Genomic DNA, 288,358 nt, shown 5'->3' with positions numbered 1-288,358 from the left:
TAGGCAAAGAGGATTAAGAGGTACAAATTTCCAATTTCTTTTTTTTTTTTTAATTTTTTTTTTCAACGTTTATTTATTTTTGGGACAGAGAGAGACAGAGAATGAACGGGGAAGGGGCAGAGAGAGAGGGAGACACAGAATCGGAAACAGGCTCCAGGCTCTGAGCCATCAGCCCAGAGCCTGACGCGGGGCTCGAACTCCCGGACCGCGAGATCGTGACCTGGCTGAAGTCGGACGCTTAACCGACTGCGCCACCCAGGCGCCCCCACAAATTTCCAATTTCAAGTAATGAAGTCATGGGGGTATAATCTATAGCATAGGGAATATGATAAATAATATTGTAAAAATTTTGTATAGCTACAGATGGTAATTAGACCTATGGTGGGGAACACTTCACAAAATATAAAACTAATAATACACCTGAAACTAATGATATATTGTATGTCAATTATTGTATGTCAATTATACTTCAATAATCAATAAACAAAAATGAAAATACACATAAAAATAATAATAATCCAGGGGTGCTTGGATGGCTCAGTCCATTAAGCATCCAGCTTCAGCTCTGGTCAAGATCTCACAGTTCATGGGTTCAAACCCTGTGTCCGGCTCCATGATGACAGTGCAGAGCTTATTTGAGATTCTCTCTCTGTCCCTCGCTCTCTGCCCCTCCCCCACTTGCACTTTCTCTCTTTCTCAAAATAAATAAACTTAAAAAAAATAATAATAGTAATCCAAGCCCGTGTGTGGAAGCTGACCTGAAAGGGGAAAGGCCTAAAGATAACTCCCGCTGTGAGGACAGCTGCCCACCAAGGGCATACATAACAAATCAGTTACCCCTCTGGGAAGAGTAGAAGTGGTTTGTGTCAACTCTAACCTAGCGCTCTCAGGAGGGTGACTACACCTCCCACAGGGTCTTTACATCCCCCCAGCTGCATGGAGTCCATGAAGAGTCCAGGTAGTGGGGAGACCAAGTTGGAAGGAGGCTGAGTGCCTGAGTCCTCTCATTGAGGAGACCACCCACCGACATAAGCACCTGCTCTGGGTTGTTACATGAGCAAGAAACGAACTTCAGTCTTGGAGCCGTCACAAATTTGCTGACTCTCAGCAGTGGAGATCACACTAGATTATGACACAGCAATTTCACGTTCAGGTATTCTTCCCAAAGAGGTATGCGCATGTGCCAAAATAGCCTTAGTGATAGAAAACAAATGGAAAGAGCCTAAAATAAATTATGATTAACTCAGACGATGAAAGGCTACACAACCGCTAAAGTGAGTATACTAGATTTACATGCATCGATAGGGGATGGTCTCAAAAACATAATTGCTGACTGCAAAGAGCGAGGGGTGGTGATACACACAGTCTGATGTCATTTATGTACAATCACAAAAACACACAAAAATAACAGTATACTTTGTTCCTTGATAGCTACATAGACATGAAAAATGTAAGTATTCATGGAAATGATACAGTCCTTCAGAACAGCAACAACTTCTGGAGTTAGGAGAGAGGAAATGATGCGGGGCGGGGGTGAGGGGGAGGAGGGGTGCATTAGCTGTACTGCTAATTACTCTATCCCTTTAAAAGGGGAGAGAAATATGAAATTAAAAAATGGCAAAATGTTTAACACCTATTAAATCTAGATAAAGAATGCGTGGTCTTTATTACATGATTTTCTATGTTTCTCTGTGTGTTTGAAATATTCCATAATTTAAAATAATCCTTAAAGCAATAGAGGAATATTTCTCTATTCCCCAAGGCCTGTCACTATGAACTCCTACAGTTTATCTAACCTACTTGCACGTGAAGATCTTTGGGGAGAAAGAGGCATAATTTGACTAAAAGCAGGATGTTATAGAATTCTTGCTCTCCAGGGAAATAAACAACACACAGTAACTGCTTCAGATGCACAGCCAACAGGGAGCCATCCAATTTTACTCATCTTCACAAATGCCGGGAATCAAATGCAAAATTTAACACTCTGGGGCTACATTGTGAAGTCATGGCGTTCCCTGGAGGTCTTCAGGTACGTGAAATAATTAATGGACTGTGCTCACCCATAACTAATTTTCTCATCTCTAAAAGAACTTATGGGAAATTGTCTTCATTTAATAACTAATTGGAGTATAACTCAATACAAATGAAAATATTTCTTCTGGTTTTTAACAATCTCAGACTACTGTTCAAAGAGTAGTGAAAATAGATTGACATTGTTTATGACTGAAGGCTAGGGAGTGAAGTAGGAGGCATCGTGTCAACATTGGCTGAGTCCTATCACCTCCCTCTCAGTCATTCCCTGCTCAACCAAATCCACCAAAAGCTTCACTCTTCTGACCTCTCAAATACTATTTTATGTCTACTTTCTGTTACTACTTACGTGAGTCATGAACATTTACTGGACATTTTTTATTCAATTGTACATGCCTTATTTGATATAGTTTTGTATCTTTCACAGCACCTGGGATTGAACTGTATACAAATTAGATGTAGTGGAAAAGTCTGTTGTTGATGATGAGCTGATATATGCAGCACTCAATCCAAGTTTGATTTTAAGATTCAATTATGTGTTCCTTGGATTGAGCTTCATAACCCCTCCTCGCCCTACCTTCCAATCCAGCACCCAACATGGGGTATGATGGCAAATATTTCCCGATAAATCTGTAGGTCAAAGGAATCAATAAATAAATCCAAATGTTTTACACAGTTCAGAGTAAGGAAACATACTCCTCCTAATTTCGCATGGTGAGGTTAGAGGTAGCAATGGATCATTTCTTGCACTCATCTTTTCTTTTCCTGTCACTCCTACAATGAAAACAGATTGACCCTTTGTAATTATGCTGCAGAACACATTGATTGTTCCTGAACTCTACACATAATGTGACAGGAAATTTCAGAAAGCTGGGAAGAGAAAATTAAGAGTTAAGAGAATGTATTCCGTTCTTTACCAGAAAAAAAAAAAATACGTACAGTCAAAGGTCAGACCTTGGTAACAAGCCGAGGTTTCACAAGAAAGGTGTATATCACCTTAGAAATTATGTCACTACATTCTGTGACAGGTAGGCATTTCTCAGGCAGTTGAGACATATTTATTCTGACACATCCATTATTATCCAACGCCAAAATAACAACATGCTTATAAAAGGAACTGAGGAACTAACACTTCTGGACTAATGAGCACAGAGTCTACAGAGGACATTTAAACAGGCAAGAGTCAGGATCTCTACTGCACCACGGTCTCACACTCACCAGTCAACTCTTTTTTGCCCACATTAAGAACATGACTAATGTGGAAAATTGACTTGAATATACAAATAATTAGAAGGTGAATTTTAACCAGAGATTTGGATTTCCTTCTCTGCCCATATATATATATATATATATATATATATATATATGCCAGAATTACAAATATGTTGATTTCCATTTAGACAATTGCACTCCCCTCTTTAGAAGTCATCAGTAATTTCCTATTACCTGGGAATAATGGTCATGTTTCTTGGCAAGACCTTAAGTTCTTCATGCTCGGGTCCACTTAATGTACATTTAGAGGCCTGTGTCCTATGACATCCATCCATGCACTGTGGGGATCACCATGCCAATCTATTTGCCGGCCCAAATATCAGGAAAAGTCCACATTCTTCTTCTACTGTGTATCTTTACTTAGGCGGTACCTTGAGACTCCTCTATAATGTACCCATGCATTCAAGGTTTTACACATCTTGAGACCCAATTCAGATATTGCTTCATCTGCGAAGCCCTCCTTGATACCCACCCCCCCACCCCACCCCCGCCCAGGCAAATGAAATGTTCTTCTTTGGAACGACAGCAAATTTCTTGCACATCAGTTGAACCCTGTTAACGATGTATCTTGAGTGAGTGAAGGCTATGTGAATAGCTTTACCCTTTCCTATATTACACAGTCCCTAGGGTTAAGATCGACATCCCCGAGTCACGGTGCTTGGCATGCTGCTTTGCACTCGATGGATATTTGTTCCATGAATATTTGTTCCATGAGTAAATGAACAAATGAAAATGTGGAGTTGCCTTGTTTATATTTTTGACTAGAGATTTCATAATACATAGAGTCCAATAAGCTATAAAATTATTACAAGGAAAGAGAGTAACAAGATGAGTAATCTACAGAGTAGACTTTAAATAAGGCAGAAGAATAGAATAGAGATGTTAGAGCCAAACTTTAGTGTAAAATTCATGGTGCAGTATAGTATAAGAGGAAGAACACTCATTTGGGGGGGGCATCAGAACTGAATTCATATTTTTACTCAACCACTTAATTCATCTGAATCTGTGTTCTCATCTATATAATGGAAGCAGAAATCTCTACCTGTCAGCACTATTGTTAGGATCAAATAAGATAATATATGTATGTATGTATGTATGTATGTGTGTATATGTATGTATGTATGGGGTAGGGGAAAGAGATTAATACCATGAGATATTAACCCATGGATTTTCCCCGTGTTACTGGAAATTCTTGTCAACTATGTGTTCATTGCCTCAAGGAAGGAATGAGACATCAAAACACAAGTAAACAGGAGTCAACCCTTGGATTTTGAGTTTCAGGAATCTGAAGTTCAGCAAGGAATGAAAAGAAGTCATGTGTATCTATTATCGATTTAGAAAAATGTGTGATAAGTAGGAAGAAATGTTCCTTTTTCCCACCCTGATGCCTCAGCTCTGGATTAGACAAAGTTCTCCAAGTTGGACACGGGAGGAGAAAATAGAAGCTTCTATGGGAAGCTCTGGGAAAATAGAAACTTCTATGGGAACCCAGTTCTATAGGAACCCAGCCCGGGCTGAACTCCGGGGAATGGAGTGAATCACTGGATAGGCTTATGAGATTTGAGGGCACAAGAAGCCTGTGCTTCATTTCTCAGGAAGCAACACAACCCCTGTAGAGAAATGGGTGTGCCCAGAGCAGAAAGTTTCTCTGAGTCAGTGTGGCCAAGAAGCAGTGGAAGCATTGCACATACCCACAGGGGCATGAAAGCAGATGAGGCCTCCCACAACCTCTCAGAGGTCCTGGAACCCCAACACCCAGGAAGAGATTCAACACAATTGCTGTGAACGCCAGAGTGTCAAAAAAAGGTGCAAAGGGAGGCATATCCAAAGTGGTCTTCCTAATGGGAACAAGAAACGATTGTAGCAAGACCTCCACGAGGGAGCGACAATTACCCAGCAGGAGTGACAATGATGATAGTGACCAGAGGCAGCACAACCCTTCTGACATCTTGGCAGGCCCCGCACCCTTACCTTCTCCCAGAGCACAGATAAAGAGAGGGGAGGACTGAATAAAGAGAGGGGAGATCCGAAGGATGGGATCCCATAATAGAAATTACATGAAGCTTCAGAAGAGAGGAGGGAAGTTACATTTCTTACTCCCCTGAGTTCATAGACCTAGGTCTGACTTAAGCAAAGTGCCCAGCCCCGAGTTTGCATGGAGTGCTCAACATACGGCAATTCCTTCCTCTCCTCTTCTTTCCTCCTAGAGTGACATAATCAGAATTTTGAATGGCTATGTAGTATCTTCTAGTCTACACAGGAGTTGGCAAACTTGTTCTGTAAGGGCACACAGTAAATGCTTTAGGTTTTGCAGGCCATTGCCTCTTCCGCAACTGCCCTACTCTGCCCTGTAACATATGATCAGCCAGAGATAATACATAAATGCGGATGGCCATGTTCCAGTAAAACTTTATTCACAAAAACAGGCAAGGGCCAGGGTTTGGCCTGCAGGCCATAGTTTGCTGAAATGAGAAGAAGGGAAAGAGACTTAAACAGCTGTTAAAATAGGGGCACTTGCGCGGCTCAGTGGGTTAAGTGTACAACTTTGGCTCAGGTCATGATCTCACAGTTTGTGGGTTCGAGCCCCACGTCAGCTCTGTGTTGACAGCTTGGAACCCGGATCCTGCTTCAGATTCTGTGTCTCCCTCTCTCTCTGCCCCTCTCCTGCTCATACTCTGTCTGTCTGTCTGTCTGTCTCTCTCTCTCTCAAAAAATAAAAATAATAAAAACATCCCAAAAAAGAGCTGTTAAAATAATTATGGGAGAATACAGGCTTGAGCTAAGAGGCCAGCTGTAGGAAAGGAAAGGCATGAATACGTTACGGGGAGGAGACAAGCAACTACAGAAACAGGGGTAGGTGAACAATTCAAAAACGATCTCTACCTGGTAGACTGAAAGAGTGAGCTATCACTGATGACAATGGAGCAGCTGGCAAAAGTTTGGATTCCACGAAGAGAAGAGAATGTAAATACAGAAGTACATCCCTTATCGCAAAGGGTCTTGACGCCCCCACATATGTGTAAAATTCGAAGGCAGAAAGAGTGCAGAAAAATGACAGTTCATGCAGGTTCAAACTCCAACACTTCAACCATCGTTACAGCGCAATATAATATTTCACAAGTGCTGTCTTGACTTGGCGTTAAGTTCATGGCTAACAACTCTCAATTTCGTTTTTTTTTTTTTTTTCCAAGAAATTTGCTAGGCACCACTCCTACCACTTCCTTAGCAGGCCCCTACTCCCCAGGGCCACTAAGGAAACACCCAAACTTCCCCAAGGACCAGTTGTATCAAACAAGGAAGGACAGTATCTGGGCCCCAGACGCCGCAGGATATCTGAATTGTGCAATCCCCAGGAAGCCTGGGAAGCCCAGCTGCTCTCCCTGCAGTTGCTGAATATAAGCCAACTTCTACATTTCCAACTTGCTGCTACCCTCCCCTGGTGCAAACCCCCCCCCCACCACCACCCTCCTGTGGCCCTGGACAGTAGACTTCTCTCTCCTGTAAACAACACAGAGCTCTGCCTTTCATCCATCTAACTGTCACTATGTTGTGCCCCTCCATCAAAAGACTCTTTAAATCTGATCAGGCAGGCAGTTACCTTACAATTTTGATGTGAATGGTGGGGAGAGAAGAAGATATTTCCAAATCTGATTTCCCTGCAATTCCTATCTAGGTCAAAGAGTGGGTACCCAACACCACATCCACGGCACGGCGCTTGCCCAAACATTTCTGAACAGTTCTCCAAAGCAGACACACACAAACATTTGGAGAGAAAATTGAGGAGAGGAATTTGCCATTAGATTATCACAGTACATCTGTTTTTAAAAGTCATTGCCACAGTGTTCCTGTCAGGAGGCTCTTCCCCTGAAATGCAACTGCAAATCACGCCAAATGAGTTAACAGACTCCCCTTGCCGGCAACTGGAGGGAACTTTGTTTGTGGGTACTTTCCGCCCGTGACTGTCACACGTAAATCACTGATGAGGGCTGTGAGGTCCCCTGGAAGTGAATTTGAGTGCTGTCCCTGCAGGATGTCCATTCCACGGGCATTTGTGATTTGCTCTCTGTAAAACTTGCTTCTTGCCATCTGTTCTGAATTTGTCACCCTTAGTTTACATTACCTAAAACTGTAAACTAGATTGACATTAAGCATGCAATTTAAGATTTTACTTCCATCAATAAATTCCCTCGTAATCACCAATTTAGACTTTATGTAGCTTCTCCCTGCTCTCCATCACTGGCCTCCTTAAATTACACTCTGGCTGCCCCTCACTTCTGTTTGCTAAGCTTTTCCTGAATCCCCCTTTACACTCTGTCCCAGCCCATCCCCATGCACATATTGCTGTCCACTGTTTACACTGCTCTTCCTTCATTTCTCACCCCTTTCTTTACTGCTGCCATCTTGCCATTTTCTTCATTTTAGATGTAGTATATTCAAAGACACTTCCCATTTCTTGATGTCGTCATTAAAATATATCCCCAAATGTTGACATCTGGGGTCTCCTCAAGTCCTCGTTGCTCTCTGAAAATGGAAGGTTTTCTCTCCAGAACTAACAGGCAGAGTATGAACTTTGGAATCCTGGCCCTATTACTGACTGACTTGATAACCTTGGCCAAGCCTCCTAAACTCTGTGAGCCTCCGCTTCTTCATCTATAAAATGGGGATAAGAAAAATCACCCACCATAAAAGATCAAGGGAGATGTAAGGCATCTAACATAATGTCTGGTGCTAATCAGTGCCCAATAAAATGTTATTTATACTGTTTCTAACAATTACTTGTAATCTAATCCATGTTTGAATTGAATTTAAGGTATGGCTTATTTACTATCTACAGAAAGGATTCCCAACGCTGTTATTTTTCCTAAAGAATTGTTTTAGGGGCACCTGGCTGGCTCAGTAGGTTAAGCCTCTGACTTCAGCTCAGGTCATGATCTCACAGTTTGTGGGTTCGAGCCCCATGTCAGGCTCTGTGCTGACAGGTCAGAGCCTGGAGCCTGCTTCAGATTCTTTGTGTGTGTGTCTCTCTCTACCCCTCCCCTGCTCACACTCTGTCTCTCTGTCTCTCTCAAAAATAAACATTGAAAAAATAATTGTTTCATTACTCCTTCATGTTATTTTATTTCCACGTGTATCTTACAAATCAGCGTAATTATAAGGTCAGCAGTACAAAAAGAAGCATGATATTTAATGTGAAATGACAACCCACAAGTTGGACCACAAACAGGGGCCTTTATTTTAATAACCATCACTGAAAGCTAATTTTGGAAATCCTGATAAATTACATTGCATTTTGACACTCCTTGGGGAACCACAGTCTGAACTCAGAAGACCCTGATTCAGTTATAGTGAAAGTGTTAATTTACACTCAGTTTGGGGAGGAGAAAACACCACCATCTTTAGGATTGCTTGTATCACATAAAGCGATTTAGCATAAATAGTATTTAATCTGGACTAGTTCCTTCCTTTTCCCATTCTCTAGAGCATGACCTCAAGTGCCGTCCCAAATGAGGAGAACCGTCCCTGACGCCCCACTAGGGCGACTAGAGTTGAGGGCTGTTCTGCCCTTTACCCAAGGCAGTCTGTCAACAGCCTGTGAACACATGATCTGTGAATCTTTCTTGGGACCCAAAAGGAGAAAAGTAATTTTTGTCTCAAGGCCCGCTGACTGCTTAGATTCACTCAGGACTGAAGCTTTGACTTGGCAAAAAAAAAAAAAAAAAATCAGTCTTTGTTTTAAAAATACATATAACTTACAGCACCAAGATTAACCCTAAACCCCAATGTAAACAATAGATTTTGAGTGATAATGGTGTGGCAGCCTAAGTTCAACAGTTGTAACATGAAGAGTACAGATAATGCAGGAGGCAGTGAGCGAGTGGGATCAGAGGACATAGGGGAAGTCTCTGTACCTGTCATTCAATTTTGCTGTCAAAACTGTCCTAAAAACTAAAGTTTATTCAATACACACACACACACACACACACATACACATACGTAAAACAAAACAAATCATCACAGTAAGAAATGTTCAAGGTAGAAAATTTAGGAAATACTCTAAAACTATATAAAGGATATAAAGGGGCGCCTGGGTGGTTCAGTCAGTTAAGCATCCAACTTCAGCTCGGGTCATGATCTCGCGGTTGGTGAGTTCGGGCCCCACATCGGGCTCTGCACTGACAGCTCAGAGCCTGGAGCCTGCTTTGGATTCTGTGTCTCCCTCTCTGCCCCTCCCCTGCTCTCCCCTGTCTCTCTCTCCCTCAAAAATAACAAATAAACATTTAAAAAAAGAAGAAAAAAAGAAAGTATATAAAAATGGCTCAAAATATACTACTACCTAAAGATAATTAACCATTGTTAATACTTTTAGTGCATTTCTTCCCAGAATTTAACGCCCCCCCCCACACATACACACGCACGCACGCATGCACATCCCAGCATACTGTGAACTGAATCATGCACACACTTAGCTTATCTGTGCACAGACTTCGGGACCTAACTGGCTGTTGTCTTCCCCGAGATGAGTCTCCGTTACTTCACTCAATTCTCACAACAACAAACTATTGTATTCAAATGAATTAATGTTAGAGGCTTAATAATAAAATTAGGGAAATGTGTGCTTAAAGATAAGCAGAAACATTTCATTATTCTCAACCCACCCATCTCCCACTGATGTCTATGAATCTGATCGTCACATTAAAGACAGAATGGTTCGAATTCCCAAATATCTTCATATAGTTCCTTCCTTTAGTCTAACCCTCTGGGTCCCAAATTTCAAAGTGTACAAAGTCCCTGAGTGGTTTGTGTATACATAAAACCATGTGTATTATTCTTTATGGATGACTTAAAGTAGTTCTAAGCAGAATTTTGACTATAAGTAATCTCTTAATTAACAAACGACTTTATCTTGTATAATGTAATTTCACTGTATACAGACATGCATTTCTTTTTTCATAATGTATATTAAGTAAACTACTGTTTAATCAATATAATACAGACATCTTTCTATGTTATCAAATATTTATCTACAACATTCCTGATAATGACTGCATAGTATTCCCATCTATGAATATACCATAATTTAACCAACACTGAATTTTTTAATTTGTCTTAAGTAAAAACCTTCCCTTTATTAACTCCTTTTATGAACCAAAATATGAGCTCAGCTCAATGATAGTGTAAAAATACCCTACAATCATTCTGAAAACATTACCACAGCTCCATAGCCCCTTTCTCCATCTTGGAAACAGGACTCAAATAGAGACCAGCAACCCCAGGAAAACACAGAAAGATTAATTATATTTCAGGTTATTGCATCCTCCTGATAAAGGTACTTTCTCTTCCCCAGAGTATATAAATATATACATAAATCTAGTTTTTCTTTCTCGAGGGAATCAGAGGGGCAAATGGCATCAGCCTTATTATCATTTTTAAGAACTACAAACAGCATCATAAGGAGGGTCAGAGTCTGTCTTAGTTCAGGCCACGGTAACAAACACCATAGACTGGAAGGCTTAAACAGCCAACACTTACTTCTCATGGTTCTGGAAGTCTGAACTCAGGATGCCAGCATGCTTGAGTCCTCAGTGAGGGCCCTCTTCCTGGTTTCGTCCTCATGGGGCCTTTTCTTGGTGTGTGCATGCCAAGAAAGAGACATCTCCTGCTTCTTTCTCTTTTTTGTAACGGCATTAACCCCACTATGAGGGGTCCACCCTCTTGACCTCATTATCTCTCAGAGGTGTCCCCTCCAAATACCATTACACTGGAGAGTAGGGATTCAACATTTTCTTAGTTGGGGATTTAGGGGAAAGGCAAACATTCAGTCCATAGCAGAGTCTTTATGCAATAATTGACTCAGGTAAAGATGGCCAACAGACGCTAGCACCACTGAAGGAGAGATTGTTGAGAAAGATGATATTCACACAATCTCAAAATATCACCCTACGGTTGACTTATCATTTACAAAGCAGAAAGTGTCTCTTTGTAATGAAGAATTCATTGATCGTTATCTTTATCAACTGACTAACTTGGCACCACCAATAGTGAGAAACGTGGCATGAAATCACGTAAAAAGCGAACAGAGTGACATCAGCAAGATGGTAGAATAGGAAGCCTCAGAACCCCCTTCCCCACAGAGGCCTATGTTCAACAATAATACACAGACCAACTCCTTTCGTGAGAAATCTAGGAACCAGATAAGAGGCTCGTACACCCCAGGCAAGGATGAACCCTCCACGTCAAAGCCAGTAGGAAAGTCCGTGGTTATCACTCACCTTAGTCCCTCCTCACATCCCAGCTGAAGCCATCCATGAAAACTTCCACTCTCAGCTTTTCTCCAGAGAAAGAAAAGACTGAAACACGTCTCCAGTGTTCAGATGTTTGGCAGGGGAGGGTCTTCCTGAGGGATTACATTCTTCTTGTCTGAATCTAAGTTCTGACAGTAAAGGGTCCTGGTTTCATGCCACTGAGGACAAAGGCAAGGATATGGCCTAACATGCACTCACTCAGTATAATCTCTCCCCTGATCAATATGGAACAAGCTGATGAAAACCCCAACCCCTGGCTTCTCCCAGGGAAGTGAAAGAGTTGGAGCATGCATCCAACATTCTGGCTGTTTCGGGGGGTGGCCTGAGGGCCTTGTTTCTTTCTCACCTGCCTCAGAATACATACAAAACCCAGCACGTTCTGCGTTCCTGGGGGCCACGGAGAATGAAAGAGGGCTGAGGAGTTTGCTGTTTGTCCCAGAGAACACACAGTAAAGTAGACAGAGACCAAGAAAGCTCTCCTCAGTGAGGAAAGAGAAGAATGGAGCTTTTGTCCAATGTCTGGCTTTCCCAGAGGTTGCCCAAAGGACTAGTTTCAAGACAATGGACTTAGACACTGAGAGGATCTGGCATTCTCTAGGAGCCTGGGAGCCACTGACAACAGACAAGAGCGAGAAAAGTTTATAGCCACTCCAGAAAACTTTCAGTGCCACAGTTAGACACCAGAAAGAGGCAAAAGTTTGCAAACTCCTGGAAAAAAAGATAATGACAAAGAAACTACTCTAATTGGGAATTTACATGCTTAAGTCCAGAGAAGACACATCCATCAAAAGGTCTGAGAGATCGCCAGAATTTCTAACCAGGCTGATTGGCGACAGTCTTTCATTGCACACTGTCCGCAAAGACTAGAGGGGACTGCTTTTCCAAAAACACAGATCACAACACAAACTTACAAAGCAGATGAAGAAAAAGGAAAGTACAGCTCAATCAAAGGAACAAAATAAAATTCCAGAAAATGACCATAGAGAAAGGGAGGTAAATGTATTACCTAACAAAGAATGTAAAATATCCGTAATAAAGATGCTCAATGATCTCCGGAAAATGATGCATGAACAAAATGAGAATATCACCAAAATAGATCTTAAGGCAAAAACTGTCAGAAGAGACAAAGAAGGACGTTATACAATGATAAAAGGCCAATTCACCAGGAAGATGTAACAATTATAAATATATTTACAACAAACATAATACATGTAAAAAGCATTAGCAGAACTGATGGGACAAATAGATAACAACACAATAATAGTAGGAGATTTCAATACTACTTTTAAATTTTTTTTTTCAACGTTTATTTATTTTTGGGACAGAGAGAGACAGAGCATGAACGGGGGAGGGGCAGAGAGAGAGGGAGACACAGAATCGGAAACAGGCTCCAGGCTCTGAGCCATCAGCCCAGAGCCTGACACGGGGCTCGAACTCACGGACCGCGAGATCGTGACCTGGCTGAAGTCGGACGCTTAACCGACTGCGCCACCCAGGCGCCCCTCAATACTACTTTTAATAATAACTAGAACATTCAGACATAAGATCAATAATGAAACAAAGGACATGAACAACACTATAGACAAAATGGACCTAACAGATATATACAGAACATCTTACCCAATAGCAGCAGAATACCCATTCTTCTCAAGTGTGCACAGAACAGGGGCGCCTGGGTGGCTCAGTCGGTTAAGTGTCTGACTTTGGCTCAGGTCATGATCTCATGGTTCGTGAGTTTGAGCCCCGTGTCGGGCTTAGTGCTGACAGCTCAGAGACTAGAGCCTGCTTCAGATTCTGTGTCTCCCTCTCTCTCTCTCTCTGCCCCTCCCCAACTCACACTCTGTCTATCTGTCTCTCTCTCACAAATAAATAAACGCTAAAAAAAATTTTTTTTTTAAAAAGTGTGCACAGAACATTATCCAGGATAGGTCACAAGTTAGGTCATAAAACAAGTCTTAACAAATTTTTAAAAGACTGAAATCCATCTCCACACATGATGGAATGAAACTAGAAATCAAGTACAAGAGGAAAACTGAAAAATTCACAAATATGTGGAAACCAAACAACACACTTTTGAGCAAGCAATAGGTCAAAGAAGAAATCAAAAGAGAAATGAGAAACTATCTTGAGAACAATAGAAACAAAAACAGAGCATACCAAAATTCATGGGATGCAGCTAAAGCAGTACTAATAGGGGAGTTTATAGTGGTAAATGCCTACATTTAAAAACATAAATAAGTGAAAATAGAAACAAGAAAGACCTCAGATAAAAACCAAGATTTATACCTCAAAGAACTAGGAAAAGGAGAACAAACTAAACCCAAAGTCCTTAGAAGGAAGGAAATAATAAAGATCAGAGTGGAAATAAATAAAAGAGAGAACAGGGAAACAATCGGGAAAAATTGACAAGACTAACAATTGGGTTTTTCGAAAGATCTACCAAATTGGCAAGCCTTGAAGTAGACTAACCAGGAAAAAAGAGAGAAGATTAAAAAAAATCAGAAATGAAAGAAGAGACATAACAACTGATGCCACTGAAATTAAAAAAAAAAATTGTAAGAGACTACTACGAACTATTATACTACTATAAGCAAGTTAGAAAACTTAGAAGAAAATAATAAATTCCTAGACACATACAAGCTATCAAGACTGAATCATGAAGAAACAGAAAATCTGAACAGATCTCTAAGCAGAGAAGAATCCACCAAACATTTAGCAAATTATCACCAATCCTCCTCAAACTCTTCCTAAAGAATGAAGAACAGTGACTACTTCCAAACTCATTTTATGAACCCAGAATTAATCACCCTGATACCAAAGTCAGACAAAGGGACTACCAATAAAAGAAAACTACAAACCAATATCCTAGGTAAATAGAGATTCGAAAATCTTCAACAAAATACTAGCAAATCAAATTCAACAGTACATTAAAATGATTATGTACCATGACCAAGAGGGATTTACTACTGGGATGCAAGGATGATTCAACATATGAAAATCAACGTAATGTACAACAGTAATAGCATGAAGAATAAAAATCACATGATCATCTCAGTAAATGCATAAAATCCATTCGACAAAATTCAACACCCTTTCATGATATAAACACTTAACAAAGTAAGAACAGACGGAGATTATCTCAACATGAGAAAGACCATATATGAAAACCCCATAGCTATCATATCCAACAGTGGAACACCAAAAGCTTTCCTCCTAAAATCATGTAAGATTTCACTTACAAGAGGTGTCTACACTAGTCAAACTCATAGAAGCAGCAAGTGGAATGGTGGTGGCCAAGTGCTAAGGCAAGAGAAAAATCAGGAGCTGCTGTTCAATGGGTATAGAGTTCCAATTACTCAAGATGAAAAAGTTCTAGATATCTGTTGTACAATAATGTGAATATAGTTAATAATACTGTATCTTAATAAATTAAGGGGCTAGATCTCCTGTTGTGTGTTTTTATGACCTTAAAAAGAAAATTCAACATGATTGCTGTCTCATTTAGCTTGTTTGTATAACATGCTACCATAAAATCTCAATGGCAGACAACAAATAAACTATTTGCTTACACATCTGCAGATTAGCTGAGGTTCTACTGATCCAGGCAAGACTTGGCTTCAGGCTGTGGTTTCAGGTCAGGTCTATACATCACACAATTTTCTGAAATTGAAAATGTTCTTTTTTTTCATGTTAATCTCAGAAGCACAAGAGAACAAGCCCAACTTCTCATGATATATCTGCTAGCATCCCACTGGCCTCAGCAAATCACATACAAAGACTTGGGTAGGAAATACGCTCCTCTAAGAAATATTGGCAAGGACAAGAGAAGAGTAGTGAAATATTTTTGAACAATAAGTCAACCTACTACAATCATCTTTGCAATATTTCTGCCAAACAAATGTCTAACCTGATTCTAATCATAAGTAAACAATCAGACAAATCCAAGATAAACAACATTCTACAAGATAACTAGCTTGGATCCTCAAAAAATTCTTTGACATAGAAAACAAACAGAGTAAAATGATGAAAGAAAATTTTCTAAATTAAAAAAGACTAAATGCACAACCAGAAATTTAATGAGATCCTAGAAAAAAAAAAGTTAAAAAAAAAAACTATGAATGGCATTTTTAGGGCAACTGGGGAAATTTGAAAATGGACTATATATTAAACAACAGCACATGATTCTTATTAAATTCTTTGTGTGATAATGATATGGTGGTTAATAGCTAAACATCTTTATTTATAAGAGATCAATGCTAAATATTTATGAGTGAAATGTCATAATATCTGCAATTTATTTTCAAGAAGTTCATTAAAATATACGTATTTATATAGAGAGGAAAAACCGTAAAAATGCTTTAACAATTGATGAACCCAAGTAGAAATTATTGATAGTCATTGTACTATTCATTCCTTTTTGATGAAGTTTCCATATATTTTTTTTCTTTTAACTATATATATATATATATATATATAGTTAAAAGAAAAGTGAAGGAAGGGTTGAATTAATTACCTTGAGAATTCACAGAAATTTTAACTCATGTTGAGGAAAAACCAAGACTCGTATACTGAATTAAAGAGATTGGGAGCTATAGAGGTATCAGCCAGAGGATTGCATAGTAGACCATTCAGTCTACCCCACACTGGTCATAAAGAGCTCAATAAATCTAAAAGCAGTGGGGCTTGACACACAACTTGGCCAACTAGAACACTTATTTAGTGGTAGGATTCATTTGATTTGGAGGAGCAATTATTACTAATGGTAGAGACAACTATATATTAGAGAAATATTTGTAGACGGAAATAGTTGAAGAATCCGAATATGGGACAATATAACCTCTAAGCCGATAAAAGGGAGAGCTGCAGGGACCACAGTAGTCTCACATCTGCTAATTTTAGCACCTGGTATCCCTTGAAGCTTCCATTTGAATGGTCATTCCTCTACCCCAAGTTACACTTTCTGGAAATAAAATCTCCTCTGGTTTCTGTGAGTTATTTCTCTCAGCAAATGCATCCTTGAGCCAAATCAGAATTCTGCACCAAGTCCCCAAGAAGCACAGCTCATGTTTCTTGTTAATAAGTTTGATAAGGCTCGTTAGGAATTTGATCCTTTTCAAGCACCAAATTCTCACTTTTGCTTCTGGTCCCAGAAGAATTCATCTAGTGACCCTAGGATCCTGTTCAGGGAGGAGCAGGTGCAAAACAAGAGAGAACAAGAGCAAATGCCGACATGGCTGATAGGATTCGTATCCCTTGAGTGACTGTTTTCTAATAAACATACAGTAAATTCAGCAAGCGTTTCCTGTTCCGCCTTCTCTTTGGGGAACTGCAGTCTGTCCTGATGAGGAGTCTGCTCATTAATAAGAAGGAGAGTTTAAAGATTTTGTATTGCTTAATTCCCATTTTTCTACAAAAAGGAGAAAGTCAGTATTCCAAATGGGGACAGTGTCAAGTAGAAAATAAATTTCACCTCAAGGAGTCTGTTCATTGAAACTTCAGGAGCTTCCCTGGCGGTTCCTCTTGTAGAGGGCAGGGGGAAGCCAAAGAAAGAGGCAGTCACCCCAGATGGGTAGGTAGCAGCTTTCATAAGCAAAGGAACTTGCACACAAGGTTTATCCGGCCATCGCAAAATGAGTATATTTTGGTACCACCTTCCAGAATCTGAAAAGTTTATACAGGAGGCAGTGGCTCCCACTGTGAGCACAGTGAGCGGAACTACATTCCAAGGACAGGGGAGGGGGAGGAGCCTCGTTTCCCTGGGTCCTGTTCTTGGGTCAACCAGCAGTCATGGCCTCTCCATGACCTCCTTGTGACCAGCTCTTACAATCTTGCATGACCCCCCTCTTCCGCAGTGGGCCCTGAACAGTCAGGAAGGGATTGCATTAGCAGGGAGGCAGCTCATTTGGCAGCTAGCCGGCTGACTGGAAGCAGATAGCACAGCGACAGTATAGGCACGTGCAAGAGAAAACAGAGATTAAGATAATGATTCCCAAAATAAGTAACCATTTTTCCCACCAAGAATTCCGGGTCTAAACTCCTGATTTATTAAGTACCCTAGACTAGGGGTTGGATCAGTCAGGACATTTCACTTGTATCCTTGTGTGATTTAATAAAGATACACATTTGCACTCATCAGGTAATGAACACATATTCTGTTTGGATGATGGCACAGGTGCCTCCATGGGAAGCAGTAATAAAGTCCAAGGTCATCCTATTTTGGAGAACAGATTTTCTCCCCAGAGATATTTGAGTGTTCAATAAAGACAGGTTTTGCCAGCTATCATTTAAGACTTGCTGGGTAAATTTAGTAAGAGCTTCTATGTGTCCTCCAGGCCAACGGAGGGGACAAAGACAGCTGCCAAATAATCGTACAGTAGAAAACAGAATGTGCCCATCTGGCCTTAAGAAAGAGGTTTGCAACATTTGTTCCATGGGGTGGATTCTCCCCTACACCTAGGAAAAATCCAGGCTGCAGTGGTCCAACCACCCAGGTGGAAGCGATAGTCAAAGGTTTGTGCTACACACACACTGGGTCCCATTTGGGGCCACCCAATAAACACCCAGGCAACACAACCAGTCAGTGCCAAACTACTCACTCTCCTTTAAAGTGGAAGAAGGATTCCACATTTCCAATGATATCCATTCCATATTCCTGGTTCAATTGAGTTGGTTCTGTTTCGAGTGATTTTTTTGTTCCCAGCATAAGGGTACCTGGGTGCTCAAACGCCCATAAACTGGATGAGCTGCATGAACCTATCCCAGATCTGAGCAGAGTTACCATGGCTCTTATGGTGGTATTTTTAGGCCCCTTCCAGTCAGAAGTTTGGTGGGTTGCCTGTGTAGTGTGGTTGAGAGAAAAGAACACCTGCGCTTAGTGTTACTGATAGAGTGTGCTGCAGGCCACATTTCTGGGTCAGTATGGGTAATATCAGGTAAATTAAGAGTACTAGTACAGCTTGTTCTTAATGTATGTTTAGGGCCTTCCAAGCCCCTCCCCAGAATGGTAACACCCATCATGGCAATCCTGATGAGCTAGAAACGGACAACGGCACACACATCCAATAGTTGGACTGATTCCTTTGCCAGGCATACCGGTGGACCCACTATAGAAAATGTATTGCCATCAGGTGCCCATCCCGTGACCAGATAGCACAGGAGCAGCAGGAGTCTAAGGGCCAAAAGACAGATGTTTACTAGGAACTTGTACAGGAAAGTCTTCTCCCATAAGAATTACATTTGTGATCTGATCCTGAGATGTTGATGTGGCCACAACTTTAGGAATTTGACCTGGGTCTGCATACCATACATATTAGCTGGGGGAAGCAGTACCCCCACCTCGTCCCCTCTTTCAATGATCTTTCATTCCAGGTGTAGTGTGTTTCAACGGGTCTGGTTTGCAGCAAGACAACAAGATCCCAACGGAGACTGAGCAGTTTCACCTCACCCAAGGATGGGAAATAAGTCACCCATCTCAGCAGGACATCCCACTGCAAATTTCAGTAGATAACGCCTTTCCCAGGTGTGATGCCACTTGGTGTTCTCAGCAGCACAGCACATTGATCCATGGTGAGAGACAGGGCAATGGCTGTTTCCTGCGACTTCCATACTTTCATGGTGTTGGTTGTCCCGGCAAGCATCCCCCGTCTGGCATATGGGACAACAGGTTCTACTGGTGATCATTCAAAGGTATTAGAGCCTGGATAGTTCTTTAGTCCACACAGCCAAGATGGTTCTGCTGCTTTAATATTCCATTTTTTCTTTCTATCGATGTTACTGCTTGTGGGTTGTAGGAGAGATAGAACCTCCATTCAATGTCATGTTCTTTTGCCCAGTCTTGCTTATCGTGATCTTTGAAATGTGACCCCTGATGATTGTGTATTCAGCGAGGGTGTCCATACATGGTACTCAGTTTCTCTAATCCCCTAATGGCAGTAGCCAGGTTGCATGGTTATGGGGAGAAACTTGGATTAGACCAGATGCAGTATCCACACAAACCAAGACAAATTTAGAACCTCCCTCAAAGGGAAGGGGCCGCTGTAATGAATTTGCCAGTCCCTCATTCATTGATAATTCCAGTGGATGGTCCCAGACTCATTGACAGTTGCCTTGAGTGTCGTTTAGAACATTCAGAACATTCAGAACATTAACCAAGTCACCGAATTCCAAAGGAAATCCAACATCCTATGCTATGGCGGCTATGCTATGGCGGCTGCCCTTTTCTATATACTGAACCTGTTGTATCTACTGAAGGGTCTGTTGGTAGGGCTTATACCCCAGTGAGGACATCAGCTTCCTATTTACCAGGGTTTGTCAGTGCCTATGAACCAGGACATGGAAGACAGTAAGGGCTGCCTCAGTTACAGGCAAACTCAAATATCTTTTTACATATCCTGACCCCAGAAGGGGATTATTCATGATCATCCACCTGGAGGCTTCCCATTATGCAAGCCATAATGTTAATCCCTTTAGAACAACCCAGTTTTCCCATACCACATGCTGGGAGCAGACTGGAGTACCTTAGCTTTCATTCCTACAGTGAATGTGGCTCAGTCAGGACCTTCAAAGGACAGGGGTATAGATGGCCTGATTCATTCCCAACTCCATTAGGAATTGCTGTACCTCTTCTACATTTCCAGGAGCCCACAGACCTAGAGAGATCCTTTTCACTGGGGCAAGTGTCCCTGAAGGCTAGAATAATCCAATCCATAGTGGAATGACTGCCTTGGATCCCCTAAGTGCCATGCAGGTGCTGCCAGGGACTAGGGTGGGTGGGATGTTGGTCATTTTCTCTGCTTCCTGCCCCCTAAAATGTCATTGCCCCATATAGCGTAGCTGCACTAATCATGCCTGGATACTTCCTCTGGCCTTTTGCTGGAATTTGGCATCTATATCAATAATCTCAGCAGGAATATATCTTCCATTATGAGTGTTTCCTGAGTTGGGGACTCTGCCTTGCTGGCTGTGGTCGTTGCTGCTGTGATTTTGCTTTACTTTGTAATACGGGTCAGCTGGCGCAAGGCATTTCATCCATTTCACTGTCAATCACAGAATCTTCCTTTTCACTCTCCTCCTTTCCCAAGGATCCCACCTGCCCCTACCATCCCTGAGGTTTGCATGCTCCAGCAGAGGTCTCAGGGATGCCATCCTATTCAGGGCAGGTGATTCCCATGCCCCCAGGTATAGGATGCAGGCCAAGATTGTCCCCAGGAGGTGACCAGAGGTTTTAACTGAGCTCACTATTCACAGATTCCCCCCAAAATGAACAAAAAAGTGATGGCTCTGGTTGACAGTGGAGCCAGATGTACTGTATCCAGGACATGGTAACCCTCAAAAGTTTTCCGGCACCCTCAGTGCCATGAAGACCTCTTCCAACAGTCACCACATTTTGGTTTATTTAAGCTCTGGTAGTAAAATTTGCTTTAAAGTCATTCCTTAGCTCTTTCTTAACCTTTGTCTTCAAAGGCACTTGAGTTGTACTACTCACTTATGAGAAGTATCCATTTGGTCAGAGATGAATGTATCTATAAAGTGAAGTCGGACTACTTCTAGTTTTTGCATTCCTTTATTCTTTTAGCCCCTTATTTATCCATTCATTGGTTGCACCCTCTTCTGTGCCAAACATTTTTATCAATTTTAGGTAGTCTCTGATGGTGATTCTAAAAACCATAGCTTTCAAAAAAAAAAATGGGGGCTTCTCTTTCAGATGGGGCCACAACCAACAAAAATCTGTCTCTCTCTCTGTCTCTCTCTCTCTCTCTCTCTCACACACACACACACACACACACACACACATTTTCTAAGGTCTCCTTTGATTGACAAGCCAGCCAAGTCTGTCCACATAAGTCCTCTTGGGGCAAGATGTTCCTCCAGACCAATACCAAGTCTGTCCCAAACTACAGGGTTTTACAGTCTTCATCACTCCTTGTAGTCCAAGGAAACAGGACTAGACCATCTAATTTGGTAAAGTAGACACTTAATCTGGCAATTTTTAACTCCAGCTGAGACATCTAAAATCCTCTATAGAAATCCCAAGTGTTAGTCTATACCTTAGAAAACTGTCTTGTGTCTATTTGCTTTTGGGAAAAAAATAAGCCTTCCTTCTCAAGACTAGGAACAGACATGGGGTATCTTGGTGGACCCAGAAGGGGCGTGGAAATTCAAATGGACTTGCCTCCACTGTGCTATCTTCAGGGCCCTTCCATATTCTGTTAAGAAGAAAACTATAACCAGAGGAATCCTGGGTAATGGAACCGTGTATAAAATAACTGAAGAAAACAGTCTTTGGGCTCAACCGTTCTGAAGTTACAGAGGAAAATGGCTAAAGAGCTTAGATTCACAAGATTATTGGAGAGCAAAGTGAAGATTAGAATTGACGGCTCATATTTCTCATATTCTTAGTCCCTTGTTCCATATTCCCTACCCCTCCTCCTTTTTCAGACTTTGTCCTTCATTGTAAGTATACCTATGGCAAAATCAAAAGAAACCTAACATCAATCAATGTGTACGAATTTGACCTTCTGCCCCCATCCATTCCTTTTCTTTCCTCTATAATTGTTTCTTTAAATCATGAACACCAATTCTGATTTCTCTAATAAACTTCTGTCATCATCTACCTCTAAATACAACATTCTTCAGACCAAATATTGATGTGCTTCCCCTTATTTAGTACCATTAGAACGGTTAATCACTTTTTAATGAACAAAGGAAACAGGCAAAACAATATTTTCCATAGTCCTTCAATTTTAAGAGTATCTGAGATTTCACATGATTGAACTGCCTTATTGTTCTAATATCACTAATTCTCCTAAATAAACATAATGAAAGAGAGGGAACTTTATGTAAATATCTGTGTATGTTTGAGAAGTGTGTATAGATCTGTGGACATATGCATGCATACACGTATACACACTAGATGAAAAAACACATTTTATGAAATCTGTGGGTAAAAATAAGCATAGTAAAGCCAAAGAGGATATCATGGCATCACTGCCTTCTTATTCACCACCCAGAGGATGCATGGGTGGCTCAGTTGGTTGAGTATTCAACTCTTGATTTCAGCTCAGGTCATGATCTCACAGTTCACGAGTTCGAGCCCCATTTCAGGCTCTGCACTGACAGTGTGGAGCCTGCTTGGGATTCTCTCTCTCTCTCTCTCTCTCTCTCTCTCTGCCTCTCATTCCCCCCCCCTCCCCCTCTCTCTCTTTCTCTGAAAAATAAATAAATTTTAAAAAATATTCATCACTCAGGACACCAAAAAAACTAGATTAAAATATTTAGGGTTTAGAATTATGCTAATTACTATTTATTACCACATATTTTAAAGTATTTGTGTATACAAGAAACCTTCCTTAATATACCAAACATACTGTAAATCATAAAACTTGCAGCATAAATTCAGACTTCCTAGGAAATATTACCTTGAGACCTTGAGTTTTCTGATTAAAAATTTTAGTCTGTTAAAGCCATAGCTGCTCTGACATTCCTAAAAGGTGAAAAGAGGTGAAAAGAGGGCAAAGGGATGTTTTTCTGGAACACAAGAATTCCTCTGAAAACTAATGCTTTGAAAATATATGAAAAGCATTCCGGTCTTATACATAGACAGTGAAAGTGGATTTGGATTATATAAGCATAAGAAAGGACAATGACAGATTAAAACTCATTAAAATTAAATCAGCTCATTGTGTATCCTCAGCTGAAAGGAAAATTATTCTTTTGTAAAAACACGTATGCTCCTTTTTCCCCCTTTACGTACAATAGTCCAGCAAGACATTTCTCAGATATATTACTGTCTATTCCTATTTCTATAGTGCTGTATTCTACAGAAAAAAAAAAATAATTATAACAACCATGCGAAGGCATCCAGCCATCCGGGACACATAAGAAACTTTGTGGAAGAAACTTTGACCATCATCCACCAGGCTGAAACAAAAAACAGGCAACACTGTCATCGCAGTCTCTGTGGGGGTTTTATGTAGAATTCTAATTAGCCAACACTCATTTTCTTTTCAGATATCGAAAAAAAAACAATCTGACGAAGGTTCCTAAGGAATGTGGGAGGAAAATATGAATTTATATGTGGCATACATTAGAAGGGGCTCCCTGCAGATTCTTCAGGAGACCATTCGAGCATCGGTTTAAGACATTTCTTCAAGTCATGAAATTGAAATGCCACTCATCAGAAATCGAACCCCTTGGAAAATATTGACTTACAAAACAGAAAACGGTAGCATTTCAGTGTCTTGGGATTGATAAGAATAAAGTATGGATAATAAATTTTTGAAGCGCGAATCCCCTTTGTAAGTCCCTATTTAATGGCCATCCGCTCATGAACTATAAGCCCCAGGAAGGACATGACGGTGCTGGTTTATTCAATGCTCTTTCCCCAGGGTTAGCACCATGGCTAGTGCCCAAATAAATGAATATTTGTTGAGTTTTTTTCTAGTAACTTCTTTCTAAGCATAAGAGGAAGCGGAGGAAGTGAACAAGATTGGCAAGCCTCAACAGAGCTATGGGGGTTTTGACAGAGGGGCAGGAGGAGGATGCAGAGACGTCAATCGTCATCCCTCTGTTACTGCTGCATAGGTTTTTCTCCCTTCTTTTTGCAAGAAAAGCTCATGACAATAATGGTAGTAAGAGTGGCAGAAGATGAGCAAAGGCACAGATAAACTGTCCAGGTCTCCTTCAGTCTCGAATAACATATCCCATTTGCACGATCTGATTCCAGGAGTTAATAATCTGCTGGGAAATCTGGGAATGGCTTGCATGTGTATTTTTGAAAAATTCTTAAGCACTCAGTCAACGCAGTGCTGGGCATCCGAACGCACTGTTTTCTGTTGAACTGCTTGTTAGTATTCGTGTTTTAAAACCCACAACATTTGCTTAAAAATTTGAAATCAGCACAGGTGCTCACACATATGATGAGTATTATACATGGATAAACCCAACACAACCTACTGATGTTTTGGTTTTAGGCCCCTCTTCATTTGAAAAACATCTGTGGCATGTTTGGAAACCAACATGGGTGAAACACAGAAGCCCTCACAAGACTCCCAGACAAGCGGGTGACTGTTCTCACCCGTGAATTATTCTGGGCCAGTACCTCGATGTTAACATGTCTTCCTTCTCTGGCTTTGGTAATTATGCCACTAGGCTGCGTAAAGCCTGTTTTCATGTGGGACAGAATTACCATATGTAATGCATATAAGCAAATATCTGCCCTTCCACTGGGTAGTGACATCATCACCCATGTTCCAAAGTGCCAAACCTCCTTTTCAGGGATACACATGACATGCCATCATGGAAGTAATTAGCATGCTTAGGGTTTTTAAAAAATGTATAAATGCATCAAATTTTCACTAGAGACTTTTGTTCTTGTCAAAATCTCTACGATAACAACGTGTGAATTACAATAAAAGGTAATTGGAACACAATGTTCCATAAGAACACGTTGAAATATGGAGCTACCTGTATAGCATTGCCTAGGGAGAGAGGTGCAGATTTCCAAGTTCTCTACGCCATTTTCCTGAGTGTCTGTTCACACTGTAACTAAGGAAATTCAAGTGCATGAGCCTGAACTAGTCACAATGGAATGATGGTACAAACACATTAAAAGCAAGAAGCATCCGCATAATTCAGACAAAGCAATTCAAAACATGATACAGAATTCAGAGCCTTTCAAGTGCTCACTTGTCTGCACTAAAAGCAGCAGCACAATATTGATTTTATTTATTTATTTGCATCTTGAGGTAAAAGCTGGAAATGCACCTTACAAAATACAAATAATACAACAGGATCTTTTTAAAACAGCTTCAGAACTGCAGGAAAAAGGAAGAAAAATAAAAGTCAGAGGTGAAAATAACACAGAAAATGAATCTCATGAAGCCTAAATTTGGCACTGAGCTCGGGGGTAACACAAAGAAAAACAGGCCCGAGTTCATGATGCCATTGTTCAGGAGAAACACAATTCCTGGTAAGTAGAATGACAGTTCCCAAATTAATTCTATTTGGTTTAGAAAGATGCTTTGTGATTTACAGTCTCACTGGCTTTACTTTCCTAAATAGTCTAGACTAGTGTTATTCAAATTTTGAATTAGCGAGGCGCCTGGGTGGCGCAGTCGGTTAAGCGTCCGACTTCAGCCAGGTCACGATCTCGCGGTCCGTGAGTTCGAGCCCCGCGTCGGGCTCTGGGCTGATGGCTCAGAGCCTGGAGCCTGTTTCCGATTCTGTGTCTCCCTCTCTCTCTGCCCCTCCCCCATTCATGCTCTGTCTCTCTCTGTCCCCAAAATAAATAAAAAACGTTGAAAAAAAAAATTAAAAAAAAAAATTTTTGAATTAGCCAAATTGATAAAATCAACATTTTGGTCGTGACCAACAACTTTTTTTTTTTTTTTTTAATTTTTTTTTTTTTTTCAACGTTCATCTATTTTTGGGACAGAGAGAGACAGAGCATGAACGGGGGAGGGGCAGAGAGAGAGGGAGACACAGAATCGGAAACAGGCTCCAGGCTCTGAGCCATCCGCCCAGAGCCTGACGCGGGGCTCGAACTCCCGGACCGCGAGATCGCGACCTGGCTGAAGTCGGACGCTTAACCGACTGCGCCACCCAGGCGCCCCAACAACTTTTTTAAAAATACAAATTGTTACAATGGATTTTGAAACTTTAAATTTATTTCTTGCTATGCTTGTGGTCAATAAAATGTTGAAAGCCCCTGAGCGAGTCTGATGAAGTCTCTACTTTCACTGGCAACAATAGGAAGGCAGACATGAAAAATGCATGGAATTGAGGTGAGAGAGAGAGGTCTGTGCTTCTGTGCCTTGCTCAGGAAGGAAGGCATCTGTACGTACATGAGGAAGGTTCTCTGGAGGGTTCTCAGTAAGGCTTTAGAGCTACAGCAAGTCCCGAAAGACAATTATCAACTGCTCTCTTGCTGTGACTTGTGATAAATTTTAATTAGTTATATTAAGAAGGGAAGATAATAGATATTAAAGTTACCTTTAAATCACAAGTCAAACAATCATACTGACATCTGCTTCAGGGTCCAGTTCAAGAGAACTGGAACTGTGTGACTTCTCAGTCCCAGCCCTTCTAGCCACAATCAGTGACTCCCCCAGACTGTTCTGCAAGCCTAGGTTGGGGCCCTGCCAACATTCTCGTGTGCACATTCCTCTTCCTCGCTAGACTGAGAACCTTCTAAGACAGAGATTGTATATTTCCAGCAGCAGTCACACTGCTCGGCACTTGGTAGACACTCAAAGCATATCTGTGGAGAGACTGAACGCATGGATGAGTAAATGAATATTCACTGCTACTCCTGTATTTCTCTGATGCAATCAAAATTTGTCACATTGAGGGGTGCCTGGGTGGCTCAGTTGGTTGGGCTTTGGACTCTTGATTTCGGCTCAGGTTGTTGGCTCAGGTGGTGACCTCATGGTTCGTGAGTTCAAGCCCCGGTCTGGCTCCAAGCTGACAGTATAGAGCCTACTTGGGATCCTCTCTCTCCTTTTCTCTCTGCCCCTCCCCTACTCATATTCATTCTCTCTCTCTCTCTCTCTCTCTCTCTCTCTCTCTCAAAAACAAATAAACTTAAAAAAAAAGTTGTCATATTGAGGAATACCTGACAATCCAAGATTCTAAAATGTTTTCAGAATTAAGAAGGAAAGGGGGCTTTAATGTTTCATCATTCTAATTTTAAAAACTGGTCACTTACACTTATCAAGGATGACATATCAGTTTCAGCTCATGTGCTGATACTGAGGGACTGGCAGCAGCTTCCCAGACTCTAAGGCTGGCCCTGGGCCAAGCTGGCAGAAGGGCACACAGAAAGTATCGAGTAGTCCACTTGCTATGACAACGGTCCACATGTCACATGCCTGCCATCTAGACGCACGTAGTCAGAGGCCCTGAATATGCATCTGAAACAGGTGCTGAAAACTGGTTTTGCTTGACACAGCACTTCTGGTCTTCCCAGCTCCTCCTGGGAAACAGCCAATGGTAAGGAGTTTGAGGATGAGCAAGGTATGGGTCATGATTATTTTGGTCCAGGTCCTCTGTGGACACTAATGGCACGACCATGAGTTCCAAGTGGCGGAGATGACGATGGGATTTATTAGACACAATCTCTTCTCCCTGGAATGGAGGAGACGAAAAGAAAGAGCAGCTACACAAAGTCTGTAACTCCTAAAACAGGTATTTCCTAATTGCTACGTAACAACAGTTTTTAAAAATGAAGTGAACAGCTGCAGTAATTATAGTCAACTTGTCAAAACTTTTCAGTGTTTGTTATTTTTCGATGGCGGCCATTCTGCCATTTCCTCCAGGATCTGCAGGGTTGAAACAGGGTAAGCAGCTGTCTTCAATGCTACACGAGATATACATTTCAAAGAGGGTCTTTTGTTTTGCTTCATTTTTCTTAGATCCATGTTTATATCCAAGATCGCTGTGAAGTAGAAAGCAATGCACTCTGGAGGAAATTGTTTGCAAACCAAAGAGAGAATTCAAAATTATGGGTCAGAGCCATTTGCTTGCAGTTATGATGAAAATTCATGGTGAGATTTCAGAGCACCGCTTGATCATTAAAGCATTGTTTGTGGTGCCTACCTGAGAAATTAGATAATGGACTCTTAATGTCACTCATACCTCCACGTACTTCTGAAGAAAGGTAAGTGGGCAACATGTGGAACAGTCCTGCTGGTGTCCCCCAGGGTGGGGAGAAGCTTCCTTATGGAAAGTAGGCATCAGCAGAAGCCGCTACCACCAGAGGACTCAGCAAAGTCAGGGTGAACCTTATTCCAGAACAGGTGTGCTGAATAGGAAGAAACACATTAAAGCCCAGGGGTGGGAAGTGCCCCGCTCTGAACAGAGTGGACTTTTGTACCAAACATTTTTTAAAAATCTAAAAAAAAAAAAAGCAGCACCTCTTCTTCAGGTTTAGTCCTACAAGAGTTCTCCACCAGCCCCACGCCTACGGCCTCAGACTGCAAGAAATGTGTAGAAATCAACGCTCCAGTATCAAAGTTCTTCCGAGAGAAGGAAAGCAAACTGGTCCTGGGAAGGAGATCAGGAAATACGTGAAGTTTTGCTGAGCACACAGTTTCTGTCACAGCTATGGTATTTTATATATGCACTATATTAATAACTTTTTCCACAGGAGAAGTTTTCCACGGCGGGAAAAATCAGGCTGGCCTTCATGCTTTTTCGAGGCAATACTTAATCCCAGCAGTCAACAGACCAATGTCCGTAACATTTTACGGAGCAGCACGTGTGACCAAGGCTAGTACACCCAGCCAAGCTGTTCGAGTATAAAGGCGGCATTCTCAAATATGAAAGAGCTCTGAGGATCGGGAATTTATAATCCCTTTGCTAAAAAATAAAGTAAATAAAAATTTTAAAACTACATGACAATAAAATCCAACCAACCAAGTGATAAATTAAAAAGCAAACTCAGTAATGGAAAAGTCATGGTAAAAGAACCAGTGCTGAGCATTGCTCCCATTTAAATAGAGAACTCATAATGATTAAGAGAGGGAATTATGTCCGCAGAACAAAACGTAATGCCACAGTGCTGACAAAGAGAAATAATTTGAAACAAAAACCGGGAGACAGAGGGAGGGAAGGCAGAGTGAAAAGAAACAGAGGAGCCCTTATCACCTCATCTCCCCTAACAGATTGCCTATCAAACACTATTTAAATTTGAAATAATTTTTTTTTTTTAAATCATGCCAATAGCAGGATGACATAAAACTTACAATTTCTTCTGGGTTAACAAATGCTGGTAATTTCTTAAGTTTCACCCCAGCATGTGTTTTCTTCTAAAATTTGAATAAATTAAATAAAATTAAACGTAGTATTTTATAGAGAATGGTTGCATGTTTTCAAAGTTAAAATATTTGTCCACCTGTGCTGAATCTGTCCAAAAAAAAAAAAAGACGTGCAGAATGATATTCACCAAACTATTTTAGGTAGTAGAATTTAGGGTGATTCTTCCTTTCTCCTTTGTACTTGACTCAACTGTGTTTCTTGACAAGCAATGTGCGGAGCTCCTAGCGGCCCACCAAAGTGTTTTCTTGCTTCCCGTTTGCACATGGCTAAGCCATGTTTTCCAGCTCTCTGGTAGCTACGCGTGACTATGTGACTAAGTTCTCTCCAATAAAATATGAACAGAAGTAATGTTCAGCTTCCATCAGGCGTGACCTTTGAATTCTTTCCTTCTCCTTTCTGTCCGGTGACCACAGCCAACCTAGAAAGCAGGCATTGTAGATGGAAGGTGTGTCAGAAAGTGTGAAATGTCTGAAAGTGTGTGGAGCAGAGCTATTCAACAACCAGAAACACTCACGTTGGCTGTGTGGCACGAGAGAACAAAAGCGATGTTCTCTAAGCCGTGTTGTTACGAGGCTCTTTACAGAGCTTCCTATTCGTTTCATAAAATTAATATAAGCCTGCATTGTTTTATTTAAAAAAATAATAATAAGCCATAATCAGAAAATAGACTCAAACTAGTCTAAAATATAAACAAAATCCAGGCAAAACTCCTCCCCAGCACATACGTCACAGATTCCAAAGATCGTGGCAATAATCTAAGAACAAATGTGGCCTCCACCATCATGACTGACATTTGAGGATAGATCTCACCAGCCAGAAGACTTGGAAGTCTCAAAGAAGGCACTTATTGGCCTCATGGATCTCCTGAACTGAATTCTTCTTTGAGATTTGTTTTGTTTGTTAATGACAGTCTGGCTTATGATGTTTCAGATTATTCAAGAGAATGTTTCCTCTGAATTCAGAAGGAAATTGGTCTTTAATCTCATTATTCTTGCTACTTACCCAAATATTTTATTTGCTTTTAAATTTATCAGTTCATCCAAACAAACCTGTGTTCTCTAAACCCTATTTCATAAAATTTTGAAGACTAATGTTGACACAGAACCTTTTCACACAGATGAACTAAACTTCTTTGTCCATAACATCGCCTGGGAAACATCACCAGTATGCCATCCATTGTGTTTTTGACACATAAAAAGAGATGATAACTCTGTATCAGTGTATAGGGTGATTGAGGCCAGGAAAATTCTTTTGATCATTTGGATCTAATCCTGACATCAAAGTATTTATAGAAAAAGGTCTTCTGCAAACTGGAAGGGGCCTCAAGAAGCCATTTGGTCCAGGCTGTTCCAAATAAGGCATCAAATATTTTTCTTAAACTTTTTAATTAAGCTACAAGATGGCAGGTTTCCAGATTTTATTTATCACCACAGAGGTAAATGGTTTTCAAATAATCACTGAGGAGAGAGACGTGGGAGGTTAAAATAAAAACTCTCATTTCATTCTCTTCACACATCTGCCCTGGAAAAATCTTTTTTGAACTCAAAAAAAAAATTTAATTTTATGAAAGAACAAATTGGAATATGAAAGGCATGAGAATCCTAAATGTCTGGCTCATTTCCTCTCAAGAAATAAAAATCTTTCAACAACATGTTTATAAGTTACAAGCCAGACACAAATACTAATTTCTCAGTCCAAAGATATCCAATTTCCATTATAATGCATTTAAATCTCTGCAAACTAGAGTGTTTTTAGAAACCATGCCAGTCAAAGATGTCTAAAACAATGTTGCCTGATTCTTTTCCGAAGTTAGCTTTATACCAATTAGCTATTATTTCTAGTGAGTACTCAGCCCCCTCAAAGATAACCATTCCGCTCCCTTTATTCTTGACTATCTTATTAATTTTGACATTTTTCCTTTTATGCATTAAGGTACCAAAGCAGCACTATCAAATTCATCAAGTAGAGAAAGATACTTCCAACTTGAAATCTAATTAATTTTTTCATGTTCATTATCTTTTAAGAGTGTTTCTTGCGAAAGGACATTATCTGCTCCTCTTTTCATGATAATTGATACAGTTCTTCCCCCATCCTTTTATTTTTTTCTAACAGGTGAGGAAAGACCTTTAATACTTATAGTTACAATCTTGCCAATAACTTCTTAAAGGATAAGTATTAAATATGTCATTCAAGATGCATAATGTGTTACCAAAATCAGATCCATTAGAATAAGAAACTCATTAAGGGGTAAGTTTAAAGAGTTTACAGAAGTACATTTACCACTTCAGGAAGCACCGAGTTATTAATATGAAACATGGTGATGTGTATTACTTTTGTATTTTTAAGAAATCATATAAACAAGAAAATCATTTTAGTTCAAATCTACCAAACAATATATTGGATATTTTTAAACATGGGCTCCCAATTACAGATAGTAAATTAGCCCAAAGAATGAATGTAGGAGAAAAATGTGAGTGTGAGTGTCTGTGTGTGTGTGTGTGTGTGTGTGTGTGTGTGTGCATGCGCGTTTCAGGGAAGAAAAGGAAAATACTTTGGACAGCTACTTGATGTACCTGAAGAACTAGCTGTGCATTAAAAAGAAATAAATAGCAAGCAAATATTTTATATAAGATTTTAACAATTTTTAATGTTAGCATTAAAAAAGTAGAAGTGCAAGTTTGCCATTTGAAATTGCAATTGGAAAACAATTCTTTATGATATACTTATCTATTAAGCAAGTCTGCTAAAGGTACATCTGAGAGTGTGGAAAGAGTCAGTCCCTGCATCAATTCTCATCCAATCTACCTGAAGGGGCCAAAGCCTACTGGTCACTAATAATGAAAGAAACCTCATAAATTGCCAACGAAAAGAAAAGAGACCTTGTCTAGATCCAGAGAGAAGGGGCAAGTGGGATATGAACCCATCGCCAGTCATTTTCCTCCTCAGGAGTGTGGATGCATTGAGCCCCAGAGAAATTACTAGTCCAGATCAGTGCGGTCTCCCTGGAAAGTTAGAAATGAAGAAAAGGTCAAAAGCAAAGCTTTATAAGACCCATTAAAGTGCAAACTAAAGTTTTACTCACTTTTCAAGCTCACCTTTTTGTAATCAACTATGATGTTGTAGACGCTAACCTTTCTCTTCTTCGGGTAGAATATGTTGCCTTGAGTTGATTTCTGAGCGATGGAAGCACACCCGCTAATACGTGGGACCATCAGCTGAACATACTAACACATTGAAACCACAGCTTTCACCTAATGAGTGGAATTTTTCTCTGTGAAAATCTAGCTAGTTCATTAGCCAGGATCGAAACCATATACTCGGCTTCATTAGGCATATGTCTGTTCAACGGAACTATCCAGCCCCAGAAAATATTGAAATGCATGTAATATGGACAGAACAATTCTGAGGTTTCATTTAAACATTTACCTTGGGTTCTCTACTCGGGTATAGATTTTAAAACGATAGAGAGCATATTAAAGGGAAAAAGAAAACTGCTAACAATAAGAAAAAGGAAAAAAATGGCAAAAGGAAATGACAGAGTTTGAAATTTTTACCTGAATTAATCCAACTCTTATCACTGAAGGAGAACAGGGTGGTGTCAATTTTCTGGAGATTTTACATGGCAGAGCCCCTGTGGATAATCCACAGTCCTATGCCTACGAACTCACAGAAAAAAAAAAAAAAAAACAAAACAGGCTCCCAGCAGGCATACCTACATTTTAAAGCTGATTTAGAACATAATTTTAATGCTTTCTGAAATGACAGCATTTGTATGCATTTGTCCCATCTTTAGCTATTTACATCTTGATTCTTTTTCTCTATCGAAGACAAAAAAATGTAAACAGAATTTGAAGAAAGAGGCTAAAAGGTGAGCTGTTTTGTAGAGAAGCAGGCACTCCCATTCCCTGGTCACGACTCCCTGTACCGTACAATCTACAGAGAGAATAAAATAAGTCTCTTTTTCAACAGATGAATCTTGAACTGCATTCTGAATAAACCCAATCATGACACCATCATCTTCTCCATTTAGTCTTCAATTAGATACTCAGGGTTTAAATGATCACCTTTCCTTAGGAAGATGTGTACTCTTTCCTTGTCTATTTTTGTTGATACCTTCTTCAGAGCAGCTCATTTCTGTGTCCTACAAAAGGGGTTCTGCTTGCCTGATCACTATCATCATTAAGCGTTTATGAAGCACTTTGGACTTATTTACTGGAGCTCACGATATCCCTGTAAGATAGGTTGGTATAATGGTCCACTTATAAATGAGAAAACAGAGGTTAAGTAACTTGATCAGGGTCACATAGATAGTTTGGATGAAAGACTCAAAGTCCCTGACTTACTGTTTAGGGACACAAGTGAAAACTCTTAGTGGCATAAAAAGCTACCTGCTTCAAAACCTCACACCTCAACTGCTACGGAACATGAATAATGAGATTGTTTTCGTTTTTCGGTGTTTTGGTTTTCGTTTTTCCTTTTGTTTTTGTTTCTGCTCTAACCCTGTGGCTGATGGCATTGCTTTAGTGGGTCTGTGATGCCAGGGCCAGTGTCTCTACAGTCTCTTGTTCTTTCCTTCTTAGTCTTAAGATTGCAGTTCTGGTCCCAGGTAATATGTCTGCAGCCAAGACAGGAGGAAGAGGAGAAAATGTCTTACCAGCCTTGTCTCTCCCTGTCAGAAAAGCAAAAACTTTCTCCAAAAATCCCCAGTACCATTCTACTAATAGGATTTTCTCAAGGGAGGCTGATAGGAACATCTAATATTCTATTGTTTTTCATGGAAAACAATAAAAACAGAAGGGGTTTGAGAAAGACAATTGTGCCAGCCTACTAATGGTGTTTGCCACTTATTTACAGAATTTTCTGTTGAATATTCATTGCCTAAGTATTTCTTGCTTCTATGACATGTCAGCAAGGCAGTGGAAGCCAGCTCCTAAGTTGTTGTTTTGTTTTGTTTTTTTAATTGGGCTAAAAACTCATAAGCAGAGAAAATTTTATCCATTGACTTTAACTTGGTGAAAGGAGGGAAATTTTACAAAGCTAGCTAAATGTTGATTTTGGTGGCTTAAATCTATGGTCCAGCTTATTGTGTTCAAAGGAAACACAGTTTAAAATTTTCTATCGTAGTGCAAGCGGCCACACATTTTCCAGAATCCATGCCTATATCTTTGTGACAATCTCCAACAGATATGTCTCCTTCATTTGCCACTGTGTTTATCCAAATCTTAGCACTTAACGCATGGCTCAATCACATATGTGGCATACCAAACAACTTTGTCTTGCTGGGACATTTGCCACCTGCTATTGGGAGCAATTACTATGAAGATTCAGGATATAATTTTTCATGTATATTCTGTCCCATATTCCCAAAGAGTGTGACCTCTCTTCTGCTTTGTATCTATGTAGAACAAAAGCTAACACTTACTGAGCACTCAGTATGTGTCAGTTAAATAATTTACACATCTCATCTTAGTTAATTCTTTGAGATCAGCATTATAATTATCTCCCATTTCACAGACAAGTGATTAAGTTCAGAGAGGTTAAGCAACTCACTCAAGGAACAAAAGTCCAAGCAAGTTCAAGCAGTCACTCTTAATAATTTTGGAGTTTTCCCCTCAGCTTTATTGATACATTATTTACATAGAACATATGTCAGTTTAAGGTATACAATATGATTTGATACACATATATACAGCAAAATGATTACCATAATAAGGTTAATTAATACCTCCATCCTTTACATAATTAGCAGTGTGTATGTGTGTGTGTGTGTGTGCGCTTGTGTGTGTTAACATTTAAGATCTACTCTCTTAATAACTTAAAATTGTATAATATGTTATTGTGAATTAAAGTCACCATGCTGTATATCACATCCTGAGACTGTATTTACCTTATAGTTGAGAGTTTGTATCCTTTGACCAACATCTCCCCGTTTCCCCCATCCTCCAAGAATTCTACAATCGAGGGAAAGAAGGAAGGCAGGCAGATAGGCAAGAAGGAAGGAAGGAAGGAAGGAAGGAAGGAAGGAAGGAAGGAAAGAAGGAAGGAAGGAAAGGAGGAATGCAGGAACAGAGGAATAAAGGGAGGGATGGAGGGAAGAAGGAAGGAAGAAAGGAAAGGAGAAGAAAAAATAAATAATTATGTGGGACAGTAGTAAGAAGGAGAAAGACTAGAAGGCAGGGTGGCTTTATTGTGGGGCTAATGAGACAAAAATTTTTCTAAGCCATCAATAAAAAGATACCCATTTCTATTAACGTGCTAGAGAAAAGGATGAATTTTATCTTCTCACTATAGAGAACAATATTGTGAAATCTTTGTCATATAAAGAGGCAATTAAAGAGCATCTAACCAAAAATGTAGGAAAACATGTTATGGAGGCGTGTCAATAAAGAGAGGTCATTTTTCTGAATTGTATGATGATTTGGGGGGTTTTCCAGCTTTCAAAAATTGTAACTTGTTATAGTTTGCTTTTTTTTAATTTTGGAGAAATATTAATTTTGTATTCACAATTTTTGTATTATTTTTCTTCAAGAGCCTCCAAATACGGCATAAGCTTCAGGACTCTTTGTAACGTGGTTCTGACCCCAAAGGAATGAGGAAGGTAACACCATCCATCTAATCAGCAGCTTTTTAAACCACAAACTATACAAATCATGTGTATACCTGTATGAAATACTACAGGTGTGAGTAGTGAAGATGTCAGTCAGGATGGTGAGAAAAGCACTCCTTCCCCGGGCCAATCACCACGGAAACTTCTATTTAAAGCCTCTGCAGAACTCGGGCTTACCTAGTTCCATTATGGAGAAGCAGGGTAGGAGAGAGTGAGCACTGACTATTCCATTCACAAAAGTTTTGAAGATGCTGAATATTTGCCTACCTACAACTTTTGGCACAGAATCAAATATACCATTATTGGGACAGTCAAGACAATAGCAGAACAAGTGTTAAAGGAGCTAATAAAGAGTTCAGCGTCTGAAGCAGAGACAACGGATGCTCTCAGCAAGACCAGTGGAATCAGTGATCAGAGCTGAGAACCACACGTGAAGGTCAGACACAAGAGGACACGGGACAACAGGTGAGTGAGCGAGGAGGGCTCAGAAAAAGTATGGAGGAGTGAGGGCCTAACACTGACATGGCCCCGCTCAGTTAAGCCATCTTAACTGATCTTAACCCTATCCCATCTGAGGGTTTGTGGAACTAAACAGAAGAATGGAAATGGCACACGGCCAATAGCCCAGTTGGGCTGAGTTCATTGTCACTCTGGCTGGTTCAAGATCTAATTAGAAAAACAAATGATAAAAGAAAAAGCCATTATGTTAGAGGGAAGGGGAAAGACACCAGGGATGCCAGGGGAGAGATGTGAGGGGAGGAGAACAGCAAAGAAAGCCACATTTGTGGCAAATGGAGGAGGGCCCTGTAGGGATTTACGTCCTGTTCCTGCTCTAGAGCTGGTCTCCTCAGACTCTATCCCATACCACAGAGCTCTGACCTCTACTTTAACCAGAGGACAATGGCTGAGTGGAGAAGAGTATTCATGAAGCAGAATTCCTCGATGAGCCAGAACCCAGAGGCAACCAGTAATTTTCTACCAGAAGGCAGGGCAAAAGAAACAAGATAGCTCGGAATGAGATGTCAGCTGCATTTGACTAGATTTGCCCAAACGATAAGGATAATAGTAATTGCTTGTGTTAATTGACTGCGTGTCATGGACCAGATGTTAGGCTAAGCACCTTACAAACATAATTGCATTTCATGTTCACAGTGCTCTGAAGCAGGTATAAATACTATTTCCATTGTACAAGTTGAGAACGTTCAGGCTTAGGAAAGTTATGGAACGTGCCCAAGGTCGCAGAGATAGTAATCGGTGAAATTTTTACGGTAGTCTTTCTGAAAAGAGAGTTCACATCGTAGTACCTACTATTGGGAAATACATACTCAAGTCTAACTCAAATTAGAAGCAAATAACCTCCATTTGTGGTTTTGCTCACTTAAAGCTACAGATAAGATGTCATTCCATCTCTTTTCATTTTTCTACTTTTTTTTTCATTCACCCACATACATCTGTGTCTGCAGACAAGGCATTTCACTGCCTTACTTCCTTCCTCAAGTAGAAAACATAGCAGTCTCTTCTGATTACTTCTTTCTTTCAGGTTTCTTGTTAGGAGGAAGCATTCAGATCTTGGCACCCATCTCCTAAATTAGTGATGTGGCCAAAAACTAGAGTCAGCCTGTCGGCCATATTTTGTATCCCATCCTCAAAGGGTAATGACCTGTGTTCCATCAACGAGCACCCAGTGACTTCCAGCTTTCCCTTAGAATCCTTGTTTCAGGTCATTCATTATAGACCGTTTCTTTGCGTGCAGGCCAGAGATAACTGTGTTGTTGTTCAAACCTCAGTATCTTGCCAGTTCTGTACATTTACACACTTATAAAAAATAGTTAAGACACTAATCTCCATTAGGAACTAATGGCCCACAAAAATTCTCATCTTGGCCTGAAACTGTGTTTAAGTTAGAAATCACTAGATTTTTCTTTATCCTGGGGCGCCTAGGTGGCCCAGTCAGTTCAGCATCCAACTCTTGATTTCAGCTCAGGTCATGATCTCATGGCTCATGAGTTTGAGCCCCATGTGGGGCTCTGCACTGACAGTCAGGAGCCTGTTTGGGATTCTTTCTCTCCCTCTGTCCCTCCCTTGTTCATGTGTACATGCTCTCTCTCACTCTCTCTAAATAAATGAATAAACTTGAAAACAAAAAGACTTTTCTTTATCCTTCTATAACTTAAGTTATCCAAAGTTAGCATACCATTTTTACCATACAATATGAAGACTATCTCCCAAGCAGAGTGTATTAAAATTTTTTATACTAAAGAATTTAACTTTCTAAAAAGGATTTAAAATTTGAATTTGTATAATGAACACAGATGACATAACATTTTTAAAGGCTACCATAAAAACAGATATAGATACCTCCAAGAAATTGCTGTTTTGAAAATAATAGTGATCTCACGTTAAAAACAAAACAAAACAAAACAAGAAAAGAAAGAACAGAAATTTAGCAAACCTGGCCAAATCGTAAACCCTTTAAGCAGACCGTTCTTCAAAATTCTGGTGAATTCTAACCTGGATGTTACAGCTATTTAGAATATATTCAAGATCATATACTACATGGTGAGCGTACTTCCTAACATATGATTAACAAGTAGCGATTCTAGGCTCCCATGTTATTTTAAACATTAACGCTGTGGGAGCTCATGTTAAGGCTTTGCTTTATAGAGCTTCCAGATCTGGGAGGAAGCAAGTCGAAATAGGACACGGGTGTGTCCTGAGTAAAGAGCAACAGTCCCTGTACAATACGGAAAGATGAGGTTAAATAGGTACAGAGGGAAAGGTTAGGACTTGAGGTCCCTAAATGTAGAAAAAACACACATTTTAAAACAGTGCTGGGGACATCTGACCTTGAGAGAAACTCCCTCAGGTCTGACCACGAGAAAAACTCCCACAGACATAAAGCTTTTCTTAAAAATGTAACAAACACTAGGTTTTTACCGCAACCCCCCCCCCACCCTGCTGCCCCCTCGTGTTTCCCAGAGAAATGAACAACTCAGCACCTACGGTTATCGGGCCAATGAAGAAAAAAATATATTGGGGCAGGGGGCGCAGGGATGGACCAAAACCCTATCAAATAATGTCCTTTGCCCATAGTCGGGGCTATTCACTTTCAAATGCCCCCTCTCTGCAAAGCGAGCTTTGGTGCTATTCTTACTTTTGTTATTCTTACTTTTTAATCAACTTTTGCCCATTGCTTATTTTATTTTGCATCCACCTCTTCATCCTTCAAAGCAGTGAGACAATGAACACCAGGTACTGAGGCATAAAACCCTGCAATATCTTGGCTGCTTTTGTCTTAGATCAGGTGGCTGGGACCACTTTGAGTCCTTGGGTTTGGAATCATATAGGTCTCATATGGACGTAGCGTAAGCTAAATAACTTCTGTGAGTTTTAGTTCCTCATCTGTAAAATGGGGATCATAATGCTTCCCTCCTTTGCTAGTTGAGCACTAAATGCTCTGTATAGAGTACAGAGCCATGGATCATTCTATAGGGCATCTCTTCTTGAATGTCCCTCAGGCACCTCAAAATCAAAAGTGAGTTTATCGGGGCGCCTGGGTGGCGCAGTCGGTTAAGCGTCCGACTTCAGCCAGGTCACGATCTCGCGGTCCGTGAGTTCGAGCCCCGCGTCGGGCTCTGGGCTGATGGCTCAGAGCCTGGAGCCTGTTTCCGATTCTGTGTCTCCCTCTCTCTCTGCCCCTCCCCCGTTCATGCTCTGTCTCTCTCTGTCCCAAAAATAAATAAACGTTGAAAAAAAAAAAATTTAAAAAAAAAAAAAAAAAGTGAGTTTATCAACCGTACCACCTAGTGAATAGTAAATCAGAACCTGTGTTGTCTTGGTTTTTTTTTTAATTTTTTTATGTTTGTTTATTTTTGAGAGAGAGAGAGAGAGAGAGAGACAGGGCATGAGCAGGCAATTACTCACTGGAACCATCCCTGACTTCCCCCTTCTCCCCCACCTTCCATATTTAATTGGACCTGTAAATGGTGTCTCAGCTGTCTCCTCAATATACAGAATCTCATACAAAGATGGAGCAGGGTTTCCAAGGGATTTCTAGAAAAAATGTAACATCCCCTCCGTGTCTTCGCCCCCTTTCCCACCCTAGAAAAGCTCGGGAACCTCATAGATTCCAGAGTCTGTCACATCCATTCATTCCCCAGTTCAAAATTTCACTGATAGAGTTATTACCTCAAAGTGTCCCCTTGGTAACAGTGTAAAAAAAAATGATAAAACAACTTCCAATTCCATTCAAAGCCACCAATGACTGTCATCCACACAGTACTGACAGCTCCCTCACTCTATCCTAGCACACACATATAATGTTGGGGGAAAACAGAAGTACTTTGAAATGCTTATTAATGTTGTTTCCCTCCTTGGTGATTATTTGGAGTTGAATTGGGTCCTCACTGCCCTCTAAATTCACATATTGATATCCAAAACCCTAGTACCTCAAAGCGTGACCTTATTTGGGTATAGGGTCTTCACAGAGGTAATCAAGCTAAAAGAGGGTGGGCCCTAATCCAATATGACTGGTATCCTCATAAGAAGAGGAAATTTTATCATGGACACTTAGAGAGAGGAATGGTGTGAAGGCATAGGGAAGAAAATGGCCACCTACAAGCCAAGGAGATGGCCTGGAACAGATTGTCTCTCACAGCCTTCAAAAGGAATCACCCCTGTCAACACCTTGATTTCAGAGTTCTGGCCTCTAGAACTGTGAGATGAGAAATTTGTGCTGCTTAAGCTCCCTGCTCTGTGGAACTTTGTTACAGCAACCCTAGCAAAGTAATTTCAGGAATGCAGGTTCTTTCCCTACCGCCCTTTCGCCATTCCCGCAGCCAAGAAAGGGGTGGGTGAGGACCTCCGAGGGAGGAGGTGGAGGGGATCTGGACTGACTCATCAGGCTGAAAGGGAGGAAAGAGTCCACCAAGATTCAAGGGAAGAGTGGACTTGTGGAAGACAGAGAGGGGGAAAAAGAAAGAAAAAAAGAAGAAAGAAGAAAATTAAAAAGGAGAGAAAAATCAGGACTATCCTAAAAAAATGTTAATGTTTGGCTTTGAGAGAGAGAGAGAGACAGAGTGTCATCCAGGGTGGGGCAGAGATAGAGAGAGACACAGAATCTGAAGCAGGTTCCATGCTCTGAGCTATCAGCACAGAGCCCAACGTGGGGCTCCAACCCATGAACCGTGAGATCATGACCTGAGGCGAAGTCAGATGCTCAACTGAACCACCCAGGCGCCCCTTACTAGGAATATCTTACATGTCTACCATCTCTTATATCAGAGTAGAACTTCTGTGGAGGAGTGCAGTAGAGACACCCTTACAAGTGTTACTCCTCACTTCTCTAGAAATTTGCAAACCCCCTAGAAGAGAAGCCCAAGGTTCTCATGATGCCAGATGACTAGATGTAAGAAGTGGAATTGGCTGGGGAAGCCATCTAGGTAGATGGATATCTAGGTAAATGAATGGATTCTCCATAGTCCAGGGATCCTGAAGCCCCTAGTGCTCCAGCTGGTGGTAGGGGGTGGGCAGGTACCCTAGTACTGAGCCAAGTTGTAGACTAGGACAGGCCTGGGTCAGGACAGCACCCACAGAGTGGGGAAACTCATGGTCAGAGGTCATCACCCCTGACTTGAGCAGTGGCTGCCCACACAACACCCAAAGCACAAGGCAGGACCAGCCACCCATCCGTGGACACTTACTTGTTCAATGATCAGATGGCATGAAACATCTTAGAGAATGCAGACGAAACGGACAATAAATGAAACAAAGGTCCCCAGACTGCTCCCATGTGGACACTTAAGCATCTATTTGCACACACATGGCATTTTTGCAGAACAGAGGCAAGCGAGGCCCTCTGTGTTGAAAGAAAACATATGGGAACTTTGAACTTTGGACAAAGAGCTTACGAACACCATAAACCCCCTTTTTATACGACACGATACTGAGCTATAGGTAACTTGCAAATTGACATTTTTGCAGCCATCGTAGGGAAGAGGGCTCATAGGTAAAGCAAGTCTGGGTTATCAGACCATTACTATTTTTACCTTGCACCTTGGAATTATGGTTAGTAAAGTTCTACTCCGACCTCACCCCATTAGGTAATGAACTTGGCATGACAGTCAGGTAGCTTCAATTGTATTTTTGAAAAATCACATTAGAATGAGTGACTCCATTTACTCATTCAGTATAGTGCTATAATGTGCAAGCAGATGTCACAGTAGGCTCTAGAGGGGACCAAAGGATTGCAGATCTGGAAGACTGGCCAACGCCCAACCGTCACTGCTCAGTGGGTCCCCAGAGCAAAGTTGCCACTGCACAGGGGATGACATTCTTCTTCCTCCTCCAGCCTGTCTCTCTGGTGTAGAGTGCCAGTTCTCAGCATCCTGAATCCCTCTTAAAAGCTTTCAAACCTAAGCTGGAAAGAGAAGGGTCACGTAGTGGGGGCGGGGGGTGGGTAGGGTGGGATCAGTCATACGCGGGCTAATCTCCACTTTCAGAGTCGATGGGGCTTATTGTTCACAACACTGTTCTAGCTTTCTGTGCAGCAAGCCCGCGTCTCCTCATCTATATTCAGGTAGTGATTTTGACTATTATGTAGCTGGGAAACTTGAAGTGAATTTTCTGGGTGGTTAATAAGCTATCTGCACGAGTATTAATGAGCAGTGACCTTGCACTGAAACAAACGTTCCCTGAGTGTCTGTCTCTCCATGACTTCCCTCACATCATAGCGTTTTGCCTCCTGACTTTCCTAGCTGATTGGTGTTAGCCAACGTCTCTACCTTGCAAAATCAGACATGCTAAGTGGGTACAGCGGCTGTGCACCCACACGGCTTTTAGAAGCCACGCGTGAAGGATGTGAACAGGCCTCTGAGAGATTTTCTTTACCTTTCATCACTGCTCAGCATGTACTTACATGGTCTGTGATACTTGTGTCGGCATGGCGATTTTAGAGAGATGCGTCTGACGGTTTTAGTGAGCAGCCGATGTGCGCCATGCACCATCCTAAATGCCAACAGACTGACAAATGACAGGGAACAGCATAAAACTAAATATTCTCATATTCTCCTTAGAAACTGCTTGCAGAAAGTCTTTTTTTTTAATTTTCTTAATGTTTATTTATTTTTTAAGAGGGCGACGGAGAGTGTGTGAGCGGGGGAGGGACAGAGAGAGAGGGAGACACAGAATCCAAAGCAGGCTCCAGGCTCTGAGCTGTCAGCAGACAGCCCGAGGTGGACCGTACCTGAGCCCAAGTCGGACACTAACCAACTGAGCCACCCAGGTGCCCCTTACAGAAAATGCTGAATAACCTATATGTAAAACATAAAAACTACCTACTGTCTTGAAAAATCATCTAGAGAAAATTCTTAAGTCTACATTTATAAGAGATTGACATATACATGTAGAATATGCAATGAATATATGTATACACGCATACATATAACATGTATATAAACATACATACCACCTCATCCCAGTCAGAGTGGCTAAAATGAACAAATCAGGAGACTATAGATGCTGGCGAGGATGTGGAGAAATGGGAGCCCTCTTGCACTGTTGGTGGGAATGCAAACTGGTGCAGCCGCTCTGGGAAACAGTATGGAGGTTCCTCAAAAATTAAAAATAGAACTACCCTATGACCCAGCAATAGCACAATTAGGAATTTACCCAAAGGATACAGGAGTGCTGATGCACAGGGGCACTTGTACCCCAATGTTTATAGCAGCACAATCCAAATGATGGAAAAAGCCTAAATGTCCATCAACTGATGAGTGGATAAAGATGTGGTTTATATCTACAATGGAATACTACTTGGCAACGAGAAAGAATGAAATCCTGTCATCTGCAGCAACATGAACGGAACTGGGAGGTATTATGCTGAGTGAAATAAGTCAGTCAGAGAAGGATAGATATCATATGTTTTCACTCATATGTGGATCTTGAAAAACTCAACAGAAGACCATGTGGGAAGGGAAGGGGAAAAAAATAGTTACAAACAGAGAGGGAGGGAGGCAAACCACAAGAGACTCAAATATAGAGAACAAACTGAGGGTGGATGGCAGTGGGGGCAGGGGGAGAGGAGAAAATGGGTGATGGGCATTGAGAGGGGCACTTGTAAAAAAAAATGGGCTTAACTCCTAGAGATTCTAACTGGGTAGACCTGGGCTGGGCTTACTACTCTATAAATTTAAAAAGCTACACTCACTCAATGGTAAGAACCATTCAAGTTTAGAAGTCATTGCTGTTCAAGATGTAGAGACAGAGTCTAAGCAGACCAACGGGAGAACATGCTGGAAAATATCCACATTATTTAGAATCTTTTAAACCATTAATTCAGAACATGCACATACACACACACACACACACACACACGCGCGCACGCGCACACACACATTTAGAATCCTAAAATAACTAGTAAAATTTGTTAGGCAGGAAAAAAATGCCACCTACCCAATTTGCTGTATGATAAGCAGAGTGTCACTGAAAATACTTTGGCTCTTGGGCTATGAAATAGTTGACCTTTTGTGCCTTGAACACTAAAAGACACTCATCAGATAGATTTTTTTTTTCTGTATTCTTTTTCCCTGAGATTCTCCTGCTGAGTTTGTGTGTCCATAGACTGAAATTAACTTTAAGAGAGTCAGTAAGGGCAAGACGGCCTTGAGTTATAGTTACAGGGTAGCCGTGCTACCTATGTAACACTGGAAGAAGAATGAGGATTGCCTCTTGCATGTTTTTGCTTTTAATCCACCGCCTCAGGTAATGCCCTACATACGAGAAGTACTAAAAACTACTTGTGTATTTAGAATCTCACCCTCTCCTGCTTCTCTTGGGATTCATTCTCCTAAATCCATAACTTCGCCCAACAAAGACTAGACTTACACTTCACAAAGAAAGAGAATTGATTATCCAAGATTAAGACAACATGATTCTTCTTTAATCATAAAGCCTGAGTCTCTGGTTTATTAGCTGTGTCTAGTCCCCACCCACAGTCTTGCCCTTAAATCCCAGGCTAACTAAATATGGGTTCAACTCATTTTAGGGGTGGGAGGCAGTCTCTAGTTGCTTAATTGTCTATGTAGGAAAGATATCAAAAGTTCTTCGGTGTTGTCTATCATGTGCATAAAAGTAAGACAATGAAATGAGTTTGTTGTCATAGACAACACTAGGAACAGATTTCTCTTAGGGTGTCGCTGGAAGACAAGATAAAAACAAAAACGTATGAGGGTATTTTGAGTCTTTAGTTGAACTTAATTTAAGTGCTGTTGTTTCTCTACTCAAACACCTCATTAACGAAAGCACCATAAACTTCAAATGTCAACTTTGAAAACTGTTATAAAAGCACCAGTCATTGCTGCTTTAACTTTACTTTTGCTTGTCAAACTCAGAAACTCCCTCGCATACTTCCTCCCATACTCTCTTCTCTCTGCTTCATTTGTAATTTCCTAGCTAAGGGAGATGAGTAGCTCCAATGACATAAATCCCGAAGTGTCAGAAGGAGACCAGGAAGGAAGCTATCACGCACACACAGATCACTTTCATGCAGTGCAACTTGTCACCATGAAGGACACTCCCATTTACAGAACGCCTCTGCCCCTCTCTTCCCGCCACCTACACTCCCTTCCAGTGCTGTCCCTTCTTCTCTTCACAGGGAGATTGCAGAGTTCAGGAAGGGAGAACACAAAAAGCTGACTCTATGAGAAAGTGAATTTCTCAGATTGGATAGCTTGAAAGAGACGTGTTGGGTTACGGAAGCAGCTGCCTTTAGGTCACCAGATCTACACGGGCCCAATAGAGGAGTGGCTGGATCCATCTACACAACTACACCTAATGTGAAGTCAGGGGTTGAAGTAATTTTCTGGATGACATTGTTGCCCCTTGAAGGAAAAAAAAAATCAGTTTAAACTAGAGGAAAAAATATCACCGTGGAGTTAAGTGGATTACTATCTCAATTTTCTATCTCATAAGGCAAGAGTCTGAATTGATGGCATTACCGTTGGGTGCCTCGATGCTGATTGCTTTTGCTCAGACACACTATGGATAAATACATAAATGGACCTGCTCCCTTCCTCTAGCATTATGTGACATGGTAGAAAGAAGGCAACAGATTAAGCAGGTATAATTCCATTGCAAAAGAAAAGATTTAGAATTATTATCCCTAAGAATATTCTAAGATTTCCGCCAGAGTTCATCATTCAACAAACATGTGTTGGATATCTAATGTGGCCAGGAAACGTGCTGGGTCCTTGGGCTACAGCAGAGATTAATATAGAATAAACACCGTCCTTGTCCTTCTGGGGCACCCCCTGGCAGTTGACAAAGCAGAAGGACAATTACGCAAATAATAAGGATCAAGTGTGACGCGTATGGCAATGGGAAAGTTCAGGCAGCTACAGGCACAGAAAGCGACAGCAGCTGACCAAGGCCTGAGGCAAGTGAAGTCTCTCAGAGGAAACGATGCCTGAGCCAAGACCCAGGAGTTGTTAACTGGGCCCAGAGAAAAGCATCTGTGAAGGCCCAGAGGTCAAAGACAGCTTGGTGTATCTGAGGGTCCAGAGCAAGCCAGCGTGGCTGGACAAGGAGAGTAAGGGAAGGGCGGGCGGTGGAGGGTGACGCCACCCACAGGAATGGCGGTCCTGCTGCTGGTCAGTCCTTCATGATCTACGGTTGAAATTCTCCCCCATTTCCCGTCCCAGGTGCTCTGCATCCTTTCTTTATTTCCCAACCTCTCCCTCACTCTCAGAGGAGTGAAGAGTCTCGCCTCTTCCTTCACTGAGGCTATTCCCTCTTGGACAAACCCTAATGGTTCTGTGTGTTCCTTCTTGCCACCATGCTATCTCCTCCTTGCCTCCCACCTGAGGGGAGGGGAGGAGCGGCTCAGTAGGAGAAGCAGGCACTGAGCACCCACAGGCTCAAAGACTTGTGCTAGCGACTGAGTGGGGACAAGCATGGCAGGAAATACCCACACTTAAAGCTAAGATAAAGAACCCCGAGAGCCGTGTCTCCCCCGCACTGGATTGACATGGAGTCACAGGGAGGACAGTCTGGGAAGAAGCAAGTGAGTGGAGGGATCATAACCCCGGATCCCAAGAGGGCAAACGTCCACTGCAGATTTGGCCGGCACATATCTGTTTCTTCCTCCCCCAGTTCTCGGACTTCCCCATTCTGAAGCAGCATCAGACGGTGGAGCGAGGAGACAGAAAAGTAAGGTGGAAGGAGGCACGCGAAGTTCTTTTTATGCAAAGCAGCAGAACAGAAAAGGACACGAGAGGGGCCTCGGACGGAGGACATGAAGGGCTGACCTTGCCCTGGACTCGGAGGAGGAGCACAAAAGGGAGCTCTGAGGTCTCTCCCACCCAGCACGCCAGGCTCGGAGAACAACAACACGATACCAAGAAAAAACAAAACAAAACAAAACAAAAAAAACAAGCCAGGTAGCTTGGTGAGTGCTTTCCAGAACTGTGAGATATTAACAGAAAAGATTTAGACAAGTCACAGAACCACCAGAAGCAAAGAAACAAGGGATACCCATCAAACTGAGGGAAACGTTAGTAGTTGTACTGATTGATTCTGTCGTTACAAATAGGCTGGCAAGCTTTGTCCAATGTACTTAAGTGAATCAGGGGTGTCATCAAGAGTCAGTATTTCTTCATCCCCCAATTCGGTTCTCTTCCACGTGGCTTTATGCTCAGGTCCCACACGGTGGCAAGATGGCCCTCAGCAGGTCCAAGACTACAGCACCTTGGCTCTGAATCCAACAGAAAGGAGCACTGGCCTCTCCCCACCAGATGATAACTTACAGAACCCTCACTCTGTCCCAGACACTGGTCTAAGAGCTACCCTTATGTCAACTCACTGGGTCTGCACAACAATCCTGTATTATACTGAGACACCGAGGGGGCAGGTAGCTTGCCTGAGTCACTCATCTAATTGGCAATAGAGGGAGCATTTGGGCCCAGTCGTCAAGACCCAGGGTCTGGACTCCTGGCCACCACGCACACTGCCTTCGGGTGCTGTCGGGGGATCAAAATGGAACGGTTGTGTGCCGCTGCGCCAATCACTAGAACTTGACCCCGTGACCAGCCCAGACTTGAATCACACATCACACAACGCCGGGAGCCGACCGACTGAACCGTGGGCTGACAGTGGACAGGGTGGTTGGTTACCAGGGGGAGATCAGGGTGCCACCAGGGGGTGAACGGAACAACAAGATGCCGGCTGCCGAGTATAAACAGAGTGCTGCTTGCCCATGCCTCAGACCCTGTTCTTCCCATCTTCCTTCTCTCTCATTTCTGTCTTTCCCTCTGCCACCTATTTCATAGCAACACTAAGTATACTATGCACCAGATGCATGGACAGAGCCTTACTAAAACAAAGCCCTCACTCTCACAGTGCTTACATTCTAGCAGAGGTCGCGATGCACAGAATACAAATACATGAAATTCAGAGGTCCTGGGAAGAAAAATAAGGCAGAGTAAGGGACACAGAATGGAGGAGGGAAGAGGAAGGAGCGCCATTCTGGATAGAGTGATCAGCAGATGCCTCTTGGCTGAGGGAACATTGAAGCGGAGGTCTGAATAAAGTGAAGGGGGTAGTGAGCCATGCAGATTCTGGAGGGAGGGAGATCGCCCATCTATCAGTGGGGAAGGGCCTGATGTGAAAGGGGGCCTCCCAGGTTCTCAGGCTGGGAGGGGCCGGCGTGGCTGTAGAAGAGTGAGAAGGGGAAGAGGGAGGAAGGGACATCAGGAGAGTTTCTTCCAGGGTCCCCTCAGCGACTGCCGGGGCCTCTCTATCTAAACCCAGAGCTGGAATCCCCATCTCTTTCCAAAGGGGTAGCCCCTACTTTTTGCTCCCTCAATATAAAAGTCACGGCCACATCTCAAACTTAGCATGTTGAAATTAAAATCATCCCCTTTGGGCCACCTGGGAGGCTCAGTCACTTGAGGGTCCAACTCTTGATTTTGGCTCAGGTCATGATCCCAGGGTCATGAGATTGAGCTCTGCATGGATCTCCATGCTGGGCATGGAGCCTGCTTAATATTCTCTCTCTCTCTCTCTCTCTCTCTCTCTCTCTCTCTCTCCCTCTCTCTCAAAAAAAATTACAAATCAAAAATTAAAATCATCCCCTTTGAACTCAGATCTATTTCTCTTTCCTGGTGACTGTATAGTCTCCAAGTTGTCCACACCTTGAACCACGGGTAACTTCTCTCTCTCTCCTTCACCCACCAAGACCCATTCAAATAGGTTTTATTGTTATTCTCTTGTTTTAATGTCTCTCGCATCTGTCCCTGATTCTGTTCTAGGTAAGACCCTCATCATTTCTGACCACAGACAGCTGCAAATACTGCACCCTGCTCCCACAAGTTCCACCACACCCCCTTCCATGCTGGACATCCCAGAGGGGGAGAGCAATCTTCTGAGTCCACAAGTTTCATCACTGCTAGCAAACTTCAACACACTCTAATGTCTTCTTGATAAGATTTAAATTCTCAGCATGGACCTAGTTAACGTTCAAGGTCTTTGATATGGCAGGGCCTGGCCTATGTTCACAGCCTTTACTTCTATTTCCAATCAGCTAAGCCAAATCACTTGTCATTCTGGGCTTCTCTCACTTTCTGCCTTGGTTTGCTATTTTCTCCTGCTGGAATATACAATCCCAACCCCACTAGCTATGGGAATCTTTGCAACGAGGCTCAATTCAAATGCCTCCTTTCACACGAGCCTGTTTTATTCTCCCAAGCTCACAAGTTGTGCCAAACTTGTGGGGTGTTGCTTTCAGGAACCAAGACATAATGGTATGCAGGGTCATAGGCTAGGGGTCTATTAGAGCCTCTGTTTCCAAGAAATCCCAGTAAGTGGCCTGCAATTTCCACTCTGATGATGTATAACACAAGGACAAGGAAGGGCAGTTTCTTGCACCAGAAGCACATGGGCAACTTATGCCCATGATAAGCAACCCAGAGACTCTATGAGAGGAGTCGCTGAAGCCTCTATGGTGAAAGACTCTCTAAGAGCAATATAGGAATTCTTGTTGATTTCCATTTGGACAGATTCTATAGCCTTCTGTTGGAAGGGGCTGCATCCCAGTTGGGTTGATTTGCAAGTAACAGCACAAATGGGTTAAGTGAAATTTCAAATTTTAAGTGTTTTGATAGTCTCAGGAATGTAACACCTCTTGATTTCCCAAATAATTCAGCCAAGGTGATAGGGCATTACACTCTGTGTGGGACAGCTGTCCGTCCCCTCTTTGTAAGCTAGTTTGTTTGTAGGTCCTTAATGAGTGTGTCAAATGAATGTCTCCAGAGACAAATTCCATCAATGCAATGCCATATCTGTGCCCTTGAGAAAGGGACATGCAGCTAAGAACTTCCCCGCAGAGACCGTGTGCAAAGGCAAGTTTGCTCAAGTGCTCCACGGGTAAACGTGTGTATGGTCCTTCAGAGTTGAAGGCAAACTACAGCTTAGGGGATGTTGACATAGGGACTGCACAGAACATAGCAACTTAATCTGGAATTGCAACAATTTACTGATTGCTGATGGGATGGAGTCAGTAATTTCAATTATATTGGGTATTGGGCATGCGGTCCTAAGTACATGGAAACACAGCATGAAAGTTACAGTGATGTGAGATATATATATATATATATATATATATATATATATATATAATTCCAGTTATATATATATACATAATGTTTATTTAAGAAGTAGAAAAGGTGGGGGGCGCCTGGACAGCTCCGTTGGTTGAGCGTCCAACTTCAACTCAGGTCATGATCTCACGGTCCGTGGGTTCAAGACCCGCGTCGGGCTCTGTGCTGACAACTCAGAGCCTGGAGCCTGCTTCGGATTCTATGTCCCCCTCTCTCTCTTCCCTTCCCCTTCTTGTACTCTGTCTCTTTCACAAAGATAAATAAACATTAAAAAGGGAAAAAGAAGGAGATGGCTATGCCCACACCCCAGACATTGCTGGATAGAAACCCTCCTCTGCTGCAGCCCTGCCTTTCCCTGCAGTGCAGGCTTCTCTCTCACTCTCTTTTCTCTCTCTCTGCACAAACCCCTTCGGGGTATTTTGGATTTCTTGCTGCAGCTGTGAAGTTGCAGCTTTCAGTTTCTGCTCCACCCAAACACTCACAGCTCGGACCTTCTGGCCTCATCAGGAGCCAGTTAATTAGCAAAGAGCGATGTATGAAAGCAGACTGGAGGCCCTTGGTTGTGGTTGCGCCATTCCGTTCTTCACATCAATTGTTCCGGTCGCCTCCTATTCACTCCACTGGTGAGGGAGGGATCCCCTGCCTTAAAGAGTAAGAGACGGCCAAACACACACACAGCACCCAGCACTGGACAGGGGACAGTGGCCACACATACTGCACAGCCGAGTAGACAGGCCGCACTTGCCACGCAGAGCCACAAGGGGGCGCAGTCAGGAACAGAATGACCAAGCAAGGACTGGCGGCAGGGGGACTGGCGTCAGGGGGACAGGCGTCCTAGAAACTAGAGGATGAACTGGCCGCAGGTTCCAGTGGGACGATGTGATTGGTTTATCTGAATAATTTCGCAGGCTGCCAGGGAGGCGAAACCTGTTAGATTGAGGAGGGGGTGGAGTGCAGGTGGTCCAACTGAGGCAGGAAGTCCCAGGTGGGGAGGCTTTGCTGCTGGGTGGGCAACAGCCCGGGAACTCATCCTGAGCCCCGTGAGGCCCTGGGAAGCTCAGAGATGTCAAGGCAGCACCTGCACCTTAATTTCAGGCCCCATCCCACGTCTCTGTCCTCCAAAGCCGTTCTGATTTTCACCTACCTCTCACCTCCCCCTTGTCCCATCTCCTGCACGGCCGCCATCGTCACCCCACGCCTGTTCTGGTCCAGTGGCTCCTCTGCACTCGCTGTTTTCACTCTTCTCTCCACTCCCATACCGGCCCGGCCCAGACTTTTCCTCCAGCCTCTACGATACACATCTGCCCTTGCTACTCAAAACGCATCACTATTTTCCCATCACGCTTGACGTGAAGTAAAACCCCACGTCATGGCCCAGAGGCTCGGTAAGTTGTGGGCTCCACTGCCCTTCCCCGCCTCATTTCCTTGCTGGCCTTCCCTTTGTTCGCTCTGACTCAGCCGCAGTAGGCGTCTTTATTTTCCTCCAGTACGTCAAGATCATTCTCAATCTCAGGGCCTTTTGCGGTTTTCTTATGGGAAGTCATCTTTGGCAAGATATTTGCAAAGCTGCCGCCGCAGGTCTCAGCTGAAATGTCACCAGACCTACCCTGACCATTCTTCCCATGCTTTGGCTTCCTTCATAGAACGGATCCATACTTGAAATTATATTACACATTTTTTTTTTTACTTATGTATTGTTTTGTGGTCCCTGCTAGAATATATATCACAAGGAGGCGGGGACCTCTTCTGTCTGATTTTCTACCATAACCTTAGCATCTAGAACTATACCTAATATAGAGTAGGAGCCCAATGAGTGTTTGTTAAGTGAAACAGCAAATGAATAAAGGAAGGATCAGAAAGCAAGCAGATGAAATTGTATCATACTCAGCATATAGTAGATAAATATTATCTACCCTCACTAGGAACAGTTAGCCTGGTGAGCCAGCCAGCCTTTCCCAAATTACGAGCGTGCACTATGATTACATTCTGATTACATTTACTTGTGACTGTGCCTTGTGAACCTCTGAAGAATGCACGCTTCTTGACGTCAGGTATCTCATCTTTTTTATTCCTATTTCTCCCCGGCAGCTATCATAAGCAAACGGTAGGTGCTTAGTAATTATAACGGGTGCTTACTATGTGCCGATCCCCAGTCTAAGGACGCACATTTGTTAACTCACTTAATCCTCGCTTGTGGCGAGGATCTTGCCACATCTCACAGGCTGGGTGCTATTGCTACCCTTATTCCATAGATGAAGAAACTGAGGCACAGAGAGAATAAGGTCCTTTCCCAAGGTCAGCTCAGTCCCTAGGTGCAACAGCCTGGGTTCTGCCAGAGAAACAAAATTAAGAGAAGACGACACATATATTTTTTAAGCATATCTATAATCATATATATATAATGATATATATTAATGATATATATATGATGATATATATAATCATATATATACATATATATATATATATATATACACACACACACCTATAAGAAGCCTACTAGTGTGTGTGTGTGTGTGTGGGTGTGTGTGTATACACACACACATACTGCTATATATTCTACTGATGCTATATACATATGGGGAGGGGGGTGTGGGTAGGAGGAGATTTCTAGGAACTGGCTTAAGCAATTGCAAGGTCTGGCTGGGCAAGTCTAAAAGCCTCCAGGCAGCCCAGCAGCAGCTGGAAACTCTCAGGCAAGACTTCATGCTGCAGTCCACAGGCAGAATTTCCTCTTTATCAGGGAAAGCTCAGTTTGCTCTTAAGACCTTTCACTGATTAGATGAGGCCCACCCAGATTATCAAGGATAATCTCCTTTACGTCAAGTCAACGGACTGTGATGTCAAATTTACCAAATACAAAATGCCTTCAGAGCAACACCTACACCCAAGTGCCATTGAATAACGTGGCCTCACCAGGTGAACGCACAAAACAAACCATCACAATAGGATTGAAAGCAAACCTTCAGACGCGGAGCCTAAGTTCTATGGCCTGGCAATGCACTGCCTTGCCACTAAGACTTGTTGAATGAATACAAATCAAAGAATGACTCTGCTGTGAAAGCAAGTGCCTGTCGTTCTTCCTGAAATAACCATCTGCCCTCCCTCTCCCCTGTCCCCAGCCTTGGTGAGTACCTCAGTTTGTAACTTGTGGCCAGGATTCTTTGAGCAGAGCTGTTGAAAATACATTCGAAAAGAGAGTTGATGTGTGAAGCTTCCTCATTTTCTAGCCAGAGGTCTGTGTATATGTTAGGGATTTGTGGCAGAAAACCCCCAAATGGAATTTCAGCACATCCGAATTCAAATGTCCTGGTTGCCTGACAATGGGATTGGCAGGCTAACAGCTTCTAAGCTGACACGTCTTGCTTTCCTGGGGAGAGTGACTAAAAGCAATTTCCACATTACACGGGGCTCGAGAGTGTCTTTTCTTTACGTGCTATGGAGCCCAGTAACCAATACCACTGTTGAGATGTAGAAAGTTTTCCTATATCCTCCTTGGTCTGACTTGAAAGTTGAATTTTGAACATCAATCTCCTTTTTGTCATTCCTTTCCTCTGCTCGTTCCTTTCCCTTCTGGTTAACGGCCGATAGCTTTCTTCCTAACACCTCCACTCCACGCCCTTGCCTACGGATTGTACAGGAAATCATGACACGCGGTAGGCCCTGATTAAACTTTTGAGGACGCGAGCCTTTGCCTTTGCTTCTCTATTTGCCAGCTGTGCCTCGCCTCCTTTTGGGCCAATCAACCTGGAGCAGGTTCTGTGGACTGAGCTCTGGCATAGGGAAATCTGGAAATAAAGTGTCTCTGAGAGTGGGTATCTGAAAGTGAACGGACCACGCGTAGTATCTGTTTGAGGCCGTTGCCGATTGCTTCTATTTCTCTCTGATATTCCAGCACGCTCCTTACATTTGTTACTCGGTTTCCTTTAAGAGTATAATTGAATTCAGTAAATATATATTAAGAGTCTCCCCACAGAAAGCACTCTGGAGGGTAACAGTTTAAACAGAGCACAGGGCCCGGAAAAGCTTCAACTCTAACAGAGAAACAAGTACGTAAACATAGGCAGGGAAGGTGTCCTAAGAGGAGCTAATGGGCACTCATGAAGGAGGTGGCATTTCTGGCTTCTTCCCTCAGGCAGACATTATTTATAGGCTGGCCTTCATCTGGGCACTTGTTATCCAGTGAGTGGTTAAGAGAAAAACTAATATCCATTTGGACGGGGGGAAGGGGAACGTAAGAAAATGATTGTAGTAAGAATGTCAGTGAAAACAAAATAGACTAATAGGATATAGAATCATGGGGGCGACGGGTTATTTCATGTACGGTGGCTGAGGACACCCTCTCTGAGGAGGTGGCATTTGACCTTGGACTTGAATGTGAAGAAGCAAAGATCTGTGTGTGGCTAAGTGGATGCATGCAGGGGGGGGGCACAACAAACGCAAAGTCCCGGAGGAGAAGGTGTTTCGGTTGTTCAAGGAACAGAAGGAAGGCCTGGGACGCAGGAATATACTAAATGAGGAAAGAGACGTAGATGGTGAAGTTCAGGAGGTACCAGAGACCAGATAACTACAGCCACTGGGAACCACTGTGGGGTTCCTCAGGCGGTGATACCATCCGCTTTATACTTTTCTTTAATGTTCATGAATTTATTTTGAGAAAGAGATTGTGTGAGCAGAGGAGGGGCAGAGAGACAGGGAGAGAGAATCCCAAGCAGGCTACGCGCTGTCAGTGCAGAACCCGATGCAGGGCTCGATCTCACAGACCATGAAATCATGACCGGAGCCGAAATCAACAGTCTGACACTTAACCGACTGCCTGACCCAGACACCCACCCCAATCTGCTTTATACTTTTAAAAGATCGTGTTGGCTGCTGAGTAGAGAATGTTTTGTGTGGGTCATATGTGGACATACGGAGACCAGTTAGGGGTCTGCCTTGGTCATGCAGTACAGGCGATGGCTTGGATGACAATAGTTGTTGGGGAGATGGTGAAAAGTCCTTAGAATAAGGAATGTATTTGGTAATAGAATTGACAAGAGTTGCTGAAGGATAGATGGTGGAGAGGGAGGGAAAAGAAGGAATCAAGAATACCCCCTATGCTTTTTCAGTGATTCCATTCACTGAACCGGGAAGCTCCTCAGAATATACTGAATCTCTCAGGTTCAGTGGAAATTAAAAGCACATTCCCAACAAGGGGAGGAGTGTGGACAAGGCCTGGAGTCAAGGGACGAACAAAACTTTCAAAAAACATTTTGCAAGGCAATGTACATATCAGGAAGCTAGGAGGCATTGAGGCTGAAAAAGTTGAGATCCTATATTGAGCCATATAATATTAATATTAAGGCCCATAAATGCCATGGGCGGCAGGGGGGGGGCAGAGAATAGGTATTAGACAAAGAAGTCACAAATAACTCAAAAATTAAGAAAAAAAAAACAGGAAAAGCCTCATGTACAAATTAAATTGCTGCTGTAGTAAACCCAAAAGCCAAAGGGACCCAAGTGAGCAACTCTTAAGTCACACAGGTCGAGCACAGAAAATACCTAGAAACCATCAAGAACTACCAAAGCCTTGTCGGAACCCTTGGGGGTGCCTTTTATGTCCCCTCTTCCTTTGAATGTTGCTCCAGATAGCAGGAAGATGGGGGCCCGCTTATTTAAGATTGACAGAGTCAAAGGTCCCTACCTGCCAATTTTATTTGTGAACCAGAATTTTAGTCCATACCCTTGACAACCAAGATAGCTCAGGAGAATAAGCTATTTGAAACTCTTAATAACTTCACAATATGTACCTAAAATATTTCGGTTCAAAGAGAATGTAGGCGTTATCTCATTCTTTCCCTAACATGTGCCGTTGAAACATTTCCTCCATCAAGGCAATGATTTTTCAAGGAAGGAAGGACAGCCCATGCCTTCTCTTCACCACAAGGCTCTATCCGACCTGAGAGCCATTCAAACCACATATCTACCTTCCAGAATTGCCGAAATGCTGTCCTGCTCCAACACCTACAAATGGTATGTGACTCCCCACTCTTAGAAACATCCTTATGGAAGATAGAAGACAGAACCTCTGAGTTAGGAGTTCCTACTGGCATTTGCTTTTTGTCCATTTGAGTCACTGGTATGCAATTTTGTATCAGTTGGCAGAGCCTAAGGAAAAGAAAAAGGATCAGACAGGTTTCCGAAACCAAATTACTGCTTTTCTGACAGATACTACCGCGTCACTTATAAGTGTTTTTCCTATTAAGTTTTGTGAGTGCAAGGACTATAGTAAATAACGTTTCATCTGCAGAAGCTTTTCAAGAAACAAATAAGGAGTAATGCAAAGTAATCCTGGAAGAAGTTTAAAGAGAGATTGCATCACCTGAATTTAAAGTAACAGAACAGAAGCAAAGGTAAAAATTGTACCATATACAATTGCTTTCTGGGGGTATCCTTCTTTCTAGTATGTAATTTATATGCAAATTTTATGTTATTGTAATAATAATTAAGCCATATGTGTGTGTGTGTGTGTGTGCATACACACACACACACACACACACGATTGCGTTTGAGGCAGGAAAAAAAAAATCTAAGATTAAGTAACAAAGCCTCAAGACTTTAGGAAGGTTTTGATATCAAACAGTTAATGGATAATTCAGTTTTCAGTTTCTCATTTTGCATTTTTATTTTTTTTCCTGGGCTAGATAAGAGAGAGAGATAATTTTGCTGGCATTCGATGATAGACTTGTCGTGAGGTGGTATTTACATTTTTTTTTTTAAGGCTCAACTAACGTTTTTCATGCACTAACAACCACATTTCTGGGAGAAGTTAGGAAAACGCATGACACTGCACATGAAAAAGAAACCAGAAGACCAGGAGGATGCTGGAGTTTTGCACTGGTTTGAAACAAGCCGTGCATAGCTAATCAGTCAGAAAACCCTGGATTACAACCAAACCATAACAGAAGAATATAAATGAACACAGGGCATAGGAGTGATTCTTGCTGGAAAAAAAAAAAAAACTTGAATTATCAAGTAGTTTTCTGAAAATTGAAAAATAGAAGACACTCAATTATTGTCAATACACATCCTCGATTAGGCAAATCTGTGTGTCAGTCAACCAGAATATACAATAGAATAATTTAGGTTCATTCTCTCCCAATCTACAAACATAATCATTTTTACATAGAAACCTGGCAATGCCACACCTCATTTCTCAGCCGACTTAAGAACAGTGTGCAGTCTCGAGGTGTTTTGGAACACCTTTCCAAAATGAATCCCAGTACATCTCCAGTCCCCTTACAGATTATCATCACGTACAACTAAAGCTAACGTGCACTTGTCAAAACAAGATACATCACACTTGCGGTACAATAGCCCTAGATTTCTTTTTAATCATCCTTTGTCACCTGCTCGCAAAGTTTGCCAATGGAACCATTTGCAGTGCGGTCCCAATCCTTATTAGTGATTTAGTCATAGTTATTGCCATAATTATCATTTTAAAACTTTAACAAATAATTAGTACTTAACAGCTTTACGCGATGTTTAATGAGGTGGTAATAATTTACCAGAAATAAAAATTCAGAAACGTTACAATTTTTTATCTTTCTGTTTTGGGGCCCCTTATGAAGATAAAATAACACCAAAGCTAACTTGGAACTCATGGTGTTTAAAGGAAGAAAAGAGGGTCGCATATGCAGCTGTAGACTGAATGACTTTGCTCTTTTCCAATATGCCAGTCAGGATGGGCTGGGGTTCACAAATCTCAGTGGCTTAACACAACAAAGTCTGTTCCTCCCTCATGCTAATGGTGATGCAAGGTAATAGTCGGGGATCGGCCCAGTGTATTCAGTCAGGAACCCAAAGAAGCAGAGGCCCCACCTCCCCAACGACCATGTGCTTCCACGGGAGAAAAAAAGAAGCTCTGCATATTCTGAAGCACTTCTGTTCACATTTCATTAGCAAAATCAAGTCACAAGGCAAACTCTACCTTCAAAAGGAGAATGGGGGAGTACAATCCTACCCTGTACCTAGAAAGTGGAGAAGCAGAATACTCCTGAACAGTTTGAGTGACTGCCAAATCCAAGCGTGCAGAAAGATGGCTAACTGCCAAGGGCAGGTTCCTGGAAAATCTCAGGAAGAAAAGTAAAGTTGATGCGATCATCTTTTGTTCTGTATCTTACCTCGCCACAGAGGCTACCTATTTCTATGACCCGGGTGATGGTTTTACAAAATGTTCAATATTCCATGTAGAGAAAAACTCAAATCACCAATAACAAAGTGAAGAGAGGAATCACTGAAGAAAATCTTATATTTCAAGAAGAATCATGAATATCCATTTTCTCCTTTGGGTGTCCTACTTACACATTAATCAATAAACAACTACGGTAATACAGGTGGATTCTCACCCTGCCTGCGCTATGTGGGAGACGCCGGTAACCAGAGATTAGGTGTAGGAGCCCAGAAATGGAAATATAAAGCAAGCTTGGCCATAATGTTCACAGCAGGAAGTTTCGCCTCTGACCATTTGACACAGCTGATTCTTACGCCCTTGTTTTATCCAGGAAGATATAGACAGCTATTATGGCGCATCCACTTTGGCACAGTCTCATCAAAATTGCAAAGGCAAAATATAATAACATTCTTTTTTGTCAACAATGTATGTAAAGGACAGTCCCGATTTGCTAAGCCTCAGTTCATCACCAGTCTACACCCCAGAGAATTATATCAAAATTAAAACACTCTGCTTGTACATTATTTTTATATAAGAATGTATACAATATTATCATTGACCTTCATCCTATTCCAAATATCTCCCCATTCTTTAATGTCAACTCTTCTCTTGTGTGTCTGTTATCACACTTAAATACCATCTATCTTTCTCATCCCAAGGCCCGCTCCATCACGTGCTCTTCTCCACAGCTGTTGTCTAGACTCCACATGCACAGCCATCAGAAATGATCTGTAATAAGTCTTTATTACTTGTAAATCCCTGTTTTCCCCATAGGAGATTTAGTAAAATATTAACAATAATTGATACTCATTAAGAACGGGACCAAAGATTGATAGAATAACTTCACAACTGATCCGCAGGAAATTGACAGCTACCCTTTTCAGGTATTTGAGGAGAGTTTTATATATGTACCCTCCTTCCACACTCAAGATTTTTCTATCATTTTTAACATGTTAACAAGGCCATCTGGCATTTCTCCCTTTTGTAGTGCTCATGCCCTTTGTCTCTTCCAGATTAGACTCTATAGATTTTCATCAACACAGTTTCCAAACATTTGTACCATTTATAAATGGCTTCAACTAGGAGATCATTTATCATCATTATTCATTAACTTATTAAGAAATGACTTAAGATGACATGGAAATAATGGAGCTTGACAGTGCCCTTGACCCTTTATGTTTGTGTGTCTGCAGAGGATGTATGTAGGCATGTAAAAGATGGAGGGATAGAGAGAGAGAGAAAATCTTCCAGCCAATTGTAAATTGGGTACAGTTGCTCAATTTCATTATCTTCCAAAACTTCAAATGTAAATTTCAGTTCATAAAAAAATATAGTATTTTTATTTTCCAAAAAGACCCTAAGAGGATATTGTATATAGGGTGATGCTCGGAGGTATCTGAGATGTACGTCTCAAAGCATTACCTAGTAATAAAAACTTAGAGTTAAAAATAAGAAGAAAGAACAGCAATGGGACAAAGGTCCAAGGGAATGGACTACATACTGCCTTTGTGCACTTTTTTCATTAGGTAAATAAATGAGTTCAGTGGGTTTTTTTTTTTTTCCTTCTTGTACATTAAAATATCTCCGAGTCAAACTTCTGCTCCAAAACATGGTGTATAGTTCCCGTCTAAGGTTCTATATCTCAACAACAATGATTTCATTTGTTTCAAATGATCTGTGGTCAGGCCTCGATGTGTTTAAGTGTTTTAGGGCCTATTTGAAAATGACACAGACCCTGTCCTAAAGATCTCATCAGTTGAAGAGGGCGGTGGTTCTTGGGCTTCAGAGAAAGCTAATTTAATGGACCTTTGCCAATGATCTAGAATGTCACAGCCTCAAAAAGAAATTTATAGCCTTTCTTATATATGGTTATTCTTTGGAGGAGGGACTTGGACTCATCGTTGAGAAAAATTTGAAAGCTAGATCGACTAGGCAAGGTTAGGTGTGAATTCCTCCAAGCTCATTTTCTGAGCACATGAAAGTTGATCTTCAAAATATCAAATTTATGCAGAAGACAGTCTGTGCTGAGTTGCATGCATATGTTGAAGTGCCAACAGGTCTGGCCAAAGAAAGAAGGGCTGCCTGGGACCACAGACATTGATGGGTTGGAGACATCTCAGCCTCCAAGGCTAGTTGACTTAAAACATGGTTGGCAGGAAGGAACTTTCTACTATATCCTTATCCTGTGCCTTCAGCATCTGTGTTCTATTTCCTAACTTGTCAGTGGGCAGCCTGCTGGAACAAGAGCCTCTTCTTCAAAAAGGAATATGAAAAATTAGCATGCCAAATAACTGCCTCATTCCAATCAGAGGGCAGTTTGTGTATTCTGTAAGACAAGCTTCCTTCTCAATTCATGGACCTGAGAATTCAATTCAAGAGTGCTCTGCTCTGCTAGGGAGATAACCCGGGAGTTAATGCTTCAATTACATCAGCAGGTATGTTACTTTTTTGCTCCTTCTTGCTAGTGTTCTCTTGCTTGTCATTGTCTGAAATACATGGTTAGTCAGTATAGGTCGCACAGGTAAAGGGTGTTACGGGAGGAGGAATTGTCAAGAAGGTCCTCTAAGTAGGTTTTCTGTCTATAGCTACAAAAATGCACTGCAAAATGAAGCGTGTAGTTGTAACTGTTAAGGACTCCGTATAATACGTGTGTTGAAGCCCACTCCTTCTGCGAGCGCCTCCTTGAAATGTGTGCGAATAAAGTTGCCCTAAACGTTCTGACTCTAAACAAGGTTGTAAGGTAGTTTCATGTTTTATCTCCAGTGACCTCTTCCTTCCCTAAATCCTCTGTCTTTATTAATTTTCTGGATACCTGCTCTCGCCAGAGAGAGCTAGTGCCTCAGGAAGCCCCGCCCTTCCTGTCACAGCAGAGAACTGCTCTCATACATCTGCACCCTCGACAAGCTTATTTTGAATGTCTAGTCTGTCCTAAGCGATGGGAACATAAAGAGTTCCTGCTCTCAAGTTGCCTGTAGTCTAGTGAGGGCAAAATGTAGACTCCACTCTCTACAGTTTCAACCCATAATAATTAGTCTTCAGTGGAAGGAAGAAGACCAGGTTGCAATGGGCATCGGTCACCCAGATGGTGTGGATACCGGTGACTGGTGACCATTGGGCGGACCTTGAAGGAAACAGAAATGCTATCAAAACAGAAATGAGACATGTGCTTATCACAGAGATGAGAGAGGCAATGGCTGTTGACCGCGTACCCCCATCCAAGATAAGGAAGCTCACCGAAAGCCGGGCACAGCCGGCTGGAGTCCAGGCACTGGCTTCCGGCCCGGAGTTCTGGGCTCCACAGACTACAGACAGACCAGATGCCTACATCTGGCCTCAGTCACCCTGATGTCCCAGTATTTTCTATGTCCTTTTGGAGAAGCCCCAAGTGCTCCCTGCCCTCCTCCACCCTTTAAGTTGAAATTAAGTCTGCCGTTTACAGTCACGAATTTTTGGAATGAGCAGTCTATCGGAAATAGAAAAAATGTCACGACGATAACATAATAATCAGCACGCCTGAGTGCTTGAGGCTCCTTGAGACTACATTTATCACCTCTTTGAATCCTCCACCCATAGGAGGTAGGTGGGTTGATCATGCCTGTTCCATCATGGCCAGAGAAGTGGTGATAGGGAGAGGTGTCACTTCTGAGTCCCCGCGGCCAGCCTTCCAGGCCTTGCAGGCAATCATTTCTTCGCTTTGAGCTGAAGCTTCCAAGAGCATATTGTTGAACGCAACTCACTCCCTGACTGCAAAATCCCAACTCTAGGCTTCCTGATGGCAAGAGAGGAAGGAGATACGGACTTTAAGAAACATTTTTTTTTATTCCGAATTTCCAGGGATTGACCTACATAATCCTCATGATGGTCCTAGAGAGATATGGATCATTTTCCCGTCTTAGAAAGGGTAAAACTGATCCTGATGCACGTTAAAGCTTGAGGACCACTGTGCTAGGAGAACTGGGAGTTGTGAAAGCAGGGGGGATAGATGTTTAGGGTGACAGGGAAAAAAGAAGGTGCAAAGGCACTGAGGCAGGGAGAGCCCTGTTCAGGAATGGGCGGAAACCTCCTGTGACTAGAGCCCAGAGAGGTAGGAGAGCCGGCGGCTGAAGGTGAGGAGGCAGAAAAGGGCCAGGCCAGTGTGGGCTCCATGAGGTAGAGGACGTGGACTTTCTCCCACTGGCAGTGGGCAGCCACTGCTGGCTTCTGAGGAGGAGTGGAACAAAACCAAGTTTTGCATCGTTCAAAGATTGCTGGCTGCAGTGTGGAGAATGGATTACACGGAGGAAGTATGGATTTGAAGAGACAGTCGAGAGGCTATTGCGTCAGTGAAGTGAGAGGTGATGGTCACCAGGACCAGGTGGTGGCAGTGAAGAGAACAGAATGAGCACATTCAAGAGCTCTTTAGGACAGGGGACCCTTGGTCCATCCTCGACACAGCAGCAAGATTTGAAAGCTGAATCAGATCTTGTTTGTCTTTGACTTCTAATTCTTCAGTCTTCCCAGTGCGGATGGGCGGATGGGATGAAATCCAAAATCCTTAACAAATCCTGGGGTGTCTCCTCATTCTCCACACTCCAGCCCCAGGCTCTTTTTCTGTTCCAGACTCAGGGTTTTGCACATGCTGTTCCCTCTGTCTGAACACTCTTCTAGCAACTTCCACATGGAGGGCTCCGCTCCCCCTTGTTTACTGAGCCTCAGCTTGAATGCCCCCTCCTCAGAGGAGACTTCCCAGACCATCCAGTGGAGGTAGGGGGTCCATACTATTATCTACCTCAATACCTTGTGTTTGCCTTTCCCGGGTCTTAGAGTAATTTGTCATTTGCTTTGTTCTTCATTTACTATCCTTAGTTTGTCTCTTCATGAAGAATTCATGAGAGCAGGAATCATGTCCATCTTACGCACCCAGCACCGTACCTGCCCTAGCACGTAGTAACCTCTCAGTAAATACTTAGCACATGAACAAATAAACTCATAAGGATATGGATATCTTGGGGCACTCCAAGTTTCAGGCAGGCACAGTTGGATCAGTGGTGGGGACCTTCTCCGAGGACCACATTAGGTGAAAAATAATCACATTTTAGATGCAAGAGCTATGTGTCAGCCTTATCTTTATTTCTCCTTTCTTCTTTCATTACTTCCCTGAGATTTTTTTCAGAAGGTCACAAGTTCAGAGCCAGTGGCCTGCAAAGTCCCAGACAATGCATACAAGCAAACTGTCTTTCTCCAGAACCGTTTGCGGCAGTCACGTTTTGTTCCAATACCTTAAAAGTTGTCAGGACAATGAAAAGACCACCACATTTACCCAGATGTCCGAAATACTAAAAGGTCAAATTCAGCTGCATTTTTATTATTGAGGAGATTTTTAGATCACTAAAGCATAGATCTTCAGTATATATGGTTTTAATTAGTATTATTTCCTTTCACATTCTGGAGTACTTTCTGTTTGCAACCTCACATCCAATGAGTAATCTTTATCATCCTCCACAGAAGCCAAGGTTTAGAAAATTGTATAATCCCTATATTCTAACTCAGGCGATTGAAGCAGAGAGAGATTACTTTTGCCAAGAGAGTGGTTTTATGGCTGAATCGGTTTCAGATTCAGAGCGTATTCCAAGCTTTCAACCCTCTACTAATGAACTGTGTACGATTTTCATTTCTGTTTGCTTACGTGAGTATTTACCAAGCCACCGGCATCATATAAGATCAGTATCCAAGCTACAAAGGCTTTTCAAATTGCTAACACCAGACATAGTTTAGACTTTAAGTACCAGGAAGCAACTGGGAACAGCTGCTTTTGAATCAGACATAAATCTAAGCAATGCTCCAATATAGCAAAAGGGGGAAAAAGACCTTGTCTCATTAAATAGCTAACAGGAGAGTATATCTGATAGTAAAACCTTGGCAGAACATAAAATACCTGTTTACTGCCAAATTCTAGTCACACAACATTAAGGTTACCTATTTAAGCACGGAGCACTGGCTTCTCATCATATATAATTCTATCAAGGAGTCTCCCTTGTGAATCTTAGTTGCCTTTAGAGTAAGCAGAAATACTATTGCCAAGATAACCAGGACTCAACCTCACGGGGATTTGTAGATAAAAATTAATCCCTCGAATTGTGCCCAGAAGCAAATCAGTGACTAATGGAGACTAGCAAGCAAAGGCATAACTAACCTCTTGGCGCCTGTCGCAGCCAAAGCTTCGGAATAATTTTCCAGGGTAGCTCCTTAGTAGAGCACATAGACAAAATCCCATCTGAGCATTAGAAACAGGAACTATACAGGCATGGTCTACTTATTTTTCCTTTATCTGTTGTCATGGCCATCCTCCAATTACTGTACTGGAGTGTCTCGAGATTGTCATGGGGTGAACAGCACGTGCCCAGGGGAAAGAGTAGCTTTTTTTTTTTTTTTTTTTTTACTTCTACACCACCTAAAGGTAATTTTAAGAAAAATTCTGGGGGAAAATATCCCCATGGGGACATTTTTAATCAAGAAGCACAACATTTCCCATATAAATGTTGCATAGGGACAGCCATGAAAATAACCCATTAAGTAAAATATTCCAAAATCGAATCTAATAAAGCTGGATAGAAAAATCCATTCTTCTACTTTGGAATAGAATGTATAATAAAACTAGGGAAATGTTCACATGGCATTGAAGTCTACAGGGCCAGTGTATTCCAGAGCATTCACAGAAAAGCAGAGAGTTAAGAAATGGGAAAATAAAAGGGTGATAGCGTTCTAACATGGCCACAATGAATAGATCTACCTTCAAATAAAAGAAAAAGAAAATCAATTCAGTTAGGGAGATGTCAGGACGGAACAATTATTCATGGCTAATTACTTTTTAAAAGATGATGACAATGGGTTAGTTTTCCCTGATATTGATGAAGGAAAACCTTTGGGGAAATCATTAGCAAAGGTGAGCAACGATATGAATTATTCTCTGGGATGTTGGAAGGCAAAGAAGAAGGAAGAATACGTAAAATACCAGTATAGTCTAGTGAAGGTCATCAAGACAAAGGAGCTGATACTACAAATTACCATTTCCTAAAATCCAAACCTGTCATCAATATGTCTCGCAGTGAATTATTTCCTTGAACAGATGATTTGTTATGAAATGTTCAGTAACTCACCAGACAAATGACTTTAAATAATTTTTGTCAGCAGTACATTCTGAAAGGCAAGATTATATGTAGTTGTTCTACCTATAAATTACGAATCCTTTTAAAACAATTAGTGCAGTACCATTTTTGATGTGTGCTCTTAGGTTTGGCCATAGACAGGTTGGTGCTGTGCTGTGGTTCCTGCTCACAGAACAGAGTTTACCCGGAAAAAAGAAAACAAACAACCTTGGTGGTGTTCACAGGCAGTCTCTGAACATAGGTTAATTATAGATTATAGCCTAGAGATGTGATCAAAGACCATGCACATTTGTAAGAAATGAACAGACTGTGACATGGGTGGTCTATTCATTTTCATCACCAAAAACGCCTGTAAATAATAAGAGCAGAGATCTATCAAAGAAGACCCTTCCTCTGGCTATGGTGAGGCAAGGGCTGCTTACCATATGGAAGAATTTTCAGCAACCCCTATATAAACTCCCTGTCCAAAATACACACACACGTATATACGTGAATCTGTGTACGTACACGTATGTATCTAGGCTCATATGTAGGGCCATGTGCTCACCTTATGAAAAGAGGTCGCTCCGCCTGGGTGGCTCAGTCGGTTAAGCGTCCGTCTTCGGCTCAGGTCATGATCTCACAATTTGAGGGTTCGAGCCCCGCATTGGGCTCTGTGCTGATAGCTCAGAGCCAGGAGCCTGCTTTGGATTCTCTCTCTCTCTCTCTCTCTCTCTCTCTCTCTGCCCCTCCCCAGCTTCTGCTCACTCACTTTCTCTCAAAAATAAATAAATAAACATTAAAAAATAAATTTAAAAATGACAAGATGTCCCTCTAACAACCATTAACATTGGCTGGTACGTAGACACCCTTTGAACAGATAATATGTGTTTATTTGCTCTCGTGAAAAGCACGGTGAACAAGGTAAAGACCATTAGCTAGCTGTCTAGTGACCCAGTCTGTGATACTAAAACTTGAATCAATTCCTGAAACAACAGGGTTAATTCCCACTTGGACGGGAATTTATTTATCCTGACTTGCTGAAGTCACAGCTGAGAATCCTAGCTTGAATAACCTTTAAGTGAGTTGATCGGGCATTTCAGCACTGTCTGCTATCTGGTCCGCCTCTCCTCTGTTCATTCCCACAACTCCAGGTTGACTGACCTGTTCACTGTGGTTCCACTCAATCCCAACACTCTGCCACGTTCTGCTGACGCATTTTTAATTCTGCCAGTCCCCCCACCTGCAGCCTGTCCCCTCTCCCTTCTCTTCAAAGTATCTATCTCTTACAGACCTGTACATACTTCTACCATAGCTTATTTAGACCTCATTCATCAAGCACAACTCAGGAAGTCTTCCTCGAAGGCAGCAGCCCACCGTGAGCTCACCGTCCTCCGACAGTTCACTCTGTCAGACTTGACATTCTCTTACTACCTCATGTGATTATGTGTCTTTAATAATTACGCTAGCTGTGAACTGCTTAAAAGCAGGCCAGTGCGTAACATATCTTTGTGTCCTTAAAAATGATAGCATCATATCTTCTTTATAGCAGGTGCTTAAACAATGTTTTGATTCATGAATGGATTGAGTTTAAATGGCCCTAAATGTTTCTTCAGATTTTATGTGGGAGAAATTAGCCTATAAGCAGATGGCATCCATATAAGCAAACTAGATGAATTTCTGTTAACCATAACATATATGCCAGAATTCTGTACCATGATGTCGCTAGATAATAGAATCAATCTTAGTTAAGTAAACAATGTGAAAAACAAAATGAGAAAACAATTTTCATTATCTTAGTTAAAGTATTTCCTTATTAAGAGAATTATTTTCAGTTTTGAAATTTGATCGTCAAGAAAATGGTAACTACTAGTGAATTTCCCCTTTGTTGTTGGTATTTAAGAATTTTCATTCATTGCTTTCTAGGAAAGCTGTTAAGAAAGAGAAGTTGAAGACAGAAGCAGAATAAGGTCTTTCAATGAAAGATAATTGCTATGAGACCACTCTTGCCTTCCTTTTAAAAACACATCTGGAAATTGGAAGAAAAAACTGAAGAAATGGGAGAAGGAGGTATCAGACTCAAACATTCCCGAACGTGGATATAGAATATGATGAAACAGCTAACTCCAATTGCAAAGTCTCAGCAAACATTTCTGGAAACATCTACTAGACTCTTTTCTTCTTGAATATATGACTGTTCTGCCAGAGTGCTGCTGCATGGAAGTATGTCTTAAGTCAACAAAAAGAAAGTCCTCCTTTACCATCCTAACAGAATCGAGGCATCAATGGGATTAAATTGTCACAGTCTGGAGAGATTCCAAAAACTGGCACTCTGTTGTCAACTCCATAAGACAATGCATCATGCCTACTTATTAATGTGTATTATAAGAACTTCCAAGGGGCGCGTGGGTGGCTCAGTTGGTTGAGTGACCGACTTTGGCTCAGGTCATGATCTCGCGGTTTGTGAGTTTAAGCCCCACGTCGGGCTCTGTGCTGACAGCTCAGAGCCTGGAGCCTGCTTCCGATTCTGTGTCTCCCCCTCACTCTACCCCTCCCATGCTCATGCTCTGTCTCTCTCTGTCTCTCAATAATAAATAAACGTTAAAAAAAAAAAAAACTTTCAATACCTTTTGTGAAAATTCCATATAACCAGCTAAGGGCATTGATTTTTCAGACATTTGGGAGTGTTGAGGAGACCTTGGGCAGCCTCTCTCCTGATCAAAGGAGTGATTACCCCGAGTGATTACCCCAATTATTCTTCCTACAGAATATTTTAGGTTTATGCATGCATTGTAGCAGGTGTGTTTAAACTCAACTCAACTATTTATATGGGCATCTCGAGGGCTCTTAAAAATACAGTGCAACTTGACCTAAAATTCCACGAAAATTCAGAAGAAAGGAAAATTACCTATCCTCTTTGGAGGGTGTTTTTAGAGAGTTTGAAAAAGGACACTGATGGATTCCTCCAGATGAAGATTTGAGAAGTAATAGTATCTGAGCCAGGTGGGAAAGAAAAGACAAGAAGATGCTAAAGTGTTCCCAGCATATTCTGCTGATGTTTTAAGTTCTACCCGGTAGTAATTGGAATGGGATTTCGTTATAAGAAGTTTTTACCCACTCACACCAACTGCATCCTTACAAGAGTGATGGAGACTAAGTGTACCTGTTATGACCATTACCCTCATCGTCTCCAGGGAAACAGCCCAAGGAAGTTATCAAAGCTGTCAAAGTAGAGGAGGAAAGAATACAGTGCCAACAAGCTCAGCACTCCAAAATACTTGAGGCTTTAAAATAAATAACAAACTCATACAATTCCACTTAACTAATCATGAGGGGGAATAAAAGCCTTACTTCCTTTTCTATTTCAAAGATTTTAACACTAAACAAACAAACAAAAAAAACCCCAAAAAACACAGCCGATGGCCCTTGCAAAAATATTATTCATATTTCTCGTTGCTTAAACAATATAGAGCCTCAATAAGATTGTCAAGTACAGCACATTTTAGGTGTAAGTAAAGTTAAGATTAGCCACGAACACAAATAATTCATCTATAAGGTCTTTAAATACAATAATTATTTATGCCTTTTTCATGGTTCGATTTTAGCTTTCAAAGGTATGTGGCTAAACCATACACAGACGAGACACTTTATAGTAATCCATTATATGTGTGTTATGGCAAAATCCCATCCCCGATCCTTATGTGAGACGTACATTTCCTTCTTGTCCAGGGCTGTCTGAAATTCATGGGCTCTCATTGCGATGTGTTCGTAATTTAAAGGCAAAGGGTAAAAACCGGTTCTAGCTGGTGGATTTTTTTCTTGTCTTCTTAGTCCTCAGTCTCACTTAATCTGAGAGAGGCCATCTCCTGCTTTATAGTCTCTGTTCAATGAGGAATGAGAGAGCTCTCTAAGTCGGTGCCATTCAGGTCAAGAGGATGTGTGGGGAAGCACAGCTGATTCTAGCCTACATTCTCCAGATCCAGCATTTCCCAACATCCACCATGTTGCCCTCAGGGCTTCGTGGAATCGGCCACGCCTAAGCAATTCCAGATCTAGTCGCAGTTGACCACTTGCCCCTGTCAGGAAGTTTGTACTTCCTGACTTGACTTTCTAAGTTAGATAAGAAAATCAAGCTTAACAAATGCTAGCAGAGCCATAAGTCCACGGAGAGAAACAAAATGGGGGTTATGTTTAAATAACTCTAAGTCACAGGTGGTTCTGAGTATTTATTACATACCCTGCAAAAATTGAGATACGAGTCAATAGACTCCCATTCTCTGCCCAGCCCCCATCTAATCCAGGCAAGCGGCAGCTCTGGTCTTCCAGGAGGAACAGGAAAGGTGAAGATACTCTTGTCTCTGAGAAGATAGAGGGCAACCCCATCTAGGGGGGAAGAAGAGAAAAGGCAGGCACAGATCTCCACATCCCTGGAACTCTCGGAGCCCAGAGCACATTCCTTCTCCATTTCTAGAGTATTCTTCCTCTTCAAATATCCACAGTCTCAGATGCTACCCTCAGCCCATTCTCTTCTCACTCCATTAACTGTCCTTGGAACAAGTTCAGACCCTTGGCTCTAACCACCAGGGAAGATTCAGGTGTTGGGAGGACAGACACTTACACAATGAAAGAAAAGGATACAAAATTGCAAATGTAATACATGAGAGTGACTGTTCATTACCAATGAATTGACAAACATGGAAATAAGAAGCAGATATAATCCCATAAATACAGAGAACAATCTGATGGTTGCCAAGGGGAGGGGCTGGGGGGATAGGTGAGGGGGAATGAGAGATACAGACTTCCGGTGTTGTCATGAATAAGTCACGGGGATGGAAGGTTCAGCATAGGAATACCGTCCGTGGTATCGCAATAGGGTTGTATGGTGACAGATGGCAGCTACACTCAGCAGTGAGTACGATGGCGTGATGTCCAGAGGTGTGGAATCACTGCATTGCACACCTGAAACTAATTCTTAAAAAAAATTCTTGAAAAGAAACTGAATGTCTATTAAGAAGATGAAAAAAACCAGAGCATACTAATAGGTAGGTCACAGCCAGTTCCAGGTGCTCCGATCAGGTGCCTTCCACTGTCATAGCACGTAGACCGGCTGCCATCGCTGCTCACACACGGCAACTCCGGCCCTAACCCCACTTCTGCCAATTTCCCTTTTCACACAACTGCCCTTTGGAAAACTACCTCTTTCACAAATCAGGTGCCTGGTTAGTTGAGAGATTTCACTGATGCTTATGAGTCTTTTGTGCAATATTTCATTAAGCTTTTGCACATTCTGGTTGATAACTAAAAGAAGAAGTGAACCCAGTTATATCTGGTATTACAAATTGAAAAAAAATTATGAAAAGAGTAAAAACCCTTTAGACAAGTCTTCAGTTTCTTTTTTTCCAAGGGTATTGATTTGTTCCATTTTACATATATTTCTTAACCATAACCATATGTAAAAAATGAATTTTATTTTCATAGCCCCACCACTGCTCTTTAAAATGCACATAGATTTGCAAGATAGACAAAATAGAGGCTACAAATTACTCTCAGTAGTTAAAATTCAATTGCATTGATGAAATTATGGAAAAGGGTTCATTTTCTGGTGCTGTCTTTGAGCTTTTTGAAATCCTGGTTGCTGGCTTACTCACTAATTTGGTAATTTGCAATAGGTTTCCCAGTCATTAGTGCAAATTAGTGAGGTTTAGCTATAATGTGAATATTAATATCTTCATTTAGAAGCATTCCACGTGCCCTCGACTGGTTTCTAAGGACAAGTTGGTTTTTTTTAAACCTTGGAGAAAGGCTATATGAAATACATGAATATGATGTTTATGAAAAGGCATTTGATAACCAATGCATTATTTTTCACCTTCCATGAATAAAATGTCAGCGACTTTGGTAATACTGTACTTTAAAAGCCCCAAGGACTGGCAGGCAGCCCCATGCACATACTGTGCTATATTAAAGGAATATTGGTTCTTGGCTAGAAAGGATTTTCTAGCCCAGTCTGAGCAATAACCACTTGATCACACATCTCGCCTGCATCTAAGCTCCCATCAGCCGAATATGTGCCTCTCATTTGCTGGCTCCAAGCCCTCCACTCAGCATCCTGCACACTCACTGGGGCTGTGTGCCTTCAGATACGTGACCTCTGGGGCACACTGGAGAAATGTTGCCTTCTGTCCATGACCCTTTCAAGACCCTTTAATGTCTTCTGAAGTTGTCACTATGGCACTGCCTGGCTTCCATAATTCTCCCTGACAACCACTCCTCCTGACGCCAGCTTTGACCGTGTGGCTCTAATTCAAGTGCCTGCTGGAAACCACCACCGTCAGTGTCTTGTTTTTTCCCCAATAGAAGCAGAATGGGGACTTCGCCTGTGGACCCACCAAAATTACCAACGTAGTAGCTCAGAATAACCCTCTCTGCCCTGGCACCTAGTCCGCCAACTCACGTGACTCAGGCCACAGAGAATTCCAAAGCTTTCTCCCCCTCTCTTTTCTAAACATGGCATTATTTAACACTTGTCATCAATCAGCTTGGAGGCAAGAATGATCACATGACACAGTATCCTCATGGAAAAGAACGATACATTCATCAGCTGAGACCTCAAAACAAGACAGCAAGATGGATAGTGGCATGAGAAATCAGGGTTCCTTATTTTTCTGAGTTATATCACCTCCCACTTATGGTTGTAATATTCCTGAAACAATCTTGGGTTTTGGATTTGAGTCTGTGACCCACCTCGGAGTCTTAGTTCCCCTATTTGTAAAATGAAGAGAATAAGATCGCATCACAAGGCTGTCATAAGGACTAAAATATAAAATATGTAACATACCCAGCACGGAGCCTGGCACATAGTCGGGCTCAAATGGATAATGATGTTATTATCATAATTGAAATCATTATTAAAATGGCAGGTGTGTGAACATGTAGGTCCTCACTGGGGCCCTGGGGTTAATTACCAGTGATTAGTCATTGACACGGTTTAGACTCCAAATCCAAAAGGGATGCTGACCAGAAGTAGCATGGTCTATGAAGAGCCAAAGGGACAAGCCACCTCTGGGTTCTTTCAGAAAAGGCAAAGACTCAGACATTTGGAGGATTATCCAATACTAAATCCAAAGGGTCAGGCGCAGGAAATTTTAGGGTCAAGATTTCCGAGTTGAGAGACAGATGGGCTTGGAACAAGAGCCGGTAGCAGCCATCCTGAACCTCAAGACACAAGTGGGTGTTTCCAGCTCACCCCTCTGAGCCAGGGGTGTTTGGGAGTGTGAAGTGGGCCTCAAGGGTCCGAAACAGAACACAGAGCACAGGAGGTAAGGGCTTGGAATGCCTTTAGCCCATTTGAGCCATTTTTAAAATGCTGCATCAACACTATTCTAATATTATGACCTTTGAGAAACACCTGTGTTCAAAGCCCGTCTACCCGAAAGACCACGTTTTCTGAACAGCAGTTCTATTTCCTGAAAATCAGACACCTGTTACCCGAAGTGACAGTCCCTGCTGTGCGGAGGCAGCCATCAGATCCAACAGCTGTGTCTGCTTGAACTATGCGACAGAACGACCCTGTGGGGACAGTGGGACTCTGTAGAACGCCCCTCTCGATCATCTTGGTGGCCCTCTCCAGCCACAGTCAGTCTGTCAGCAGCCGCTATGGGGCATTTGTCCTCAGCACAGTAGGCAGTCCCATGAACCGACACGTGGCTCTTTCCAAGGGGGAACAAGACCTTATCCCCTATGCGCTAATGAGTACGAGTGCCCCGTCAATGAGTACGAGTGCCCCGTCATGGAGTTCAAGACCCTCCTCCCCCACCCAATCGCTTTCTACTGCACTTCACAGCTTCCCTACAGCCACCACCCTGGTGCATTTGTAAATTCTTAATACTTTGGCATAACATGACTTCTTTTTAGACCCCTCATGCCTGTTCTTGGAATTCATCGAACCCTTTCCCTTCAAGTTAACACACGCTTTCTGCCGGTCAATGTGCCCCCACTTCAAAACTTCACTTCCAGTGTAGCGTTTAACAGCCTAGTGTGGGGAAGAAGGAAAAAAGAGAGCGAGAGAGAAAAGCAAAAGTGTGAGCCTCATGAAAAGGGAAAATCAGAACAGATTGCAATAAAGCTAAACTGTCTATTCATTTGAATCAAATGCTATAAATTTCTAAGCATAATGTTTGACAGTAAACTGTCATCAAAGCAGCAGACTCATTATAAAAATGCTAAGGGTATATAAATCTCATTGACTGCTTATCATTAACTGCGCGGGGTGCTGATAGGAAATGCCTGGTTATAATTTATACTTCACTAATAAGGTCCATTTTGGAGTATAGCTGTCAAATCTATTACTCACCTTTCCCCAGTTTTATAGTTGTTCTGGACAGCACTGAAATTGAATGTTAAAAGTGTGGTTTCAAGCATTATCTTTTGCTCTAATATCTCATCCCTGCATATTGAAGCGTGCCTCACCTCTAATCAGAACTCAACAGCTAGATTGTTTTTCGGAAAGCAAACCAAAGGGAGTGAGAGAGACAGAGAAACATGCTTTTAAAAAGGCAAGACGTAACAGAGTGTTGTTTGCCCACTTTCAAAATTTAAAAGGAAAAATGCAATTAAAATATTGGCAGTCCAATTATGCCATTATTCTACCATGCCATCAGCATTGATGATGTTCTTTTTTTTTTTTTTTCTTGGCTGTGATGAAGAAACTTGCCAATAAGTTATCACGATGCGGTAGGTGCAAGATTAGACATTTCTACTTAGGTTGTCACATTTATGTTTAGGCTGGTATTCAAGGAGCTCAAATCGGTTTCTCCAACTATCGAGCTGTGTCCTCATGATCACACAGATCAGGAAAAAAGCTGTTGGTCCCTACAGAAGCTATGTAAGACAGGGAACGTGTCCAAGGAAAATATTAATACAGATACCCAAACACGGCAACATATGGTTTAACCTCCAGCTCACTTTAAAACCCCATCTTTGATATGCTAAACACTAAAAAAAATCCCAGTAAACTTTGAAAGAAAATGTTCTCATATTTTTGGCAGATGATAAATGGAGTGATCTCCATTTCTCCGTCTCTAATATACCAGCTCTTACTCACTGAGGCTTCCAGGGTATCGAGGAAAAGCGAGGAGTTTCTAGAACGTGCCAAGCTAATGTGCTCAGCAAGGATACAAACTGAAGGCCCCGACGAGAGCCACGCCTCACCAAAACGTCAAAACCAACGAAGTTCATAGTCATCAAATCACAGACCTCCTCAGTCTGAACTGAAGAGTCCAAGTGTGAGAGATCAAAGAGAAAGCCCACCGGGTGATGAATTGCTCCCCAGCCAGTTGGTTTTGACTGTGAAATGTGTCCCCTTTTGTGGACATAGGCGCTGTGTACTATTTTTTTAAGTTTATTTATTTATTTTGAGAGAGAGAGTGTGTGCACATAAGCAGGGGAGGGGCAGAGAGAGAGAGAGAGAGAGAGAGAGAGACCCAAGCAGGCTCCACACTGCCAGCACAGAGCCTGATGGCGGGACTCTAACCCATAAACCGTGAGATCATGACCTAAGCCAAAGTCAAGAGCCGGATGCTTAACCGACTGAGCCACCCAGGCGCCCCACCCTCTGTGTCCTTTAAAGCGGCATTACAGACGAGCTATCCTTTCCCAAAGGATTGGGTTTATGTGGGTCAAATAGCAAAGCTGTAGCGCCACCACGCGGCAGCACGTTCTCCAAGTCGGCCGTCCAGACTCCTTCTCGTGTTTCTAGTAACTAATGCCAACGTCTGAAGGGCAAGCTGGAATGGTGTTACATCAAATTCTGCTACAGCAGGACTGGGTTCCCGGTCCCCACCCCCCCACCCCCAGCTAGATCATTCAGTTCAAAATCACGATGCTAGAGTATGGATAAATGAGTCCTCACTGTCATCAACGCATGGTGTCCATACCCTACCACCACGTCCTTCTGAAATGTGCCATAACTCTCCAGAAGCTTCCCTTTAGGTGACAGCTCTTTAACCAGAAACCTAAGGATGTCTACCAGATGCCCATCCATTATTCTATCTCACCGTTTGAGGGCCCTTCTCCTCCATTCCATGCAATCGCTCAGCACTTAGCTTGTCACTCCCGTCTGCTATAAATCCTCACCTACCCCATCCCCCTTAGTCTCCTCTTCGGCTTTTTAACGAGATGAAAATCGCTCTGGTGCATTGAGTCAACCTCGATGAAATCCCGCCTCAAACTCCACTAGATCTGTAACCTGGGGGGAAGGCCCTTAACCTCATCTGTGAGCCCATGTCCTCCTCCATGGTAAGATGAACAGGTAAACCTCCTCCAGCATATCCCTTCTCAGGTACGGGCGATAGTCCGTAACTGCCGAGCAGGAATCTCCGCTCTTTCCCACTCACATCTGCCGTGTTCTCCAGGGCACACCCAGCTCTCAGAGCGACTCAGGAGAGGCCGCTGGAGGTGCAGAATCGCCGCACCCACTGCCATCTGTCACAGCCTCTGTCTTGCCTTAAAAACAAACAACACCAAAAGCAAACAAAACAGCTCTTGTACAGGATGAGTTCTTGTGCCTGCACTCAAGGTCCTTTGCGATCAGGCTGACCCGGGCTACCTGCGCCCCGCCCAGCCCACAGCCTCCTAACCACCCCTGCCTCCAGGCAAACACGCCTGCATCCTGGCAGTAAGCACTGAACAATCAGACCAATCAGACTCTCTCTTGCTGCAGACTCTGGTACATTTCTCCCTTCCGGCCGGTGCTTTTATTTCATTATCCGCTTCAACTACTAATCATCCGGCAAGTCTCAAGTCAAGTTCTAGCCCATCACTCCCCTGACACCCCAGGCAAAGCGTGGTTCTCCTACACCCATGCTCTCGCTACAGTTTGAACACCCAGTTACATCAGTTGTCACTGGGAAGCGTTTACCTGCAAGTCTGTTAAACTCCTTCAGGAGCCGCGTCCCTCGATCTCACCCCCAGGATGTGCACAGAACTCAGCACCGTGTGGCTGCTTCATAAAGGTTAGAAGAACAAATGTTACCAATCCTGTCTACAAAACCTCTCCAAAAACCTCATAAAGCATCAACTCTTGGGACGCCTGGGTGACTCAGTCAGTTGAACATCCGACTCTTGGTTTTGGTTCAAGTCATGATCTCACGGTTCCTGAGTTCAAGTCCTGCGCTCGCAGCATGGGACCTGCTTGGGATTCTCTCTCCCTCCCCCTCTCTCTGCCCCTCTCCTACTTGCATGCATGCTCTCTCTCTCAAAATAAATAAACTTTAACAAAAAAGAATCCACTCTTGAGGCACCTGGGGGGTTCAGTCGGTTAAGCACCCGACTTCAGCTCAGGTCACGATCTCTCCGTCCGTGATTCGAGCCCTGCGTCGGGCGGGCTCTGTGCTAACAGCTCAGAGCCTGGAGCCTGCTCCAGATTCTGTGTCTCCCTCTCTCTCTCTGCCCCTCCCCGCTCTCTCTCTCTCTCTCTCAAAAATGAATAAACGTTAAATTTGTTTTTAAAAAAAGAACCAACTCTTGTTCAATCTTATGGCTACGTATATATGGCATTAATGCCACACTCTCTTCTGGCGCTGTCTGTAATGAGGGCTGAATAACAATTTGCTTAAATCCTCCTACGCCAAGTGTAACTTCACTTGGAAACTTATTGAAATTGACCGTACATGTGAGGCCCACCTAACCCTTGTAGAGTCATAGAGAATCGAACCCAGCAACCATCTAATTCACATTCACTGGAGTAACTAACTCCTCAAGGAGGGAATAGAGGTAAAAAGATGAAAACAACATTTCAGAGGCACTCAGAGTCACTGAGCTTCACACAGGGTAAAACTCCGCTGCTTAATGTCTGGCCACATTCCTTATTTTAGCCAGATAATTTCACAAAGGTGAGAAAGCACATACCATAAATCCATGTCATGGTTGGGGGAAAAAATTCAATGCATATATATCATGGACGGAGGAGTGATGGTATGATTTTGCAAATAGAAGCACATACATATATAAATAAACTATACAACTAAATGCTTATAGGTGGTCTAATCTAGCCAACAGCATAGTCAGAATTAATAAGCACTGTTAACGTGACAAGCAGTGCAAGTAGCATAAACAACCTTCCTCCTAATTTAACTTCACGTCCATATTATCATAAACCGGTAATGCAGTGCAACCACGAACGCTGAGATGACAATAGCCCCACAAAGTGTCCCGAATCTCCAGACATACTCAGCAAAGAAAAGCAATTTTTATTTTTTGCTGATAAATGGTTTAATCAAACCTAACAGATGAGGCAATACATTTTGAGAACACTTTGCTGTTCGGATCATGGGGTCAGTAATTTTCTTTGTTGCAAACACATCACAGGATAACTGAGTGTGTGTTGGGGGATGAGGAGGAATGACATAAATTGTCTGCAAAGGGTGGTATATTATGTTCTGTCCAGAAAATATTTTATATTTCAAACATGCTGCCAGGGGAGAGAGGCATCAGAATTGATAGTTTTCCTGTGATTTTGCAGAAAGGGAAAAAAATAGCAATGCAAAAATCATACCTGTCAAAAAAAAAATACCCTCTCAAAAAAAAAAAACATGCACAAAAAAATCAAATCATCAAAATAATGAAAGCATAGATGTTAAATTTCAATGCAGCATTCAAAATGCAACTTATCCTGTATGGGGTCTGAGGCCATCTTGCGCAAATGTCACTAAAAATAATGACCAGACGGTCAGGTTACCGTTGTGTAATTTGTACGGTTCCTTTCTGTAAAAGAAATGATCCCAGACTACATTTTAGGAAGACGCCGCTTTCGGTGGCCAGTGAGCCCTGTCTCACAGCCAAGAGCTTCCAACATTTGAAGCTATGCATCAGGCAACTTGCGGATTCGCTTCTTGTTGCTGCGCAGGTCTTTTTAATATGCTTGAGAGCAGACACTTTTAAAACTAGACTGACTATAACTTTTAGTGGAAAAATTCAGCCTGTGCTCACATAACGCTGCTCTGGGATAACGGTAATCATTCACATTTGCAGAACACGCGTGGCTTTGCAATTGCCCTCACATACACTCTCCTTCTGAATCCCCAACAATCCTGGGATGCATCAAGGAAAGATATTCTCTCGTTTTACAGATGAAGACACTGAGGGTCAGAGAGATCAAACAGCTGGCCTGAAGCCACCGGGCTTTGGGAATTCTCGAACTCCATTCGAGGTCCCCCAACTCCCAACTGAGGAGTCCCGCTATTCCCCACCTATGTCAGAAGGATCTCTGCAGACAGACCCTCACTCTGTCACGGGTTTGAATTTTAGCTTCAGCCGTTGCCTCACAGGGCTACCGTGAGGGCATTGCTAAGCTCTCAACCCGCTCATCTTACAGAAAGCTGGCGATCTCATAGAGCCACAGCTCACACGGCCTTTTTTAAGTTTCCCATAGGGCTACACCCCCCCTAGAGGTGCTGGGCATGCTGTAACTCAGTAGGGGAGAAGTCTTAGGGAGATGACCTCCAAAGCCTGAGACTTCTAGGGTAAATAACTGTCCCAGTGTGCCTGGCTAGCCCTGGCACTGAAGGGCTTCCCATCATGGGCGACTTTCGGGGCTAAAGCCAGAAATGAGGGCTCCCCCGGGAAGTGGGACTTTAGGCACAAAAATCAGGACAGTCCCAGGCAAACCAGGGCAGTTGGTCATCCCAGTTTTCAAAATTTCAATAAAGTGTCTTCAGAAAGAGTGATTTAGCTCATCAAAGATGTTTAAAATATTCAGCCCTTCTATTTCCAATGTGCCCATCAATAAACATTCACCAAGAATTTGAAATGAGTCCAGTTATGAAAGACCCAGTAGGGCCAAAAATTGGAACCAAACTGACCCTTCATTGAGCCTTTATCTTACTTTCAGTTATTTGTTTCTCTTAGTTGTTAAGTGTTCTTGGCTTAAGAAAAGCTAAATATTAGAGAAAAGCATTGCAATGTAAGCATTTGCCACCAAAAAAAAACGAGAGAAAAAGGGAGAGCAGCATCTAAACCTCAGCATGAAAAGGACACAGGATGCCACGTGAAGGCGCGTGTTTGGCGAGAGGGAAGGAGGGAGTGGACACTCAGGAGAGGAATTTCGACATGCCTCTGCTGACAGAACTTAGCTAAGTATACAGAGAGAAGGCCGTGGGCCTGGGGATGGAACACGACAGTCCCACCAAAGAACAAGCAGCACAAAGGCCAGGAGGAAAGACGGAGTCCAGCGCAATCACGGGACACAGAAATCAACAGAGAAGCATCAGACAGTGAACAAGAAGGATTTTGCATCCCATGCTAACGAATCAGGACTTTATCCTGTACGTAGCTGTGAGCCACTGAAAGGTCTTAAGCCGAAGACACAATCACATACACTTTAGAAAGACATTGTAGCTTCAGTACGGAGAACAGATTTGGGGAAGGAAGGAGCAAGACCGGCACAATTTCTATAAACTAAGTGAGAAACGATGGTGGCCTGTGTTACGGTGAGTGGCGGTGAGGACGGAGAACTGGATTTTGAAGATATGAAGGTGGTGTACTAAACGGGATATCAAGATTGATCGAATATAGTTTGTAAGGTAAAGGAAACAACCTAGGGTGCCACTAGACATATAGCACATCTGTGTACGTGTCTATGTATATCCATGTGGATTTGTATTTCTTACTCTGAAAGCACTTGTGTGATAAATTTTAAATTTTGCCTAAGCCATAAATAGGACAGCTTGGGAATCTGTGGCTGTTCCCAGCTATTACCTCTTAAAAATAGCCAGGCAATATGTGGTAATATGTGTAGCTCAAAACCATGCCTAGTATAGCTCGGTTAACAGCCAAAATCATGTTATCCTCATCCATTCATCCATCAACGGACATTTATTGAGGCCTTCTCAGAACCAGTGAGTAGACACTGGGGGAAAAAAAATGATAAAATGATGAATGAAATAGCATCCTTGCCCTCAAGGAGTTCACAGCATAGTGGGGGAAAACAGACAATAAAAAGACAATTACAGCACAACGTGATCAGTGATAGAATCCAGAGAAACGGAGAGTCATGTGGGAGGACATAAAGGGAGTAGCTTACCTAGCCTGTGGGAGAATGTTAATCCATGAGAGCTTCTGGAAGAGATGATGGCCATTGACTATAGGCCTCTCCTAAAGTGGGTTATGTATTTGCACCTCAACCCATCTCCCTCTTCCAGTGAGTTCTTTACAGAGAATGATTGTGTCTTATTTATCACAGAACCTTCCGCAGTAGGTGCTCGATAAGATGGATGGATAAATGGATGAATGGGTGGATGGATGGATAGATAGATGGATGGATGGGTGGATACGTGGACAGACGGATGGCAGACGGTGGATGAAATGAGTGAAGGGAATAAATGGATATTGATCTAACATCAAAGGATTAAGGAAGAATGGCCATCAATTCATGGAAATTACCAGGCAAATGGTGCTTTATGGTGAAAGGGGATTTATTGAGAAGGTACTGGATTAAATGGGCCATTGGTTCAATTTCGTTTTGTGGAGTTTGACCCTTATCAGTTGATTCTTGTTGTTTAGTATTTATTGAGCCAGATTTTCTCTGTATGTAAGCTACTCCCCGGGAGAAGGTTAGACACTTCTGGAAAATGCATTAACTCTTTCAAGCCACTAGGGCACTGTTCCGTGAATTACTTTTTGGTAATTAAAGATGCTGCAACAACAGGAACACAATGTGCTGGGACGCGGAGAGCTAATCTCTCTGCCTGCCTTCTCCAGCTGCCTATTTCTGATTACTGAAGAGATAGGGCACCAATATGTAGGGATTACACAATGACAGCCAGTCCTGATTTCATATAAGAACCGACAGAAGTCTCTTCCCGAAGCCCATGAATTCTTCACATTAGAGAACAAAGATTAGCAGGATCAAGTGACTAAAGCACTTAACGGCTCTAATCCTCACTCCCGCACAAATTCACTCTGTGGTTTTATACTTATCTCCTTCAAACTCTTTACCTTCTTCGCCCCTCTCTGTGCATCTGCAGGATGATAAGAGCAGTTGTGGGCTCCAGACAACCGGCATCTATCATCTTTTCTCTTCTAATATAAAAAGAAAAAAAAAAAAAAAAACGGAGCTAGGTTTGAATGACTGCCTTTTTTCTTATCCGTGTATATGCCTGAAATCTACTCATTAGATAGAAATGGTCCGTCCCCCACCCCCGCCTCACCCCTTTAAGGCCAGTGATATGCACTTTCGGTTTTCAAACATCCTGTGCTGCTAGTTTGCATCCCTAATTACCCACTGCACTGGTCTTGTTTTATATGACTTACAACACGCAGTTTTGCCCTTAGTTCATTTACGCAAAATCATCCCTGGTTTGAGCCAAGACATATTCAATATACAATTACCTGGTGGGTCAGGGCTCTGCCGTTTTGTCATTTTTACTGGCATTTTCTCCATTATTGCTAAGTACTGAGCAGTATAAGCTGTCAGAGCCACATGGCTGGCCTGAAACTTAATTTTCCCAAATTGCACAATTCTTCAGAAACCGCTCCCACCCCCACCCCCACCGCAACCCAGTTCCCTTGAGGGGGAACTAGGGGCAAACAGGGTTAACTTCAAACTCAGTTACACAGAGCTTACCAAGAGCAACAGCGGGAGGAAGCAATTAAGCAGAAGTTGGGCGTGCAGGCTGCCTGAGACTTGTGGAGACAATGCAGAATTCTGTGTCAGAGTGGCTGCTCAAAAGTCTTTGAGTCGCGAGAATCCTTAGAACATGAAATTCTGGGGTAAAAGGCAACAGGCCAGACGAGAGAAAGCATGCTTCCCGAGGACCCATCATGCGGAAGCCTGTGCACGAGACGCTGTCGTGGCCAGTAGGGCATTAATTCTGATAATAACCGATGAAGATGGGTATTTTTATTCCCATTTTACAGATGAGAAAAGAGAGGTAGAAAGGATAGTAGAACTGGCCATGATGCACAGCCAGGAAGTGGGGGGAGTCTCCTTCAAACCTAGCTCTCCTCAAATCAGACACAATGTTTGTTGCAAAAAACCACCCTAGAGAGGGTGGAAAGCAGTTTCCTTGCACCAGAAGAGTAGGAATCTAGTACGACAGTCTCTGACTAAAAGTCCTGAAAAGTAACAGAGGAACACAAAATGCCCAGAGCTTATGGTTCCGACCCGTCTCCCGACTAGCCTCGGTGTTACACATCTGCCTCCTACCTTGCCTCCAGGTGATCTGAGAGAGGCATCACCTGGGTCTCTTCCTATTCTGGGTAACTCCTAACTCCCCGCACCTACTTCTCATGAAGAGAAGCCCTTTGAAGTCCAGTATATCACCCAGTCCCGATCACCTGGAGAGTTTGGAAAACCATGACTCAGCTCAGCCCGTCGCTTTGTATCAGCCTCCAAGAGAAACTGCCTGTTCCAGCTCCTAAGGAAGAGCAGAGCGAGAGGACTGTCTGTTCCCTTAATCAGGGTGTCTTGGCAAGTGCCAACCTGAGGGCGCATTAAAACACAAACGCTAATTAAATTTGGAGACAGACCGACAATTTTTGCACACCTCTCCTCTCTCAACCTCACTATAAGGGACTGAGAGTTTTGAGAGTCAGGTTTTCTTTTCTTTTTTTTTTTTTTTTTTTTTGAGAGTCAGTTTTATTTTATTTTTTTTAATTTTTTTTTAACGTTTATTTATTTTTGAAGCAGAGACAGAGCATGAGCGGGGGAGGGTCAGAGAGAGGGAGACACAGAATCTGAAACAGGCTCCAGGCTCTGAGCTGTCAGCACAGAGCCTGACACGGGACTCGAACTCACGGACCACGAGATCATGACCTGAGCCGAAGTCGGCCGCTTAACCGACTGAGCCACCTAGGCACCCCGAGAGTCAGTTTTAACAAAGATTATTAGTCTGACACCCTTAAGTATTTCTGTTTTCAGTTGGATTGAGGGTAGAAACTTAGACTACGGACTTATAGCCACTGGTGACGTATTTGAATATAAAAAAGCAGGGCAAGTCCAGGGGTACCTGGGTGGCTCAGTCAGCTAAGAATCTGACTCTTTTTTTTTAATGTTTATTTATTTTTGAAAGAGGAGGGGAGGGGCAGAGAGTGAGAGGGAGAGAGAGGATCTGAAGCAGGCTCCTCGCTGACAGCACACAGAGCCCAATGCTGGGCTCGAGCTCTTGAGCCGTGAGATCGTGACCTGAGCCGAAGTTGGATACTTAACCTACTGAGCCACCCAGGCGCCCCTAAGCATCCAATTCTTGATTTCCACTCAGATCATAATCTCAGGGTTCGGGAGTTCAAGCCCCGCATCGGGCTCTGTGCTGACAGCATGGAGCCTGTTTGGGATTCGGTCTCTCTCCCTCTCTCTCTGTTTCTCCCCCGCTCACATGCGCTCTCTCAAAATAAATAAATAAACTTAAAAAAAAAAAAAAAAAGTAGGGTGAGTCCAGAGATGGAACCATCCTGATGACAGAAGGCTCCGTAGCTTTCACTTCTACTCAGATGGCCTCCCCCAGCCGGGGTTTTGGTAGGCACAGTACAACAGCTCCCCGTTCACGTAGTTTTGGGCCATGGCAGATGAATCACAGCACCCATTCCCTTCCTCTGCACCACACACTTCCACAAGTCTACACACGCACATGCTTTGGGTCAACCTGCCATGCCAAGCTGTGTAGTGAAGAACGAACTCTTCCCAAAGGAAGGTCAGACCTTTGTCCAGGCTCCTTACGAGGTAACTTCTAAACCCTGGGAATCTCCTAGGTGACAGGCATGTCTTCATTTTTGGTAATGGGCACCTCAGGCCACACTTAGTGTGTGTTAATGTAAGACTCATAGTGGGCACCTGACAGTTTATACTAAAGAGACGATGCTGGGGGGGGCCAGACACTCAGACAGGCTTAGGCTGGGGGCTGACTCTTCCAGGAAGACATGGGGTTAGAAAACTAGGGCTTTGTGCCACATGAAAGCAGCTGACCTTGGGGAGGGATGAACTAGAGACTGAGTTCAACCGTGTGGTCAATGACTCAATTAACCATGCCTACATAATGAACTTCAATAAAAACTCCGGACACAAAGCCACTGTGAGCTTCCTGGGTTGACAGTTCTTTGCATATCGCCACACATTGATGCCAGGAAGATGCCGTGTCCCTGAGGATGCGGAAGCTTCACGTTCGGAACCTTCCCAAGTCCCGGGTTCTGAATGGGCAACTATTCTTTCGACTGGTAATGATTTGTATCCTTTTGCGATAATAATACTACACTTATAAGCATAGCATTTCCCTGAATTCTGTGGGTTGTCCTCGTGAATTAACAAACCTCAGGGATTCTGTGGGGACCCCCAAATTTGTAGCCAGCCGGTCTGAAGTGAGGGGTAGCCGCGGGCCCCCCAACTTGAGGCTGGTGTCATAAATGCTTGGCAGGCTTGGCAGGAATTTTCCGTGCTGTGTCTTTCACCTCGTTGGCTGACTCTGAACGTGACCACACTCTCTGAACCATAGATGTTCGTATCCAGCTCCCCTTGGCTTCTTCTCCTGGCCCTGGATCACGCCTCCTGTCTTTCTCACTTTCTAACGCCGCCTCATCGTAACACTCCACTCAGTGTCCTGAGATGTGTCGTTCCCAGGAGCACCCTAAAAGTCAAAGATAAACACCTTTTATTTATGATCATTACTCCCTCTGTCGAAAGACAATTGTTTTGATGCGTCAAATAGTGATTAACAGCTTTACTCACCCCATGTGCATCAATACGCGTCTGAAGACAAGGCTATCTCTGGGTGGAAAAGCAGCAGGATTGGAGTCTGACGGGGCGAGGGCAGGAACATGTGTCTCTGTGCCTTGCTCAGGCAGCAGTTGTCATCTTTAACGCCTCTGAAACTCACAACTGGAGTGTGGCTCAGGATCACTGGTACGATCCCGTCCCGATAGCTGTCTGAATGGTGCTCTTCATAGATGTTTTCACAAGCTTTGCAATCATGGGTTAGTTAGGGTTTGGGGGGTAAGAAGGGTAGTAAGAAGGGGGAAAGTGAAAATGGAAAGGCGATAGGGTCAAAGGCAAGGTTAGGGTTTGGGGGGTAAGAAGGGTAGTAAGAAGGGGGAAAGTGAAAATGGAAAGGCGATAGGGTCAAAGGCAAGGTTAGGGTTTGGGGGTAAGAAGGGTAGTAAGAAGGGGGAAAGTGAAAACGGAAAGGCGATAGGGTCAAAGGCGAGGTTAGACTGCAGCACCTCTATTATGTCTGGTTCAGTCTTTTTAAACTTCCTACACATGGTCCCCCAACATCTAGACATTTACAAGCTGAGGTCACCCCTCCGGTATCCTGAGGTCCTGCCACCCCCCACCCCGCGATTTCCTTCGCGACTCCTGCTTCCTCAAAGCAGGCATATACTCACCGGCATTCCTGCACTGGGCTACATCTTCCCACCAAGAGACTGCAGCCCAAGTCCCCGTGGGTTGCTGTGGAGCGTAAGAGATGCATGGCTTGTCCTCTGGGATCTCCGAGGTGACATGAAATGCCTTGTTGACATTTTACTTGGAGCCTTAGAAATAAGTCTTGTTGACTGCCAGGTTCTCTGAGCTTTAGGGATGGTGATTCTGCATTTCTGTATTTTCTGAAAAAATAGACCTATCACTCACTCACTGCAACACTGCTCCTCCGACCATGCCCAGGCCTCTGAACACGGCTTCTTCTCGTCTCTTCCTCTCCCTTGCCAATTAGGACAAGCGCGGTTACTGAGCTGTTGGAAGCTTCGAGCACTAAGGACCCTTGAGTGTCCCTAAATACTTCAGCTACTTGCTTTCCTCTGTTTATTTTGCAGGAAACAGTCAATTCTCTGCACAAGATGTCAGATTAGCCTTCCATGTAAGAAATGGGAGAACTGGGAAAGTTAAAACACACACACACACACACATTTATAAAGCAAGGGAGAAAAATCTTAAAGGAAACTCTTGCTGTTATAAAATACAATATGGGATCTAACATTTCTACTGCCACTGCCCCTTTTCAAGCCAGATAGGTGAGTTCAAAGCCCTGGAGCTCAGGTCCAGCCTCCCTTAAACAGCTGTGTGACTTCGAGAAGTTTGCATGACCTCTCCAGGCCTCAGTTTCCCCATCCATCAAACTTAAAAATGATCTTTGAGGTCCCTTTCAGCTCCTGGTTTTTATGAGAAAGAACAGGCAGGAGTGGGGACCCGCAGCGGAACATAAGCGCGAGCAAGGGAAGGCAGGCCCTTGACGCGTGGCTGGCGTGAAGAGGACCAGAGCCTCCTTCTTCTCATGACGGGCTACCTTGCCTGCATGATCCCCGTCCCCTCGGCTCTGGGGAATACATTAAATACCTGAGAACCACTATTCTTCTAAGTGATGTAATGCAACCCTAGAGTAGACCTATTTATTTCATTTTATTTTTTTAGTGTTTATTTATTTTGGAGAGAGACAGAAGACAAGCGGATGAGGGGCAGAGGGAGAGGGAGACACAGAATCCGAAGCAGGCTCCAGGCTCTGAGCTGTCAGCACAGATGCTGATGCGGGTCTCCAACCCATGAACCGAGCCAAAGCCAGAGTCTAACCCACCAAGCCACCCAGGCACCCCTGGAGTAGAGTTTCCTTTGAAAGCAACTGGACTGGCTATGCTGCCCTTTATTTTATTTTTATTTTATTTTATTTCATTCTATTTTATTTTAAGGGTGTTTATTGATTTTGAGAGACAGAGAGAATGCACGCACTCAAGAGGGCAAGTACCAGTAGGGGGAGTTGGCAGAGAGAGAGGGAGGAGAGAGAAAGAATCCCAGGCAGGCTCCACACTGTCAGCGCAGAGCCCAGTGTGGGGCTCAAAGCCACGAACCTTAAGATCATGACCTGAGCCGAAAACCAAGAGTCTGATGCTTAACTGACTGAGCCACCCGGGCGTCCCTGGCTACACTGTCCTTAATGGCGGGCTGTCAAGCAACGGCCTGAGTAGGCAGGATGGGCCCTGAGAAAGAGGAGACGGCTCTTACTTCACAGGGAAATAAGCAGCTATAAACCTACAGAGGTCATTGTAATAGTGGGAGGAAGGGCAGTTGGAGAGGATTCTCTTAAAATCATCTTTCTTCATTGACATTTCAAAGTGCAGTCGTCAGATACCAATATTTACATGAAATATGCAATTTGATATGCCAGTTGCAAATATCACTCCTCTGTAGTGTCCTGGTTGTAGTTAAGGTCTGTTGACGTTTCATAGCCGATAAAGCCCTTCTGGATTGAATCCATACTTTTGAGCGGTCTAGAAAGCAAAGAGACCATCCAATCTTCGAACGAGAACAAAGCAAAATGAAAGCAATTAATACCTTATATCAAAGATGCCGCAAAGTTTTAAAGCTTGAAAGGATCACCGAGATCCATCCACCCTCCTCAATTACAGAAGGGAGGTCAGCAGTAGAAGGGTGTTTCCGCTGTGAAGGCATGCATCTCTTTCCTGTGAGGGTCTGAAGTCAAGCTTGGCTTTACTTTGCGAGGAAAATAAACACTGTTTCTCGATTCCTTCCCACCTGAGCCTCATACAGACTCCATCCTAAGCCCCGCACTCACATTAGCCAATATTCCACATTTGAGCTTTTAATCAGATTTCGCCAGATCTTAATCCTCAGCCCCAAGGTATGTGTGGGGAATCAAGTATTTGAGAAAACTGCTTTTTTTGTGCCGGACTTTATGCTAGATACTGGCAGGAATTCCCATCCTAGACAGGGAGACAAACATGCAAACAAATTACAGAGGAATGTTGTTTGAAAGGGCAACAGGTGTATGAGACAGAAACGACCGAGTCTTCTTAAAGGAACTGAAAGCTTTTCCTACAGAAACTCTGTATTTAAAAAAAAAAAAATTAATGTTTATTCACCTTCGAGATAGAGAGACAGAGAGAGAGCACGCGCTCCAGGCGGGGGGCTGGGGGCACAGAGAGAGAGGGAGACATAGAATCTGAAGCAGGCTCCAGGCTCTGAGCTGTCAGCACAGAGCCCAAAGAGGGCTCCAACTTGTGAACTGTGAGCTCATGACCTGAGCTGAAGTAGGACACTCAACCGACTTAGCTACCCAGGTGTCCCAAACTCTGTATTTATTTTAATTTATTTATTTAAATTCAAGTTACCTAACATACAGTGTAGTATTGGTTTCAGGAGTAGAACCCAGTGATTCAGAACCCAGTGCTCATCCCAACAAGTGCCCTCCTTAATGCCCATCTCCCATGAGCCCATCCCCCACCTCCCTCCCCTCTAGCAACCCCTGTATTTTTATATGTACAGACTACTGTGTGCATTCAATCCCTAAGCCCTACAGACAGCTGTGGAAGGCCCTCTGCAAAGACGTGCCTATATGTACCACACAAAGTACTCATGACCTCTCAGAAGCTGAAACATTTGGAAAAACTCCCATTCTGAGAGGCAATCCACAGGCAAAAGATCATGAGGGCACAAGATGCGTTTTAGAAGGTCGCGTCTGATGCATTACAAGTACCTACCAATTTTCTGCCAATTAACATCTCACACAAACGCAAACCACACCAAGAGCCCCCATTTTGGAAGCACGCTTGCTTCTCCCCACCTCCCAGGGGTGCAACTTGCCAGGCATCAGAGGTCTCGTATGCCTCCTTTGGCTGTCTGTCCACAAATAGAAGCACAGCAGACCCAAAAGGAAGAAAACAAAGGGTGAGAATAAAACACAGTGTTTCTGTCAGCCAGACGGCACAGCTTCCCCTGAATCCACAGGACCGCTGAGAGGCAGTGGAGAACTCTGAAAATCAGGTTGACACTTGCTATTTAGGATTGCAATAGAAAGTCCATTATATTAGTTGTTAACATTCCGAAGAATACTTAAAAACAGTAATCTATTTATAATTTCTCTTCTAATATAGCACTATTATTTCTGGAAAGCTTGCAGCAAGACTAAAATGGCCTTATTCCAACCACCGAAATCAATTCTTCTGTACAAATTTGATATAGGCAGCCTTGTGTACCATTTGAAACAGCTCACTGACCTGTGAAGCCTGGCATTCGCACCATAAAATTTAGACCTTATTTGATGAAGTTATTGAACACTGTACTTACCTCATCTAAGGTTTAAAAGCCTCGTGCATACTTTCGCCTTTTCTCTTCAGGAGGAAGTTTTTGGGTAAGCGGCAAATCAAGTTGTTTGTCGGGATTTGGGTAAAGACACAGACAGTCTAGGCTGCACTTAATGAGAATTATAAGTTAATTTTGAGTGTGATGCTGGAGGTTCATTGCCAAGTAGTAATGACGGAGATTATTTTCAAAAGGCAATAGAAGCGGGGGGAAAATACATAATGTGATATCTGAAGAGAAGTCTATTTTCTCCACTGGGCTGCTAATTAAAAGTTTAGTTTCATACACTCTCAGCTTAAAATTTAGGGGCAATGAATGGTGCACAAAATCTAGCTACCACGTTCAATGGGGCTAATAAAGAACAGGAATATTTACCCTTCTTAAGGTTTCGCTCTAGCGTGATCTATACATGAATTTTTCATTGCTGGATTTTTCATTGCTAATTTGCAGCCAATCATGGACATTGACATTTAATAGTAAAACAAAGCAGCCTCCCAAACAGCTCTATCTACTTTATTCATAAAAAAGAGCACGTTCAGTAAGATCATAAAAATACTGTCTTGTAGGGGTGCCTTGTAGGGGCTCAGCCTATTGAGCGTCCAACTTCAGCTCAGGTCAGGATCTTGCGTTCCGTGGGTTCGGGCCCCACGTCGGGCTCTGTGCTTGCAGCTCAGAGCCTGGAGCCTGCTTTGAATTCTGTGTCTCCCTCTCTCTCTGCTCCTCCCCCACTCATGCTCGCTCTCTCTCTCAAAAAATTAATAAACATTAAAAAAATTAAACATAAAAATAAACAGTTTGAACCATGGGAGAGAATTGTCATACACACCTCAAATCTCAACCATAGGTTCACATCACTGAAGATGACTCCTAAATATAAGATGATTATGGTCCCAAGTCCAGAAAACCCAAAACATTGGCCAGAGTATGGCAAAAGAGTCAAAATTTTAGGATAATGCTGAGATTCCCTGTTTGATGGGCATGATTTTTTTAAGTTTATTTTTTTGAGAGACAGAGACAATGAGAGCAGGGGAGGAACAGAGAGAAACGGAGAGAAAGAATCCCAAGCAGGCTCCTGCGCAGAGCCCAATGTGGGGCTTAAACTCATGAAACCACCAGATCGTGACCTGAGCCCAAACCAAAATTCGGATGCTTAACCGACTGAGCCACCCAGGTGCCCCAATGGTGGGCATGATTTTCTTTAAGCTTAATCTTTTTTTTTTTTTTTTTTTTTAGAAATTTGACCAAATAAACTAAACTATAATAAAAATAAAATTAATTTGACCAAAACAGAGAGTTGATAATTTGGATAAATCCTAGGGTTTCAATTCAATAGGCAACTGCAGGGGCACCTGCAGTCGGTTAAGCGGCCGACTTCGGCTCAGGTCATGATCTCGCGGTCCATGAGTTCAAGCCCCGCGTCGGGCTCTGTGCTGACAGCTCAGAGCCTGGAGCCTGTTTCAGATTCTGTGTCTCCCTCTCTCTGACACTCCCCTGTTCATGCTCTGTCTCTCCCTGTCTCAAAAATAAATAAAAAACGTTAAAAATTAAAAAAAAAATAGGCAACTGCAGAATTGTAATTGCATTCAATAAAACCCATAGATCATTTCTGAAACTGTGACTTTGTTTCTGCAAATCTTCAAGCTGGGTTATTCTTTTAAGTATAGGTTGCTTGCTATTAGGAGAATGCTCAGTCTTCACTATTATGTTCACCTCGAGTCTGGATACATGCATATCTCACAGGAGGTATGTATATGGTAGGGCAACACTAAGATGACCTCTGAGATCATGGAAATAATAAAGCTGTCCTCTTAGATCTGCATTCTAAAAGTAGCAAATAAGAGAATCAGAACATAGGCTTACACATCACCATGAAGAGGCAGAATATCTCTCAGGATAGCAACCTTGCCCATAACCTACTGGAAGCTGTTTGCCAGCTACATCCATGAACGTGACAGGGACTGTCTCTCCTTTCTGACTCCAAGGGTGTCAAAACAAATGCATCGTGTGGTCACAGCCTAGTGCTAAGGAACACGCAGAGAGAAGTAACTCCTTCCAGTGCCAGGATTACGAAGCAGCTGCTGAAAATTTGGTTTCCCATGTAGCTTGCCTACAAGGTGAGATAAGCTAATCAAGCAAATTTGAATATATAGTCCACTTGACATTGCATTTATCAACGTACATTATAACAACTAACCATTATTCATTGCTTACGGCATGCCATACACCATTCAAAGCACTTTACATCTATTCTCTCATTGAGTTCTCTAACAGAACTGAGAGCTTAGTCACTTACTCGAGGTCGCACAGCTAGTTAGTGGAGAAGCCGGGATCGGAACCTAAAGAACATACTTCTAGAACGTGTACTCTTCACGACAATGCTCTTAATAATCTGATTTTAATCATTAGTGTTGTTGTGAGCTTTGATGTCATTAACTAGCATCTAAGACCTGTCACTTCGGAAGCACTGGTGAGGTCATGTTTCCAACACTGGAGAGGTGAGGCTAACCCCAAGACCATAAAGAATTCCCCCAAGGAAACAGCACACTGTTGGGTGATCTGCCACCCCGTGGTCCCCAGGAAACGTCTCCAAGCACCGCCATCCCTGTGCACTCTTGCTAGTACATTCCTCCCTTGAAGACAGTAACTAGGTTCTTGTTTTCTTTGTTGCAGTTTCAACTTCACTGTGTTCACACTGTCACTGGACTAAGGTAGTGTGATCCCTTATAGGAAATCCAACAAGTTGGATTTCTTGTGCGGATTAACTCAGAATGTCAGTGATCAGTCTCCTGTTTGTGTGAACCAAATCTCCAGACTCTGTTTTTGAGATTTTCCAAATATCACCTAAACTGTAAAAAGAAGACACGAGCACGAACGTGATCGGAAGTTCCAGGGTGAGTGGGAGCTCCCATGCACCCTGCATAGAGACTGGCTTTAGTGTCCTTCTATTTTTGACAAATAAACAATCAAAATCTTCCTTCCCCATCATTTGCAGTTCTTATTCCCTATCTAAAATAAAATTAGTTCATCCTTACATGGACTGACTCCCTCAAATATGAAAGTGTGTGAACAGGTACGATTAGATTTCAAGTCCTAGTTAACTAACTAAAACATACATTTCCGAAAATGTAATGTAGCATCATGTTAGTGTGTGGTATTTGCCTACTGGCTCCATTTTTAACATGTTTTTGAGAACACCTTACTGTGTTTTTAAAAGTATACTGTCCCCTACGGACAATGCTCATCATAAGACACTTTCCAAAATGTGTTCTGTGTAGAACATTAATTACATACAATATTAATAGAGGTAACCCAAAAGAAAAAAAAAAGGTTCTAAAGCCTAGTAAACATTAGAAACACTGAGTTAAGTGGGTTTCTTTACTGCAAGACTTCTAAGAGCCTTTAATTTATTATATATTATATATTGTGAATCTAAGGATAACAGAATATACCAGCGTTTCTCTAACTACCTGTGGTGAAGGATGGGTTTGGGTTCCTTTCCCAATTCAGAGAAGCATGACTTTTCCAAAATATAATAAAAATAATAAAATCAATATACTGGAGAACTGAAGTAAAGACAATAAATGCGACCCATTTTTATTATTAGACTTAACAGAAGTGGGATTACGTCAAATTTCTAGTTAAGTCTCTAAATGTATATTCTCAGTTTTTGTTTGTATCACAGACAGGAAACAGGTTGTGGACTGGAATGAGTTCTGGACTATACTTTGAGTAGCACTGGATACAGAATTCCCCACACATATTTGGTCATAGACCTCCGACCTAGATACTATAATGAGTCTGGTATTCAAGGAAACGTGTTGAAAAATGCTCCTTTAATTTCAAAATCTGTTTTATTGCATATCCCAGTTGAACTGCCATAAGAGGAAAATCACCTGATTTAATTGCCAAAGAGGTAAGGTTCAATTTTGTTCTCTTAAGACTAAGAGGTAAACACGGTCAAGATGAATTAATGGTTGGGCTTGGCATGTGAAGGTATTGAAGATGGGGGGGCGGGGTAAGAAGGAATGAAAAGGCAGATGCCTGGTCACTGTTCTCTGATGATATCTGCAAGTCCGACCAAAGCAAAAACCAGTTAGAAGCAAAGAAAATGTGTGCAGCACCTGCTTGCATTAGAGTTTGTTTAAATATATTTCCATGATAAGGAGACATTCTCCCAACCTAGAAGTAACAGCATTCTGTACAAACCCACAGGGGTCATGCAAATTTCAACTAACCTGCTTCTAGTTTCTCCTCTAATCATTTTGGATCAATCAAGCACATTTTGAGTTGACTACTTTGTACCTACTAATGTGTCAGATTCTACATCTTTCAGATTCTGAGCCTGCTTTGTAATATAAAAGTCAAATAAAAGGTTTCTTAAGAGCTGCTGGTGTTTTGCCTAAGGTTTTGTTCCTCGTCAGAAATGTTAAAATTATAAAATCACAAAACACAGTTTTAAGAAATGTGCCCTTGTTTAGGAAAAAAGATTAATTGTGAAATTCAACTCGAAGTTAGAGCCAGTGCAAGAGGCCTAAAAAATAGAAGCAAATAAATTCCCTTGATGTTATGTTGTACTTTGACACTGTTGCTGAAACCCAAACCCAATTACCTAAATGTAGTTTCAGGTCAGAAGAATGAACGCTTCCTACAGAAAAATGTTTTAACCAGAACTTCAATCTATAGGAAAAGTGTTTGTGGTCGTCCCTTAGTCTTCAGGATGGTTTCTAAGGAAGATGGAATCTTGTGCTATGCATACCTGGAAAAGGCACTGGAGTAACGATAATTATAATTGAAATGTGTATCACAATAGATGAAATGGATTATCCAGCTTTAGAATCCTTTTAGAAAGAGAAAACATTCTTGAAACGTAAATGAACCAGTCTGAGACAGGGACAGCCCTGTCAATATTTGAGGTCAGAATTATCATTCATTATCCTTTTACCAAAGACTGCCTCAGTTGGCTGGAAATCCAGAGCCAATAATTGAGTCGGGGGAAGAAAAATAACTATTATTGCGACTATCTCCACTTACCTAGAAACCCAGGGAGCTCATAGGTAAAATGTTGTTGGTTTCAAGTGACCTTTTCTCTCCAGTACTCTTCTTACTTTTGCTAATGTCCCATTTTAACACCTGAAAAGGTCATTGTCTTACCGCAGTCAGACACAGGAGAATTGATAATGATGATGGAAATTTCGCCTTCCCCATAGTCAAACTGTGCCACAAGTTGCTTGACATTATGACGTAAGCAGGGTAAGCTCTGTAGGAAAAGGGTTTTATGCCCTGTCACTTGAGAAGTAGCAACATATCCATGTTGTCCTCCAAATTTCTCTCCCCCTGCAATTCTCAGCTTTAAAATTACTATTTAAGATACAAAGTCCTCATAATACCAGTCTCCTTCTTTAATACCTTCATGGGGATGGCATTTTTGAATATATAAGCCTGACTCACAGCAGGGTGCAAAGGGATGGGATACAGAAGGTATAAGCATGGCAAGGAAGGAGGTGAGAAGTCTTGCACCCATTGAGCATTGAGTGGGGAGAAAAGACACCAAGGCTCCAAGGGCATCATAAGGGAAAATTTAGGGACCAAAGACAAGGTGCACCCATGTGTGGCTTTGCCTGGAGATGACTCATGTGAAGAGCCCAGCCCATGCTGGTACATAGCAGATGCTCCCTGAAGAGTCTTCTCTCTCCCTTTCCTCTCCTAGGGAAGCCCTGGTCTAGGAGATTGGTTTCTATCATAATAAACCTGAGCTGGACTTCCCTGTTTTGTCATTTCGGATTAACATGCACTTCACAAATACTATCTTCAAAGTCTTCAAAGTCTTACCATTGGAGGGACAAAAGGGAGAGTTAAGATACTGTAATACATCCAGTTGTATTTTTATTTTAATTTGATTAATGTTTATTTACCTTTGAGAGAGAGAGAGAGCCAGAGTGCAAATGGGGGATGAACAGAGGGAGGGACACACACACACAGAAACCGAATGAAGCAGGCTCCAGGTTCTGAGCTGTTAGCACAGTCCTACGAGGGGCTCGAACTCGTGAACTACCAGATCATGACCTGAGCCGAAGTTGGACGCTTAACTGACTGAGCCACCCAGGTGCCCCTCAGTTGTATTTTTATTTCATCTGTTCCTTCCCACTTTCAAAAAAGTGTGTTGACAGTGCTACCTTGAGCTTGTCTAATGTGTTGCTTACATGCACATTACCTCCCTTTGTCCTTTCCACATACTGCTAAAGTAGCAAAAGAGAGGTGGCATAATTCCATTCAAGATGTGAGGGAATCAGGAAACAACAGACGTTGGCAAAAATGTGGGAAAAGGGGAACACTTTTGCCTTGCTGGTGAGAATACAAACTGGTGCAGCCACTCTGGAAAACAGTATGGATTTGTCTCAAAAAATTAAAAATAGAGCTACCCTACAACCCAGCAATTGCACTACTAGGTATTTATCCAAAGGATACAAAAATGCTGATTCAAAGGGGGCACATGCACCCCAATGTTTATAGCAGCACTATCAACAATTGCCAAAGTATGGAAAGAGCCCAAATGTCCATTGACTGATGAATGGATAAAGAAGATGTGGGGTATATGTGTGTGTATATATATATATATATATATATGGTATATGTGTGTATATACATATATGTGTGTATATATATATATATATATGCACAATGGAATGTTACTTAGTGATCAAAAAGAATGAAATCTTGCCATTTGCAACAACACAGGTGGAATTATTATGCTAACCAAATAAGATAAATATCATGTGATTTCACTCATACATGGAATTTAAGAAACAAAACAGATAAACATAGGAGAAGAGAAAGAAATATAAGATAAAAACAGAGAGGGAGGCAAATCATAAGAGACTCTTAAATACAGAGAACAAACTGAGGGTTGCTGGAGGGGTGTTGGGTGGGGGGATGGGCTAAATGGGTGACAGGCGTTAAGAAGGGCACTTGTGGGGATGAGCGCTGGGTGTTATATGCAAGTGATGAATCACTAAATTCTACTCCTGAAACCATTATTACACTATATGTTAACTAAACTAGATTTGAATAAAATTTAAAGAAAAAAGAGAAACAATTAAAGAAATTAAAAAAAAAAAAAAAAGATGTGAGGGAATCCAGGTACAGAATAGGTAAGAAAGGTCAGGCTTTGGATTAAGAACGCTCGGTCTCCATCATCCCACCCAGCGTTCTATTAAACCACAATTTCAAGCCTTAAACATTGTGTGCAATGCATTAAAGGCATTCACGCAGCACTGGGTCAGCATCGCACGGTTTTGAAGCTCTCCAAAGGGCAAGAACTGGGTCTTGTCACTGCCGTATCACAGGAACCATCAATAAAATCTCACATGTATTAGATGCAGAACATTTGTTACATCTGTGAGTATGTAAGAAGAGAGGCAGCGGAGGAAGAGCTGGGGAAGAACATGAAAAGCATGGGGCTTAGCAAGATATTTTAAAAATGTTATTGTCTGCTTGCTTCCCACATGCCAGCCATAATTAGTTTATTTGTATTAAGTCATTTAATCCTCACAAGAACACCTGTGAATTCGGCCCTGTCATTATCCCCACTTGCTTGGTGAGGAAGCAGAGTCAGAAAGAGGTGAAGGGGATTCGGTGCGACCAAGTGGCCCAGCTGGCGACTGAATTCCCAGGTTTTACACCTTACAGAGACCAATCCGATTTCCAAGTAAGGACATGAAATTCAGAAGCTGTCCTGTACAGTGTTTTTCTCACAGCTGGAGCTGGGTTTCAGTAGAGTGTATCTATCTGGATTAATAATGAGTGAGCAGAAACCCAAGGGTCAATTATAGGAGTTTGAGTCTAAAAACACATCGTGTTGGGTCAGCGAATCCCAATGCCAGTGATGGGTTTCACCACATCATAAATATATAATGTACAGAAAATAGAAGAAAATGCAATGGCCGGTCGTTGATTGACATTATAAAGAACATATTTGGGATTTGGAGAATAAGTGGAGAAGAAAAGGTTGAAATATTTATAGATCTCAACTTCTCATTTACCAGTGAATGCAAGTGTGTGCGATTCAAACATCCTTAGTGGATACTGCAGTTGTGGAAGATACAAAAAGAGTAGGAAACATGCTTCCAAAATACGGGAGACATGCTTCCCAGTCCCTAGGAGTTTACAATTTTTAACAGAAAGTCCAGATGCATGCACAAATAACTTCAACATAAGGCAGGATGGGATAAATGCTCTGAGACTGTCCAAATGAAGCACCAGGGACCCTTGGAGGGCAGAATCAGGGAAGGCAGCACACAGAATATAGACTTTGAGGTGGGTCTTGAAGGTAGAGATGGGAAAGATGGGAACATTCCACAGAGAGAGGAGAACAGATGCCAAACTAAGGAAGTAAGAAATACCATCTTATAATTGAGAAAATGGTAAATAATTCAGATTGATTCAGTGTGGAATTATAGAGAGGAGTGAAAAAGAACATTCGTTCATTCATCCATTCAATGTATTTTCATCCGATGCCACCTACACCTCAAACACTGTGTGGAGCGGTCATTGTGGACGAATCCACCAGAGGATGGCCTGTTTGCAGTGCGAGTGACAGACAATAAAGAACAGTGACTAAGTTACAATGAGACGGCAAAGATGAACTGGTTTTGCAGGGTGGAGATCTTGCAATGCCAGACAAAGACGCTTAGACTTCCTTCTATAGGCAACAAGGAATCACTTGAGGGCTTTGGGTCAGAAGGGTGAGAGTGGTGACAAAGTGGATTTTTCAGGACACTTGAACTCAGGATGGAATACAGGAGAAAAGATTGGAGCAAGGGAATTAATCAGGAGGCTACCTGTCTAGCCCAGGCAGGAGTTAATGAGGGGCTCAGGTAAGGCAGTGGATGTGAAAATTGAAGAGTGTGCATGGGCCGAGATGCAAAGGCCGTGAACACGGGCCCTGGTGGACAATCAAATGTGTTAAATGAAGGGCAAGGAGGACCCACAGTTAGGATCTGTTCAGCCAAGGATAACATGGTGCCTCCAGAAGCCTGTGGAACCAGAAGAAGAGGACTTCGAGGTTAAAACTAATTTAAAATTCTGATAGAGCGTCTATTCTAAAATGTCCAATAGTCGCTCAAGAGCAGTACCTGAGTTCCTTATGTTCTGTTAGGCCCTGTTGTAGATGCTTCCGATAAGCAGATAAAAGGCCTGCGATTTGAGGAACAAATCCGAGCTGAAAAGAGAACCGTATGAGAATTACTCATACAGACAGGATAGTTGAAGCTTTAAGAAAACATGATGATACGGAGACATATCCGACAGTACACATGTCATTGGGATCTCTTTTTGTTTTTCGATAGAATTCTTTCTCTAGGCCAGAGACAAAGGATAATGCTAGCTGCCTTCAGAAATATTTTCCATCTGGGCCACATGGCTTTTCATGTGACTCTCTATCTGCTTGCCTTAGGCTTCCGCTTGCAACGGGCTTGTATACGCCCGCCTCTTTCGTAGCCCCGCCTCCTGCATGCAGTACTAAAAACCCAGAGGAAAATGACAGTTTTACTGCCAGGGTCTGAGAGGCAACTTTTTTTTTTAATTGTTTTCTTTTTTTTAATGTTTGTTCATTTCTTGAGACAGAGAGACAGAGTGTGAGTGGGGGAGGGGTAGAGAGAGAGGGAGACACAGAATCCAAAGCAGGCTCCAACGTGTCAGCACAGAGCCCTATGCGGGGCTTGAACCCACGAACTGCGAGATCATGACCTGAGCCGAAGTCGGACACTTAACCGACCGAGCCACCCAGGAGCCCCTGAGAAGCAACTTTACGTATCTTTTTAAAGCTATTACATCCTACGTAACTGCTTTTGGTATTTAGAAATGTTAATTAAATAACTTGCCCTTTAATTTAAAAAAATGAATAGAATTGGGGAAAAAATCCATTCTCAGCTATCCAGGTGATTGCTTGTGTCTCTCGAGGTAGGCGGGAGCACCCAGGGCACCAGTGGCCATGTGCGGTCACTCACCTGATAGCAGAGGGGACTCAGAAGGGGCGAACAGAGCCTCTGAACTCTGGTTTGAAATCTATTCCCGTATTGCCAGTTTTTATTCAGATGTGACGTGTAAGATTTGCTTGAAAGTAATTGCCCGTGGGGACTACAGTGGAGAGAGGTGAGGAGGAAACAAGATTGCTCGTGAGGTATTTGTCGAAGCTGGGTAATGACCAAATGGGGGTTCATCATACTTCCTCCTTTGGTTCGTGAGCACATTTTCCACAATAAAAGAGTACATTTTCTTTTCATTTTAAATGTATTCCTAGAAGGAGATTCGGTCTACTTTGATGCTGCACCCCTCTGAAAGAATCGAGAGGAGACTGTGGAAAAGCCAGTGTTTCCCAGAGCTGCATCCTGAGATGGTCATAAGTTGTATCTACTTCCCAGGAGACTGTGAGGGTAGACTGAGTGCACAGCCTTACCCCCCACGTTCTCAAAAAGAATCGTAATGAAATAACGCGAGCACTGTACAAAAGGAAAATTGATCCACAGTGCATTGTGGGAGGCACCTGGGGGGCTCAGTTGGTTAAGCACCTGACTGTTGATTTCGGTTCAGGTCATGATCTCACGGTTCAGTTCATAAGTTCGAGCCCCACGTCGGGCTCCCTGCTGACAGTGTGGATCCCACAGGGGATTCTCTCTCTCCCTTTCTCTCTCCCTCCCCTGCTCACACTCTCTGGTCTCTCCCACAAAATACACAAAAGTGCATGGTGAACAGCAGGTCAATCTTTGTTAGTCAGGGACACTGCTCAGTTTCTGAAAGACAGAACAAACAGAAGCATACTGAGGGGAGGAAGGCTTACGGGAGGACCGTAGTGCAAGTAGGAGCCACTCTTCGTCACAGAAACTTGGGGAGGCCTGGATTGTGAAAGCATGAGGAGTAGACTATCAACCAGGATAGCTACACGTCTGTACGGCCCACTTGTCTCCCCATAACTCTGCACGGAGATGCTGACGGTAGTGGTTTTGGCTCAAGAGGGAAGCAGGAAATCAGTTCTCGGGAGAACCTGACTAAGTCATTTGGGGAGGACCGAGGCTAACATACCTGGCCCCCAGACACTGAATCTATAGCCACCGCTCTGGAAGAACAGCCCTCTTGAGGAAGCAAACCCACACAACGCCAGGGCAAGTCCTTGCCGGGTACTTAGTACAGAAGACATCAATATTAACAGTCAAGACAACACCAGACATTGCAGAAAAGGACACGTAAACACACTGGAAAAGTGATCCCAGAGAAAACAGAGATAATTTAGGAAATAAAAGATAACATTTTAAATGTAACTAATAACCTCAGAGAGGTCTGAAAAGATCATTCGGCCCTAAATCAGTAGGGGATGCTATGAACAATGGGAATCTGAGAGGACTCAAGATGAACATTTTGATCATTAGAATGAAAAATTCAGAAGACATGGGAGGTAAAAGTGAGGCAACGTCCCAAAACACAGAGCAAAGTTGCAGAAAGATGAAAACTTCACTCTAAGATATCCCATGTTCATATAACCAAAGTTCCAGAGAAGCCAGAAAAAAATAGAAGGGAAAGAAAAATTTTCAGAATATAAAAATAAAATTTCCCAATGCTGAAAAAAAAGTCTTATTTGAAATAAAACTACTGACCTTTAAAAAAAAACCTACACCGAAATACAGCCTCATAAGTGGAAATGTTATAACTATATAACGTAAAAATAATGGCCTAGCGGATAGAAGTTGGGAAAAGAAAAATATAAATCTTCTTTTATGTAATAAGGAGTCAAGAGACTATTGGTTTGAAACCTCCTTAGGAACTTCCCTGATGTAATCTGCACACACCCACCACCCCCCCCCCCCAGCCCCCGTCCCCACGTACAGAGGGCAGGGAGAGACTCAGGAAAGAGACTCAAGAAAGAGACAGAACACTAAGATTGGTTGGTGGCACACCGAATAAGCAAAGGGAACTTAACAAGACTTGTCTTGGGAGGCAGCAAGATAGCCGATCTCCTCCCAACCCTCCAGCCAGAATCTGGAAGTTTATAAAGAGGCCTTAATTGAATTCAGTCACGTTACCCAGTTCCGATGGTTTCAACAACATATTACTATCTCCAGACTGTATCCTTAGAGCAGCTTCTGGGAATGAGGTAGACAAGTGGAACACACATTCCAAGCACAGGGGAGGGGACAGGGAGCCTCCAACTGCTGGGGACCAACTAACTGGTCGATCGATGCTTACATCTTCTTGACGACCTCCTCTAACAGAGACATTGCATACATTTACTTGATACGTCAAAAAATAGACCTGAAATCATAAAGGTAGCCAGTAGGAGATCGAAAAATAGTAAGTAACACACTGATAGGAGTAAAAGGAGAGAAACACAACAGGCTTGGGCAAGCGTGCCATATTCCCCATCTTTCCCAACAGGGTGGCCACAGCTACTGTCTGAAATCCGTAAGTCAAGGAATTGAGGTATAAAAGCACAATAATCCAACGTATACGGATGGCCACCTGAAAACTAGAAAGAGCCAGAAGAATTATTAATAGAAATCGAAACAGCGGGCACGTCAGCCTCAGGCCTCCCCAATGGCTCGTTCCACTTCTTTGAATTGCTGCTCAACCCTTTCTCCCAGGGGCCAACATCAGGCCTGTTAGTAGCTCTACACAGAGTTGTGGGGAAGTGGTTGGAGGTGGTCACCTCTGGGGGATAAACCTGGGGATGGGGGGTTTGGGAACGGGGGGGGGGGAGCGGGGGGAACACAAAAAGATATTACTTTGTAACCAGATTTTATGTACCTGAACTACAGTATATGTGTCTAATTTAAATGGAAAAGCTCTCGCCACTGGGATCAAAACTCTCTGAGCTTATGAATCTTTTCCAAATATCTGAACATATCACTGATATAGTCTGCGCCAAGCATTGGCAGAATGTCACCACAATTAAAGAAAATGCTGACCCCGTGGCAGCAATGACTACAAGAAAGTCATCATAGGCAAGAATCCTTACAATGGACACTACTATTGCCAAAGGTTTGGGGCAAGTATCGTAGGTAGTTCAGCTGAATATTTGCTAGTGTTTTTTGGCTGTTTGTTTCATAAATAATTTTTGTTTTATATTTGCAATGCATAAAAATAAATTACGTTTAGAAAAGAAAATGTGTACGTCTTAACTAATAGCAAACATCACCATAAAATATACAAATATATAAAAATACAGTGACAGCCTATTAATGAGCAGAGAAAAATATACATATGCAAACAGAAACAGATTAATACATTAACATACACTGACCTCCTATTACTGAGAAGAAATAATATATGCGGATGCAAACAAACACAGACTTTAATGAAATTATACAACATATGCAGGAGACAACAATTAGCAGCTTATAAAGTACCAATGCTGAATTACTAAGACACATCCGAATTTAGATTGCGAACCTTGAACAATCAATGCTTTAAAGGCACAATCTAAAATGTTAGTGAGAAGAGGAAAACAATAGTAATATTAATGTCAACATATTTGATTTTCCAACACTGGAGCTATTGATTATTTCCTGCGGCACATTGGTTGGAAACAACCATTTGTCTGATATAATTTTATTTCAGTTATTATTCCCAACAGCTACTTTTTCAAATAGCAAATGCAAAATAAAACCATATGTGAGAAGTTTGGATGCTTGTTTGTTTCCAGTGGGTTGTAGTAGACGAAACCTCAGAATTTCTACTCTGAAGATCAATTTGGTCAAGCAAGGCCACTGCTTTCAGAAAATCACACCCTAAATGCGGATCAGTATTTATTTAAACATCTGTGAGTCCCTCCCAAATTGGCAACCCAAAGCCCACGGAAACAGCTCATGCCGACCGTAAAAGGGTTGCACGCAGAGAATTATGACGAGCCCCTGAGAAGGCATTCTATTTTTCTAGGTCCACTAAGTTTCAGTGGAGCCCAAGCAATCTTTTGAAAGATAAATGCCTTATTTGAGATAGGGAGGCTGGCTGATGGAGGCTGATAGAAATGACACATCTGGACCAGCTATCATTCCAGCGTCAGAAAGCATCAAAGCCTCACTAATCCTGACAGCTTTGAGCTACCCGGTTTCAGCCTCTCTCCCTCCCTCAACGGAGGGGTGTTTCTAGCAGCCAATAGCCTATCATAGAAATTAGCACGACCGGTCTTCTCAGTTCTGGGTTCTCTCTCACGTTTCAAGAGGTAGAGAGCCCAACTTACCATATGCACATTCCCGAGAACGTGTGATTTTCACGTGTTTGCTATCTAAAGGTTAATTTTCTTTCACCTATTAAACAGAATGCTGGTCTCAGTAAGGCAGGCTTGCAGCTAGGCAGCCCACACTGCTTATTTGCTGCCTGTTTTAATAACAGAATCATGCCACAATGAAACCTTTTTAACGTATGGTAATTTAATTGCAGAAGCCCTGTCTGTTTCAACAAAAGCCTCCTATAAGTAGCTTTAAAGATTAAGTTATGGGAGGCGACTCTCACGCTATCTCCCAGCAGACGTGTCTTACATCGCATTACATCTCTGCCATTCTACACGGGCACAATGGCGGTCTCCGATCTCCTTAACTCAAGCTCTGAAATTAAAACTTGGGTTTATAAACCAATGAATCATTCTGCACAGTTGAGGGAGTTAGCCTTCAACGAACATCAGAACTTAATATTCTAACTGTGTCGAGAATCACAGGAGGGGGAATAGGAAGGATCTTCCAACAGATATAATGATATATAGTAATTATGTAATAACAATAGCCAAAGTGCATTCAGCTCCAAGGGTGTGTCATAAATTGCACTGACTTCATCCATCAGAATAACTCAGGGGAACGTTTTTATTGTCCCAGTTTTACAGGTTTGGTATGGGTACATGTATCGTAGTTGTCCCCCTCCCCCTCCCCCACTTATCAGCAGTTTTACCTCCCATGGTTTCAGTTACTCGAAGTCAACCACAGCCAGGAAGCGGATGATCCTGTTTCCGACAACATGTTGTCAGCAGGTCAGCAGTGGCCTAGCGCTGTGTCACCAGCCTGTGCCATTGACCTCATCTCGTCTCATCACGTAGGCATCCTAACATCTCACATCATCACCAGAAGAAGGGTTAAGTACAGTACAGCAAGATGTTTTGAAAGAGGGAGACCGCACTCATGTCACTTTTACTACAGATTATTGTCATAACGATCCTATGTTATTATTGATTATTGTTGTCAATCTGCTAATGGACCTAACTTATAAAGTTTATCACAAGTTGGCATAGGAAAAAAAAAAACACAATTAATATAGAGTTTGGTCCTATGTGCTGTTTCAGGCATCCACTGGGTGTCTGGGAGTGCGTCCTCTGCAGATAAACTACTGTGTTACTTTGCTGTGACTGTGGTGCCAAAGGACCACAAGTTGGGCGGCTTAGACAACAGAAACGGAATGCCTCGGTTCTGGAACCTAAAAGTCTGAGATCAAGCTGTCAGCAGGGTCGGTTCCTTCTGTAGGGAAGAAGCTGTTCCGTGCTGCTCCGAGCTTCTGGCGCTTCGCTGGCAGTCCTTGATGTCCCTTGGACTGTAAAAGCATCACCTCAATCTCTGCATTTATCTTCAAGCAGCATTCTCCCTGGGTGCACGCCCGTGTCGAAACGTCCCTTTTTAAAAGCGCGTCCGTCAGTCATATTGGACTAGGGCCAACGCCACTAATTCATCTTAACTAATTACATCTGCAAGGACTCTATCTCCAAATCACTTCGAATTTGTAGGTACTGGGGTGGGGGTAGGACTTCAACATACGCGTTTGCAGGAGATACAATTCAACCCTTGGACAAGCTCTGTTCTGGTGATGGGGCGGCCATTCCCAGTCCTCACCCTTGCTTTTATACGCTTTCCCTAGGCCTTGCCCTTGCTGATGTCTTGAAGTTCACTCTAGAAGCACGCTGTCTCCCATCCATACTTAAGACTTAACCGAGGCCAAGTGAAAGGGTCCTTATGGCTCTGAATGCGCCAGCCTAACTCACCAGGAGACTATGATCTTCTTGGAGTAGCCACAATGCATCCATTCCCTAGAAATTCTGGTCAAAGCATGTGGCTGGTCAAAGCTTCTGGGAGTCTCAGCTCACTTGGAGCAGGTATCAATGGCCTCCTGCCTTCTCCCTAGCATGGGGTATGAGCTGGCAATCTAGATCATTCATGGGAATTCTGGTTATGAATAGAGTGCATCCCAGGGGTTCCTTGCGGTTGACAGCATGCCCTGAGAGTTCCTTAAGATCCAACATGAGCTACATGAGGGGAACCGCAGAGAGGAGACTGGGGTTTGAAACAAAGGTAGGTCAGCAGGGGAAGTAGGAGAGAGAAAATAATATGTAAAGAAGGAAGTAACCAATAAGGAATGAGAAACAAAGTATATGTTGTCTCTCCTCCGTAAGGTAATCATGTAACAATATATTCTCCTTACAAACAGAGATGCCCTCACTTTTCTTTCCTTCCCAGAGATCTACAATGGAATCAGCCTCTGAACGCATGAATGTTTGGAAAGGCGCCTTTCAGGAGGGCAAGCGGCCTCTGGAGCACATTTTGTGGTTTATTAACATCATTACCGAATCTCAACACAGAAATGTTCAAATGAAACCACAACTGTTATGGCCTCTTTTTCTTGGACTGAGGGAAAGTCACCGGATGTTTTAAGGAAACAGAAAGCTCTCACGTTGCTCTTATCCACAATGCATCAGTGAGAGGGGCTTCTGTCCTTCTCGGAAAAAACAATACTTGTACAGGGATGCCTTATGCTACCTCTCCAAATCACCAGGGCTTGTTAGGGAAACTATTTTAAGGCCATAGCTCCTTTCTTTGTAACTGGTGGTCACTATTCTGTTCAACATATCATGGCATGAGTCTTTCCCAACACCACCAAAAAAAAAAAAAAAAAAAAAAAATTGGCATTTAATAGGACTATTTAGTAATAGTGAGATTAATTTTTCCTGATTTAACGTGCCTAAATGCTTTGCCTAAAATTGCCCAAAACACCATGATCCTTGGAAAGGCTCAGAGTCATGAACTCCCAGGCCACTGCTGGACACATGAGGCCATATGCTCCATCACCCATCACCCCCACAGGACTCAGTGCACTCGCCTTGGGACCTGCAGCACTCACTGAGTTCAGTTCTCCTTGCTATTGTTTAAGAATGGATTGTTTAAACGGTTGATGCCTTATGATTATAATTCGGCAGGGGCACTGGTACCTTATTAATTAGGTGAGCACTGTGTAATTTATTAGTGCAGGAGCACGGGGTGTTTTCTTTACTTATAATTGCTCTGAGAACACCCAGGGAATCTAAAATTGGAGGGGCTGGGGAATTGCTAGCCCTGCCTGAGGGGAGAGAATGTAATAATCCCTTCTTGCTTATTCAAACCAATCCTCTAGGTAGAACAGGGGACTGGAGAAGGACGGAAGCTGGAACCGGCATCTGGTCCTACCTGACCGCCCCCACTTCTCCCCCGCCCTAGCAGACTCAAGGAACTCAAAGAAGCTGCGCTGTTGAAGAAGTAATTGCCTTTGGTGGTATTAATTGACTTTTGTGCAGCCCGTGAGATTGAGAGAAAATGAGGTGCCTTGCAACCTTCACAATTTATCTCACTTGGGGAGAAGGGCTAAGTGAATTCAGATCCTGAAAAATCAAGCAAGCGTTATATACACGTTGACCTTTTATACTGAAGGGGAGACTGCTGATCGCAAAGCCTCTTCTCTGGAGAGAGAACACTTGCCTTCCCTGCGTGGCCGTGGGCTTGCTGTCAAAGTGGGTGAGACGAGTGCAGGGGAGACGAGACGCGGGCAGAAAACGAGCCAGGGCTCCTGAAGGACCTGGGAGAGCAGAGAGGTGAGCACAGCTGCAATGTGCTGGCCTGTGCCTGCAGACTCAAGGTGGCTCAGCGAGCCTAGAGATTCCTCTTTTTTTTTTTTTAAGTTTATTTATTTATTTTGAGAGAGAGCAAGCAGGGGAGGGGCAGAGAGAGAGGGAGAGAGGGAGAGAGAGAGAGAATCCCAAGCTGACCGTGCAGACCACAACGTGGGGCTCAAACCCACAAACCCTGAGATCATGACCTGAGCTGAAGCCAAGAGTCTGCGGCTTAACCGACTGAGCCACCCAGGCGCCCCCTGGAGATTCCTTAACTTGACTGACTTCAAATTCATTTCCCACACCGACAACTTTGTCCGTATCTCTAGGTACAGGGGAGAATGTCTGCTCTTAGCCCTAGGAAATGAATTCTGGCCACAGCAACATCTGCTCGAGTTAAAACATCTTCCTGGCTTCCATATTTGTAGCTGTTCTCCAGAAGGCTGGTGAAACTCTAGTTTGAAGGCACTAGGTGTGTGGACCAGTCTTATTTGCGTTATAAGAAATAGTCCCCTTAATGTTTTTGAGTACCTGCAATGAGCCAAATTCTGTACTCTTGTTTATAGCTACAAAAAAAAAAAAAAAAAAAAAAGTCTGTATAGGAGACAGGCTAACTGCTTGGGTTTTGTAATCAGATGGACCAGATCACTATCTATGAGCCAGTAGAATTGGGATCCTAATGACTTCTAGTTCCTGGAATTGGAGAAGGATTAAGAAAATTAGGAAAGCAGATAGCACAGTGCCTGACACATGTCAGAAGCCAAAGGGCAGACGGACAAAATTCAGGACAGATTGGAGGTCCAGAAACCCTACCTGTGCCCCTGGAGAGCTGAGCTTATCTGTAAACCAGCTTCTCTGCCCCACCCTCACTTCCCCATCACAAACCTGAGCATGTAAATGAGCCCCGGGAATAAAAATGACGCAATGCATCCACCCCCAAATACTCACTGGGCCACTGGTGAGGGGTGGGAGGGGTGAGTCCATCTCCTGTGAATATTCCCCAGCCTATTTCTGAAGATCTCTGGCCCTCTCAGCCTGGCTCCCAGGTGATAGCACTGACCTTTCTCAATGTTTCCAGGTGGGCCTTATTCTAATTGCTCTCCCAACATGCACTGCTTTGAAGTGCTTTACCCTATCACCTCACCCACCCGTCACCCCATGCCCCAGAACCACATTATCTCCTGCTTCAAAGCCCGAGGGCAGAGAATTTTACCCCTGGTGCTTCCAGCCACTCTAGGCTGACTCACATCTGATTACTGCCTCTCTCCTTAAGAGCCTGGCACACATTTCTAAAGAGCCAGAATCAGACACAATTTGAGGGTGCTCCCCTGTTGTGTCAAAATCAACCACTCATAGTCCCCAGACCAGTCAATCTCATGGCCCGGATTCTCCCTCCATTTAATGTGAATTCCTTCTTCCTCAGACACTCCACTGGGGACGTTGCACTGTGACACTTGTTCCCCAAATGGGTAGAAATCTAGCCATATGCCCTCCAGAAGCTGTCTTCATTCATCTCTTTCTTTTTGCTTTTTTTTTTTTTATTGCTGCTGTTGTCAAGATGCTTTGTTTTCCTAAGCTCCTTACTAAGGCATCTTTGGGGATGTTCTAATATAAAATCAAAGAGGGGTGCCTGGGTGCCTCAGTTGAGTGTCCGACTTCAACTCAGATCATGATCTCACAGTTTGTGAGTTTGAGCCCCACGTCGGGCTTTGTGCTGACAACTTGGAGCCTGGAGCCTACTTCGGATTCTGTGTCTCCCTCTCTCTCTGCCCTCCCCTACTCATGCACGCACACACACGTGCACTCTCTCTCTCTAAAAAAAAAAAAAAAAAAAAAAAAAAAAAAATTAAATGTAACAACAAAAAAAAAATTAATAAAATCAAAGACATTCAACTTGGAGGATCAACATGGACAAAGTCTGCATGATGGGAGCTATCCTTCCTCCAAATTCTATAACAACCAAAAAGGAATGAAAGAAGAAGACAACTAGGGTTCAAGGAACATGAGAGTAACAGAAGCTGTGGAATCTCTTCCCACCAGGGTTTCCCTCCCAACCTTGCCCTGATATATTTGTCAGAAATTATTTGGAAGACTTATCCAAAAGGAGTCCCCTGTTTGAAATTATGCACGGTGTTTTCCAGTGTTCATCAGAGACTCCTCTCTCCAAAGCCATTACAGAATGTATGCATTTGGGGCTGATTGCATGGTTTCTAAATTAATAATAGCTCATAAGATGCTACGACTTCTCAGATCTTTACCTGTGGCTTCATTGTGTCGCCGTCTCCCCTGCTCCTGACCCGCTCTGCCTTCTGCTGCATCAATGTACTCTCAGTGATAGAGTTACAGAGTGCCGAGCGGGATCGGAGATTAAGAAAGCAAGAGAGAAGCAATGAGATTTCAGATGAGATTGGAAACTCGATGGAGAGCCGATGCGAGAAAGTTGATGAAGGGAAGCCGAGGGCCAATAAAGGAGGTCCAGCGAGGAGGAGACCGGTCAGGAAAGACAAAAGGCCTGTATTAGCAGTGGCAGGGGCAAGCAGTAAAAAAGCAAAAGCTACTTGGCCTCATCTCTTAAACTGCCTTCCAACTTTATGATTTTCAGAGCAAGTTAATATGCAAACCCCCATGTCCTTTCATGTATTCAGTAAGTTGATATTTGCATGCCTGCCATGCGCCAGTCCCAGTACTCCGTGCTGGGAACCTAGACGGAAATAACATAGATAAAATCTCATCCTCGTGGAACGGAAATTCTAGAGGGGAGGCAGACAAGGATAAATAAACATAAAAGATCAGTGACAATAAGCACTGTGATGAAAAACAAAGCAAGGTACGAGGTCACCAAATGCTAAACAGTGATAGTTTAAGTAGGATGGTCAAGGAAGTCCTTTTGGGGAAACTGACAACTAAGCGGAGACCTGGAAGAAGAAAACAGTGGGAGGAAGAGCATTTCAGGTAGAAGGAACAGAAAATGCAAGAGCCCTGAGGCTGAAACTCCATTGCAAGTTCCAGTCACACCCTGGAGGCATTGGGATGACAAATCAAGCAAGAGGGAGAGGGGCTGACAGGATCAGAGGTAACCAGAAGCACATCACACAGGACCTGTAAGCTATGGGAAAGACTTTGGATTTTAGTCACGCTTGTTGAAAACAAGTGAGACAGGAAGAGTAGTTTTATAGCTGAGGAAAACAGAAATTCCGTTTGAATTCGGGGCTCTGTTACTACAAGTTGGGAGAGTTGGTAGACAAGACAAGAGGGGGTGGTTGGAAATGCTACCAAGTGAACTTGAAGAGATGTGTAAACTTGAGGAAGGTACTGTAATTTGGTAGGGAAACAATGGAATCATTTCTATCTTCCCCACTGCCACCATTATGCATGAAATTCCACCATTAGTGATTTATGCCTTTGAGTGTTGCAAGGTTTTCCACATATGTGGTATCCAATATTGGTTAGCAACACACGGAGGAAGTCCACCACTAAACTGGAACACAAAACAGCCAAATGTCAGGAAGGAGTAGGAGAGTGCCAACAACGAAATTGACAAGACGTAAACACCTCCTGACAGAATATTCTGGGAATTCATTGTTTTAGGTCACAGGATTGCTTAGGCAATAATTACCCTGTTGGTTCTTCATCCCTCTTCATAGAAGAGTATGTCTGTCTATAGTGATGATTATACTGCTGTCACTACTACTACCAAAGGCTAAGACATATATGATGCCAACTACGAGCCAATATTATGTTGACGCCCATTTAATCCCCTTAAGGACTCATGATTTATCTCTGTTTTACAGATGAGAAAACTGAGACACAGAGAAGTGACTAGCAAATTGACTTGTCATCTGGCTAGTAAGTAGTAATGTCACCATTTCAAAGCCAGGCTAAATATCTGGTTCTATAACCCCCGCTATAAACAATCCTGCTATGCTGTCGGTATACCTATTGAATTGCACTGATAAGTAAATGTACCTTTTTTTCCCCCCGTTGGAAAGAAAAAAGTTGTGTTGAGTTTGACTAACGGCTGATGTAAAACCAGGGATCAGTATACTTTTTTTTTTTTTTTTTTTTTTTTACTTTTGAGAGGCAGAGAGAGATCGAGTACAAGTGGGGGGTGGGACAGGGAGAGAGGGAGACACAGAATCTGAAGCAGGCTCCAGGCTCTGAGCTGTCAGCACAGAGCCTGACACGGGGCGTGAACCCACAAACCATGAGATCATGACCTGAGCTGAGATCATGACCAGATGCTTATCTGACTGAGCCACCCAGGCGTCCCTCAGTATACTTTTTTTTTTAAATAAAGGTTCATACAATAAATATTTTAAGCTTGCAGGGCCACGCCATCTTTGTCACAACTACTCAACTCTGCCACAGTAGCATGAAAATAGCCCCAGGCAATAGAAACATGAATAACTATGGCTGATGACCAATAAAACTTTATTTACAAAGCAGGCAGGGGCCCATTTGACCCAGGGGTCTTAGTTTGCTGAGTGTTGGACATAAACACTTCCAAAGGGAAATACACAGCTCACAAACATATTATAATTATAGACATATTGTCCCTAAATAGGAAAGTTCGGAAATGATACCCAGAGATATCTGTGCATTGAAAATTTCAGATCACGCCGGACTCTGCCACACCTTCTCGTTTCAACTTCCATTCAGCATCCTAGAGAAATCTTATCCGACAGCTCAGTAGGAAAGCAGAAGCATGCAAATCACAAACGTGTGAGAGAAAAGATTCATTTTTAAAAATAAACAGGAAGTATTGCCCAACAAAAGAGCAAACTTGTAGTCTCTCCGTAGCTTCACTGGGTTTTCCCAAGGCGACCTGCACTTCCCCGAAAGGAATCCCATCTTCCGAAGCCCTTGTCTCAGCTCCATGCACCACCCCAGTCCATGGCCTGGCTGTGCCATGCTCTCTTAGGACAAGGATCTTTTCCTGACATGAAAGGAAATCTCCCTGGACACCTGTTAAGAACGGCCAGTCCACTCAGGACGATGAATAGGGGTCAAGACTCTTGCAATAGGCGAGATTAAACTCAACTCTACTGAAACAGAAGGAGGGAAGGTTTTTAAACACTGGGGTGAGCTAGTGGAGAAGTACAAGACATTAGGGGGTTGATGGCAACTGTCCCTTACCAAAGTTAGACTCCTATCTTCACATAGAGACTGGCAGAGAGGGGCCCTATCTTTCTAGATTATTACATTTAAAAGGAATAGCTACCATGTCCCTGAGGAAAACATTCCTGCTTGGTAGAAAATTTACATCTCAAAGGGGCAAAGAAATAATTTACAATTATAGGTTTGCTGAAGTATATGCTCCCAGATTTCAAAATACACTACAAAGCTGTAGTAATCAAAACAGTATGGTACTGACACAAAAATAGACATCTAGATTCATAGAATATAGAGGCCAGAAATAAACTCATGCTTATATGGCCAATTAATCTCCAACAAAGGAGGCAAAAATATACAATGGGGAGAAGACAGGCTCTTCAGCAAATGGTGTTGGAAAAACTGGACAGGTACATGCAAAAGAATGAAACTGGACCAATTTCTTACACCCTACACAAAAATAAGCCCCAAATGGATTAAAGACCTAAATGTGAGACCTGAAACCATAAAACTCATAAAAGAAAACATAGGCAATAATCTCTCAGACATTGGCCTTAGCAATATTTTTCTAGATATGTCTCTTCAGGCATGGGAAACAGAAGCAAAATTAAACAAATTGGGACTACACCAAAGTAAAAAGCTTTTGCACAGTGAAGGAAATCATTGATGAAACAAAAAGGCAATCTACTGAATGAAGATATTTGCAAATGACATATACCATAAGGGATTAATACCCAAGAGATATAAAAAACTTACACAACTCAACAATAAAAAAGAAAAAAGAAAAAAAAGACACCAATAAATAATCTGATTAAAAATGGGTAGAGGACCTGAATAGACCTTTCTCCAAGGAAGACATACAATTGGCCAACAATCACATGAAAATATACTCAACATCACTAATCATCAGAGAAATGCAAATCAAAACCACAGTGAGATATCACTTTATACCTACCAGAATGGCTAATATCAAAAAGACAAAAAAATAACAAATGTTGGCAAGGATGCGGAGAAAAGAGAACTCTTGTACACTGTTGATGGGAATGCACACTGGTGCGGCTACTGTGGAAAACAGTATGGAGGTTCCTCAAAAATTAAAAATAGAAATATCATATGATCCAATAATTCCACAACTGGGTATTTATCCAAAGTAAACAAACAAACAAAACTAATTCAAAAAAAGATACATGCACTCCTATGTTCACTGCAGCATTATTTACAAAGCCAAGATATGGAAGCAATCTATATATGAAAAAATATATACGGGATATTACACAGCCATGGAAAAGAATGAGATCTGCCATTTGTAACAACACAGACGGACCTGGAGTGCCCAGTACTAAGTGAAATAAGTTAGAGAAAGACAAATATCATAGCAACTCAATGGTTCATACCTCAAAAGTAGGGGGAAAAAGTATACCAGCTTCAGAAACAGTGCCCCAGTGTAGATGAAGAATTGAATTCTGATAAACAATAGTAGATGAGTATTTTCTTAAATTTGAGATGTGAGTCAAACTAATTTGGCCTATCAGTAGCAAGACTTTCTCTGTCTCCTTGGTGGAGAGGCTATATAAATGCATCATGTACATGGTCAATTTCTATATAACTTAACTTTTCTGTCCTAATTTTGGATTTACTGTCCTGCTCTAAAGCTCTCTAAAAATTACCATATCAAACAATCAGCTGAGGTACAACACTCTTTCTTACAATGAAAATTGAAGAGCTCTTCACCAATATGTCAGATTGCTCATGTTTTAATGACATTGGATGTTCAGCATTATCAAGAGTTCATATCAACAACAAAAAAACAAAAACCAAAAACATCTATGTCACTTCTGGCTCTTTTCCATGAAGCTAAAATGCTCTTAACATTTTCCAGGTTGGTGCTAAAATAGTATGTATTTCTCAGTGCCAATCTTTATGAGGCATAGACCCCCCATCCATGAATGAGAACACGAGTCTCTGGCTGGAATCCCAAAGATTCTGAAGATAAGCTATCAGTATTATGACTTACAAACTAAAGATAACAGCCTTTGTTTATACCAGAAGAAATTCCAATTTAAGGAACATTAGCAACTCTGAAGTTAATGAATTTGAGGATCAAAGACCAAGGCCAAATGATATGATTTAGCTGGCAGTAGTCCACTATACACAGGTAATGCTGAATTGCTTCTTTCCTGGAGTATAATTCAAGCATTTGCTACAATCTCAAAATAGGATGCTATATCTAAAACATGCATTTGCCTATGGCCAGAGCCTGGAAAACTTTTACCAAGTGCCTTTCCTTTCCTTTCCCATCATTTCTGATTACCTAGACACATATGGGTGTAGAGAGGGGCATTCTTACTTGTAATTATCTTGCTCTGTCTGCTTAATTCAGTTGGATGCATCATTTCAAATTTTGTGACATCACAATTTCAACAGAATGAAAGGAAATGTCATATCCCAAGCTGTGGGTTGTAACACCAGTGAATGAATCAGACAGCAGAGGAAGGCTTAATTTTCAAAAGGAATTTTTATTTATACCAAAAAAAAAAAAATCCTGTGTAATCAAATGGAAAAGAAAAGACATAGGCCATTCTGAAAGAATTTTTGGATTGGCACAAAGTCTAACCATTGTTTACTTGAACAATCTGGAACTTCATACAGTTTTGCCAGGAGCCATTTTATATTTCCATTTCAAGAATTACAAGCGAATAAAATCATAGACCCAGAACATTTCTTAGAGGTCATCCAATGTAAGTCTCTGATCTTATGCATGAGAAAGTGGAGGTCTAGAGAAGCTAAGTGGCTTTGCCAGAGGCCCACAGAGCCAGACCAAAGCGCAGGGTTCCTACTTATCCATTCCAGGAGTATTTGCAAACTGCTACTTTACCTGAATGTGCAGATTCCTTGAATGAGAATCCAGAACCCCCTTGTGCCAGAGATTCTGGGCCACGTAGGTGCTTAACCAAATGGCTAATAAAATCCACACTAAGTAAAAAACAAATTGTTGTTGTTGTATTCTTTAAAGTAAAAATGTTTTTCCTACATGTTTTGTCCACATGTTCTATATTAAATCTTAGTTGTTATAAATTTGCATTTCTGTGTGATAGTCCTCCATATAAAACCCTAACATGTCTAAGAGTGACTTGGGAAATTTTCTCAAAAGGATGATTTGCCCAACTTACCCTACATTTCCCAGAATTACTGCTCCACTGTTGAGCTGGGTTTTGATGAGCATACTCTAATGTTCAAGTCATAGCTTCCAATGATTGCAGTGGTATTCTCTGCAAAATGAATGTCTTCAAATGCAAAGGGCAAGCTCTCATGGTAGTTCCTTAAGACTTCATGTTTTTCATGGAAGAGTGGACAGAACTACAAAATTGAGTAATACTATATATACTGTGATAGATCTCTTTTTCCTCTACACAGATGAACCAAATTCTCTTGGCACGCTTATTGTTATGCTCCTAATATGTGCAAGTGTCAGCAACTTTGATTTGAAGACATAAACCACAGATTAATCTTCAACTCCTGTCTATACTTTCACAGGGAATCAGCAGCCAATTCTGCTTGATCTCAAAATAAAGCATCCCTTTCATTAGCTCTTTCTACAGCCTTCGTCACTGATCAACAGAAGAGACAGTCTTCTAGGTGGAATGTTCAGGATCCAAGAACCCCACAATCCCAAACGTCTCTTCTCCTCTGCTGCCCCATGCAGATATCATGGTCTAAAGTCTACCCATACATATGAAGAAGCTCCATGGGGCCAGAGGGCTCTAAAGGTTAAACGTCCAATCATTTAGCTGCCACAAGACCTCCAATTTGAGGCATATACCATGTATCCCTCCAACTTTGGTTGTCTTCTTCAAACATAGCTTTGAAAAGCCCCAAGAATAAGGCTTTTCATGTAGGGTCCAAACCTTTTGTCCTGGTTCCTGCTCATTCCTCCTTTTCTTCTAGTTCAGTCAAGCCATCTCCCGACCAGTTTTGTGAGAAAGCAAATCATTTTTATCCATCAGTCTGACAGTCTACCTTCTACCTGAATGGCTAGTAAAACCTTGTCTCCACTCATACCTCATTGGTCCATTTAACATTTCAACTCCTTGTGCCTATGCCCTATAAATGTGACTCGTGTTACAGTTTGGCATTGTAGCCTACCAGAGCAGAAGTTCCCAAATACTAGATCACAAAAGTTACCAGGAAGGCAAAGAAAACAATAAGGGCAATATTGAGTTTTTCACAAAACTAGATGTATCTGAAGAACTCGTGTTTGGTCTGAGATTAGATGCTTCCTACATTTTACAAATTCTCATAATTTTACAGTTCCTGAATTTTCTTGTATAAAATGATGGTGGTAAGCAACCCTACGTAAACCACTCCCCTCCCCCATTACAAGAAGTGTCTACCCGTAAAGTCTAGAAGTTTGTGAACTAATGCTCCAGTTGGGAGACATAGAATAAATCTATAATTCTCTTTTGGCTATCCCCAGAACAGTGCTACTTATGAATATTCAGAAATGAAATTGGATAATTTAAGAAAGCATTGGTAGTCATTAGTGCTGCTCAACAAATGTTGGCTATCCGCTTAGACATGTAGAATTACATCTTCTTACCCTTCAAATTTATATGTGCCCATGTGGCATCCTTTGGCTAATAAAATGCTAGCAGAAGGGATATATCTCACTTCTGAGTGGAAGCTCTAAGAGCGGAGCATAACTTTACCGCTTCCTCTTTCCCTCTTCCACAGGAACTGCCCACATGGAGGGTGGCCCTGAGCGAGGGTGACAGAGATCAGATATCCCAGCCAATCCATGTAGCATCAGCAAGAAATAAACCTTGTTGGTTTAAGCTACTTAGATCCTGACAAGTATACATGCACTTTGAATGAGTGAGGAAAAGCATATCGATGAAAGATGTTATGATCATTTTCCTTAAAACTGAATGCTAGGAAATAGACTCAAAAGAAAATTAGAAGGAAGTAAGGAGTTCCATCTTAAGTGAGAGCCTTTATTTCACATATTTCCCCAAGTGGGAGATCTGACTGACTATTGGCAGATCAATTAGCACTACAACAGGGGTGAACACTGTGGAGGGGGTGGGATGGAATTACACCATACATATCAGAGCTGTTTGATCTATTCAAAATGAGATGTTATCTGAACCTCCGTCTTTCTGTGAGTCGAAGAAAACCAGATCAGGAGAAAAATAGTGTTATTTGCTCTAATGGCTACGGTTTAAGTGATATACAACACAGAATCATTGGCACAGAGCTTTGCATTGCCCTTGGTTTCCATCTAAGCAGAGAAATCCCGAATGTATTTCCTTATCTGCTGGCCCTTGTGCCAAAACATATTCCCCTAACTTGAGAGCAGAATGAAAACATTTTCATGGAGTTGCAGTTCCCTTTACGCCCCAGGCTTAAAGTAGAGCCAGAGACAGTAGTTGTGGGTAGGAAAGGGTAAAGAAGACCAAAGGGAAATCTCTCCAGCCCTTGTCTCCTACAGGGACCACATTCCCCATAATTGTGTGGTCAAAAATACTGCCTCCGTGATGGCAGTCTGCTGGGTGACAGGATGCTTCTCTTTCAGAGCCACACAGCTTCAAAGACTGCTCTAACCAATCTACTGCTTGAGGGATTCTCCAAATACATAAATCTGTGAATGCAAGAGGCCACTGGCCAGGGCCCAGCACTTGTTTCTGCTCTGAAATCCCAGACACTAGTGTTTTTCAGTATTCATGAATATGTAACGCCAACTTTGTTGAAACTTTAACCACGATTTCCTTGTTACGAACTGCTCAAAAATCCTCATGCACTTTTCACCAGAATGAGCTTAGCACAATTATGAGATGAGTGGATTGCCAAAGCCCAACAATACAGAGTTAATGAAATTGTCATCAGGGTGAGCAGTGAATGGCAGCTCCATCTTGCCGCTGCGTGGTTAGCATGTGAAGAGCAAAAGCCAGGAGAGTCTGGTGTGTTTTAAGGGCTGAGCAATGGTATGTCCAGCCCGAGCAGGCACATCAATCCAGACTCCCAGGGAGATAAATGGAATTCACACAAGTATAAATCATCACGAGAGAGCACAACCTAGAAATATGAGTGGTGCAGGAGGTCTGTGTCCCAGGCGCAGCTCTGTTACTGAGCAGCTGTGTGACCTTGAGAAGGTCATGTGATTTCTGGGTCGGCTTCCTTCTCAGGAAAATAAGGAGATTGCACTAGATGATTCCCAAGGCCGCTTCCTTTTCTAACATTCTACGATTCTCTGTGAAATAGTTATTGGATCAGGCAGTACGAAGAAGCATTATAATGGCTACTCCTCGGGATTAACTGAAAGTCCCAACCTAATGGGCTGAGCGCCTTCACATAAACAGAGTCTTCACTCACATCCCCTAAGAAGATTGGGGTTTGGAGGGAGGGTGGTGTTAGAATCAAGAACTAATGACATCACCCAAATGTCATTGGGCTTGGCCGGATCTCTTGGCTTCAGGCATTATTTTTGGTCTAAAAAAAATTACCCACGGTCGCCTCAATCCTTCTCAGGGTCGGGACATTACCAGCCCTTCCCCTATGCTTAAATTTTTACTGGTCTTAAGATGATCTAGAATCATTACCATGCTGCTCAACAGCTCTGCAAACTCCAGCTTTGCTCTCCGACAGCCTTGTCATCACAGCCAGCTCTGTCTGCACCTTTGAGTGGGCCCAGCTCTCTTGACCCCAAGTAATAAATTCTCTCCCTCAGAGCATGACAGCTCTTTGTAGGTCCCAGAGCCCACTGTCCAATAATTCTGTCTGGTGGCCGGCAAAGATTTGTCTGTGGTTCCAACACGGCTGCAGACTAGATCTGGATCTAGAACCAGCTCTCAGGCGCTGGCCTGAAATGTCCCAAGGAAACAGTACGGTCAGCGGTGCTACCCTTTCTTTTCTGTAGGCTCTAACCCTAACCATGTCCTGAAGTGGAGTTTACATCCTTAGTTCTCCACTGTATTTATTTTTCACCCAGCGTTCATTCTCGACCACTCCAGAGAACCTTCCCCAGAGATTTGAGAGGCAGCATTTCTCCTCTGTCTGCGGTACAAGATATTTCAACCCCAAATCCAGATCATTTAGACCTCAAGCAAGTATAATTTCTGACGGCCCGAGGTGACATCTCAGACTTCCTGGGCCGATGAGTCAATCATACATCACCAGAGCCTTCAGTTAAAAGTATAGACAGACAGAGGTGCCTGGGTGGCTCAGCTGGTTAAGCATCCTACTTCAGTTCAGGTCACGATCTCACAGTTCATGCGTTCAAGCCCCACGTGGGGCTCTGTGCTGACAGCTCAGAGCCTGGAGCCTACTTCAGATTCTCCCTCCCTCCCTGCACTGCCCCCACTCATGCCCTGTGTCTCTCTCTCTCAAGAATAATATAAACAGTAAAAACTTTAAAAACAAAAACATAGACAACAATGCAATTTAATCAATACAAAGAGCCAGATGTCTGACATACATTATAAACATCATCAATATTTTTTCAGATTGGAAATAACTCAAAAGCTAAAGCCAAGCTAAAGCTAAAGTTATGTTATCCTCCCAACTAGATTATTGAAGGGAAAGTAAGAAAACATGTGTATTACATTTCTAGAATATTCCAAGAATTGTGCTAATTTTGTCTCATTTAATTCTTACAGTACTACCATGAGGCATCATTGTTGTAATTACAGATAAGAACATAAAGGCTGAAAATGTAAATCTCTTTACCAAAGTCACTTGGCTCATAAGTAGCAGGGTAAGTCGTTAAACAGAAGGTCTTTCTGACTAATGAAGATAAGTCCACTCTACTAGTATCTTTCAAGGCCTGAGTCATGGACTTCCTGAATCAGATTCTCCTGGTTCACTTCTTAAAATGTAGATTCTAGGGCCTCTTCCTAGACCTGAAGCATCAGAATCTCCAGGCATGGCTCCTATTTGACAATCTCTGCAGGAGACTCGTATATACTAAAGTTTATTTACCAGCATTCTATAGCATGCTGGCACCCTCTAAAGTCGAAGGCTGCGTCTCATAAATCTTCTATATCCCTGGCAACATCAACCACAGAATTGGGCACCTGGTAGGTACCTAATTAAGTTCATGTACCAACAAATTTGTTCAGGTGCAGCCTTTTTCTTCAACTGAGCAACAGTCACTGTGTACAGGTTAAGGTGACAACAGCCTTGCTTACACAAACACAGTGCTACAAAACCAAATACAAAATGAGACACATGAAAGGAAAATAGTCAAAGACAGTTCCAGGCCATCTCCCTTGGGTTCCCTCCTCTGCTCCCATGCTAGTCCCGCAGTGGGGAGGGCGGTAGGGAGGGGGTACTTCCTGAGCCCCTGTAGGTAAACAGCCTCTCTCCTTAGCTCCCATGCTAAAGGAAAACTCCTGAAGTTTGCTCAAAATCAAGCAACCACTTGATCAAATACTACATAAAGACACAAAGAAAGTATTCCCAGAATATGCAAACAAAATAAAAACAGACTCATACCTAGAATACATATGTCACAAGGCCGTTGGCCTTGAGATCTCACAAAACAGAGAGTGACGGTGAAGGGCTTACTGAGCCCAAATCCCCCTCTAGAAAGTAACTACATCTGTGCTTCAAGGGACTAGTATAACCTCAAGGAGCCCTCCTTCCTCTCTCGGTTCTTTGTTTCTACATGAATTTAAAGTTAAGGAATTTTTTTTCCCAGAGTAAATTCTTATTCCCTCATGTAGAAAAGAGAAAGGTAGGAACGTGGTTTGTTTAACAGGTGCCTCCTATGCCAACAAGAAAACAGACGATCTGAGCTCAGCTACGGAAGGAATGCAAAGCCAGGCTTTGCCCCATCTCCCGAAACCAGAGTGCCCACAAGAGGGAAAGCACTGATGTTTCTCACACGAGTAGTGTTTAAATTTACATGTCAGCATGGCCTAAGTAATATATTCAATTAAAATGCGGTCTGATTATTTATTGATTTTTCATCCTCCTGCCCTGCTACTGTCCAGGCAATTTTCGAAACCACTCTCCAAGTACCTCTCATGCTTCCTGGGAAAAGGCTGATACAACCAAGAATTCCCAAACAAGAGCTGAAGTATAAAGCTAATTATTTCAAGCATGCCTCTGCTGCTGGAGTAAGTCTTTATGGGTTCAAGAGGTGTCTTAGGTCTGCTACAAAGGCCAGATTTCAATTTGGGTAATTAGACTTTGCCTTACCCTTGAGAGTTCCCCTGACACAGTTTCCTTCCTTTCCTTCCTGAGTCTCTACACATCTGTGGTGGGGTTTTTTTGTTTTTTTGTTTTTTTTTTAATCTTGGTTCCTCACACCCTTCTAGTCTTTTTTTGAGTAGATGCCCCTGACTGCACATTCCTGGGTTTTTCCTGTCAGCAGGATGGGAGACAACTGTTTCCAAATCCTCAGGACTGGTGTTAATGTTGCCTGCCCCAAAAAGTCTTCCCAGTGCACTTTTCAGCAGAACTGATCATACCTTTTTTCTCCGCATCCTTTTATATCATTCCCTTATTAACACATTTGCTGCATTTAATCCCATACAATAGTCGGTTATGTGCAGTCTTTCTTCCCCACTGGAAAGTAAACCTTTTAAGACCACAAACCCATCTGACTTCTCAATGTCCCCCACCGCCGCTAAGTAGAGGAAGGGGGGAAAAGCTAACATTTATTAATGTTTTTCATGTACTTGGCAATAAATAATATCATCTCACTAAGTCTTCAAAACAACAACATGATCATAATTTTATAGAAGAAATAAAAATGGATACTAAAAAGGTGCCATACTCTACTCAAGATGGCAGTGTGGGAGGTGCTGGAAAGGGGCCAGATTTCCAGGACTGTTGGACCTCTGGCCCAACATCACTTGCCTAACCTTACCCAGAGGCTAACTACCAGGGGCTCTCCAAGTTGTTAATGACTAGGAGAACAAGAGCTTCTAACATGTTTGTGCATCTAATACCTTTCTGCACCTGTGTTTGTGCTGATGACCAAGTCCACCAAGCTGTCTGTGGGGCTTGAGGGGCCCTCCTTGTAGGCTCCCTGCCCCCACCCTGTCTATTAAGGCTTTGATAGAATCCTATCAATCTCACCCACAGTTATTTGAAAAATCTCTAGACAATGATATAATACTCTTCTTACCCCCCCCCCCTGCCCCTACTGCTCCATGATTGGTTCTGATATAAAGTATCAACCTCTCCCATTTCTGGATCATGTCAGTCGACCTCTCCCCCTACTTTGGGGGTTTCTAAACAAAACCACAATCTCAGAATAAACAGTAGGGGATTATCACATGTAAAAGAACAGATTGTCTTACATCAGGAGTGGCCTATGTATCTACCTAGCTATGATTATGAATGAACCTCACAAACCCACCTTCTTCCACCACCGCTGCACCCCAGGCCTCTGAAGTACAGCCAAAGGTGTGAATCAGAGACCCAGGTTTACTGATCAGGTGCTTGGCTCTCAGACCTGGCAACTCTGAAGATGGCCTCGGCTCCCACAGAGCTTCCCGTCCCTGCCAGACCGGTGAATGTTAAAGCAGCTGCTCTCTCTCCTCTTTGACCATCTAGCAAGTGAGAAGTTGATACAAGCGCTACACGCCATGCTAAAAAGCACAATATGCAACGGAGTTTTTGCCACTTGCCTTCTCCACACGAAAGATATAAGATATGGTATAGCAAATAAATACCAAGGGGGCAGGAACAAGGGGGAGACCATGGCCCTCTTTGGGCAAGATTCTTCTCCAAAGCTATTAATTCATCTAGTTGATGAGAAAGTCATCCAGAGGTTTTATATCAAAGACTAGAGACATCATTAAAATTCCTTATTTTTTTTTGAATTCAGATCCCTTATTATCTGAATTCCACATTGAATATTATCTTTATTGATAATATTTCAGGTATTATCCCTGGAATCTTTTCCCTACCAACCATGGAATCTACTCCCTTATTGGGTGAAAAATCAAGGTGAAAAGTCAAGGATTAACTCACAAAAAGAGAGTGTCTCTTAGCCTATCCCAGGTGCTGGAGTTTATTTTGGATTTCCCACCGTCATTGTATGAGAGAGCATCCCCCTGGTGGCCAGAAAAGGAGACTCAATTCCAGCCCACTTTTAGGAGGGAAAAACTGTGATTCCAAAACAAACAAACAAAAAAAAATTTACAGTTACTGGGTACTATGAAGCAGACATGTCAGAGATTCCAACAGAAGTCCTGGACTTGGGTTGCCATATGGTCCTCTTCACATATGACGATGGTTGAAGATATATTTTGCCACCCAGACTTAGTATTTTTGTTTCTAAAAACATAGCCAGTAGACCGTTTGTTGGGTTGTATTATTTGGAAGTATTTAAACCAATAACGCAAATCCAGCAGCTCTGAAATTCCTTTTCATGATTCCTTTTTTGACTGCTCCTATGAGGTATGAGATTTTGAAGTCCTTTGTTGGACATCATCACCAGTGAAAGAGAGATATGTTGGAGAAGCAAATATATGCTGGCAGGAGGAGTTATAGAATGACTCCCCTACCAGATGAGACAAAGAGAACAAAAGAGGCAGGAAACAATAAGAAGTGAGATGACAGGTCAGAGAGCAGAAGGGTGGTCCCCAAAATAGAGAGCCAGTCCTTACCTTGTCTGGAAGAGCCTACGCTTTTCCATCTTTGGGGTTGGTTCTGCATACAAGTCTCTGGTTAAAGGGACTTAGAAACTCTCTGAGTGTTTTTCAGCCCATGGTAAGCATTCAGAAAAGGGGAAAGACCTTCACTTGATCAATTACAGCTGCATCTACCAATGTAAATTAAGAGACTTAGGCTCTGCCCTTATATGGAAAGACTGGCATTGGTGAGCAGCATATTAATAATGGCACAAATGCTGTTATAAATAGATGGCAGAGACCATAATAATGGTCTGGACAAAGTGAGGACTATGTTTCAAATTAATTGTTCTATAAATTTCTTATATCTCTGTTTATTTCATAATAAATCTCAAATGAGTTGACTAATTTTGACAAAATTTGGTTCATTTATCAAGGGAATAAATGTACATCAAATGGGACCTATGAGTCAATGCATCAAATGACAGCCAATAAAAGCTTTCAAAGAGCTCTATTTTCTATAATTTGTAATGACTTTCAGAGTCACCATTCTCTTACCCTCTTTAACCACACTGCAGAACATCACAAGATAAATCTCCCAATTTCAGCTAATTTCACATTTTCTACATGTCACTCTCATGCTTAAAAACCTAGCCCAGAAAGCCTAAATTCTTCTACCTGGCTTTTGATTGACTGATTAATAGGTACTTGTGTAGAGTAAGACCTATGATTCACACAATCACAAATATCCAGGCATTTTTCACAGTGCAGAGGGCAGGAAAGGTTATAAAATGTATGTTTGGAAAGTTACAGAAGGGATCGCCTCTCTCCAGTTAGACGAGGAAACTCTATAGAGGTTTTCAGAATTCTGGAGAAGTGTCTGAAAGGTAGAGAGTGAAAGGCATCCCAGGCATTTGTTTGGGACACAATGCAGTCAAGAAAGCTGTAGAGAGAGACATCATGAAAAGGAGGAATCTGACCAGCTGTGTGTGCTACAGACAGTCATCTTTAAACTCTAACGTGCGTTTGGATCCCTGAGGACCTTGCTGAATGCGGATTCTGATCCAGTAGCCTGGGGCGGGGCCGAGTTTCTACATTGCAAACTAGCTACTGGCGAGGCCCGTGATGCCGGTCCATGGACCACACTTTGAGTAGCCGGCTCTGAGCTGAAAGGAGGAGCTTTGTGTTTTGCTAACAATCAGAGCTGTCGAAATGGGGGGAAAAATCTGTCAATGGAGATAAGTTTCTCAGGAAATGCTATATATGGCATATGGACAAAGTAAGATCTTTAATTTTATCCCAACTCTACCATTTAGTGACTCCGTTTCCTCATTTAATTTACCACTTTAGACTCAGTTTCCTCATCTTTAAAATGGGGATAATAAAAATCAACTTGTAGGCAGGGTGATAAAAATTAAATGAGCCGGGGCCATCAAGCACCTCTCACTGACTCTGGGCAAAACAGACTGTTCAATATCATACGTCTCCTTCTCCTCACCTCAATTACCCCCTTCATCACTGGAGATGTTCAAGCAGAATTTCAATCGACCCCTGTGAAGGAACTTACAAAGAGCACGCTCACCTCAAGGTTGAGGGCATCGACGACCCTGAGATTCTACAACACCCAGCACTGATCGATGGAATTTTAAGGCAGTGATTTCCGGGATGTGAGCCCCAGATGCATCAGTCTTATTCAGGTCTGTTATTGTTGTGAACACATCTATTATGCTCATATGATAGATCAACAGTCTAGAATCAGAAGCTAATGGCAGCTAATAACTGAATAAACAGTTCAATAATGAATTGCATGTGTGCATAAAGATGTTTCCATCAATATTCTTTAGAGAGGGCCTTTTATACTAATACCTTCCACTTATACAGTCTTTGGAGAGCTTTCAGGTCTGTTATCTCCTTTGAGCCTTAAAAGAACCTTAGGAATGAGCCTTCCAATCCCCATTTAACAAACACGGAACCTGTTTCTTGATTTCTCCACGGTGCCCCCACCAGTGAGGCCCAGGACCAACCCCAGAACCTGGTGCCGCGTGCTCCCCACTGCGTTCTGCTGTCTCTCTGAACAGTTGTCAACTCTGTGGAATCCAGCAAATATTTAAGTGACCTTTGTGGGCCAACCCTGGAGAAGTTAAAAAAAAAAAAAAAAAAGGCACAGTTAGAGACTTTAGAACACACAGGGGCATCCGCTCTCATCTGTTGCGGCACCTTCCTTTTATAGATCAGGTCACTAAGGTTCAAGGAAATGCCGCAACTTGCCTAAGGTCACCGGTGAGCTCTTGCCCCAAAAGAGAGCACATTGTAAACATTCCATTAATTCCGATTGGGCGGCTTTCACTGTTCCACCCTCTAGGACACCCAGGGTTATCATTTTTGTTCCAGATTCTTTCTGACCTGCTATCATTACCAATTAATCTGCGGCTATAATGTACTTGTTTTAACAAACATGTAAAACCTTTGGACTACGATCTGGTTATCTTTGCCCTCTCTAAGTCAAATATTCTTAGGTGATTTGGCGTTAATGTTTAAGGGGAAGATATATAACTAACATGCCAAAGCCAACCAGGGCCGGCGTTGAAAAGTCCCAGCTCTCAACCCGTGCAAGAGCCACACACATCCACTGGCCTCCGAATAACGAATTCACCAAGGACTGGCCATTCGCCATTCCGTTTCTGCTATTTCTTTAATCAAAGCTGAACAGAATGAATTGCAAATAAAAAGGGAAAAAAAGAAAACATTAAATATGAAAGGCCAACTTGCTCGCCTATATTTTTAGTTCAAGTGACAGTTTTAAAATTACAAAGGTAAAAACCCTTTGCTAAATCGGGTTTTAAATGTGCCATTTGTCAAGCCAGTACATTTTTACGATTTTTAAAACTACTGTTTTATCATGAAAGGTAAAAATACAAAGTGGTGGTATAATTCTTCATCTCTTCCACCACTACCCCGTTTGCATTTGGGGGCGGTTTGTTTTTCTAAGCAGGAAACCGGGCTGTTCTCTGCAGATCTCTGAGACACATTTTCATTCATGTCGCAATGCTGTTAGATCATTTTCCAATCTCAGAGCTGTTATTGTTTCACAGAAATAGGGAAAATTATCCTTGCAGCGATCACAGAACTCTGTAGCTGAAAGAGACCCGAGAGGTCACCGTGAACAGCGTCCTCCTTCACAGATGAGCAGACTGAGGCCAGAAAGGTGAACCGACCCACCTGCCTGCGATGCTCCAGCCCGTCAGCGGCAGAGCCTGGCCTAGATTCTAACTCTCTTCACGCCCGATGAGTGATTTGGCATCATGTCACAATGCCCTTCCTGACACCGTCCCCCCAAATGGTCAGTGCTTTCTGGCTCTGCCCCCAGGTCACTTCTCTTCCAGCCAGTTAGTAGCCTGACTTATAGAATGACCCTAACCTGAAGACCTGTAGAGTCTTTGTAGAGATAGCCAAGAGAAAAATACCTTTCCTGCAAGGTCAAGATAAGGACCGAATCATTGTTTCATTGTAAAAGGGATGTGGGGATCTGGGAATGAGAGGTGAGGACGTAACATTACCTCTAAGAGGGAAGAGGAAAGTATAAAGGGCACAATAGAACCTCTCTTATCCCCTAAACAAGTCTGCCTTTTCTCCATCATGATTATCCTCAACCAAAACTTCGTAAATATTCCCTAAGAGAAAGGGAGAAGAAACTCTGATTTCTGAGGCACTTTCTGTACAGCTGTGGAATCTGTGCCTCTGAATATAAATAGCCATGGCTGATAGGAAGTGGGCTGAAACCATCATCAAGCAGAGAAAACAGCATCCAGGAGGGTTCTCCGACCAGGTTCTGCTTCGGATCTTATATGGATCTCTGACCAAAGCCCCCAGCTCTCTGCAATCTCCCATGCCTACTTCTAAAGTGGAGCTCCGGTAAATACATTTGTAGATCGTCTTCTTTAATCCCATCCACAGCAGCCCAATCAAGTAAGTATCCCTTTCTACCATGTCCCGTAAGGACAGCCGTCCTGAGAGTCAGGCCAGACTCGGTCTCAGTCTGGGCACGAGGAGACACCAGGGGACGAACAAGCATTTCTAAATATAAAGTGGTACATAATGCAATCGCAGCTCTCAGTCCAAAACTGCAATTTTTATTTTGCTAAAAATGGGTTATCACCATATGATTCATTATTAATGAAAGAAAAAGCATGTATTCACATTTGCTAATTATTTTTTACTCACTTATGGCAAAAAAAAAAGTGCTTTAAACCCTATAATTTGGTCACCAATTAGTCTTTGATTTACCCTGATGTACGCGGAGGGTTTTTTTTTTTTAATTAAAAAAGGATTGCAGCTGAAAATTTACATTTAAAAAGTAATTAATGCCAATTCAATGAAGAAATCCTCAGTTTCCTATAGAATTAGAGTGAACCTCAAGCCCCTTTTAAGGATGGAAAGAACCCATCAACAGTAAGAGGTGCTTCATTAGTGCAACCCTAGGCAAAATTCAAAGGCGCCTTTCTCCGGGTAAACTGGTAACAGACCCCTTCCCACTTTTCCACTTTGTCGTCTTCACTCTTCATACCTATGGGTGTCGTTACTCAGAAGAGAGCCTTTGACTAACAATCCCCCCCCCCCAGCTCCATTTCTCCTTGTTCCAGCTGAGTGTTTCCAAGGTCCAGCCCAGGAACAAGAAAGACTTGGGCAGAGGGTTCCCCTCTCCTGTTGGCTGGCTGTCGCCCTCCTTCCCTACTCCCTTCCCAGCTTTGCCGAGACCTCACATCCATCCGTATCTCCCCAGTGTGAACTTGCCGTCTCATTCTTCCCCGGGAACAAGAGCCTCTCTTGGGCACAGGATGGAGTGGTGACCAAAAGCAGCTGTTACCCAGGAAAGCAATGGTCTAGCTTGCAATAATCATTCTGCTGTTGTAAGAACCACAATCGTTAGTGAATGAACCTCTGCAAGGTTTTCTAGATAAAAGAGGATATCTGAACATCTTGTTTCACTCTTGGACCAAGAAGTTCCATCTTATTTTTGGATCTCCTTCCGGCTCTTGTGTTGGCATAAACTCGAGCAAAATGCAATTCGATGAGTTTTTCCCTTAGAAAGAAAACAAAGGGGACATAGTATCTCTGGGTGTTCCCAGCATGCGCGGCGCGTATCGTGATTCTCACCCTGTCATTCTATCGCTGTACCCACGAGACGTAAACACTCTGCTATCGCCTACAGGTCTCTGCAAACCCAGGGTCCCAGCTGGAGGCGAGGGGACAGGATGAGGGGCAGAAATCACGAGTGTCTACACTCTGGACCATATGCCAAAATAGATGCCAGACCTATAATGGAGAGTTTCCATGTGGTTTTTGATCAGCCGCAAAAGGCCAAAGTGAATAAAATCATTTGATCATCGGTTCTGACAGCCTCAGTTCACTACAAGTTTGGTCTCCTGCTCCATGCGCGGCTTCCAGAGGGATCCGCGTACGCACGTACATGCCACTTCCGGTTATGAAGCAGCGACTCTGGGCCAGGCTTTTTGTATACGTTATCTCCAACTTGCCCAAGAATTTGCAAGGACAAGCTCGTTGTTCCTATTTTCTTGATGAGGAATCTGAGGGTCAAAGTAATCAGTGCCCCGTGGCATTGAGCTGGTGAGTGGCAAAGCTACAATTCAGACCGGTTCTTTCAAACCCCAGATGCTATGCTGCATAAAGACTGGAGAATAAGAATTATTCAGAGTTACAAAGTTTACATCTGGAATTGGAACATATGGCCGGTAACCCCTGTATGAAGTGCTTCTGTTTGAATGCCTAGGCTGTGATACGTTATCTAAAGACATCGACAATGTAAAGGATTCAGATGTTGCTTTTGGCATCTTAGTTGGCCAGCTGCTTGCTGGGTGCCTAAATGGGTGTGAAGGCCTTCGCCAGTGGAAGGGGTGGGCTTTACGGGACATAGAAAGACTGCTCCTGATAACTGGGCAGCACTCCTCTCTCTGCCCGTCTTTGTCTTCTCCGACTCACAGCAGCTTCAGTTTCTGGGGAGGTCTGTCCCTGGCCCAGATCCCTCTGCTCTTATGCCTACACAGGCTAGAGGGTATCAGAGCAGCGACCTCCATTCTGTCAACTCTCAGCGGCCTCCAATGCAAGTGGGTTCCAGACCTGAGATCTGAGGAGACTTCATAATTGCCAGGTTCCCATATCACCCTTCCAACAAATTTCTTTCAAGCCCAGCAGTCTTGGGATGTGGAGCGTCCACAGTGAGCCCTGGGTGTCCAGGTAACTCCATGTTATACTCCTATTAGCTTCTCCTGTGTTGGTATGTCCGTAAAACAAAGCTGTCCCTTGATTCCCTCTGTCAAATAGAGTTTGCACCAACTTCTAAGCATAGTCCTGGAGACCTGCTCTAAAGTCTGGCATGATAGGGCCCCAGTAGCCCCCTTGCTTTGCCAGCCCCTCTTCCGCAGAGGCTGGGACTTTTTCCTTGTACTCAGGGTAGCTGGCACCCCGCCATGCATGAACAGACCTTCTGGCCCCCACTGCCTTTCACCTGGCTCATACCTGTCTGACCACTGGACATCAGGGCCCTACCTCCATGAACAGACCAACCCAGCTCCACTGATTATTATGTGAGGTCAGATGCCGTCCTTGGATAATCCAGCAGCTCTCATTAGATGACTCTTGGCCAAGCCCTCATTGCCAGACCTAATGAAAGATTCTCTCCCGCGGCCAGTCCACTTCCCCCCCTCAGCCCCTGAATTGCTGTCTAAGCTGCCCCCCAACTCTTGGCTTCAGAGCTCCCCCAATTTATAACAGTTCCTATCTGGATAGGCTTTAGCACCCCCACCACCCCATGAGTTGCCTTTCCCCTCACTGCCACTATGACATTGAAGGGAAATGACTGTTTACCTCTTTCTTCAGGCAGTCTGTAATGAATCAAATAGCCCACTATTAATTGGAGCCATTCAAAGTGACCCTACAGGAACATGGTCAGCTTCACCCGGTCTCACTAATTAAACATCAGATGGGACTCAAATCCAGGTATTTGGGGACACGCTTGGAAATATATTCAAGTAATGGCCAATTTCTTAGTGGTTTAATTTCAGCAATTGCCTCCACATAAACCCATTGAGGGTCCCAGCCAAGAGCACACAAAAGCAGGGGTCCAGCGCATCATCAAGCCGCTGGACCCTGTACCTTGGGTCAACGCAGAAGGATCTGGGTAGCATCCAACCGGCCTCTGCCAGTATGCGCAGAGAGCGACAGCACAGCCCTTCAACTCTAAAGAAAACATGAACGGTGGAAATAACATTCTTTCTCCGGCAATTTCATCCTCTGCTAGAATGAAAACCAGCACAGCACCGCACAGTACCGAAAGCAGATTTTTCAACCTCTGTAAGCCTCAAAGACAGGAACCTGATTGCTTACAAGATTCACTTGGGCTCACTTGCACATCCACGGTGGCACTTGAGTCTAACAGCCTCCTTCCCGAGTCGAAGGCTGCCTCCCACGCAGCCAACCTAATGAGTGATATAAGAGCACTGTTAACTATATCACTTCGTTAATTGCTCAATCTAAATTAATCAGATATTCGGAAATTTCTCTTGTTTTTCCAAAGGCTCTTGTTAGAACAGACTTAAAAGAACCAGGGTCTCTCTTAATGAGAGCAATAACAATATTCTGTTTTTATGTACTGCTCTAACGCCTACTAACTCAAAAGCTTACGGTGTCCGCACAGGCAAAGGGAAGTCCGGGGCCAAGCAATTGCCTGTAAATATAATTGCTATAGAGATTTAACCTAGTTCAACCAAGCCGAAGGAATATTTTTCCACAAATAGCAATTTAAAATCTGAATTATATTCATAATGACCTTGGCTCTCAGTGCGTTCCTTGTTTCATTATATCTCAGCACCCCAGAATGATAATGCCAAAGAACCATAATGCTTCTTTTTAAAAGTCCCTTTGCTGCCTCTGTGCCGGCCAAAATCGTATCTCCAGGAAAATTTTTTCTCCTGAAGAGGTGCCAAAAGGAACATTCTGAAGTCAGGAATAGTCTTCCAGATTTAGGCAATGATTGGGACTGGATTTAAGAACAGGCCAAACAAGCTGACCATTCATCCGATGTGATTCGAAGGAGACCAGATGAGAGCCCCCGACCAAAAAATTGCTTCCCTCAACTTCATTTGATCCTGAAATTATATAATTACTCGAAGGTGTTGTACTTTTTGCGCCATAGAATGTTAGAGGAAAAGCCTGGGTGAAGAATCAAAAGACCTGGGTTCAAGTCCCATCTCTGTCACTTACTGGCTGTGTGACATTGGCAAGCTGCTTCACCATGCTGAGCCTTAATTTCTATGTAAACAGCAATCGTACTGACTTCATGCTAACACCGTGTCAAGCATCAAACGAAATGGCACTTACATAGCCCTCAGCTAAGTTCACGAAACGTTGGCAACAACCCACAAATGTTAACTCTTTTGTCTTTGATGCTGATGGCATCGATGTCATTATTACAAATAAATGGAGGCAGAGTAAGAGGTTAATCCTTGCCTGCGGACTCACAGGTGAGATTAAGAATAAGGAAAAAGACCAGCGATAGATTACAGGCCTAGTGCCCTGGACAGCTGCCTTAATAGGCAGATGGGTCCGGTCACAAGAATGAAGGGTACTATCTGCAACTATCTCCCGCCGTGAAGGGTTTGCCAATGGCCGAACTTTCAGTACCATTTCATGGACAGAGATGAACTATTTCTCCCGCAAGTTGCTCTCACTGTCCCCTCCGATTTTCCCGTGTCCTACTCCAAACCAACAAGGACACACGCAGCAGAGGGGAGGCCCTAGTGGACACAGGATCAGAGATCAGGAGGCAGCGGGGGAAGCTGTCATCCAGAGGAGTGGTAGACTGACACAAGAGCTTCCGAGGAGCTTGTAGGGGCCCCACAGCAGAGCTAAAGGCGGAAAGTCAGAGGCATGACCCATCTCCCATCTGGCTCTGGGTCAATGATGCACATCTTGGCTTCCACCCCTCTCCCACCAACACGCCCTCATTTTGGCCAATTTAGAGAAAAGAAGCAAAGGTGGGGGGGGGGGCGGGGTGAGGGGAGCCAGAACATAGGAGAAAAAAATCCAGATTCCATATTCATTAAGTACTCTTCTCTATCACTCCTATTTTTTTTAATATGGCATTTATGATTACTTATGCACTGCAACCAAATGATAAAGATACAAGAAAATGTCACATAGAGAGATATACCAGAAAAGCGATTACAATAAAATGTTTAAATACTGATAAAGATGGCACAGGTGCTTGGGCATAAAGAAGGAGCAGTCAAAAAGTCAAGGAAGAAAGGGGCACCTGGTGGCTCAGTCGGTTGAGCATCCGACTTCAGTTCAGGTCACGATCTCACGGTTCATGAGCTCGAGCCCCATGTTGGGCTCTGTGCTGACAGCTCAGAGCCTGGAGCCTGCTTCAGATTCTGTGTCCCCCTCTCTCTCCACCCCACCCCTGCTTGTGCTCTCTCTCTCTGTCTTTCAAAAATGAATAGACATCAACAAAAAATTTTTTTTAAATAATAAAAAAAATCAAGGAAGATGTCTCTGTAAGAGTGATGTATCATCCGGGATCTAAATGATAGGAGGGAGATAGCAAGAGAAGCTGGAGGGTAAGAGTGCTCCAGGAAGATAGAACGTGTATGCCCAGGACCAATAAAGTTCTTAACAGAAGGACAAAGAGAATTTCATTAGTCAAAGGCAGAGAAATAAGAAATAAGAAAGACCACATAATGTAGAACCTTGTAAAGTAGAAACATGTCATTGTGGGGCACCTGGGTGGCTCAGTCAGATAAGCATCTGACTCTTGATTTTGGCTCGGGTCATGATCTCACAGTTTATGGGTTTCAGCCCCACATTGGGTTCTGTGCTGATGACAGTGTGTAGCCTGCTTGGGATTCTCTCTCCCTCTCTCTCTGCCCCTCCAGCCCCCCCAGAGAAATAAACTTAAAAAAAGGAAACATATCATTGCCTTCTGAGCCTATAGAAAACAAATCACAATAAAATTCCCACGTATCAATCAGAAGAGTCTAGGTTTTGCCGTGGTAAAAAAGAATCCCAAGATCTCAGTAGCTTGGTACACAAAAGTTTACTTGTTACTTCTACAAAATGCCCCAACATGGAGTTAAATACACAACACAAGGTGGGAAGGGGGCTTTGCTCAGCATGATCCCTTTAGGCACTCAGGCTGATGAAAGTTCCATCTCTAAAAATTCTTCAGAGTGACTTAGGTAAGGGGAGCAGAAAATAGCCTTTCAGACCACGCTCTTAAAGCAACAGCCTAAAAGTGACACCCGTGTTTCTTGAGCCAAAGGAAATCATATAGCCATATCTGGCTTGCAAGAGGCAGGGGTGGGCACCCTACCCTGAGCTGGCAGAGAAAAGAACAAGAAATACAAGGTGAACTGCCCTAATGGCATTTATGCCCCCTTTCTCCTTCCCCGTGGTTAATTACAAACTGATACCTCCTGACATTGGGGATAGCAAATAATTCTCATCGAGATGCTCTCACAAATGTCCCTGACCCATGCAGTGACCCCTGTGAGAGACGGCAAGCATTATCATGCCCACCTGATCAGTAAAGAAAGTGAAGAGCAAAGAGTTTGAGGAGCCCTCGCCAATCCCGTTCAGAGGTAGAAGGGAGACGAATTCCTTGGCCCCTACCTGTTGATTCATTCACTTTGCAACCACCTTGAAGAGCAAGTAAACAGAACCAAATAAAGCAAATTCCTGAAGGGACCAGAGATGCCCTTTTCCCTGCTCCAGCAATGAGAAAGACACCTGGGGCACGCACCCTGGTGTCTACGCCTGTACACGGGCAAACAAACATTAAGTCCCTGGCTCTGAAGCATGCTAATAAGATGAAGTTCTCCAGTGCCACTGGGAAAGTTCTAGGTCCTCCGGGAACGAAAGCAGTCAGAAAAGCTGATTCTTTGCAGGTTCACAACCCTGAAAGTGATTCACTGGGGTTTCCCTGTCTCCTTTACAATTGCAAAGTTTGAAATGGAAGCCTGTGTAAGGAAAACTGAACCACAACAATAGGATTCCCTGACAGAGCACTTTACTAGTGAATGCCAGAGGCTAACCAAGTCAGCCGATTGGATGATTGCAGTATTTTCCAGACATTCAAGGAAACTCACAGCACATCAATTCCAATGGATTGGTTTGGCCGTGATGGGGCTTATAGGATTCTTAGGACCAATGCAGATAATGGACTTCATGCTTCACAAGCTAGTGCCTACCAAAGCATTTCCTGAGCCCCTTTTCACTTCTTCAATCACAGACCCTCTTTGTGGGGAAGCAGGTGCAAATTCTGTAGACGACGAATATATAGTAACTGAATACAGAATACCATATAATGTGGAATGGACTACTTCCTTTCGAGCACCAAAGTTTGTTCTCATCATTGTAGCAATTATTATTCCCAACTGTTCAAAGCCTGTTGCAGTGATTGACTAACTGTAAAAAAAAAAAAAAAAAAAAAAAAAAAAACAGGTTATCCAAAAGATTGTGACATAAACTCACACATACATGAGCAGGCATTTGAAACATTAGGGGAAAAACCAAATGTTCTAACATGGTTTCCAAGGAACGAGATAGGCTGTGGCAAACACCACACGCCCACCCAGCACTTTGCAAAGATTTCAGATGGTAAATCCAAGTAAACGTCCAGCGATCCTCCCTGAATAAAACTGAAAGCCAGAATCTTAGGCTGGACCTGAACATTTTACCACTGTTTCCATATACCAGCTGAACTCAGGGCGTGACTCAGACAAAAAAAAGAAGAAGAAGAAAAAGAGAGAGAGAGAGAGAGAGAGAGAAATGTGCTCAGCCAGTGGCCTGTTCTCTAAAGTCTCATGGGTGGCTTGGAGCAGTCTTCATTTCCTACTTTCTTCTCAGGGTGATTTAGCCTCAGGTATTTCTAAAGGCTTGGGAGCAGAGATAAAGATTATCTCTCTTCCTGCCCATTTCTCCATCAGTTCTGAGCTATATATCTGGGATCCAAGACGTATGTGTCCTCGTCCTGGATATTGAATTCTGTGTTCACCTTATATATCATTCACTTGCTGCATTTCCTCACCATTTTTTTTCCTTTCTCCCTTCCTTTCTTTTCCTTTTTTCTTTTCTTTTTTTCCTCCCTCCATTTGTAAGGGGATGCCAGGCCCTTTTAGAGCACGAAGCTGAAAATGAATCTAACTTGAGTAAGGAGGTTACTCTCTCTGGAATATTTAAATGAGATAAATGATGCCAGTCAGAACACCCGTTCCCTGACATATTGGAGTGCCAAGAGCCATGTAGAGCTGTCACTCAGAAGAATGACTTCCTAGCTGCCATCCTGCTGTCCTGCAGTCCTGCTCCCCCACCCCTGACACCTTCCCCATGAATGTGTATTTCCTGCAGGAGGTGAGAAAGCAAGCTCATCCACACTGCTTGGGGCCAAACCAGGAAATGGATATTCCCTTAGAATAAGCGAGCACACACTTACCCCAGGTGCGGGGGGGGGGGGGGGGGTCAGGGGGAGGAATTGAAACTATGGCAGTGTCCTCCACAAAATGGACGTGGTTTTGCATTCATTGCCAACGCTCCAGTGGCCGGCAAACCTGCCTAGGGTACGTGATCCCTCTGAATTGGACTATTGTATTCAAGCTGTCATTTTTCATTTTTAAAACCAGGATCCCTTCAGGTAATCAGTAACCTTGAAAAGAACGGAACTCTAAAGCGCCGGTCTGCCGAAAGTCCTCGGGGAGCCTGGAAAAGTTGGCGGAAATATATAAACATCAGCACCCACACTGCTGTCTTCTGCCTCCTCCGGTGTGCCTCGCTATCTCCTTCCATCTTCGCCTTGAATGTTCCACAAAGTTTAGACAGGTTTAGGTTATCACTCAAACACCATGACTCAAACTCGGGGAAATTGTTCCTGTAATGGAGTTCTCAATTTATTGGTCAATTTCACCTTGATTTTGTGTCACGGGGAGCTTTGCTGGTCCTTCAGCTTGTAGTACGGGCTCTAAAAAAGTGTGAAACCGTTTCAAATATTTTAAGTATCACAGATGATTTTATTCAGCTCATAATCGCTCCTTCTGGAAAGATAAATAAAAATAATTTTTCTAAAAGGCAGCATTGTTCTTTCACTGTGCTTTCATAAATAGCTAAAATCTGCCACCTTCTGGATTTTCCAGGACGGCTGCGACCTAAACTAGCCTTATTTTCTTTATCGCCCGACCAGATCTTCTTCAGCTGTGCGGTGACACTGCCATCTAGTGGGTATTTCCCAGGCGGCTCATTCAGCAGAAGTGTGTTAAAGAGCAGGGCTTTCCAAGGGGCGAGCAAATATTCACTTGGAGAAATTTACTCAAGCTACAATTACTAAGAGAAAACGAATGGTAGACGCTCGATATTTGCATCTACAAGTCATCACTTATTACATAAATTTGCAACATTAAAATAAAAGGATACGTAGGCTCAAATCCATACAGCCTCGTATGAAAAATGCATTTTGACTTCACATGGCAATACAAATGGAACGATAGCCACGGCAGAACCACGGTAATTTCACTCATCCTCCACAGGCACCTGAAAGAAGCTGAAGACATTGACCTATTTCTCAGTCTTTTTATCCCCTTCGTCCAAGGAACGGATTAAAACAAATCGGTTGTGTCATACTCAGCCCTAATATTGCAAGGAAAATAAGGTCGATACTTTTGCATTTTTAACAATTCCTTGGCTCTGCCCTTTAAGCTCTTCCTGGAATTTCTTCCGTGGCTGAGGAGAACGCATTTTGGAGCACACTGGAGACCCGACTGACATTGTCTTCGTTGCCCAGTCTCATCCCGGGGAACTGGGAACTGGGAACCGGCTGCAGGGAAAGCAGAATACGGGATCAGATGCGCCCCTGCCTCTCACGTTTCGAAAGGTGTGATTTCATTGCTCTCTCCTCTCCTATGTTTTGAAACCTCCCCCAGAGTCCTCCTTCAGTAAGAGGAAGGGCCTTGGGGGGCACTGTCCCCCAGCGTCAGAAACAGTCCCTGCATGCGAGCTCCCCTTGGGAGGTCATCGGCCAGTTGACGAACTCACTCAGCTGCTGGAAGTCTACCTCGTGCTGAAACACGGGCACATGTATACTGTGGATTCACAATGTGCTACCAAATTAACTTTCTGAAAATCAAAATCAGTTGAAAGCACTTTACCGACTGAGAGGAATGGGCACCACATGTCTCCCATCCGTTCCAGGCATCCGGCCCACTGCGTCTTCGCACAGGCTCTAGCCCGGCACGGTGACCTGTGGGCTTTGCCCCTCGCCGGGATCATCTGATGCCGGAGGTGGGCACTTTATGGATGTACAGGTAGCCTCAGGTCAACCCCATAAAGGCAACTCCAGAGAAGGCTTTCTCCCTGGTGCCGGCTCATCAAACCTTGTTGTCTGGTTGGTTGGTTGGTTGGTTGGTGTTTATTTGGGGGGCGGGGGGAGGATTGGGCTTGAACTTAGAAACGAAGTTGATCTGATCACCCCGGGAAAAGAAATTCGACATCTGAAGCCAACCTCCAACCTCACAGCACTTTAAAATTTGGCAATACAAACAGCAGAGGCCTGGTCTGGCCCAACTCCCAAGCTGTTTGGGAACCAGAGCAGAGGATTTCGGTAATGCTTCTGGCCAGGTTATTATTAGTAGGGCTGCCTCCAGGCAGATATCGATCACAGGAACCACTACCTGGTGTTAATCCCTGTCTGTCTCCTCTCTCCCCACTGCAGGTGAGGTGGCCCACAGCCATCCCAGCCAATCCAGGGCCGACCTGAAAGGGGATAAAAGTCCCCGCAGCCTGGGGTGGGAGAATAAGGAAGAGGGCACACAGCTAGACAAGCAGCCTCAGGGCTTTGGCAACGTTTTAACTGCACATAGATGAAGTTTATGTTTTTAGCTTCTGCCTCTGGGGTCCTTCCCAAAATGGCTCTACTTTCCTGACCTCTGGGGCCATAAAGGGCACCCTTACAAATCTGTATGTAATAATAAATCACATACATAACTAAACAGATACAATTCATAACACAAAGCAGAGGTCCAAAGGTTATTTCAGTTTGCTAAATCTTGAGTGCTACTCTAGCTACTGGCTACCAGGTCAATTCGCTGTTGTGATAGATACCAGGGGACAAACAGGAGGCATGGATATGTTCTGCAGATAAGGTACCACAACAGCAGCTGCCCACAGTGGTCTAGCCTGGTGGCAAGAAGAGGAGTTAGGAGCTTAGAAAGTGCCTTTGCTAACGAGTGCATGATGGTGAGGGTTACCCATTTCTAATGGATAACATAATACGCCCTGACAATTCTACACCAAACCCTGTGCTAAACGGCAAGATGGAAACAGAGATGGAAACCTTGCAGGTGCAAGAATGACTGGGGAGATTGCCCGAGATGGCAAGGTAAAGCTCATACAGACAAGGAGTTCGAGATAAGGTAGATTCTGATGACCCTAAGCACATGTCTTGGGTTTAAAGGGCTCTCAGGCTAGAAGGAGACACAGCGCTTATATAACTAACTACGTAACGATGCGGTAAGTGGAAAGAACAAAGACTATGTGAGTAAAAAAGACGGGGTAATTAATTTGGGTGGGAAGGGTCAGGGAAAACCTCACAGAGGTTCTCTGAAGAGCCTTGGCTGACAAGAAAGGGGGTAAGGGAGGTGACGGTAATCTTGGGAAAGGGCCTGAGCAAAGGCCAGGGGGCTAGGGTTGTTATGCAGGTGCAGAGAGCAGAGGTAGAAGGGCATCCAAGTCTATCGTGAGTGTTGAGGCTGCAGAAGCCAGGTGACCCATTTCAGCTGGAAACCGAATGCCCTGCCAAGAAGTGTGGCAATGGGGAGCTGGCAGAGTTCTTCAAGCAAGGAAGTCATCGAGAGATTAACTCTGACAGTGGTGATGAGCGAAGGAAAGAAGGTAGAGACAGGCAGACCAGGTAAGGGGCCATTGCACTGGTCCAGTGACAGAGGCTGAGAGCCTTACCTGTGGACAGAGAATTCAAAATGGAGAGTAAAAGAGATATTTTGGAGAGACATCCAAGGCAAAATCGAAAGAATCTGATTGGAGCTGGAGAGAAAGGAGAAGATGATAGAACGTGGATAAAACTCGGGGGTGATGCCATACCTGACAAGGGAGAGATGAGTTTGAGGTTTGAGTCCAATGATTTTGGGCTCAAATGTGTTAAGCTTGTGGGGCTCGTGGGACACCCAGTGGGAAACCAGAACTACAACTCTGGAGATCCAGTGAGGAGCTAAGAGCACAGAGTTGATCTCCCAAAAATGTAAGCTCCATAAGGGCATGAATTCTTGAGCATCTGTTCACTAGTTCATCCAAGCCTACAACGGTGCTCGGCACATATCAGATGCTCAATAAATAGCTGTTGATATTTATTCATTGAATGAATTGTTTTAATGTTTACTTATTTTGAGAGAGAGAGCGTGCAAGCGGGGAAGGGGCAGATAGAGAGGGAGACATCTGTGTCTGTGCTGTCAGCACAGAGCCTGAAGCGGGGCTCAAACCCGTGAACCACGAAATCATGAGCTGAGCCACCCAGGCACCCCTGTCATTGGATGAATTTGATGATCACCAACCCGTGGCAGATACAGCTGAGTGCACGGGAGATGGGTGAGAGCTCTCAGAAAGTGAAGAGCGAGGATGTGGTGGAACCAAGAAGGATGCCCTAAGTATTTAGAGAATGTTTGCAGAAAGTTTGCAGTTAAAAAAAAAAAATGGGAGAGAGAAAGGACAGTACCTTGAGGTCTCTTTAAGATGGATGCCTTCGTAGGGTTCATCAGTCAATGTCCGGGCAGGCGACAGACTTCCATTCAGATGAAGAGGCCGGATGAAGGGGCTGTTTGTAGAGGTCTGAGCACAGTGAAGAGAACTACAGAGCGGCAGGGCCCCAAGAGACTGACCACAGCAGGCAACCATTTCCATCCCTAGGTCTGAAAGGGCGATGGCAGTAAATAGTGTTAACAGAGTCCAAAGAGTGCTAGAGCCTTGAAGCAAGGGCCATTAGGCAGGAGCTCTAATGGTGGAGGGATAAAGGTGGTGCCACAGTGGGGAGCCTATGGGGAAGAAAAGTCCCCAATCTACCTTCTCTTCCACTCTCTGATCTCTTTCCCATGCCTCCCACAGGCAGAATCCAACTGGAAACCAAAGGGCAAGGGGGTAGGGGGAGACAGGATGTGGGGGCCAATTCTCCAAGGGACACAGAGTAGGACAGAGAAAGGAAGGAAAGCCATCTGGTGAGGTGGGGCAAATAGAGAATTACCAACACAGAAACTAAAGAAAAAGAGCCAGGAGACACGGAAACCTTGCAGGTGCAAGAATGACTGGAGATGTGGCCCGAGATGGCAAGATAAAGCTCATACAGACAAGGAGTTCGAGATAAGGTAGATTTTTTTTTTAATTTTTTTTTTCAACGTTTTCTTTTATTTTTGGGACAGAGAGAGACAGAACATGAACGGGGGAGGGGCAGAGAGAGAGGGAGACACAGAATCGGAAACAGGCTCCAGGCTCCGAGCCATCAGCCCAGAGCCCGACGTGGGGCTCGAACTCACGGACCACGAGATCGTGACCTGGCTGAAGTCGGACGCTCAACCGACTGCGCCACCCAGGCGCCCCAAGATAAGGTAGATTTTGACGACCCGAAGCACATGACCATCCAGAAGGCCCTTTCTCCAGACTCGAGAAATAATTGCTCCATTGAGGTAGGTCAGCCTCCTTGTGTCCAGGGATGACCCTGAAGCTGTGAGTTTCAGGCATTGGGTCCAACTGGCCCACCCCATAGCCCCTTTGGGCATATTCTAAGAGTCTCTCCTTCCCTCTGGTACCATCACCACCGGCTATCTCCCCAGAGGCCACGCGTGATGAATCTTCAGAGTGAGGCAGAAAGAAGCAAAGACCTCCTAAGGCATTTCTGTTGCCACAGATCCTGAAGCTGAGGTTCACCTAGCATGCCCACTCCAAACAGCTGTCTGTGCTGTTGGAGCACCCAGCGTGCCAGAGGTGGAGATCGGGGCCTTGCTTTAGTTGTTTTAGATGTCCTAACAAGAGTGCCAGGACATCCTTGTATTATCATCCCTATCTTAAGGACAAAAGAACCGCTGTTGAGTATCGCTGAGAAACTTATCCAAAGTCACATTTAGTAATCTGACCACAGAGCCCACGCTTGGAACCCTTTCTGTCGTATAACTCACATTCATGGAGGTTCTGTGATGTGTGTGGACACTGGGAATTAAGCAGTGAACGAGGCCGACAGATCCCCTCCCTTCTAAACGGGGTGGACAGACAGCAAGCGTGTAAGCAAGCACAAATCAATATGATCATCTCCGAAAGCGACAGTAACTTTTCCCAGAGCCTCGCTGTACAGCTTTTGGACGCCCTCCAATGCCGAGCTCCCGAAATCCATGATCACAACACAAAACCCTGATTGTTAAGAAGGCAACACACCCACACAGCGGGTCTGTCTGCTGTTTGTGCGGCACCTTCCCACCAAGCACTTGAAACGTGTTAAATAATCATTGCCATTCCACGGCAAGTGCATTTCTCTTTTATTTTAATCCTATTATAGAATTTTTTGATGGCAACCTGCTGTTAGAGTACATCTAACTATGTTAAAGCTCCCCAGGCCCCGAGCATGAAAGAACCCCTTCAGAACACACGCTAGGACAGGTCTACCTTGTTAGCATGGAAATGAAAATAGAAAGCACCGCTCTGGGGCACGGGGAGGAGGATGGCTGTTCTAATACCAACGCTTAGGAGGCGATCTCTCCTTGTTCTCTCCTTCATGCTTCGGGTGGTAGTGGCTCCATGGTAAGGATTCTTTTCTGTATTCTGTCCCGCGCCTGGTGCTTGGTGTTTGAGCAGCGATGACTGGTAATATAACTCGCAACCCTTTAGCTAAAGGTCATCTCTGTTGCTCCTTATGCCCCAGTTGCTTTTTTGGTGCAAGGGAATCAGCAGTCAGGTCGGCTCCTGAACTTTGGTGGTGTTTCATTAACAAAATGGAAATATATATAATTTAAATATTGCCGGGCGAACCTCTCCCTCCACTTGCGATTATGCAAAGGCAGAGCAGCCCTGGAGTGGCAGGAAGAACCGCTTCCTCGAGAACACAGAGTTCACATTCCCTCAACATAGTTTCATTTACGGGTTGCCGCAAGAATTTGTAGTTTGATTATTTCACTCTAGAGAATAACAACACGCAGGTAATACTAGGTTGGTAGTCAAAGTTAGAAAATACCCAGGGCACCTGAGCTTCCTGGGCCTTATGTATGTCCAGCAGAATATATAATGGGTGCTGTAAGTAAAATTAATAATTGGAGCCCATTTGAATAAAAGATGGACAGACATATTCGCTCCAAGAGTGTGGTGGCAGAGGTCACAATCGTTAGGCATCCCTCACGTGCTCCGAAAGGCCAGTTCCTAGAAAAACTGTACGGCATGATCAGGATCTCCTGTAAGGATAATGTCTTATTATGATCTTCGGGGCCCATGATACCATGTTAGGTCTCAATGTTATGGTCAGGAATCAATAGCGTTAGAATCATTAATACCTCACAAATGTTGTTTATGGATTCTTTTGATATTAACACCTCAAGCGGCACTAAGGGGATAAGAGATCATTTTAAAGTGCAATTTTTAATTTTTTTAATGTTTATTTTTGAGAGAGGGAGAGAGACAGTGACAGAGTGTGAGCAGGGGAGCGGCAGGGAGAGGGAGACACAGAATCTGAAGCAGGCTCCACGCTCTGAGCTGTCAGCACAGAGCCCGATGTGGGCAGGGCTCAAACTCACGAACCGCGAGATCATGACCGGAGCCGAAGTCAGACGCTTCACCGACTGAGCCACCCAGGCACCCCAAGAGCAGATTATTTTAAAGAGAGTTTGGGCAAGCCATTCCCATGTCAGCGTGGGGTTGTGTATGCGTGTATGTGACCACAAGATTCCTCACTGATATGGGAGAGTGATATATACTTCATCCCCTTAAAGAACAGTCTAGAAAACCATACTGGATGAATCCCTCAACTCGGGGGTTACATGTAAACTATTGAACAGCCCGCCAGATACAAGAGGTCACAATACCTGACTTTCACAATGCAGTTGTCACGCACAGAGGCCCTGGGGTAGCCCACACGAAGCTCTCCTGCAGATGGGAGCATCTATTTACTTGCTAAGTGTGCTCCATGGACGTCAAGGACTCTGGCTAAATGCCAGTGATTCATAGAATAAAAAGTTACAGCCCCTGCCCTCAAGGAGCTCAGAATCTTGTAAAGAAAAGAAAGCACATATAAAACATAATGTACAACAGAAAGCATAAATGTCCAAAGACCGGGGTGTATGCAAAGGGTTATAGGAGTTGAGAAGAGGAGAAATTATTTATACTTAGAGGAAACAGGAGTCTCCTCTTCATGGAAGAGATTGTGTTTTAAATGAGGCTTGAAGAGTAGATGGGATTTAGACATGGTTGTGGGCCAAACGTTAGTGTTCCCCCAGAATTTATACCTCGAAACCCTGACCCCCGACGTGACGGTGAACGGAGGTGGGGCCTTTGGGAGGTAACTCGGTTTTGATGAGGTCATGAGGGTGAGGCTGCCATGATGGGATTAGTGCCCATAATTATAGGAAGGGGAAGAGGCTCCCTCTCTCCACCTGTGAGGACACAGCAGGAAGAGGGTCCTCACTGTGGAACTGAGTCTGCCGGAAGCCTTGCTCTTGGACTCGCCGGCCTCCAGAACCGCAAGAGTAAGCGTCTGCTGTTTAGACCGCCCAGCTTATGGTGTGGTTACGGCAGCCCTCGCTGCCTCCGACACACATGGACAGTCAGGAAAATGAGCACCCCAGAGGAAGGAAAAATGTAAGTGACTACAGAGGTGGGAAAGCACGGGACAGACTCACGGAGCAGTTCAGCCTGTCTGCATCCCAGGGCTCACGAAGCCCGGTAATAAGAACTACAGCTGGGACGGTAGATTGGGGTCAGACCATGACACGCCATGAATGTCCCAGGGAGGCGTTTGGACCTGATCCTGTGGCACGGGGAGCCCGGTCAAAAATTATTTCAGTAGGAGAGTAACACGATCAGAGCCTCATCATCAATCAGCAGGACGATATTTTAACCTTAACAGGTAATGGTGGCGGTGAGCCGGCCCCGGATGCCAAGCTCAGCTGAATAAGGTCAGGCGGCGGGCTGCGTGTGCCTCTTACACCTGAGCCTGGAAAAATAACTGCTTATTCAGGCTGTCAGTCACCAAGTCGCTGGAAGCACCCTCTGTGCGGGACGACGATGAACTTCGTACTTAGCCGCAGGACTTCGCCCTGCCCCACAGCTGTCATCTGGGACCAGGACAAAGAAGAGGCTTTAGAGGATCTGAGAGAGGAGACTGTGGGCGCTCCCATTTGTGCCGCGTATTTCCGTGAGCTTGGCTGATGAGCCTGGTCAGTGTTCATTTTTCTGCATGAAACGGAAAAGCAAAACTCTGTTGATTTTATGTTTTACGGCTGATCGATGGGGGTCAGAGCGAGGGCTTTGAGACACGCTGAGGGGGAGGAACTGCGGGGCTTTTGATGGCCTCATTTGTGTTGTGCCTTCTTCTGGGAAAAAGGAAGGTCAAGGTGAATCCTCTTTCAGACTCAGATGGCTCCGGCGGCATCACCCCTGGGCTGAAAGAGCCAACGTTGGGGAGGGCGGGGGCAGGGCGCGGGCGTCGCCAGCCAGGCCAGGCAAGGAGAGGTGACGCTGAAGGGCTTTGAAGAAAGGCTGCACTTTTGGCAGAGGGACCCCAAACTGCACCTGCGTTTCTGCAGGCTCTTCAGTTGCTTTTTATATCCTCACAGGCTGGCTGGCTCTGGAATTGCTGAAAGGTGGAAAATCTGCACACTCCTTGGGTGCTTGGAGAGACAGCAAGGGCAGGGAAGAAGGCGGGGAGAACTCAGGAGACCTGGCTCTCCAGGAACCAGGCATGTGCAATTCCGGCCCTGGCCATGGTGCCTTCAGCCAAGCCTCGTAATCTGTATTTCTGTAACACTGCCACTGATAATAATAGGTACCAGTTGTTACGAAATGCTTCACTTCTGTATGATTGCATTTAACCCTGGGAATAACCTCTAAGCATGTGATGATTGTCCTTATTTTACAGAAGAAGTCAGAGCTCTGCCAGGGTAAGGAGCTGGTCCAAGGTCACACAGACATAAGCAAGAGAACAGACCGGAGCCCAAATCCCACCCTCTTAGTGATTGGCCATGCTGTCTTCCTCTGTGTTGTGGAGAAAACCGTCATAAGAATCAGAGCCCGGCTAAGCCTCAGTGTGTGCAGACAGGCCCTGTAAACCAGGAAGGGCTGGGCAAATGTAAGTCACCAGTGCTGTCCAATCCGCTCGGCCTCCCCTTTGTTAGAGACACACAAGATTTAGATGCAGATGTGTTTCCAAAGGCCAAAATGTCGCACAAACCGAAGCGCTATTATGAAAATTTCCCAGAGTCGATGAGGCCCCGTCATTATGTTAACGCTCAGGCATCAGGGAAGTTGAGCAACAGGAGGGGCTACCCTGGGATGCACAGGAAACATGTGACTAGGTAAGGAGGCTAAATGGCCACTTGAGCCCAAGCAAGAGGCAAGAGACACACGCAGAGATCATCTGCTCTATTCCACCGAGCGGAGACGGGGACGTCGTCCCCAACCCAGCCCCCCCAGCGTCGCCCTCCTCTCTTCTGCCAATTTAAGCTTTTTCCCATCGTTCTGCTCCCACCCAGTTTGCATGTGAAAGCGGCACAGTGTGGACATCATTAAAAGTATCGTGACTGGAGGCTGCAATGAGACGCTGATGGTCCTATTAAGCAACAGATTTCATAAACAAATGCAACTCGTTCTGCCTGCAGCCTGACCACTGTCTGAGGAGCACTGCTGAAAATAATGCACCTGCTAGGGTGCTGCTTGAAGTTTCCGATGCCACGGAGCCCCAGCAAGTCACAAAGAACCAGGAGCTCTGCCAAGGGCTTGCTGTGGCCACACGGTGGTGAATGAGCCCCCCCTTTCCCACCCCGCCCCACGTCGCCCCCCCCCAGCCCACCCCCAGAAAGCCGGAGCGTCCCAGTTGCTGTTACTGCCTTGGCTACAAAGCCATCGGAGCAGCCAACCGGGGCAAGGGCCTCCCGAGAAATGACAGATTGAAAGGAAGAAATACTGTGCACTTGCTTGAGGCGAGTTATTTTAATATAATGCCGAGATGACAGCTCTCTACATTTAATCATCAGACTCCTGATTTTTTTTTTTTTTGCCACGACATTCGAATTTCTCACAATTTGGAAAACGTTCCTTTTCTACCCATGCCTGACAGTTGCATGTTTGCAAAAAAAAAGTCTGTAAACTTCTCCAATTATTTTTAATAAAATGTAGATGATTGTCTACCTCAGCCCTCTGTCTCCCGACAGCCCCCCCACCCACCGCCGTTGGAAGGCGTGGGCCATGCCCCCCAGGCAAGGTCTCTGCCACTCTGTAGTTTGCCCCGAGCTACTAACTTGCCACTCAGAAGGCTGGCCTCTCTCTTAGTCACCTGCATTATGACCATTTCTTTTTTAATGGTGTCTATGATCAGCACTGTCAGACAGAGACTACACATTTGATTATCTGTGCCGACGTGGGCTAAAGCAGGCCGGCTGGCCCCCGGTCACAGCGACATCTCAACGTGGGGCAGACATGAAAATGGACATCAGCAGAAGTCTCTAGTTTGCTACTTCCTCACAAGGTGGGGCCGTATCACTTTCACACCCATTTCTTCCGAACAGATAAGAAAGAAGCTGAAACAGGGACACACGGTATCTTCGTTAAAGATGCGCGGCAGGATGGGACGGCAGCCGGGACCCCCACTCAGTGTGCAAGTGACTCGGCACGTTTGTTCTTTCACAAACTTTCAGGGAGCGTCTCCTGTCTGGAGGCCCTGGGGATGAGAAAATAAATAAGATATGGGTGCTTCCCTAGAAGAGTTAACAAGGCAATAGAGCAGACAGACAGGTAAATAAATAATTTGAGCACAGTGTGGAAGGCGACACAATCCAGGGAAGCTCAAAGAGAAGGAAGGAGGGCCTCTGCCTGCTGCCAGAACCACGCAAGTGACAGGAAAGAGCCAGGAGTGTCTCAAGAGCAGGCTGTCTTTGGGGAGGAAAGAGCACAGGCCACTGAACGGAGGCGGCATCGGGCAGGGCAGCTGGAAGGGACGATGGCGGTGAGAAGGGAGATGACTTTAGTGGTTTTCTGACTATTGAGGGTCTGACACGCGGCCCAAAGCAGGCTGGACGAAGTTCTTATGTGTCCCCAATCCTTCTCCCCCTGGCCTCCACGAAAGGACAACCCCAAATCAACAACCTCTTGGGGCAACACCACCCCACTGTGTGATAAACCAACCGCGGTGCCTTCTACAGGGCCGAGGAGCCCTGAGGTTAAGGAACCCACTGCTGGTGCCCGGGTTACAAGAGTGAACTTTGCTCTTCTAGGAGGCAGCTGCAGACACTCAGCCTGTTCCCGGACTCGTGAAATACGTCCCACACGCCCAGCAATGCTTTGTCCACCTTCAACCACAGCCTTCCCCACCGGGCCACCGGGCTGCACTCATTAACTGCAGCGGGGGCCTCTCAGAGAGAATGAGGCCATCATTAGTCCCCCTTCCCTGTCACCTGAAAGAGAAGTGCTGACATTCGTTCCCCTGGAAGAGTGACAAATCACAGCCAGGGAACCGGTGCCAGGAGAGAGCCCCGAGAAGCCACCTCCCTCCAATCTCATTTTCACCTATTTCTGAAGTGCAAAGCTGCGACTTGAGAATGGGTGGTTGTGATAATAACACGAGGCACTTTGCAGATCTGGGTTAGCTTCTGGATGGTATTCGGAGTAAATAATTAGCGCTTCTTTTCAGAGATCTGAGCTCTGAAGCTCCATTCACTCACCAGAGACAACGGGCGGGGGGCACTGGAGTCCTCCCGAGGATGTCCATGGAGATAAGCGGCATCCCCTGCTTCGTCCCCAGGATTTGGGGGACTGTATTTGACACTCCGCACCTGGCCCCACAGCACCGGCAGTGCTAAGGGGACAACTCCTGTACTCAGCCCTCTCAGAATTCCTGGGCAGGTCATTGCTTTGTAAACGCAGGGCGTTGTTCCCAAAAGGGCGGGTGCCTGCTTCTTTGTGAAAGATCCCGTTCCTTCCAGCACCTGTCCTGTCTTTGCAATTTCCCTCCCTTCTCCTGCCAGGTGCTACCTTGAGGTACAAATGAAGCTAAAAGAGCCCAAACTCTTTTACACGCTATACACTTCAAAGGGAGACTAAAATCTCTTGAGCTGACTGTATTTATTCTAGCACAGCTCGGTATCACCACTGCCATACCCCCTCGCCCCAGGTTCCAAATGAAAAATTTTGAGGGCTATTGAACACACCGCAAGTTTTCGGAGCAAATCGTGGAAAGTTACTTAGCACAGTTGTCTCCGTAATTGTGATCCATTAGAGAAGCGTGCGGTGTTCAGCAGCCCTCAGCCTTGCACTTGTTCGGGCGGCGGGGCAGCGGGGGTTAGGATTCCGCACCGCAGTCCATTAGCACCAGCAGGGAGACGGCAGCCTGACGGCCGCATCCCAGCGAGGCAGGCTCTGCAGCTTCGTCCTATTTGGTTTAATGGACCTGTTTCCCATATCAGAGGGTCACAAATAGATGAGGATAAAACCACCGCCACGGTGATGGTGCCTTTGAACTGGCCTGGTGTGCTCATCGAGAGGGCTGTCTTCCTCTCTTCCACCCACATGCCCAGGATGCTGGACTGCAGGGTCCGTGTGCATCCTCCGGGGTCCTTCTTAGCCTGGAAGCAACTACAGTGTTTCCCCTCTACCACCTTCATGGCCCCGGTCTCCATGGCCATGCCCTGCCTTCTAGCGTCACGATCTACGTCAGCAGCAAAGCCCCCGGATATAAAAGGGGCCGAAGACGTTCTAACATACGCGTTTTGTCTTCAGTTCCTCATTCGGCTATGCACGTGTGAATGCCCTCGTGCTCCCTAATTCACTCATGGGAAGAGCATGGCACGGAAGAACGAGAAGAACCGAAAGTTATCATAAATCCTGTGCTAACTATGGGACAGGCAGACGAAAAGTACAGATTTGTAAACGTTGTTTTTATTCTTCATAACGACCCTGTAAGGGACCTCTGATCATTATCCCCGTTTTGCAGGTAAGCAAACTGAGGCCAGAAGAGGCACTTATTAAGCAGATATTCTTGACTGCAGAACTATGTGTGTTGTTATAAAAACTGTGGTAGTGGCCAGAGTTGAAAGCCTGGATGTTATCTTCTGGAGCAGAGGAAAGAACTCAAATTCCAGAATGAGACAGGCCGGGGTTAAAATTCCACCTCCCCTACTGATTAGCTATGAAATTTTATGCCATTTTCTTAAGGTATCTGGGCTTCAAGATAACTGCACCTAAGATTGATTTTTGTAAGAATTTCATATAAAAAAATATATCATGGGCTGAACACAGGGTAGGCCCTCAACATAGGCCTCTGTCCTGCCCCTAACTTAGCTGCACATCTCATGAACCACAACATTGGCTGGTGAATTGCTCATGATCACCCAGTGTTACCTTATGGTTATTTTATTTCTCACCATTAAGATGTACAAATGAAAGTGGTAGGGGCAACATGCCTTCCTTCTACTCAAGGAAGGGCATCAAATAATGACACGAACCACCAAAACACCTAGAATGCTTATCTGTGCATAAAAAATGTTTACAGAGAAAAATCTCAGTTAACCAAAACCAAAGCAGGATCAGTTAGCTAGGATTTCTTCTCTCTTGGCCTAAAGAATTGTGAAACAAAGAACAATACAAGCTTTCCTAAAATAGAATGTGCTACCTGGTAAAGTAATGAGGTCCCTGTCACTGGATGTAATCAGGCAAAGGCTGGACAATCAACTGTAAGAGATGTCATAAAGAGGATTCATGCACAGGCCAAGGGTTTGATGAGATCAGCGATTTTCAAACTTTTTAGCAGCAGAGCATAAAAGAGATATAAATGGAGTTCCTTGAGGTAAAGAGAGGTGGGAAGGCCTGACCCCCCATGAACATGCTGAGGAATCCCTATGAAATCTCAGGGCTCAGGAATCAAGCCAGTAAGAAAAGCCAGTATTTGATAACATCTTGCAGTTTGCAAAGTCTTCCTGTGCACGCATGTTATCTCACAGCAGAGTATGTTACAATGTGAGTTCACACATGCTCTATGGGACTATACGCTTGGTAGCCCAAATAAGGTGGCATGAAATGATTTAATTTTAACCGGAGTGATATCATGAGGCTAAGGGAGAAAGATGCCGGAGGATCTGGATGGAGGGTTGAGGAAGGGACGCAAGACATATTGGCATCCTAGACCTTCTGCCCAGGAGGAGGGGTATGTTTCCAGGAACAACTGAGTTGCAGCAAATACAGCCTTTAAATTCTCTACCAGTTCTGAGGCCTCAGAACAGCCAGGCAAACAGCCCAGAAAAAAAATAATGCAGAACACAGAGTTCATTTTTGGCAATAAACACCTGCCACTAGAATTTTGCAACGTGCACCCTATAGGAAACTGAGGTCCTAAAGTCCAACCTTACTGATAAATCTGTGCAATAATAAAGTAGAATTGCAGCGTGGCAAGAATTACAGCAATATGGGGGTGCCTGGGTGGCTCAGTCGGTTAAGCAGCCAACTTCGGCTCAGGTCATGATCTCACGGTCCCTGAGTTTGAGCCCCATGTCAGGCTCTGTGCTGACAGCTCAGAGCCTGGAACCTGCTCCAGATTCTGTGTCTCCCTCTCTCTCTAGCCCTCCCCCGTTTGTCCTCTGTCTCTCTCTGTCTTTCAAAAATGAATAAATGTTAAAAAAAATTTTTTTTAAAGGATTAGAGCAATATGGTTCATGGAAGCTCATACTTGAAGTGGAAATTGTGTGCAACCACCAACAGATAAGCCAAGATTTTTCTGCAATTTGCAAATTAGCCCTTCTTATATAAAGAATTTCTCATTCCTCTAAGAACAGTCCTAGGACTCTGAACTGCATTAGCCCAAGTTCTTAATTGCCATTACAGAATCCACTAAGAGTAAACAAAAATAAATTTCATACTGCATACGCATATTGTTCACAGAATCACTGGGAGGCTGAAGAAACAGGTAAACAGATGATTCTGGGCTGAGCTTTCAAGAATTATCCTCAAAATTCAGAGCGCAGGAAAGGACCACCAAGGCAGCTGCTGTCACAACGACTCATTCCTGAACCATGAAGCCTCCACCATGATCTGTGACAGTAAAAGGGATCGATTCCAAATGAAAGCCTCACATGTATGCATCTAGTGAATGGAACATAAGCATACACAGAACCCGAGCCACAAGGGAGTCTGGAAAATGTGCCTGTCAGTGTTCTATTCTCTCAAAGACAAGGAGGCACTTTTAGAAGAGGGTTGGAGTGAGTAGAGAGCAAACCAATCCATAGTATCCACCGACCCAAGACAAAAATTAAAACAAATAGGATCTGGGAAAGGACTGAAAACTTCACAATTCCCTTAGCCACATTTGGCTAAGAGTTTCAGTTGTCACTTACTGAAGAGGGACTGGAATTAACACGAAGTCATACTATGGAATATATCCAGTTGGCTGTATTATGTATGTTTGCTCCAATTTTTATCATAAGCTGGAAATATTTTGCTCTAGACTATATGTGTTTATCGATTCTTATCTGGTCTCAAATCCAGTCTGAAATCCTGAATTGAAAGAGCCCTTACAGATGGAGACAGCATGGTGAGTTTGAAAAGAGAAAGGCCTTTGGAGTCAGAAAACCCAAAGTCTGAGTTCATCATCAGCACTTCTATAATCTAAAGACAGTTTGTTACTAACTCTGTAGAAAGTTCTATTTCCTCTTTCGTAAAAATGAAGATGTTGTTGCCCATCTTCAAAGTCATGGTGGTAACTGAGGGAGATGTGGTCAATAGTTTTTAAAACAGTCTGGCACAGGGGCACTTGGGTGGCTCAGTCAGATAAGCATCAGACTTTGGCTTAGGTCATGATCTCACGGTTCCGTGAATTTGAGCCCCACATCAGCCTCTCTGCTGTCAGTGTGGATGGAGCCTGCTCCAGATGCTCTGTCCCCCTCTCTCTGCACCTCTCCCACATGTGCTCTCCCTTTTTCTCCCTCTCCCAAAAATAAACATTAAGAGGAAAACTTTAAAACAGGCTGACACAAAAGAGGCTCTTAGTAAATGTTTGGTGTTTCCCCATCCCCGTTCTTGTTAGTTAACCAAGGAAGTCCCAACTAACAATTGTACAGAAGTCCTGTGTGGCCCCAAATAAGCCAACCTGGTAAGTGGTAATCCTTACGAAATGATAGCTAAATTAAACCTCTTTTCAGTTAAATGTGTCTCTGACAGAAAAACAATCCCTTATGTCCCAATGAACACCCAAAGATTGTTTGAGATCTTTTAGGCAACAAAAAGACTTCAAGTAACCTTTTTTTTGTTCATTAAAATGAGAAAGTGGCCCCCAATATTTTTAGAAAGAATTCCAACAAGAGCATGGACCCTCTGAGAAGCAGATCATAGGACAGGATAGGAATGGGGGGACGTTGAATTGGGAAATTGCACCTGTGAAAGGTAAAAAGGGAAGGAAGCTGGGTGGAGCAGGGAAAGCTTTCAGTCTGTGATGCAGATCTGACCTATGAGAAAGTAAAGGGCAGAAGAAGTAGGATTGGGTAGGGAAAGCCTTAGAACATGGTGCAGTCCTGACAAAGTCTTGGCCCACAGAAACTCCAAAGCAAGGATTTCCCGGTAGATGTGACCTGGTATTCCCACCATACTTAGTCCTTGACTGGATGCCTACACAGGAAGAGTTGGCCTCACTCTACCAAGCTGAGGAGGACCCCAATGGCACTAACAACGGAAGCCAGTCAGCTAACGGCATGCCTTCAACTCAAGAGCAGGCTCTTCTCAAAGCATCATCCAAGTAGCCCACCTCTGTGACTGCCACGACTTAAAAGTGATCGAAAACTGATTATGCAAGCACCATCATAACAAACACTGCCATATTCAAACACTGTCATATAAGAACTGAAGGTTTACCATAATTAGAAGCTGTTGATTTCCTCACTCAATAAATATCGTAACAAGTATTTACTTTGAGTCAAAAGCACTGGAGTTATAACAGAGATTAAGAACAAGATCCCTGCTCTCACGGTGGCTTACGTTTTCATGGAGAAGAGGCCGAGAAACAAGCAATGCTATGTATGAACAGTGACTGTGTGAATACTTTCATTTGGTAACTTTAAATTGGGTGGTGATGGAAGGAGGTGATAACTGAATAATGAAAGGAATGACAACCATGTAAAGTTCTTGGGGGAGCTTAATGCCAGCAGAATTAACAGCTGGTGTATTAACAGCTGGTTTCTTTCTTTCTTTCTTTCTTTCTCTTTTTTCCTTCCTTCCTTTCTCTTTCTCTCTCATTTTCTTTTCCTTCCTTCCTTCCTTACTTCCTTCCTTCTTTCCTTCCTTCCTTCCTTTCTCTTTCAACCTATTTAGAAGCCATCCTCCAAAGAACGGCCTCCAAAGGCCATCGTCTTTGGATAGGGTATAAAACTAAGGACCCATATACCAAGTGACTCTAAAAGAAATTCTGGCACACAATCAAAATGAGACACAGGCACAAGCAGGAGAGGCACTGAATGCTTAGTTGAAGACTTGAAGTTTCTGAGTCCTCCCTACAGCTATTCCACTCTTCAGAGGTTCAGATTCAGTGGAGACATGTCAATCCCAGAGCTGCTAAACCTCAGGCAGCCACCTGCTACGAGAGTCACTCATCCCATGAAGTCATGAAGCAAAGATGGTAGCAGGCTCAAATATCAGCTGCGGCTTTGCTTTCCATAGAAAGGGTAATAATAAGCACAGCTCCAAAGGCTCATCAGCCATATCCCTTCCCATTGCTATCCATGTGTACTCAGTGTGCCAGGGGACTGTCTCCCTAACCTTTGAGATTATGGTGCAGAAATGCACATGAGTCCCATTCATAGGTAAACCTGAACCTGTCATTCAGACCATGGAAACCTGCCCGTAACAGACCAAGGGATATGTCTTTCTGATTAAGAAAGTATGTGTTATATTTAAGTATTTGAAGAGAAAGATTTCTCATGTTGTAGTATTCTCCACCTCCCCCTTCTCTTTATGCTTATTTCCATGACATGAGTCCACAGTAGAAACCACTGACAGATGAAGATTAGTGCTTCTCAAGTACAGCAGCTCCACGAAGCTCTGAACTAAATATATGGGAGAAAAATAGTGTACCTACTCCATCCTGGGAGAATGATTTGACCAGCCTGTCGAAATGCATAAACCCCGCTTACATGAAAGTCACAGACACCTATCTTCGTGGTTATCTGTGGTTGAGTTGAAGTTATTTCTAAAACCAAATCAATCCAAGTGATGACTGGACTGCTCCTTTCCACAGCAACATTTCAGTCTTCTTTCCCAACCTTTTCCAAGACATGAGATTCTTAAACTCCTGTGTGCTCAGGTTACTCATGACAGAGGATTATTAATTCTGATCCCTTTACAATTTGGAACTTCAATGAAATCTTCCCATTTCTCACCTCTTTAACCTAGCACAGATTTGACGCCTCTCAGATTAATTTTGGTGATGAATCCGATTTCAAAGAACATTCATCCAAAGTTGAACCCGTGCACCTGCTAATGTATTTCAGTACTTTTACTAATAGCTTTAGAGAGCTTTTTAATTTCTATTTCACTGTATATTAAGATATCCTCCTTCAGTTCGCCTGCCTTTCTGTGAGAACATTTTTCATATTTCAGATTAGGACACCAAACACTAGGACGAAATGGATGAGATCATTTTAAATATTATGCAGATACCCACGCAGGTCAGGTATTTTAATATTTTCTCATCTCTAATTTATTTCTGTACTTGTTGAATGTGGCTTCTCATATGTCCTTTTAAGTATCTTCTTAATTTTAATGACATTTTAGAAAATTATTTGAGTATGTTCTGTGCGAAGAACTTTTTATGTAATGGGAAAAGGCCATGGGGGTAATGAAGTAGAAACTATTCTGGTCTGGAGTTTTTAGCACAATAAAGACACAGAATGCTGTTATCAGTATGTTCACTGGCCTTGGGCAAATCACTTAACCTCTATGTAAAATGGGTCAGTTGATGTTCATCTCATCGCCATCTCCAAGACAAACCTCAGAGTCATCATCTATTCTGCATTCTCCCACATCTCATGTGTCTTTTTCAGTTCTGTTGTTTTTCAGTTCTGTCCCCATCATTTCTTCCCTATGGGCCCTTTCCTGTTTAAGCCCCTATCACCTCGACAGCTGCTACAGCTTTCTACTCGGTCTTCTAGTCACGGGTCTCTTCTCCTAAAACTCACAGTTCCTCTAAGACTCAGATCTGATCATAACATTCACCTTTCAACAAACAAACAAACAAACAAACCCACCCTTAGTGGCTTTCTTCCCTACAGGAGAGTCCATTCAATTCAATAACTCCTTCCTGAATATTTCTCAAATGCCAGGAGCTCCTCAGCTAGACAATGAAAGACCTTCAAAAGCTACTGGATGGACCAAAGTTAAGAATCAGATGCATAGGTACTAGGAAGTAAACCTCTGATCAAGTACCTGTTCTCATTAATTTATATGTATTCAGGGATTTTTTTTTTAACTGACAAAAGAAAGGGGAAGAAAATGAAGCATAATAATGGGCCTGTGTAACAGTAGAAGATAAAGTCAGAGAAGACAAAGGGATGGCAAATATCTCCCCTCTGGGCCTTGTGGATAATTAGGCCTTTGAGTTTGGGATATAAGCTGAACTGTGTTCATAGGAGCCTGTAAGATTCTGATCTTGAGAAATATAGCCTTATGGGTATCTCTCTCCCTCTCTCTCATGCACACTCACGTGGAATGGAATGGAAAAATGGAATAAAAAAGAGAGCCTAAGCTATCCACACTGCCCCATTCCCAGTCGCAGATCATAGGACAGCTGTGGCACCCTGAGAATTGAGGGTGGCCACCTGCCAAGGTGTCCTGGCTAGGCAGAGAATATTCTGGAGGAGGACACAGTCAGCAGTGGCAAGCTCAAAGAGACTAGATGAAGACACCAGAGCAGAAGAATGGAAGCCATTGATCCTGAGTCCACAGGAGACAGATATCTTGCTGTTGGAAGTGGCAGTTTGCCCAGAAATACCTGAGAGAGAATTTAGGCATAACCTGAAGGATTAGATAACAATAAAAAAGCCCTCAGAATCCAGGCAGTAAGTGTTGACATGACCCCCTTACACTCATCAGCAGGAAAGGTCTGGAACATTCCCACCGCAGGCTCATCTCCCCCCACACTCCTTCCCCAGTCTCTTGTGTATAGCCTGTGTCCCCGGTACCTGGAGCCATGTGCCATTAAGCCCTCCCTTCACCCTATTTCACACCTCTCCCCAAACCCTCTAGGCAGAATCAATCACTCTGTCTACTGGCTCCCTACCATTGTACATATGCTGCACTTTCCAGTTAGATTCTCAGGTGCTGTTTATGTGGCAATTCTGCCCCCTGGTTAAAAGGCAGAGGCCAGGCATATTCAGTTTTATGCAAACAAAGGGCAACCTGGAGTTGGGCCACATACTGTCTCCAGTTCTCCATACTTCCTGACCCTGCAGGCCTAAGTTAGTCTCCTGTAGGCTCCCCTGCTCTTTGTAGGCTTATCCCCCCTGGCACACTTATCACACTGGCCCAACTCCTCCACAAAGTTGTTCCGACCCCAGGGCCCCTAAGTGGTTGTCACGTGACAGGCACTTAACGACTATTTAGTACATGAAGGAAGTCATTGAATGACTACATGATAGAACAAATAAACAAAAAGTGGGGAAAAAGAGTGTTCATCACGTTATTTCTTGGCATGACTTTCCGCAAACATTCACAAATGACTAGCAAAGTTTCGAAGAGAGAAAGTTGATTTTGAACAAATAAACCCCTCTCATTCTTTTTGAAATAGAAATCAAATGCCTCCTTTGTGGTTTTGTCTGTGTAATCTTAGGCAAGTCACTTTTCCCTCTAAGGCTCAGCTTCCTTATCTGCAGGGTGAGAAGATTCGACCATTGGCCAGAATTTATTGAGCCTTCACTCTGTACAACGAACCATGTTAACCACTTTAATTGCATTGTCTCACTTAATCCTTAGTAAAGCCCATGAAGTCCATACCACATTTTATATTCAAGAATTTAAATAATCTGCTCAAGGTCACAGAACTCTGGGAGCCCTAACCTAGGTGTGCCTGATGCCAGAGCCCAAATGCTCAAGTTCTACGCTTAGCTCTTTCAAGATGCCTTCCATTTCCAAATTTCATAAATTCTATCATGTTAAGAAATGTCTATGGCCTTAACTAAACATCATACGCCAGGCCAGCTGTGAGTTTCTTTTCTCACCCCAAAGCTTATGAGTTTGCAAAGAAAACGTATCATATGTCATTACATTGGTAAAATAATATGCAGTCTACTCCTCTGTAACACTAGGGTCACACATGGAACAGTAATTGTTCCAATCTTATATTGAGCATGCACTTTGGAAGGGCCTGTGCACACCCCAGATGGCTAATTAAAAAGAAAATAGGTAGAAGCAATGCAAGAGTCTATCACTGGAAGAATGGGTAAATAAAAGGCAGTATATACACACAACGGAATACTACTCAGCTTTAAAAGGAAGTGAATCCTGTCTCATGCTACAGTGTGGGTGAACCTTGAGGACATTATGCTAAGTGAAATATGCCAGTCACAAAAAGACAAAGAATGTACGACCTCACTTAAACAAGGTATCCAGAGGAATCAAACCCATGGAGACAGAAAGTAGAACGGTGGTTGCCATGGGCTGGGGGAGTGGGGGAGAGCTGTCGTTTAAGGGGTACAGAGTTTCAGATTTGCAAGATACAGTCTGTGGATGGAGGGTGGGGATGGTTGCACAACAGTGCAAATGTACTTAACACTCCTGAGCTGTGTATTTAAAAATGGAAAAAAATGATAAGTGTGTATTTTATCACACTTAAAAATATTAAAAAGAAAAAAAACAAGTATACCAATTATTCAAAAAAGGGAGGGGGGGAATTAAAACCACCTTGCGTCCGGGAGGAAGTGCACAATATTCCCGTGTGTCTGGGTTTTTTGTGTTTGTTTTAATTTAGAATTAACTCAGTTACCTCAATACCATGTACATGCAATCTAAACAAAGTTAATTGGTTCAGGAGCTAGATTTTCTTTCTACTTTTCCATTCTTCTCAGTAAATAACTAGATGTGTGATCCCAAGCAGGCCACTTAACCTCTCTGGAGCTCCATTTCTTTATGTAAACTAGGAGGGAACAAGACATGAGGGCATCCAATTTTCCTCCCAGCCATAAAACCCTGATTCTATAACAAATTACCCGATTTCATTTCCTTCCCACCACCCAACCAGCTCACCACCACCCCAAAATATAATTTGACTTACTTTTCTTCCTTTCAATATTTCAAATTTTCCTCAAGCAAACTGTCTCATTAAGTGGGAAGTATTTTTCTACATTGCGATGGGTGCATTCTCCTATTCTTCTTTCGGCCTAAGACCCATTCCTTTCATTAATACAACCATATGCTTTGTTTCAATTTAAATGATAAAAGAAAAAACCAAATTATCTCCTTGCTTCTATTCCTCTTCCTCAAAAGTCACCAAATGTTTCATTACCCTGGAGACTTCCTTTGAGAAAAAACAAGGAGTGTGATAAGATGAGATGTTTTCTAAGGTCTTTTGTAACTTGAAAGGAAATAAATTGTACTAAGAAAAAGCCTTTCACTATGGTCTGTTTTAAACATCTTGCAACAGAAAAAAAAAAAGCAACTTTTAAGACGAAGAAAAATATAGTCTGTTCCATAAATAATGAGATCTACGAGGCAACAGACCATAGGGGTAGGAGAACGGAGTTTCAGCTTCTTACTTTCTTACTTCTTCCCTTAAAATTAAAAGCAAAGCAAAAACAAAAACAAACAAAACCAAAAAACAAACGGCGACCATAACCAGTGTTGGGATTCAGCTGCTCTGCTTAAGTATAGCCATGTCTTGTTCATGGCGTTCATGGCCGGCCCCTGTTCCGACCGATTGAGCCACCGGTTCTGACTGATCCGTGGCTGTTCTGATTGATTGGTACCCATGCCAGAAGGTTGTTAAATATTTCACTTTTGCCCCCGCCCGTAACTCAGCAATAGAAATACGGTGGTTGCTGACTTGTTTATTTGCAATAAGTAACAGAGTGATACGTGATGAGTCAAGGAAATGAGGAAGGGAAATGGAAGGGAGGCATGAGGAGAATTATTGCTGGCACACTTTGCGATTTCACACCTATCACATACACATTCTATGAAATTCGATTTTCAAATTAACATGCTTTGTAAGCTACTATGCACAGGACTCTATTCCCTAGACAAATAAACTGAATTAAATAATACCTTGTTCTCATTCTGTTTACACTACAGTTTATTGTATTTGAACTAGCACAGCCTGGCTGTCAAAAAACCTAAACAGTAGAGTGCTCGGGATACCATAAACCTCCCCTCTGTCAGTGAATTGTTTGTCCCTGATATTTAAATAGCATTTTCCAGGGCATCAGTGAACCGTTTGGTTTCTGGGAAGGAATCATTTATTACCTGGAAATCCAAGTTTATTCCCCTCCCACAGATGATTATTTTGCATTTAAGTTCATCAAAAGATTTGACCAACGTTACCTTCATTTTGTTTAAAAGACTGCTCATGATTAGGTAAAACTTCAACTTAGACACATCAGTTAATATGTAAGAAAGAGTCCTCTGTGGCCAGAGGGGAGGTAGGGGGTGGATGGGGGAAAGAGATAAGGGGGTTAAAAGGCACAAACCTCCAGTTATAAAATAAATAAGTCACAGAGATTAAAAGGATAGGTAGTATAGCCAATGATATTATAAAAATAACGTTGTATGGGGGTGCCAGGTGGCACAGTCGGTTAAGTGGCCTGACTTCAGATCAGGTCATGATCTCACGGTTCATGAGTTCGAGCCCCAAATGGGATCTGCACTGCAGAGCATGCTTGGGATTCCCTCTCTCCTCTTTCTGCCCCTCCCCTACTTGCACATGCACTCTCTCTTTCTCTCTCTCTCTTTCCCAAAATAAATAAATACACTTCAAACAAAATTTAAAAATAACATTGTATGGTGACAGATGGTGACCACACTTATGAGCACCGAGTAATGTATAGAATTGTCAAATTGCTATTTTGTACACCTGAAACTAACATAACCTTGTATGTCAATTACATTTCAATAATAAAAAAAGAAAAAAAAAGTCCTCTGTAACTTCTGTAAATCCTGTAAGTCCTCTGTAAGCTTCGATGGACTTCCTCAACTTCCAATTAGAAAAATTTATCATTATTTCTTAATTCACACATTACCTTATTCCCAAATAGATTTTTTAAAGACTACAAAAATACAGTAAGTGAGTAATGAGAACAAGGCCAAATGTAAAGCCATCCCCCACTTCCCCAAGAGAAAAAAAAATGTATCTAATAAAACCCCAAATATTTGTTAGAAATAAGATAGAAATGCAAAGACGGGAACACAATCAGTTACATAGTTCACTTTGTCTGCTTGATAAAAATCCTGGTTGGAAGAAGCCCTCTTCTTGGAGCTCAGGCTAGAGAGAAATTCTTTGGGGGCATCTTTTAAACGATAGCGGTGTGTGAATGAACCACATTCTCAAACAATACCCTCATGAAAGACTTGGACTTCTCAGACTATGACAGAGTAGCTTTCATCAGACCAACCTTCCTACTAAGAACTTTTATAAAATGGATAAAATGCAAAAATGTCTGCTTGTTGGTATCAAAAGCAATTGGAACAGCCACAACAGGATCTTGGACAAGACAGGTATAAGGAAGGAAGCCAATATTTTGCCACGTTCTCCCTAAGATATTTGCTGATTTCTAAATTTCTCAGTACGAGAAGCCAAGCATACTGCAGTATTGAAATCAGGCCAAATGTAGGTAAGCTTGGGCCAGCACAAATCTCCAAGGCCAACATCATCTCAGTGTGACCGACGACCTATGAACTAAAGACTCAGATTATCTGCCCCCACCCCCTCAGCAGACAATAGTAGTGCCAAGGTACCATAACTGAAAGACACTGACGTTCGAAAGTGACGGTCAGAGGGACGGGGTGGGAGACATAAGGGGACAAGAGTACATAGCAGCCACTGGTCCAAAGCAATTCTGAAATCCATTTGGGCATATGTTGCCAGTTCCTCGATTAGGGCTCAGTTGTAGGAGTTGTTTTCCTAGGCTCCTGGTTCTACCAATCTTGTCTCCTCCTTCTTGGGTATTAATTCAAAATTTCCTTTTCCACAAGAAATGGCCTGTACTTGCAGCTAAGTAGCTATCTCAGCCTGCTTCCCGCCCATATAAGGTTAGAAACCCAGAGGTTCTTTATATCTTGAACTACCTCCATCCCTTTTAGTCCAAGATCATGATGCTCTATCAATATAATTCTCTCAACGATCACTGGGATTCCTACAAAGAGCAGTGGGATCCACTCCACTAAACAAAAGGCCCACTCACAGGTCTTTTGGAGAGAGACCCCCGTCTGTATTGTGCTGAAAGTCAGGGTGCTGAGGACCAACACCCTTAAGATTCTCAGGAAATTTTTGTCCCGTTCTAACAGTCTGTAACACACATTTTCTGAAATCTTAATAATCTTACAGCTGCACCCTTGAGATAATCTTTATCCTGAGATCAGGTCCTATATTAAGAGCTTTTGCAAAATGAGGAGGCAGGGAATAAGATACAGCTTTATTTTTACACTCAGTAATCCCTGGATCCTTTATATTTTCTCCAGTTTCTCCTTGAAACCAGAAAAGTTTCTCCTTAGCATCTCTCTCTTTGTCTTTCTCTTGTATAAAACCTCATCATACATGACTAAAAATAACCAATTAGCACTTTCAACATTCTTGCTGGAAATCTCCTTACACGGGTTCATGATTTCATTAAGTACATTTTCTGTTGTCCATGTTATCTCAGGCAACAGTTTCCTGTATTTTCTGCCTCATTACATGGGTTGCCTTTCCTTCAGCCTCTTGTAATAGCCTCCTCACTGTCCTTTCCAGTGCATCACAGTTCCCATGAGGATCCTCTACTGTCCTCCTGCATCCTGGTCCCAAAGCTAATGCCGCACACTTTAAGGTTTTGTTTCAACCACATGCTACATCTCAGTGTTACCTTCTTTTGCACTTATCTATGTCTTAAAATAATTTATTCTCAGCTCTCATAATTCTGTGGATTGACCAGCTGAAGCTATACAATTCTTGCTTGAGGTCTCTCACACACTTGCAGTCAGACGGTGGTAGGGCTGCAGTCATCTGAAAGCTTGACTGAGTCAGATTTCCAAGGGCTTATTCACTCATATCTGGCATCCCAGATATTCTTTCTCTTTCTCTCATTCTCTCTCTGTCTTTCCAATGGAAACTTATCTTCCAGGATCTTTCAGGGCCCTCCACGTGGCTCAACTGTTTATGGCCTGGTGGTCTCTACATAGTTGTACTTCCTGACAGCGAGATTCTCACAGGGAGCATCCCAAAAGCGAGTGTTCCAAGAAGTCAAGTGACCAGCAAGACTTATGACTCAGCTTCAGAAGTCAAATAGTGTCAAAGATGATGTATCTATCGGTCAGGAATGAGTCACAGGGCAATCCTCGATTAAAGGGGAGGGACTAATAAAAGGGCAAAAATACTGGAGGCACAATTCATTGGAGGCACATCTTTGGAGATGAACTCATATAGTAAAACCATTGAAAAACAAAGAGAAAACTGAGAAAAGCAGTCAAATAAAATATGACATATTACCTTCAAAGGGCCAACAATACAACTGATGCCGACTTTTCAAAAATAAAATGATGGCATCCAGAAGATAATAGAATTGCATTTGTAAGTGCTGTGAGAAAATAGCTGCCAACCTGAAGTTATATATCTAACAAAAATGTCTTACAAAAATGAAAAATGTAAAGAGATATATTTTACAATAGCATCAAAGAACATCAGATTCCTAGAATTAAATCTAAAGAAATATGTGCAAGACTTCTCCACTGAATAAGAGACATTTTTTAAAGACTTATAGATTCAGAGCAATCAAACTCAAAATTCAAGCCAATACTTGATAAAATTCACTGATTCTTCTTATGGAAATGAAAAAAGCCAAAAATAAACAGAGTGATTTAGAGAACACAGCTGGGGTCTTATTCGACTGTATGTCAACTCCTATTATAAGTTCAGGGTGGTGATGATGCAAGAGTAGACAAACTGACCTATGGAACTTGAGAGAGACATCAGAAACAGACCCACGTATATATGGTCACTTGGTTAATAACAGTTGCAAAACTGTAAATTCAGCAGGAAAGAATTTATGTGTTCAATAAATGCTGTTGGATCCATTAGATGCCCATATGGGCGGGGGTGGGGGGTGGGAATGTGACTTGAGCCCTGTTGCTGACTGAATTGCTTTCCTGCAAATTCATATATTGAAGCCCTAACCCTCAATGTGATTGTATTTGGAAATAGGGCCTTTAAGGAGGTAATTAAGGTTAAATGAGGTGATAAATGTGGGTGCCTAATCCAATGGGACTAGTGTCCTTAGAAGGAGAGGAGGAGACACCAGGAATGCTCGTGCACAGAGGAAAGGCCATGTGAGGACACGGTGAGAAGGCAACCATCTGAAAGCCAAGGAGAGAGACCTCAGGAGAAACAATTCTGCTTAGACCTTGATTTTGGACTTCCAGCCTCCAGAACTGTGAAAGAATAAATTTCGGTTGTTTAAGCTGCCCAGTCTGTGGCATTTGTAATGGCAGCACTGGCAGACTAATATGGATTTGGATACTGTGTAGGGGGGAGCTACCCAAATGTATGGAAGTAGCTTTGGAACTGGGTGCTGTGTAAAGGCTGGAAAAGTTTTGAGGCACAAGTTAGGAAAAGCCTGGAGACTGTCGGTGGGAATGTGGACATTCAAGGTAGGTCTGGTGAGGTCCCAGAGAGAAATCAGGAACATGTTCCTGGGCAATGGAGAAAAGGTGATCCTTGTTATAAAGTGGCAAAGACCTTGGTTGGATTGTGTTCTAGTGTTTTACATAAAGTAGAACCTGAGGGGATGAAGTTGGGTATTTAGCTGAGGAGTTTTCTAAGCAGAGTACCAAAGGTGTGGCCTGGTTTCTCCTTACTGCTTATAGTAAAGTGTGATAGGAGAGAGGTAAATTAAAGTAAATGTAAGGAATTGCTAATTAAATGGAGTCAGAAATGGAAGATCTGGAAAATTCTCAGACTATCCATATTTGAAAAAATGAGAAAGCACATGCTGAAGAGCCCACCAAGGGCATGGCTGGACAATCACCGTATCAAGAGATGATCTGCATATCTAAGCAGCCACTTCAGTGGAAGCCAGGACCAGAGATGGGATTATACCAGGAGAGACACTGCCAGCTTGGACTAAAAGGGACAGATTCCCAGCAAAATGAAGGAAGGCTTTCAGCCTCCTAGGATTTTACAGGAGGGGACAATAGAGCTATGTGACTGTAAACATGCATTGTCCTTCAAGGCAAGGGATGAATGGTCCCAAGGGTGATTCAGAGATGGGCACACCTGTCACCACAGGCTCAGAGGGCACCAGGCCTAGAGGGCAAGGCTGTCTTCTCCTTGGCTTTGGAGGGCCAGGTTGCTGCCACCTCGTGCCTCAGGGAGAAGGCTGTTACCCAAGGCCTTGGTGGGCTGTGGAGGGGATGCTGCTGACCCAGGGGGCCCAGAAGGATTGTTGTGGAGCCTGAAGGTCTAATGGAATTTGCCTTAGTAGGTTTTGGACTTATTTGGGATTCATTATCTCTTTCTTTTTATCCATTTTTTTCCATTTAGAATGGAAATGTGCCTATCTCATGCCTATTGACTATTTTTTTTAAGTTTATTTATGTTGAGAGAGAGAGAGAGAGAGGGGAAGGGCAGAGAGAAAGGGAAAGAGAATACCAAGCAGGCTCTGCACAGTCATCACAGAGCCCAATGTAGAGCTCAAGCCCATGAACAGTGAGATCATGACCTGAGCCGAAGTCAAGAGTTGGACACGTAACTGGCTGAGCCACCCAGGTGCCCCCCACCATTTATTTTAGAAGCACCTAACTTGCCTGGTGTCACAGGTCCACAGCTGCAAAGGAATTTTGCCTCGGGATGAATCCCATCTTAAGACTCACCCACACCTGATGTAGATGATGTTTAGATGACACCTAGGACTTGGAGTGGATGCTGGCATGGGTAAAGACTTTTGGAACTGTTGGGATGGAGTAAAGATATTCTGCATGTGAGATGGACATGAATTTTGTATTAAAATATTCATAGCTGCACTATATGTAATCCACCAAAATTGGCAACTATCCAAATGCCCATCAACAGTAAAAGAGATAAAGAACATTGTTGTATCCATACAACGCAATACTATACAGGATAGCATCCATTCTCCATAACTACACGCGGCAACAGGCATGAACGTCACAATCGTGGCTGAGTAAAAGAAGTGAATCACAAAACAGCGCATAACACACAATCCCATAGACAGAAAATGCAGAAACAGTCAAACGTAATTTATGATGTCAGGAAAGCGGACACCCTTGGGTGGGAATAGCTGTGGAGAGGAGCAATGAAGGGCTCCTGGAAGGCTGGTCACATTCTCTTTCTCAAGCTGGGCCCTGGTTACACAGGTATATCCCATTTGTGAAAAATCATGGCACTGTATTCTTTTTTTTTTTTAACGTTTATTTATTCTTGAGACAGAGAGAGACAGAGCATGAACGGGGGAGGGTCAGAGAGAGGGAGACACAGAATCCGAAACAGGCTCCAGGCTCTGAGCTGTCAGCACAGAGCCCGACGCGGGGCTCGAACTCACGGACCGCGAGATCATGACCCCATCCAAAGTCGGCCGCCTAACCCACTGAGCCACCCAGGCGCCCCATGGCACTGTATTCTTATTATGTGTGCACTTTCCCATAAGTATGTAATGCTTTGGTAAAGTTCTTTTCAATGAAAAAGAAAAAAAGATGTTTCCAGATCAATTAAATACAGAGAATTCATAACCAGCAGATGCAGAGTAGACTGTGAACTCTTCAGGAAGAAGAGATTGATCCCAGATGAAAGCATGGAAGTAAAAGAAAGTTTGAAGAATAACAGAGGATAAATAAGAATGTCAAACTAGGGGCACCTGGGTGGCACAGGTGGTTGAGCATCCAACTCTTGATTTCGGTTCAGGTCATGATCCCAGTGTTGTAGGATCGAGCCCTGCATCAGGCTTGAGCTGGGTGTGGAGCCTGCTTAAGATTCTCTCTCTCTCTCTCTCTCTCTCTCTCTCTCTCTCTCTCTCTGCCTCTGCCTCTCTCTCCCACTCACAAGTGGTCTCTCTCTCTCTCTCTAAAATTAAAAAAAAATGAATGTCAAACTAAATAACTATTGACTATATAAAACAATAAGAATATTATCTAAGGAAGTGTAAAATATATGTAGACTTAAAATATATGAGAATAGCACAAGAGGTAACAAGGCAAACTGTTCTCCATTCTTACATTTTCCAGGAAATGATAACAAGTATTCATTCAAAATAGATTCTGGTAAGTCTAGTGCATATATTGAAATCCCCGAGGCAAACACTAAAAGAACAGTAAAATAATTTATAACCAAAGGCAAATAAATAAAAAGAGGAAAATGGTATAGTAATAAATTAAAAACTTGATTAGTTCAAAAGAAGGCATGAAAGAGGAAAAATTAATGAAGGAAATCAATAGTAAAATAGTAGGACATAAGCACACGAAATAGCAATTTCATCAATATACATGAGCTAAAAAATCTAAAACTAAAATTTTCAGACTAGATTTTAAGAAATCTATGCTGCTTATGACAGACGTACTTTTAATACATGAACACAAAAATAGTGAAATAAGATAAGGAAAGCAGTTATGCCAGGTACATACTCACTGAAAGAAATCTGTGGGCTACACTAACATCAGACAAAGTAGACTTTTTAAGAAATAGCAGAATACTACTGTACTGCACACTTAAAAATGGTTATAATGGTAGGAGGACCTGGGGGGCTCCGTCAGTTAAGTGTCTGACTTCGGCTCAGGTCATGATCTCATGGTTTGTGGGTTCAAGCCCCGCATCGGGCTCTGTGCTGACAGCTTAGAGCCTAGAGCCTGCTTCAGATTCTGTGTCTCCCTCTCTCTCCCCTCCCTGACTCACACTCTGTGCCTCTCTCCAAAATAAATAAACGTTTAAAAAATTTTTCTTTTTGATGGTTACGATGGTAAATTTTGTGTTATGGGTTTTTTTTCCCACATTCAAATTTGTAACAATTAAAAAAAGAGAGAAAGCAGCATTGCTAGAGATAAATCAGGATTTTATGATAAATGCATCAATCCACAAGGAAAATAAAGTAAACCTAAATTTGCATTTATATAGCATAGCCTCAAAATATATAATGCAAAAACTGAAAGAATTAACAGGGGAAATAGACAAAAGGACCCTTTTGGTAACAGATAAACAGAACTGAATTTCATAACTCTTGTCTCTCATAGTGTTCTCCCCATGCGGCCTCTGGACCCAAAGCAGGGTAATTAATTTCAGATATGCAGATCAATAGTGGCTTGGCTTGGCCTACAGATACCTTTTAGGGTATCTAGAAGAATGCACAGTGTGCACATGCATCAGATAACCAAAATCCTCTAAAAGGAGAAAAGTAAATATTAAAATGAATCACATCCAGCTTGCCAGGTAGAGCACAGACATACAAGCTTTCTTTTTTTTTATTTCTGGGTGTTTGGGGGTTTTTCATACCTGACCATTTGCAACACAACTAGCCATGATCCCAGAAGAGACCCTTAGGCACGGGGGGCATACTGCATTTAGTAATATTTATGTGAAAAACTGTGTTTAGTGTCTCAGAGTTTATGTATAACTGTGTTCGGTGATACATGTGTGAAACACTTTGTTTAATGGTGCATGGTACATTTGCTACTGTGTTTATTGATATATGTCTGAAACACTACCAGATCCAAAAAGTGTGACTATCGGCTTTTTCAAAAAGGCAGAAAGGTGCAATGAAAAATATTTGAGCTTTCAAACCGAACATACATGGATTACAATCCCAATTTGACAATTTCATAACTTGTATCCTGGGGCAAATCTCTAAACTTCACTGAGTATGTTTCCTGTTCTAAAATGGATCTCCTTCCAGATGTTTTGGAGGATCAGAGAAAAGGACCAGAAAGCATCGAGCCTGAGCCTGCTGCACATACTGGCAGTCACCAAAGTCACCTCTCCTTGTGGAAGACCTCAAGGTTTCCAAGTCAAGTTCATCCCACCCAAATTCGAGCACATCTGATCAATTCCTAACGCAAACTCTGCAGGCCTTCAGAACAAGGTCTTCTCCACAGAAACAAACTTATGCCTAAGCTTTTGCAACACCAACAATGGGCTTCAAACGTACTGATATTCAGAAAGTGGCTTAACCATAGAAGATGTCATTTAAATTTTCCTTTATCCTTTGCTGAAGAAGCGGTAAAGCTTGACTGTTCCTTTTACCCAGAATTAAAAGAAAAGAAGGGTGATCTTAGTATTCTGCACACTCATATTGCTTTTTTAAGATGTTTTATTTATTTGAGAGAGAGAGAGAGAGAGAGAGAATAAGCAGGGAAAAGCAGGACAGAGGATCCAAAGCGCGTTCTGCACTGACAGCAGAAAGCTCGATGCAGGGCTCAAACTCACAAACCGTGAGATCGTGACCTAAGCCAAAGTTGGACCTTAACGGACTGAGCCACCCAGGCACCCCTCATACTGCTTTTAAGATAAAATATAGATATAATAGTGTGCAAATTCTCTTTAAGTGAAATTTTAATTTATGTACCCCTTTTCTCTGACAAATCCTCTCATTAGGTAACGAGCATTTCCTAAAAATCAGCTGGTATAAAACAAGATGCTCCGTAAGGCCCTGGATACGGGGGGAAGGGAAGAGTTGCTGTGCTTTTGTTTTAGATTCGTTGCATAAAACCCAAGCTTTTGCTATTTCACCAGGTCTTAAATATAAAAAGAAAAAGGAGAGGGAAGTATGAGTAAAATACGATCATAGTATATATTTTCCATTTCCCAAATCACCTAGCCCAGGACCCTACAAAACTAAGAGTGAGAAATCACTTCAACCATAAGGGACAACCATCCCCACTCTCAGTGACAGTGGAAAATCCATCATCTTTCCAGGCTGCTGTGCACTCGGGTGTTTCAGAGAGAGCTCACCAAGCAAAGAGCAGATGCTACAGAAGAGATCACTTCTGGCAGACAACTGGGCCCCAACGGTCCCCAGGCTCAGCTGTCTCCTTCCCCTCAGGGCAGAGCAGATGCTTAGCAAGAAGGAAACCTCTGTGAAGTGGGTTTCCAAGTTCAATTCGATGTGGACAAGCTTCAGGCCTGGTCAAACATGCATTTTATGACCTTTTTCTCATAAAGTAATCTAAGTAACCTAAATTACTAACCCTCGGTCTATGAAACATTTTTTCATTAAAATTTCTTCTTTGGTTTGCTTTAGAAAGCATGGGTTCTAGCTAAGGTAACTGTTTAAAACAACAACAAAAACTCGTGGCACAAAACTGGGTTCTTTCCATTTTCAATGGTTAAATGTAGTCTATAAATGTGACTCTTATAGTTGATAATCTTGAAGCTTTTTTGTGTGTGTGTGAGAGAGAGAGATGAGAGAGAGAGCATGAGCAGGGAAGGGGGGAGAGAGAGGAAGAGAGAGAGAATCCCAAGCAGACTCCATGCTATCAGTGGGGAGCCCATTGTGGGGCTCGAATTCACAAACTGAACCATGAGATGATGACCTGAGCTGAAATCAAGAGTCGGACGCTTAAGCGACTGAGCTACCCAGGTGCCCCTATTTGAAGCTTCTTTAAAATACAAACTTGGATATCTAGTTCATTTATCTTCCAAGTTTTATTTTGGTCGTTTTGAGGGAATGTGGGCAACTGGCTGCATAGTATTATCATTATGACAGTGTGGGATCCCAGAAAACAAAAAATAGTAGCCTTATGGGAAGAAGTCATATGAGGAGCAGAAAGGTAATACTTATATCTACTCCCTGTTCCAGTTTACTCCTAGTCTCCAGAAAAAAAAAATTATATATATATATATATATATATATATATATATATATCTCATACATACATATGTGTGTGTTTCCAATGTATATATATTGGAAACTATATATATGTATAATATATGTATATACACTGGAAACTACAGCTCCAAACTTTGTACTTGTTGCTTGATTTTTTTGACCACTTGTCTAAAACACTGGTTTGGTCAAATCACAAAAGAAGTCAAACTTATATTTGACTTTCCTCACTCTCTTCTCATTGTTCCAACACCAGAAGAGTGTTAATGAGGAGAAACAAGTGGAAGTATTCACATGGCAAAGAAAGAGGGCTGGGGGAGAGGAAGAGATTCACATAATCCAGAAAACTGAAATACGTCCCAGAATTAATGAATGAATGAATGTAAATTATAGATACATTGAGTTAGGTGAAGACTGGGGCACTAAGATATAAATACAGAGATAGAGATAGAGATGATAGAGATAAAGATAGAGATAGACAAAGATAAAAAATAAGGCCACACTATCATTGGAGACATTGTAAAGCTGTTCAGGTATATAATACACTCTCTTAACATAAGTTATTGTGCATTAAGCATTTTCAAAACAGATTTTCATGGTTTCTTCATCTATAGAAGGTTTTGTTACTTTCAGGGAACAGTATAAAAATAACTCAGGTGGCATTATCATAACCAGAGAGAGAAGGACAAAAGAATGCTAACTACCTTAGGTGCTTTATATTTTTAAAAGAGGTTTCTTTTACATTAGAAATCTAGTTGCTTGTGGATTAGAGAAGGGCAGAAGAGGTTACAAAAGGGTTAAAGTCACCTCGGAGAATCACTGAATTACAAGCATAACCCATGACCAGGCCACTAACTGTTTTCTAGTGTTTTATGTAAAACTCAAAATTGAATTTGCCAACAGACATGGAAAATTAAATTCCCCTGAGAAAGTTGCAAGAGCCTACATTTTGCTACAGGAGAAATAGAACATTAATGGAAGTTGCACAATATCTGTCTTTTTTAATCAAAATCTCAACAGGCCCCTGAACAGTAGCATGCCTCAAAGGAAGCACCACTGAGAGAGGAAGAAAAGCTCCCCTCCGTGCAAGACCCGCCATGTCTATTAGGAACATGCATGATGGATGAGGGGCGCTCAGCCAGAGAACAGATCACATCTTTGAGTGGCTGAACATGCATTTAGATTGTTCATATGCTCCTGGTGATTTGAGCAAAGGAACTACCAAATGGTTTTTTAAGTACTTTGATTTCTAGACCTGTAGACCCAATAAAAGAAGAACTAACAGGCTAAAAGAAAGGCAGTAAGGCAAGGCGTAACATGCACCAAACCCAGAAGAGGTGTTCTGGCACTGAAGCTTGGCCACAAACCATTCTGTGACTTGCATAAGTTAACCTTGATTTTCTTACATGTAGAAGAAAGATAATAATGCTACCTGCTTCGCAGGATTGCAGTGCCACTATACACATGAAGGGCTAGACTGACATTGGTTTTTAGTACACCATCATTCCTGATGCCAACATTTAATTAGGAAATGCTCTGGTGTGTCCAGTACAGGAATCAGGGTGGCATATTGCCCAGGGAGGGACCAGAAGGCTGTCCTCTCAGAGGCTTCAGGGAATTTTGTCCATTGTCTTTGTCAATTTATTATAATACGGGGGCCAGCCCTCAGTTAGGTCGACTCAGATCCCTGATTTTTCAGCACCATGAAAATAAACCTTTTCCCGAATAGTAAAATCACTTCAACCAACCTCATGGTACTGCTATGTAAAACCAAAATCCTTTTCTTCAGCAAATGGTGTTGGGGAAACTGGACAGCCACATGGAAAAGAATGAAACTGGACCACTTTCTTTCACCATACACAAAACTAAACTCAAAATGGGTTAAAGACCTAAATGTAAAACCTGAAATCATAAAAATCCTTGAAGAGAGCACAGGTAGTAATCTCTCTCTCTCTCTCTCTCTCTCTCTCTCTCTGACACTGGCCATAGCAACATTTTTCTAGATATGTCTCTTGAGATAAAGGAAATAAAAGCAAAAATACACTCTTGGTACTACATCAAAATAAAGTTTCTGCAGTGAAGGAAATAATAAATGAAACTAAAAGGCAACACAATGAATGGGAGAGGATATTTGCAAATGATACACAATAAAGAGTACCCAAAATATATAAAGGACCGATACAACTCAACACCAAAAAACAAATAATCCAGCTAAATAATGGGCAGAGGATATGAACAGACATATCCTTCTTCTCCAAAGAAGACAAACAGATGGCCATAGACCCAGAAAAAGATGCTCAACATCACTCATCATCAGGGAAATGCAAACCAAAACTACAATGATAGGGCGAACTGGGAGGCTCAGTCGGTTAACCATCCAACTCTTGATTTCGGCACAGATCATAATCTTGTGGTTCATAGATTTAGCCCCAAGTCAGGTTCTGCGCTGACAGGAGAGAGCCTGCTTGGGATTCTCTCTCTCCCTTTCTCTCTGCTTCTCCCCCACTTGCACTCTCTCTGTCTCTCGCTCTCTCAAAATAAATAAATAAACATTTAAAAAACCACAATGAGATATCATCTCTCACCTGTCAGATGGCTGAAATAAAAAATATGAGAAACAGCAAGTGTTGGCTAGGATGTAGAGAGAAAAGAACCCACATGCACTGTTGGTGGGAATGCAAACTGGTGCATCCACTGTGGAAAACAGCATGGAGGTTTCTCAAAAAATTAACAACAGAGCTACCATACGATACAATAATTCCACTGCTGGGTATTTACCCCCAAAATATGAAAACACGAATTCAAAAAGGTATAGGCAGGGGCGCCTGGGTGGCTCAGTCGGTTGGGCGTCCGACTTCGGCTCAGGTCATGATCTCGCAGTCTGTGAGTTTGAGCCCCGCGTCAGGCTCTGTGCTGACAGCTCAGAGCCTGGAGCCTGTTTCAGATTCTGTGTCTCCCTCTCTCTCTGACCTTCCCCCATTCATGCTCTGTCTCTGTCTCAAAAATGAATAAACATTAAAAAATTTAAAAAAAAAGGTATAGGCACACCCCTATGTGGATTGCCTCATTGCTTTCTGCAATAATTATTTATGGAAGCCCCCCAAGTTCCCATCAATAGATGAATGGATAAAGAAGATGTGAGATATATAGATATATAGATATATATACATACACACAATGGAATATTATTCAGTCATAAAAAGAATAAAATCTTGCCATTTGCAACTACATGGATAGAGCTAGAGAGTATAATGCTAAGCAAAATAAGTCAGCCAGAGAAAGACAAATACCATATGATCTCACTCACATGTATGTAGAATATAGAATATGTAGAATTAAAGAAACAAAATGAACAAGCAGAGGAAAAAAAACAGAGAGAGAGACAAACCAAGAAATAGACCCTTAACTATAGAGAACAAACTGATGGTGACCACAGGAAGGATGGGTGGGGGGTGTGGGGGAAATCGGAGATGGGGATTAAGGAGTATACCTATCTGGGTGCCTGGGTGGCTCAGATTGAGCATCTGACTCTTGATTTCAGCTCAGGTCATGATCTCTAAGTTCCATGAATTCGAGCCCTGAAATGGGCTCTACACTGAGAGTAAGGAACCTGCTTTAGATTCTCTCTCTCTCCCTCTCTCTCTGGCTCTTGCTCTCACACCAAATAAATAAATAAATAAATAAACTTCAAAATAAAAATCAATAAAAATAAAGAGTATACTTATCATGATTTAAAAAAAATCCCAATTTGAGTCATTTCCAATGAAAATTCTAATTTGCACAGGAACAGAATGCATGCTTCTATTATGTGCAGCCCATTTTCTCCCCAGAAATAAGACCTATGTGCAAAACCAAGTCATAGGCAGATGGAGGAAGGTTGCCTGTAGACAAGGACTCAGGTGAGTAGGTATTTGGCATATTTTAGGAGCCCATCTCTCTAAGGGCCCTCCAGTGTATTCTGGCCCCAGGGCTATCTGAGAGGTAAGCCTGGTTCCTGAGATCGGGCTTGGCTTTATAGTCTATGCGGATGTTCCTTCTCCATTTTAAGGAGTCAGAGCACAGACACTGGTACAGGGAGTGCAAGTAGGAAGGTGGCAAGAGACAGAACTGAAAAGTGAGCATGCCTTAGAGCCCATGCCTTTTATTAAAAACATCTACCAAAATATCTATGAATGTGAATGCCTTCTGGTCCTTAAGTGGGAGATGCTCTATTGGTTTTTCTGGCTGCAGGTTGGAAGGAAAAATACTTTTCAGGTTGTGTCCTTTCTGGAAGACCCTCTCCCATTATTTAGAAATGTCTCACTGTCAGTCATCTCCCCAGCTACAGTGACCTGAGCTAGAAGCTGATCATTTACCATTTGATTACTTCATGCCTCCTGTGGGGTATTACAACAGCAGCATGGGCTCATGGTAACATACCGGGAGCAGGGCAGGGGGTCTACACGCACGATTAAATGGCATATTAGCATTCAGCAAAGCAGGGAAAAGTGGGATACCAAGTTTTTGTGGGTTTTCCCAAGGATTCTTGAAGTAAACAACCAGTGCGTTTATTATTACTGGGCTCCCAGTAATAGTTAAATTCCATTTAAATACCCCCACGTGACTCTCAAGCTCATGCTGGCTTGAAATACAGCCATATGACAAAATGGCTGACTGATCAAACTTTACAAGAACTACTGTAAAAAAATGTTTCTACAGAAAGGTTCTCTTTTTGAAATCAGAGGTTCATACCACGGTCAAAAAAAAAAAAAAAACCTGTAATCCCCAGGGGACTTTACTTTAACTATTATTGTTTGCCTATTTGAAAAGTTAGTTTAAAAAATAATGGCCAACCAAAAGAAATGGAAAAAAAAATACTAATCACACCAAACAAAAAGAAAAAAAAAAGACAAACATTTAGGAATACTTGGAATAACAAAATACGTCACTTTAAACAAGGAAATGGGAAATGAGAAATGTCTCTGATGATAATAAGAATATTTAGTAAGTGATTTCTATGTACAAGCATTGCTCTAAGCATTTTACATGGACTATCTCATTTAGCTTTCACAAAATCCCTATGAAGTAGATGCTAATATCCCACCACACGTGAGAAAACCGAAAACAAAGAGTTTATGGTATGTCCTTTGAAAAAGAAGACATGATTTTCACTGTTACCTCAGGCCATGTTTTAAATGAACAGTTGTATTCCAGCACAGTGTACGATTACACATTCCGTGTTACTCCAGGTCGGAAGACATCACAACTTGTCAAACTGTGTACAAATCCTGTGTGACCAAGGCAGCACGGATTACTCTTTCAGAAAACCAGTGCCGTGGAAGCCTGTTCTATAATACAGTCAAGTCATTCCCTTAAAATGTGATGCCATGCTGTCAAGAGTTCAAGAAAGCTGGAGAAAATTCAGTTAGCCTGTAAAGTCAGTTTTAGCCCAATCTCCCAACACCCTGTTACAAAAGGGCTCCTCTGTACAACATCCAACAATAAGGATCAATGGGCATTAAATTAAGATGAGTAAGAGTCTGAAAGAGGGTGAGAGAGCAGGCAGCTGGCTGAGGTTTTTCCTTCGACCAAGACTGAATATTTCATCTTCCTCACGCAAGTGAAACGGCTGGCCCACACCTAATTAAACTGCATAAGCGATTGTGCTGTGCTACCTGTAAAGAATGACAGACAGATGGCCTCACCAGTAGTAAACCACAGAAATCGATAGCTGACATTTACTCGATGAAATACAAATTGAGATTAGCTGGCTTCACTTTTTATTCAGAAAATTCATGTCTGTAATCAATGCCTGTGCATGGGTAGACTATGGAAATTGGTTTTAAATTGATTTGTTTCTTCCTTAGCTAATTACGGTGTACAAGCAAATGAACAATCAATTGCTAACTCTGCCTCTACTGTATACATTTCAATGAGCAAAACAAGTCTGTCAAAGATGGATATTATTATGGTCTTTTCAAAGAGAAGCTACTAAGCATTCCACATACACTGTAATACATCAGCTATTTAATGATAATTTAAAAGACTATCTTATTTGTTGAACAAATATAAAACTTCCCCTGCTGTTATTAGTAAAGCTTATAGAAAGTTCTCAATTGATCAAGCACCTGCTTAGAAAAATAGAGTTTATCAGAGTATCTAGCACATAGAGAGTTCTCAGTCAATATTAGCTGTTAATGAGGTAGTGGGTGTTGCACAATGGAGAACAGTGGACTCAGAAAACCTGAGGTTTAAATCCTAAATCCATCACCCTTTGATGCAACAATTCTATTTCTGGTTAGAAGGCCTTATTTCTGTTGAAATAAGGGTTTCTGTCTACCCCAAAAAAAACGTGTAATTTAATTCACTATTCACAAAAGCTAAAAACTTGGAATCACCCTAATGTTCATCAATGGTAGAATGGATAACTAAATTGTGGCAAGTTCACAAATGAAATACCACAGCGAGAAAGAACGAACTCCTAGAACACACAGCACGGATGTGTGTACGAAAGCTCATGGACATAAGGCTGAGTTGGGCACCGAAGAGGACATACTGCATGATTCTGTTTCTATGAAGTTCAAGTACAAGGAAAATTCACAGATGGTGAAAGAGTTTGAATAGTGGTTACTTTGAGAAGAGTCATTGCCTGGCAAGATGCACAAAGGAACCTTCAGGGGAGCCGGAAATGTTCCATTGATCCGAGTAGTGGTCACATAAGTATGTGCATACATAATGTCATCCAGCTGTCAACCTAAAATTCATGCGCTTTAATGTTACATCACAATTCTTTCACTTACCGTATGACCTCAGACAAATTATCCTCTCTAAACCTCCATTTCCTCATCTCTGAAATGGGGATAATAATATCACTATTTCCCAGGATGGTTACGAGGTATAAGTACAATAATTCACACAGAGCACTTACCAAAGAGCTTTGTATGCAGTAAGTATTTGATTCATGTTTCCAATTACTGTCTGTCACTGAGAATGCCGTCATAAAAGTCAGGAAAACTGTTTGAGGAATCATAATTAAGGTAGAAGCGACCATTCCAAAACCATGTGAACCTGGTTTTAAGAAAAAACAAATCCATCTAATCCTACGTTTATAAACTTGAGTCAAAGTTTTAGGTTCTTGGCTTCTAGAAACAACGTTTCACACAGAATGCACTTCCATAACAAATCACTCTAATGAAGTTGAAGTATTATTCAACATAACCCAAAAGGTAAGTGTATTTTACTTGAAAGGCGTGTCTCAGGTAAAGCTAGGTATGTTCTCGTTAGCTGCAGTTTCTCTGGGGCCTAGACCCCCCATTCTGGAAATCTGATACTTGGAATAGCACACTGATTCTAAAGACCCTACTGGACTTGCAAACCAGTATAATGCAATGTATAACTAAATTGTTATACATTTCTACAGCAGTGATTTTCTATGGGAGGCCAGTGACAAGAGGAGTTTAGAGTACTTAGTAGCTTCTTGCCTGACCATAGCTAAAAAATGAATTACTGGTCTTAAAAACTGCTGCATTATTTCTTGGGAGAGCTGAGGAGTATGAGTGGCTTCGTTTTATCACGAATATTGCTGCAAAATCCCTAAGGTTGTAGGACTGGACATGAGGACTATAAACTTGAGGTGCTAGCTGGAATGGCACAGGAGCCTTCAGAAAATCCCCAGGCATACGGGAAACCTTGTACTATTGGGAATTCTTGTCTTTAGACATTTTTCAAATATTTTCTAATAAATAATATAATGTGTCAATCCATTTTGAAATATTGATATGAACCAATAAAAGACTGTCACTGACCAGGGAAGTGTGAGCATGGAGAAAAGAGAACACGCAGTCTCCCGTATGTGTGCTAAGCAAGCACTGTGGGTCACTGGCTGCCTTCAACACCCCCAGCCCATGGAGGCGGTCCTCTGGCCTGCTTCTTCTTCCGCATCAGTGCTATTCGGTAGAATAGTGATGATGGAATGTTTTATAGCTGCTCTGTCCCATACTGTAGCCACTAGCCATGTGTGGTATTCAGCAACTGAAATGTGGCTAATGTGACCAAGGAACTGAACTTTTCATTGCATGGAGTTTTCATTCATTTAAATTTAAGCAGCCTCATGTGGCTAGTGGTTATTGTATTGGGAATACAGTGCATGCCCATTGGATCTTGACGGACCCAGACTCTTCCACTTGGGGAGACATTAGTGTCCTGTCCTTGCAGACTCAATCCTTCCCACAGTCCGAGCCAATCTTAAAGAAAAGAAGACACAATCCAGCTGTTTCCATCCCATCACCCAGCTTGGCTGCCCCTCCAATCTGGTCAGTCACTCATGAGGCCCAGCTACTCAGGTAGCCTGCGTGTCACTGCATTTTGGGTCCAATCCTTCCTTCTGCCCCCCGTCTCCTGTCCCAGTCCTGCTGGGAATAGTAACCCAGGTGGCTGAGGCCTGAAGACTCTCTCTACTCCTCCCACTGCTGCTCCCTGCAGCTCCACCTCTGAGTGAGCTGCTGTGATGAATGGGTTGAATGCCCAGGAGCACGACATGACCAGCCACCTGCATTTGATTTTCACACACTATCAGAATCTGCCACTGTTCTGCCCATTAAGCACTCAGCAACCACCTCTGATTCAGGCTAGAGAAATTATTCGGGTTCCCCACCCCAGTGCTGCCTGAACTTTCTCCTTCACCCCAATGCTGCTTCTTCTTTCTCCCCATTGGGTCTGTGGTTACGGCTGGGGTCCAGATTCTTAATCCAGCCTAAAGTCATTCCAAGTTAAATTGTGTTCCCAGTAGAATTGCAAATACTCAAACATCAACGTACAGCTAGACTGAAGATTTCATTTAAATCCACAAATGATCTTAGAATATAAAATACACGTTCACTTATTATATCTGGGTCTTATATCTAAGACTTTTTGGCAAAATATCCTGGATTATATAAAAAGCATCACGTGCTCTGACATCGACTGTTCACATAATTTAGGGCAATGTCTATCAAAAGTAGGAGGCTCGTGTATGCAACTTGGCTTATAAATACTTGACAGAAACATAAATGTGTATATTCCCAAAATATAACTGTCTATATGAGTTGCAGCATTTCAGGGTGAAGTGGCGATTTCTGAAGTATGTGAAGGTGATCCATCCACTGAAGGGTGATTTAATTCATCATTCTGTCTGAGGATAGGGGGAGGCGACAGGGCTGGCCTGCAGGTTTGAACTCTGCCATACACACTTTGCAACCCTTCACTTTGGGATTCACAGGCTCGAAAATAACCTCTTTTGAGTTCTGAGTAGACTGGTTGGAAATTCATATTTCTCAGCTGGGGAATGTGAGGGTAAAAATACTTGAAGAAAGTGCAATCCCGTGGCTATTTTCATGAGGTGATGAAAGTCCTGCTGCTTTGAGATTCCTCGATGAATCTTTCAGGATCCCTAAACGTTTTTCACTCCGAATGATCGGAAGCAACTTGGAAATAAAATGGAATCGTGTGAAATATTTAAAAAGTCAGAATGCTATTTGGCAATATGCTTCAAAATGCAAACAATATTCAGTTGTTCAGGGACTAGTTTTTTAGTCATTTATGTATTTATTTTTCTTCCTTTGGATCTTCTGTCAATGACTTGTACCTCCACCTGCTGGTACACTGATGAAATGAAATGGAAATAAAATTCAAGCAGCTAAATTAAATAGTTTGCTGGAATTTCTAATATAGCTTTGGTGGGAGGAATGGTAAAAATTACAATCTAAACTGAAGTGTCTCAATAGGTGTTGGTGAGGATGTGGAGAAAGGGGAATCCTCTTGCACTGTTGGTGGGAATGCAAACTGGTGCAGCCACTCTGGAAAACAGTATGGAGGTTCCTCAGAAAGTTAAAAATAGAACTAACCTATGATCCAGCAATTGCACTACTAGGTATTTACCCAAAGGGTACAAAAATACTGATTTGAAGGGATACATGCACCCTGATGTTTATAGCAGCACTATCAACAATAGCCAAATTATGGAAAGAGCCCAAATGTCCATCTACTGATGAATGGGTAAAGAATATGTGGCATATATATATATATATACATACACACACACACACACACACACACACACACACACAATGAATGGAATATTACTCAGCCATCAAAAAGAAAACTATAGCCATTTGCAATGACATGGATGAAGCTAGAGTGTATTATGCTAAGTGAAATACGTCAAAGAAAGACAAATATTTGATTTCACTCATATGTGGAATTTAAGAAACAAAACAGATGAACCTAGGAAGAATAAAATAAGAGAGAGGCAAATCATAAAGCACACTCTCAACTATAGAGAACAAACTGAGGGTTGCTGGAGGGAGTTGGGGGTGAGATGGGTTAAATGGGTGATGCGTGTTTAGGAGGGCACTTGTGGGGCTCCTCGGGTGGCTCACTGCTTGAGTATCCGGCTTCAGCTCAGGTCTTGATCTCATGGCTTGTGAGTTCTATCCCCACATGGGGCTCTCTGCTGTCAGCACAGAGCCTGATTCGGACCCTTTCTCCCGCTCTCTCTCTCTCTCTCTGCCCCTCCCCAGCTCACTCTCTCTATCTCTCAAAAATAAACATTAAAAAAAAAGGAGGGCACCTGTAATGTGGTGTTGTATGTAAATGATGAATCACTAAATCCTACACGTGAAACTAATATTATACTGCATGTTAACTAACCAGAATTTAAATAAAAACTTGTAGGAAAATAAATAAATATATAAAGTTAATTTCTGAAGAATATCAGCATATTTATTAATCCATTTATTCTCTGCATTCACTTTTAAGAATGAGATGAAAAATTAATAAAAATAACTTCACTAAATGTCTTAACCCAAGCTATCAACATCTAATTCAATTATCTTGCCATCACCCATGTGTCACCCTTTCAATAATCCCACTAAACGTTTTACAAGAAAATGCAGCAGAGAGCTGGAGTATAAACCAAGCCATAAATCAGAACATCTCACTTAAAGCCAAAGACAGAAACATCCCAAGGAATGTAAATCAGTCCTAAATCTTTAGAAGACCCATAAAGTAAGTATTTAAAAACCCACTGAAAATACACTACAGCAGAACATTCAAAGCATGAACTCTGGAGCCAGACTCCCAGAATGGAAAACCCACCTCTGCCCTTACAGCTGGGTGGTTTTGATCAAAATACTCTAACAACTCTACACCTCAGTTTCCCCCTATGCAAAATGAGCTTAAGTGAGGGTACCTGCTTAAAAGCATTATTATGAGGATTAAGTGAGTTAATATTTATGGAGCACCTAGCGCAGTTCTTGGCACATAGTAAGTGTTGTGTAACTGTTTAATAAATAAGTAAATAAAACATTGCTGTTGAGTATAAGAAGAAATGTGGTTGTTATTACCAAGCGACTAGACCCTCCCACATTGAATGCATTGCTTCAATCACCTTATGGTTGGCCACAGCAGCACCTGGAGCTACCAAGGGACTCAGAGAGCCTGCCTACTACTACGAGGAGGGAACTGTGTTATGGAAAGAATAAGCTGGTAATTCTCTAAACAGAGAATAAACACTAGGAGCTCCAGGAATTTGATCTTTGTTTGAAAAGGACGATTTAACATTAAATGATCCGAAAAGATAAACTTGCTATAAAACCTTCAAGCTTTGAGATGACACTAAAATATTCTAGAAAGGAAAGCAACACAATGGAACTTCTAAAAAAACACCAGCAGTTTTACCCTAGTCTAAAATGCAACATGATCATGAGAAATGGTCATACAGTTGCAACGTATAAGCAAGTTAGACTATACCTTTCATTCATTCATTCATTCACTCATTCATTTTTTTTTTTAATTTTTTTTTTCAATGTTTATTTATTTTTGACAGAGAGAGACAGAGCATGAACGGGGGAGGGGCAGAGAGAGAGGGAGACACAGAATCGGAAACAGGCTCCAGGCTCCGAGCCATCAGCCCGGAGCCTGACGCGGGGCTCGAACTCATGGACCGCGAGATCGTGACCTGGCTGAAGTCGGACGCTTACCCGACTGCGCCACCCAGGCGCCCCAACTCATTCATTTTTTAAGTACATATTTGAGGTTTGATGATTCAACATGGAATACAGAACAAATAAACAAATACATAAAGTAATGTCAGGCAGTGATAAATGGCATGAAGGAAAATAAAGCAGGGTGGAGAGTGACAGCCGGGGGAGACAGCTTGAGGTATGGAAAATCTCTTTGAGAAAATAGACATTTGAACACAGGCATAAATGAAGGAAGGATGCAAGCAATATGGATATCTTGAGAAAGAGCATACCAAGCAGAAGGAATCGCAAGACCCTGAGGTCTGAGATGAAATATGTTTGGTTTGTTCAAGAACGAATCAAGAGAGCCAATATAATGACCCAAATTATCAAGCGGAAGAGTAATAAATCATTTGGAAGAAGCAACCAGGGGCCAGATAATACAAGACTTTATGGGCCACGTGTGGCTTATTTACAAATATGGCCCCAAAATTCTTTAATAACTTTTCAGTGTAGAGATGGGGGACTCTTCCCTTTCCCTTTGAATCTGGGTGGGTTTAAGACTGCTTGGACCGGTAGAACATAAATGACAATGTCATTTCAGAGACTGAGTTATAAAAGAGGATGTGACTTCTATCTTATTTGGAGGAACATTCATGCTTGCCTATGGCTGCCATGGTGTCAGAAAATCGAACCACATGTAAAGGGCACATGTAGCCCCTCTTCCCACGCCCAAGTAAGCAATCTTAGACCCTGAATAATCCTAATCCACATGCCAGACATGTGTCTAAACCTTGAGATGTCCAAAATGATTCACTGAATCCATGAGCATAATAAAATTGTTGTTTTGAACTGCTACATTTTGAGTTACATTTTGTTACACAACAGTAGTCATTGGGATGCCATGATAAGAATTTTTGGCTTTCATTTTAAGTGAGAAATCTTTGGAGAGTTCAATTATGTGATATGATTTGGAAAACAGACTGCAGGAGGGCAAGCATGGAAACACAGTCCAGTTTGGATCTATCCAGGCAAGAGATGATCGTGCCTGGGGAGGATAGCAGCAAAGAAGGTGGTGAGAAGAGCCCAGATTGGGAATATATTTTCAAAGTAAATCTAATCAGATTTGCTGATGGACTGGAAATTGAGTGGGAGAAGACACAAATCAAGAATGACACAAGGACTTTGGCCAGGGCAAGAAATTAAGTGAACAGAGTTGTCATTTACTGAGGCACACACGTTAGAGAAAGAAAAATTTGTAGAACAGAAATCAAGACTTCAGTTTTGAACATGTAGCATGTCTACCAGTTACCCAAATGGAGACATTGAGTAAGCAACTGGGAATATTAGTTTGGAGCTCTGGAGAGAGGCTGGTTCTACGGTTCTGTATTCAACTCTAAGGGTCTCATTTTAGGAAAGATATTTACACACCAGAGAACATTCAGAAGGGGACCAGGATGTAGATGCGTCTAGAAGTCATCTTGTTTAAAAAAAAATGTTGAAGGAACCAAACATAGGGCAAAAATATCCATAATGTGAAGAAATATATGAATCAGGAGGACACACCATTAGGACGCATCTTTGAGAGTAAGGTATCTGCTTTGAAGGACTAAAAGATCTAGTGCTCACTTCCACGGAAACTAACACCAAGTCCATAATCAACTTTCCCCCATAGAACTAGACACCATTGGAGAGATTTTGACCTAAAACGAAATTCCCAGACATGACAGGAGCTAGACTGAATAGCATGATGTTGTGTGGGTGCAAGATTCTACAAACAAAGCATGGCCGAAGAAAACCACAAAGTCATATGTTCCCAGCAAATGGCATCCTGACCTATAAAAAAAAATTACCTATTCATATGCTATCCACTTCTGAAATCCCCATGTATGGGAAGTTCTCCTTAGTGCTGTGGTACAAAATTATTTTAGTATTACTAACCAAAATATTCTGATTTTTTGTGTTTTAATAGTTTGCATTAATAGAGGCCACTTAGATAGGATGATTAAGAGGAAGAAATCTATAGCTGGAATCCTGGGCTGAGACCTTACTTCCAACACTGGGGCAAGTCCCTACCCTACTGGATTTATTATGGGGAATAAATAAGTCAGTTAGCGTAAAGTATTCAAAATACATAGAATCAGCTAAATAAGAAGCGTTCAGAAAAAAAATTGTTAGCTCTGTTCACTAGCACTCGGCATACCCCCTCTATGACTGCACAGTCCGGACCACTTGTCTGTTTTTAATTCATTCAGGCATCCAGAATTATCAGGGCTTTGTGAGGAAGAGCTTCAAAGTCACAGGTTTGAACTTACCCTCTCGCTTTGCAATCACTGGAAAAGACGCTTTCTTGAAGCCCGCTCTATACTGATGTCAGAACTGCTGTCATTCGATTCACTTCCGCTATCTTTCTCACTAAATTCATCTGGATTTGAATGTGTACTGGGAGTGAAAAGGACAGATTCACTCTGTTATCCATAAACATGTACAAAACGTCAAACACGTCGCTTAGAGCCGTACGTACTCTGAAATTACCTTAAACTCGCAGCAGATTTACCCTCTCCACACAGGGATGGGGAATGGAAAGGACCTGAGCCTGAACCCTATTTAAAAAGAGGGGTGAGAGCAGCAGTTAATTTTTCACGCTCAGATATCAAAGCTGCCAGACAGGGCACGATATCCCTCCTCTGGAGTGCTTCAGAAAGATAGCATTTAAACCCTGAGGGACGAAGATGTTCCAACTGGACCCAGAAGGAAGTTACCAGGGGCAAAAACAGCACAAAGAGACGTGGGCCTCCTCGAAACATGACCACCATGCCTCCTTCTGCCTTCATCTGTGAAGAAATTTTCCTCTCAAATAAAAAATAAAAAGTCCGGAAAACTCAGTCCTTTGAAGTCCCAGACCAGATCAGGCTCTGAATTTTCCTAACGTCTGGGCAGGAAAATCGACTAACCGTTCATGAGGGGCCCTAAAACTGCTGGGGATCTCGCTCCTCTTTCGAAGGGAGGAGCCCAAGAACACCCCACTGCCCCCAGACCGGGAAATCTCCGCAGCCTCGCCCTCCTGGGCCTCTGCGTAAACGGAAAGGGCCAGTGTCTCCCCGAAGAACCTCAGCTCAAAGCCCCCAGAGTCAGCCCCCGATGTTCTGCGACTTGGACCAGCCTGGCCACTCCTCGCGTGGTACCTGCTCAAGCTATGCCCACAAAGCTTCTTCTTCCGCGTCCTGGCCTCGCCTTGGCTGGAACAAGTCTCGATGGCAATGGCCACCAGCAGAAGGCCACAGCCGCTAGCCAAAACACCTGCCAAGACAACCAGGAAGCCAGGCTGTCGCCCTGCTCTCTGCGCTGTGCGACTCCAGGGGCGTCCCTACCCTCCCTCTTTTGGCGGCGGCGGCGGCGGCGAAGGCGGCACCAGCATCACTTTTCCGCCAGGTGGCGCCAAATCCGCGGGCACTAGGAGCAAAGTGGCGGTGCGCGATAAAGGCCCACTGGCCTCGGTCCCGCACCATGACGACCGCCGTCAGCTGGTTGGTGGGCTGTGGGGACAAGCGGCGCTGAAAAGACAGCTCACCCGTGAACGGGTGCGGCGCTAGCGCCGCGGGGCCGCCGCCGCTACGGTGGAAATTAGCTCTGTGTTGGGGCCTTCGTCTGCATTTGGGTCACCAGGTAGCCCAGCCGCGCGCCCTGAAGCAGAGGCAGCTGGGCTGAGCCATTGAAGAGTGGCAGTGTGACCAGCCGTTCTGGCAGTGTGACCAGTGAGTGCCCGTTCTGGTCCTCCACATGCAGGCACACCACGGCCCAGCCCCAGAGCTGCATACAGCCGCCGTCGAGAGCTTCCAGCCCCAGCTGCAGCTCAGCCAGTCACTTGCGATCAGAGCACCGTTGTGCACACAGCTTCCCAGTAATAGGGTCCACAGAGATGTAGGGGGACACGGCGTCCTGGGCGCGACCCTCTTCGGCCTCAGCAGTCGGCAGGTGACCTGGCCTTCGCGGCCCAAGTAGGCGCCAGGCGGGTTGTCCTCCCTCACTGACACGTCTTAGACCGGTCGCGTGAAGAGTGGCGCTTTGTCGTTCTCGTCGCTCACGCGCACCGTGTAGGGCCGCACGGTGCGTAGAGGGGGCGCGCCTCTGTCCTCGGCCACCAGCGTCAGGTTGTACTCAGCGATGCGCTCGCGGTCCAGGGACGCCGCGGTCACCACCAGGTAGCTGCCCGCGTAGGCCGGCTGCAGCCGGAAATGCTCGTGCCCGTAGAGGGCGCAGCGCACCTGCCCATTGGCGCCCGAGTCTCTGTCCGAGGTGCTGACCAGCGCCACCAGGCTCTCGCGCGCCGCCCCCTCTGGCACCAGCGAGATGGCGCCGGCCTCCGGCGTTCCAGGTCCGGTCGGCGAGGTCGCGTCCGCACCCCCGAGAGCCGCGGCGGCGGCGGCGGCGGCGGCGAAGGGAGAGGCGGCAGGCGCGCCCGGGGCGGCCAGCGGGGTGATGGTGATGTCCGGAGCGTTGTCATTGACGTCGCGGATGCGCACGATGACTTTGCAGGTGGAGGCCCGAGGCCCGGGACCGCGGTCCTGGGCCCGCACGTCTAGCTCATAGGTGTCCTGGCGCTCGTAGTCCACGGGTCCTGCCAGGGTGAGGCGGCCCGAGCGCGGGTCCAGGCGGAAGAGGCGGCGCGCCTCGGGCGGGGTGCGGGCACCGAAGGCAAACACCACGTCGCCGTTGGGGCCCTCGTCGGGGTCGGCTGCGTCCAGGTCCAGCAGCAGGGAGCCCACGGGCGCGTCCTCCGCCAGCTCCACCTCGGCCACGGCGCCCTGCGGGAAGGCCGGGCTGTGGTCGTTGGCGTCCAGCACTCGCACGCTGAGGGCGGCAGTGGCGGAGCGCGGCGGGCGGCCGCCGTCCTGGGCCACTAGCTCCAGGCTGTAGGCGGCCTGGCTCTCGCGGTCCAGCTCCTGCAGCAGCACCAGGTCCGCGCACTGCGCGCCGTCCGCGCGCGTCTGCAGCTCCACGCGGAAGGGGCTGTGAGGCTCGGCCAGGCGCACGCTCTGCAGCCCGTTGGCTCCCACATCCTCGTCCACCGGCACCTCCAGCGGGATGCGCGTGCCCACAGCCGCGCCCTCGGACACCTCCACGGGGATCTGGGCCCGGGGAAAGCGCGGCGCGTGATCGTTGATGTCCCTCACCTCCACCTCCACGTGTATCAGCCGGAACTGCTCCTGGGAGAAGCTGACCACGTCGAAGGCCAGCACGCACTGTGGTGCCTGGCCGCACAGCCGCTCGCGGTCCAGGCCCGCGTCCCCGACGGTCAGCTGCCCGTCGCCCTCGCGCACTCGGAGCAGCGAGCTGTTGAACTTCATGAAACAGAACTGGCTTGGCACTTCGAGCTGGGAATTAAACAAGCCATGGTCAGACAGACCACCGATGTCGGTACCGTGGGCCCCTTTTCCTCATAGGTGCGGAAAGTTGACGGTTGCAGTGCAAAACCCAGACACCAGCTGCAGCCACAGAACCAGCAAGGATTCCAGTCAGGCCCAGCATTAAGTGTCAGCGGGAAATCTGAGCTTCCAATGAGACGTCATTGTCCCTTAAAGAGAAAAAAGCCAATCAGAAGTTCCCGCTGAGACTTCCAGTCCCACAAGCCCTCTCCTGCAGGCAGTCAGGAGACACTTGCCCTCCTAAATACATCTGATCGCTAAACCCTCTCTGCTGTGTCATCACTTTTCTGTGCTCCAGGCCTAAGCTTGCCTCTTCTGAACCTTACTGGGGAGGTTACATAGAGAAGAATGTGCAAACAAGCATCCATCCTTCTGGGCCAGTCTGTAGAGTCTCCGGGCCTTGGGTCACGTGGTTCCCTAAAAGAGCTGGCAGAAGGGCCTGGAAAACTGAACTGTGGCCAGGGAAGTGCAGGGGATCAAGAGTCCTACAGACGTTTGCACTGTAAGAATGCACACGCTTGCTTTTCCAGTGTGAGTGATTTCCACTTTGATGGCAGGAGCAGGGAATCTGCAGCCTCTGTATCCCTTCTAAACACATTTACATATTCCTCAGACGGAGACACAATTACTCTTCTCTACCATTTTTAAACCAACGCCTGTATGCATCTTTTGCCACTCACAGTTACCCATCTACGTGGGGTTATCAATTCCTGTATTGAAAGATTCTGGGGGAACAGCTTCTCCAGGGTCAGGCAACGTCTAATCAGGGAAGAACTGTTTTCCGAAGTAATCGTTTCGAAATAGCTTTTCTGTAGCAAAGGAACCATTAATGATGAGATTTCAGCCCCTTCATCTCCTTTTATGTCAGTAATTACTTATATGTGAGGAATCAGTGTCAGTCAGGGAGGTTTGTCAGCCACAAACCACTGTAAGGGATAGTTAAGGGTAGGAAAAAGATTTAGGGAAATAGATCGCAGTCAGTCTTGTTAGAAAATTGCTAGAGACCAATTATTTCTAAAAAGCCCTTGGCTGAAGAAAACCATGGGTGGCCTGATAGGCTGAAGGCTAAAGAAACATTAAACCATCTGTCTAAAGCACAGTAAATAGTCTTGTGTTGAGTTCTCTTTATGTGTGAAATGTTCTAAATGCCAAACGGTCCACATGTTAATGATGACATTCTTCCTCATGCCATGGAGTCATTATCAGTGCAGTGTTCTTTAACCAGTCATCTTGAATAAAATCAGGGAACAGACTGAGTTATTAATATGCCCCGGCTATTCTTGGCTCCTACATGATCTGTAATGTTATTGTTTCCTGCAGGGACATGTCAGTAAATGACTATTTTTTTTTCTTTCACTCTTAGGAGAAGGTTGCGTCTATTTTAGTGCCAGGATTTACGAATCCAGTTCTGAAACTGAGCCACCTTTGATGAGATAATTAATTTGCAGGAATTTTAATTTAGTGGAACATTTGGCAATGACTCTAATTATAAGTACCGATAACCCGATGTCGGAGAAGTTTGCAGTAGGAAGCATGAATTGATTTGGGTTGGGTGCTCTGAGATCCTAAAAAGAGAAAGTACTTCATCTTGTTTACTGTAGAGTTTTAATTTTGCCTGATGAGGCATCAGTCTGAGGAAGGGATCGACTCTACTATAGTTTCGCTGGACCAGATTCTTGTTAAGCCAGTATCCTCACGGGCATAGAATCAGTTAGCTTTCTTTCTTGCCAGTGAGTATCCTGAAGAAGGGCCTGGTTATTCAGCCTCTGGGTCTCAAGGAAAACAAGAGAATCTGACCCTCCATCCAGCTTCTTAATTCCTACATTCCCCTTAACTGAAGCTTGAAACCTGATTCAGCTGATGCCGTTTAAAAGGCACATGCTTCCATACACATTAGCCAGGAGAGGGACCCATTTAACCACAGTCTGAGTCTCATTTCTTCCTCTTCTCCCTCATCTCCAGCAATCTCTGCCAGGCTTGGCCTCTGCCAGTCTTCAGCATTATTGTCGCCATTCACGATGAGCGAAAACTGCTCAGCATATTGAAAATGAATAGTCATGACTCTATCCACAGAACATCAAAAGATCCGGATAAAATATGAAAAAGGCAAGCAATCAAACACATTACCTCCACAATGCTAAGCATCTGGATACTTATGTTTGGAAACATCCAGCTATGATGTTTAAATGCTCGATTGCATTTTCCCCCGCGTTTCCTCCAGCTGTTTGGCAACAAGTACACCATCTACGATAAGGAATATGCTATATTGTTAGTGATTCATTATTAACATTAGCATTGTTTTCCTAGTAAACAACCACCTTATTAAAACGCTGCTTTATGAATGAAGGACAGCTGGAGTTTCAGGAAAGAGACATTTTCTGAGGCGAAAATCAGTTCTGTGCCAGTAGAATGACAAGCCACATAATATAGAAACTGTATGATCTGTCCCCCCCCCCCAGGGATGTGTCATCAGGAAGCTGTGTTTACAGCCCTGAGCTGCGGGTGCTCTCAAGTTCCATTCTGTTGGCTCTGTTAGATAAAAGTCTGTCTCAATATTAAAAGCATCGTGGCAGAAATTTGGTTTATGTTGCTTGTTTTCCCATTTGCCAGCATATTGCCAAACCGTAAGTCCATAAAATGTAGCTCTGATCTCTGTCGGAGTCAAACATGAAGCAAAACAAACAATGGGAGCAGAGGACTACCACCACCCCGGGATGACCAAAATGTGGATAAAGCAGCAATTTGGTTCTCTTGCTCAGTTTGGTTTTAAAGGGGGTGTCGTGGCAAGATTTTGGTAAACTCCCTACAGTTTACTTTTGTTTCTAAAACAAAAGCACCAGATATATTAGCATCTGCCACCCCCCCCCAAAATGCCAGGAAACCAGATCTAGAAAATAGCATTTGCGTTCTAATCATTTCAAGGGAATATTTTGTTTTGCTGAGCACATAACACCAGAGTGTCCCTTTACACAAAAGCACACTGTACATAAACAAATTTTCATCGTAAACATGGGGAAAAATCGGTCTCTTAATTCAGAATAGTGTCTGTGCCTTTGCATATTTCCTCTTTCCTATTATGTGAAACTAATGACATATGTTGGAGGGCGCGGGAATGAGCTATAGGAAAGTCCCTAATGTGCAGATTTCACTAGACCATGGTGTCCATGCATCAGAATAAGCATCAACTTTCACAGGACCTTGAACTAATACTTTCCTGGCCCAGAAACCGTTTTTGTGCCATTTAGAACAAATCACTCTACATAGTGTACTGAGACCCATTTTCATTTCTCAACTGAACAAACATCTCATAGGCGAATGAGCAAAATATTATCGCATGCAATGTTGCTGTCTTCAAGGAGTTAAGTTCCAGAAATTGAAGCTATGAAGACTGTTTGAAAGAAAACAAATTTACCTAACAGCTGGATGTTTTTTCTTTTTAAAAATCATACCTTGAAAAAACTAAAGTTAATCTTTAGGAGTATGAGCCCCCAAAACAGAGAAATTGTTTTAAGTCATCACATAAGAAGTACCATTATCTCATTCCTATTACTCCATTGTGTAATCAATGTGTTAGTATGTCTTCACTGTGTAGTCATTTATAAGAAAACTTATCAGCAAATTGCTGGCCCTTTTTGTGAAATGATTTCAGGGAAAATAATTCAGCCCTAAAGTCAGCCAAAATACTGTCTACACGCATCGCATAGAAACAAATGATGTTTTATCAACTCTTTAAGTGCTTTAACCTAGAGAAAATCAGAGAGAACGATGATAGAGTATCAATACTAATCACAAATTCCCCTGTACGTAAAACAAGGATTTAAATGATACAATGTTCTCTTAGAAAAAATTTCCCATAGGATCATTATGTTAATAAACATATCATCAGAACTATATAATCTTAAAATACCACGTAAGACTAGTTTTTAAATTGCTGATTTTATTATTCTAGCTGCATGAAGGACAGTAAATCAATGCATAATTAAAAATACCTTACCTTTTTGTTTCAGGGATGTCTCAAACCCCAAGTGAGCCAACGAAATTGACTTTGGTGCTTGACTTCAGTCATTGGCTCAAGGATCATAGTTTGTATTCTCGTCACCCTGTAGAGAGAAAACCTGCCCCCCACCCAGAGATTGTAGCAAAGCAAGAAGAGAATAAAAGAATAAAGATCGAGAAGAAACTTTTTATCTGTGCCTTATTTTATCTTCCTCTCTCTCCCTCTTAGCTGAACCTCTGTCCCTACTCTACACAGACGCTCAGGCTCACAGTAGTCAAAGCACTCTCGGGGCCTTTACCAACAGATATTGGATCAAATATTGGTAATACGATAAAGCTCACAGCTTTGTAGAAGAATATGATGAAACATTTAAAAAATAAAACCATCAGAGTTCAGAGAAGGTCACAAGTGCCAAATGACAAAGAGACAGTTGTATCAAGCGCAAACAAGAAACGATCTCAAGAGTTTCCGGGTACAATCACAGGCAGCCAGAACTGCCAAAGACACACAAACCCTGGGAGTGATGTGAACAAGTTGTGGAGAAGGACAGGCACAGAGCCTGTTACAGAGACCTAGTAGACTAGTTGTTGGAGTAGATGTTTCGAGGACACTATGGAGATGCTATGGGCAATGGCCATTGTGTGTGTTTTTCCCTTTTCCAGATGGGTTTTTTTTTTAATTTTTTTAATTGCAGCTCTTCGTCATTAGATGTGTCAGGGGATGTCAAGTGTATCAGATGGGTTGTCAGATCATGAGCCGTTATACCCAGCCCTGACTGGGAGAAGTGCACATCTTTCCAAGATCCTATACCAGTCTTTCAGCTTCCCCATGGGACCTGATTAAGTCACCAACTGGTGGAAACAAAAGAATGTCCTACTTAACAGGGCCCAACATGCAGGAACAGAAAGTTTGATTCATTTATCTTTCGCCTTTTCCCTCCAGCTCACCCTCCCTGATAAATGCAGCCACCCCAACATGAAACGTCTTGCATCCAGCTGCACCTATCCGGCCCTTGTCCTTTGTCTCTCAACCAACCACTGGATATCTTTGTTGACTCATTTTGTCTCTGTAACACTGCTGTCAGCCTGCAGCTGAAGATTCCATCAGTCGACTCAGCCCCTCCTTCCAAAATCCTCTTCCCTTCTGCTTTTAATCCAAGGCAGACAAGGCTCCCCCTCGTTCCTGAGAATTCACCTCTTATCTGTTTCTCTTGTTCCTGGCTGCTTTATCTATTTCCCTGATTCAGGACAGCTGACAGCTTTACAAAATAGCTTCTGTCTCTCCCAGAAACCTCATCAAAGGAGGCTGGAGGAGGGATTTGAGGTCCCTTCTCAGCCTGAGAGCAGAGTGCCTGACCAATGCAAAATACAGCAGGACAATACTTCATCTGCTCGCCCCATCTATTCCTGAAGGACAACGTGCTGTACGCTTTTAAATCTCCCAGGTCAATTTAACCATCCAACCCTTCACAGTGAATGGGCGATGGCTATAGAATTCTCAAGTGTTCCTGCTTGACTTCAGGATTTACTCCATTGTCTTTTTTTTTTTTTTTTGGAGGAGGGGTGCTCAGTACTCTTGTATTACTTTATTTTTTTCATTTTTTTAATTTTTAAATTTTATTTAAATCCAAGTTAGTTAACATACAGTGTATTAATGATCTCAGTAGAATTGAGTGATTCATGATTTACATATAACACCCAGTGCTCTTCCCAGCAAGTACCCTCCTTAATGCCCATCACCCATTTAGCCCATCCCTCCAGCCAGCACCCCTCCAGCAACCCTCAGGTTCTTCTCTGTATTTAAGAATCTCTTATGGAAAACCGTACCCCATTCTCTTTTAATAACATCCATAAACTTAACACCTATTAGTAATATATTTATTTGGGGGTTCCTGAGTCGGTTGAGCCTCTGACTCTTGGTCTCGGCTCAGGTCATGATCTCACGTTTCGTGCGTTCGAGCCAGCATCAGGCTCTGCGCTGACAGCGCGGAGCCTGCTTGGAAGTCTCTCTCCCTCTCTCTCTGCCCCTCCCCTCCTCTTTCTCAAAGTAAATGTTAAATAATAACAATCGTAATACAATTTGGTAGTGTGAAGGTAAAAGGGAATATACGAAAGAATCACATATGACACAAAAGTTAAGTTCTAAATCTATCACAAAACTTACTTTATATATTTAAAGAGGCTATTAAATAAAAATTATCATTTCCTGATCAAAAATGTTTAGTTATCCCCACTACCTCTAAAACAAGATACAGCTCTTAGACCCTCTGTGAATTCAGCCCTACCTATCTTTCTACCACTCAATATCGTGCACTCCACTGTTTATGCTCCAGTGCAACTAGATAGGAGATTGCCCTGGAACTGTTTTATTTATTCCCACTGCTGTGCTTTGCTCACATTGTTGTTCTCTGTTCCTACAGTGTGGTTCCTTCTGCATGTGCTATTACCATGCTATGCGTTCTTTAAAGCAGTACTTTTAATACATTAATGCAGCTGCAAATCACCTGAGGATCCTGTATGAAAGCAGATTTAGATCTAGGTCTCGGGTAGAACGTGGGATTCTGTACTTCCAACAAGCCACTGATGTAGCTCCATGGCTGCTCTGAGAAGCAAGGCTTGAGAGCTTGTTCAAAGGTCAGCTCTTGGGGGAAAGTGCCTTCTCGCTGCCTCAGCTATAATGCGTCTCTCCACTGCGTGTCTTCCAACACTGTAATTAGCTTTCCCCCACTTCTGCCATTCTGCCTTACTACAGAGCTCAACTCCCAAATCAAATTACGATATGGCATAGTGTTTTTTGTAAGCTTGGCTGTGCACTTTCATGTCATAAGAAGGGCCCATCATACGTTTGTAAATAGCAACAGTATCATGCTCAAAGTGGTTGTTTAGTAAATTTGGCTGATTCAGACTAGATTAGATAAGCCAGCGTTGCTGTGGTGTCTCCCTTAAAGGGAACCTTTATGACAGACCCAGACCAGGTATCATAGGCAAACGCCTGGATGCTGCATAGAGCAGGGGTTAAGAGTGTGGGCAGATGACTTGGGTGTGAATCCTGGCACCACCATACCCTAACCATGTGGCTTTGAACAACTCATCTAAACTCTCTAAGTCTCAGTTTTGTTTTTTTGTTATAAAATAACAGCGATCATACCACTTTGTAGGACTCTTCTAAGGTTTAAGTCAGGGAACAGATGTAAATGAGATGGTGTTTATAAAGCACTAAGCATTGTGCTAATTGCGTTGTAAGTGTTCTATAATAATCACAAATTTTTATTTTTACCTGGAATGACAGTTGTTTTTTAATTGCCATGACAATCCTTTTTCTTTCTTTCTTTCTTTCTTTTTAATTTGCATCCAAATTAGCATATAGTGCAACAATTATTTCAGGAGTAGATTCCTTAGTGCCCCTTACCCATTTAGCCCATCCCCTCTCCCACAACCCTTCCAGTAACCCTCAGTGTGTTCTCCATATTTATGAGTCTCTTCTGTTTTGTCCCCCTCCTTGTTTTTATATTATTTTTGTTTCCCTTCCCTTATGTTCATCTTTTTTGTCTCTTAAAGTCCTCATGTGAGTGAAGTCATATGATATTTGTCTTTCTCTGACCGACTCATTTCACTTAGCGTAATACCCTCCGGTTCCATCCACATAGTTGCAAATAATTGCCATGACAATTCTAAGATAAGTTTTAGATTCCTTTAATCATTTTCGGGCTGTTCTTCAACACCTCTACTGTGACTTGACTACTCTCTTTAACGCTGAATAGCAATCACAAACACAGTCTGTAAGGGTTAATACCACCGATCGCGGTCTCCTTCCTGTATGTTAAAGCTAAGAATATGCCAATTCCAACTCTAGAAATTGACATAAAAGATTACTAAATTGAGCCCATAAGGTTACCACAGCAACCGCTAGATGTCATCTTTAGAATGTCCCTGTGCTTCACATCCTATTTGAGTAAGAGCTATAAAGTATATACATTCACCCATCTACTAAATAATTGGCTTGCGCACAGTTTTAAAGAGTAATCATAGCCACTCATGCATCAATATAACAAGATATGCAATGGCAGTACATATTTTAAAATGCACACTGTAAAAGTATAAGACTTCCTCAATATTTAATTTCTATTTCTTTTATTTATGTTATGATATATAGCCTTTTTATTTAAAATTAGTGAATCACACTTAAACTTGCTTCATTTTCGGAAAAAGAGAGTTTTATTTTGACAGCTGTTCCTCTCTTATAACCAGTGTAATACATGCCCAATGTGAGAAACACAAGAAAACCTCACATTTAAAAAAACTCTAATGACACTATTCAACCATAACAGCTGGCAACATTTTATATCATGTATTATTATTATTATTTATATTTTATATTATACATGTGTATATTTATATATAATATTTTCTATATAGAGAGGGAGATAAAAGATATATGTGCACACAGAAAAACATCTATATATACATGTACACACATGTATATGTACATATACAACAAAAATTATATTTACAAATATTGTTCATATCCTGCTATTGAATGTAGCCTATTGTTGTGTCTTAGTCTTACATTGTGAAAATTATTTCATGTTAATAGAGTGTTATATGATGTCATTTTAACAATTGCTTGGTATTATACCGTATGTATATATCATAATTTAACCATTCCTTTGCTGTTGAACATAGTGTTGGTTAGATTAAGCTTGGCTATTTCTAACAGGAAAATGTAAATATAGTGCTTAAACTAAATTGGAGGTTATTTTCTTTCATGCAAATTAAGTCTCAAGGCATGCACGGACATTCCCACAGTACCCAGGCTCCTTCTTGTTATTCTGCCATCCTTAGAGCGTTGCCTTGTGTTCCAAAATGGTTCAGATCTAACCATTACATCCAGAATCCAGTAAGGCAAAGAGAAATGGCCAAAGAACAGAGACTTCTTAGTGAATGTTGACTCACAACACTTCCAATAGCCACAAGTTAGCTACAAGGGATGGCCAATGTATGAATGCTTTACTGGGTGGCAATGTGCCCATCTACAAAACCAGAGTTATCGCTGAGGAAAAAAAGTTGTGACGATGGAAGAAAAAAAAAGTCTCTGACACAGACAGTTATCTTGTTTCCAATTTTTTTGCTATTGTTAATAATGCTGTGATGAACATCCGTGCACATAAACCCATACACATATCTCTGATAATTTCCTTGGGATAAATTCCCAGAAGAGTAATTGCTCAGCTCAAGAATATACCAGATTTTAAGAGTTTTGATGCCTATTGCCAAACTACCCTCCAGAAATACTGTATCAACTTCTACTCTCATCAGCAATGTAAGTTGGGGAGAGGAAATGCTTTATAAGACTCTATTTAATTTGACTGTTCAAAGATTCCATACCTTTTGCAAGAAAGATAAAGATCCCCCGCATCTCTGGAAAAGTAATGATTGGGAAGATTTCTGGAAAAAAAAACAAAAACAAAAAACTCAGTGTCAAGTGAAAAAGCCTTTTTCAAAATCTAATAACATCAAAGGAAATGCAGCCTAAGGCCTAGCAATGGAAAAGACATTGCTAACTTTGGTTATTCAGTATATTTTAAAAGGGATGCATGAGAAAACAAACAACATAGTGTAGTGGAAAGAGCATTGGATTTAGTGCCAAAAGACCTGAGTTGGAATCTCAATTTCTTTACTGTGACTCTAGGTAAGCTATTTAACCTCTCTTAGTTCATTTTCTCCATTATAACAATAGGGCAGTTAATATCTCTCTCTCCTTTGTAAAGTTTAAATTTGTTAATGTGAAAAGATTTAATCATCGTTGTATTTGAATCGAAATTTGCACTCTCCTTAAATTTTATGATACTACAATTCAGTATTTTATATCCTTCATAACTGAATAAAGATGAGTAATAAATTATTTTTCTTCAATAAAAAGAAAACTTAATAAGACATTCCTCATGGCTTACTATTGTTTTTGCTATTGGATTTTTTTTTGTTATTTTTATCACTAAATGATTTGAAATTTTTAAATTAATTTTATTAAAGCATCATTTACATACAATAAAATCCACTCATTTTAAGTGCCCAGCTCAATGAGTTTTGGCAAGCGTATGCACTGTGAAATCACCTCAGTCAAGATATAGAATGTTTCCATCAACCCCAGAAAGTTCCCTCAGTATTACTTTGCTGTCAGTTACATTCCAGGCAACCTCTGATCTGAACTGTATCCCTGTTAGTTGTACCTTTTTTCAAATGTCATAGAAAAGGAATCATACATCATGTACTCATTTGTGTCTGTCTTCTTTCGCTCAGTATATTTTTGAGATGCATCCATGTTATTCCATGTATTTCTTTTCTGTTTATTGCTGAGTAGTACTCTATTGTATGAATATACAGGTATGAATATATCATTCACCTGTGTGCACATTTGAGTTCATTTGAATAGTTTACAATTTGGGGCTCTTGTGAATAAAGCTACTGTGAACATCAGTCTACCAGTCTTCAGTGGACATTTTATTTTGAAAGAATGGAGGAGGATAAATACCTTAAAGTACAATTGCTAGGGCATATAGTAAGTTCATGTTTAATTTCACATGAAACTGACAAACTGTTTTCCATAATGGTTGTGCCACTTTGCATTTCACTAGCAATGTGTGAGGTATCCTGGTGTTCCACATACTCACCTACGTTTGATATTCATAGTCTTTTAAAATTTTTGCATTCAGGTATGTGTGAAGTGGTATCTCACTGTGGTTTTAATTTGCATTTCCCTGATGAATAATGATGTTGAGCATCTTTTGATAGACTTGTTCTTGACAGTTTTCACATTTTTTTGGTGCAGTGTTTGTTCAGGTCTTTTTCCTATTTTAATGGATTGTCTTCCTTATTATTAATGTGTATTATGTTCTTTATATATTTTATTTTGTAGAGTGTTAAGACCTTTTCCCATTTTTAATGGGTTGTTTGCATTCTCATTGTTGAATTATAAGAGTTCTTTGTATATTTTGATTATGATTTCTCTGTCAGATATATGTATATGCATGAATATTTTTTCCAGCCAATGGATTGCTTTTCATGTTCTTAACGGTATATCTTGAAGAAGTTTTTAATTTTGGTGAAGTTCAAATTACCATTTTTAAATTTGAAGATTAGTGCTTTTTGTGTCCCATCTAGGAAATGTTTGCCTATCCTAAGCTGACACATATTTTTTCCCACATGATCTCCTAGAAGTTTTGTAGTTTATCTGTGACATTTAGATCTGTGATTTATTTTGAATTAATTTCTCTGTATGTTATAGACTGTGGGCCAAGGTTTATTTTTTCTAATCTAGATATCCAATTGTTACAGTACCATTTGTTGAAACGACTATCCCTTTCCCATTGAATTACCTTGTTACTTTTGTCAAAATGAATTGATCATATACATGTAGATCTATTTCTGGATTCTCCCTTTTGTTCCATTGAGTCTGTCTACCCTTTGACTATTCCATATTGTCTTGATTGCTATAGCATTTATAGAAGGTCATGAAGCCTTCTATAAATCCTCCAATTTCTTTTTCAAAATTGTTTTTACTATTCTTGTTGTTTTACTATCCTTTGGCATTTCTGTGTAAATGTTAGAATCAGATTCTCAATTTTTACAAAAACGAGTTCTATAATTTTGGTTGTCATTACATTGAATTTAGTTGTCATTACATTGAATTCAACTCGGGGCAAATGAACATCTTAACAATATTGAATGTGCCAATCCATAAATACGGTATATCTCTTTATTTAGAATTTTAAATTTTTCTCAGGAATATTTATTGTTTTCAGTATACAAATCTTTTATGTTTTTTGTTACATTTATTTAAAAATATTTTGTTTTTGATATTATCCTAAATGTTTTTTAATGTTTATTTTGTAGTTGTTTGTTGTTAATATATAGAATACAGTTGTTGTTTTTTTTCTTGGATGCATCCTGAAACATTAATTCTAATTGTTTATTTCTTTGTTTTTTTTTATAGACTCAGGCTTTTCTGTCATGTCATTTGTGAATAAAAACAGTCTTCCCGAATATCTGTTCCTTTTATTCCTTTTTTCTTGCTTGATATGACTAGCTAGGACCTCTAGTACAATATTGAATAGAGGTGGTGAGAGCAAATATTTTTGCCATATTCTCATTCTTAGAGAACAACATTTGATGTTTCATCAGTAACTATATTTGTTGCAGATATAGTTACTGTGTTCATTATCAATGTTGGAGACTCTTTCTATTCCTAATTTGCTGAGAGATCTTATCATACGTGGTTGTAAGAATTTCATCAAATGTTTTCTCCAGTTTCTACTGAGATTATTTATTTATCCTTTATTTTGTTGGGGTGATGGATTACATATATTAGTTTTCAAATGTTAAACCATCCTTATATTTCTAGGATCAACCTTACACGGTCGTGAGGTATCACATTTTTTCTAGCTATTGATGGATTTGATTTGCTAAAATTTTTATTTTTACATCTATGTTAATGAGGGGTATCGGTTGATAGTTTTTTTCTTGTAATGTCTTTGACAGTCAAACTAACTATTAGCTACTAAATTTGAACTTGTTAGCATAGGTTTTAGGCTGTGGAAAACTCTAGTTGATCCTCATTCTCTATAACTTAGTGGAAATTTCCAAACTGTCTCTCTGAACATCTTGACAAAGCTTGGATTTTTAGGCTTTAATAGGGTAGGTCTAGAGTAAGCCTTACTATAAGACAACATGGTCATTTCTTCTAGAGTAGGACCTCTCTGGTGTCTCAGATAAATGCCTGGGGTGCTAACAAGAACTCTCTCCTTAGGCTAGGTCAGAACTCCAACATCTTCCAGTAGCATTCAACCTCTGGTACCTCGGTTCTACCCTCAGGCCTGCCATGATAAGCTCCGTATAATCTTGCCCCAGAATATGTGTCCCAGTCCTCAGTGAAGAATTCATGGGAACTCCCATACAGACTCCTCACTCTTCTTTCATCATCCAGCACAGCTCCCTATTCCCCAGTGCCCTGATATGTAGTTTCCATCCACTTGAGTAGCCCCCAACTCCTGTCTCTGCCTCTTAGGTCAACTAGACTATCACACTCTGCATGGACTCCAGCTTTCTGTACCACAGTTGGAAACTTGGGAAGAGACCTGGATGAACATAGGGAGTGAGTTTCCCTTCTTTTGGGGATTGTGCTTCCTGTTGTTCAATACCTGAAAATAGTTGCCTTATACATTTGCCTAGTTTTAGAGTTATTTATGAAAAAAAGCAGAAGTCCTCAGGGTTTTGTTTTATATAAACTCTTTGACTTGTGGCTGCCAGAGGGAAGATATCAGAAACATTAGGACAAAGACAAAATGGATTTTTTTATTATCTCAAAGATGTGCTGAAGGCAAGATGGTTGCAGGCTGTATACAGACATTTGGAAAATATCATACTTCTCAGTCATTTTAAAATCTTATCTTTTCACCTATTTCCCAAGAACCCTTTTATCTCATAATATTCTACAAAATCTCTTGATAATAGCCACCCGCTGAGTTAATAAGAAAAGTCCAGACCAACTGATCCTTGTTGCATTCTTAACGAAATAGAAAAATTGAGACCGAGGGAAATGCAAGAGGGAAAACCTACCTGTGTGCTTCACTAAGAAGGACAAGGAAAAACTACCTATGCTTTTCCTGAAACCAAGTGTACTTGGACAGGTATGTAAGAAGGAGCTTCTTGGCCCATCTAGGAAGCAAGGATCTGTTTACAAGAACTAGATACAAATCCTTGATCCCAACTTCAAAGAAGAAAATGATGAAGGAGACTTCAACTCTCTTTCTTCCCACCAACGCCCCTCCCTTCCACCTAACTTGGAGATTCTGCACTTGTTGTATCAAATATCTATTGCTGTATACCAAACCAATCCAATACTTAGTGGCTTAAATAACCACCATTTTATTTTCCCTGATTCTGTGGTCAGCAGATTGGGCAGAGTTCAGTTGGGTGGTTCCTTTTCTGGTCTCCCCTGGGGTTGCTCATGTTTTTATAGTCATCTGTCTGCTCATATGGGGCTGTTTAGTCCAAGCCTCACTCAAACATCTGGCAAATGGTGCAAGCTGTCAGCTGGACCATGGGTCAGCAAGAGGCCAGAAGACTTCTTCACATAGTGGTCGTGTTCCAAAAGCAGCAAGAGATGGAGCAAGCCCGACTAAGAAAGCATTTGTTATGCCTCTGCTTGGGTCACGTTTGTTAACTCCCTGTTGCCAAAGCAAGTCACATAGCCAAGGCCAGAGTCAATGTGGGAAAGGACTACTAGAGGGTGTGGATACCAGGAGGTATGATTCACTGGTGCCATTACTGGAACAGTCCACCATGTTACTGAGATCTCCAACCATGCCCCTAAGCCCTGGTGTATTTGTGTTATCTGCCTTCAGCAAATCTTCATTATCACAACATGCTTCTTCTAACAGAAGATGGGACAACCTGGAAAGACAGGAAGAGGGATTGCTGATTCCTAAGTCTGTTTTGCCTTAACAATTTGACACAAATAGCCAGGGTTTCATTCCCGTAAGTGTAGTTGTAGGAAACATGAACAGGTACAGTGCTACTGGTTGTTGATATCAAACCTCCATTTTCACTTCTGCTGTAGGGCTGGAAAATATTTAGAATACCAACCCCGCCCGTATATGTCAGTTACTTGCAATACACCAATCCAAGTCTGATAAGTACCCTAGGCATAATTCACAGACTCACAGGCTCCTTAGCACTTGCCCAAACCCTCCAAGTTATACTTGGAGAAACTGAGGCCCAGAAAAATCAAGGGACTTGTTCCAAATAGGTCATGCAAGAATTAGATAGGAAAACTAAGCTTGGAATCCAAGTCTTTCCATTGTTACACCCATGTGTTCTTTATTAAGCAGTATCACGACTGATTTTCATGTGATTTAGTTCCGCCTTTGTGGACAACATTCTCTTAAACTGCTGCCTTAGTTTATGTATTTAAGATCTGCATTCCAGTCACAGACACTAAATGTAAGCTTTCTTAATTGATAAAGAGAAGACAGAAGACATTTGGAATTTCCTACTTCGTATTCTTTATAGAGTTTGATAGGAACATATTTCATCACTGCAATTCCATCTCATGATTTTAGGGGTGGATGGGAATGAAGAAGAAGTGTATGCAAAACCATCTTTTCTGAATTCTCTCACCCCATTTTTTCAGCAAAAGCATCCCAGAGCCCTGACTCCACCAATCAGCCCTGACACCAAGGAATTTCAGCACCACCATTATTGCCTTAACATGGTAGCCATCCTCAGAAATATTTCCGTTCTGATCCAGTCACCTATTTATACATGCCCCAGAACCACTTCAGTCCCAACACTTTAGGATCTGCACTGCTTTTCTCCCAAAAGCAATCACTGAAAGCAGGTTTGAACACTCCTTTGAAAGGAGAGTCAACTTGTGCTCTTTAACAGACTAAGGGGCAAGACACTGGAAATAGAACTATCTCTTGCATCTAATAAAATCCAAGTTGTCTCTCTGAACAAACAAAGGGGCATAAAACAGAAGATAAAAACCCTGGGGCCACTTGGGGCTACTCAGACTTCCAGGACCTTATGATTTCGTGTGGTCTAGCCAAACCATGAATTTTACAGTTACAAAGGCATGAGCACCCGATACAACTACAAATCACTAATAAGACTGTACAAGCACACATTGAAAATTCAAATTCATCTTTAGCAAGTGAAGGGTGTGCTAACAGGAGAAAATATAAACAGCGCATGGAGAGAGATACATAAGAAAGGTACTAACGCACCAATTCAAACTCTTGTCAGACATCTCTTTAGTGCTCCTGTCAGCAGGAAGCCAATTACTTGGGAAAGAATGAAGTTTGTTTTATGAGCACAATATTACAAACGCAGCCCCTTCATCCTAACATCAAGGAAGAATTTTGCATTTCCAATAGAAGCCAACAGTGCTCTGCAGCTGATGAGCTGGTAGTTTGGAGGTTAAAGCTAGGGGAGGACTATGAGAGGAACCAAAAAGCTCCTTAACCCCCTAAATCTAGCTCTGGTGATTAATCTATACAATTAATTTGTGATAACCTGCAATGAAAGACCCGGGCCCTCAGAGCACAGTAACTAACATTAGCATAACTTAGCACCACTTTTGGCTTCATGGGCTTCTAAGGGTCTCTGATGTGACAAGCCTTGAATACTTGTGGCATTGAAAGCCTATGATCCTATTCAGAGGGACAGACAGAGCAACATACAGCAGCATCATCTTCCATTTCATAACTTATAGACGTAATTATTATTTAATCATGTAATCATCCCTAAGAAGAAGCTTTTTGAAGGTTTTCACATGAAAACAATGCTTTTATTAAAAAGCCAACTTTGCCTTTATGCTGAACACAGAAACATCTAATTTCTCTCATTTCGTTTATATATCCCTTTCCTTCATATTTGAGCAAACGGAGGGCAGGATTCTTAATTACTTCTCACAGTGTGCTTGGTTAAATAATGGTGTGAAGTGCTTCGCTATGTTCCTAAACATCTGCCAGATTTTTTTCCCAGGGAGGAGTAACATGAATAAGAAAAGGAAAGGACTCAGGCCATCTGACAGATCATTTGGATGATAGAAATATCACTTCTATGCCAGGGCACAGTGTTCAGTATTTCTAATATGATTATCATGATTGTCCCAGAAAGCCACTACAAGTTGACCGTGTAACCTATAAGATTAAATACAGTAAACTACAGAACAAACACCTGAAAAGACCTACCACGGCTTTTCCATGTCCCAGATGCAACATTCCTTGAAGCTTTGACAAAAAGAGAATGAGAAAGATTCTATGCAGTCTCCTTGGGCAAGCTCCTTCACTGCTGTGGTTATGATTTTAGCATAATGATATCAGTTCTCTTTCCAAAGCTTAAATAAGTTCTAATTTCCATTGTGATTTCTTCTTTGACCCATAGTTTATTTAGAAGCACACTGCTTAATTTCCAAATATATGAGGATACTTCTAATTATCTTTTCATGATTGATTTTTAGTTTAATTCTACTGTGATCAGAGAACATCCTCTACATGAATTTAATATTTGGAAATTTGTTGAGACTCACTTTCGGTTGCACTGCAGTTGTTGGATGCCGTGTGTTCCTGTTTGTTAATTGGGTCAAGTGTGTTAACCATGTTCAGTTCTTCAATATCCTTTCTAATTATTTTCCTCTGCTCATCCTATCAGTCACTGAAAGAGGTCTATTAGAATTGCCTAAGACTATTGAGGGTTTGCCTTGGACTCACTTTGGTTCTATCGGTTTTTGCTTTGTCAACTTTGACACTTTCTTATTATATCCATGCAAATTTGTCAGTGTTACTTCCCGGCAACTTAACCATTTTATCATTGTGGAATATCCTTCTAGTAGTTCTTGCCTTAATGCCTACTTGGCATTATTCACTTAGCAAATGAATACTTGGAGTGTTATTCTTTTAGCAAAACAGCTTTCTTTTGGTTAATGTTAGTAAGGAACATCTTTGTCATCTTTTACTGTCTACCTTCTGCACCTTTATTTTTAAGCTGTTTACTATTGGCAGCATAAAGTTCTTAAATCCAATTTGACAGTATTTGTCTTTTAATTGAAGTATTTAGCCTTTCATTTAATGCACTTAGTGATATATGTGGGTCTAACTCTACTATCTTGCTGTACATTTTTTCTTTCTCCAACTTGTTCCATGCTCTTTTGTTCTCATTTCTTGCCTTATTTTGTTTTAATAAAACATTTTTATTATTCCATTCCCCCTTTTACTATCTGGTTGATCATACTTTTACTATTCCTTTAAGGGTTACCCTGGATTAAAACTGCCTCCTTGACTTTGACTATGACATAACGCAAGGAACTTAGAACAATATAGTTCTGTTTATCCATTTTCCAGCCTTTTGTTCTATTTTTGTCATGTGTCTACCCCATAGATATTTAAACCCCACAAAACAACATTATTATTATTTAATGCTTTCAATATTCATGTAGATCTACCCATATATTTACCCCTCACATTGCTTTTCATTCTTCCTTGTCTCTCCATGCTCCTGTCTGGAATCATCTTTCAGAGGAACTCACTCCAGTATTTACTGTAACACAGGTCAGCTAGTAATAAAATTATCTCACTTTTTAGGGGGCAGTGGGTGAGTCTAAAATTATGCCTTTTGATTTCTTTTCAAAGGGCATTTTTACAGGGATAGAATTCTAGGTTAGCTTATGTTTTGACAATTTTGAGTAAATAATTCAAAGCAATCTTTCAAAACTTTGAACAGACAATGTCGTTGCTAGCTAACCTCCATTGTTTCTTTGGGGAAGTCATATGACTTATTTTGGTTTCTGTCTGCTTTCAATACCCTCTCTTCTTTTGTTTGCAGTGGTTTTACCATGATATGCTTAGTATGACATTCTTTATATTATCCTACCAGCCATTTGTAATGCTCCCTTGGTATCTTTCACTATTTTTGAAGAATTCTTGGCCACCATCCCTTCAAATGTGGCTTCTGTTCCAATCTCTTTCTTTTTTCATTGAGGGGTTCTAAATGTACCCCTCAATGAAAACCATGTTCAAAATATGTTTGATCTATTTAACTAGATCCCATATTTCTCTTATGCTGAGGGTATTTTCTGGTTTATCTTCCAATTCACTAATTTTCTCTTAAGCATTTTTCATCTGCCATTAAACATATCTATTGAGTTATCGGATTTCAGTTGTCATTTTTCACTTTTAAACTTTCCATTGTTTATGTTTAAAAGTTATTATCTGTTAAAATTCTCCATCTTACCCTTTATTTTCATCATGTTTGTAAAGTTTCTGTCAGATAACTTTAGTATCTGGATCTCTTCCAAGTCTGTTTCTGTTGTGCTTTTTCTCCTGATTTTCAGAAACCTATGCTTATCTCCTGGAATTTCCAGTGATTGTTTATTGAATTCTAGATATCAAAATTTGAAGAAATAGTTTGAGACCATAGATAATGTCACCTTGTTCGAGACTGCATTTACTTTTGCTTCTGACAGAATATAGGAATGTCATCTTAATCTGATCAGAGAATGATCTGTTTTGTGGGACTGATCTATTTCTGGTCCATGCTCATTCCTAGGGTATAGGCTGTCCAGGGGCCTAAATACAACCCTGGAAGGTTTGCCAAGGTCTTTCTCCTTGAGCTGGCCCTGAATTCCAGTTTCTGTCCCCTAGCCCATGAAACAACCCAAAGTTATGTTTGGCTTCTCTACCTTTCAGCCATCAATGTCTGCTCAGTTTCTCAACCTCTCTGCTGCTTCTTTAGACACTTCTTTAGACACTTTAGACACTTTTCCCTTTACGTCGAATTTACCTCTCTGTAGTCTTCTCTCTAAGACCTTGGCCTCTCAAGCTGTAGTTGCTCTGGTAGCTCTTCAATGCTTCCAACAGACTTTTACAAGATACATCTTGTCTAGATTTTTCAGTTCACTATCACCGAAAGAGAGATCTCCTCTCAGCCCCCCCCAAAATACTTCTAACTTTTTTTAAATAAATGTTTATTCATTTTTGAGAGAGAGAGCATGAGCAGGGGAGGGACAGAGAGAAAGGAGACAGAGGATCTGTAACGGACTCTGTGCTGACAGCAGCAAGACTCGAACCCATGAACCATAAGATCATGACATGAGCTGAAATCAGACCTCAACCGACTGAGCCACCCAGGCACCCCGCTTCCAACATTTTTAACATCTGATCCTAGCAGGAGCAGAAATGTGACCATTCCCATAAAATGCTAGTTGTCTTAGGTTTAGCTAAGAGGAGATTCATCACTTCCAGGGTGAGGTGGCTCCTGTTTGGCCAAGGGCAAGTCTCAGCAGCACAGAGCAGCTGTGTGCTATTAGCAGCCAGCATTCACAACAGCTGTCCAAGTGATGTGTTTGGTGGGAAGGAGACCTAGGAGGGCATCAATGGCATGGAGTACAATAGATATCCTAATCATTTCAGTAATGCATTTTTTTTTAACTTTTCAGTTTTTATCTAGGTCTTTCCTGTTCCCCTGCCTGCCCCATTGCTAACATTTTTTCTGGCCCCTCAACAATTGGGGTATTTGAAGGGGAGGATAGAATTAGGGGAAAAGAACCCACTTAGAACATGCGCGCGTGCGCGCGCGCGCACACACACACACACACACACACACACGCACTACCTCCAACACCATTCCTAGACCAATCGCTGCTGCCCCAGTAGTATACCCCATTTAGCCTCTTTATTTGGAACACTTTGTCCTGATAAGCAGAACTCTTAGGCAGAGTCCTTTCAAGATTCCCCCGAACTTACTACTTCTTGCTATTTCACCAAGTGTCCAAATAACCCATCAGAAAGTTTGCATCTCATCTTTCCAAAATCTCAGTATATAGGACACTCCTCCTGTATCCTTCTTCCATTGGTCTAATTTTCAGGAGAATCTCCACATAACCTCTTTCCTTTAGGATTTTCCAAGCCATGGTCAGGGCCCAATCTCTGGCTCCAGACTCCAGAGGACACAGGTTAACCTCTCCCTAGTGCACACAGCTGTGTTCCCATGGTGACACAGGGATGGGTGGGTTTCTTTCTACAGCTCAGCCAACAGTCATTTAGGATGAGATGTCAGGCTCTCTTTCTGGCAAACACCACACTTTCTGCTAAGGCCCTCTTACATGGCATAGTGTAGAGGGAGGCATTCTCTTTCCCTTAACCCATGAGGAGGGGAAGGGAAACAAAATTCTGATTCATTTGAAAAGTGCAGAACACAACTACAATGCCTAAAAAGATGTTTGGTAGGTGAAGGACTATGGGGCATTTTCTCATTTCTTTTCAATTAGTCCATTTTTTTCATGTTTATTGCTTTCTGAGATACAGAGAGACACAGACAGAGAGACAGAGCATGAGAGGGGGAGAGGCAGAGAGAGAGAGAGGGAGACACAGAATCCGAAGCAGGCTCCAGGCTGCAAGCTGTCAGCATAGAGCCGGACACCAGGCTCGAACCCACAAACCACAAGATCATGACCTAAGCCGAAGTCGGACACCCAACCAACTGAGCCACCCAGGCACCCCTCAATTAGTCCATTTTTTGAAAGCATTTCTGTCTTAAATGTGGTGGGCAACATCTTGGTACACTTGTCCTTTTACGCTTCTATCAGAATTCAGGAAGCCTCAGAAATGTTGTACTTGTATCTAACACAATTTCCCACAAGATGCTATGAATTATTAATTACTTGATTCTAAAACATTATTTTTAAAACCTAAATGTTTAACTTAATAGAATTTTTTCTCTGGAGAGGAGGATTGTCAAGTTTAGAAAGAACATATAGAAAACAGGCTATTACTACACAGTTGGCATCTCCCCCCTACTGAGTGACATAGAATCAGCATTAAGATCTGACTTTTACAATAATTTCATTTTAGCAGACCACATTAGAGCTTTCTTTCCTCTGCACTTTCACAAGCCATGAAAACAGAATATTTCAAGCCACTGTCACTATGTCTGAATTTCCGGACACCAGGTATAACGTATATTCTTTAAAGAGTCCTAATTACTCCTTTTAATTGATCCCTGAGCATTTACTGAGGGCTTGACTCTGGCCTCGGTGCTGAATCACAAAACCCAGTAAGAAATGGTTGCTTCCCTCAAGAACTTGCAGACTAGGGAGGGAACCAGAAAAATAAACAGATCATTAATATATGGCTGAGCACTGAGGGTGCTGTGCGACCCCAAAAGAGAGCAACCAGCCTGTCTTGGGTGGTCAAGAAGGGCTTTTAGGCTTTTAGAAGCAAATGCCATTTGAGTTATCATAAAGAACAAGGACAAATTACCCAAATGATTCTCAGTTTTTTATCCTGGGTGACTGAGTGCACGTTGGTGACATCAATGAAGATGGAAAATATGTAGGCATGATATACAATGAAAGATCGTGAATTTCATCTTGGAATTGGTGGGCTTGGGCTATTGTCCCAAAGAAGCAAAGATAAGTTGTAAACATTTGGACATATAAGAATAAAACTCAGGGGTATTTAATATAGAAATACAGATTTTAGAGTCATCAGCATTTAGTTGGCATTGAAATCTCGACAGTAGGCAAAATCATGAAGAGAGAACATATAGTAGTTTTACACTGCCTGGCTTATGCATCTTTTTGAGAATCTGATTAAAACAATGGACTCTCTTCCAAGAAAAATGTCCTTAAAGAAATTTTTGCATACACTTAACACTGAGACATGATTCCCTGAAGCTCATTCATGACTAAGAAAACATCGTGTGTAGGAAGAAGGGAAGTGAATTGATGATCGAAACTTCCTGAACCACGACCAAAAGTATTGATGTTCAAGATAGCATATAAGATAAAGCTGCCCAGACAAAGGAGACTTGAAAAAGTTGGGTTTCTGGAACTAAATACTTTGAATTTTATAGCTGTTTAACTATGTACTACCTGCCGTTGGAACCAGTTCAGTCTATAAAACACATTGCCACAAAAATCCAAAACCAGAGGCAATTTCGAAATATACATGTGAAATGGAGTTGGATCTATTCATATCACAGCTCCAGAGAATATATCAAGCTGGAAGTAATGAGTTCCAGTTTGTAAGGATTTTTACAGCTCAACAGAAATTGGCTTTTCTAAAGCTTTCGCCTTCCCCAGGTTTGCCAGAGCCCAGTGCTTATGCTCCTGCTATAAAACTCATTTCATTCCTTCTTGTTCACACATCAACTTTCCCCCCTCAAAGTTTTAGGGTCTTTAGAACAAAGAACTAGTTCTTGTTTATCTTTGCCCATGATGCTCTTCCCCCACCCCACCAACTCTCCTGTAATACCTATCTAACACAAGGTCTTGCACATTTGTTTCATAAATATTTGTGGAACTAATCAGCTGTCAACCCAATCACAGAATCTTCTAACACTAGCAAAGCAGCAATCATATATATGGAAGATAATGGAAACCAGAGGCTCCAACTGCCTCTTCCCAGGTAAGGTATGATGCCTCTCATGTCTGCAGAAATTGACCAGAAGAAATATCACAGTAAATAATATTAAGCAGCCCAGGGTCTCCCCATTACACTCGCCATGCTTGTATTACACTGCGTGGTGTGGAATGAGAGAAAATGGAGGGGGGTGGGGTGTGCAGGGAGGATGTAAGCTTCCAGAGGCAGACGATAGAATTCTCTCCTCATACCATATAAAAATTATCTCCTAGACAGAGGGAGACTATCATTTATGCAAAGCAAAGGACAAAACAGGTGTTAGTACAAGAATAGATCATCTCAGGGGTGGTAAACGGAATCCTTTGCTGTACAGAAATCAGGACAGAAAGCAAGAACACAAGTGCAAGAATTAAATCACAATTTAGCCTTGTTTGCTGTGTGACATTGCAACTAAGATTGGTGCAAACTGACATCTTTAAACATTTCCTATGAGCCTGAAGGGAGGCTGTGTTTTGACCTTTGCAGATTTACAGTCCTACCTAGTGTGAAATGGAGCAGAATGTCATTGATGTTTTCAGAAGAGTATTTGCTCTGGCCCTTGTTGATGCCTTCCTTACCTCACTCCAATAAATCTTCACTTTATGTTTACACGTAGAGAACTTTTGTCATCCGTTCCTATGCACAAAGGGTCTAAGTTTATTGCAATATTCGACAAGATGCTTTTTTTACTTCCTGGTTTGGGTTTGGGTTCGGTGTTACCGGTTTGTCCATCTTGAACTACCTAAAGGGCACTTGAGCGTCACAAAGCCTCACAATTCAAAAACATTAAATGAAATAAAAACACAGAGGGAGACCAATTTCAAACTAGTTTTTACTTCATGTGAGCCTCTTGAAGTAATACATAGCCTAAAATAAACCCTGGCTAGAACTATGGGTTGCCCAAACTATTTGTCTTTTCTACGGGAAGGTAAGGTTTGTTCCTTTTCCAGGGTGATTGCCTAGAGGCAGATGTAGCTCTGGAGAATGCAAAATATTGTTTCCGTCTCTAACTAAAAAGAAAAAAAAAAAATTCCAAACCAAGTAATTGCTTTGTCTCAGACAAAGAAAGCAACATAATAAACAGCACAGGATAGAGTTACTCTTTGTTAGGTTTGTCCTGTATGTTTACTGAGCAAAGCGCTTGATTCAGAAGATTCTGGAAGCAAGACTGGAATCATCAGTGAGGCAGGAGAAAAATGAGATAGGTGTCTGGTTGTGATGACTTACTCTGAAGATAGAAATTCAACAGTCAGTTTTATTTTTATAAATTCATACCTTTGCCTAGAATGTTTCCCACTTACCCCCACTGGAGCCTACCACATGATAGATTCATACCCATCATTCAAGCCTCTGCTCATACAGCATTTCTTTTGTCAGCCCCTCCTAACCCCACAAAAAGAATTCTTTTCTCTCCTTTGTCTTCCCATCTCATGCAATCACTTCCTTCTTAAGAGAATGTCTCCGCTTCCGCTTTGAGAGCACCTTGAAGGCCTGGATTATTCATCATTTTCTCCCCAAGACTTGTCATGATAAGTGATGCAAAAAACTGCTTAGTAAATACATGCTGAATAAGTTTAGGTGGCTAACATTTAAAAAAAATCCAGCCCCCAGATTCTGAAAGAATCTTCTCTCACCCAATGTCATGAAGACCAAGCCTGAGATTAGGGAAGCATGCGAGAACACACTAGGTTAGGAAATCAGCCTTGGATATGACAAACTCTAGGAGTAAGCAGTCTCAAGGCCATGCAGAGAAGAACTTTTATGAGAGAAGCTAACAGAAAAGAATTATCTATCACTTTTGGTTCATTTTCCAAGGGAATGTTAGCAAATGGGCATTTTTTTATCAGAAAAAAAATTAAAACAAAAATATTTACCCTGAAATATCCCCACATGCTACCTAATTATGTCTTGGGCAGAAATGTCATACACCCACACCGGTGTTACAGATCACATGGGTAAGGATTGGAAAGCTCTAGTCCCACTCAGAAATTGCTCAGTCCTGCTGATGAGCAGACACTTAATGCTATACTTAACAGGACCAATTTAAAATGAGTGCCGCATGGGCCGCTGCACAGATCACCATGGACACTGTCCAAATGTCGCCTCGTGGTATGCTAGGAGCCCAAAGCTTATTGGAAAAAGGGCTACTTCTTTTCAGTATGCTTCCTTGTAAAAGTATACCTAGGTATGTACTGACTTACTAGAATTACTCCACTGCTGTATTATTTAAATAAATAACTTTCTCCAAAAGACTCTCACGATTCTCTGCAGGGAATGGAGAGACTTAGATAATGAATGCACACATTTGCACATGCAGACACACACACTCGTACACACGCACAATCATACCCCTGCGTGCAAACACATTCGCACACATGTTCACCCACACACTCATCCTTCCTCCCCCTCTCCCCCCTCACTCACACACACACACACACACACACACACACACACACTCCCAATCAAACAGGGGAAGTAGCCCGGTGAATAGATTATTTTCAAGGACAGCCGTTACCCAAAGGAGGATACCTTTTCAGTTTCAGTTCAGTTACCAGTTGGACTTTATAGAGGCTCCCAGTAACAATCCACATCCCAGAAATTTAAGTCTTGTTTATTATTAGCACAGACCACCACATCCGTACAAATGTCTTCTAGATAGCTGGCGGGTCTTGACGGTATCAGAAATAATCTTGATATTTTTAAATCTCAGAACAGTAAGTTAACATCACAAAATTATGGCCAATAAAAATGATTTCATGTTGCTTCTCTAGCTCCCGTTAGTAAGTAAACCCCTTCTGTTTTTCCCACTCGGTTCATCTTAGCTGTACTCAAAAATGCACAGGGACAGATGCCTGTGGGTCCTGCTTACCAATGAGTGCCCACGGTTAGCACATAGTGAAGGGATGGGTGACCGGATGGGGGTGGTAAGCTCCCCAGTTAACACTAACTTTAGCTAACATGTGGATGTCTGCCACGACATACTATGGTCCTCTTCTCTGGAGAAACCAAGGGGGAAATCAGAAGCATTTTCACAAAGACTGAGCCTTTCCCAGGGGGTTCCACAGCTCAGCTATGCATTTCTCAGCATCCGTTTTCTCCAAGTGCTTGGCTTCTGTATGGAAGTTTCCTTCATTTAAAGAGACTAAAATCGTGCACATACTTTTCATATAAATTATTCTTGTCCCTTTCCATAGTGACATTGGAAAGCAGCGACTCAGCTTGTACCTATAAACAGAAGGAAGAGCTGAGCAATTGTCCAAAGACACTAATCAGAGCAGCAGAAAATATGTATTATTCACAACCCGAAGCCTACATTTTCTCTCAGCTGAAATGTTTTGACCAGAAATTCAGATAATTATTTCAGATTTACATTTCATTTGTCTTAAGTAAGCATCATTTCACTTACACTAAAGATAAGGGAATTACCCTAAAGGTTTTTATCCAACCGTTTGTACTAAATAAATGAAATCCTAGAGTTAGAGTCCCAACAAAAGTATTAATAAATACATGCATGATTCTGTTACAGGGAGGGGTCCTACATAGTACATGTACATGATAACTCTCTCTCTCTCTCCCTCTCTCTCTCTCTCTATATATATATGTGTGTGTGTGTGTGTGTGTGTGTGTGTATGTGTGTGTGTATTTATTTATATACAATTTTTATATTTTTAATAAATTATATTATATATAATTTTTACACAGAAAGATACATAAAAATCTACCTATACAGAATTGTCCCACCCCAATCATGCTTCTTGCACTTATAGTAATTGTAGCATCTGCAAAGCTACAAATTAAAAGAAAACAAAAGGACTCAAATGGGTCTTTGAAAACTGCCAAAGTAGAGCCCTTTTAGTTTAAACTGAGCCACTGTGTTCAATTCGTCTCTGCCCCGGACGAAACAGTATCCATTTGGAATGCTACACGAAGATGTTTTGCTTTTGTGGCGATAATTGGCTCTAAACGGTCATAGTAATTAGCAGCATCAGGTGGCTCAGGCAGCATTTGGTCACCCATGGCCTATTTATTTGTGAGCAAATGGGAGGGTGTAGGGGTGACAGGAACAGACGGGGGAAAGATACAAGTACTTCCCTGGCACCTTGCATGGATGCCTCATGCTGTCTTTCTCCCTCCGGCACCATCGTCAGTGCCTCCGGCTTCTGAGCCAAGTCTGAAGAGCCTGTGGGCAAGTGCCCATGCCACCAGCTGTTCTGGCTGCCCTTCCCCAACAGCCTCTTCCTTGCCCTCCACTCATCTGGCATGAAGAAGGCATTTCTGTGCCGCTACCTTCGATCTCTGCACACTTTGGTTTCACAGTCGAGGGTTTTTTTATTTATCGGTGTGGTTTTGGTCGTTTTTTTTTCCCCCCAAGAGTCACAAGCCAGTAGGGCTGTAGTTAAGGGTTAATTGGGCATAAAGGCAACATGTGCAAAGACCCAGCTGTTCCTCTCAGGGAGGATTCCAGAGGGCTTTTATAACCGATTGCTACCTCTCAAAAACAACTCTGTAGTCTGATGGCAGTACCGGGAACCAAGGTGTGATCAAAGCCATAGGGAAGGAATGCCAAGCAGAAATGCCTATTTAAAAAGGCCCATGAAAAGGAGCAAGTACAGAAAAAGAAACACAAAGAGCCATGGTGGAGACTTGGGGATAAAAATAGAGTAGCTAATGTTTATTGAGCAATTACTATCTGCCAGGCACCATAGTAAGCAATTTACATAGACACAACACTGAGCTTGGACTAAATCAGTATTACCTCCGTGTTTTAAATGAGGCAACTGGCTTAACAGAAAGGTTTTAAAAAGTGATTGAACACCACTCAGTCTATGTACCGAACTATGATTCAGACCCCAAGTATCCCTTCTTGAGGCCCTCCTGGGAGTCTGGAGACTGGAGGTTTGTTTCTGGGCCAGCTTCTGTGTAGCAGAGTAACTTTCAGTGTCTTTACAGACAAGTGTGGGAATTTCAAGTATGGCTGACATGGTTCCTGCCTTGAAACCATCTGACAAGGTTATTTAAAATGTAGATTTCCGAGTCTCTTCTTAAATCTAATAAATCGGACTCTACAGCAAGGTGCTCAAAACTGCATTATTCATAATTCCCCCTGAGGATTTTTAGGTTCAATAAAGTTTAAGGAATGCTGGACTAGCCAATCTCTAAGGTACCCTCTATATGGAAAATTATATGGCTCTGGTGGCTCGTATGGCATCCAAGAAAATTGTTGCATTATTTATACTCAAATTGTTGCTTATTTAAAAGAAAATTCAAAATAGCCTTATTCAGTATAAATTATTTTACTCGCACAAGGTGATTGTGAATGACCCTCCTTTATTTCCAAAATTTCAAAGCCATTTCCAAAGGGTAAAGATTGCTTTCCAAACATTGAGGAAGTGAAAACCCTTGGGTTTAGGACTATTCTAAAAATGCCCTGAGCCCTGGCTGCATTTTTGGAATCAGACCTCTCTTAGGATGATTTTAAAGGAGTCAATACTCCTTTTGGATGTACGAACTTTTTGTTCTACTTTCAAATAATGCTCACATCTTATAACATACCTCTCAAACAATAAACTATATTAGGCTGAGCATATGGAAATGCTTTTTACTTGCAAAAACATTGAGTTCATATGATTCAATCTAGTGTGTGTGTGTGCGCGCGCACGCGCGCGTGCCTGTCTGTCTGTCTGTCTGCCTGAGCTGGGCACAGTCCCTGTGACTAGATACTTAGGTCTCAACTTACTTTGTCCTGATAATGCAGTGCTGTCCTATGTGCATTCTCGATAGATGTTAGGTGATGATACTGATGATGAAATTTCCCATTCGGCTTCCCAGACTTTGTCCTAAATTCTTAGATCTTAATGAAAGGGGTAAATATTCACAGCTACAGTGGACCAGTCAGTGACCAAACTAAAAATCTAATATGGGACTTCGTGTTCCCATCATTCCCAAACATCATGTAACATACAAATACGCGCATCCAACCCAGAAGAGCCGGCAGCATTTTCCCCCAGTGAGTTTACTCTGCATATGTGAGTTTACTGTGTCTTTTAAAAGATGGCTTCGTAGTCTAGCAGATTTTATCAGCTGTGTACTTTCTCCTGCTACTCCAACCATTTTCCTTAAACTGAGTATTCAGTCGTTGTCCCTAAAAACATATCAATAGGAAAAAGAAATCTAAAAGCTAAACATTGGGTGAAATGACATGGATTTGCATGGATTAAATGCTTGGAGAAGAAATAAAATAGACTGAGCTCACTTGACCACGTGAAATATTTGTGCCTTTTTCCTCCTCTGTCTTCCTCCTCTGCGCCCACCCCTGAGTGCCAGCGGAATTATCTGGCAGCAGTGAGCCCTAACTAAAGCTTCTGGAAGCTCTCATTCAGCAGTGAAATTGTTGTCTTCCTCTGATCCTCAGATTATGGAGATGAGGGGGTGAATGCACAGCACTACGATTTCCTACCGAGATAGCTTTTCACTCTTTTCAGTGAGAAAAAGATCAAAAGGAAACTGGCTAATTAGCATACCAAAGGAGACAAAAACCCCTAGAGCTTTATCCTTGTTGCAATCCAATAATAAACACCCGAGTACAAAAAAGATTATTTGATAATGACACGCAGAATTGAAAGCCTTTGAAATAGCAGCTTCTAGAAAAAAAAATTTTTTTGGAAAGGAAAATATCCATAATTATACAGAATAATGCTTACACTTTGGGGAGCGGCTCTTTTTTTCCTACGAGAGCTACTTGCGGAACTATTTTGCCTAAGAACGGCGATGTGGATTGCCTTTATCTGAAAAACTCAAAAAGCCTACAAAAGGCTTCAAATCCCTTCTCAAGCAAACATTCAGCTCTTTCGTATTCCCAAAAATTAAACACAGAGCTCTTGTCTTAAAAAATAAGTGTCCCCTTTTCCCAGACCAGTGCCCAGCCAAAGCCTGGAGCTCAAAACCAACGAAATTTGCGATTCTTTGAGGCTTATTATTCTTCTCTATAGCTTTTCCTGGTTTAGAAACTCTGATAGTCTCTGCAAATAAGGGCTTTTTTCCAAGTGAGTACAAAGGAATTGTTTAATTATAAACAAGTTACTCCCGGACAAGAGCATAGGAATCCACCAGGTCTACGGAGGGTGACAGCCTCAAAAAAAAATCAGACCCTCCACTCTCTGGGTTAATATTAATATTGCGGTGTTTTTCTTCCAGCATTGAGGGGATAAGAATCAACAGAATAGCTTTATCAGTAGTCACTCTGGGTTTGACTCAGCCGTGAGCGTGTCTGCCTCTTCTTCTAAGACACAAGGATACCACATTGATCAAGGGACCTTGGGCACATGGTCAAGCCTGGCTTCCCCACGAGAAGTTGACCCACATCCCAATCAACTCTGGGACCTCAGCGGGACAGGAGTTGGTGGGACTGTGAATCTGGAGGGCAGGTGCTAATAGAGATTTTCTGCACAAAGGATTAGAGGTTGCCAAGCTCTAATTCCCATTAAAATGCCCACTGGCCACAGAGAAGTTGTTATTTCGCCTGGAGCTCACCCAGATAATTATAATGGACATGCCAGAGACCACTGGCTCTAAGCCATTTGAATTAAAAGCCCAGAGGCCTGGGTTATTAATACTTTATTCTGTTTCTAAGCAAAGAATCATCATCAATGAGTCCAATGGTAATGAGTCTCTTTACAAGTCTGAGGTTGAGTAAGGCCTCTCCTATCTTACAGATTTATTAATTTTTTAACAATAAATGGGTGTGAAATGTGACTCTGACTGGCCATCAAATAGCCTCTGTTTTTCTCCAGGACACTGAATTCTCAGGTTTGACAAGATCTCCTAAGGATCTTATTTTGCTAGTTTCCCACAGAATTCCTTCTCGTTTCTTTTTATAAATTGTTCATTTCCAATGAAACAAGACTCACATCAGAATTTTACTTAGAAAATGTGTCTAGGGGTGTAAAATAAATGCCATTTACCCACCACTCCAAAGTATTAATTAGACTTAGCTGTTTGCCAGCTAAGTACCAGAGGAGCCCATGGTGATTAGCTGCACTAATTGGAAATTCAAGTGGCGCTGATAACCACACAAAGATAATAGGATTATACCTTCCCTCCCTGAAAAGAGAAGTAGCTTTGTCATAACTGTTTAGATGATGGCTTTAAGCTGTTTCACACCTAACTACCCCCAGATAAAGGGAACACTTTTAGATTCTATTTTTATACCTACAAAAAAAAAAAGGAAGAAAAGAAAAAGAAAAAGAAAATTCTTCCAGGTGGCAACAAAAATACAAAGGAATGTCCCTCTTTGTCTCTGGATCCCAACTTGCTCTCCAAGAAGCACAGAAAAGTGACTTTACTTGACTACCAACAGCAGCTCAAGTGGAGTCAGAAAGTCAGGTAGACTTGCCCCTCCCTGCAGGAACATAGCTTTAATTTGGGTTTGCAGAAACTCTTCCAGGAATTTTTGAACACATCCATTCTCGGGATTGCCAAAACTGTAGGTATAACTTGCATTTGGGAAAGCTAAGCCGACGTTATTATCTGCATTTTATACATTAAGAGACTATCATTTGAAAAGGTTAAGTGAGTCTTTCCCATTTCCTCTTCACTTGAGAAATTTCAATGTTTATAGAAATGGAAAGTTTTCCAAACCTGACAGGTCCCAGAGATATCAAGAGGCAGGGCAGGACTCCAGCAATTTCGGTCCTCTATCTCCTTACTGGGAGCCAAGCTCTGGACCAACTTCCCTAGACAAATTGCCTTTGTTGGGTTCAGATCCCTCTATTTTATCCCCATCAATAAGATCCCAATCTGGGTGAGGAACCAAAAATCTTGTGAGCAGGTCATGTTCACTGCCTTATCATCCCTTCTGATGCCCAGGCCAGCTGTTACAGACTACGACATAATCAATCACTAAAGAAAATTGCACAAGGGAAAAAAAGGAGGGTGGAGTTGGAAATCTTTCTCAGATGTTAAATATTCAGAAGAGATAAATTAACATATATTTATTTCAAGTAAAACGAAAAGCAAAGATATTCGCACTTATAGTCAAAGTTCTGGTGGCCATGAGGGGGTAGATTTTACCCCTGGATTGATCAGGTTCTTTCAGCAACTTGAGGGGCCAAGGTGTTTTCCAAAGTAAAGGTATGAAGCCAGGCCCACAATACCAACCTCTCTGGTTTGACAAAAAAAAAAAAAAAAATGTTTTTTTGGATAAATGTAATTGCACAGCCACTGGCTCTACCCACACTTGAAGGCATGCCTTCTCTCGCACATGGCCTGACTCACATGGAGAATCTCAGGAGGTACAAAAGCCATGTGGAGTTGCCATAGCAACTTAAGGAAGCCTGAAAATCCAACTTATCCCTACATGTCTCCATCACAAGCCCGGGGCATAATTTTAGATATTCTTTGGATTGGGGCATGACATCTCCAGAAAACTCCATCTAAATGTTACCATTTATCAGGGAACGCAATGAATACTCAAAATCACATTCCTGAAAATGACTTTGGGGAACTGGAGTCTGAAGAAAGGCCCTCAGGGAATCACAGAGCTATTAGTGCAAAGAAAGGCAGGGAAACTATGGATGGATTCTGAGGCCCTTTCTGGGGGAAAACCACACAGAGCACAGAGGCTTCCTAGGAAAAGCTTCACTGAACTCCAGGGTCAGGATTTCTAAAGGTGGAGAGGAGTCCACCCACAGTGGAGTAAATCAAAGACAAACTTTTTCACTGTGAAATTTTCACCTGGGTTATCCAATAACCAGAATAGGATTTCGGGTTCATTTGAATTTTAGGCCAACTGAGAAATAAGTTCCTCACTAGAATATAAGCTTTATGCAAGCACACACTTTGTTTTATTTATTTCCCTACCCTAATGCTGAATACTATGTACTATGTGCCTGGTTCATAGGAAGTACTTAGTAAATGTTAAAGGAAGGAAGGAAGGAAGGAAGGAAGGAAGGAAGGAAGGAAGGAAGGAAGGAAAAGAGGGAGGGAGGGAGGGAAGGAGAAAATTGTCAATTACAAATTTTTCTAAGTCTAAGAAAACTGAATCTTTGGCAGTAGAGAAACTTTAGTAACTGCAATTATGGCTATTCAGCCCTGTAACGGTAGCTTCAGAAGATATAGGGGATCAAATTAAATGTGTACTTATTGCCCTAAGGAAATAACTTGGAACAGATTTTTGTTTGTGTTTCTGTGTTAATAGAGAATGGAAGGGCAGTGAGGCAATAGCTATTGGAAGCTGGAGAAAAAGGGGACCTGAATTATGTGCGGGCAGAACAATTAGTAAAACAGTCGCTTGAGGTAACTTGAAAATTAGATGCGAGTACCCAGAAGTGCTGAGCTGCTACCAAAAAAAAACCCAAAAAAACATGTGGCATCTGGAATTATGTAGTGGGCAGAGCCCTGGCAAACCTCAAGATGGGGCTTAGTGATAGTTAGAAGGGCAGCGAGAAAATTGCTTTTGGAAGCCGGAGAAAAGAAAACCTAAGTCATGTATGAGCAGATTAATTAGCAAAACTGTCACCTACAGTAACATGGAAAACAAAAAGGATACCTAATTAACTTGTGGATCCAACTAAGGCTCCATGCAGAATGTTGAAAGTAGCACCTGGCATCTTTTAGTTGCCTGAGATAAGTTATAGGAGGAGTAAGATGTACTAAAGAATAAGTTGTTCAGTTTTCATCATAATTTAGAGAAAATATAAAGGACTTTGGGGCTCAAGAGTCAAATGAATTCCCAGCCCCAGTGTGTTTTGGAAAACTATTCTCAAAGTGAGAAAATGCCTCAAGAAAAGTATCACATCCAAGGTACTACCAGTAAAATAGGGTCTCAAAGTAAAGATCAAATCAATAATGTTGTTTATGAAAATGCAAAGATTTAGAGCACTGCCTCATACACTCTAAGCTAGACAAAAAGGCTTCTAATAATCCTCAGAACTTATAGACTCTCAATGAGGAGGGGGGGATAAAAAGGCCTCCTAAAAATATTAAGGGCATTGTCCCATAGCAGTTTGACTTGCAGGCAAAATATGAGAGAGGGGTCCATCTTGAAGAACTTTATGGGTATGATAAAGCTAGTGTCTAATAAAGTGAACCCATAATAAGATTTATAAGCAACCTACAAAGGCTTTAAGAGAATTATGCTACATTTAACACTGCCAGATTGTACTCGAAGAGACGCAAACATTCCAAAATGAAATTGGAATTTCAAAATGAAAAGAAGCCCCCTGAGGTCTCAACCTTCCTTGAGCAGGATGAAGACTGAAAAGTGGCTCGGCTACACTCATGGGCCATCGAGAACCACACTCAGACATCAGAACTAGGCCCTACCCAAGAGACTGGCCACAGGTACCCACCTGGATTTCAGATTTGCTCAAGACTATTGACTGTTATATTTCTCCTATCTCCCCTTTTTTTGAATGGGTGTTTTTATTGCAGTTTTTCTGTCTTTTCTTCATCATGGTGATGATGGGCAGAAGAGGGAAAGATGACTTATCTCTAGATTTTAGAGATATTTAGATTGAAAGCAGCCACATTTCAGAGTTCTTATTCTCCCTGGACCCGATCTAGATGATGAGGTTCTAGGCTTCAAACCTGAGCCATGATGCTGTAATGGAATGAGACTTTAGGAGTCCCAGAGAGAGACTGTATAGGAAGAATGTACAGGAGGGATGAAAATTATTAAGAGCCCAGAGAGTTGTCGGTGACAGACAAGTAATTTGTCAGCTGCCCACAAATCATGCTCTTGTAGAGTCGCCTTCCAGACTGACTCTGGGTTTGACCATGGGACAAGTTTTGGCCAATGGGACATTAGCGAATGTGTTGCAAGGAAAGGCTTGATAAGCACCTATATACTGGGCTTGTACTTTTGGAATACTCTATTAATCTTTTCAATATTAACTTTAATACTTCAGAGTGTGTTAGAGGCTTCCAAATTCCAACAATTTGAAGGTTCTATTCAATTGTTACTATAATATAGTCTAAGATGAACTATATAAAATTTTGAATCGTATGAGAAAATAAGCACTCACTCTCCATTAGAAGACAAAGATTCCTAGAACATACTGGTGCTATGATCTTAGGGAAGTTATTTTCCATCACCTTCTCCTGTTCTATTTTCTTTATAGCACCAATCACTGTATGAAAATATCTCGTTTATTTATTTGGTCATTCCTTTGTTATCCTCGCCCCACACTGGAATGTAACCTTCAGTCTGTCTTCTTCTGTTAGACTGCCAGCATTTCAAACACTCCCTGAAACAGAGTAAGGGCTCAAAAAGTACTCTATAAAACATAATGCTAATTTAAGATACATTTTGGAGGAGGGAGAGGGGGTGAGGTATTAATTACCAGTGTTCAGCATTTCTCATCCTCCTCCCCTTCCTGACACATGACAGATAACGTTTCTTAGTCCCCCTGCCATTGGACAAAGGGGCATGAAAGTAGTTCAGGCCGACAGGCTGGGAGCAGAGTGATGTGCGTCACTTTCCAGTTGAAGGATTTAAGATCTAGTGCTGGCTTCTCCCTGACCTCTTCCCCTGCCACGGAAATGGTGAAGCTTTCTGTGGAGTTGCAAGGGAAGCTTTGCTCCCACATTGAATGTGACCACCTTGGAGAACCACCTGGAACTGCAGGAGATTTTCCCTGAGCAAGAAATACAGTTTATCGTGTTAAAACACGGAGTCAGGAGCTGTTTGCTCCCACAGCACAACCAGACCTACCCTGACTGAGGCAGCACTTGACCGTGAGTACGTCCACTTTAAGAACTCTGGAACTAGAAAGGCTAGATGGTCATTTATAGATTCAATGACAATTTATTGGGTATCTCTTATGTACAAAGCACTGTTCTAAGTCAAGGAATATAAAACAAATGTGAATTAGATACTGCTTTCAAGGAGTTTGTCATTTCATAGGAGAGATAAAGTGTGTACATAAGGAACTGTGGTACAGGGCAGAAAATTGTCATAAGACAGGTGCAGGCACAGTGCCATGGAAATCGACCTGAGATAGACGTGAAGACTCTTAGCCTAGATCCTTATGGGTATGCAACTTATGAAAGTATGAAGAATGACTTTATGGCCATATGTGTCGTAGAGCAAAAGATCAAGCCATTAGGCCTGCTGTGCTCCCACATTCTCATTTCTCTGTGCACCCCACCTTCTAGATAACCCAGTATGGGTTGAATTGTGCCCTCTTTCAAAATGTACATGTTAAAGTCCTAACCCCAGAACGCAATCTTGTTTAGAAATAGGGTCTGCCAGAGGTAATCAAGTTAAAATTAGGTTATTAGCATGCACTTGAATCCAACATGTTGGATTCTATATGAGGGGAAACATGCAGACAGGCAGGTATGCGAGAGCGCTAAGTGAACACTATGGTGGCGGTCAGGGTGACACGTCTGCCACACAAGGAAAGCCAAAGGTCACCAGAAAACCTCCAGAAGATGGGAGAAAGGCACAGGACAGATTCTTCTTCACAGCCTTCAATAGGAAGCAACCCAGCTGACAGCTTGATCTCAGACTTCCAGCCTCCAGAACTGTGAGATGATATATTTCTGCCGTTTAAGCCACTCAGTCTGCGGTGCTTTGTTACAGAAGCCTCAGAGAACCAATATAAGCCTTAAATAGATGCACGAGACAGGGAAAGGAATAAAAGCCTGAGACTATTCAGCCAAGTCCATGTCCCAGAGGCCCATTATCTGTTTCTCTTTCCTCCTCTCTACTGGCAACAAATCAGGTTGATGAGGAAAAGGTGGAAAGTAACCAAAAATTTCTGGCTATCATTGCCTGGGGTGGAAGAAAAGATAGAAATGTGTGTGTGTGTGTGTGTGTGTGTGTGTGTGTGTGTGCGCGCGTGTGTGTGTGTGTCATTCTTTTCATCTTCAGTGAATGTCTTTTAAGCATAGTTTTGATTTTTTTTCCCCGAGCAACCAAGTTTCACAAAAAGTCTAAATTTTAAAATGCCCTAAAACCTTTTCATGTTTGTGTTTGAAATTTTCTCAAGCTATATGGGTGTGTATAGCATTAGAACGGTTTGCTTCTGATTATTCCAGTGAGTTTCTAACTCATTAACTATCTGGGCCTTCCACACACCAATACAGAGGGGTCCCTTTGGTTTGGTTTTGTTTTTAAAATATTTATTTATTTATTTTGAGAGAGAGAGAGAGCGAGCGAGCGCAAAGGAGGGGCAGAGAGAAAGAGGGAGAGAGAGAAACCCAAGAGTCGGATGCTTAACAACTGAGCCAGCTAAGTGACCCTGGAGAGGTCCTTTTGAACATGTTTCCCACTCTTGGTGTCTCAGGTTCTCTCGTATATAAAAGGCAACATCAAGTAATGACACCGGCTCTTCATCTGGTTTGTCAAAGTGCGTCTGAAAGCAATTCCAAATGAGGAGAACCAAAATATTTGGAGTAATGTCAGCATCTCTGGTAGACTACAGTCTCCCCTGGTGATCACTTTAAAATGCAAATCTCTTTAGTTACCTAAGCTCTGGCTGGTTTTTCTTTTCTTTTTTTTTTTCATTCTCACTATTTCATACTCACTGTTTGTAGGACTCTAAACATACATTTTGCCTCTCCTACAGGTATGTCAGCCACGGCCAACTTACTGACAGAGTGACAAAAGGTACCTCGCATTACTAGACGCCTCACAAAATACACAAATGACAGAATCCTTGCCCTCTAGGGAGTATAAAAAGACTAATGGAAGAAATGGTATTTCCACCAATGCACATATTAATATTTGACTTGATTAAAAAATGCTCATCTAAAGAAAAATAATTTCCCTTGAAGTCAAGAAGTTTGACGATAGATCTAACAGTAAAAGGAGAAGGAAAAAGGTCATGGGACTAATAATAATAATTAGCACTTATGTTGGCACTCTTTCTATCTTCAAAGCAGTTTTTGAAATATTAACTTGTTAATTTTCCCAACGTTCTTGTCAAGCTTATAGAGCTTTACACTGTTCTGATGTTCCCTCCAGTATAATCCCATATAATATGTGAACGTTCAATTGATTTCTGCACACAAACACTACTGGAGGTCTGATCAGCCCGCATGGCATCTGATACCCAGTCAGCTCCCAAACTTTGCTGCAAAGAAAAGATGGAACTTCCTGCCTTGTTAGTCCAAAGACCCACTCCAGAGTGAAGGGTCTGCCTAGAAAAAGGATTATCACTTTAAACACCTATTCGGATTTCATCAAGAGGGCTCTTTCTATTTCTTGCCATTTAAATCGTGAGTCCCTCAAGCAAATGGACTGTGTATTTTTCATGTCCGTTCCCAGGATCACCTAGGCCATGTGCTGGCTCAGAGTGATACTTAATAAACGTTCACTGAACAATAAAAATGAAGTCTTTATTGAGAACCTATTGTTGAACTGTGAAGAATAAATAGCATGTGGTATCTTTCCTGCCCTCTGGAAACTCAGCACAGAAAAGGAAGCAGGACTCAGGCGTGGGAAACAACTAGATGCAGAATACAACTAAAAGCCATGATGTGTGGCACCAGAAATGAATGCTGGGGGTGGGGGTTGAATTATATACATTTGTCTTCCCAACCCATTAACTTCACCTCCTTCCTTTGCGTTTATGCAAGTGTGTCTAACCAACTTGTGACCCGCACTAAATTGTTACAATAGTAAAATATTAACATCTCCTAGACTGCTTAATACTGAGACCTCCCTCATTTGGAAATGACATACATACAAAACCAATTCTTTCTGTGTAAAACAACCACAAAAACACAGAAATAAACACACACACAGAAACACACACACACACACACACACACAACTTTAATTCTCACCCTTCGTCTAAATTAAAGCTTCAGGATGTTTTGAAGAAAAAGTAAAACAGCTCCAAGCTCTAACTGAAATTTTGTAAGACTTCTCTGGGTTTGAGGAAAGTTGATTTCTGAAAGAGAGTTTTATTGAATTCTTCTTAAGGTGGAAATTTGTGATTCCTTCTCTTTGCGTGGGAGTTGTGCAGCAATAGTGGAAACCCATCCCCCCAGTACACATTTCAATCCACTGTGCTTTTCCCAGGGTATTCTGAATCTTGTCAAGATATTCTAGAGCTGCCATAAACAGTCATGTCCAAAACAGAATTTATTCTCTTCCCCTAAGCCCAAGCCTGTTCTTCTTTCCAGCTATGAAGGCCACCAAGACGGGGCACACTCGCGAGCCTTCCCTGTCACGAACTGCATCTCATCAGCCACAGAGTCCTACCTATTCAGCCCCTCCGTACCAGTCTAATCTTCCTCCCTGCCATCCACACTGTCTCAAGCTCTGTCTCAGGATCAAGGGCAGAGCGTCAGTCTGTCCACTTCATCTTCCTTTCCCCCACCCCGCCTAACTATAGCCTCCAGACTTTCCTCTCTTCAAGTTCACCTTTACTTCACTACCTGTACACCTGCAGATTTATTGTCTCTAAGCTCCAAATACACCCTTCCCTGCCCTTCTTGGAGATACTGGAGCTGAACCCAAGTAAATGTTTCTCTTTTGCGAGGAGGCACGGTGCCAGCCTTGTCAGTAGAGGGCGCTAGAGGGAGACTGCAAGACAAGAGTCTTGCCTTCCTGGTTCCAGAGTTTTTCTTCCTACCAAGCATTGCACGTAGCTTTCTTCCCTACGGGCCACTCCTTTGCCAGTGGTGCGCTGGAGGTCTGCGAAGCAAACCCTCCCACGAGTTCCGTCCCCACTCCCGCAGGTGGCTTCTTCTCGCTGGCCCAGCCTGCATCACCTCCGTGAACTTCTCTGCCTTTCCCTGGTCCACACTAGATGAATCCCAGCCTTGGCAGTGGGGAGGGATGCCTCCTCCAAGTCTGTTCCTAGCATGCATGCTCCCTTGGCCCTGCAAGAAATGACTGCTCCCTACATCTTATTCCTGTACTCTTGATAGCTCTCTTTACACGTCTTAGGAGGTAATACCCTTTAACTAGCTAATAATTTGTATGCGGTATTAAATTTTCCCTGTTCAAATTGCTATGAGCCTTTAGTCTCCTGGCCGAATCCTAACTGGCTCACTACTTGTGTTCTAAATATAAATCAAATCATATCAACCCCTCCTACAAATCTGCATGGACTCCTCATCGCGTATAACAGGAAATCTAAATTATCCTTGGGTCCAAAACAAAAGTCTAATTGGGAACTATAATCACACAGTTTGACCGTGTCCACAGATCACACGAACCCAGTCAAGATTCCACGGCTTCTTGCTTTTGTGTTTGGTGGGCATGGCGTTGGACCACATGATACCAGGGGGGACGCAGACGTACCCTCCTTCCCGTGTTTGCCACAGCTCACCTCTCACGGGAGCTGCTGGAACACAAGCCAGAGGCACCCATTCACTGCCCACCAAGCTCCAGGGTGCCCACGGACGAAAGCAACCCAGCCACGGCGGTCCTCCGTTTCCCCCATCATTCCGCCTCCATCCCCAACGGCCTTCAGCACGCTCTCTGAAACGACAGATAGCAGTCCACTGAAAGAATTCAAGGCATGTTGCAGACAAACTTTTCTCCTTGTTTAAGTCTTCTCAGAAATGGCTGGTTCTGTTTCACTTCAAAAGGCCTCCGGCCGCCTGGCAAAAAAAAAAAAAAAAAAAAAAAAAAAAAAAGAAACCATAGTCCTGGGCTGCCGTATCTCTCCCCCTCTCCCACAGACATCACCAGGAGCCCAATTCATCACATCCTTAACAGCACCCTTCAGATTCATCTGTCAGGGCAGAGGACCCAGATTAAAAATGAAACGACCATTTCCCTTGCTTGACAAGGGGAGACCCAGTCTGCCAAATTTCCATCCCTATCACTGGTGAACAGGACTTTAGGAAATAAATAATAAATGCTTTTGGACCTCAGGCCACGTAGCCTAGAATACTTAGGGGCTTCTTATCTTCGTGCAACAATTATTCCAGTTAATAGGTTAAGGGATATATATATGAGATTACCGGTAATCCTTTCACACTGTTGTTCAGCACTTACTTGAGATGCAGGGCACACATATTTAAGAATTAGCACCCCTCTCTCCTCGCTCGTACCCTTAGAGTGATACCACTTCCTGCTCTCTTCCCTTGCAGAATAGACACAAAGAATAGTTACAGTAGGGAGGTTATTACAATCAGGCTCTTTTATATCTTTTAGGCAATTACAGGCAAAGACAAGAGTGCCTGATGCACAGCATTTTCAGAATTTGTAATTTTGGCATCTCATCTTGCCAAGCCGTGATAACATCCAGATGTTGCCCTATTGAAAGGTGTTAAATAGAATAAACCTCGAGCCAAGAGTACTTCCATGTTTTATTTTGGGGGCTTCCAAAATGTAAAGTATATCATTTTTTTTTTCGTTAAAATATCAGAACTTCCATAGTTTAGGAAATAACGTTCTGGCCTGCGTGATGTCTTAATGTCTGATGATAATAATGGCAGCAGTAATGTTTTATTGCTTTAACAAGCATTTATATAGTGCTTACTATGTGCTTTTCAAATATCTACTTATTTAATTCCCTCCATACCCTATGCTGATACAACCACCTTCACTACAGATTTCCCCAGATTAATGGTCTAATTCCAGTTGGATGCTTATAAAATGCCGCTTCTTCCAGGGCTGTTTGCATGTAATGGGAAAGGAATGGCCACTCACTGAAGGCTTGCCAGGGGCTTAGAAAAGGCAGTCTTCATAAATCCATGAAGAAAAGGTACATGCTCATTCACAGAGTTTGCCTGAGAATTCGGGAGGAAAAAAAAAATTAAATCCTCAAGTCAACCCTTACGAATCACATCCTGGATACAAGTTACCTGGAGACATTTGGAGGTGGCAGGGTTTTTTCTAGAATGGGCTACCCAGGCTGTACAAAGGCTGCCCACTGTGCTCACTCAGCGAGTCCTTACTGAGCACCTGGTTGGTATGTGGGGGCCTCTGTACTCAGTGCCCCTGTGGCCTCGCACACCTGGGTCAGGCTGCGTGCCAGGTGCTGGCAGAAAGGATGGCACAGGGTGCTAGGGGAACGCGTAGGAAGGACACATAGCCCAGCCTTCAGATAGCCAAGGATGGCCTCCCTAAGTCTAAGCAATGACCTGAAAAATGAAAAATAAAGCATTGCATTGCCAACCCCACAGAGCCTTTGGTTTTGCTGCCTCTGACCTTGAGATTGTCCTCTTGAGTTAAACGCCTGGGGGTGGAGGGTTTAACTTTGAAAGTCCAGTGTCAGAGGCATCTCCTTAGATTCGTCCCATTCTGGAATGTTTCTTTAAATAAGGCTGGCATTCTCACTAGTTCCTTATCCCAGGAAGGTTCTTTATGACATTCCCCCGCTCCTTTCAAGAGTCAACATGTGAACTTTCTGGCTCTTCAACAGGCAGATGCAGATGGCACCCACAAACCTCTTTCCCTCACGTACCTGGAGCCTGCAGAAGAGACAGAAAGATGCGGACCTTAGATTCATCTATCACCTTCCCTCCATAACTCAGGCAACTGGAACCAGTATGAAAAGCAGCTTATCCTGGGGCAATTGCAGCTTTCTCCATGGACATAGCACAAAGCCAAGGGGTGTAGGCTATTGTATCCCAAGGACTGGGGATGAGAGTAGGGGGAGATGACCCTGGGTCACGATCAAGAATTAAAATTTAGGGGCTGTTCATGGCACTAGTACCCTAAGAATTTTCAAGTCACTCAAAAAGGCAATATTCCAAAATCCAGCTACCATGTCTAAGCCAGGCAGGAAGAGAAGAGTGAGACTAAGTGCCTAAGAGAGGAGAACCACCAGAGATTTATGTGTAGGGAGCTTCAGAGCAGGAGGAAGAGAGGAGAGCCCTGAAGAAACTCTATAGAGCCAAGGAACAAGCAGCTACAGAGGACCAATATAGGATCTCTGCAACTAGGACAGGGCCGTGCTCTGAAGTTTTAGGGGAGGCCAGAAGGCTGCCAACACACTCACTTCACAGCTGGCAGAAGGAAAAAAACACACAGGAAGACCTTGAATTGCGAGTAATTTGTCCTGCGGGTGTCCCGCAAGATGGGCAAACATTTCTAATATTTTTTTTTCATGTTTTCTTTATTTTTGACAGAGGGACAGAGCCCAAGTCGGGGAGGGGCAGAGAGAGAGGGAGACACAGAATCCCAAAGTAGGCCCCAGGCTCTGAGCTGTCAGCGCAAAGCCCGACGCGGGGCTCGAACACACAAGCTGCAAGATCATGACCTGAGCTGAAGTCAGACAGTCAACAGACGGAGTCAACCAGGCGCCCCACGTCTCTAATAAATTTTAAAATGATAAATGAGTGATGTCTTGCAATACGAGTAGTACATGATGCTAAACATCATGTGATCACAACTGAGCCAATGGTTCCTCTCTCTCTCTCTCTCTCTCTCTCTCTCTCTCTCTCTCTCGCTGTAGGATTGTGGGTGATTGTCAGTGCAATGTCACATTCCTGTGAAATCCTCAAAAGGAAGCAAAAACAAGTGTCATTGGATAGGTTCCTTGTTAAAGTTGCAAGAAAAGAAAGATTCCATTGAGCCAATAGATAGCAGTTATTCCATTAGTGATAGTGAAAGTCGTCCTACACAATAACCCTCCTCTTTCTTGTCTCCCTCACACCGGCCACAGAGGTTTTCAAAGATAAGTTCAGGTGAATTTGTTTATTTTTCTTTCTATCTTGTATTTTCTTTATTATTTTGTACTATATGACAGAACTGTAATCATTTTTATATGACTATTTTTGGGTTGTGGAACAAATCATCTGCGTTCCCATTATTTCCTATCGGGAAGTTCGCTTTGAGATACAAGTGCTTTGGATTACAAGCGTGTTTCCGGAATGAATGATTCTTGCAAACCAAGGTTTTACTGTACTCAGTTGCTCAGTATTAGCCTCTGCAGAGACACTTCAGAGCAGAAGCCCCAGGCCAGGAACACGCTGCCATGTCTGGTCACAGATGCATGTTCCAAACCACCCCATTTCTAAGCTACTCAGGTTGGCCGAGATCCACACTTTACATGACCTTACGACAACCCTACCCCAAGCGTGTCTGGAATGAGGCGAGAAGAAAAACGTTCCCTTCTAACAGCAACAACAACAAAATCATGACACTGAATATAGTTCAAAAGAGTTTTTGAGAGTACATACAGTTTGAAGACACAAGGATGACATTCACAAGGCTCTGCCTCCCTGGAAGAGCTCACACAGCCCAAAGTGAAAGGTCGATTGATCAAAATAATTGAACAATAATCCAGGCTCTCATTCATTCAACAAACATCCCCTGCTCACAGCTCGAAGGTAAATATATACGTGGTCTTATGTGAGTACAGAGATGCTACCGCTCTACCAAGGAGACCCCAGAAGAAGTAGAAAGAAACTGAACAATTCCAGCTGAGAAAGGATTGTAATATGTGTTTGCCAGCCCTACTTGGAAAGTCCCTATATCAGGGGGAAGGTGAGACTGGGATCCTTATAATTACCCGGGAAGAGACGTGACATTTATTTAAAAAAAAAAAAAAAAAAATCTGTGTCCATGAAGACTGTCAACTTTTGGAGGGCAAGAAAAATGTTCTCCTCACCCCACGACCCCAGCTTTTCATTAGTACCTGGTACATAATAGATAACAAATATATATATTTAAGTGAATTGACCTGAGGCTCTTGTTTTTCTAATTTTACAAATGGCATCAAGGACTGAAAAACAATGAAATGCAAAGGAATAAGGCTAGTAGTTCGACTTTAAAAGTCTTTTTAACTCCTTTTCTCTATTCCTCATAGACAAAGAAGACTGAAGCCTGGCCTTAGGTTTGATTTTGTATATTTTTTTAAAACTCCATTATGGAAACTGTCTTGAAAGGTCTGGAAAACAAGTACTGGGAGGCTGCGGAGGGAGAAAGAGTCAGAAGCCAGGGGGCAGCAGGTGGTCCATGGATGTTTGTCACACATTTGTTCCAGACATTCATCACAAGCTCAGCAAGGAAATGACAAGCTTGCCCAATCAATAACGCTTCTATTGTGTTTCATCTCTTTGGATTCGCATAATAATTTGGTAATTCTGCTTCTCAATCCTGCACATCTTGAGCAAATGAAGATGATTATGGGTATCTCAGCCCATTCGGCTCTTTATCTGAAAGCTGCCCATCTCCTGTGAGAAGTCAGCTTTCTTCCCAAATGTACAAGGTGTTCAAGAGGGATTACTCCTTTGTTCCCTCCTGAAGATGTAGGAAAGTCTACCTCGTGTCCCCATCATCATGGGCCCATCTGACTATCTAGCCGGCTTGGCCCTGGGGCGCACCACCACAACAGCACAAAGGACAGCGCCAAGAGGTGACTTTTTAAGTATCACGCCGATCCTGCTGCAACCTTGGAAGCGTCATTCCGGCAGACAAGAAATCACTGCTGGAGGCCCCACTGAGTTTCTCAACAGCGGAAAGTATTCGAGTGTGCTGCCTGAGTACCCCAGGCCGACCCTGGGGAGCTGCCTTTATTCATTAATAGCAGTTCCTGAGTCTTGCCAGTTAATAGAAGATGCTCTCCAGAGACATGAGCCATCACTCCTAATTTGGCGTCAAGGATTTTGATTGCAACCTGGAGACTCAGAATTTAAGAGCGGGGGCAGGCAGAGAGAAAGCCCGGCAGAGGAGGAGCCCAGGAAGAGGGGAGGGTCGGGGAAAGGAAATGGACGGAGCAAACTGAAGAGGGACAGACACACACAGAGATGCAGACACAAGGAGGGGAAAGAAAACACAGAGCGGAGATGAAATAAAGGAGAGACTGAGCGGAAACATTTTTCAAAGCAGAGCTCGTCATTCTCTTTGCAGACTTGTTAGTTGCAGGTTTCTAATGCCACTGATGAGGCGTGGCTCAGATGCTAAGGGCTGGCAGTGGTTGTTTCCTCAAGGACCCGCTGAGTGGAGCAGAGCACAGGGTTGGGCCAGCAGATGAACTGAAAGGAAAAGGGAGCTAGCTGCTTTTCGATTTGGAGAATGATATCCAGGAAGGAGCGAAGTTATCCAGGGAGAGGGCGGCATGCATTCAGGGCGGACTCCAAAGAATTGTGGGGTAAAACGTTTGTGGGAAATAATTTGAGGGTAAGGAGGGGAAAATAAAGGCATATATCCATATTATCATGCCTGTGCTTGCTCATTGGGTCTCCTTTTCTTCTCTTTCCCTCATTCTTATTGTGTCCCTATGTGCACAGGGAGGAAAAAAAAACCTAAGGGTTCACCATGTTTCCAGCAAAAAGGGAGGGAAAAAAAGATGAGTAATTTCCATAATATATTATTACATCAGGAAAATTTAAATTTAGTGTTATAAATCTTTTTTGTTCACCAAATATGCTGTCAATTTGAAGAACAACTATTTGGTTCTTTCTACTTTATCGTGTGTGAGCTTAATTAATCACAAAGGAATCCTCTGCAAACCATTTTCCAGCCCAAGAGACAATTGTTTTCTATAGCACGATGTTTCCTTCTAACTAAGGATGGCACTAAACGGGAGAAAACATTAAAACCCTGATGTGCATCATAATGAACTCCATGCGAAGTAGTTATATTAATGTAATGGAGTTGAGATCTTAATTGCACTCGTGTTTATATTTGCAACCTCCTTTTTTAAAGCCTTTTTATTTTACTAAATGATTTGAACGACGAGGTAGGAGAGGTTACTTGGCCTGCTAAATAGAGATGGGTTTCACCACGCTAAAGGAGGAAAAATGAATCTGGGAGGGAAGACTGGCTAATTTAATTTCGTAAAGTAGGTTTTATTCTCAGTTGATAATGGCTAAAATTGCTCTGTGAAAGCAATCTTTCCCGAGCCAGAAAATGTTCCCTGGATGCTTAAAAAGAAGCATGTCCAACAGCCCTTTTTTGTTCCTCCCTATGACAACCATTAGCTGCCACGGAAAAACCTCCAGCTCCAGTGCTGAATCCTGTATGAAGCAATTTAGGCAGATGCATCCTCTGGCCTCTGATTGAAAGAGCTGATAGATGGTAGCATACCTCCCAGCCAAACTCAGGATGGGACAGACTGCACAGTAGGAGGTGGAGGGAAAACCCTCCATAAAGCCTGATATGAAATAGGCATTCAATTAAGAATATTGCCCGATGAATGAAACAACGAATGAGCGAGCGAGTTAGTGAGTGGAGCTGTCAGGACTTTTAGTCAGAGGATGGGACCCTCCCCTCTCAACTCTTTTCCTTGTTCCTGTTCATCAGACACAGACTAAGGGGAAATATGCTTACCTTTTCTAATTAAAACTCATTAATGTGGACACTGGGCAAATATTACACTTCCCTCCCATAGCTCAGCCAGGAATTATCCAGCCATGTGCTGGCTATGTTATCAGACAGAGAGGGTGGTGGTGTTGTCCAGTTATGTGGTGCCTTTGTGAGATTTTTTCTCTTGGGTCTTAAGACTTAGAGTTCCTGTTCGCCCCCAGAGCCATATGTTATTATGTGGATACCATAATCAAATAAACCAACCTTGTGCTCTTTGTTGGGGGCTGCCGGGGAGCCCAGGAAGTCCTGCAGCCAGCCTCTAGCACCTGCACTGAGCCAGGCAGGCAGAGATGATGTACTCACCCTACCCTTGACTTTATCCTATGGCCGCCTTCTTCTCCTTCTCCTTCTTCTCCTTTGTCTCCTTCTTCTCTCCCCCCTCCTCCTCCTCCTCCTCCTCCTTCTTCTTCTTCTTCTTCTTCTTCTTCTTCTTCTTCTTCTTCTTCTTCCTCTTCTTCTGACTCCAGCACATTTCTTTGTTTATTTATATATTTGTTCATAGCTTACTCAATGTGGGTTTTGGGTTATGATAATCAGATCCTTCTCTATGGAGGAAAAAAAAAAGAAAAGAAGAATGAAGGGAAAGGGATAAAGAGATGTGGCGTTGAATTAGAGACTGTGATGCTTTCAATCATTCAAAAACATTCGTGTTTTCTCATGGAATGCCTGGCACTGTACTAGGTGCTGGCGAGTTTAGGGCCCAGTAGAGGAGGCAGATGGGAACACAGAAATAATTATAAAGCTTAGAGTAGGACCACATACCTATGAACAAAATGCCATGAAGCAAGTAGAGAGAGCCAGTAATTCTACCTGGGGGGATTCCTGTCAGCCTAAGGTGAGAAGTCATTTGTCAGTTAGAGAAGGGGAGAAAGGCTATCCCCAAGAGAGGAGGCATCACATGCAGAAGCACAAAGCCATGAAAGGGTATGAGAAGCCCCATCTGGCAGAAGATTGGTATGCTTGGGGTGGGGAGACGTTGGAGGGACCGAATTTGAGGAATAAGAAGTCAGTCACGGTCAGATTTGTGAGCGCCTCAAATAACAACCTAGGGAGTTTAGCTATTTGCCCTCGGCATTAGGAAGCCAGGGGCAATATCAAAACCAAGACAACCATGTGGTCAAGTTTACTCTCTCCAGAGAAGCCTCTTTGGGTTGGAGAGAAAGAGCAGCCAATGGGGCTCAAGTTTGGTGAGCCATGTTGAGAACAAGGATCAACAGACAGGTATATAGATATGTGTGAGCTGGGATGGCAGGGTTTTTCTAACTGATTGGACACAGAATCAGGAAAGATAGTAATGAGCTTGGGATATGGGGGGTGGACACCAGCCTCATCGAATACAGACGAGAAGTGGAAGGGGACATGTAACCAGGGTGGAGGACAGTTATGTGCTAGGTGCCCGCAGGACATCCAGGTAGGTAGCAGAGAGCTAAAAATACAGAGTTTGGGGATGGCACCGAGAGAATTAGATTTGACATTTTTGCATGTAAATAGTACCTAAAAAGTTATAAGGAAGACAAGATCACTCAGGACACAAGCATGTACAATACAGACAGAAGAAAATAAGGAGCTCTGAGGTTGGGAGTTTTTGTTTTTGTTTTTGTTTTTAATGTTATCAAGGGAGTAACTACATTTCCTTTTCTAGAGGGTTTTTAAAAATGCGAGCCTCTCCTCTTCCTAAGGTAGTTTTGGGTAGCTATTCTAACAGGCAGACCTACCTGCCAGGTGAGCTTTAAAATGAGCTCAGGTGGCTGCAGTCAGACACCTAGATGCTTTACGTCGTGTTAAAAAAAAAAAAAAAGCACTGAACAATAACATTAGCAAGAGGCCACCTCTCAGTGCTTGGGAAAGAACAGCTAATATCCCCCAGGGGACCAATGTCATGTTTGGAAGAAGCGGCAGAGGTAAGGAACTGGGCTGTGTGCCAGTATAAAGTGGTGTCTTAAGGCTGTTTAAAATACATCAGAAGCTATGAGTGTTGCTTTAAAAAAAAAAAAAAAAGGAGGTCAAATGGTAAGAAGTACACTGCTGTCCGTAATATATAAATGTGAAGGCTAGAGACTGCCGCTAAATTCACGTAGATGAATGACTCCAGGAGTCAGGGGAGAGTGGCATGTTTAAAGAATCAAGAGAACAAAGCAAGTGAGACAGAAGGGAGAAAGGCAGGGAAGTGAAAAGTCCTTGGAAGGGAATAGAACACAAGGGCAAGGGAGAAGTAGCCAGTAGGAGCCAGTGTCGCAGGTCTGATTGGGAGGCAGGGGCCAATGTCACCAAAATAGCCAGACAAAGACAGAGAGTGACCAGAGAGTGTTGAGGAAGAGACGAGATTAAGGGCAGGCAGGATTTCTTGCGGTCAAGGGTAGAGACAAACAGTTGAATAGAAAAGTAAAGATGGCTGCCATGTCAATACAGTTCTGACCTAGTAGACTGGAAGTCAGAAGCCCTCAGCTCACACACTGAGCTCTGACAGGGACTGTGAGGACACAGGCAAGCGTCTGAATATATTTGCGTGTTTGCTTTCTCCTTTGTAAAATGGGAACAATGATACCTTTTTAGGATGTTTGAAAATTCAATGAGATGATACAGAAGTTCCAGACCAAGCATACTGTAAGTGTCTAATAGAGACTTTTTTAGCAATTGGACAAATGAATAATGGCCAGATTGTGAAGAGTTTTGCTGATTGGGGTTGAAACAGAGGTAAAACCTAAAGGGTTGACCAGCTCCCCAAGGAAGAAAAAAGAAAAGAAGTAATTTATGTATGTTATGGTTGAATTGTGTTTCTCCCCCCGCCTTCCTGCAAAAGAAAAAAAAAAAAAAAAAAAAAGATATGCTGAAGTCCTGAGCCCAGGACCTCAGAATGTGACCTTATGTAGAAATAGGGTCTTTATAGATTTAGCCAATTCCAGATGAGGTTGGTGAGGTGGAACCCCATCCAATCTGACTCGTGTCCTTATAAAAAGGGGAAATTTGGACACAGACAGAGGACTGTGTCCACATTTGGAGGCAGGAAAATTGGACATGCACAGAGACAGGATGACAGGAAGACACAGGAGAATGCCATGTGAAGACAGAGGCAGAGATCACGGTTATTCTGCCACAAGCCAAGAAACACCAAGGATGGACGGCCCCCACCAGAAGCTAGATGAGGCCAGAGCGGTTTCTTCCCCCCGCCCCCCCGCCCCACCACACTTCAGAAGGATTATGGCCTTGCCAACTTCTTGGTTTTGCACTGCTAGCTTCAGAACTATGAAATAACCGATTGGTTATTTTAAGCCACCCAGTCTTGGTATTTTGTTAAGGCAGCCTTAGGAAACTAATATAACATCTAAGTGCGGAAAAATATCAAGAGGGAGGTAGGCACCCACACTGTGTGCCCAAACCTGCCATCAACAGTTTCAACAGCAGGACAACTTGGCCTTGCAATTCTGCACATCGTCACTACCCAGGATTCTCTTGACTGCGGTTCAAGAGACAATATGCCATCAACCTGTGTGTCTGTGGGATGACAGCCGGCAAGGTTGGAGGGAGAAGGTGAAGTGGTGAAGGCAAGTCCCAGGCAGGCCAGAGGCTGGGGCCACAGAAGGTGATTTCCTACGAGGGAAGAAGCCATTCTATTTGTCCAACTGACAAAGAAACAGCAACATAGATGAACGAGAAACAAGACGAATGTAGAATACGGTGCCATTTGTGTCCTTTGTAAAAATCGTAGCATTCACATTATTCTGGCAGAAAACTCAAAATAGAAACCTTTGTCATGCTTACTTACCAAGTTACTAATGAGGCACAGGGAGAATTAGGAAATCAGGCAACACAGAGAAACATTTATAACAGACAGAATTTTGAAAACTCAGTAAGAAGTTCAATTTGTATGGTATTTGGGAATGGGTTTACCCCTCTGGAGGGAAGGGGGGAAGGGAAGTTGGTGCCAGGCCCTTGCTAAGCGTGGACACAGGCACCTCGTTTCGTCTCTCAATGGCTCCGTTTCACAAGCAGTGAAACAGGCCCAGACAGATTAAGAAATGGGCCTAAGCTGATGAAATTCAGGGCTGGGATTTATACCCTGATATGCCTGACTCCCAAAGCAGGCCCTCTTCCCCTCACCATGTGGACCTATAAGGATAACGATTAGAATGAAATTTCTCAAATTTCTGCAAATCCAGTGACAGAGATGGCCTGGGGTAGCGTCAAAGGACTTCATGATGGCATCACCCAGCAGCCTGTCCACTCAGCCCAGAGCCCAGCTTGGGCAGGCACTCAGCAACCCCGCCTCTCCTCAAAGTCAAATGGCTGTCTGGGGTGTGTGTGTGTGTGTGTGTGTGTGTGTGTGTGTGTGTCCTTGAGGAGTTGCCAGCTCTCCACTGGGCCAGTGAGCCACTGGATGACTTCTAAGAGCCACCCGGACCCCTCTGGAATTGTCCCACTGCAGAGAGATAAAAGCCCGAGGACCTGGCCAGGCTCCCAGGAGACCTCCAGCCCCGCCCCCACCCAGGTGTATGCTCCCCACATCCTGAAGTAGCTCATTACAATCAGGGGCTGAAGAGTAAAACAGAAATTAAATTGACACTTTGAAGCATTAATCTAAGCACAAATTAATATTCATCAACATCTGCTATTTGTTCAGGTGAGTGTTCAGCTTAAACAAAAAAATAGCATTCTTCCCACCCAGAGACGGCGTGTACCAGAGAAAATGGAGCCCGCGCTCAGGCCCTCTGCACGCACAGCCTGCAGCTGGCTCCCTGTGGAAACCCCACCAGTGACAGTCCTCCCAGAGGGGCCCTGAATAGTGTTCAATAAATAATTTTTATTTGGACACTCGTCTTCCTCCTGACTTGCAAGACATCACTATTCCTTCTCAGAAGGGAAGGAATAAGACACTGGGTGCTGTTTATTCCATCTCTGTACTTGGCCACAGGGGCTGTCCCTGTTGTCTGCCATTTGGTCGTTATCATCAGGGCAGGAGGAATCGCTTTGCCGGAAAATTACTAGCTAAATTTCCCAATGTGTGCGGAGAGAAATTTGCAGGGAAGCAAGGTCGGGTAGGGGGCCCCCACGGGGGTTGCTATAGCTCCACGTGCACAAAGAATGAGGCAATTCCACAGGAAACCCTGCGCTGTGACAGCAAAGGAGAGTGCTCAGTGGTGGCACACAGGGAGCGTCACCGAGCCCATAACATCTTTAGAGCAAGGGAGTATTTTTCAGGTGATAACCAAGCTAACAGCTGTTCTCTTCCTGCCAAAACACCAGACAAATTTCTGAAAGCCCTCCCGCGACTATGGGCCAGGGTGGATCTGAGGGATATCGAGAGACAGTCTGTGCCCTGGGTGGCACCGACGGCTTCAACGGGCACTTGGGAGGATGTCTCTGCTTGTGTTTTGACATTTCTCTCTCTCTCCCAGATAGTTGAAACAGAGTCCCTAAAATGGTAGAAATACAGTCAATGAAGACAGTAAACAAATCAAGAGACTCGAAGCTCTGCACAGTTTTGAAAAAAAAATACCTAGTGGGGACTGCACGGGTCTGGGAACCGGTCTATACCTGTGCTAAGTCGTGATGGAGGGCTTTTGCAGAAGTTTGCCTACTGTGAGTGGGCAAGAACATGCACTAGTTAAGAACAAGGACTCTAAAGTCAGACTGTGAGGTTAAATTCCATCTTCGCCACTTATTACCTGTGTGACCCTGGGCAGCTTACTTAGCCTCTCTGTGCCTCATTTTCCCCGTCTGTAGAATGGGAATGTTGATTGATTAAATGAGTTGAAACCTATAAAGCAGTTGACACAGTATCTGCCACCATAGACGTATCCTATAACTATTAGCTATTCTGACAACCTTAGTCATGGAAACTGTATATTGGAAAATCTCTGGTAATCCTCTTAACAGAGATTGATATTGTTGAACATGTAGAGTGAATGAACCAAAGCTGGAACTGGTCAATATATTAAATCCATTCTGTTCATTGGTTGAACTGCTGAAGCAATTTCCATGTGGTATCTGGACTTCTGACAAGGAATTTATTCAAAGTTGAATCCCCGCAAAGATAATAAATATAAATAGAAAATCTAATGTAAGAGCTAAGTATAAATATAAAAGCTAAATAGAGCGGAGATGTTACTTGGGCCACCCATATGAGGGGACGATAGATGGTGCCCGAGGACACAGCCGGCAGGATCAAATGCTCCCAGGGAGCCTGCCCGGCCCAGGAGCCAGCCAGGATCCAGATGCAGATCTGAGGATGGAGAAAGCAATGGAAGCTGAGACAGAAACAGTCCCCGCTCTCATGGGGCCCACATTCCATTTGCAGGAGGGAAGGGGGGAGAGAGGCAGACAAGTAAGTCAACATACACACACACAAGAATAATCAATACTGAAGAGCAGTGCAGAGAAGCCAAAAGGGGGACGTGCAAGAGAGGAGAGAGTCCCTGAGTGGTGAGGGAGGCCTCTCTGAGGAGGTAACAAGGAAGCTGAGGTCTGCATGAAAAGAACCAGCCATCCCAATACACACCGTGGGGAAGGTGGTCCAAAGGGAAGAACACCTAATGCAAAGGCCCAAGGAAGGAGCATACTTGGAGAATTCGAGGAACAGAAAGAAAGATGGGGCGGCTGGAGTGAAATGGGTGAAAGAAAGCGTAGTGAAATAAGAAGTGAGAAAAGGAGGCGGAGGCTGGACATGTAGGGCTCTGTAAAGCAATAGGAAATTGGGAATTCATTCCAAAGTGCAATAGGGGATAGCTTTTTAAATATATTTTATTTTTAGAGCAGTTTTGGTTGATAGAATAATTAAGAAGCATATACAGATATTTCTCACATGCCCCGGCCCCATTATCAACCTCCCCACCAGAGCGGTGCATTGTTACAAGTGATGAACCTATACTGACACATCATAACCACCCAAAGTCCACTGTTTATGTTAGGCTTTGCTCTTGGTACCGCACATTCTGTGAGTTTAGACAAACGTATGATGGCATATATCTGCCACCGGAGGTTTTTAAGAAGGGGCGTACCATGATGCGATTGATGATTTTAAAAGATCACACTGGGGCAATGCAGCAGGCAGTCAGGTTCTGACATGGCTCCCAACAACCCCAGCTCCTGGTTTTCGTGCCCTGAGTAAATCCCCTTCCCTTCAATGTGGGCTGGACTTACTGACTTGCTGTTCCTATCTAACAGAACATGCTAAAAGTGATGGGATGTCGCTTCCATGATTAGGTTTCAAAAGCCTGTGACTAGCTAGGTCTCTCTCTCTCTCTCTTTCTCTCTCTCTCTCTTGCCCTCTCCCTTTCCCTGATAAAGCCAGCTGCCATGTGGCAAGGAAATCAGGGATGCCTCTGGCCAACAATCCTAGAGGAAGTGCGGCCCTTAGTCTCACAGCTCCCAGGAAGTGGATTTTTGTCACGACCACATGAGGGCACTAGGAGGCAGATGCTTCCCAAATGAGCCCGAGACCAATTGCCAGAGGGCCCAGCTACACTGCCCAGATCCTAACCCATAGAAACTGTGAGGTATTAAATGTTGTTGTCTTAAGCCACTAAGTTTGGGGGGTAATTTATTACACAGTAATAGCTAACTAATACAGACTTCATGTTAAAAATGGATTTTAAGAGGATAAATAAAAATAGACACAGGAAAATGGTCAAGCAGATACTGCAGTAGGTGAGAAAATGTTAACTTGGATTAGGACAGAGGTAGATGAGATGGAGGGAAAGGGACAGATCCCAGGGACACTGTGGAGACTTGCTATTGTATAAGATGTCATCTTGAGGGCAAAATGGGGAAGCAAGACTAAAGGAGTTTTTGCTTGAAAAACTAGGTGTAGGCAAAAGTGGAAGAAAAAGAAAGGTCAAGGGTTAATGTCAAGCTTTATGTCTTAGTCATATGGAGTTTGAGATAATGCTTACTGAAAACTAAGTGGAGAGATCAGATAGATACTTAAATAATTAGATTAAAGAGTCTGGAGTTCTGGGAAGAGATCAGGGCTGGAAAGTGGATTTTGAAGTCATTTATAGTTGATTTTTCAAGTCATGCTATAAAATGAAACCTTTTAGGAAGTGTTTTAGTTACCCTGCTGTATAACAAGCCACCCAAACTTAGTAGCATAAAGGAACCATTTTATTCCACTCTCAGGTTCTGTGGGTCAAGAGTTTGGACAGAGCACCACAGAGAAGGCTTGTCTCTGTTGCCCAATGTCCGGATCCCCAGCTGGGCTTTTGGCTAGAGTACTACATGTGGGCTCTCCAGATGCCTAGGCTTTCCCACAGTGTGACCCCCTCAGTCCCGGAAGCTCAGGATTCCAAAGACCAACGTCCCAAGAGAATCAGGTAGAAGCTTCCTGGCCTTTTCTGATCTAGCCTCTGGTGTCAGGAATCATCTCTTCTGCTACATAACAGATGAGTTACTAGTTCTACCCAGATTCTAGAGGAGGAGACATAGACTCCACCTCTGCATCAGAAGAAAGTCAAGGAATGTATACCCATGTTCTTAAACCTCCACAAAGAGTTAATATAGAGAGGAGAAGGAAATCCTAAGAGGAGTTCTGGAGCATTCCAACATTTAGAAGTCGAGCAGAGGCGGAAAAACTCGCAAGAAACTGAGATGGAAATCAGTGATGTAGGAAGAAGCCGCTGGGTGAGGATGAGGTCACGAAAGCCAAGAGAAGGATCTGTTTCCAGAAGGTAGGAGTTGACATTGTGCAAAATGCTCCCCCAAATTGAAAGAAGATAGGGACAGAGACAATGGGCTTTGATGACTGAGAGGTACTGGTAACTTGACAGAAGCAGTCCCCATGGGGTGGTTGGGACAGAAGCCAGCATGCATTGGGTAGAAAAGAGACTGCAAGGCAAGGAAAGATGCATCAACAAGCTGACAGTTGTGCATGCACTTGTGTAAACAGGTCGTTTGTGAGACCCTCGGAAACCATCAAACCACAGAACCCTTGATTTGGAAGGTCACCAAACGCATACACTTGAACATTTCTGACCTTAGGGAGCTCATGACCTCTCACAGCAGCCCATTTTATCATTGTTAGAAAAGTTATTTCTTTCATAAAATGCACTTCTGGCACCCATCTGTCTTTGTCTGCCCGGAGCAGTATACAACCAGTGCAACTCCAAAGTCATGTGCCACTGCAGGCTCTTTTTTTTCTGGAGGAAGCATTCTCAGTGTCCCTAGATTTCCAGATGCTGCCTGGTCTTCATTGCTCTCCTCTGAATGTGCTCAAATTTGTTCCCGTCACCCCCACAGTATGGCATTCAAAACCAAGCTCAACATCCTGCTGCTGTCTGCACCAACCATTACCCCTACAGCTGTTTTCGGGCTTTGTCGCACTGCTGTCTCCTACTGTAGAAACTAGGAGCCGCCATCTGTCATCCACATTGAGTCTTAATCACTAACGATATTTGATGCAATGATCTCAATGACTGTTCTTCCATAGCAAAGCTAGATGCTGCCAAGCCCAGGTATTGAAGAAGCGGCTAGAAAAAGGAAGACTTTCATGCCACCTCATGAACCTTATTGCTGTGTCTTTTTCTTTTGCACTAAGATGAAATGCAAAGAAACAGGGAAAGCTTCCTGAGGACGCTGTTGACTTGGGTCAGTCTCTGGTTGACTGGGGGCCTCTGAAGGGGTGAAATGGGGATGTGCCCAAGAGGAACCAGGGAAGTCGTGGCACTGCTCTAGGATTTGTGACCAATGCCACAATTTACCAGCCTGAACACCTTCGAGAGTTCTTCCTTCCCTCCTCTCTATGTATGTAAAATTTATCAGAAATCCTATCAAAGGTCTCTTTCCAAAATCCACTCACAAGGCTTTTGAGCTAGCTTTTTAACGCTTTCTTTCTTTTCCTTAACACTTGTCTTTCTTTTCCTCTGAACCTGTTTGAAAGTATTTCTAAGTCATTTAAATGAATATTCATATCTCCAGACTATTTTTCTACTTAAAAAAAAAAAAAGGTTAGGAAAGTTTACATGGCACTAGAGAAACAGAATCCAGGGGAGAGAGATGAGAAATCTTTTGGCTGATTTTAACCACTCCATCACTACAGCACGTGTATGTGAACACACACCCACAGGGTACACCTGCAGGTAGGGCAAAGAGAAGGCCTGCTGGGCCACACAACTCCAAAATCGCTCTTTTGTTTCTCTACTGGTACCTGCCAGCATGGGGCGTCTGGGTAAAGTAGGTGACTAAAATGTTCCGAGCAAGTTGGAGCAGGAAACTTCCCATTACCCCCATCATGACTTGCCCTCTCTTTCTTCCTTCCCTGCAGGGCTTGAGACTCTATTTGGATAGAAAGAAATAAAACATCAAAGCTTGAAATATTCGTTGTGAGAGTCTTTGTTCCAGCTGCTCTTGTTCAGGGTCTAATAGAGCAATTTAGGGTTAAAGCAAGGCTTAGACCCTTCTGCTAGTCTATCAAACTCTCTCCAACTTGAGAAGGCTGAGTGGAGATTGTACCCTGAACAAACCATGCATTTTTATAACTTTGTGTCTTAGCACATTCAATACAAACAGAGTAACTATTATGAGCTCCGTGATGCCAGTCCATGGTCATGGCGCAGAGGAAGGACGTCAAACCATGTTCCATGTTTTGAAGGCAGACAGGCAGGGAAACTAAACCAGACTCTTTCACATTCTAGATTTGGAACCTTGGTCAAATTTCATAAGCCATTTGACCCTCAACTTCTATAGACTTAAAATGGAAATAAAAGTGCCTCCTTGTGGGTATATTCCTGAGAATCAAAGAGCAGTAAGTTCACAGGGCTTTGCAGGTAACAGGTGTTGCATAAATTTTAGTTCCTTTGCATTTCTCTTCTTTTAATCCCTCCTGCTTGGGGATTAATCCACCAAAACCTTGCTTTGATCACGTCACTCCCTCACTGCAACCTGGAGTCACCTCCCACTGTACACAGAATAAGACACAGAACTCTGCGTCACCCACCTCACCCTAACTTACCTCGCAAGCCATATCCTTCCAACTGCCAGAAAGGAACACTCAGCTCCAGTGGCTGCACGACTTAAATTGCCCCGTTTCTCACCCCTCTTGCCCATCTCTGTGCTCTGGTTTGCTTACGGCCTTGCCTTCTTTGTGAACACTATCTTCACCCATCCCTGCCAATTTAAAAGACTACAAATCCATTAAGGACCAGCTCAAATACTTCTGCTCCCTGAAGACCTCAAGATGGGATCACTCTTTCCTTCCTAAGTCATGCTCAAGGACTACCTGTATTTCTCATAAACTACTTGACAGATACGATCTCTTGTTATTGTTGTTTACTTACATATCAGAGGCACATGTCATATGATGCGATTACTATTTGTCAATGTGTTTATTTTCCCTACTGGACTATGAACTCCTTTGGGGACAGAGACTACATCTTTATCTATTGTCTTTCTGTCTCTAGCATCTGACCCAGTGCCAGATGTCCGGTGCTCCATAAATGATTAGTAAAATGAATGAATGGATGACTTCCCTTTGTCGCTGAATTATGTCTTAGAAAGCAATAAAGTGTGTCATATTTTTATGTCTCTTACTAGGATTTGTGTGGTTCCATGCAATTATGAATTATGAATATCAATAATATCTGATGATGAATAAATGGCTCCCCAAAATGGGAGTCCTGGGAGGGAACTGAGTAGTATAAGCCATGGAGATCAGTAACTCAAAGCTCTGAAGCCACACATTTTCATCTCACACTTAAGCCTCTTTCATATGAATTTTTTCCAGTTGGAAGAAATATGTACTTTGGTCAAAGATGGCACAGTAAGGGTCATTTAATGCCACTATCCATGCAAAACCCATGGGTAACCAAAACTAATAATAAAAATGTTAGGGAAAAGAAACCTTTCCTGTCATTAATGCAATCAGGAAATGGAAATAATAGAAGACCTTAAACCATGCATTCTGAATAGGAGCAATCTCATCCGAAGGAGATGCTTAGGATAATGTTTGCAGTGATGTTAGCAATGGTTATTTCTGTGTAGTGGGATTTGGAGTGACTTTTTTTTTTTTCCTCTTTGTATCTTTTTCTGTTGCTCGATTACTTTATACTGAGCTATATTGTTTTTCTAAGTTCAATGGAGTTCTTGAAAATATATCTAATATCTGAAAGAAAATATGTGGCATCTCTAATTTTTGAAAAGTAATATTATCTCTGCTCTTTACTTAAACGCTTTCTACCTACTGAATTTCAACCTCAGTGACCTTAGAAAGTAAACAGTAAGCTGTTTTGAACCTACAAGAAACCATTAGGAAAACCATTCTACCTTTCCAAATACCCTACCCCTCTGGGGCTGATGCACTTAATCAATTCTTAGAAAGGTTACATAAGCCAGAGAACCATCTTTGGTTTTCACCCTCTGGAGAAAGGCCTTTCACGTAATGTTAAAGGAGTTGTTAATACTCTTCCCACACGAAAGCAACATCATTCATAAGACAAATAATTGTGACAAATAAAAAAGTTATACTGCTGTGCATATAGTTTCTCATTTGAAAAGTCTTCAGACCCACCCTCACCAAAATAAAAACGATGCCAAAAAGAAAAGGAAAATTATTTTCTACCTAATTTTTACCCAAAAGTTTTCTAAACCAATATGACCTTTTATATCAGTCTCAAAATGACAACATGGTGAGGCTCACAGTCATTATTATAAGTACATTGAATTCATATGTCCTGGCAGCTAATATCTCAGCCCACATATGGAGACCATTTGAGGGTTAAGGGTAGGAAAAAGTCAGACAGGTTCAACATGAGCCAGGTGCCTTTTCAGCAAGAAAATGTTCAGAAACAGCAGGCAAAAACCAAAATCTGTGAAGTCAAGAATATATGAACACATACACAGAAAGACTCTGGAAGTTGGAAACATATAATCAACCAAAAGGTAAGTTAGAATAGATGAACCGGCCAATTCAAGAGACAGAAGCAAGAGACTAAACCTAGAAGAGATGAGTCACGGCAAATATAAGACTAGGTCTCTGGCACCCAGAAATGGGTTGAAGTCAGAGGGACCACAGCAGAAACAGAAGGACAGAGATGTAGATACATCTGGGCCTACATGCAGCTCTCTGGATGGCTAGTTACTGCTTCAGGGGTCTTCAGCCGGTTCTGCACAAGCATCACCTCCTTGATAAGCACTCTATGATTTATCAGACTGATTTAGGAGCCCTACAGCACCACTACAATATCCTGGGTGTAACTTTACCACAGCACTTGGCCACATTACACCGTGAAGTTGATTCAATTGCCAGTCTCCACTAAGGGGTTGCAAATGCCCCCAAGAGTACATAGCATATCTCATTTGACATTGTATCTACAGCATGTAGAATTGTACTTTGCATAAGTTTCAAAAAATACTAGATGAATGAATGTGTTTCTGTATCTAGGATTTAAAGGCAGGGATTATGGCTACTGGCAGGTAGGAGTCAATATCCTAAAACAAAACTCATAATATTACATCATTTCTCCTGTTGCCAAAAGCTTCAACTTTTTAATGTGTTTTACCACGTCACTAAAGGCTTTCAGCCACCAGTAACAGAAATCTCAATTCAAAATGGCTAGAACAATAAGTAAAATGTATCCCATATAACAAAATGTCCTAAGGGAAAGTGACTCCAAGGCCCGAGGCACTTCCTATCTTTCTGACCTAACTCCTCAGCAGGTCAGCTGGTCTTCAAGCCAGCTATCCTCAGGCTCACAAGATGGCTGCCAAACATGCAGACATGACAACTTCCGGCAGGAGAAGAAGGCTTCTCTTCCTACGGAGCTCTCAACACATCTCACATCTCTTAGGCCAGACTTTTGTCTCAGTTCAAACGTTAAACAAGCCACTGCCAAGAGAAATGAGATCATTGTGATTAGCTCAAAGAAGCCAATGGCTATGTGGGGGAGAATGGATCATCTGGAAAAAAACAAAAACAAAAACAAAAACAGCGAAGTGGGAAAGGAGACGGGCATGTGATTACTATAATTGCCTACAATGCCATTCATGGTCTGTGTCTTGTTCCTTGCCTCCAGGCTCCTCTTCTACCATTCCTTCTATTTCAAACACTGTGTTCCAGCCAGACCTGCTGTTCCCTAAATGTACCATGAAGTTTCTACTCGACAGATCATTTCTTCTCTCTGTGCTTTGCTCTATGTTCTTGCTTCTGCCTGAAGTGCTCTTCCCTACTGTCCAGCTGGTAAATGCCTACTCATCCTCCAACTCTCCACTGACGTATTACCTCCTCTGAGAAGGCTTTCTTGACCTCCTCACATAGTGAACTACTCTAACAATGCCCCTCCCCATGTCTTGGCTGCCACTTCTGGCACAGCACCCATCACACTGAAATGTGTCTCTTTGCTTACACCTTCATCTCTCCCATTAGACAGAGTCCCTAGGGAGCAGAGCTGAGCCTTGTTCATCTTTGTATCCCCTGCCTCTAGTATAGTATTTATAGAAACTCCATGTAGGCTTGATAAATTGAGTAAAATTGAACGAGCTGAACTGAATCTGGCTGTGTGTAATATTTCCAGCAGTTTCTCTAATGTAACTGCTGTGAGAGAATCTTTGAAAGAGCAATCACCAGACAATTCAGTAGGGACCATGCTCTGAACGGCCCTCCACTGATGATGCTAGGGGAGGAACTTGGAGCTGTCCAGAGCCCAGAGGCCAAAGAGCTGGGCATCCTCCCTTAGAGTACTGCCCATGCCACTACTATGGTGAACAGCCGTTCTGGTTTTAACAGTGAAAATCCTGCAACCCAGGAAATTTCTCAGTCCTGAGCAACCCAGATCAGATGTCATCAAACTCCCAATGGCCCTATCACTGTGGATTTTTCTCCACCACCTTAACAGAATCCCCCTCAAGAAGAAGGAGATAGGTCCCCACCAAATGTTTAATGTCTGGGGAAGAGAGAAAGGTTGTTTGTTATCATCCGCACTGGAGAAGGAGATTAAGATTTCTCACCTGGGGTTAAAGGTTTAAAAACCGTGGGTAGAAGCGAGCAAATTATAGAGACCCTAAATGGTTGTCCAGGGAAGAGAGTTACACAACATTAGTTGTTTCTAAGGCAACAACTTCTCAGATTTATGCCAAGATTTGGAACCATTTCCCTCTAGAGCAGATGATTATATGCTCATTTATCTCCAGAGAAGCCCTTAAAACCTCTTCTTTCTCAGAAAACCCATTTGGCTAAAAAACACAGTATTTAAGATAGAGGGTTACTCTGAACATTCCCAAACCCCCAGAGAAATTCTGTGGGGACTGCTATGCCATCCCAACATTTGGCTACGATTCCACGTGGTTTCAGTTCAGCAGGGTTTCATTGCTGCCATATAATCTGTTGTTTTGTGAGGAAATTCTAAAGAAATATTCAAATGGTAAAATAGTAAGGTCTCCTCAGAATAGTCGTTAATAGCCAGTCAGTCCACACCACACAAAATGGCATCCTGCAATTAGATTCACTGATGGTAATGAACGAGAATAAAAGGTGAATTCCTCAGATAAAGGCCAGCCTCCATATATAGCTGATGCTCCCAGTCACTTCTGAAGACCGCCCTCTGCAGGAGGCTTTACGGTTTAACAGGGAGCTCAGTTCAGCCCCTGCCTACAACTGCCTGCCTTCCGGGTGCATGGCAGGACAACCACTCTCAACACCGGTCTCAGCTGTGGCCTTATCTAAGAGTCCACCCTGTTGTTGGTTACCTCCAGTTCTGTGGGATGTGTCTGAAATCCTAAGACTGGGAGAGAATCACATTTGCCCCCTTTGTTAGAACCCTCAGACTGTAAACACCTGAGGACCAAAGGACTGGGTCTTATTTTCCTTTGAGCCACATTGCCTTGGTTCATACCCCAGCTCTGTCACTTCCAAAGCTTGTGTAACCTTGATGACTTACTTAACCTCATAAGGCCTCTGTTTCTCTGAAAATAAAATGGAGGCAGTAATAGTGTCAGCCTCATAGCATTGTTCCGAGGATTAAGCGAATAAAAACTATAGGGTGCTTAGAACAGAACCTGCTCTCTCATAAGCATTATCCAAATGTTAGCTATTGTTATTCTATGTACCCTCTACATTTAGCATGATCCCCAGAATGCAAAAAACACTGAGACAAACAAAACTGTTCACGGAGCAGGACTGAAGTTTCCGCTCACTAAAAAGGCACAGGCGATAATAACTTAAAAAAAAAAAAAAAAAAAGAAGGACTTTCCAAGTATTTACCACCACCGATTGCTTTTGCTTCTTTGTTGGAGATGCGTCCCTTTTTCTTTGGTCAGACACCTGGCTACAGTCTTGAGAGGAGATTAGAAGAAAAGAGGACGAAGGAGTGCTCTGGTGTCTGCACCAGTTCTAGTTACAGCAGAGCCACTGAATGCTAGCACTTGAAAAGAGATGAGGAACAAATACCTGGCTGGAGAGCTCAAGAAAGACCTCATGGGGTTGTTGTCTTAACTGAACCTTAGGGAGGTTTCAATGGAGGTGGAGAAGGAGCGCATCTCCAAAAGAGAAAGCAGCATGCTATTCTGGGAAATCATAAAGAATGTATAAGACATACTGATCAGCCCACATGGGTGTGGACCATGAAGGAATCCAGGGCTCTGCTGTCATGTCTCCACATTCCTACCTAGTTAGAGCCCGAAGGATAGCAGAAGGGCTGAGATTAACCCAGAGGTCACGTCAAGAAAGAATTCATTTTTCTTTTTCAGTTCCCATCAGTACCGTGTGGTTTCAAAGCCCAAAGAATCAACTAAGCAGCTTTTACAAACCAAAAAGCAAGCATGTTTGAATTTGAGATTGAAAGGGGACACCTTACAAATGGCATTCTACACCCCTGCTCTTCTGCAGGGCGCACAGTAGGCGTGTGAATAACTATTTTCATTGTACTGACTAGAATCACTAAGGCCATCTAAAGATGGAAGAAGTGATGCATTAGCAACAGAATCCAGCTAGCCAAAGCGGCTGGGGGAGAGTACCGTCTGTACTGAGAAAAACACATGAAGTCCAAGTTCACAGATCCTATGGCCTCTGGGTCCAGGATAAGGTTCTTAAAAGAACATAAGTATGATCAATGAGGTCATTGGCAAGGCAGCTGTTCTGCTAGACTGCCATTTAAGCTTCTCTGCATCAGAGTGGTTCTCAACCTTCCATATCTTGTACCTGGAGCCACTCCCACGTGTCCCATCAGTCATTCCGTCATCACCACCGTCCCACCATGATGGATGACATTACTGTGCCTGCAGACACCCTGCTATATTGTTCCACATGACCTCTAAGTTAGCTCCCTAAATCTTAAGACCTGAAGAAATAGCTCATCCAAATTCTTCCCTGATTCCAAAGAAAATACTGATCCAGTTTCTGGATCATGAAATGGCATGAAATGGCATGAAAACAGGGTATAAGGAAGGGAGAACCGTGGTAATTAAAGAGTTTTATGAGAACTAACAATTAAATGCTATGTGTAGGCCTTGATTAGATTCTGATTTGAACAAACCAATGGACTTCTTAGACCATCAGGAATATTTAAACATGGAATAGACGTTAGATGATATTAAAGAATTACTACTAATTTTGTTAGGTATGAATGGTACTGTGATGATGTTATTTTTCCTATCCTTATCTTTTAGAGATATCTACTGAAGCATTTATAGAATGTCCTCTCTGAGATTTGCTTTAGAATGCTGTAGTTACAAGAAAGGCATGGAAGGTAAGTGGTAGGGCAAAAGAGGAAACAAAATTGGAAAACTGCTGAAAAATGCCAAAGTTGTGTCGTGGTTCACAGCGTCAACTTACTATTCTCTCTAATGTTGCAGATGTCCAAAATTTTCCATCATAAAAAAATTTTTCTTAATCTTCCCAGGCCCATTCACCAAACAGAGCATTCCATTGGTGGATGGACCCTTGGACAAGGAAGTGGCTCTACTTACTGGGCACAGCAAGCAAAGAAAGAGAGAAAAAAGTACAACTGACTGCCCATTCTTCACAGGTTGCCCACTGCTGAACCCAAGGAAACAGCATTCCCTGAATGTGAACATATTGGGTGGTAGACGTGCCTGTGTATGGTAGCCCTCAGTCCACGATTTACCAGTTTCTAGACAGATGCCTCCATCTTTCTTGTCCCAGGGAAAGTCAAGATTCCAGCCTGAAATAAGAGAAGGACATCCCAGAGCAGCGCTGGTTCTTAATGGGGGCTCAACCTTCTTATGCTGCTTCCCTGCTCCTGCCCATACTCTCCTCTCCTGAAAGGTTGTTACCACAGAGACAGAGACCTCCTTCTCTAAATCCTTAGGTCCGTCTCTCAGACACGTAAGACTTGATTATTATTGGCTGAATTCTTTATCTTATTTAAAGAAATGGCGGTATGTACTGTAACTTGGGAATTAAAACATTCTACTGCCGGGTTGTTCTGACTTTTCCAAAACATCTCCAATCTTTATACCTTTATACTCTATAAAATAAAGTGTAATCAGCACTCAGACTAAACATTTTCAGTGCTGCTTTTTTTTTAACCTTTTTTTTTTTAATAATAATTTCAGGAATAGAAATGTTTTTGATCCTGGCAATCATATCCTGATGGAAAACTGTACGCCTTCATCTGTCAAGGAAAAATTTAAAGAAATACATACTTTTGGATGGCATAGAATTCTAGTAATGTTATGGGGAGCAACTCAAGAATCTATACAATTTAGCTTTTAGCAAGATTTATAAATAACTGTAATCATATATACTAATAATGGTCAAGGTAGCAGAACAGATTGAAGTTTATGCACAGAAATCCAAAGACCTTGTGACATGAACAGTCTGGCTGATAGAAAGAAACATGTCAAGGACACTTGGGAATGGCCAGAGGAAGGGGAAGAAGAGGAAGAACAAATGGGATTGCACGTGTGACAGATGTGGCTACTGTTTCCCTGCTAGTCAAACCCTGAAGACATTTGTCAGTAGACAGAGGAAGCAGAAAATGAGGATAAACATTATATGGCCAAGGTTACTCTGAGGATATCTAAAGGTTATAAGTGTCCATTCCTGGGAGGTAGAACCATCAAGAAAAGTACATCACACTTACCAAGTGACACGAGAAATGTAAGGGAGTGAATTTTCATTAATGGTTGTGAAAGTCAATGTCCTGTCTCAAGGCTGAATGGATACCACTAGTGGCACAACTAACTGGGTAAAATTGCTGCCCTTCAGCCTCGAGAAGGCTGCGGCTTGGGAAACAGGATGCCAAAACCCAAAGAAAGCTTTGGGAACGGTTGTAAATAAAACTAGTATGGCAGGGAGTGGGGGCAGCTGAGCCCTGCAAAAGACAGAGTAAGACACCAATATGGCAGAAGTCCAAAAGGGGAGAAAGAAAGAAAAATTGTGATAGCTCCTATTTACTGAACATTTAATATGCATCACATGTGCCTCACACCACCCCGCAAACTGGGTATCATCATCTTCATTTACTACAGGAGGAAATTGAGACTTGCGTCACCCAGATGTAAGTAGCAAACTCAGAATTCTACCTATTGTTGGTTCTGATTTCAAAGTGTAGACTTTTAGCTATTACTCAGGGAAAGGGATGGAAGGGGAGACCAAGAAGATAAAAAAAACTGTATGTCCTACGTGAGGAAAATTTTTTGTAAAATATACCTCTATAATGGGGCTCTGGGCTGCCAGCTCAGAGCCTGGAGCCTGCTTTAGATTCTAATTCTCCCTCCCTCTCTGCCCCTCCTCTGCTCACGCTCTCTCTCTCTCTCTCAAAAATAAATAAACATTTAAAAACATTAAAACATATATATATGTATATATATATATACACACACACAAACTTCTATTGGGTTGAAAATGAGAGAGAGATACTCCATTACTGTGATTATCTCTCATTAGTAGGATTATTATACACATTCTTCTTTTTGCTTTCCTGCATTTCTCCAGGTTTTTTTTAATCATGAACATATATTGCTTTACGATAAGAAAAATACATAGATTTGATTTAAGTGTGAAGGAGGTTTAGAATCCTAAATCCTCTGCCTATGTTTCCAATAATTACCTGTCTTCTATGAAAATGTAAGCCCCTTGGCTGAGTTGGCAATACAGTATTTACTCAAAGACAGCAAGGCCCACAGGACCGGAGACAACATCCAGAAGAACTGACAGTCTAAGACTTAGGGCAAAAGAGCAACATCCCCATAAGCAGAAAAACGATCAGTCTCAGATATGCTCAGCTGTTATCTCCCTCCTGTGATTTCTCATCCTGTGAATTATTCCGGTACTTGTATATTTATTTTTTAAACACACAACAGAGGAGTTATTCTCCAAGTCTCTATCAGCTAAAGTATTAACAGCTTCCAGCTGAGAAAATATCTTTTCACTTTGCTTAAGCCTAATCATTATTTTCTCCCTCCTCCAGGAGTTTGGGTATCACACAATGGATCACAGTACAAAAGGCCATGTGGGTGATTTTTTATAATGTGGCTTGTGGACTTACAGTGGGTAATTTGGGCGTAAATCTGTTTAAAGATGTCACTAGTTTGGATTTCCTTTATTGAAAGAAACACTTTACCCCCCTTCATTCTTTGGAAGCCTAAACATAAGTGTGCCCCAACCAGGAAGCAAACAAAGAATAAAAAGCTTTCTTATCGAACTTTCATCTCCTTTCTTGAAATCTCTCTTTTAAAGATGAAATTATAGGGCTGTGGAACTTTGCACTCACAACTTTAAATGTCTGAAATGTAAAACTGCGTGTCACCACCTGAGCAGGAGAGTGCTTCCTCTCAGATGGAAAAAAAATCCTTCTAAATAGAAACATGAAATATTCAGAGCAACCAACTCTTCCCCTAGCCCAGGCTCCCCCGCAGAAATGGATTCAACTGCGGTATGGTGCTTGCTTGGGTCGGTTTCCAGAACCATTTACAAGCCTGTAGTAGCCAACTTACTGAGCTACAGCTTCTTGCTAATGAAATGAGTGAGGAATACATCCTCTTTATGAACCAATTTCCTTTGCTCCAAGGCACAAAAACAGCCTGTGCCGGCACTAGCAGCCCACACAACTCTTGCAAATGCCTGCCTTTCGCCTTGAAGAGACTACAGGAGAAGCGGCTTCTAAGCACACTTGTGACACCGATGATTAGTAGGAAGTAACCCCAGATCCCTTCTCCCGTGTCGTGGGGCACTCCCTTTGTCCTCCTGAGGTACCCCGCAATCTTTTGCTCTCCTCTGCCTCTTTTTACGTTTCTCTTTTTTTTACTTAAAAACAGTGCTGAGAGTAATCTGACATGTAGCCCGATTTCAGTGCCAATGACGGACAGCCCAAAGAGTTTTCCCTTCCTTGGACCTCTCCCCTCCGATACTACTGCCTATGTCATACTCAGAAAGGCCATCGTCGGGGCGCCTGGGTGGCTCAGCTGGTTAAGGGTCCAACTTCGGCTCAGTCACGCTCTCACAGTTCGTGGATTCGAGCCCCGCGTCAGGCTCTGTGCTGACAGCTGGGAGCCTGGAGCCTGCTTTGGATTCTGTGTCTCCCTCTCTCTCTCTGCCTCTTCCCCCGTTCATGCTCTCTCTCTTTCTCAAAAATAAATACACATTGAAAAAAAATTTTTAATAAAAAATAAATAAAAAAGAAAAGCCACAGTCTTAAAAGGAATGATGTCTTCAACTGTGGTATTTCATGGTCAGTCAACCTGAACCAAGCTCTGGGGGGCCAAGACGGATTTTGTACTCCTGACCCCAGGAAGCAAGTGACTAACTCAGAGCAATGCCAGCACCTTCCGATAGGACGGGCAAGAAAGTAGTTGTGTGTCTGTGGTTATAAACTCAGCGTCCTCCCCTACAAAATGGTGCTGACAATAATAACATAGGCCTCCTATGGCTGCCGTGAGAATTCAATGAAATAATGAGCAAGAAGCCCCTGGCACATAGAAAATAATCAATAAATGTTAGCTTGTTAGCTTCTTCTTTGCTTTTCCTTCATTTATTCACCCATTCAATTAATATTCAATGAACCAGCTTCTTCCCAGATTTGAATCACTTCCCAGTGGTGATATGAGTTAGAGCCGCAAGACATGCCTGGTCTCCTCCAGGCTAGTAGGATACAATTTAGCACCCCTTAGCCTAATGCACTAATTGGTCCCTTAGTGACCTGAAAGAGTTAACACACTATTGTAGGGTTTAATCTACCACTTCCTGACAAAAATGAATTTGAGGTTTTTTTTATACATAAGTTCCCTAGAATTATAGTACCCAAATTCTCTCTCTCCCTCTCTCTCCTTCCCCCTTCCTTCCCTCTGCCCTTTCTCCCTCTCCTTCTCTTTTTGTCTGTCTGTCTCTCTCTCACATACACACACACACACACACACACACACACACACACACACACCACACACACTACAACTCCCTAAGAGCAGTAGATAGGTTAGATAATAAGATTGAAATAGTCCATTTGGAGTCTACTGAGGGCTTTTTTCTGATCACAAAGCAATGCGATATAGAAAACTTCGGAAGTTCATAAATCTAAATTAGACACAAATTTTTCATAATCTTACAAGCCCTCCCCCAAAATAGTTTTCAGGATACACTGCAAGTATTTTTTTCTATTTTCTTTCAAACTTTTTAAATTCTTATATAATACGTATTCCATAATTTATATATTGTCATATACACTTTAAGTACTGTGTTGCTCTTATAACTAAAATTATATCATGAACGGTTTTCTGAGTCACTGAAATTCATTGAAATATTCTAACAACAACCAAATATTCCATCATATGGACATTCCATGATTTGTTTAGCTATGAGTCTATTGTAGGACATTTAGGGAATTTTCTTTTTGTTTCTACTATAATTGATATTGAGACCACATCAGATGTACATTTTAAAATTCATTTCTGTTATTTCCTTAGGCTGGATTCTTATAAGTAAAATTATCAGATAAAAAAGTACAAACATGTTGAAGGCTTGATGAAGATTATAAAATTGCTTTGCATCGACGAGCAGAGTTTGACAATCCCTTTTCACCACATTCTGGCTGCCCTGAGTGTTGATCTGATACATACATTAAATTTTATTTTTGTTTTAATTTGCATCATTATGATTACTAATGAGATGACCATTTATTCCTGTTTATTATCCATTTGGTCTATCTGTTCTGTGAATTGTAGGTTTATGGTTTTGCCCATTTTATTGAGAAGATAGAGGTTTTATTATCAGTTATATTAACTCATTATATATTAATATTTTCCCACTGTTTTATTTTTAATCTGAAATATTTGCTCGACAGAAAAGGGCCATAGACCTCAAGCAAAGCTAAGGTATTTTTCTTGTTAATAAATATATCCCATCAAAATATCAATAATGCATAATTTCCTTGTTTGCGTTTAAATTTTTATGATGTTTTTGACGCAGAGATTGTAATGTTAAATATTAAAATCAATCTTTTCCTTTACGATTTAGTCCATTGCTTATATACTTAAATAGTCCTTTCCCCATCTGGGATAGGATAAATATTTACCTAAAGTTTCTTCTAGTGTCTTAAAGTGGTTTGATTTTTCATGTTTTACTTTCTAATTCATCTAGAATTTACTCTGTTGTATAGCAAGAATGTAAATGAAACTTTCTCAAACACATATTTTCTAGTGCCATTTATGAAATAATTCATCCTTTTTAATATTAATTTCCCATAAATTAGCATCTATTTATGTACCCTACATTGTTTTCTATTCATTTGCCTTTTACTGGTTCATCTCGTATTTTGAAGTCTTAAAGGTCTGGTCATTCCCTTCTCACCCTTAAAAAGTCATATTTTTCAAACTGTTTCTATTCTAAATTGTTCCTTCCTTCAGATTAACTCTAGAATTATCTGACCAAGTTCCAAAAATTCCATTACATACACATTCATGAGCTAGTTGCAATCCCAATATTCCTTTCCCCTTTCTTCCTGACAGTAGGGCTCCTGTTTTTTCAAGGGAAGAATGGCCATAGCCTCTGACGATAAATTTATTTCCCAGACTCTGCTGTAATTAGACTAAACAAATGAATCAGTTTTGACCAACGAGGCAGTGATGGCTTAAAAATATGCTCACAAATTCTTTGGTACTCTTCTCCCCAAAGGGTGGAAGGGACAGTGTTAGTCTTGCAAGGCTAGTTTATACAGTAATGTGATTTCTGTCTTGCTCTCTCTTGGACTGCTTGCTCTAGGGGAAGCCACCTGCCATGTTGAAAGGATACAACACAGAGACTATGGGAGACACCCACGTGGTGGGTAACTGAGGTGTCCTGCCAACTGCCATATTGGCAGTGAACCATCTCAGAAGTGGATCCTCAAGCCTGGTCATGCCTTCACATGATGGCAGCCCCTACCAGCATCTTAACTGGAACTTCATGAGAGACCCTGGGCCAGACCCACCAGCTAAGCCTCCATGGCATTCCTGATCCACAGAAACTGTGAAACAATAATTAATCGGCATTTGTTTTCACCTTATTTATCCCCTGCAGTAGTCTCGTGGTTGTTGTTTTTGTTGTTTTGCCACTGTTTTGGAGGTTATTTGTTCCACAGCAATAGATTACTAATACATAGGTATACGCAGAAGTCTTCTGCAGGCTCTTTACCTTTCCAGATAAATGAGAAATAGAAAGCTGGAACCACCCTTTCTTTTCCTCTTTTCCTCCTTACGTATTGGTGTAATGCCTGAAGAATAGCAGCCATCTTGCCACCATGAGGCAACAAACATGAGTGTGAGAGTTGGTGCGTTAAGGGTGACACAACAGAATGACCAAAAGCTGGATGCTTAAAGATATTGCTGAGCGTCTGGAACAATAAATAAACACAACCAGCTGGTAAACAAGTCTTACTTAAAAACCAGCAAGTCTCTCTCTCTCACTGTGTGAGGGAAATAAACACTTTGTTTGATGTACCTTTGGCCAATTAATTAGTTACTGCCACCCAAACTTTCTTAACGAACGGTTGGGGTCAGATTTTGCTCCATGGTCCTGGTTCCACAGAATCTCCTGGTTCCACAGAACCAGGTATTTTGTGAATATGTTTAGTGTGATTTTAGAGCGATGAAAGACAAATGTTAATAGTTCTAATGCAACAAATAAATTTAAAAAAACACATGTAGACTTCCTTCAAAAACTCTGAGCTTGTAGGAATAATGGAAGGTGAATTAATAAATGACAGCAGAATCTAGATTACCTCAGGGAAAAATGCTTCAGAGTATTTAGCATATGAACAGACTCCCTTTGGCTGCACTTTTTTTGTGCTGATGTAGATTAACCAGTGGTCAAATTGCCTACACTGGGGTATTGATCACAATTCTTCAAAATGCCCATGAAACACAAAATACAGTAAAAAAAAAAAAGGGTTTTTTTTTTTCTAATTCTACAATCCTACATTTTGAATCCTACACTCTGCACTTCTTTTAACAAATAATTAAAACCAGCTATCCTTAAAACATTGTTCATTCAGAAGTGATCTGTCACCAGTATCCCCCAGCGAGGCCATCCACTTATTTGTCTCTCTCAGGACGTTATTTAATCTCTGAAACGTGAAAATATATGTTATTTTATTTCTAACTTACTACATTTTACGGTGTATATTCTCAGAAATGGTGCCATTCACACAGCTGCCAGAATGGGTAAAATGTCAAAGATACAATGTCAAGTCATGATGAGAATGTAGAGCAATCAAAACTCTCAGATCAGAGTGTTAACTGCCATTATTAAATGGAAATGTTGGACGACTGTTTAGTATCTGCTAATATTGAACATATGCATACTCTTTGGCCCATTGAATTCCACTAAGTATGTAACCAACCGAGATAGTACCTATGTTCACCACAAGATATATACAAGAATGCTCATAACAACATTATTCATAATAGGCAAAAACTGTGAACAACCCAAATGTTCATCCACAGTAGAAAGGATAAATGAACTGTGGTATGTTCATCCAGTGAAATGCTAGAGCAATGAAAACGAATGAACTATTGCTCCCAACAACACGGACTCTTAGAACCTCAGTGTTGAATGAAAGAAGCCAGACAAAAAAAGCCTATATACTGTATGATTCCACTTATTTAAGGACACGTTTTCTTAAAAAAAAAAAAAAAATGACCAATCCAAATAGTGATGATAGAAATCAGAATGATGAAACAAACAATGATCAGCCTTGTCACGATAGGAAGTGAAATGAGCACAGGGAATCTTCTGGGGTCTGGTAATTTTTTTATTTCTTTACCTGGGTAGGGCTTTCGTGGGATATTTAGTTTGTAATTTGTAAAAAACCATCAAAGTGCATGTTTTTCTATCTGTATGCTATGTTTCCCATAAAAATGGTGCCACTGCTTCCGAATTATTCCTCCAGTATAATTTTTTAAATGCAATATATTTAAGTGTTAATATAAAGCAGACCAAGTTTGCGACTCGTAGCAACTTTTGCTTCAACAAACTGAAGGCAGAAAAAAATTGAAACCGCTGTTCTAAAACAAAATAAAACAAAACACAAATAGTTGTGTCATTGGTCCAAAAAAAGATGAAAAACTGGGCAGTATGTTTTTGGGTAGGACAAAATAAATATTACCGGTAGTTTCCCTTTCCTTACCCCTTGGGCTAAATTGGGCCTCAAAGGAAGGGTGATAACAGAAGAGATGGAGGGGTTCACACTCTTGCCTTGCCTTCCTGCATCTGACGGAGTGTGGAGTTGAGAAATGGCAGTACAGGAGGCTGGCAGATGGCCACATGTGGGTTCTCTGTCTATCTTAATTTGAATACAGTTGGTTTAGGTTGACCTGCTTCCCAATATTAGCACTGGCACACCTTGTCCACTAGAAGTGTGGGTGACCGTAAGAGCACCTAGGCCAACAGTTGCTTTGGACACCTATCAAAATTCACCTCCACGTCCATGACTCTGACTCTCAGGTCACATTTAAGATTTAAGAAAGATTTAAGCCCCTGTCCAGTTCTGTGCTGCCTCTCACGTTTGCCCGTAGGCACACACTCTCTAAGACAGTATGAAGAATGCATGTTAAAGATGATTTCTCTGGCTCTTAGGGTTTTATTGAAGGATTTAACTGGAAGTCAGATGTCCAAGGTGGTGAGGTTCCATCTTAGAGATTGATTCTGAAAACCAGATGTCTCCCCAGAGTCCAGGAGTTCTGACTCGCACTTGATTTTTTTTTCCCCTATAAAAACCTACTCAGAATTTGGCCAGAAAAAATAATTTCAAAAGATATATGAAGCAGCTTAAATATTTTACAATAAAAAAAAATTTATCCAGGTCTAGAGAGATCCACATAGACTATGTGATAAGAAAGTGTTGTATGTTTATAACAGTTTTCACAATTTTATATACGGCAAAGCTATTTATCCCCAAGAGGGAAAATGGCATGCCCCTTTACTTCTTCAGGTGCCCTGAATTTGGAGGTTTAAAATAGTTCTTTGTTGCACCTCCCTGGGATTTTGACAAATGCTTCAGGCTATTGGAAAACTTTAAAGGGATTTAACAAGAACCGGCATTGCACCATTTTCTTTTAATCTGTGTACATAGTTGTCTAGTTATGGCTAGCTTTAAACCACCCAAAAGCTGGGAACATTTTAAATCCTATTTGCTTCTTGAGTGGACCACTCATTAATGAGCTTATCTGCTTGCTTACTCCTGAAGTTAAATCTTATTTCTACATCTACTTTTCCTAATAATTTTTTTGTGTTGATTTTTTGGGCAAAATATTACATGTTTGTCTATTAATTGTACAGTTCCCAGACTTTGGAATTTGTTTTAAAGACATGTTTTGAATGTGCAAGGCTCAACCCACACTTAACTTGTTTCGTCTATGAGGTAAATACCCCAAGCTTAGAGTTATTTTTCAAGATACTGTTAAGCACTAAGAGCACACATCCTACCCTACCCCTACTTCTCCTCACTACTCCTGCCCCCCAAAATAAGCCCATTTTCATGCTTCTCATAAAAGACTCAAAAAAGGCTTTGAGAACACATTCATTAGACCATGAGTCACCATGAATTCTTCTAATACGCTTTTTCTTAAAGTTACATTCTAGAGATCTAATACGCTTTTTCTTAAAGTTACATTCTAGAGAGAGCCCCATACGCATCTATGGATTTACAAGGCAGGACGCACTCTCAGCTCGCACTTCTGGGTCTGCCTCCATGTGGAGGGGGCCATCTTCTCACATCTCCAAGGAGTCCTCATCTAACCTTGAGAGCTCAGGCCATCCCTACCCTGTACCTGCGCTTTCTTTCTCAGTTCTGCTTTCTGGATCCTCTTTTGAGCAACATCTTGGAAGTAATTCCACTTTCCCTTACATCCAAAGATGAGGTTGTCTTGCTCAGTAAGCAAATCCAACAAGAAAACTCTATCTTCATCATGTGCACTGACATGAGAACGACAGACATGTGGTAACGGCCGATTGGCAGTAGAGGATTGGGGGGAGCCGGCAGTTAGACGTTCATTTAGAGTAGCATAACCCCCACATTCATTTATTTACTTATTGTCCTGATGGGCTTGAGAAAAGGCTTGGCTACATAACCCCATCTCCAAAGATAAACGTAATTAGTACTTTTGGGTCATAATGATTTGGGAAGGGGCTAATTATACCATCAAAATCCTTCTGTCCTTGCAATAACCTACATCTAAAGTGAAGATTAAAGTTATTCAGGCTTTGAAGAGAAGCTTTTTGTTGGGGGATTTTCAAGTATGCTTGTCAGGTATATGCCCGTCACTGGTAACATCTTCGGAATATACTTGTCGTCTCTCTGACACCAGTAAATCCATTCGTTCCCAGCTGTAATTTATCTCTTGATAAATCATGCTATCAAGTTGAAGTGTGAAAGCAATACCCTTAGGACATAAAATACCACTGAATCCACTGTTTGGTTAATTTATTACTATTATTAGGGAACTGACAGGATTACTTTAAAAATCGAGTGCCCAGAGGCCCCAGATTTCTATCAGGTCTTCGATACTGGCACAGTGTTCAATCATACCCAGCTGACCCAGCCACTTCCCTCAGCCTCCTTCTGCTCCCAGTCCCTTTGGAGAATCCTTCTGGGAAGGGAGAAATGGCTGAGCCGGGCACGGGCTCTTCCGGAACATTCAGACAGATAGGTCTGACAGTCAAGAGATAAAGCCTTGAGGCTTCTTTCTCAAGGAAGTTGTTTGCTTTCTTAAAAGGACTGCCTCTCTATTCAGTCCCTGACAGCATGGCTTTATGTACGTTGAGGCATAGCACTAAACACTGACGTGGTACAGCGACAGGAGTTCCAAGCAGGAGGCAGCAGACGTGACTTGAAATCCTAACTCTGGCATTTACTAGCCGTGTGACCTTGGACAAGTTATTTAGTTTCTATAGCTGCAAAATAGTGTTAATAAGAGGATTGCTGAGAGAATGAATTAAGACAGGTAGAAATGCTCGCCTCACAAGAGGTGACCAAAAAATGTCTGTTGCTCCCTTTTAATGCCATGTTTTTTGAAGCAGATGTTATAGGGATGTGTCAATGATCTTAATTTGTCAACCATTAGTGATTATCCAATTCTCAGTCATACTTAGGTTTGTTTTAATTGTGGGATTCGACCCAGCATTGGGCATTAAGGTACACGATAAATGAAGACACCTCCATAAGACTTTTCTCACATCTTCGACCCTAATGAAATGTAGATTAAATCCCATTAAAACAAATGCCATAACCAACCCCAACCTTGCAAAAAGAAAAGAGGGCAGAGAGGGCCTAAGAAACAGAATCCAAGCTACAGCCAACCTAATAGTATTTCAAACAGCACTTAGACTTTTCAACATTCTAGCATGAACATTGTTGTAAGAGGAAATGCCCAGTATAAATTACCAGCGAGCTGGTTTGCGTGCACGATGGCAGCAGTTCAAGAACCTACTTAAGCTTCTGCTATTGTGCTCTGTACTCTTTCCAGCCTTCTCCTTGACAAGCCACTTCCATTGCCACCTCAAGACCTTTGCACTTGCCTGTCTCCCAGCCTCGGATACTTGTCCCTGATCTCAACTAACCTCTTTCACCACTTCATGCAGACCTGAGCTCACCATTCTGGAGGGGCCTTTATTAAATACCTCACTGGAATGGTTCTCATACCCAATGCCCATCCATTAATTGGCCCCTTACCCTGCTTTTTCTTCATAGCAGTTAACCTGACATATTATCTTTTGGTCTCCTACTAGCATGGTAGCCTTTAGAGCCCAGAAGATATTTGTCTTATTCAACACTACTACAAATGTCTAAAATTATGCCTAACCTATAGTGGAGACTGAGATGAAGAAAGGCTGGTGTCCTCCACTATCACACAAGTTCAAAGCGTCCTTCTGCAGCCCACAGCACTTCAGTTCCTAAAAGCATATGCCCCAGGACAAAAGCAGAGCAAAGCCAAGCGGGCACCCCTACCCAGACTCATTCAGATTCCTATAATCTCTCGCAAGTCTACAGTCATCTCCTAACTGGTCTCCCTTCCTCAAGCTTATGTTCCAATTTCTTTTTTTTATCCACCCTACAGACTTCCTTTCTTGTTGATTCTGGTTTTGCTTCCCTTTTGTTGGCTTGGTGTTTTTTACTGAGGTATGATTGACATACAATAAGTTGCCTGTACTTGTATAATTTGATGACTTTCGACATCTGTATACAACCAAGAAACCATCACTGCAATCAAGATAATGAACAATTCTATCCTTCCCAATAGTTCCTTCATGCACACCTTTGCAATCTCTCCTTCCCACCCCTGCCCCAGCTGCCCCAACCCTCATTCCCAGATTAGTTTATATTTTCTAGAATCTTACATGAATGGAATCACACAGTACGTACTTGAGGGTCTTTTGGGGGGAGGGAGTGCTGGATGCTTTCACTAAGCATAATTATTTTGATATTTATCCACATTGTTGTATCAATGGTTCTTTCTTTTATATTACTTAGTGGTATTATACTGAATGGATATACCACAATTTCTTCAGCCATTCACCTGTTGATAGACATTTGAATTGTTTCCAGTTGGGGGCAATTGCAAATAAAGCTGTTATTAACATCCATGTACAAATCATTGTCTAGACATGCTCCCCTTTCTTTTGGATAGATACCTAGGAGAGGAATACTGGTTCATATGGTACATGTACGAAACTATTTTCCAAAAATAGTTCCATTTTACATTCCCACCAACTGTGCATGAGGGTTCCAGATGTTCCACATCCATACCAATACTTGGTATTCTGACAGCAACATCTAAATGAAGGACAAACCTGATCATGTCACTCCTTAGAATTACCCATGATTCCCCACCCACCGCAGAATAAAGCCCACCTTTCTCAGGGATTTTTACAAGACTGCCTCCCAGCACAGACACGCCTTCCACCACTTTTCTCTTTTTTCAATCCCAGCCCCCAGACCTTCTCCACCTAGCTTACAGCTTCCTCAGTCTCCCACAACCACAGCACCCTTGCCTGACTCTGGGCTTTTATACAAGCATTTCTCCATTCTTTTGCTATTATGGGCTGAATTATGTCACCCCCAAAATTCAGAGGTTGAACTCTTAACCCCCAGTCCCTCAGAACGTGACTATATTTGGAGACAGGGTCTTTAAAGAGGTAATTAAGTTAAAATGAGGTCATTAAGATGGGCACTAATCTCATTTGACTGGTGTCCTCATAAGAAGCAGAAATTTCATGATAGACTCTTACAGAGGGAAGAAGATATGAAGGCATAGGGAGATAACAGTCATCTATAAGCCAAGGAGATGGCCTGGAACAGAATTTTTCATCATGACCCTCAGAAAGAACCAACCCTACTAATACCTTGATCTTGGACTTCCAGTCTCCAGAACTATGAAATGACAAATTTCTGTTGTTTAATGCACTTGGTCTCTGGTATTTGTTATGGCAGCCTGAGTAAACTAATGGATTCATGTCTTCAACTCCTTCCCAACCACAGGCCCAGCCCACTTGTTTTCTCTTCTAATTCTTCCCCCACTTCTCTTGTTCAGATTTAATACCTCCCCCCCCTTTTTTTTGTTTTTAATCTTTGCCATGGTACTTTGTTCATGCCTCCCCTGGGAATTTGTGTAAGGGTCTATCTTCCACTCTAGGCTACAAGATTTTCATGAAGATTTTTTTTTTTTAATTTGCATTCTGAGCTGTCTAAATCAGTCTCCTAACTCAATAGAGCCTTTTATGTATATTTTTTCCACAAATTGTCTGGAACTAGGCTGCTCACTCAGATTTCTTTCCCCCCACAGCTTCCTACTGTCTCTTAAAAAAAAAAAAACAAAAAACAAAAAACAAAAAAAAACTCCTATTAATTTCCCTGTGTAGGAAACTATCCCAAAGAGATTTTTGAACAAGTACATAAAAATGGATGTACAAGAAAGTTCTTCAGAGCATTGATTATAATATCCAAAAATTGCAATAGGCGTTAAGTGTTGTTCAATAGAATTAGTTAAATAACTTATGGTATGTCTCACAGAGGGATATTGCGCAGTCAATAAAAATGATGATGCGGATCTATATTAATTGACATGGAAAAAATAACTATTATTGAATGAACACAAAACAAAACAGGATACAGAACAGGATGTATAGTATATGTAAACAAAGTCATGTATAAGTATAGCTCTAGGTAACCACGCATACAGAAATATATGGAAGAACATTTCCCAAAATGTTTTAAGAGTTAAATCTGGATGGTAAGTTTTCACACAGTTTTTCTTTTTTCTCTGCAATTCCAGAAATGTGTAGCTTTTTGAAAGTAGGCAAGAATTCATTTTATGACCAGAATAAAATAACATTATTTCATTTAAAATATATATACTAATAAAGAGGAGAGTAGCTAGGCTCTACTGTTCTGCTAGATCAACGCCTTCACCCAAGCATGGAAAGGAGGCAATTCTTCTCATCTTGCTAATTAAGCTTCCTGAAAGCAGGTCAGCCCTGGGTGCAGGCCACACAGATGGGCATCTGCATGGCATGATTAGGAGCTATTGAGCTGCTCTGCCCAGCCCGCCCTGGTCTCATCCTTGAGCCCTGCAGTCAGGCTTTAAAAGCCTAAGTTTCTCATTATTAGTTATTCCATTTGGATACTTCAATTAGGCAGCTGTTAAAATTCATGGGGAAAAAAAAAGCTATTATTAGTTAAGGACATGATAACCCAATTAATTCCCCCAGCAAAAGGCTGAACCATTAGATTATTATATAGAAAAGGAAAGAAGGGGGAACTGGCAGGAATTGGTGATAGGAGTGGGAAAATGCAACATAAACACACTCAGTCCCTGGGGAAAGTAGTGAGAGGGTAACCCACAGAAGGAGGGCCTCTAGTGATAATCACAACTAGTTTGCGAATGGTAGGGCAAAGCTCGCTCCTCAGTGGGACACAAATAGCTAGAAACCGCACTCCTTAGTGGGACAAAAATAGCTGGACACGAATACTCTGAGACATTTTTTCAAAGAACCAATCACACACACTTTGATTCTCCATCAATACACGCTTTCCTTCCTTTTGGCCACATCTGCACACGTGGTTGATGGCCATCAGCTGCAGACCAAATGCGACAAAATAATATTGTGATGCGTTACCCAGTGTTTTTTATTCCCTGTATTTCCTGCTAACCCCCTTGTGGCAGATTATGTTTTCCCTAGATGGCCATACCAATATATGTCCATATGCTCACAGTGTGGCATGGACAAGCCTCCCCATCCAGAGGTGGGATCAGTGTTCTCTCTCCTTGAATGCAGGTGGACCTTTGTAACTTCCTCAACCAATGAAAGGATACCATGTGACTGATGAGGCTTGTCATAAAGAGCAATATGGCTTCTGCCTGCCTCTCTCTCTCTCTCTCACCTCTTGCCCCTGGAACCCAGCCACCATGTTCTAATAAAGCCCATGGCACATGATGTGGCCACGTGAGGGTCTTCCGGCTGACCTCACCAGCTAGGCCCCCAGCCAACAGCAACCTCCAGATACTGCATTTATAAGCTTTACGATGATCTCGGCCCCACAATGTTGATGACTTTCAGCTGAGGCCCCAGACACAGGAAGAGAGATAACTTGTCCTCATTGCACCCTCTCTGAATGCCTGACCCACAAAAACCATGAGACATAACAAGTATTTTTGTTTTGAGCAATAAGTAACCAGCATACTACCCTACTCTTACCACTGCCCTCAGACTAGGATGCTAAAAGAGAAAGGGGTCGATTAGTTTTTGAGTTTCAAAGTAGTTTTTCAACAATCGTTTCTATGATGATGGCTTAAAGGAATTAAATTTGGAAACTAAATATCCTGGCATTTGACTATCAAAAGACAAAAGCCCTAAAGAACTTAGAGGCATAATACTTATGACTTAGGCAAAAAATTCAGAAAAAGGCAAGATAGGAGTGAATTGTCCAGTCTAAGAGGATACTAAAAACAATGTTTTAAAAAATTTTTGCCGAAGAGAAGACAGAGTCTTCTGAAACTTCACTGCTGGAATCCAGGCAGTGTAGACCAGAGGTGTTGATGGGTATCTCAGTAAATGCCAAAAGGATTGATGAAGAGGATCAAGGATGGGGATAATCAGACATCTCTTGCCCGCATTGGTTAATGACGATCTGGGACAAGATGGGGCCCACAACAATCCGTAAGTTCTAAGGGCAACTTAATATCAACCATGAGGAGAAGGAAAGAGTGGAAAAAAAAAATAGGATTCACCTAGGACTGATCATGTTAAATATTCTGCCATCAGTAGCGGGGAATGATTGAAATACTGTGTAAATTTACTTACTAGAATATTAAGTGACATTATTTATACATTAAAGTTATAGCTTAAGGAATTTGTACATTCTTCACCATTTTGATATTCACCTTCCCTGATAAAATTGTAACCTCCAGGAGGGGGAGAACATAAATGGCCCAGAGTACACACTCGATAAATATGTTTTAATGAGTAAATAAATGAATAAAGAATTCGAAACAGCTCTGTTGTGGAAATCAGAGGCCATGAATCATCTCACCTCTGTTTCCAACAAGCCAGGTGGCCTTTAATAGGTCCCTAACTCTCTTGGGGCCCAAGGGTTCTGAGCTATAAAATTAGATGATCTCCAAGTATACCTCCAACTCTCCTATCCCACTGGACTGTAGCTACTACACAATAGGAATCAAGATCCAATCATTTTGTGAGCCCCAGGACCTAGCATAGGACCTGGTAAATAGCAGGCACTCGATAAATATTTGTTGAAAAATGAGATGAACATTACACTAGGTTTCAAACCCTAATCAGGACAATGTGTAATTTGGTTGCCTTTTCAAGTACATAAATGTTAAATGAAAACTAAAGAGAAATAACAAACCGAGAATGTCATAATGTCATTTTCACGGTACAGCAACATTTCCTAACTGCCCAGCATTTAAGGAGTAATGGTTTCATTGCCCGGGAGTCTGACATGGTGATTTGCTCTGACTTGCATCCCTGTTATTCTGACTGACAGCCTCTCTGAGCTGTCTTTTGGTGGGCAGCGGTTGCCCCTGGTGCATTTTTGATCAAAAGTACATACGTCCTGTCATCTTTTATAATCCTCAGAACTTGAAGATTGTCTTTCACTTAAGTTTTCTGAGCTGAAATTAGGTTTGAATAATAATCAGGATTGTGGATCTTCCAAAGCAAAGGTACTTTATGAGAAAATGCTATCTTACGATTCTTCCAGGCATAGAATTTCAGAGTTGAAAGATTTTCCCATCCCAGGATTTTATCTTATTAATATTCTCCTTTGCAATTCAACTACCAAGAACTGGAAAAATCTCTGATTGTCCTCCAGCAATGGCATTAAAGGCTCCTCATAACATACAGCACCAGAATTGTGCCATAATTTAGTGAAATTGAACACTGCTCTGTGACTGCTAATTTTCCATCGAGATGATTCTGTCTCTAAGCAAGAAGAGAGAAGATGAAAACTTGATAGGAAAAAAAAATCCCTTTTTCTAATTACTGTGAAGATTTTCAGATGCTTTAGGGTAAACACACCATTTTACCTTTGCCCTTATTTTTACCACAAGGTTCTGCTAAAAATCCTTTTGGCTAGAATGTCAAAACTGAGTTTCTCTTTTAATCTTCCACTTGGAAAACCCAGTTATAATTGTATAGTGATGATGCGCTCTGTTCTAGGAGACTGCTGTATCAGCGTATTCATTTTTAACCTTTATTTTCAATTATTTGCAGTTTGGGATTTAGTTCCCAAAGTCAATTTGGGAGACTTCTTCTCTTTTAATAAAGGAAGCTAATTTACCCATTCTGCAGTTGCCAAACAATCACATTGAAAAATATGAGCATATGCATGTTCATAGACTCATTCCAGAGACTGAGTCTAGAAGTATGCTTTTTAAACTTTCCTAATATGTTAATCATTAACGTAAGGTATTATTTTGCCATTTTCTATTAATTTCAACAGAATCTCCCTGTGCCTTTGCAGTGGGATTAATACAATTGGACTATAGATCTTCTGGATGAAGTGGGTTTTTTTAAATAGTCTTGTAATAATAATAATAAGTATCTTTCTTAAAGAAGGCACCCATTAGTGCCATTGAAGTCAACGTGTAGTTGTTTCCTTGCCAATATTGGTAATTCAAGGAATTTTAACACCTGTTAGAACATAAAGTCACATCTCTACTGTGGCAAGCCTTACTCATAAGATTATCATGTTGGGAGAAAGTGGACCGTGCCCGATGGGATGTGATTTGAGAGTCTCCTTCCTCCTTCACGTCTACCCCACTATGCAGTATGAAGTACACATACTACTCATCCTTTTGACTTAATGAGATCTCTTTTAGAATGCAAACATGTTACCTGAGGATCACGATATATTGTTACGTCACGGCGTGTGGAACACCTAGGAATTAATTTCAGAAATTACTGAGTTAGGTATGGAAGGTTTGGGCTTTGAATATATATATATACATATATATATATAGCCATATATATGTATCATATATATGTATATATTTTATATTTTTAGCAACCCTCTCCAATAGTATTTTATACATGCCATTATCACAATTTTTTTTTTAGCATTTGTTTACCTTTAGGCAATTATCTATGCCTAGGCTCCCTAGAGATGAATCTGAGGCAAAGATGAGAGGCCAACGTTTTGCAGAGGTGCAATTCCACGGAAGCGACCATGAGGGAGAAGGGGAGAGAGGAAGGGAAGGAGGACAGGCATAAACAAAGTGGTGGGTTACTGAGCTGGCCACATCTTCCTGGAAAACATAGTCAGCTATTCAGTCACATGACTCTCCACCCCTCCTAGTCAGCTGTGTGGAACCACTATACCTGGAACAGTCCACACGGACAGGAAAGGAGGATCTATCAGCCAGGATCCTCCAACTCTTGTCTACCATTGCTCAAAGGTCACCCCCCCAATGTGTCACCTCCCCACTCACTTCTGAGTTATGACATCCGGTCCCTCCGGGAAGCCGCTGGAGAAGCCCAGCCCAGAGCCAATGATGCACGGCTACCTCTGAGCCCAGAAGTGTCAGGGAAGTCACAGGCCTTGTGTGTTTGGTCAGGTCAGATCTGAGCCGAAAAGCCCGAAGGCCCCCACTCCAGTGGACAAAATGAAACCCCATGCTGAGCCCAGGTGGTGGCGGTAGCATTCAGACTATGGCAGTGTTGGCCAGGCCATCCACCGAGCAACCATCTAAGGCCAAGAGGGCAGGTGGGGCTGAGTAAATCTGGAAAAGTACATAAAATGGTCTGGAACTAAAATTACTGCTCTATTTTTCTTAGACAGTGTGCTCCTTGATGGCAGACATCCTATCTCACCATCCCAGCATCCTTGTATCCCCAGAATTAAGGCCCAGACACACCATAACAGACTGGAGTAAGCCCTGTTAACGTACATTTTTTTGTAAATGCTCATCTTACCTGGTCATCCTGGGCACTAGAACACTTATGATAATTGTCAGATGGGTTCACCCATGACAAATGTTTACGTGTGGCGCTTTTGGGAAGGGATTCTTTGATTTGGGCCATTATTTTACAAACAGCCAAAAAAGACAAAATGAGAATAAACACACTCCCAGGGTACTATGGTAATGAAGAAGATAGGCTTCGGAATCTAACAGACCTAGTGACATGTTTGTATAACTTCACTGGATCTTGGTTTTCTTTTCTGAAAAATGGAGAGCATGATATCCGTCTCACCGCCCTGTTGGGGAAGCGTGTGGGATTGTGCCATGTCAACTTGGTTAAGCTGGGAACCGTGATGACAACTGTTTCCCAGAGGGCTCAAGGTTAGGATTGGCCAAAAGAGAAACCTGCCCAAAATTTGGGAGACGGAAGTGAAGTAGGAGAGAGGGGAAGGGCAGGAGACCTTTCCCTGCAGTCAGACATGGTGACGGTGACACAGCAGTAAGGATCCCAGCCGGTGCTGACTTCCCTCTGCTCCACACCTAGCTTGTCCCCTGGACTGCGGCTTCTGCTCATCAACAGCAGCCACAAGCCCACCCCAGATGCTTGGCTGCAAACCACAGAGGCAGGTGCTACACAGAGGCTGTAGCTCCCCTCGGTCCTCTCCAAGTAATCCTCCCCTTGCAATCCACCTTCAGCGACTGTACGTGCTTAGTTTCCCAGATCTCACTGCGAGCTCCGAACTGCCTCTCTGGGCCACTGCTTCAGGACAACCGGTAAATGACACCGCCAACCCTCCAGCTCCCTCTCCCAGGCTTTCACTTCCCCACCTTGCACAGGTATGTAATAAACCTGCTTTCCAGGGAGAACCCAATTTGCAGCTTTTGCTGATATCTGTGATCCAAATACTCCCACTTTTCAAGCCATTGATATGAAGTCATTGAACATGGAGTTGGGAAGCAAGGTGCACAAGTGCTCTCAGGAGCTCATGAGCCAGCCCCAGCTCGACCCCGAATGAGCCCCTCATCCCATGACACTCACATGGTTGCTCTCTTTCCTTGACTGAACTCGGACTCATACAGCCAGATTACAGGGTGATGGGCATTGCACTCAATACAGCACCTGGCACACAGGAAATGCTCAATAAGTTAAAGTTAGTGGGTTATAGGAATCAACCCTCATGTTGTCTTTGGTTCCAAACCAGCTAAAGGAAGGTATGTACCTACAACCTACAAAAAAAAAAAAAAAAAAAAAAAAAAAAAAGTCCAGAGATAAAAGGATTTTCCAACTAACGCAAGAACAATTTTTACATAGATTAACAAAATGCTGTTTGCATCTATTTACAAATTAAGTAAGCAAATTCCATTTCCTACAAAACAAATATGAATTAAGGAAATAATAGAATATTTTGCACGTGCAGCAGTGGGGAAGGTTGCACTCCATGAATATTAAGCAGCAATTTTGTAGTTAACATTAAATGACCATCTCGGGGAGAAATTTATAGTTACTGAATCTGAGGCAGAAGCTTCCAGCTCCTTTCCAATAAACTTATTAGCAGACAAAGCCTGCGTGCATAAACTTAAATTTCAATACTGCCCTTCCCCTCCTAGTCTGTTCTCTTACCTGCGTTCTTCGCTAGCTCTGTAGTTGTGGTCACAGAACGTAAATATCCTTATCTCATCCGTGAAGCACTTTCAAAATTCAAAGCATTTGACATGTAGGATTCTTTTCTTCCTGGGCTTATCAAACAGCATGATGACTGATAGTTGCTCTTAATTTTAACCAAGGGTTTCAAGTTTATAATATTTGCTTCCCCAGCTGAGAATGACTAAATCAATGCTTACTTTGAAGTTGATTGTATATGGATTATTAAACAGTTATAAAGGCATGAAAACACACAGCAAACTACTCGTTCTCCCTCACCTCAGAATCGGCAAAACTTTTAGCCAAATATTGCTAAGAGAAACGTCTCTCTGGATTCAGGGCACATGCTCTTTTTCCTCTGCCCTGGAGCTACATTATTTGCACCAAATTCTTCATCTTCACAAAAATTCTACATCTGAAACCCCTGTGCTCTGCAAAGGACGCTTCACTGTATCACGGCTTTCTTTCAAATAACAGAGAACTTTCAGTTTCTCAGTCCACAATTGTTCAAAATTTATTGTTAAGTCATCAAGCTTATTTCTGAGGAGATTTGGGTTCCTCTAAAGTGCACTCTCTACAAACAGTGGCTGCTTCTAATAGTTACCCAGAGGTGACTTTTTGTTCTTTGTTCTGATCTCTCTTCCTGTCTCTTTGAACTGCACTATAGCCATGGGAAGGATTTTATAAATCCTGGCTTGGATGGGACCAGGTAGAGAAAGAAAACAACCTTTGGGTTAACTATCACCTGGACAAAACATCCCTTCTTGTACAGAATTCACTACTTCTGTATTCTTTCTTGAATAAATCTATCCAAATGAAGAAGGGAAAGTCGTTGCAGGCAAAAGAAATGGCAGGTGCAAAAGTGTAGGGATAAGAGAAAATATACTGCAGTTCAGTATCAGGAAATTTCCCAAAGATGGAAAGGTAGCGGTAGATTTCACAACTCCACAAAACATGGCCCCGTTTTCTGCTCCTGACCTTGGATGGGTGGACTGTCCATTGTCATCCCGGATTAAGGAAAGGTTGAGGGGGAGGAATGTGGCCAAGGGCTCCGGAGACTTCTTTGTACTTTGCACTGTGCATATGCAAAAGAATGACGGCAAGATGGCTGCTTACACTGCACTGTTTAAATAGCTCTTGTATATCAAGCTAAGGCTTTGGACTTGGTCAGGCAGGAAATGGGAGTCCATTGTATTATGTTTAGCATGGAAGTGACGAACAAATTTGAGAGCTAGACTAGAGGGAGGCAAGATCCACTGGGAACCACTGCCACAACCCATGCCAAAAGTGCAAAAGCTTGGGGGTGCTTGGGTGTCTCAGTTGAGTGTCCGACTTCGACCCAGGTCATGATCTCGCGGTTCCGGGGTTCGAGCCCCGCCTGGGGCTCTGTGCTGACAGCTCGGAGCCTGCAGCCTGCTTCTCTGATTCTGTGTCTCCCTCTCTCTCTGCCCCTCCCCTGCTCACACCATCTCTCAAAAATAAATAAATGCAAAAAAAAAAATTGTTTTTTAAAGTGTCAGAAGCTTGGGGCGCCTGGGTGGCACAGTCGGTTAAGCGTCCGACTTCAGCCAGGTCACGATCTCGCGGTCCGTGAGTTCGAGCCCCGCGTCAGGCTCTGGGCTGATGGCTCAGAGCCTGGAGCCTGTTTCCGATTCTGTGTCTCCCTCTCTCTCTGCCCCTCCCCCGTTCATGCTCTGTCTCTCTCTGTCCCAAAAATAAATAAACGTTGAAAAAAAAAATTAAAAAAAAAAAAAATAAAGTGTCAGAAGCTTGAACTAAGGCAGTGACTGGGGCGAGGAGACAAAGGAGACAAAGGGCTTAATAAGAAACTGAACGTTCCCTGTAAGTCGTGGGGGGGCTTAAGGCCTCAAGGGTGACACTGAGGATCTGGCTTCGGAAAAGGGTAGGTTTCTGCTTCAAGGAGAGAGTAGAGAAGAGGGTGATGTGGGGAGGAGGGTGGAAGAGCAGGAGCTGAGCTTTGGATTTCCTAGGGTGCGGGTGGATGAACCTCCCAGACTGACCACGGGAGGGCGGGGTGCCTAGGCCTACACCATTGCCCCCCCCCCCCCCCGCGCCGCCCTTTCTGTCTGCCCTCGCCTCCCAAGCCGCCAGGAAGGACACCAGTATCTCTGCCCGCCCCCCCCTCCCCCACCCACCGCCTCGCCCTTTCTTACCCTCACACTTCCCACTCCTCGACGGATCTGCTGGATCGAGGACTCTGCCTGTCTCCAAGGCGGAAACAACTCCCAGAGCTCCACCGAGGGTTCAGAGGTGGGACTTCCCTCCTGCGGGGCAGAACCTTACCTCTGACTCGCAACTCAGGAGCAGCGGCCCTCATAGCCCTCCCAGGCCCTGCAGCTCCAGAAAACCAGAGCGGAATACCCCGGCCCAAGCGGTTGCAGCTGTTTCTCTTCCTTTCGCCTTCATCCCTAGTCTCCGGAGCCAGAAACCTGGCTTGTGGTCCTCGCTGCTGCTTCTCCTCGTGCCCCAGCCTCAGCCCGGTCCCTCCCCTGTAGCTCCTGTGCTTTCCACCAGCCTCCCCCCACCGGGCCCGGGGTCTCTGCTTCTCATCTGGCCCCCTTCCCAAATCTTCTCCTGTTAGGTAGCCAGAAGGCGGTCTCAAATGCAAATCTGATCACGTGGCTTAAACTACTTTTACAAATCATCGGAGCACCTGGGTGCCTCAGTCGGTTGAGCCAGGGATTCTTGATCTTGGCTCAGATGATGATCTCCCAGTTGCTGGGCTCCAAGCCCCTCATCCGGCTCTGAGCAGATGCCAGGAGCCTGCCTGGGATTCCGTGTCTCCTTCTCTCTGCCCCTCACCTGCTTGTGCACTCCCCCAACCCCCTCTCCAAATAAATAAACTGAAAAAAAAAAAAATACTTTTACAAATCTACATTCCCCCTGAGGACAAAGCACAGACTTCCAGGTGAGTCACAGGAGCCTTTGACATTTGGGTTTTACCCATCTCTCTGCCGTCATTTCTTAACCCTCCCCTCACACACTGCTGTGGCTGCTTCGCTGCTTTTCCCTTTTGAGCTTTGTGCCCTACCCTGACCATGTCTACCCAGCGATTTTTTTTTTCTCCATAATTCATCTGGGGGACCTTTCCTGTCTCCTCGCAGAACTAAGCGCTCCCTTATTTACCTCCTGCAGCCCATTGGCAGATTCATTCGTGTATATATCTTGTCCCCCTCCCAGACCATAATCCGTTTCAGGGTAAGGACCGTCATCTTCTCCCCAACCTTTGGCATGGTGTCTGGAACACAGTGGCCCTTTAGTAAATGTCCACTGCATCAGCAAGTGAACAGATAACAGGAATACAAAGATTCACTCCTATGCTCCTCCTGGAAACTGCCTGGTATTTCTTACTCTCTCTTCTAATGACACAGCATTTACTTTAATTCTGAGCTTCCTGACAGCCAATGCATAAAGAGAAACAATAAAGGATATGGCGTTTGTTGTCTGAAAAAAAGCAAAACTTTCACTTCTGCAGGAGAGACAAACTTTTTCCTGGTAATAAATTTTCAAAGGAATTCATCACATGAGTTCTTGCGCAAGGAACATTGAACAACATAATGGGCAGTATCTTTAAGCAGTTTTTACAGAAGCTTCAGAAATATTCTTCACTTCACTGTTTCCAGTATTAAATGCTTTAAAAAAAAAAAAAAAGATAAAGACCTAGCACTAAAACATGATTCATGAAAGAACTTCCACTGGGAAAGGGTAAACTAATGAGCACCACATTTAGAGCTTTCTGGTGATCAAGGATATAGCTTTAGCCCACATAGGAGACTGTACATCTATAAACTCTATTTCTCAAATATCAGTTGTCTCAGCGAGGCTTTGACAGGAGCTAAATAACAGCCCCAAATTGGCTTCTCTGAGAGCCTAGAAAACTCCCACTCATTCAAGGGTAGCTATTTGTAGCATGTAAACTCTTGCCAGACTGAGAGAAGAATCTGGCCCAGTGAATAAAAATACAGAAAATAAATGCTTGGAAACTTGTAGGAGGAGAAGAGGCTCTGGGTTGATTGTCCAACCACAGCATTTAGTTTTTCTGTGCTTCATAGAGGCACTCAAAACAGTTACCGGTGTGTCGGCTTATCACTGGTTCCTAAGCTCTGTAAGATGGTAAGTAAACTACCTTTCTGTGTCTTGGTGTCACAAAGCACTAGTCACCCTCCCCGCCCCCCCCCCCCCCCCCCCCGCCAGCCCTGTCCACCTCTACCTACGAAGACAAATAGGAAGTCATCGGTAATTAAAGCTCTAGTAATGGGACTGGGCAGGAGGGCGAGGGGTGGAAATTGTCAAAGGTAGAGTAAGGTACAGAAACAGGTTAACAGTTCTTCAGGACGTTAAACACAGAGGCGCCTGCGTGGCTCAGTAGGTTGAGCTTCAGACTCTTGATTTTGGCTTAGGTCATGATCAGGTCATGATCGCAGCGTCGTGGGATCGAGCCCCTCGTTGGGCTCCGCACTGGGTGTAGAACCTGCTTGAGATTCTCTCTCTCCCCCTTCTCCCCCACTCGCACTCTCTCTCTCTGTCTCAAATAAAAAGATAATAATAAAATTAGAAAAAACCCAGAATGTTAAACAAAAAAACAGCTCATTTCACTCAGCCCAAAAAAAGACTTTCGCAAAGACAAAAAAAAAAAAAAGCAAAAAAAAAATGTTGTGACAATTATTTTCACATCTAAATTTGCTAAATATTGAGACCTCTGGTATAAAGAAAATGAAAGAACACTAACTTCTAAAATAAGCTGCTAAAAAAATATCAGCAAAGCCGTTTTCTAGAGCAAAATAAGTGGATGTTGCTTCAGCATATTGATTGATACATAATCCAAACATATTGACTTATGTGTAATTAACAAAAGAGTTTAATTAATCTGCTGATTGGAAATGTCATCAATCTTATTCAAGTGAGTTTTAATTCAAAGATAATATCATCATGAGTATTATGCTCAAGTAATTTTATTTAATTAATCATAAAAACTTGTCCTCACGTATGGCTTTAGCCTCAATAAATCATAAAATAGCTGACAAATTTTCTTTCTAGGAGAAAATTAAAGATATCAATTTGAGGCACTTTATTTTATATTATTGCTTGATGTGTTCTGAAATGAAAATGATATGTTTCAAAAGATATCTTCTTTCCTTTTCTCTCTACTTACGTAATCACATAGGATGACAATTCTTTTGTGAGCATTCCTGTATCCGTGAATAAAATAAATTTCTCTAAATTATTTTAAAGGAAAGGCTGTGTTTTCTCAGGCTTGAGAAATATCTGAGCTTGTTTTTCTAAAACCTTGGCAGAAAAAACAAGGACCAACTACTGAATAATCATTCAAATGACAAGTCTTCATTAGGTTGAATTACTGAAATGAAACTATTTCAGTAATTGTTATTCCTCCCTCATCCTATATAGCAAGCTAAAATGAACAAAATACACTTTGGGTCTAGAAAGCAGATCCCCCAAAGCCAATTAATGCTCCCAAGCTAGTAGGATACTAATTAGCAATTATTTCTGCCCAGTGATGCCCAGGCATCCTGGGTTGCTAAATTTTCCCCGTGTCCTAAACCACCAGAGAACACTCATTGAATAGTGATAGTTCTTTCTAGGGTGGCTTACAGAATGCGTCTGTACCATACTAAATGCCCTCCTTCCTCATCCCTGAGAAAGATCACTTGGTGCGGACAAGGAGAAGCTACAACAGGTATGGGCTTTAGAGGCAGAGATTTAACACAAGTAACTAAGTTGTAACTGAACAGCCTACGAAGGGTGACAAGCAATGAGAAGGAAAGATAGGTGGAAAGGAGATGTGGTTTAGAAAGACATGGAGGAGGAGGTGTGGGGAAGAAACAAGGAGAGAGAATGCCTTCTCCTCTCCACCAGTGTGAATCAAACTGCAGTTCATACAGTGGGACCTAATTAAACCAAAACTCGCTCTCCAGGAAACCCCAAATCGCTTGGAGATCCTATTGTCTTTAGTGATCAAAATGCCAAGAGAGCATCAGTGGTGTGAAGAAAGGTAAATCCAATTTGGGGGGAATTCCAACGCATTTTCAGGATGCTTGGATTGCTGCCATAACCCTCATTTCCTCCTCTCAGTACAATCTTCCTAGAATAAATGAATAAATCTAGCGATTTTTTTTTTCCTCTCAGAAGGAAAAGCTTAAAATGTGAGGTGAGCTAAAATGTTTTTAGCCCACCTCATGTAGTGTTCATAGGCTACAAAGCCCTTTAAAATTGATACATGAAAGTTCTAGGAGATTCACTGGTAAACAATGGTTCTCATGGCCAGCACATTTTTCTAGAGAAGATGACATGATTTTTACCTCTACTGAATTAAATCTAACAAATATTTATTGAGCACCCATTATATCCAAGGTAGTAGGCTGCGAGTAATAGAAAAGTCACATATAAAATAGTGCCAGCCTTCAAAATTTTTGCCACTGGAAGGATGAAAATGGAGAATAAAATAAGACAAGTACACACACTAACAAATGACTCTAACAGAAGCAAAATAACGTAAGCGCCATAAAAAGATACAAACAAAATGAAATAAGGTGTCAAGGAAGGTGTCTTAGTCTGTTCCGTCTCCTATAACAAAGTACCATAGACTGGGTGGTTTATAAACAACAGACCTTTCTTTTCTCTCTGTTCTGGAGGCAGGCAGTCTGAGATCATGGTGCCGACATGGTCCGTTCTGGTGAGAGCCTTCTCCTTAGTCATAGACTGTCAACTGCTTCCTGGATGCTCACAAAGTGGGAGAGTGGAGAGGAAAAGAAAGCTCACTGGTGTCTCCTCTTATAAGGGCACTAATCCCCTTCAGGAGGGCTCCCACCCTCATGACCTCATCAAATCCTAATTACTTTCCAAAGGCCCCACCTCCTAATAGCATTATATTGAGGGATAGAGTTTCAGCATCTGAATTGGGGCAGTGGGGGAAACACATACATTCAGTCCACAGAGAAAGAGAGGATACCTAGTTTATTTGGGGGATTCATTCGCTCATTCAAAAATCATGTCATGTGCTCTGCCTATAGCCTTTGTCCTGTGCCAGGATTGGGATGCAATGCAAAACAAACAAAAGGGGAAAATAGTAAAGTACCAGCCTGAACATTAGGTCTATTTTTCTTTCAGTGGTTGATTGGGTATCTTTGTCCACATGCTCACCAATACGTAAAAGTGTCAGACTTTACTTTTTGTACACAGAGGGTAAAAGATGTTGTTCCCTATTTTAATTTGCATTTTGCCAAATAACTAGTAAAATGGAAAGCTTTTCAAAATTCCTGTGTTTATTGTTCACTCACTTCTCTGCTGTGACCTGCTTTTCATATCCTTTGACATTTTTTCCCTGTATTTTCTTTGTATTTTTCTTATTCATTCATAGGGATTTTTTATTTATTGTGGACACTGATCCTTTCCTGTGGGCATAAAAAATACCCTCTCCTGTCCATAGGTTGTTTTTAAATTTCAATTTATTGAGCATTTTGCCTTGTGGAGTCAAAATTATCTAGCTGTTCCATAATAGAATGTGCTTTTTGATCTTTAAAAAAAAAATTCATTCTTTATCTCTAGTCCACATTTTTTTCAATTATTTTCTATGGTTTTTTTTTTTAAACATGTTTTTCCTAGTAGTTTCTTTTCGCTTCCTAGAGTTTCATTTTCCGCATTTTTGTCTGGAATTTGCTTGTGTATGGTGTGAAGTCATAATCTAATTCTCCTTTGCCTTCCTTGCCGAAAGTCGGCTGTCTCAACATTATGGAGTTTGTAGGGTATCTTTCCCCACTGGTGTTGATGTCCCTTCAATAAACCAAGCTCCACACCTAAGGTATTTTCTGGGGCCTCTCTGCCATTCCACTGATGTGTTTATAAATTCCTCTGACGTTTTCTTTTTTTTTTTTTAATTTTTTTTTAACGTTTATTTATTTTGAGATAGAGAAAGAGCGTGAATAGGGGAGGTGCAGAGAGAGAGGGAGATGCAGAATCTGAAACAGGTTCCAGGTTCTGGGCTGTCAGCACAAGCCCGACGCGGGGCTCGAACCCACGGACCGCAAGATCATAACCTGAGCCGAAGTCGGCCGCTTAACCGGCTGAGCCACCCAGGCGCCCCGCCTTTGATGTTTTCTATTTGCTGTGCTTTTACTTTCCTTCATGCATTTTCTTGTCCTACTTTCTGTGGATTAATTACCTTTTCTTCATTTTCCCTATTTTCCTTTACCCACTTAGCATGATAGTCTATGTTTGTGCCTTTAGTAATTATGCCTAGATTTTTCATATGTATGTATAGTTAATATATATGATATATTTATAAGATATATAAAGGTATAGGGGCGCCTGGGTGGTCAGTCGGTTAAGCGTCCAATTCTTGGTTTCAGCTCAGGTCATGGTCTCACAGTTCGTGGGTTCAAGCCTCACATCAGGCTCCACACTGATGGTGCAGAGCCTGCTTGGGATTCTCTCTCTCTCTCCCTCTCTCTCTGCACCTACCCTGCTCGTGCTCTTGCTCTCTCTCTCTCTCAAAATAAAAAAAAACAAACTTAAAAAAAAAGATATATAAAGTTATATATATAGTTAAATTAAAATTTTTCTATTAAAAGCTAAAGTTCATACACATATCTGTCTTCCTTCTAAACTAAACCAAACCTTGTAGAATTGAACTCCCTTCAGAATCACTCCCCTGCTGTTGTGCTCTGTTTGTTTGTTTGATATTTCAGATCATTTTGTTTTCAGCGCATATGATGAACAATGCTGTCGTTATTCTCATTGATTTTAATGTCAATTCTCATTTAGATTTACCACCACAATTTATTTGCTCCCCTTGCTACTTGCATTCCACTTCTTCCTTCTGAATATATTTTTCTTCAAACTAAAGTATATCATTCAGTAATCTTTTTAGTGAGCGTAATCTATTCAAGTTACTGTTCGTGGAAACCTTTCTAAGTCCTAGTAGGCCTGAGATGTCTATTTCTTACTTGTACTCTTCTATTTAATTTTTTAAATAGGTAAAACAAGCACCTGACCCAAAACAAAACAAGAAGTATAAAATATCCTACTCATTATAAATGTTTAAATCCCCAATCATTTGCCATTAGGACTTTAAAAATTTATCCCGTTGCCTTATGATAACTATCACTGCTAAGAGGTAGGCTGCCCACCTTATTATTGTGAGATTATGGTCTACGTTTTTATTTTTTTCCTCCAGTGGCTTATAGGATTTCTCATTATGCTTGATATTCGGCGCTTGGACTGCTAAGAGCCTAGATGTGAAACTCATCCGTCTACATCTGTCTATCACTATTTTTTCTATTTCTTAGCCTCCCAGTTGGCTAATTTTATAGTCTTCTGCTCAGGCAGAGTGAGCTTGACCAGCTCCAAACCAGTGTTTAAGTGAGTTTATGGTCTCAGGGTTCTTGTTCCACCCTGGTTGCGTGTATGTGGGCCTGGGCTTGAATGTGACCCAATCCTGTTGTTGACCTGGTAAGATGGCTTCCACCCTCAGCCTGAGGCAGCAGCTGGTTTCAGGTGGCAGCCCTATGTAGTGGGCAGCCATTATTTCCCCCCTTACAAGTAAATGAAGCACTTTTCTAGCCCAAAGTCTCACCCAGGGGGCCCCCGGTGCCCCCAGCCCAACCCAGTGTTTGTGGACTCAACGCCATCCCAAGATGCTGTTCAAAACATAGCCACTCCGGCCTCTGTTGCCTCCAGGCCTCCCTGAGCAAGATGGCTTTGCTTCTGACTCACTGCTCTCAGTTCCCTTTCCATTTTCAGCATTAGAGGACCTGCTTGCTTTTAGTGTGCATTTTTAATTTTTAAACATTTTACCCGGGATTTTGATTAATTGAGATGGCGAAGCATATTTTATTGTGTTCAATCTATTCTCCTGTCCAGGACGTTTCTTAGTACTTAACGTCACCAAGATTGGAAACCTGAGAATCACACAGGATTCCTCCCTCTCCCTCAGTCAGTCAGTTACAAATCCCTATTTATTTTCTTCCTAATGACCTCTCAATTTCATGTCTTCTTCTCTGGGTCACCTATTTACTGCCAAAGCCAGTTCCTTGGCTTAAGCTATTAGACTTCCTTACCTGGGAATTTTCTTCCTATAAAAAATCTCCTAATTGTTCTCAATCCCTTCCAATCCAACCTGTAAAAATGGCACCAAATTAATATATACACTTAAAATATTTTATTTCTGATTATACTAGTATTATTATTCAATAAATGGCATTGGGACTTTTGTTAGCCTTTTTGAATCAAAAACTAACAAGAAACTTACATCTTATTGATATCATACCATGTGCAAAAATACTGTAGTATAGTCTGGAAACCTTAAAAGCACCAAAAGGAAAACATAATTCAGAAATTAGTCTAGTGTGGGAAAATCTCTATTTATCAAAATACATAAGCTTATTTAAAAAACTTATTAAAAACTTATTGCAATAACCCATGTGTGGAAAGAGTTGCAATGTGAAAATATTGCAAATGTGAAAGCCTAAGTCATTAAACAGAGGCATAGCATGGTTGTATCTGTTTTACAGCTAACAAATCTGAGTCACAGGCATGTGTATATGAACACGTATGTGGCATACGTGCATACATTTATGTATGCACGTATGCATGTACATATACACCAAATACATAGAAAGGTAACTGAGGGACAGAAAGAATAAACCACGACTTATTAGAAGAGAATATAAGTTGGTGGGGAAAGTGGTGAGAAAATCCAGGATTCCCTCTGTGTACGTATGAATGTTTTGAATCCTTTCGGTAAAAACACGTGCATGCAGCACAAAAACTAAAGCAGGCAGAGAATCTTGAAAATACTAACAAGGACAAAGAAGAAAATTCAAATCACATATAATGCCATCACTACATATGTACAGATCAATGGCTTCCCCTTCCCTACGAGATAAACTGCAAATGCCTCAGCAAGTAACATTCTTACCCCTGTCTCCTTCCTAGCTTCGCATGGTATTCTCCCCCAACTAGTAACCTAACATCTGACCAGGACTTGAAATTTTCTGAATACATCTGCTATTACTTCTGCCTGAAATATATTCTCCCACCCTCGACAGTTGTTGGTCGGTTCTGTATTCCCTTTTTCTGCCCCATATGACAGTACTTCCGTGAATGCTTCTCCTCTGATAGTGTTAGTTTACCTCCTCTGCTAGACCAGCGGCATTTGAAGGAAGTGATTCATCAATGCCTTCCCCTACTCGCCTACCTGCCCAGTGACTGGTATAGGCACTGGCTCATGGTGGGGCACTCACTAGGTGATGAATGAGTGAGTGCTTAAAAGCAGGCATGCAAGCACAGGAGAAGCAATACAAGAATACAAGGATTACTGAGCGGCAGTGGAAACTCAGCTTGAAATGTATTACATTTTACTGCCCAGGATCCAAATCCATCATTTAACTCAGTTCCATCACTTCCTCAAGCCACACCCAACACCTGGAGAGCAGACGTGGAGCAGAGGGGAGAGAGCATCCGGCAGAGTTGCTCAGGGATGCAGCGATGAGGAAGGGGCTGGCATCATTCTGGAGTGGTGCGGAGCACGTGGTTAAGTGACTGGTTGTGGCTGGGAAGGGAGCAAGAGCTGGAGTGACAGCCCTGGGGCTGAGGTGAAGGAATGGGTTGATGTAAATTGCAGGGTGGGGTTCAGGGCAAAGCATTCCAAAGCCTTCTTTCCCAAAGTAGTTCCAAAAGTATGTAAATAGGTATTGATGCACGGGGGGGGGGGGGGGGGGGGGGAGTCTTACACGGCCAAGTGTTTGGGAAACACTGGATTTAGCAAAGGTAGAGACAATTTTAGTAGCAGGATTTCTCAGAGACCTGACTTTCTTTAGTAAGCTGCTTTATGAAATGTCAAAAGCAGGGTGCTGTACCAATGTTTACCAAATGTATTTGACACAGTGTATCGGTTTGCCAGGGCGGTGGTAGCAAGAACCACAAACTGGCGGCTTCAACAACAGAAATTTGTCATCTCACCGTTTTGGAAGCTGGGAGTCTGAGATCAAGATCTCAGCAAGTTTGCTTCCTTCTGGAGGCTGTGAGGGAGAATCTGTTCCAAGTGTCTCTCCTAGCTTCTGGTGGCCTGCTGGCAATGTCTTGACTTCCCTGGGCTTATAGATTCTTCTGCTTTCATGCTCACATGGCATCCTCCCAGTGTGGGTGGCTGTCTCTATATTTGCCTTTTCCATAAAGACACTAGTCACGTTGGATGAGGGCTCACCCTTCTACACAGTATGACCTCATCTTAACTTCACTGATTACATCTGCAACAACCCCATCTCCAAACAGTCACATTCTGGGGTACTGCAGGCTAAGATTTCAAGATAT

Source organism: Lynx rufus, unplaced genomic scaffold (assembly GCF_022079265.1).
Source record: "Lynx rufus isolate CCGP_SWC_20201006 ecotype Redwood Valley unplaced genomic scaffold, mLynRuf1.p SCAF_1, whole genome shotgun sequence".
Lineage (NCBI taxonomy): Eukaryota > Metazoa > Chordata > Mammalia > Carnivora > Felidae > Lynx > Lynx rufus.
Note: the sequence above shows the minus strand (reverse complement) of the source record.